General features: G+C 40.7%; 1 protein-coding gene and 1 long non-coding RNA gene across 5 annotated transcripts; one reads left to right on the top strand and one right to left on the bottom strand.

Annotated features, from left to right (window-relative positions):
- Positions 1–26,271: 26,271 nt before the first annotated feature.
- E030013I19Rik (RIKEN cDNA E030013I19 gene) lies at positions 26,272–37,341 on the bottom strand. Its single transcript, NR_040353.1, has 2 exons — positions 36,998–37,341; positions 26,272–28,700 (listed from the first exon to the last, which is right to left on the bottom strand). It is a non-coding gene; the product is annotated as an RIKEN cDNA E030013I19 gene (long non-coding RNA).
- Itga8 (integrin alpha 8) lies at positions 36,602–231,955 on the top strand. Of its 4 annotated transcripts, none has more exons than XM_006497475.4 (31): positions 36,602–37,010; positions 37,616–37,749; positions 73,254–73,354; positions 76,406–76,529; positions 81,357–81,418; positions 82,579–82,624; positions 85,009–85,134; positions 88,462–88,506; positions 91,034–91,077; positions 93,385–93,441; positions 96,124–96,176; positions 105,678–105,883; positions 108,346–108,537; positions 133,811–133,856; positions 138,405–138,512; positions 144,153–144,208; positions 145,021–145,175; positions 146,744–146,881; positions 147,349–147,416; positions 148,967–149,114; positions 155,836–155,928; positions 159,864–159,943; positions 164,354–164,434; positions 178,160–178,265; positions 183,057–183,215; positions 198,081–198,209; positions 206,035–206,148; positions 206,664–206,714; positions 218,539–218,640; positions 227,490–227,612; positions 229,386–231,955. In XM_006497475.4, exons 1-31 carry the CDS (start codon positions 36,805–36,807, stop codon positions 229,470–229,472), a joined length of 3,240 nt encoding a protein of 1,079 aa, XP_006497538.1. In that variant the 5' UTR covers positions 36,602–36,804; the 3' UTR covers positions 229,473–231,955. The 4 variants fall into 4 exon arrangements, 3 of the variants coding, with proteins under 3 accessions (XP_006497538.1, NP_001001309.1, XP_006497539.1); NR_138462.1 differs by lacking the exon at positions 206,664–206,714 and adding an exon at positions 145,305–145,317 and having other exon boundaries at positions 36,643–37,010; NM_001001309.3 differs by lacking the exon at positions 206,664–206,714 and having other exon boundaries at positions 36,643–37,010.
- The last annotated feature ends 20,758 nt before the right edge of the window (positions 231,956–252,713 follow it).

Raw genomic sequence — 252,713 nt, 5'->3', positions numbered from 1 at the left:
CCTCCAGGGTGTGGGGCACAGAAACCCATTGTTAATGCTGATAGAACTGCAAATGTTACAACCATTTTGGAAGAAAAAAATGACTGTTCCTTTTCAAGTTAATCGAGAATGACCGTGTGATCCAGCAATCACAGCTCTTAGCATTACTATGTGTCTTCAGAAAGCCCACAGAGGATGGCTTTAAGCAGGTTCACTCGTGATTATCAAAACCTAGAGACAAGCATGATGCCTTCAAGAGAAAAGTACATGAACCAATACATCCAGTTAGTGGAATAGTCTACTTTTTAAAAATCTATTAAGGGTGATATAGTCCCTGGGAGCTTTGGGGAGTCTGGTTAGTTAATATTGTTGTTGTTCTCATGGGATTGCAAACCCATTCAGCTCCTTCAGTCCTTACCCTAAACCACCAACCAAAGAGCACACCTGGAGGGACCCATGGCTCCACCTGGATATGTAGCAGAGTGTTGCCTTATCCGGCATCGCTGGGAGGGAAGCCCCTCGGTCCTGTGGAGGCTCGATGACCCAGGGTAGGGGAATGCTAGGGAGCTGAGGCAGGGTGGGTAGGCAGGTAAGGGAGGACCCTCACAGAGGCGGGGGGGGGGGGGCAGGAAGCGGATAGGGAGTTTGTGGAGGGGAAACTAATAATGGGAATGACATTTGAAATGTAAATAAAATAACCAATAAAAAATATCAATTAAGGGACTAGAGAAATGGCTCTACAGTCAAGAACTCTGGAATCATGAGAACCAGATCCCAGTACACATTTAACAAGCCAGGCATACCTGAAAAGGCCAGTAGCCTCAGCTCTCAGGGGGTAGGCACAGAAGTGTTGCTGAGATTTGCTGGCCTCCAGCTGAATAAGAGTGAATCCTCCCATCCAGGGAGAGATCCTGGCTCAAAGTAACAGACAGTTACAGAGCAGAATTCCCAATGCCTTTTTCTGGTCTCCATATATACATAGGCACATAATAACACACACACACACAAACACATACTTTCATACTCTACACACATAGACACACATATATACATGCAAACTGAAAAGAAAGAAATAAAATGAAGTAGCAATCAAGCCATGAAAAGATGTGCTGGGAAAAAAAAAAGGTGGGAGGAGAAGCTGCCGAGATGGCTCAGAGGTTAAGAGCACTGAATGCTCTTCCAGAGGTCCTGAGATCAAATCCTAGCAACCACATGGTGGCTCACAACCATCTGTAATGGGATCCAATGTACTACTCTTCTGGTGTGTGTCTGAAGACAGCTATAGTGTACTCATATAAATACAAATAAATAAATCTTTAAAAAAAATGTGGTGGAAACCTAAATGAATATCATCAAGAGAAAGAAGCCAGACAATGTAATTACAACTACATGACATCCTCGAAAAGACAAAAACTACGAAATAAATAACAAAGACAAAAACTACAGAGACAGAGCAAAGCTCAGTGGTTGTCAGGGTTGGGATATGGGAGCACTGGATGAGCTTACGGGAGGTCACCGAGACGTAGGGAAAACTGTTCTATATGAGAGCACCGTGATACACAGATACACATGTTCCTATGCAGGCATCACACACACTCCTCCGTCATAATGCATGTGTTGTCCTGTCCAGGCGTGTCTTGAGCTGGAGAGGCTGCTGTAATCTCACACTTCCCAGCAAACATCATTGTCTCAGAAACTAGGCCGAGGCCCCGTCTTCACTGTCTCACCCCCCATCTTATCAGCTCCTCACTATGGCTTTGGAAACCACCTAGTCCCTACTCAGTCCCTGGGGTTCATTTTTTTTTCCATTTTTTATTAGGTATTTAGCTCATTTACATTTCCAATGCTATACCAAAAGTCCCCCATACCCACCCACCCCCACTCCCCTACCCACCCACTCCCCCTTTTTGGCCCTGGCATTCCCCTGTACTGGGGCATATAAACTTTGCATGTCCAATGGGCCTCTCTTTCCAGTGATGGCCGACTAGGCCATCTTTTGATACATATGCAGCTAGAGTCAAGAGCTCTGGGGTACTGGTTAGTTCATAATGTTGTTCCACCTATAGGGTTGCAGATCCCTTTAGCTCCTTGGGTTCTTTCTCTAGCTCCTCCATTGGGAGCCCTGTAATCCATCCATTAGCTGACTGTGAGCATCCACTTCTGTGTTTGCTAGGCCCCGGCATAGTCTCACAAGAGACAGCTACATTTGGGTCCTTTCGATAAAATCTTGCTAGTGTATGCAATGGTGTCAGTGTTTGGATGCTGATTATGGGGTGGATCCCTGGATATGGCAGTCTCTACATGGTCCATCCTTTCATCTCAGCTCCAAACTTTGTCTCTGTAGCTCCTTCCATTCTTTTTTTTTAATGTAAAAGCATGAGGTAGTTTAATAACGGAGCTCCGGGCTGACAGGCATCTTCCGCAGGAGACAGAGGTGTCGACCACGAGGCTTGGAAGCTAGGTGTTTTTATAGAAAAGGAGTGGGGCTGGGGGAGGAATTGGTGCGGTTTCACATGATGGGTTCATTTAAACATCACCAGGGAGGAATTGGTGCGGTTTCACATGATTGGTCTATTTAAACATCAGCAGACTGTTAACATTTAACTTAGGTCAGAAAGGCAGGAGATAGGCAGCCGCCTGGCCAGTCCGGCATGTCATTCTCTTTATCTTTATGGCCAAGCAGCCTCAGGAATGTCTTAACAACGGGCCTGCCTGGGCGTGTCCTGGCCTGTTCTGCTATGTTCTCAGCCCTAGGTTTCAAAGCTCACAACAACTCTTTGGGCTATTTGACATAAATTACATGAATCACAGGTCTCAAGTTTTATTTTCTTTCATTCCCCTCTTCTTCTACTAAGTAATTCTAATCTTAGAATTTTAGAAGTCTATATCTCTATGTGGAAAATAGAAATCAACAGAATAAGAAGAGATAGTAAACAGAACTAGGCAGGGACCCTTCTAGTGAGGCTTGAGGGTCTGGGCATGATGTAGGTGTAAGTGGATCAGATCTCTGGCTGGAACTGGTGAGATGTCTTTTGTGGTACCCGGCTCATTCGCTGTAGCCAATTGTGACCAGCCTTCTTTCTGCACCACCTGCAAGCCTTTTAACTTGGCATACAGATTATTCTTACAACAACATTTAGGCTTAAACACATAATTTAAGACAGTGATGGGCATGGGAGCCCATAAAGGATCTTAAAAACAGTAAGGCTGAATCAAAAGGGAGTATTTCTAGTTCTAAATAGGGCAAGGGGAAGGAGCACCAAGTCTGCACCAGTCTCTTTGGTTAATTTTTTCAAGGTCTCTTTTAGAATTCTATTCATCTTTTTTACCTGTCCTGAGCTTTGGAGCCTGTATGCACAATGCAACTTCTAATCAATCCCCAATATCTTGGCCAGTCCCTGATTTACCTGGGCAACAAAGGCAGGTCCATTATTGGACCTGATTACCTTGGGTATCCCAAACCTCAGGAAGATTTCTTCTAGGATCTTCTTGGCTTTCACATTGGCCATCTCAGTCCTTCAACTGCAAGGCTACTGCCATCCGTGTACCAGCTTGAACTCTCAGGCCAAGGCTGATCTGATCCTTCATATCATTTCGAGTACCAGTTTCTTCTGCCAGAACGTCAGCGCAGTGATGAGTAGGTGAAGTCTTGGGCAGTAGAGTAGCGAGATTGAGGACAGCAGGTGGAGCAAAGGTCACTCGTTCAGTCAACAAAAAGCTCTGATAATGTGTCACAGGAGCATTGGTCGTCATCCATCAGTCGGGGGCTTTTAGATAATGCTTTCAAGAGTGTGGGGTGCCACTACAGTTATTTGCTCTTCCAGAGTGAGCATATTAGCATCCTTGACAAGCAGAGATATGGCAGCAATAGCTGTCAGGCAAGAAACCACCTGCTGGCAACAGGGTCTAACTTCTTGGATAGGTAAGCCACTGGCCTTTTTCAAAGTCTGAGTAAGGACTCCTCTGGCGACCCCTGATCTCTCTTCCACATAAAGAGTGAAAGGCTTGGTTATGTCAGACAAAGGCTGGCCATCAGTAGGGCTTTTTTCATTTCTCTAAAGGCTTTCTGGTGATCTAGGGTCCACACAAACACTTCCCCTTCCTTGGTTAGGGGGTACAACAGGCAGCTAAGGTCGCCAACCCAGGTATCTAGAGTCTATAGAAGCCAGCGGTACCCAAGAATTCTCTTACTTGCCTTGGTGTAATTGCAGTCTTTTTCTGGCTTCTTTTAGCCACTGTTTTCCACTTCGAAGGATGTATCTCAAATAAGTAACTTCAGTCTGACACAGCTGAGCCTTTTTAGCTGAGGCTCGGTCTTCTGTTGCCCAGTTTTCCTGTATTTTTCTTTCTCTCCTATCACTGCGGCCAAGATTCTAGTCAAATTTCTCTCTTGTCTACGATCCCTCCTGTTTTCTCTTTCTTCTGCCTCTCGCCTCCCCCCTCTCATAATATGCCTTCTCTGCCTCTTAGTGGTTCTACTCTAAATATTTCTCACTCGGGGTATCTCTCATCTAGGACCTCTCTAATCTCTTTCATCTCTATTTTCACTGTCATCTATCTCTCCTGAGTCTGCTGAAGCTTTGCTCTTCCTTACAGTCTAAGCTCACCTTTTTCTAGACCTCTATACCCATTGTCAGAGCCTGGTGATTAGACTCCTAGGTGCTCCTTACCTGGGACAGAAGTTTTAAGTGGGCAGATGTCTCCCTCGCTGTTTAGCAGCTTAGGGCAGGGCCACGCTCCAAGGGGTCTTTCGGGGTTTCTGGGTGTCACGCAAATCTCGGTGGGACCTCCAAATGAAAGAACCTAGTGGGGAACCCCCCCACTCAATTCCCAATTCAGTGAGCACCCAAGAATCACGAACAGAACAGAACGCCTTGATGTAAAAGCATGAGGTAGTTTAATGACGGAGCTCCGGGTCAACACGTATCTCCTGCAGGAGACAGAGGTGTCGACCCTGGGGTTCATTCTTAATACAGAGGTTAATGATTCTATTCAAACATACGGCGTATCTCACTTATAATCCTCACAAAGTTCTCCATCCATCTAATTCAGGGTAAAAGAATGCCCTTACTTGGTCAAAGTGACCCCACACTGTGTCACCCACTCCTTGGCCCCTCGTGTCAGTTTCAGTCATTGACTCTCACAGGAAGTGTAAAAACAAAAATAGACCGACTACCCGTACCAGTCAGGCAATCTTCTTCTTGGTGTCCATGCTGATTTACTGCTTAATGGCCACCTCTCTGTTCTAGAAAGTTAGGCCTTGTGAGACAGGGCATGTTATTGTGAGTTCTCAGTACCTGTTATCTGCCTTTGAAACATTTGAAATTTTCCAACAAATTACAAATACACTCAGAGAAAAAAAAATCTCCTAACTCTTCAGGTGAACCAGGAAAAGAAGCTGGAACTCGAGACATGGAGGCTGCTGCTATTTTTCCTAGTCCCCTTTTGACACAAACCTTGAAAACAAATGGCACCCACCACCATTTTACTTGAAAACAAATGGCACCCACCACCATTTTACTTGAAAACAAATGGCACCCACCACCATTTTACTGATTAAGAAAGTTCCTGCCCCTTCTGATTACTGTGCACTGTGTGACCAACCTGATGGGGATCTGTATTTTTGATTTATATTTGACTTTTAAAGTTCATTTGCTTAATGCAATCTTTATGAACCAAATTAAGTTGTTAGCATGCATGGAGTTGATTATAAAGCCCAGCAAAGGCTGAATAGAGCAAGGGCTCTGTCTTTCAGTGGGCTATTTCAAGTGCCTTTGCTTGTTCACTAAGACCCAGCATCTGAAAGATGAAACATAAACCTTGTTCTCTCAAGGACTTGTTGGCAAAACTGTAGCTGTGTCTATCAAAGCTCAATAAACTCTTCAGACAACTATCACCAGTTCACAGCCAAAGCAAGCTGCAAACAGGCTTTTAGTAAGCCATCAGATTGCTACCACGAAGATGTCATCAGCAAAACGAGAGCTGGAAATGTCTTCCAAAATGAGAGGAAAATTTTCCTCACAGTTTCATAAAAATATGAAACGGTTAGGCTACATTTACTAAGTAGATTAACCACCTAAAGGTTTTTTTGCAGTGTCACTAAACAAAATACACACACACACACACACACACACACACACACACACACACACACACAAATGTACCACTGCTATATTTTCGTCTTTACTAGACATATTTTCAAAAATCATCATGGAATATTCCACTAAGTAGTGCCAGCAGACTTTATGATGCCTTTCAAATGTCAGTGATCTCATTTCTACAATCTCACTGTCTTCCTTCAAACTTCAGCGTTTATCCAGACAACAGAAAGAACCCTCCAGGGGTAGAGTGGGGGTATGCTCAGAACCTTCAACATAAAAGAACAATGAACGTTTGGCTTCCATGTTGAGCTGTGTAGCAACAGACAGAAGGCTGAAGGCTAAAGCAGTCTGTTACTGCTATTAAAAACTTCATAAGGTTGAATCCCATTGTAGTTTCACACTTGTTTCTATGGGAGCAGGAAAACAATAACAGATGTCTCCCCCTCCACACTGAAGCTAACCAGTCAAGTGGAGGACATCACTTCTGCCTGCATCAGTATCTATAGGATCATGTGTTGTGTTTATATAAAGATAAAGAGAGAAGGAATAGTTTTTTGTGGAGGTGTGGTAAGGTATGGGGAAGGGGGTGTTTTGGTGGGCCCATTCAAGAGAGGGGAGAGGGGAGGGGAGGGGAGGGGAGGGGAGGGGAGGGGAGGGGAGGGGAGGGGAAGGAAAAGAGTACAGGCCAGCCATGAGCATATGGAGAGAGAGAAGGTAAGGGAATAGAGAGAATGGGGGAAGGGCAAGGGAACAGAGCAGGAGCAAGAAGGCAAGAGCAAGAGAGAGGAGGGGGCAAGCAGCCCCTTTTATAGTGAGTCAGGTATACTTGGATGTTGTCAGGTAGCTGTGAGACAAAGCTTAGACATACCTGCCTGTTGCCAGGTAATTGTGGGGTGGAGTTTAGACAAAATGCTAATATTATCTTTGCTCTTCCTTTACATAAGTCAGTACAAAAATTAATTAGCACTCCGTCTGTCCATCCTGTCCACATCCTAAACCCCAATAATTAGTGTTGTATACAGTTCCAGAAACAGAAAGCAATCGTGCAGAATGGGGTCTAGGAACGGGACCACACACAAGTTTACACATGTGTATCCACATCTGAAGTAGAAGGATGCTTTGTTTTTCCACTGTATCCATAGGAGAAGAATATACCAATAGATCCCTGTCTTATGCCCTGTACAAAAAGGCATCCCAAGTGGACTGGACACAGTAAGGGTACTGCTAAAAGTTCTAAGACACTTTTTGTATGACCTGGGGGGGGGAGAGTAAATTTCCAAACATTTCATAAATAGGGAAATGATAGGACTGTTGTATAATAACTTTCATAATTGCCATATAGAAAAAAATCACAAAAATATTTAATAGGAAATGACAAACTAGGAAAAAATATATAACAGTGTTGTCTTAGTTAGGGTTTCATTGCTGTGAAGAGATACCATGACCAAGGCAACTCTTATAAAGGACAACATTTCATTGGAGCTGGCTTACAGGTTCAGAGATTTAGTCCATTATCATCATTATCATCATGGCAGGAACATGGCAGCTCACAGGCAGACATGGTGCTGGAGGAACCAGAGAGTGCTACATCTTGCTCCAAAGCCAGCCAGAACGATATTGTTTTCCAGGCAGCTACAAGGAGGGTCCCAGTGCCCACCCCCACAGTGACACACTTCCTCCAACAAGGCCACACCTACTTCAACAAGACCACACCTGATATTGCTACTCCCTGGACCTAGCCTCACCCCAATATGACTGCATGTGTCTATAACTCCAGCATTGATAAACAGACAGCCAAACTACTAAACTAGCCAAAAGACTTGGATTTTAGGTTCAATGAGAGACCCTGACTCAAGGCAACCCAGTGAAGGGTGACTGAAGAAACAGCTATCTTGTTCTAGGCTCCTTCTGTGCATGCATGGGCACACACACAAAAGCCACACATACAAAAACAAAAAATTGGGGAGAAAGGAATGATCGAAAGTTTTCCTATGAGGTATGCATGAGTCCATCTATGCAAAACCAATACTCAGTTTGCTCAGAGCTATCCAATGTGCAACTAAAGCCCAACATCCCAGGAAATGCTCTGAGCTGGGCAAGCTGGAACGTCTGGTCAGTTTAATGCACACATCAATGTATGCATGGATTTGCAGGTTGTGTATCAATCCCTTCACAGTAATGAGTTCTGGAAAATGAAGGGTATAGATTCCTATTTTTTCTATACTCTTGGTCATATATTCTAGATATTTCGCAAATAGACATATTCCTTTTATGAGAACACATTTATTTATTCCACTTTGAATCCCTTAAATACATATAGGTCTAGGATATTATTCTATGTGGAAGATTCCCCAAAATACAGACTGGGTCAAATATTAGAAATTCATACAATACAAGGAAATCTCCTGGCTCTCAGACATGGTGGTAAAAGTTGCCAAATGTTTAAAACTGCCGCCTGGGCTCGTTTCTATGATTTGACTATCAGTCTGGAAGATTCAAGTGGTTTAATAAAAAGTACATTATATAATTATATTGTTGTGTGAAACTTTTAGTGCTTTTCAGAAAAACTGAAGGCTGTCTGTATATCTGGTTCACTTAGTAACTACATTTACCGTGTCATGGTATCAAGCTGTGACTTAGGCATTCAGATCTTGTCAGCTGGTTGTCAAGACTGTGTGCTGAAGCTGCCAACAAAATGTTAACTCAATAAATAAATGCAAATTTATTGAGCTAAGACTTCCCTTTTGCATCTGTTAAGGAAGCATCCAAGTTCCTTAACATCTATTCAATCATTTTAGCTTCAGCGGGGTGGAATTACTCCTTGATCATGTTTTTTTGTTTGTTTGTTTGTTTGTTTGTTTGTTTTTTTCCCTAATGAATTTTTTTAAAGTTTTAATTTTTGACAGTTTCATATTTGTATATAAGAAATTTTGGTCATGGTTACTCTCCATCAAATTTTAACTTTACTTACTATTTGAGTGGTCCTAACTTAAACATATACATAGAAGGAGTGTGTAGGTGTGAGAGACAGAGACAGAGAGAGAGAGAGAGAGAGAGAGAGAGAGAGAGAGAGAGAGAGAGAAAATGTGTGTCTAAAACCTTTGGTGAGAAAAAAAATGAATTATTTTATGGTTCTTTTAATACCCAAGTCTCATGGGGGCTGCCAGCTGCATGGATGACAGATGTGACAGAAGAGGACAAGTGCTGAAGGCAGGCTCGCTTGTGACTAGGAAAAGCTTTTCCATCCACACAAAAGTCCTTCGGTGCCAGCCCGACCTTCCTGCCTCTGTTCTCTGTGCTGGCAAGCTGTTAATGGCTTCACTAAGGTCTTTCCCGTTATTGTATTTTTGAATGCTTCCACATGCAACTGCATTGTATAGAGGAAAACATACTTTTTTCAAATACCCGACAACTGTGGCAGCTTCTCAAGTTCTGCTTCTTAGAGCTCTCTCTCTCTCCCTCCCTCTCTCTCTCTCTCTCTCTCTCTCTCTCTCTCTCTCATAAACACACACATAGAGTCACTCACTCACAGAGAGAGGAGAGACAAGGGAGAAAAACAGAGGGGAGTAAGAGTGGGAGAGGGGAGAGAGAGAGAGAGAGAGAGAGAGAGAGAGAGAGAGAGAGAGAGAGAGAGCGCGCGAGAGAGAGCACTCAGCTGGCCAGGACCCCATGAGAACTCAGATGTTCCCTGCTACCCAGAAATCTAGATGTTCCGATTTAAAGAGCTCACCTACACGAGAAAAACCAAACAGCCATGTAGCCACAGTTTCAAAGGCATCTGAATGTAGGATCCTGTTCCATTCTTTACACATTATCGCCCAGGCCCTAGGGAATGGCCTGCCTTTATCACTGTTAGGGTTTCATTAGGCAGCCCAAATCACACACCAGGGATTGCTTTACTACTATATAAACTCCTCCCTGCCTTTGCCAGAGACAAAGGGTTTCTTCAGCAGTTGAGGCTAATCAAAAGCAAATTGAGCTTTGGGTTTTGCTGCTTTCAAAAACAAAACAAAAGCCAGCAGCACCCAAGGGAATACCCTCCCCCTTTTCCTCTATTATTTTTCCTCTAGTGTGTCTCTCAGGTTGCCCTTCCCCCACCCCCCACTCTTTATTCCAATGTCCCCGTTCCTTCCCCCACATCTGCAAACCGAAAGAGAATGCCACAGTTAGGCACATGCTTCAAAGAATTCAAGATAGGCTTACTTTCCATCTATTCATCCAATTCTAGAATCGAGATGAAATGTTTATGGAATATCGCCATACAGAGAATACAGCCTCATAGCCCCAGTGGTGTAGCAGAAAGAGCATCATGTACAGTCTTGAAGCTACTCAGAGACAAAGCTGTTCTACCAAATGGTGGTGGTGGTAGTAGTGGGGTTGGGGGGTGTAGGGAGTGGGAGCTGGGAGTGGGGCAGTCTGAGAGGAAATCACCAGACAACCTGCACCACAGTTAGACTTAGAAACCCAGGGCTAGGTCACTCTTAAACCAGAGAACAGGGGTAGCCCACCTGCTGTTAAACGGACACTACCAACGCAGTTCATTAACTCAGAACTAGCTTCTATGCGCCTAGATCTCCCTGAGGGTCGAAAGTGGCGCGGATGGATATTCTTTGGGGGCTTCCAGTTACCTCATCTTTATTCCCTCCTTCCTTCCAGTCTGCTAAGTAAACCTAGGGATTTACTTTGCACCAAGTTTATTGGCTGTCAGCCCTCAGGGGCTCCTGCCATGAGCTCCTTCCTGTCTTCCTGCTCTGCCACCTCCTAAACTACTTTACTCTTCCGCTATTCACATCCCACACGCGATCACAGGCTCTAAAGTAAAATGTATTTATTATTTTCATCAAATCGGGGAATCCTGTTTATTTAAGATGGGGGTCTCATACATCCTAAGGTAGTTTGGAAAGCACTGTGTAACTGAGGATAATCCTCGATTTCTAATCCTCCTGCCTCTACCTCCCTAGTGATGGGATCATGGGGATGCATGCACCACTGAACCCTGTTGATATGCGGCTGGAGACTGAACCTGGGCTTCATGCGTGCTAGGCAAGTGCTTAACCAACTGCAAGTTGCAATCCCATTACCAAAGCAGGGTTCTGCGCACGAAAAGACCTTCATTTCCAGCTACAAGAGCAGCGGAAACCCCGCCCCTTCTGCCTGCTCTCCCACTAGCCACGCCTCCCTCGCGTCTGTCAATCACCTTGAAGTGAGTGGATGGTGGTACTGCCTGCTTGCATTCTGTGCCTCATGGAAGGTCATGGATGTGCAAGTGGAGAACTTCTTTCAACTCAAACTACAACAGGAAGTGATAGCTTCCACCAAACAACTGCGCACAATTAGCAAGCTGGCTAAGAGGTCCTCACTGCCCAACAGAAAATAAAACCTGCAAAGATCACTGAAACACAGCTAAAATGAATACTGATTTACAGCAGCTAGCTACACTGTACAAAACATTCGTAGAGAAAGAAAGTCTTTGCTAGAAATCTCCTGAAAAAGATTCATCTCTTAAAGAAAGGACTGGGGACAATTACATAAGCAAAGACTGTAGTGGATTCTGTGCTGAGCTATTCAGTCTTTAAAGGAGGGAAAGTCATTCAAACAGACGTACAGTCCAGATGAGGCAAAAAGCGACCCAGTGCCTGGAAAATGAAGATTCTAGACAAGGGTCCCATTCACTCTGGTTAAAAACATGAGAGATCACAGATATTCCGAGAAAACAAAGTGCATACATGACAATATTAACTTTCAGGTAAAAATGTCATAAATTAATTATTGATAAGACAATTAAGAAATAACTCAGAGCAAGTGTTAATAGCTTGGAGGAACCAAAGGGAGAAATCCCAGCAACAGTAATTATCATTCTGTAGATTCTTTTCATACATGACAAAAAAAGAAAAGCAAAAACAAAAAAGAAAAACAAGAAGCAAAAAAAAGCACCAAGTTTTGAATCAAATTTTCTAACAGAATTTTCCTGAATATTTGGAACCTAGCCCTTTACCTACATGATTGATGGGGACTTGCGTGTTGGCCCCGAGTTATGATGCTCTACAAATGTAGTTGGGAAGATATTCTGGGATGTTACTTGATCACTAGATACCCACAAATCATCACCAGCAGGAGAAATTTCCATCAGATCCCTGTAGAATGGCCAATTAGAAAGCCACACAATATTCGTGGCTGGGATTGGAGAAAGTGGGTGAGGGAAACAGACAGAAGATAGAGATTATGAAAGCAGGTCACCGGTCAAAAGAATCTCAAGAAGGGAAAGGCTTAATAGGGGTCAGGCATAACCCTGGAAGAGTCCCCCAGTCAAAGTAATTGCAGCAGCTTCTATTGGAAGGAATTTTTCTCTTGGATTCAGGGGCATTTGAACTCAGACACCGCCTCCTACCAGGTCAGGCTGTTTTCCCCCAGGAATGGAAGGTTGGCAATTCCTAGGCTTATTCTAGCCAGAACCTAATATTCCCTAGAACATTTTCTAACCACATACTTCCTAGTGGCTAATACTGATGCCATGGGGTTCTCAGAACCGTTTCCAAAACATACTCAGGGATGGAGAAGGAGGAGAAGGAGTCTTGAGTCTTAGAAGGAGCATTAGTAAGATATTGGGCTGTGAAGACTTAGAAGGCAGCATCTCTTGTACCCTTACAAAGTCTGAAGCTGTAACCTTCTGGCAGCTGGCATTAAGTGAACAGCACACTGGATCTGGAGGCAAGCCCAGACACAACTGTATTCTATCCCAGACCATATCCACACCCTACGAGGGTCCAGCACTAGTTACTGAATTCCTTATATGTATATGGTGACAACCTCCTTAATCCCAGCCAGCTGTTATGGTAACAGCGGTGCCAGGGATGGCAGAGGACCAGCAGGAACAGAACACTGATTAATACCAAAGGGAGCATTCTGGCCAGGAACTGGCGATGAGTCACCGCGACTGAATTCTGTTGAGTACATGGAGCACTTGCCCTGTCTTTTAGAAAGAGCTGTCACTCTGAAAGTTATCATCTGAGCATGAACGGATGCAGCCCACATGGCTAATAGTGTATTCAGTAGGCAGGGAATATATGGGATCAGACTAGGAAGGTCAAGAACAGCCTACTTGCTCTGACATCAGTCATCTGTGGAGTCAGAACTACAGACCACTGCCACCTCCTGGGTCCGTTGAGCTAGAATACTCAGGGGTGGAAGGTTGCCACACAAGAATTTTTAACATGCTGAAAGTGATCCAGAAGCATTGCCGATGGAGTGAACCTCTGTTTTAGAACACTGATATGCAAAAGGAAGGTTGAATTCTAATACTCTACAGTTAGCTCCAGCGTAGAAGGGTTGGGTGACAATTGGGGGTATTCTAGAGCTAGGGCATCTGGAGGTGGGGTCTGTTAGGATATCTGTGGAAGCAGAAGACAGGGAAGCAGTTCCTTACAAGGGAATTGATGGGAAATGAATAGACCTTCCCCACGATGCAAATATGTAAAGGCCTCAAATTATGTTTGATGGTCTGTTCTTTAGGAAGTGCACGGAAGGGCTGAGAAGATAGCTTGGTGGGTAAGAGAGCTTGTTCTGAAAACACAAAGACCTGAGTTTCAATCTACAACACCTATGTAAAAATCCAGGCATGTCTATAAATGACTACCATCCTAGAATTGGAGGATGGACAGCCAGTTTAGCCAAACCCATGAGCATCTCAGTCAGTGATAGAGCCAGTCTCAAGGCAACCAGCGAGGAAACATCGAAAAAGACACCAACCATCATGCTCTGGCCTCTGAGTTCTTATAAATGGGTGCGTATATCCACACCCTCACACTTATGCACCACACACACACACACACACACACACACACACACACACACAAACACACACAAGCCACACATCTATCAACACCCCCCCACACACATGCAAATGTGAAATAAATAAGGGGGGAAAGGGCAAATTTAGTTTGTGATCAAATATTTTCTAAAGAATTGGACTATCTCTTTGGGACCAGAATTCATAGTCAGAGTGAAATTTATACAGTTGCATATTGATTGCCATGCAAGTCTGACTCCCTGAATTCAATCCTCAGAACCCAAAAGTTGTCCTCTGCCCTCCGCAAGCAAGCCTGAGCCATGTGCATACCCACATGTTCACATACACCATGCATGCACATATAATAATACTATTAATAAAATGTCTAGTTGATCTGGTCAGATTGACCAGCAACATGCTCACTCCAGATCAATTGCTCCAAGCTCAATTTTCAATGATCAGTGTTGCTCTTTTGAAGGCTCTGGGGGCTTTACAAGGTGGGCATCCTAAAAGCCAAGAGACTAGGCAGAGGTTGGTCGAGCAAGACACCAAACATCCTCCTCTGGCCTCTGCACACATGTTCACAAGCATGCACATCTGTACATACATGTGCACTCATACACTCCACGCTCATACATAAAAGTCTCTTTTTAAAAAACTCCCTCTGGCTGGGCGGTGATGGCACACGCCTTTAATCCCAGCACTTGGGAGGCAGGCAGATTTCTGGGTTCAAGGCCAGCTTGGTCTACAGAGTGAGTTCCAGGACAGCCAGGGCTACACAGAGAAACCCTGTCTTGAAAAAGAACAAAAAACAAACAAACAAACACCTAAAAATAAATAAATAACTCTGATGGCATATTTACTTTGAAGTGGAAAGGCTTTTGCAATGGAAAGATTACTATTTGCTTTTCCCAAAATAAGATGAAAGAGCTTCTGGAAAAATCCTTAGTAAGAACATGAATCTTATCCACCTTTATGACTTTCACAGAAGTAGACATGGAGGAGAGACAGTCTGACTTGTGGGAGAATTTGGCAAAAGATCTCATTGTGACTTAATCTGGTGTAGCTTGAAAGAAATATGAAATTTCAAGATCTGTAAGTCATATAAAGTACTCAGAAATTGCTGGTTGTTTGTGAGCCTAGAGGCTGCCTGGGGCTGAGAAAAAAGAAAAACAAACCCGGGTATGCCCCATAGTTAAAACATTCCTGGGAACATCTTGACCAGGAAGATAAAGAGGAATGTGAGGACATAACAGGGCTATCTGAACTGAGTCAACAACTCACAGAACTCTGACACCCTGCACGTACATGTAATTTTTCTGCTGATGTTTGAATAAGCCAATAGTTTGTCGCTATTCTGACTTCCACACCCCTAGGCCCCTAACCTCATAAAAACCCCTAGCTTTCGAGCCTTGTGGCTGACATCCGTTATCTCCTGTGTGGGATGCATGTCGGTCCAGAGCTCTGTCATTAAACTGCCTCATGTGATTACAGCAAGATGGATTCTCGTGTTTCTTTGGGTGCTCTCTCACTCCTGAGACTAGAGTGGGGGTCCCCGAAAGGGGGTCTTACATAGATCAGGTTACAATTGCTGTAGAAAACTGATTCCACACAGCTAATAAAGCCCGTGTTGGTTGCATGTAACCATCATTGCTTCTACTATAGAGTAGGCTCCTTTAAGGGGCCTTACCACACCCTGGAGGCTCTGAAGTCAGGAATTCCAAATTTCTTTCACTGAGCAGACCATAATTTTACAACACTTGGGAGAGTTGAGCAATTAAAGCAGGAGAAACATTGAGACACCACTCGTGTTCCTGTTGAGCAGCTTACAAGGACTAGAGGGCGAAGAATTCATCTTGTCTTCTGCTGTGCTCAGTGCTAATCACATACCCACCTAAACTCAGTAAACACTTACTGATCAATTAAATAAAAGCCAATGCAACCTTCCCTCAAATATTCATACATCTTCATAGCAGCTGAAAAAAATAGGACTGGGTGGTGTTATACAAACAAGAATATTGGATTTGTATGTGTGTGATCCACTGGATACAACTGTGACTGATTGCAAAGACATAAAAAGAGACCTCCAAAGAGGGAGGTTATGGAGAAGAAAAAACAATTGTGATCTGTAGAAGCAAAGAATATTGGATTAATCTTTGGAGTGAGGTTATTTATAAAATGGTCACCATCTTTGTAAGTCTAACTGTCTATAAAGTGGGTCTGGAGAATGGTTTTCACCTAGCGGCCACACAAGGCAGGCAAATGTGGCAGAATTCTCATTCCACCCGACCCTTTGCCTCTTAGGTAAGTGAGAGAGGGTCTGGAAGGGGATGGGGCCACAGGCCTATATTTTTAACTATTTGAGGATAAACATTGTGTTGGCACATTACTTGGTATCAACAGAGCATCCTTATAAGCACCCATGTTCCCCATTTATTGTGGCTTGAATGTGATGTGTCCTTCATAGGCTCATATATTTGAGCACTTGATCTTTAGGAATTAGCACTGTTTAGAAAGGTTATGGAGCTTTTAAGGGTGTCTTAGTTAGGGTTTCGTTACTGTGCACAGACACCATGACCAAGAACTCTTTTTGTTAATTAGGTATTTTCTTTATTTACATTTCAAATGTTATCCCCTTTCCTGGTTTCCCCTCCGAAAACCCCCTGTCCTTTCCTTCCTCCCCCTGCTCACCAACCCACCCACTCCCAATTCCTGGCTCTGGCATTCCCCTATACTGGGGCATAGAGCCTTCACAGGACCAAGGGCCTCTCTTCCCATTGATGACTAACTAGGCCATCCTCTGCTACATTTGCAGCTGGAGCTATGAGTTCCACCATGTGTACTCTATGGTTGATGGTTTAGTCCTGGGAGCTCTTGGGGTACTGGTTAGTTCATAGTGTTGTTCCCAGAACTGCTCTCTCTTGGAAGGACCAGGACCAAGAGGGAGCTGTGGTATGTTTTCCTTCCAAGAACTCTTCTTATAAAGACAACATTTAATTGGGGGTAGCCTACAGGTTAAGAGGTTCAGTCCATTATCATCAAGGCAGGAGCATGGCAGCATGCAGGCAGGCATGGTACAGGAGGAGCTGAGAGTTTCGCATCTTCATCTGAAAGCTGTTGGCAGAATACTGGCTTCCAGGAAGCTAGGATAATGGTTTTAAAGTCCACACTCACAGTGGCACGCTTCCTCCAACAAGGCCACACCTACTCCAACAGGACCATACCTTCTACTTGTGCCATTCCCAAGCAGGATAGCATATGGGTAAGATGTAGCTGGTAGACTTTCACAGTATCATGGTGGATCAGCAAGGATTAGCCACTGGAGGAATCCGATTTTAATAAGGCTTACAAGATTAGGTTTTAGTTGTTGCGCCCAGAGATTGAGTTACCATTGTTTCTGAACTAAGTTTGTGTTGCATTGTCCTTCATGCTGTGGCTCATCTGGGTTCAAAGTATGGGTTTGCCTGAGGTGCTTCACAAAGGGGGATCTGAAGCACAGGGTTGACATGGTAGTGACCTGCCAGTGGGAACCTAGCGAGCTGGGTGAAGAGATTGTGGAGCTCTGAGTCAGAGTCTCCATGAGATAAAAACAGGTTGGCCATTGCCTGCCAGTGCACAGCCAGCCAGGCCATGGGGGTGGCGGTCGGGCACAGAGTTGGCAGCACAAGTGCAGGAATGTGCTGGGTTTCCCTTTTTAATATTTCCCACAACAGAGCAGAGTTTCACTGGAGGAAGGAACTGGACAGACAAGGGGCCTACAAGTTTATATCCCAGCCTGATTTCCTTTCCATTCTCTTCGTCCTGACTGTGATATAGAGGGACCAGGCAGCCTCCTGTCCCTGCTTCCAAGCTTTCCCAGTTGTATCTTCCCACCATGATGGACTGACTGACCCTGTGGAACTATGATGTGAGCCCAACCCGCTCCCCATCCCTTAAATTGCTTTTGTAGCACATTTCATCGCAACAACACAAAGTCACTCCAACACCATTCTCTCTTTCTGAGTAAAGATATGGGGATAGGAAGCCGGGCGTGATGGTGCACGCCTTTGATCCTAGCACTTGGGAGGCAGAGGCAGGCGGATTTCTGAGTTCGAGGCCAGCCTGGTCTACAAAGTGAGTTCCAGGACAGCCAGGGCTACACAGAGAAACCCTGTCTCGAAAAACCAAAAAAAAAAAAAAAAAAGATATGGGGATAGGGGAGAACTAAAGGAGTTTTCTATAATGAGAACACAGTAAGATGGCAAGGATTACAGTGGTGTATCAGAGAAATTAAGGGGGTACTCAAAAGAGTGCCGAGGATACTGACAAAGGGGCAAGCATATAAAGAACCTCTAGAACACCATTCTCAGCCCGAGTCATGGCCCTTTGGGGTCGAATGCCCCTTTCACAGGGGTCACCTAAGATCATCAGAAAACACAGACATTTGCCTTACAATTCATTAGCAGTAGCAAACTTACCTCTGTGAAGTAGCAGTGAGAACAAGTTCATGGTTAGGGTCACCACAACATGTTAAATATGCTAAGGTGTCTCAGCAATAGGAAGCCAAGAACCACTGCTCTAGACTATCAAGTGGGTGAAAGAAGTGCAAACACAGGGCATGAAGCTAGACCTAGCTTCCGGCACACCTGAAATCAGGAAGCCTAAGGCAGGATGATCTTGTGTGTCAGAGCAGCATGTATTTCATAGCAAGGACTTGTCTCATGAAGCAGGGAGACACAGAAGGAAGACAGCTAGACTAACAGGTGTATTTATCTTGCTTGCATGTAACAGATATATATGAATGAGAGCGAGGGCTGGGCATGAGATTCATGAGATTGGGTCAAAGAATATTATATTATACATTATATGTTGTATATTATATATTAATTATATATTGTATATTGCATACATATCACATATCATAATATATATGTATATGTGTGCATATATTATACATATACATATTTGTTTTTTAACAAAGCCATACTATTGAGGTCATAGACCCCAAGAGTCATAGACCATATACTAAAGCTTCAGGGCCAGGCATGAGAAACCTCCATTCAAGTTGCTACTAAAGGGCGTTGAAGAGAATCCTCAAACAATTTAGGCATTGCCATTTTTCTTGGCTGCCTCCCAGAATTTGAAGATAAGACCTGATTACTAAAGACACCAGAGACTTTAGATAGAAGACCTAAAGGAATCAGACTGGAGCTGACCTGGACATCTCCTCTCTGACTAGCTCTCATAGCAGAAAAAAGACACCATGCAATCAATGGTACTATCCAGTTGTAAAGCCTACAAACCACAGAAATGACTGACTGCACAAGGAGTCCCATGAATGCAATAGTGCTACTTATATCTTGGGAGTAACCACCCGCTGACTTTAGTCAGAAACACCATGAGCTATCCAGAGGGCTTTTAGAACTTGTACTAGCATAGAGGGCTGTCTCAACCAGAGAGAGCCTGGAGCAAAAGGCTAGCTGTCTCAACCACACACACACACACACACACACACACACACACACACACACACACACACACACGGGGAAGGAGAGAGAGAGAGAGAGAGAGAGAAAGAGAGGAAGAGAGAAACAGTCTGAAAAAGCTGTCTCAACCAGATTACAGAGCCAGGAGCTATAGCTGTCTAGGGAGCCACCTCCCTCAAAACATAGGCCGCCATCTTGGACCTACCATTTGACTTCGAGTCATTTGTTTTTGCTGCTCTTAAGCAACCCCCCCCCTTTTTTTTTTCAGAACCCTCTCCAAGCAGAGGCTGGTCCTTGGCAAGATCCAGATCTCATTTGTTCCTAAGAGAACACTGTATGGCTTGTGCCAACCCACATTTCAATGGTCACAGACAGCAGTTCCTGTTAGAAGAAACAGAAGTGGGCAAGAAAGTTCAGAACGCTTCTGTTTTAACCACTGCCAAGCCAACCTTGACCTTTCTCTCTCTCTCTCTCTCTCTCTCTCTCTCTCTCTCTCTCTCTCTCTCTCTTTTATTTATTTTTCTAATAGCAGAGCAGAAAGCTGGCCTGTGAACTATGTCCTCAGAGCCATCTTGGGTCCACAAAGTTACAGGAAAGCTGAAGACATAGTATTCTAGATTAGATTAGAAAGCTGCTCCTGGTCAGACCATATGTTTCTAACTTGGTCAAGCTTGAACTTAGCTTGTGACATCCCAACTACTTCTTGATTGTCGTTGGCCTTCTGACCTAAGGAGAACATTAGAAGGGACTTGGAAAGAATGTCCTGGCTATGCACACAGCCACACATTTTCAAGTCCTAAGCACATATCACCATCATCTTCCCTCTTCACTACTGGCCATCAGAAGTGAAGCTGTACATTTAAAACCACGGAGCAATAAATCAAATGAGTTTATCCCAGGGTCTTCCCTCTCTTATTACGATAATCTAATAGTCTCCCTCAGTCCTGCGCAAAGCACAAATCTCCATCCACTACAGCAAGCTGTCCACATTTGCCATGGCATGCTTCCAAAGCATGGTTATTTGGCAAAAACAGGAGTGTTTTTAGCAACAAAATCCAAGACAATTGTGAGCTACAGTCTGAAACCAGCATGACACAGGCCAATTAAGTACACATCTGTTATAGCTGCCTCCCAGCTACTCACGGAAGCAAAGCATCACCAAACTCTACACTCACTTCTTCTCCAGAAGTTAGAGGCCCAAATTTGTGTAATCTCTGGATATCTGCTTTAAACCTCTAGACTAAAAAAACAACAAAAACAAAAACAAACAAACAAACAAACAAACAAACAAACAAACAAAATCCTTCAGAGAATCTGGCTACTTATTTTAGGTTAGCCACAAGCTCCCATCATCCTTAGCTGCCTGAATGCTGGGACTAAGTGTGCAGGCCACAGACAGCAACTCAGTCTAAAATGCTTTTTAAACTTTCTTGTGAAATTTATTTTTAAAACTCTATTTAAACGCTTAGTGTTTATATGCCTAAAAATAACAAGTTATTTGAAATAGATATAAATGAAACTCCAACTAAAAGGGACTTAAACAAGGCATTAAGTATAACTCATACGTCAGAAACGTCCAGAGGGGAGTGAGGCAGACACTGGGTGTTCTCTATCCCATGAAAGCCCTGATGTGTTGCCATCTTTCTGTGGTTTGCTCATTTCTCCATTTCTCTGCTCTGATGGCTGCTGTCAGCAGTTGGCCCAGTAGACTTCCTCTTTCCCAACCAGGAAGACAGAAAGCTTCACTCTCCACCACGGTTGGCTGAGCCTGGACCAATCAGTGACTAATTGTCAGGCATTGCCTGGCTATGCCTGAGACTCAAACCTCATCTCATCCCTGCCGATTTTTGTCCATGGAAGAGCGGGTGGCAGAAACTGTTTTGTTTATACCAGTCAGAGCCTATACATGGACTGACTGGTGAGTCTTTCCCACTTGATAGTAATGGAGGAATGAGTGAGTGAGTGGCAGGAGATGAGCCACAAATAAGGAAAGACTGGTGAATACTGATAGGCAAACAACCAGTAAATATCAATTGCACCATCTCCCTTTATACAAATAGCTATCGCTCTTAGAATTGTAATGACCCTTTATAGATGTAAACCATCACATGGTTTCTAGAGGCCAACGGCAAAGATAGAAACGAGATAGTATTTCTCCAAAGGAGCAATTAGGTTGCTGTTAAAAATAACTAGAAGCTGATATTGTGAGAGCTGAGTTCTAGAATCTCAATCTCTCTCTCTCTCTCTTTCTCTCTCTCTCTTTGTCTCCCTCCCTCCCTCCCTCCCTCCCTCCCTCTCTCCCTCCCTCACTCTCCACCACTGAACATTTGCATGACCCTGGGTATCAGTACAGGAAGAAAACAAGAGTGTCTATGTCACAAGGATTGTGCTGAATCATACAAGGAAAGAGCTCATGCAAGGCAATAAGTAGCCATCATTGTTACCCAGCCACTGGGGTGTGAGCTCTCCATGATGGACAGAGGCATCACCTGCGCTTTCTGTTTCTGAGATCTCAGTGCCTCGCCTGTCTGCCTGTCCTTGTACACAGCTCGTGAACTTGTGAGGAGAGAGTGCATCTGCTTTCCTCTATCACTGACTCACTCCGGAACCAGCTTCAAGGGAAGGAAAGAGTTAAAAAGCCCGGGGCCAGCACAGCTGGAGCAAGGCCTTGGTCCAGAGCCCATGCTGAAGGTCTGGAGGAATGAGGTTTGGGCAATTACTCTGAGTGCTACTGGAACAGTGCAGCTGACAAGGACTAAGGAATGAAAGGTAGAAGTGTTGCTTAAAGACCACAGCAGGGCGCTTGGCTTCTTTCGTTTTGTTTTGTTTTTTGTTTTGTTTTGTTTTTGAGCCTGACCGGCAGAGGGCCAAGATGGGTCATCTGGTTTGGTCCCCTCATCTTAAAAAGAAAAATCTGGGAATTTCTCTGTGGGAAAAGAAAGCAGAGAACTCAAAGGACAAAAGACAATAGAGCATTTAATCCAAAACATCTACAAGCAAATGTTTTCATGGATTTTTTGGATTCTCTATGAAGGGAGAAACTGACTACTAAGGGAGAGGCAGGTACTGTTTCCTGTGGAAAGGCTTCAACTAGGGACTCTGTGTGTATGTGTATTAGTACAGAGCGTAGACCCTGCTGCTCTGGACAGAGGAGCAGACCCTCCCAAAGGTTTCTTTGACCTCTAGGCTTCTGCCAGTGTATGGCAGAATATTGGTTGTAAGAATGCATCCTGCTAGATGGTGGGGGAAGGGGCAAAGCAAACCAATCAAACAAAGCCCAAACTGTGTTTCAATATGAGGTTATCAAAATTCTTTTTGGATTATGCAGAAAATGATGTAAAAAGAAGTGGTAAGAAAGATGTTTTACAGTTTGTTGTAAACACAGCTTCAGATTTATAGAAAATTTCCAACACACACACACCCTCTGTATGTATCATTTCATTAAACCGAGGACAAAAATATTCTAAAAATTAAAGTTGTATTAGCTGTGGTGGCACACACCTACAATCTATCTTAACACTTGGGGAATTGAGGCAGGAAGACTGCAAGTCAGATCTTGTCTGAGAAAGAATGTTGAATGAATCAAAAAATAAAATCTGTACCAAATGTTTTAAGACTTTTGCTTACAATTATCCCATGAACAATAAGAGTATAAGGCTTATATGTAGCATTCGCATTGTTTTTAGTTAAGCATCATGGTTAATCTACAGAGCATCTGAGGCACACAGGAATAGGTCATATGCAAATGCAATGCTAATTTGCATGAGGAACTTGAGTATACTCAGATTTCAGTGGGGAATGGGATGTACCTGCAGTGGGATATTCTGCAACCAATCTGCCACAGATAAGGAGAAACAACTGTCTACATAATATATACAAACACTTTGCAGCTAGTATGACCTGCTAAGACCTTATATTACTATGCCAGGTGGTGGTAGTACATGTCTTTAATCCCACCATTCAGGAGCCAATGGCAGGTGGACCTCTAAGTTCAAGACCAACCTGGTCTATAGAGTGAGTTCCAGGACAGCCAGGGAAAAAGCCTGTCTCAAAAACCAAACAAACAATAACAAAAAAATCTTACCCTACTATGAAGTACTTGTTTATTATTGTTAATACTGGCTAATATGCTGTGATTCCCAAAACTGATATCTTACTAAGATGTCTTCAGTTCTTTTTCTGTTTGAGGATCCTGTCTTGGTACCTAGAAACAGACATGGCTTTGAGTCATTATGTCTCCTCTGCCTCTACTACGCCATGACAGCTTTCAGACTTCACCTCTTTCTGATGGTCCGGAGACTTCTGAAAAAATGTACTTTTCAGGATGTCTCTTAATTTGTATCTCTGGCGTTCTTTTCTATTAGACTGGGGTAATATGTTTGTGGAGGAAAACTGCAGAGGTATAAAGGATCCAGTTTCATTATATCACACCTGGGGACAACAGCCACATAACCCATCGCTGAGGACTTTAAGCTTCATTGTGTTTACCTGTCTATAAGCCTCACACAGGATCACTAACAGGTTCGGCTGTTAAGACTACTTATAGCTACGCTTGTCCTCTGACCTACACACAGTGCAGTGGAACCTGTACATCCCCCACCACAACCACAGAGAGAGAGAGAGAGAGAGAGAGAGAGAGAGAGAGAGAGAGAGAGAGAGACAGAGACAGAGACAGACAGAGAGAGACAGAGAGAGACCGAGAGAGGAGAGAGACAGAGACAGAGACACAGAGACAGCGACACAGAGAGAGACAGAGAGACAGAACAAATAAATAGAGTAAAAATAAGTTTTGTAAAGTCACTAGGATATCCTTTATTTGAAAGGTGACAAATCACACTCCACCTTCTCTGTGGGAATTGTTTGGTTCTATTGTGATTAGACTGTGGTGCAGCAGAAACAGCCACAGCCAAAAGCATGGTGGTGGGAAGCTGCTCCCCTCACAGCAGCTAGGAGGCAGAGTTCCAGAAGAGTCCAGAGACAAGAAGCATCCCTCGGAGACGTGCCCCAATGACCTACTTCCCCAGGAACTAGCTGATCGCGGACAGAGTCAGCATCATCCTTCGGAGATGCCCCAATAACCTACTTCCCCAGGAACTAGCTGATCGCTGACAGAATCAGCCATGAACTCCATGGATGAAACCATCATGGTTGTGATCCAGTTCCCTCCACAGCATTACCAGTTGTGAATCAAATCCTCATTTGTTTCCAAATAATTAAAAGCTGTTCTATATGTCAGTGTGACATATATATGTATATATATGTGTGTGTGGATGTGTGTGTGTGTGTGTGTGTGTGTGTGTGTACACACATATGTTTAAAATAGTTTGTCACATTTAGAAGAGTAATAAGGGAACTGAAAGGGGATTTCAGGGCAGAAGCCAATGAAAACTCAAAGGCACTAGAGTGGTCTTCAAAGGAAAACATAAATTATATAAGGACAGTCAACTCTAAGTTCAATACATAATGAAAGTATCTTCTAAAAGTAACAGTAAAGTAAGGTTGTTTTCAGACAAATGAAGTGCCAAGAGCATTCATTGTGAAGAAATGCCACCAACAGGTCCTGATGTGCGGACCTCAGACAGAGTGGGAATAACTGCAAAGATAAGAAGACACCTTGTAAAGCATGAGGATCAACAAAGGGGCAAGTAGTCAGGGATATTAAGTAAGTATTGTTTGCATAAGCAATAATAACAATGTTTATGGCTAACTCTTTTAGAAGTAAGCTATCGTGACAGCATAAAAATCAGAAGACTTTTATAAAATAAGGTTTATAGTATTCTAAGGCCTCTAAAATTTCCTTACGGGCAAGACAGTTGATTAACAGTAGAGGTTAATATGAAGATGGGCATATCTAAATTAATTGTAATAAAGTATGAAATTATAATGAATGAGTTGTAAATAATGAATGAACATTAAATAAAAATACTGTGTAAGTTTAAAGGAAGATAAGATATGAGAGCAAAAGGAATATAGAATGAGTAAGGAAAATATAAGAGAATCTTTAGACTCCAATCGATAACAGTAAATGCGAATTCATCAAAAGCTTTAATTAAAGGATTCAGACTAAAAGACATAAAACATCACAGTCCACCTGTGTGCTAGGTAGTGTAGTTACACCTAAGTATAAAGGACTGAAGAGTAATAGCAAACCAATACTATCCTATTTTCCAGGGATTCCCTTCCTAGGAACATGCCCAACCAAATGTTTGCAGAAGAGTGCGAAGAGACATGGACATAAGTGATCATAAAATGTTACTCATAAAAACTCAAATGTATCAATAAGGGAATGAATAAATAAACCATATCTACTTATTCAATGGAGTACCACTCACCAATGCAAAATATTGAATATATTTATACAAATAACAACAGAGATGAGCTTCAAACATGTTAGGCAAAATAAGCAGGAACAAACAAGAACAGTATATGAAGACATTGCTATGCACTTTAAAACAATATAATAATAAGCTATGCTTGTTAAAGGATTCATTTGTTTTGATTATATATCTATAGATAGCTATATCTATGTTAAAGGATTCATTTGTTTTGATTATGTATCTATAGATAGCTATATCTTTGTATATCTATATAGATATAGATATGTATATGCGTGCACCACCTGCATGCCTGATGCCTGCAGAGGTCAGCAAAGGCCACCAGATGTCCTGGAACTTGAGTTAGAGGTGGTTGTGGGCAACCATGTGATTATTGGAAACAGAATCTGGGTCCTCTGCAGGAGCAACTAGTGCTTTGAACTGCAGATCCATCTCTTCAGATGGCTAAGATATGCTTTTTAAATTTGGATTACAGTTTTGAGGGCAGTGATTGGAAGTGGCCAGAGGCGCTTTTGGGAGTTGATGGTATTTTCTTCACTTGGATGGTAGGGAGCGTTTTGCTTTGTGTCTATTACACATTTTAATAATTTTATGATTTTTTTGTTATATTTCAAGTTTTAGCTTTAATAATTTCTAAATCTTCAGGTCAGGCATGCTGGTAAGAGACTATAATCACAACACTTGCGAAAGTGGAGGCAGTGGGATCATTATTTGTAATAATGAGATTTTGTCTCAAAAGTCAGTGCTGGGGAATGTTGCTCAGTGGCAGAGCACTTGCCCTACATATGCAGGGCTCCGACTTTTATCCCTAGCACTGGGGGTAAATCCTGCCAGTCATAGCTCCCGGTCTTTCCTGTCAGCCAGTCACACAGTTCTGTTGGCCTCTGCTTTGCGTCTGTCATGTCTCCCTGTCCCTGATTCAGTCTTTATTCTAACTCTGATGTTTTATTTTTTCCACAGAGACTAATCTAAATATGTAGGAACGATTCCCCAGCTGTCCTTCATTCACTTGTTAAACATTTCTGAAACATCTTTTTGCCATGTCCTTGTCCTTGCTCCAGGAACAGACCTGACAGGGACGACAAGGGAATGAAGAAAAGACAAACATGTAGACACACAAAAAAGCTGGGATCTGATGGGGTTTGACCATTCTGATGGTGAATTCTCAGCACCCTAGGCTCTTAGTGTTTTATTATGTATGGTTGAACGGAGAGTTCAGATTATTGCCTATAGCTGAATAAGGAGACAGGATTACTGCGTACAAATAAACAAAGAGGAAAGGCTATCTAATCTTGGTAGAAGCAATCTCTATAGGGAAGCTGCCTTTAGGCCATAAATATTCAGGGGGAGGAAGCTTTCATGGACATTTTTTTTTGTTATACATTATCAATATCTGCACATGGACCAAAGGGAGGCTTTGCCATTCACCTGTGTGTCACCTTGTAGGGGGAGGGGACACTTTGCCATTTCCCATGGGTCTGAGGCTATGATCCTTGTCATGGCCTTGCCCATGTCAAACAACATATTTATCCAGGACGTCACTCACCCAGGGCTTCCTTCACCTCCCAGACCATTTATTCCATCAAAATCTGAACATAATTCAGTAAGGACTCTGCACCCTGACATTTAATGCCTTTATTGGAGAGTTTAACTAATGAGGCTCAACCAAGACAGCAGAACAAGGTTTTACTCAAGAATGGGACACTTTCCAGGTTAATTCCAACTAACAGTGAGCACTCAGAATTCTCAGTTACACATATGAGAATGGACACAAGCTAATGTTGTTACAATGAATGACATTGTTTTCCATGGCGTTCGGATATAAGTGTAGACATCTGTTTCATACTGTCTTCACTAGTCCACATGAATTACTGTTAATGTGGCCATTTTGCAAGTGAGAAAATTGGAATAAGAAAAAGCAATTACTTGGCTCCTATAGGTGGGGACACTGGATTGAAGATTCCCAAGTCTAGATCCAGAACTGTAGAGAATTTTTTTTGTACTGAGTGGAAGCATCATGTGTTAATAAAAGCCTGTGGCCAATGAACTGGGGCAGGATTAGAAGGTGGAACATCCAGCAGATAGAGATTGGGTTCTAGAAAAAGTTCAGGGATGAAAGACTCTCCCAGAATGCTGATGGAGACAGACACATGAACCTGAGGAGAGGTAACTAATCATGTGACATGACTTAGACTAGTTTAAATGGGATGATTGAGTTATGACCTAGAGGAAATAAGCCAAAACTATTGGCCTAGACATTTATTCAGTATAAAATATCTCAGAGTCACTATTTCAGGGAAGAGAGAGGCCAGGTGGAAAAGCTCAGGTTACCTAGAACCCACTCATTGTGCTACATTGCCTCTCCACCTGTGAGCATCACTGGTTTTTAAACAGGATTATACCATGACTAGACTGTCTGTAAGATTAAGGACTGAAGAGAGACATTAACTATACTCCAATTTTTCATTACATGGATTGCATGTGGGTTAAGGACTTCATACACATGTCAAAGTGCCCATGTTAGAGGGCAATGTATAAGATTCAGCTCTGTCTTTCCATCCACCACATGAATCCCAGGGTCCCACCAGTTGGTCAGTCAGTCCTTCAGGCTCAGTAGCCAGGACCCTTACTGAGCCTTCTTGCTGGCCTTGATATTTTACAAGTCTATAATTTCCCAAGAGTGTGATAAAAACAAGAGAGAGAACACACAGTGGTTGAACATTAAGCACATGGTTGATAAAAAGAGCTTTTCTTTAGAACTCCCAGGTATGCCACTGGTCCCCTGGTTTGGCTTGAGAGCAAGCAAAGGCAAATCAGCTTTCAGCGACTTTAAGGAGAGTCACTCCAACATCTACTCTGAACAAATTCTTCTTGTAAACCAGTTGAAAAGCAGGCTAACTTTAATCCATTTGACACATTTCTTTCTCCTTCCAGGAATACCACCTGGCATCTTGACTCCAGGGATTTTAACTTTTATCTGCTGGCTTTAAATTAACTTGTAGTATTCTTGTGTTCTGTTCATGTGCTCAGAAGCCTGTGGGGAAGGAAACACATAATTTTAAATAGGTTAGAATAATACAAACCATAGAGATCATTAGTCAAGTCGTCTCTTGCTAGGTAATCTAAGTAGAGGCAAGAAACTCACTTCCAGCTCACAAGCTGTTCTTTCAAATATTGCTAAAATTGGAAGCCATGCCTTCCCCACAGAAAGGACTATATCTCATCTCAAGCCATGAATGAACCACAATACACTCGTTCTTCCTTAAGTTGCTTTGCCGGACATTTTGCCACATGTTAGAAAAAGTAACTGGAGCAGCCCACATGGTTATAGTCTTCCCTAATGATAACTATCTCAGAAACACCCTCTTCCCTCCTGCCTGAACATTTTCAGATACCACCCATCAGTTTTTCTCCCAGCATCCATCCATTTAATTACATTATGCTCTGCTTTCTTCCTTCTCCATCTACATCTTAAATAGATCCCAAGTTCTATAAGAACTGTTGTCATCTCTCAATATCTGTGGTCCAGAGCCCCTGTGTATACAGAAATCCAGGGATGCTCAAACCTCTTATAAAATGGCAGAAGACTTATACATAACCTAAGCTCCTCCTACTGTGTACTGAAATCACGGCTAGATTATTTAATAATAACAGGATGTCAGTGCTAGTAAACAGCTGTTATAATTCACAGTGCGGAGTATTGTGACAAAAGAAGGAGAAATCTGTGACTGTTTACTGCAGACTTGATTTTCTTTGTCCGGACAGTTTCCTCCATAAGTAGTTAAAGCCATGAGAGTAAGACCTATAGACATAGTGGTATGGGTGTGTTTCTCTTCAGCTCGTTATATCTCCACACTGACACAGTGCCTGACATGGAATTGCTGCTCCTGTTTGTTGAAAAGATAAACAAAGACTAGTAAACAAACAAGCAATCAAGAAGACAAAGGATCTTGGGAAGGGCAGAGATGCCGAATGCTTGGTAGGAAAGCTTATTTAAATTTGCCATTATTGCAAAAATACTAATTAATTGTTTTATATGCACTTCCTTCCCAGAGTTTCTTCCTGCCTTCTATCCTTCTTCTTAATTTTTTAAACCCTAACAATGAACAAAACTGTGTAGGAGGGATCACCACAACTATTTTGAAACTTTTCAAATTATAAGCATCTTACATCTACTTTCAAGGGTTATCTAAAATGTGAGATTTCACAAGAGAGATGGCTCATGGAAAAACCCACATGCTTGAATGGGCTCACAGACACTAGAGGGCAGTCCTGGATACCCATGACATCAAAACCACAGCATCCTGGCCTGGGGGTTCCAGCACAGTCAGACCTGTTTCTCAGATACTTCAGGATTCAATCTACCTTGTAATTGGAAGGCTTCCTTGCCTATCTGTAGGAGGTTTTCAGTGTCCTACTGAGTCTTGTAACCTCCAGCAGGAGCAGAAACAAAGAGCATCCATCTGCTGTTCCAAGGGTGGGGCCGTATCTTGGTTGCATCTATGCCTGCTGCCATTGACTCTTCTGCACCTCATGCTCTGTAGGCAAGCCCTCCAGTCCTGACCTAAACTAAGCCTCATCTTAATTGTATATGTTGAGTCTGGTCACTGAAGAGTTTAGTTCCCCCACTCTACTCCCCAGGGCTCATAGTTAAGCCCAGCACAAAGGGAAATTGCAGGAATATATTCAAAGGTCTCTCTAAAAGTCTATCAATGTCCTTAATGTGCTAGGGTTTAAAATGAAAGGTTTGTTGTTCTTCCAAACCCTGCACACTAGGATTAGAAAGTAGATGCCCTAGTTGGGCCTGGTGGTGCAGGCCGTAATCATCACAGTGTGCATCTCTCTCTCTCTCTCTCTCTCTCTCTCTCTCTCTCTCTCTCTCTCTGTGTGTGTGTGTGTGTGTGTGTGTGAGAGAGAGAGAGAGAGAGAAATAAGAGAGAGCATGAGTGTGTGTGAGTGTGTTGTGTGTGTGTGTGTGTGAGAGAGAGAGAGAGAGAATAAGAGAATAAGAGAGAGAGCATGAGTGTGTGTGTGTGTGAGTGTGCCAGTGCGCGTGCACGCACACACACACACACACAATTTCCATTTAGTTCACTGAGCAGATAGTAAAAGGCATATATCACCCAGACAATGGAGTTTATTCAGAATTCTGGAGCAAAAGTGGTTTTCTTTGAAATCTGTCAGTCACCATTCAAGACCCTGGTCATAGGTTAGAATCCCCCAGGGGCTAGGATCTCAGGAGGACTTGCCCCAAATCTCAAAGCTCAGGGATTACATCTTTTCCTCAAGGATTGAGCCAGTGGGGGGAAAATTGCCTTGGGAGTCTTTGTTCCTGAAGCACAGCTGTTTGGAAAAGCATGTTCTGAAAGGAGCAAGTTGACTAGTGGAAATTTTCCTTCAGATGAACCAGCTCTTGCCTGTGCTTGGATCTCTGCCAACATGAGGCCATTGCTCCAGCACTTGTAACTTAGAGGTGGCTAATAAAATCATGAAGGAAAATCATAAAAGAGAATGGCAAACAAAGTCATCAAAAGGGGGGAGGGATGGGAGGAGAAAGGTTTTAATAAGATGAAGCTCACCCTCCAGAGACCAGAATAAAAAATCTGCAGACATAGGCTGATGTCAGCAAAGACAGGAGGATTTAACTTAAGTTTAACCAACCAGTTTCTACTGGTAATTTCCTTTACTATTGTGGGAAAACTGGGGGAAAAAAGTTGAGCAAAAAGTAAAGGTTGTAAGTGCTACAACTTCCCAGATTACAAGAAAAGATCAGGAAACTAAAATTCCCTCTATGAGGTTTACTTTTAAATTTATCAAGGGCCTGGAGAGGTAGCTCAGTAGGAAAGGCACTAGCTGACAAGCCTCATATCCTGAGTTCAATCCCTAGAACCCACTTGGGGAAAGGAGAGCATTGAGTCCCATAGGTTGCCCTCTGATTTACACACATACACCATAGAAAATACACACACACACACACACACACACACACACACACACACACACACACACACACACACTGGGTAAATAAATGTAACAGTTTAAAAGCTGGAGGGTCACTTAAGAGCATACTGTTTTCACACTGGCTTGTTTCATAAATGGTTTAGTGAACACACTAGTGTATGAACTCCAGACGTCTTGATGTTAAGACTTGTCTACATTCCATCATAGACTTAAACACAATCAGACATCCTAATTGATCCTTAAGTTACGTATATATTTATATATTTAGCTATAAAGTTGGCACTCACTGGATAAATGTTACAGCATCTCTATTTTTAAGCATTTTGTACATGGCTGCAAATCCAAGGTCATTTTCCCTTCTGGAACTCTTGTTTATTTTTGGAATGTATGAGCCAAATCTGTTCCATCTTTGACCTTTTGGTTCTTTCCTTTTTAGGGAAACAACTATGTATACCTATCTTGATTTTAAACATACACATATACTTGCATGCATGGTAAACAGTTCCCAGACTTGCTTTTCTGACAAATAACTCAGTGCCCAGCAAGCTTTAAAATGTCAAACTTCTCACTGAGCACAAGACCTGTCACTGTCCATGTGTGCCTTCGACAGTACCTAAGACCTTCCTGATTGGCGTGGTTCCCAAGAGCCAGAAGGTTAAAATGTTCAACACACCTATTCAGGTCCATAGCTTCCCTACTCAAAATCCCTCCCTTTCAGTTTGTGTAAGATTTACCACTGTGCCAGGCTGTGGACCTCTCAGAAATTTCAACGAGCCCTCACTACCTCTGCTCTCAGACAACAAGGTACCATCAGACTGTACCCCAGGCTTGCCTGGAGAAGTGCATGGCTGTTTCATGCCACCCCAAAAGCAGCTCTCAAAGCCTAGTTCAAAAGGCCAGACCCAAATAACTTATGCCTGGAAGAAGCTAATTTCTCATGCTTATCATAGCTTTAAGAACATGCTATTTTTCTTTTAGTTTTGAGATAATTAACTGAGATAATTATATCATCTCTCTTTCTCTTTCCTGCCTCCAAACCCTTCCCTCTATCCCTTCCCTGTTCTTTTTCAAATTCATGGTCTTTTCCCTGCAATTGTTGATGCACACATATGTGTACATATACATATACACATTTAGATTTATATATACATTTACGCACCCACATATTCATATGTATTCCTAAATTTAGCCTTTCCTGTTAATATCATGCTGCTTACATGTATGTCTTCAGGGCCGATTATTTGGTATCAGCTAACCAATTGCTGTGCTCTTTCCTGGGAAAGATTATTACTTCCACTCTCAGCACTGTTTGGCTGCCTGTAGCTTTCTGTGTAGGGTTGAAGCCTCAGGATCCTTCTCTCATCCACTTCGGAGCGTCTGCCGATGTCCTTGTTCAGCTCGTGTTAAGGCAGTCATGCTGGTGAGACTGTAAGGGCGTATCTTCTGCCATTACTCACACAGTCTCTTAGCTAGAGCCTCTGGCTTTTACAATCTTTCAGTCTCCTCTTCTGAAATGACCCTTGAACCTTAGGTGTAAAAGTTGTTTTGTAGATGTATCCATCAGGACTGGGCTTTTACGACTCTGAATTTTGATTGGTTGTGGTTTTCTGTGATGGTCTCCATCTGTTGCAGAGAGAAGTTTCCTTCATAAGGGGTGAGGACTACATTTATCTGTGGATATAAGCACAAATTTATAGAGTGTAGTTATGGATTATGCTGGTTTAGTAAAGAGGTGTTTTTCCTCTAAGATCTGTGACGTTCTTAGCCCTGCGTGATTGGCTCAGTTCCCAGTTCCAGGAATGAGTCCCCTCTTACTGAGTTGGTCTCAAGTCTGCTTAGAGAGCTGTTGGTTTCTGCCAAACTCTGTGAGCTACCACTGTGAGGCCATGTTAGTCGTCGTGGCTCAAAGGCATGATAGCTGGGCAGTGCTCCTTTGGAAGCATGCATGGTGTCTTCTGGTCCATGAAGGCTGCTTCTCAGGGAGGGGGCTTTCAGATCAGTTTCAGCTCAGGGTCCTGTGGGCCTGTGTCTGAAGGACACAGTGTCTTCAGCAATAGAAGCTCACCTTCAACCTCTAAAAGTCAACCAAGGGCAGTAGCAACAGTCTGTAATCAGGAGGGCTCTTAGACAACCCTGACCAACAATTTCTTTCATACCTGGTCTTGGGGTTTTTATCAGGTGGTCTTTGGCTCTTGAATGGAACATTGTCAGTTAAGATAAGATTTTTTTTAAAAAGTATTCCTTAGAAACTACGTAGGGTAAGGAATTCTTTGGGCATTTGATAGACCTGAGCTCAAATCACACTACTTGCTTACTTTGTGAGCATACAAGTGTTGTGCTTTCAGGAACCTTAATCTGGGTTCTCAGCTGTAAAGTGAGGAATGATAATATCAAGAATATAACTTATATAAGCAAGAACAAGTCTATTTTAAAAGAGAGGAACAAAACTTCACCTGTGTATGTGGCAAAAGAAATCGAGACTGGGGAGATGACTTGGTGGACACAGTGCCAGCCATGACCACATGGGGAGCTTGATTTCTTAGCACCCATGTAAAACCTGGATGTGGTGAGACAAGCCTGTGATCCCAGCACTGGGGAAGCAGAGATGTGAGTGTCCCTGGGGTTTGCTGGCCATGCAGTCCATATAGGTGAAGACACCAACAGCCACCTCTGGACTGCACACGCGCGCACACACACACACACACACACACACACACACAGTACATGTTTTCATTACATAGGTATGTGGAACAAGAAGAATAAATAGCTGAGGGATATTTTAGGGAAATAGACAAGTGGGTACATTACGGATGCCCTGGTGAGGAGTTGGTCAACATGAAACAATGTTTACCATGCTACCTCTGTGTAGAAATCTGTCAATGCAAAGTACACACCAAGGACCATGCTGTCACTTTATACCCTCTTAGACAGTCAACATAAATTAAGACTTTCCTGCAGTATGACAGCTTTCAAAATTACAGTACACTGGTGTCAGGACATTCCCATGTTGTAGTTAATCCCCAGCCTCGGTGACAGCTCTGAGGCGTCCCATGTGTGTATTGTGTGTGAATTACTCATTCAAGCTCATGTGGGGAGTTTGACTTTTATTCTTAGCAATATCTTAATCAAAGTGGCAAACTCTGTGTCCAGCACAAATTGACTTTAGGATAGAGAAGGAAAACCAGTCAACTGGTCTACCACCTACTTGTAAGCTCTTATGCCTCGTATTGGGCAATGTAATTAGGAAATGATGATGTGATGGCTTGACAGGGAGCCTTGTGACAGACTGCTTGTTTTGATTTTTAAATAGGGACAAGTAGAAACACAAAATTGAAATTACTCTACAGAGTGGGTTATGAAGGAAAATGGATGAGAAACCATTTTTTTTTTCCTAGTAGGCTGAGATTTTTGTCTAGTCTACTCAAATTGTATCAACCTTCTGATGGGTCCCCCAGTTGTAGGAAGTGGTACTAATTATTCTTAGATGAGTAAGTTGGCATCTTATTCATCCACTCACTTCACTTATTTTCTCCTAAGTAGGTAACTTAAGACTCAGCTTAGATCCTTTCTGCTGTGCATCCTCCCCCAATCTCAGCCTTTTCCTTAACTTTCATGGCCCTTTTCTCCTTTTGTCTTGTCAACCAGGTTGGGATTCCCTTGTCCATCCCTGCTTTCTTTTTATTCAGATGACTTGCCACTGGACATTTGAATCTCTGGTGCCTATCATATTTCTGCTTTGGCTACTTTTGCCTGGATCCCTGGTCTCAGGATCCATCCAGCCCTATTTCAGACCACTCCTTGGATACTCCTTTTCACTACGATCTTGTACATGGTCATCTAATGCTAGGAGATTAGTGCCTTCAGTGTTTCCCTCATCTGCTTCCGGGAGGTCCAAATCTAAGTCTCCTATTCAAATTCTTGTCTACATCTAAATTTGTTTCCAACTTTCCTGAAATTACCCAGAAACAGCTTGCCCCTTCTCTGTCTCTCTCTCTGTCTCTCTGTCTCTGTCTCTGTCTCTGTCTCTCTCTCACACACACACACACGTGTGTGTGTGTATATATATATATATATATATATATATATATATATATATATATATTTAACACAGCCTTCTCAGGCTAGTCTTGAACTTGTTAGGTTAGCCCAGGCTGTCCAACAAAAGATCCTCTTATTACAGCCCCTGCCCCCAAACAAAACAGTGTTGGGATTTCAGGTATGTGTCACCATGTCCCACACTTCTTTGCCTACACTTAAATTCTGTGTGACCTCAGAGTCATGTTGTTTTTTTTATCACCAATCTATGTCCTGAAAAGTTTGTATTTATAAAAAACCATTTATACACACAGTTCTAGTCTGCTCCCTTCACCTTCGGGCTCCTCGAAAGATCAACAACTAGTACTGGTGAGGAAGAGATCCTGTTGTCTCAAACTTTCACTCCCAAGCCCTGCTTTTGAAAACTGTTAACTGCAGCATTTCTGACTTTGCAGTCCTTCATCACAACCTCATAGGATAGAGGTTTATACCAAATCATACAATGTGCCAGAGATGCCCTTGAGAAAGACTGAGAAAACCTACAGGATTTTTGTATTAGTATGTCAGCGGAATAGGAGAGGAAGAGGGTTCTTACATTCCATTATCAAATCCCATTTACTGAGGAAGAAACTGATTTACCCTCAAAGGTAGAGGTGACAGCCATATAACCACTCTTTTCTGGAGTTGGTATACTCTTTTGTATGCTTGTATCCGAGCTGCGCAATATTGGGAAATCATTAAATTCTCGCCGCATATGGAACACCGCTTCTCCAAAACAATGACTTGAGGTGACATCCATAAAATTTAGATGGTCCTTAAACTAGAGACTCGAAATCTAGCGGGCTCAACAGGCACTTGCCCGGTCCTAGACCGCAAGCTCCGTCCTGCAGCCTGAGAACTAGCCGCTAGAGGGCGCGAAGAGCGCGCCGGCCCCAGCCAGGGGCTGGAGAGGGTCGAGCGCGGGATCCGCTGCTGCAAGCCCAGAGCAGCGGGGTCGGCGGGCCGCACAGGGCGAGAGGACTGTCACTGTGGACGCTCCTAGCTCACCGACCCGGGACACCGGCCTCTGGGGAGCGTCAGGCCTTCTCCTCTGGGCTCCACGGCTCCCGATCCCGGGTGAACAGCGTTCGGGAAGGAGGGCGATGTCTGCGGGAACCCACTGTGGTCCCCCGGGGAACCGGGCACCTCCGTTCGCGCGTCTCTGTTGCGTCTCGGCCGCGCTGGGGATGCTGTGGTCCCCTGCGTGTCTGGCGTTCAACTTGGATGTGGACAAGCTCACTGTGTACAGTGGCCCCGAGGGCAGCTACTTCGGCTACTCACTGGACTTCTACATACCTGATGCGCGCACGTAAGTTGCTGGGTTGGGTTGGTGGCTTGGTGGCGCGCGATTCCAGGTCCTGTCTCTGTCTCTCAGAGGTCTCCGCAGCCAGGAGGAAAGGATGTCTGATATTTCAGGCAACTGCCCACTCCGGGTCGGATTCTGCTCTTTGCCTGCTACCAACATCTTTCCTCCTGACTTATGCTAAATAGATGTGCCCATGAATCTGGGATTGGAGATGCTCCACTGGTATATAAGTTCGGATTCAAAGACAAGAGCATTATACAAAGGAGAGAGTGGGGCGGGACAGACTCAGGTCAGTTTTAAAATAAGGACCGCGCAGTCTGTTCCTACGGAATCTCATAGCGCCTTAGGTTGCAGACAGTTGGGATCTGCCTTCCCCATCACAGTCTCCACCTACCTCCACCTAGACAGGCAGAACCATTAGCAGCCTCTTCCAAAACCAGGTTTCTGGTGCTCATAGGCTTCCAAAGAGGAAATCAAGTTTGGCAGTCTTTCCACAATAAACCTGTTTGTGCCTGCCGCTGCTGCCGCAGTCCGGTGGGCATGCTTCTACAGACTGGGCACACGGGTAAATGTTCCCAGAGGAGTGACTTTCTCCAATCTCTTTGCAGAGCCAGTGTCTTAGTGGGGGCACCCAAAGCCAACACTAGCCAGCCGGATATCGTAGAAGGGGGAGCTGTCTACTACTGTCCCTGGCCCTCAGAGAGGTCTGCACAGTGCAAGCAGATACCGTTTGACACCACCAGTAAGTGATGCTAACCTGTAGTGTGGCCCCTGGTTGAAAAGAACCAGAGCCATTCCTCGCGGCAATTTAGTGTTCTTTCCCCCCCTCCTAATGTAAATCTGAGTGTTTGGATGCATCTGGTAACATCCGTTTCCCTACTGTTCAGAGGTGAACACTAGGGGAGGAGGTGCTTGGGACCAGTAGAAACCCACAGCTGTGAGGGGAGGGGAGCACAGGCTTAATACTTGGTTGGCAGAGGCAGGCTGGTGTCTGTGAGTTCGAGGCCGGCCAGAGTTACAAAATAACCTACACTATAGAGAATCGGGTTGGTCCTCAAATATAGAGGTGGAGACTGATAAAGGACTCGCTTGGAGTATTTGTAATTCTCTAGTTCCCAAGTCCGGAGGTGAGACTTGCCCTGTAGTAGATCCAGACTGCAACCTGGGGTGCTTGACATTCTAATTCTTTACAGAAAGAATTTTCTTTCAAAATACTGGACATTAGATGCAAAATACTACAGGCAGAGTGTGGATGGATTATATTCATTTCCAAAAATCCCCCAGACAGATGTTTCTTATTTAATTAAAGGGAAAATACCATTTCATCTGCTGTTTTTAACTTGGATCCTAAGAAAATAATTTAAAAGGGGTGTTTTGAAAACACCATCACTCGGTGTTTTAGCTTGTAGCACCCAAATGTTAGCATTCAAATAACATATATTATTAGAGAATACCCTCTTTTTTTTCAAAGATGCAAATATGTCAGGTCAAATGACGGCGTGATGGGCAATAAATTAAGATTCCTTGTACACGTCATACTTTAGGACATTGTTCTTACTTTCCCTGTGGTCCTGTGGTTATCTAACTTATGCATCTAGGATTTATGTAAATGTGCATTTTCACAGAATTTTGAAAAAATTGATTGGGTGGTATGTACCCATGACGTTAATCTGTGTCATTTCTGTTGAGAGGGACTATCAATATGGAAATCATTTTGAAGAAAAATTATGCAATCTTTACCTTGAATTATGACCCAATTAGAAAAACATTTCATAAAAAACATTTTGAATTTATATTTCCATGCCCATCCATTGTCATACTATCTTGTTTGTTATTTTATTAATGGTTCAGTTATTTGAAAACAGATTTATAAGGCTTTACTTTATTTACATTCACATTTAGCAACTGGAACTTTTAAATCGTTTGTGAATAAAACAGTGGCGTTTTGATCCTTACTGATCTCTACATCAGAATAAGTTCCTGGGACGGGGGTGGTGGTGGTGGTGGTGGTGGTGCAGGGGGGTGCTCAGTGGGGAAAGAGCTGGCTACAATCCACAGTTCCATGTCAAAGCTAGGCCACGGCGTGTGCTTGTGACCTCAGCACAGGGGGACTGGTAGACAAGAGCCTTTAAGGCACTTTCTAGTCACCTGATCTTAGCTAAAACAACAGTGATCTTTAGGTTCGATGAGTGGCCCCGCTTCAAACAATAAGGCAATAGTGATCAGGAAGAATATAGCCTCAAACTCTGGCTTCCACAGATGCTACTTGGGCAAGCACATCTGCACACATGTGTGCACACATCCATATACCACGCACACAAGCACACACCAAGACTGCATCTAAGGTTTGATCATATAAGCATGAAATCAATACCACTTTAATTATCCGAGCAAATAAGTCTTGTAAGCTTTATTTGTATTTATCTCTGTGTGCATCCGCTTATGTTTGGTACATATGTATGGTGTCCATGGAAGCAAGAAGCATGTGTTGGATCACATGATGTAGGGGCTGGGAACTGAACTCCCATCCTTTGGAAGAATAGCAAGGTATCGCAAGTACGTAGCCCTCCCTCCAGCCACTAATCTATCTTTTTCAAAGGTAATTTAAATCCAAACCTTGAAACAGAAAGATACAAGGTATTGTACTATTTTAATTTACATTCAAGAAAGGAAGCATTTAAATGATGAAATGGTTGGGTTTTTTTTTTTTCATCAAGTAGCACTGGCTAGTTATACAAATGAATTTAATAACTTTCTAGCACATTCTAGAGTACATGAAATCAGCATGTAGTTAGCATTTTCTTTTAACATTCTAAAAGAAGAATTGATATCTGTCCAGATATTCATCTCTCTGCCCAGATGAACGTCTTTTTAAGGGCTAACTTCAGCTGATGCCATGATTCAGAAGATAAAAGCCATAGAATCCAGGTATTAAACTGGCTTTAAAATTGGCTTCTCCAGCCACTTTCCATTTAAATTACAGTAGTTAATATTTTCCAACATTTGCTCTAAAGCAATTGTTTGAGGGCTCTGAGTTCACTTTTCTTTAGCAAACTATTGCCGAAAGATTGTGTTAGGATTTCCAGAATGGTCCACAGGAATACACTTAGCCCATACTGTAGTTGAACTCATATTTGCAACAGAAGAAAAAGGGACAAGCTAGGGCAATTTTGGCAATTACCTAAGTAGAAAAATACTATCAAGAAAAGTCCATTTTTACTTTTCTTTGTAGAAGAACATAGCAGCAGCATGTCTCAGCACTCAGGCATTGAACTTATGTTTTATAAATGTAAACAGGATTTCTGATTTGGTGTGTGTGTGTGTGTGTGTGTGTGTGTGTGTGTGTGTAAGGGGTAGTAATCAAATCCTGCACTTTGCACATATTAGGCAAATGCTGTGCTATTGAGCTACACCCCCAGTCTCTAGATGTCTAGTTTTCTCTTGATAGAGGTGCATCCAACTGTTCAACAGTTATAGCTTTAGTACTTTAGTACTTTAGTACTTTTTTAACTCTCTCTCTCTCTCTCTCTCTCTCTCTCTCTTTCTCTGTCACCCCCTCCCTCTCTCTTTGTGTGTAAATGTGCATGTGTGTCTGTCTGTCTGTCTGTCTGTCTGTCTCTCCCTCTCTTTCTTGGTGTGTGTGTGTACGCGCGCGCACACGCTTGTGGAGGTGTGTATGTCTGGAGACCAGAGGCTGATTCTGAGTAACTTCTTCACTCTCTCCCCACCTCCACATATTTGAGTTAGCATTTCTCACTGAACACTGAGCCCCAACTTTTGACTCCCCTCCCTAGCCAGGGAGCCTCGGGGAGCCTCCTTTCAGGCCTTCATACTTATACAGCAAGCACTTTCTTGACCAAGCCATCTCCTCAGCTCCAAGAACATTGTGATTATTCTTTCAAAAGCAGTGAGGTAGGAAAGGCTGCACAGAGTTTCAGAGAAATGAAGGCTTCGAGCTGGAAGTAATACTTCAGTGACCTACAATAGAGAGCCATCTCACTGAAAAAGAAGATAGAAATCTCTGGGAAAGAAAAAAAATCCCTGTGTCAGCCAAGAGGGGGTACTGTGAGTCCAGAAACATTTTTCCTTTAGAAAATATAGGGGAGACATGGGTGCAAGCCAGAAGCCTGGGGTGCAGGTGTATGCTGCTTAGTAGGGGCTGATGCTCACCCCGTCTGTCCAGTTATTCTGTCCACATGACCCAGGAGAGGAGAATAGACAGTAGCTGTAATTTATACAAAGCTGTGACGGCGAAGATGGGGCTGTAAGAGCTGGCCGAGCTGCTTTCTAGTTGAGCACTGACTTTGTGAACAGAGGGAAATGCTAGAACCCAGGCTGAATGGTGACAATGGGCATCACCAGCACTCGGACTCACAGTCAGCACTGTAGATGCATAAACATGACCGATGTTCATCATTCCCAATCACACGAAACAACTACGCAAAACACATCCTATGAGTCAAGAAACTGACCTCAAAGGTATGACCAAGACCGTACGATGCAGATATGGGCTGCTTTCTGAATTCCCCCAAGAAACTGGAGAAAGCTGGTCTTCTTGGAGTGCCAGTTCAGGGCTCAGGATCTCGAATGGGTCTGTGGAGCCCAAGAGCCACTCACTGCACACCTTCCGTCCCTTTCCCCTGTTCCACATCACCTGCCCACCACAGTTGGATCTGAAAATCCCAATGTCAAGAGCCTAAACTAAGAAGCAATTTTCACGAGGGGCTCGGAGAAACCAGACAGTTAGGAGAGGCTTGTTCTTGGTGGAAATTATGGGTTGTAATGTCTCTGGTTTCTGTAAGTTCCCACTGACTCTTTGTTCAGGGTCCCCAATGAGTTACCGCCTGAATTTTCCTGGAAAAAGGGAAGACAATGGCTTTTCTTGAGAAAATAGAGGCTGCGACAGAAGCAAGGTGGCGTTCATGAAACAGGGTATAAAGTGTCAGGGATACATGTGTACTATGTTGCCATATATTTTCTGGTATTCCCCTGTAACACTGCCCTCTATCCATGTCTTACACTCTGTCTGCTTTTCTCATTATATCTCAAGGCAAGATACTGAGAAAATTTGACTTGTTTTTTAAGGAAGTTGTTTCAACATGTCCCAGCCCTGGGATGTCTACCATTCAGTGTTTTGCTGGTGTAACCCACTTACTGTCCTTCATTGGATACTGAAGAACCCAAGTAACTTAGTCCCAGAACCTATCTCAATTTATTTAAGACTAACCACCCCCTTTTAAAAGTTACCTGCTTAACTTAATTCTTTTTGCTAACTGATCATCACTTATTTCTACTTTATTAATCAGCTTGGATTTCATTTCTCACTATATTGTGTGATAAATACAAAACTAGAGGAAGTTTCCAATAGCCCAGGACTTCAAACGCATGAATACCATCAAATTCTGGTCCTTTCAAGTCCAGAAGGAGGGGGTTTTAAAAGAAGCATATGGTGATGGGGGAGGTGCAAAGAGTAGATAATTTCCCTGCTCTGTACAAAACCAAGTAGTCCCAAAAAAGTCTCTCTCCCCCTCTGTTTTACCCCCGTACTTCAATGGGATGGAATCCCTTCTATTTGATGAATCGATTTCTTTCCCTTTTGTCTCTGCACTGTGCCCCTGTCGCACAAAGTTCAGAAGCTCACATCTGCCTCGTGCATGTGAAGTTCCAAGGATCATTTCTTCTTTTTCCCCAGAGATGTGTAGATGCCATCAGGATTGCCAGAATCCTCCTGGTCAAGGATGGGGGAATGAAATTGATGTTTTCCGCTATGGGTCATGAGATGGTAAATGGTGGAGTGCTGCAACCAAGCACCACCCAGAAAATATTTGACAGGTTTTATTCCCAAGTGACAGACTTGGAGAGGAAACCTAAAGGCAGGTGCTAGTAACGATGGTCACAACAGCAGTTAAGGACAGAGGAAGTTAAATGGGGTTCACTCATAGTCAGAGACCCATGTGAACTAGGCACAGGAAGAGGTGGGAGATGCTCCTGGGAGAAACCAACTGAGAAAGACTACTAGAATTTGCCTGAATGTAGTATTTTTGTGGGAAAGAGAGGGGAGAAAAACAGAAACTCTTAGGTAATCTGGTTAGGGCCTTTCAAAATCTCAGAATGGCAAGACTTGCTGGGATTGACTTGGAAAATGGAATTCCTCGTTTCGTGGGAGCTGTCTCCTTCGTGTTGCCTCAGCCCACAGCATGAACAGTTCTCAGCATCTGGCTGCCGTACACCAGGACTGGCTTGCTCTGTGATAGTGTGGGATGTGCCGGTTTCCTTATGCGAAAGGTGGGAAACTTGTTGGTGACAAAGCCTTGCTTTTCCAGCCTCCCCCTCCCTCCCTCCCTCCACCAATCCCTGGTGGTGATGGGTAGATCATGCTTTGTTCAGGAGCAGAGAAAGGAAGATATAGGTCAGAGCTACTCAAGCAAATGATGGAAGGAAGACCTTGGATGTGGCAGGACTCAGGGAGAGCAGAAGGCTGTACTTCAGGGAGCTCAATTGAAAGGAAGAAGACAGAGGGGAGACAACAATGACCTTCTCCTTTAAAAGGTCCACAATGGAGCCAAGAGTGCTGGTACATGTGTAATCCCTACTGCATGGAAGCCTGAGGTCAGATTATGGACAATTCAGGGCCTCCATGGGTTATAGAGTATGTCCAATTCCAGCCTGGACCACTGAGTGAGACCAGCTTCAAAATGAAAAAGACAAGCAGGTGGAGATAAAACATAGAGGCAGAATGCTTGCCCAATGTGAAGGAAGCGCTAGGATCAATCGCTAATCCCTAGCTCAGCAAATGGATGAGGATAAGGATAGAGAGGGTGGGGAATAATGGGACTAGGGATATGTATGATTGGCAAGGGATTTTTTTTTAAAACAGGGATGATGCCCTGAGTTTGATTTCCATCACCAAATGAATGAATGAATGAATGAATGAATGAAGTTGTACTACTCATAAACATATACAGATGAATACATATTTACGGAAATATATACACACATACGGAAAGCAATATGTATATAAATGCATATGCAGAAGTGGTACTAGCCATATGCTAATTTTGCCTGATCAAGAGTCATTCAGCTAACCCTCTACTTTTCCCATGAAAATTCCCTGATGGCTGGCCTCATAGAGACACCCACCCTGCATTCCTAATGGAATCTCCATTGGCTCAGACTTCCCACAACAAAAACAACTGGGCCCTGATAGGAGAAGGGAGGAAACATTGGACCCCACAGCGCTTAGCAACCAAGGGAGAGAGAGAGAGGAAGCAATTAGAAAGAGGAAGCCCTTGAAACTCCAACTAGAAATAGGAAACAGATCTGCTCCATGGCTAGTTGAGTCGTATGAACACTAGGCGCCTGTTGCTTAATCTGCAAAATTCTTTCAAGAAGCTGGAAGTCTGTGTGAGGGAACAGGCTTCCAGGTTCTTGGCAAGGATACTCCAGGCAACAGATGCAATGTTCTGTGAGAAATATTGGAAATAGTCTTGAAATTATTCTGAGAGAAGAAAACTGCACTTGGACATTTAAGCAGACTGGCTGAGGTGTGTACTTGCGACAGCCCTGGGTAGCAAGTCCTGCATCCGTGATGAGGACAAGGAACATGGCCGACACAACAAACATGTTGAGTACATTTAATGAAAACGGCTAATCTTTCAAAATTCAATTTCAGCGCATGCTTACCAAAACCATGTGTAGTTGCATACAAGGTGTATTTGCACAATGAGTCCTAAAATAGATTAGCAGTAATGTCAGTCGTAGGCCATGCTATAAGGAGATTTGAGATAGCCAAGCAAATTGTGATTCACTGATAAGTGGATTATAATCAAAACATTCTAGCTCTTACTCCAGTGCTGTACTGTTCTGAAATGCAGACTGGCAGAGCTTGGCTGAATGTCACCAGACAGTCTGGGGGCAGTGCAGTTCAACCTCAGCCAAGCGGAAAGCCCAGGACTGGAATCTCGGATGGCGAGTAGCAGCATCCCGGAGGGCTGTCAAGATGAGAAACATTTCTAGATCCACAAACATTGCTCGAGTGATCCTTTTGTCCTTTGGATTATTTTTGTAAAGATAAGGTATCCGTTGCAAAGCCTGGTCTCTCTTGAAATGCCCGTTGAGCATTCATTCCAAATGAGAAGAGCCAAGTTAAATGGGACAGCAGGGGCCGATTGGGGTGACCTGGTGCGACTTTCTGCCTCCTGGTTATTGTGGTGCATAGTTGACTACATGTAATTGCCCAAATCCATAGAAGTAGAAAAGAATAAACTTTCCTGTAAGTAGTGTAACAGAAATTTTTTGAAATTAAAGGAAAAAAGAGCCTGTTTGGGGAATACAAGAATGTTACATATTTTATATGATCCATTTTGTTCCTATAACCATTGCTCTGAGCACATAGGAATTAAGATCTTTAGTCTATGGCAATGTCTGATCTAATAAAATTGGATTCTGTGAGAACACATAGTTTGGATGATGAGTGCATGCCATTTCTCCTGTGTGAGACTGAAGATGTAGAACCATTTTTAATGGTTCTTTAATTTAAAGAACCATCGCTGAGTAAGGTTGAGTAAGAATACATCTGTTCGACAGGATGCCCTAACCTGCAATTGCAGGGCTTGTAGAACCTAAGCGTGGGACCCCTCGTCAGTAGTCACCAAGCTGAGTGCTCACTTCAATCACAATATCTTACACATCAAAATGTGTGCAATTGCACTGTAAGGGATTTACATTGCAGCGTCAGGCTGATTTTTCTTTTTTCCTATCTGTGGTATTTGGCATATGGACGCAGATGCTTATATGATACTGTAAAAGACTCTATCAATCTATAATGATTTCCAGGACACACTGAGACTAGAGAAGAGGGAACACAGCGTTGCTCCAGCATCCATTTGCTGAAGGACTCTAGAGAACCCGTGCTATATCCATTGTCTGACGCCCAGTGATCTGGGAAGGGAGGCTCCTAATTCAGCTGCATCCATCGCCAACTCCCAAAGCTCTGCCAGATGGCGCCTCTTGCCACATTGCCTAATTAACATCTTCCCACCGCAGCACAGTACTGCTTCCTTCTCTGTCACACATGCTCCTGTTCACTTTGGGCTGTTTTGTGGCCTCTTCTTTAACTGCCTAAAATAACTTGTTTTTCAGAAATGATTTTCTTTTTGTTGTTGGTGGTGGTGGTAGTTTTTTGTTTATTTGATTGGTTTTGTTGTTTTATTCTTTAATCTTTTTTTTACAGTCCAGTTGTTATCCCCCTCTCAGTTTGCCCTCTGACTGTTCCTCATCCCATACCCCTTCCTCATCTCCAAAAGGATGTCCCCACCCCACACCCCCAGCACACCAGACATTCCTCCCCACTTCCTGGGGCCTCAAGTCTTTCCAGGGTTCGGTGCATCTTTTCTCACTGAGGCCAGACCTGTCAGTCCTCTGCTGTATATGTGTCTGGGGTCTCATACCAGCTAGTATATGCTGCCTGGTTGGTGGCTCAGTATCTGAGAAATCTCAGGAGAGGGGATGAGGGTACAGAAGGAACATGATCAAATATAAGGGGGCAGAGAGGAAATAGGAGTGAAGCCCTGAGGGCCAGCAGAAAGAATGGAAACAGGCAATCTTTGGGAGGTAGGAGGCAGGTGGACACTCTAGAATGGACCAGAGACCTGGGAGGTGAATTACTCTCAGGACTCAAAGGGGGAGAGAAAACTTGTAGAATCCCACTTCCAGTAGAAAGACAGGGAAAGAAAGTAGGATGGAGTTGCCATCGCACAGTCAAAAATGCTGACCCAGAATTTGTTCTTGCCTGAAAGAACTGCAGGGACAAAAATGGAGAGGAGCCTGAGGAAAAGAAGGTTCAGTGACTGGTCCAAAGTGAGATCCAGCTCACAGGGAGGCCCCAAGGCCTGACACTATTTCTGAGGCTATAGTGTGCTTACAGAGAGGAGCCTAGCATGGCTGTCCTCCCAGAAATGATTTTCTAATCAGAAAATGACTTCCTTCATCTTCTTACACTTCCCAATAGGCTTTGTTTCTAGAGTTCCAAGATCACCACACATCTTTTTTATGGACGACAGTAACAACAACAACAACAACAACAACAACAACAACAACAACAACAATTTCAACAGCCTAAATATGTTAGTCAACCAAATCAATGCTGTAAATCCCATAAATATGATATAATCGTAAAATTGAAATCTAAAAGGACCGACATTAATATGAGAAGTTACTTTTATTTTAATGTTAATTTAATACCTTCAACACCGTGTATATGACTTTAGAAGAGTACTGGAAAGAGAGTACAGAAGATGTCTGCTGGGAAAGCATGGGTTCTGGGTTGAAGAGAGCTCTGAGTTGGTAAATCCTTGCCATGCTGGCTTGTGGATCCACGTTTGGGCCCTACAACCCATGTACTTGTTCAGTTCAGTGAAGTATAGTTGTGGTATTAGTGCTGGGGAAGCCAGAGGTCAACAGCAGGGGTTATTTCTCAGGTGCCCCTGCCCCGTTTTTTGATTCTCACTGGCCTGTAACTTACCCAGCCAGCTAGGATGGATGACTGGCCAGCAAGCCCCAAGGGCCCTCTTGTCTCTGTTTTGCCAGGGCTGAGATTATAAGCACATAGCATCTTGCCTGGCTTTTAAAAACATGGATCCTGGGGTTAGAACTCAGGATCTATGAGTCTAGTCCTTGTTCTCCCCAGCCCTTCTGTAATATCATTTGTCCTTGACATCACCTTTTATTTCCAACAGATATTATTTTACTTATTACAACGTAATCTAAAGGGAACAGTAGAGTTTCAAATGAAGCTTAGTGACATTACACAGGCAGACCTTCTAGGCCCTGGCACATGGTCACAAGGAGAACCTTGGTCTTAGCTCTATAGGGAGTACAAGGAAAATCAGGGACAAGCTGAGAGGTAGAGAAAGAAGTGTATGGGTATGTACATGAGCATATATTTCAGACTGAGTCCATCATCAGCTTTCTATTACTTCCACAGAAAAGTGGTACATACTCACGGGGCTTTAAACAACCCACACTGATTGCCATAGTGCTCTGAAAGTCCAAGTCTAAAATTGGTCTCCCTGAGCTAAAGTCAAGATCTTGGCAGAGCAATGTTCTTTCTGGAAGTGCTTGGGGAAAGCAGTTTTCTTGACTTTCTCAGGCTGTAGCCTGCCTCTGTGTTCTGGCTGGTGGCCCTGTCCATTTTTAAAACTTGCAGCATGGGCCACGTGCTTCTGCATGGCTCTCCTCTGGGCATCCCTTTCTGCTTTGCAGAGCTCACATTATTGCATCAGGCCATGTTAATACGCAGAAAACCTTGTCTGTCTTAAGGCCAGGTGATTAGCATCTGGATTGCATTTCAGAAACAGCTCTCCTTTATTATTATTTACTTATAACTCATTTATAAGTTTGTAGATATGCGAAGTTTATTATTTTTTGTCTAACCCAAGTGGTCAATGGGACTTCACTGAAGGAGTGATACTTTAGAAATGGCTTAAGTTATGTGTGGCTTATGAGGAAGAAGTGTTTTAGAGTTTTGTCTTGGTTAAATTCTGGAGGTGAATGACTGTAGGTAATAAGAAAGATATGAGCCTAGAGAGTAGGGAAAGATTAGAAAGTTAGACCAGAGAGGCTTTGGAGGCAAGATTGAGTTATGATCCCAAAGGCCATGACCTCTGTATTTATTTATATATGCACATGCACACTTATGGGAGTGAGTGTGTGGACACACACATGCACACGTATACAATTAAAAAAAAAGAAATAGGTCTAAAAAGAAATGTATAAATGTATTTCACAAAGGTTGGTAATTGGGTACAACCAGCTTTCGAACTATGGCCATTGGAGGTACTATGATGGACTCACAAAGGTGAAATGTTTCATGAGATCCATCAAAACATCATGAGAAATGTGGTTTCCCAGAGTCCTCTGCAACCTCTGCTTCATACCATTCCTACTTCCTCTACCACAGTGACTCCTGAACCAACTGGACTCATTGGGTCAAACAAACAGTATGTGGAGTTGGGAAGAAGATTTGGTGGGCAGTAGATCTGGGAGGAGTTGCACAGGGGTGGATTTGATAAAAGGACATTGTATACATGTCTGAACTTAAATCCTCAAGCTTAGAAGCAACACCTCCATTGAGGCACCACTGAATGCACAGTTACCCAAAGAGCTGAGATCTGGGGACATTTTAGGTTTCACAAATACAAGCATACAAAGGCCGTCTCATCATCCCCCGAAGAAATGTAGATGCTTTTAAGTACATGCACAATGCATACAGACTAAGTCAACACTGCGCTAATGCAATTTCATGGAGTCAAATGAGGAGAAATACATAAAGTGAACCAGAACCTGCTGAAGTCTTTCTAAAAGCCTGTGGCCATCTGGATACAGTACTCTCCCCTGGAAACACACTCAGAATAATGTCCTAGCAGGCCTCCATGGTTTTGTTCTGCCGGACATGATGCAGCCATCCTGTATGCAGCCAAACATTCTAGTGTCTTTCTTAGAACTTGACTTTCCTTCCTGCCTCTTCCCCTTCGTAGGGAACTGTGGTTTGGAGAGTTTAGGGGTTTTGACATTTGGCATTGTAATCTTTCAGGATTGTGATTTCAGAGATTTTTAGATTCTAGGCACTATAAACCTTACAGATTTTGATTTTTCAGAATCTAAACATTAAATATTATGACATGGAATTGTGCCTTTCAAGATTCTGACCAGCACTAAATTATATGGTACTTTAATAGCCAGGGTTGAGATTTGGGGTTTTATACTAATAGAAATGCACAACCAATAAGGGAGTTTTGAGTAGGAAGTAAGATTGTTTGAATTAATTTTTTTAAAGGATAAGCTGAGCTATTGGATAAAGAAGAATATGCTATCCAGAACAGAACTGAATACAAGCCAAAACAGAAGCCAAGGGGATAAGGCAAGGGCAGCTTAGCACTGCCCAAGGATAGAAATACAGCTTGACATGGAGCGATGCAGGGTGAGAGCTGGATGGAACCGGATTTCACATCCAGTTTAAAGGATCTAGTTCTGGATCAGATGATCAGTGTGAAAGAGGAGGAAGAGTTTGACCTTAGCTTCCAGAGTAAGCTGACTGAGAGTGAACACTGGGAAAGGAGCATGCCTTGGAGGAAACAGCAAGAGTTGAATCCAGATATGTGAAACTTGAGATGCTTATTAGACCTCCAAATAGATGTCAAATGGGCTGTTGGATAAATAGACCCAGGCCTTGTGCAAGATGCGTGGGATTTTGAATTTGGAAGCCAAGTATAGATGATATTTAAGACAATGGCTTACTTGCGGGGCATGTGTGGACCAAGCACACAGCAGCTAAGTGAGCAAATAGAAAAGAGGAGGGTTCCCAGGTTGAAACTGAGACCCAGAGCAACCTCTAGAGAAGGATGGGGCACAGAGGGGAGTGTGTAAGGTACAGAGAGTCTTGGTAGATGAAAGTCGGGATGTCTGCAAAATGTGATGAAAGATTTGTTCTTGTAACTGAAAGTTGTGCATTCGGTTTAAAAAAAAAGTAGTTTCAAGGGAATGTGTCAGAACAGACTGGGAGCAGATGATGAGAGAGAGCAAATGTGCAAAGCTATATGTGGAACCTGGAAATTTTAATAATCCAGTAGCTACCACAGAGTGGTTGCAATATGATGGAAATTAACCAGAGGGAATGAAAGGAAACAATGTTGACGGAAAGAGAGAGCAATGCACATAAGTGGGAATGGATGGGGTTCTAAAATAAACAGAAGGTCTAGTCTTGCAGGATCATGAAGGGAAGACTGCTCATTCTTAGTCCTGGGTGGAATGAGTTGTGAGTGGTTGATGCAGTATGGGATGCAGGAAGAAAGTGACCTTTCATCTCATTTTGTCTTCAGATTTTATCAGTGAATCAAAAAGCAAAGCCATCGGATGAGAATGAGGAGACAGAGAAGACTGGGAGAAAAGGGAAACAGTGATACCGCGAACACAGACCATACTGAGTACTGAAGTAACAGGGTGCCCAGGCAATAGATACACAACCATTTCTGTATGCACTTGTTGAGTGAATGTACCTTTGTCTCCACTCACCCCATAGCATGGCTGTACCTGGACAGGATAGAATTTAAGAAATATCTCCCAGAGGACAACTCCACCTTGGAGGTTAATCTTCCAAAGTATAAACTGCAGACAAAGAAGTCCTGCATTCTGTGATGCCTACTTGAACAACATCAGGAAGAGTTATTTTTTAAAATTTATATGATGTAGGGGAAAGTACCTTCTGCACAAATCTGGCAAGCTGAGGTGAACTCCTGGGATCCACAAAAATGTGGAAGGAGAGAATCACCTCCACTAAACTGTTCTCTGACCTCCATATGTACCGTAGCTTACACACACCCATGTGCAGAGGCACACATGAACAAAATCTATGTAAAAAATTTTAATTGAATCAATTGTTTCCTTAGATGAATGGTTGCTGTTATTTTTACTTCATCATCTTCAGACAAAGAAGATAAAATTCTAAGGAATATTCAACCAAGCAATAGGATGGTAGCTCAAATATATTCTCAAATGTTACCAAGAAAAGCTAGTTTACACAGCCCATATTCTGAAACCCAATTGGATACTGTATTTAAAGCAGTCCTCTGAGGTCATATTGAAGACATTGTAATGACCTTCCTGAGATTTCTTTTCGTTAGTTTATGAAAAGAAATGATTAGGTACTAAACAGAAACGTGCTGTGCCTTTGAGAAATAATACTGATACATAAGCCACATTGGAAGCTCCTAGGGTTTTAAATCTGGTCCTACCCCTAAGGCATGTGATCAAGAATTCCTTGAGAGGAAGATAATTCTAAGAGAAAGAGAAAATCTAGAAGAGGAGTTTGAGGGAGAATGAATATTAAAAAACTCAAGGAGCTAAACTAAAGTCACATTGGTTAGAAATGACAAGAATGATCCTGTCAAGATGGCAGACTCTTTATGGATAGCTCTTTTGGTGGAGAAACATGTCTGCCACTGGGGTAGAGAAGGGACTTGAAGATGGCAAGCTTGAGTCAGAGCAGCCATGTTAGCAACTGAAGCTGAAGAGCACAGTAGCTGCCATGAGGGATGATGCCTGAGAGGCAGAAAGACATTCGATGACTTGAGATTTGAGAGAGATTAAGAGAACCAACCAGCAGAAGGTGATGAAGGAATGGAGTTGTGGACCATGAGGTTAATGGTTTTTGAGGATGTAGTCCAGGCTCCTGACTTGGTTAATGAGGTTGCCTCGTATCACAGAAAACTAATGGATAAAACAGACATGACAGTCTGTCCATGCAACATTTAAGTCCTATGAAAAACCAGTGAATTGAAGTTTTATTCCAAGGTGTCCTAGTAGAAGAAAATGAAAAAGAATTTAGGGATGCAGAAAGACTTCATATTTGATTGAAAGATGAGCATTTTCTAAGTCAAGGAAAGCTTACATCAGAGGAAAGGATTTAGAAAGACATCTGAAGAGTGGTGTGTGTGTGTGTGTGTGTGTGTGTTTGTGTGTGTGTGTTTGTGTGTGCACATACATGTGCATAGGTAAGAGAGAAAACTATCCCAGCCAATGTGACTATAGCAAAGTGATTTGTAGAAGCTGAGGTTAAATTGATGGTTTTTATCAGTGCAGACCAAACCACAGTCAAGTCTGCCTCTCAGCCTATGTGCCAATGATCTACAGGTGGCGTGTGATTTCCCCTGGGGAGCTCATGGGTTTGTTTCTTTATTTCTAATTTCTCACTTCTCATGCTGTACCTTATAAAACAGCAGAATTCCCACCCTCCAAAATTGCTCACACTGTCTTAACAAAAGTCCATATGTATTTGCAGAACAAATTTTACATAAAACTTTAGTTAAGTTACATATGAAAAACATTTCAAATATTATTATATGATGTAGAAAATGCATTCATTTTTATTGCTAAACAAAACTCTAAATAGCGCTGGTTAGCTACTATGGTTATTCAAAACATGAAGCTGGGAATGTGTTCTCTATTCTTTGGGAGATAATTTCGATATGGAAATAATTATAGAAAAATCATGTTCTCATCCAGAGCAGGAAAATATATAATAGAAATTATTGTAATATAATCTTTATGATTGCTTTCCCAAACCCATACATATGAAAATTATTATTTAAACTCTAAAAGCACAAATTTGTCTCATTTAAGCATCTTAATATTTGGTTATGTATGGAGAAAAACACTGAAATTGTGGTTTTGACAAATGAACTGAAAAGTTTCACAATTTTCAGAATGGCATAATTAATTTTTTCTGTTCTTATATTGTGAATGGCTGAATGAGCTTACCATGAAGAGCAGAAAGAACATCCAGGAAACTGGAGTGTAATGCCCTTTCTGCTGCCATGTCATAGAACTCGACATTGTACTGGCTGGTTTTGTGTGTCAACTTGACACAGGTTGGTGTTATCATAGAGAAAGGGGCTTCATTTGGGGAAGTGTTTCCATGAGATCCAGCTGTAAGGCATTTTCTCAGGTGGTGATCAAGCAGGGAGGGTCCATTGTGGGTGGTACCATCCCTGGGCTGGTAGTCTTGGGTTCTATAAGAGAGCAAACTAAGCAAGCCAGGGGAAGCAAGCCAGTATGTAACATCCCTCCATGGCCTCTGCACCAGCTCCTGCTTTCTGACCTGCTTGAGTTGCAGTGCTGACCTCCCTTGGTGATGAACAGCAATGCGGAAGTGTAAGCTGAATAAATCCTTTCCTCCCTGACTTGCTTTTTGGTCATGATGTTTTGTCCAGGAATAGAAACCTTGACTAAGACAGACATTAAACTACCTTTTCAGCTTTTTTAAGTTAACATTTTATTGATTATTTGCAAATTTCACATCATGCACTTATCCCACTTGGCTCCCCATCCCTTCATATCCAACCTTGCAACCTCTCCCCAAAAAGGAAAAGAAATCTCATTGTGGAATCTGTAATGTGTGACAGTGTGTCCCACAGTGTACCCTTTTGTCCATACTTCTTTGCTTGCAAATCTTCATTAATCTGGTTCAAGGCCTCTGGCTCCTGCTACACCATCAATACTGGATCCTCAGTAGGACTTCCCTCAGATATCATGTTTTTGACTTGTGTCATGGAGGTCCTGCAGTTTGGGATATGTAGGAAAAGCCTCTTCACAAATTCTAGCAGTTCATAGATAGGGTAGATGTTGGGGTGGACCAACTTAAAGCCCCGGATCTGGACCTGGGTCGTAGCTGGGCTGGTCAGCCTGCCAGATCTCCCATACCCACATCATCAGGGTGAGGCTCTCCAGCCAGTGCCCTCAAGCTAGCTCACCCAATGAGGTACCCACTAGTGGGAAGGGTCAGCTCTCCTCTCAAGCCCTTGGGTGGCTCACCTAAGCCCACTCCAGCAGGGTTGGCTCTATTGTGTTGCCAAGGCAAGGTACAAGGCCCACTCTCCTGAGTGCTGCAGCTGTTGAGGGGCAGGGCCAACTTTCCAGCTCTCATGACCTCAAGGTCAGCTCTCCTGCCTGCTGTATGTAAGTGGTAAGGGGCAAGGAAGGAATACGAAGATACAGAGAAAGAAAGAGAGAGAGAAAGGGAGAGAGAGAGAAGAGAGAAGAGAGAAGAGAGAAGAGAGAAGAGAGAAGAGAGAAGAGAGAAGAGAGAAGAGAGAAGAGAGAAGAGAGAAGAGAGAAGAGAGAAGAGAGAAGAGAGAGAGGGGAAGGAAGGAAGGAAGAAAGAAGAGAGAGAGAGAAAGAGAGAGAGGAAGGAAGAAAGAAAAGAAGCACATGGCCCATCCTTGTCACAAAAGAACCAAGAAAGTATCTTTCTTGTCATTGATATAACTCTAAGATGACAAATTGTCTTTTAACCATGTATAAAGCATTTTCCCAGGTCTTCCATTTTCCCCAGAATATAGAATAACCCAACTGGCAAATAACAGTGAAAATACTTGAAGCCATTGTTAACAGCATCACTTAGCTCCCATTACCAAGATCCACAGAGAAGGAAGCTTCTTGCAAAACACTTCATTGTTTGAAATTTTTAAAATAACCTACAGATTTTCAACTTAAAAAGAGGATTTATGGCCTTTTATATTCATTTGGTGTTGGCATAGAACGCAGAGGCTTCTTCATACCAGGAAAGCACTCTAATGACAAAATCCATAACCAGCCCTTTTGTTGTTTGTTATTTTGGGACAGGGTCTCACTAATTGGCTTAGGTTAGCCCCAAACCTGTAATGCTCCTGCCTTTGTCACCCAAGTGCAAGGATTGCAGGCATGAGCCATCCTATCCTCCACTTACAAACAGGTTTTAAGAAAATTACTTAGAGAAGTTGGAAATAAGAAAGGATCATGGTGTGTGTGTGTATGTGTGTGTGTGTGTGTGTGTGTGTGTGTGTGTGTGTATGTAACTCAGTGGGGAATAGGAGAAAGCTACCAGACTAGAAAGGAAGCCTCACACATGGAGATCAGACAGAGCCTATGTCTTCTGATGTGAAGAGCAAGACATGGGGACCCAATCTGTTAGGCAAAGGTAAGCATTTCATTTGCACTACATGTGTGTTTGCATATTCATGTACGTATCTACTGACATAGAGTATACATATATGAGGTAAGCCACCAATTTGAGTTAGCAGATTATCCAGTCAGAACAAAACATCTCTTGAACATCTGAGGCAGAAATGAGTCAGTGAAATTTATTGAAACACCAGATCTCTCAACAGCCAAGAGTGGAGCCCCAGAGCTTTCTTTATCATCTTTCAATGGGGGGATTGAGAGTAATCCATTTGGAACTTAAATTTTCTCTGACATAAAACCAAACTCACACTCTTTTCTTAGGTTTGTTTCTTTTAGATAAGGGATTATCTAACAACGTCATTTTATCTTGACCTTTATGTATGAATCTTCTTTATTCTCACAAGCATAGCTTCAACTTAAAGGCAAAAGCACATTTGATAATGATCAAGATTTAAACATTTCAAGATTTCTTTCCCCCTTTTCTTGATCAAAACTGTCTGGACAGTTCCCACAACAGCTTGAAGAAAGTCCCTGAGGCGACAGGCTTGGAAGTGATGACCGAAAGCTAGAGCCAAACTTACTGCTTTTCCAGAATGAGGTCGAGAGTTTTATAAATAGTTTCCCAAAATTGTTCCATCTGCCAAAGTGTTTGGCCACACCTGTGTGGTCTCAGCCTTTCCCACCCCTCTGCTGTTGATTTAGCTTCACTCCATCAATCCTTCTCATTTCACTAAACAGATTAGAGAACTCTGCCCTTGCTCATGTGTGCACCACCTTCTATAGCACCACACCCCACTCCTGTTCTGAAACATGCATTCCCCCAAGTAAAAAGACCTAAAGCTGGTGGGCTTACCACCCACTGGGATCTATACCCAGGCTGCCCAGATATACAGTTTAAGGGGGATTATTCACAGCCCAGAAAGTAGAACAGGCTGTTTGCTGACAGAAATCTGTATTTCTCAGCTTGGCTCCCTGTCTTTTCAGGGTATCTTCAGGTTTGTCTACACTCCCAAATTACAGAAATAAATTAAAAGGAAATGCAAAGGGTGAACCTCTCTGTCTCTCATCCTATTTACCTCTCTCCCTTCTTCCTTCCTTGCTTCGCTTCTTTCCTCTCCAACATGCACATACTTACTTTTTCAACAACAATAAATTGAACTGAATAATTTATTCTGGGAAACTTCTGAATAAATGCATGGAAACTGAATTATTCAATCAATAAATACTTATGGACAACTTACAGTGTGCTGTCAATAATTCAAGAATTGAAGACTGCAGAGGAGAGACAGGATGTCTCTATGTGTGGAATTAATGTACTTTATCAAGGGGAAACCAATACATGGGAAAACTAGCATACTATCTCAGACAGTGGTTAGTGCTATTACAAAAAGGATGACAAGATAGTCACAGAGTCAGGTGATTTAGGAACCTGTTTCTTGGGGAGATGGGTATTTTAACTTTCACTTGAGCAATTAAGAGGGGAGCTCTCTCAGGGCTGAATAGCACAGTGGGTAGAAAATTTCAGAGAATGGGAAAAGCAATGGAAGTAAGGAAGCCTTAAAGACTAGGCATGTTCACAGGAGAGGGCATCACTGTGTCTTTCTCATAACAAAATCCACAGACTGAGGTTGTTTGAGACCACCTGGAGGCTATGCTGTCCCCTAGGACATGTAAGGACTGTTTTGTTTGTTTTTCTCCTTCTCCTCCTCTCTTGTTGTTGTTGTTGTTGTTGTTGTTGTTGTTGTTGTTGTTCTTCTTCTTCTTCTTCTTCTTCTTCTTCTTCTTCTTCTTCTTCTTCTCTTTTTCTTCTTCTTCTTCTTCCTCTTCTTCTCCTTCTTCTTTCTCCATAGATAAAATAACCATCATTGAGCAAATAGAGATTAATTGTTCAGTATGTGGTTGACATGGTTTGAATGTGTTCCACAGACTCAAGTGTCTAACACTCTAACCAATAGAGCACAGTAAAGAGAGCTTGTAGAAGTTTTAGGAGATGGGGATGGCAGGAAGAGGTTGGCTCCTGGGGGCAGGGGACTTTGAAAGTATAGCCAAGCCCTAGTTCTAGTCTCATGCAGTATGGTTCTTCACTGATGGGATGTGAATAGCCAAGTCACTTGACCTGGACTAGGCTCCTGCTGTTAACATGGCTTCTTCATCAGATACTGAATGGAAATCAGTGTCTCTTCCCTCCTGTGGCTTCTGTCAGTTATTTGGTCACAGTGGAAAGAAAAGGAAGTAACCCAATGTTGTTGAGACACATGGCTCTACGTGTCAGACTAAGCACAGCAACTCTACCACAGAGTGTAAGGATGAGTTCTGCATGTATAGTAAGCTCCATAAAGTTAAAAGACAAGAGAGAGAGAGAGAGAGAGAGAGAGAGAGAGAGAGAGAGAGAGAGAGAAGAGAGAGAGAGGGAGAGAGAGAGAGAGAGAGAGAGAGAGAGAGAGAGAGAGAGGGAGAGGGAGAGAGAGAGGAGAGAGATGTTTCCAACATATAAAATGATAGAAATCAATACTATATAACCAGTTATACAATCAGTAGAGTCAACATGTAAACAAGAAGATAAGCAAATGATATAAATGAGAAATTAATAGGGAGGGATGAATGGTCTACAAACATAAAAAGGTGATCAAAGATACTAATATTAAAGGAGCATAAAAACAAACAAATAACAACAAATCTGAGACACTGTTTCCCAGCCCAGTGGCTGGGAAACCCTTAATTGTCCTGAATAACGGACACTCCACCCCACCCTCTGATGAAACGGATTTTATAAGACTGCTCAGTGCCCACATATTTATTAATATCAAAATAAAAAGAAATAAAGACTTCTAGCCAAGTGAGATGGATACCCAAAACACACATGGCTATCTAATGGGATATAATACTACATAAGAATTAATAGGAATGAATTTGATTTATCTGTTGGCCAATCTATCCACCTGTCCACCAATGTAACTATCTACGTTTCTAGATACCTGTGTGTCTGTCTATACAGTTACCCCTTTATGGCTGTCTCTTACAGACTAGTTAAATGTGAAACACAAACACATTCAGCTACCTAAAGATCACAAAATGCTGTTTATCAATTTAAAAATATTCTGTCAAATGTTGGCAAACTACAACTAGATTTTGAACTATCTTTTCTTTCTATATTATTATTACACAGCCTGTAAGCTATGTATACTTTCAAAGTTTTAACTGGCTAACAATTTAAAGAATATTTTATTACACATAAAAATCATATGGAATTTCAGTTTCTGTGCCCATACATAAAATTCTTTGAGACTCAGCCACACCCAGTTTCCTCTGTCCTGTCTGTCATTTGATTTCACTATGAGTGTGTGCTTGGGCAGTTGTAACAGACTGTGGAAGATAGCAGTACCTGAAACATTTGTTGTCTGGCCCTTGACAGATACAGAGTCTGGATATATATTGTTCATGAAATTATTTACGTGCTTGTGCATGTATGTGTGAGTGCACACAGAGGCCAGAGCTCAATGTCAGCTGTCTTCTTTGTTCTTCACCTTACGTTTTTGAGACAGGGTCTCACTGAACCTGAAGCTCACTGATGTGGCTAAACTAGCTAGCCCAAGGATGTTCTTATTTCTCTCTCCTCAGTGCTGGGGTTACACGGGCTTGCAACCCCATCTGGCTTTGGTGTGGGTAATGGGGATCAAATTCAGTTCATTATGCCTGCAGGCTAGCCTTTTATTGACTGAGCTCTGTTCTTAGCTCTAGTATTATTTTACACACACACACACACACACACACACACACACACACACACAATTCGTGATGCTGACACATCTAGAGGAGGAAGTTTGGATGGGTAGAAAAGGAACTGTGATGTTTATGTATGTGAGAAATCTGAGACATTTTCAATTCTGTCCTGTGTGAACACGAGTGTGTGCTATATGGTCTCTGTACTTTTTCATACTAACTTTGTTGTTCTTTATAACTGAAAGATGCCCCCAGCTATGTATCTACATTTTATCTAAATTCTTCTACTGGTGGACAGTTAGTTAGGTTAGGACTATAACTTAGCTGCTGTGAATCATGCTGCAGGAATTTACAAGTGTCTTTGTGATGTGATGTGTCCCTTGGGTGAATACACAGGAGTGGTACAAACTTGGTCATACCAGTTTACTGACATGTTCTGTATAATAATGATGTATTCTCATTTCTTGGAGGAACCCCCATACTGTTTTCCATGGTGACTGAATTAGTTTATATGCCCATTAGCAGTGTATAAGAATTTCCATTTGCATAGGGCTTCCTATTGAATTTCTGTCTTCTGTGTACTGGTTTCAGAGTTCTTTATATATTAATTGCATTGTTGCTTCTTTTGAGAAAAGTTACATAAAATTTTACTTATTTATTAACCTTGTAAGTGGACTCCTGCCACTTGGGAAACTTTAAATTGCATACAGTGACTTGAAAGGTGTTTCCTAATTTTGGACTTTGTTTCACCTGTCTTTTGTAATCTTAGAGAGTTATTAAGATGGAGTGGTCTTTTTCATGTCTGTGCAGTGGACAACACTCTGGGTACCTGGGGTGACTCAGTACCTCCTTCTGCTCTGGAGGACATGAAGTCTGCCTGAAATACTCTGCCTTGTCATAAATGCCACAGTTAGGATTTGGGTTTGGACCTGGGTAGGAAAATAGAGTGCCCATTGCCTGTGGTAATTAGGCAAGAACTTATTACAGCATCTGAGAGCCTGTGAGCCCTGGGAAGAAAGCAGCTTCCACAGATCAAGGCGGCTAGGAGTGTGCAGATCAGAGACATGGCTGTCAGGAGGACATTTGGAGCTGCTAGGCTGGCCAAGCACCACATCTGCCACTGCTGAATCCCACGAATCTGCCTCCAGCTGCTACCAGGCTCCCCTGCTTCCCCCTGGCCAAATCTCCACTGAGCTGCTTGCTTATCCTGAATTATGCTCGTAAGAACGTCCTAGAAATGTCTCTCCACTTGGTACACTGATCTCCAGCTCCATCCATTTCCCCACAAAGGACATGACTTTACTTTCCAACTCAATAAAAATCTCATTGTGTAAAGGAGACACCTTTTGTCTCTCCACTTACCTGCTGGTAGGCATTCAGCCTTCCCTTGTCTTGGCTATTGTAGATAACACAGCTGTGGACAATGGTGTCCAGGTATCTCTGTGCAATTTTGACTTAGGATCTGTTGAGTAAATACCCAGGAGTGGTATCATATCGCTGGATGGTAGGGTGACTGATTTCCAAAGTGGTTGCATTTTTTTACACTTCCACCAAGAGTATAAGTGGGCTTCACTCCTCCTGAGTTCTTCCTGGCATTTGTCATTTGTTCCCCTCACAGCAGCCATTCTGGCTTGTGTGACATGAAATTTAGTACAGTTTTAATTTGCTTTTCCCTCCCAGTTAAAGATGTAGAGTTTTTGTTTGTTTGTTTGTTTGTTTGTTTTGTTTTTTAAATGCTCCTTGGCCACCTTGTCTTTTGAGAGCCATCTGTTTATTGGTCAAATTCATTTTTTCTTGTGAAACATAATTTGTCTTTATTTCATTTAACTGTATTGTTATTGTGTGTGTGCATGATGAATATGTACTGGCACATGAGTGGAAGGAAGAGGAAACTTTATGCAGTAAGTTCTCTCATTTTACCTCCATGTGGATTCCAGAACTTGAGTTAATGGGCTCAGCCCTTATGTGACCAGTCCCTTTCCCACTGAGACACCTGACCAGCCCCAAACAGAACTTTTAAAAATAAAATATAAACTATAAGATCAAATGAAAACCATCATATCAAAGTTGGTCAAGCCAAGCCAACAGAACAATACCCAACAGAACTCTTAAGAGAAGGCACAAGAAGAAGAGACCCACTTGTTTATAGATTTGAGAGTCCCATAAAAGTACTAAACTGAAGCTGTACTATGTATGTAGAGGACCTGGTGCTGACCTGTGTAGACCCTGAGGTTGCTGCTTCAGTCTTCATGAGTTTATAGGAGCTTTGTTAAGTTGTTTTAGAGGGCTTTGTTCTCCTGTTCTCCATCTCTTCTGTCTCCCCAACTCTTTCTGTTTCCTCTTCTGCAGGTTTTCCTGAGCTTTGCGGGGAGGGATTTGATGGAGAAATCTCCATTAGAGCTGTGTGCTCCAAGCCAAGATCTCTCTGTATGATGCTTGGCTATTAGGTCTCTGTAGTTGTTTCCATCTGCTGTAGGAGGAAACCTCTCTAATGATGGCTGAATAAAGCACTGATCTATGAGTATAGCAGGATGTCATTAGGAATCATTTAAATGTTACTTTTCTTAAAGACCAACAGCATCTGGTTTTACTGTTGGTCCTGGGCTATCTAGACTCTGTTCTTGGTCACCCAAGCAATGTCAGGCATGGGTTGCATCTGATGGAATGGGCCTTAAGTCAAATCTGACCGCTGTTGATTATTGCCACGGGGTTTATGCTGCCATTGCCATAGCTTATTTTGCAGGATGGACAGATTGTAGATCAAAGGCTTTGTGGTTGGGATTGTATTTATTTTTTCACTTTTGGTAGCCTGCAGAATACCTTTCCATGTCATAGACATTAGCACATGGGGGTGAAGGTTCTATGTAGGCACCAGCTCAACTTCTCCATGTTCAATGAGTTGTGTGGGTGTTGTCTTCTGCAATAGGGACTCAGTTTGTAGACCCAAACAGGATTTTAAAAAGGTGACTTGTGTACATTTGGAATCAATGCAAGAATAACACACTTGCATCCTATCAGATCAGGGGGAACTGAGACTGATGCAGTAGGAACCTTCTCTACTACACTACTTGGGTTGGAAATGGATTCAACCAAATTAATTCATTGGCATTTTTCAACTAAAAAAAAAAGATTGTTTCTCCCAAATAACCATAGTTTCTTCTCTTGGAAAGAGAAGATCATCCAGCTCAACCTGCAGTAGGAAAAACAAACAAACAAACAAAACCAGAAATGAAACAAAACAACAGAAACCCAAACCAACCAACACACAAAAAACAAAAACAAACAAGCAAGCAACTTAGTAGCCACCCAGACAAACTCAGGCCATTCTGGCTGACAAAGTGAGTTATTTTCTTCATACTTACAGACGCCCTTTTAGGATCCCTTTTAACTATGAGTGTTTGAGTTGCCAGTCTCCTTTTTCTGACTTTTTACTAGCTAGAAGTTTCAGAGCCACTCCAGTACTTTCTCCCATGCTTAATCAAAGCCACACCGACAACCTTGTGAGGTGTCACACACTTCACTCCCGAGCCCCACAAATCACTAATAATAGCCAAGTATGTGTGTGTGTGTGTGTGTGTGTGTGTGTGAGGTCCTTTCCAATTTTCAGACGTAGGTTGACTTTCTGAGTTTCTAACTAGATGCTTTTTTTTTTTTTTTAAGATTATGAACATTTGGTCAGATTGCTAGAAGATTCTGTTTAACATGATTTCTAATTTATAAATATCCTCCATGCCAACTCTTTGGTATGACTGTGGTGACTTTTGACCACCTGAAAAGCAGCAGATAAGCCTTAAATAGAAGGACTGAGGACTTAAAAGGGTTGGGTGAATCGGCTAAGATCCTCTGGCTTTGAGTTTTTGGTCACCATGCTGCCTAGACATAAAGGATGTGTTTATAAATTTCATTCCAGCCTTTAAGCTGCAAGATGATCTAATTCTTTGCTAGTTGTGTGCATTTGGGGTGAAAACTTCCAGAGCTTGTCTTTTAAAAAACATTCCAGAAACATGAAAGCTAAGATTTTTGAAAAGGAAATTCATGATTGTCTACTAACATGTCACCATGTAAATTTTAGATTCAGATCGAATATATTATTCTTTTTAAAATGTCTGTAGTCACAAGTAAACCCAGCTGAAGTCTTAATTAGGTGTTTATTTTGGCCTTACCTAATAAAACTTAAAACTTGATTTGGTAATGTATTTGTTTGAGAGACAAGGAAGAAAAATGAAATCTATATGAGAGGAAACATATGCACATAACATAGCTCAGGTCAAATCTCCTTAGGAATTCCTCAGCCTTTACTATAGAGTGCCTTGTTGGGGCAGGGTAGATGAAATCATGTGGCAAGTTTGTTGACTATGAGTAGAGAGAAAGAAAGATCCCTGCATTGGATTGGGACCTGAAGCTTGTGTTACACCTGGGCTAAGTTTCTCCCTATCTAACCTCCACCTGGTGGAGATCTGTACAAGGGAGGAAAGCTGAACTGGCAGGTTCTCTTCAGAGGCACTGCAGACACGTTTTTCAGTTCAAAGCCAACATCTGAGCATCCGTTCAAATACATGAGCCTATGAGGGACATTTCTCATTCAAAACAACAACAATCAACTATCATTGTTAACATTTTTCTTTCGAAATAACATTCAAAATCTATTCCCTTAGAATTTTCTGTATATAATAAATCATTAAAAACTATTGGCTACATACTGAATGATACATCTTCAGAATTCACTCATATTATTGCAAATGATAGGATGTTCGTCTTTTATCAGGTCAAGTAATCTATCATGTTTTTGAGCCACAGTTTTTAATTCATTCATCTGATGAATCCTACTAAGGATGACTCCATATCTCAGCTATTGTGAGCAATGCTGAATTGAGCAGATATTTTGACCCCATTTCCTTCTGTATAGACACTGGAGGAGTGCAGCTGGATCAGGGGGTAGTTCTATTTCCAATTTATGAAAGAACTTGCATATTGTTTTCCACAGCAGATGAACCATGTGTATTCATACCCAGCTGCTATAATGGTCCCTTTCTCACATTCCCACCAGAATTGGCTTTAGTCTTTTCAGTAGTAATGTCTCCCTCCTGGAGCTGAGTTCCTACCTCACTGTGGTTTGAGTTTTCATTTCCCTGATTATTAGTGTCTTGAACACATTTTTGTTTACCAGTTTGTCACCTTTATGTCTTTGTCTGAGAATTCCTTGTTCAAATTCTTTGTTCAGTTTGTAGTTGATGCTATTGCTGCTTTGCTGTCAGGTTGGTTGAGATATTACCTTATCAGATATGTGGTTTGCAAACACTTTCTTCCACACCATAGATTGTCTCTTTATTCCACATTGATACAACCCCATTGTCTATTTTTGCTTTGTTGCTTGTGTTTCAGGGGTCCTATCAAAAATAACTTTGCTGACACCAATGCCATAAAATTTTTTGTTAATATTCTTTTAGTAGTTTACAGTTATAATCCATTTAAGTGGATTTTATATGTGAGTTTATGTGAGATAAGGGCCCAATTTTGTTCTTCTGCATGTGGGCATCTAATTACTTCAACCATTCATTGAAACACTATCTATTCTCTGTTGTATGGTCTTAACATTTTTGTTGAAGATCAGCTAGATAAAATGTGTGAGTTTATCTCTGTGCTTTCTATCCTGACTCATTGTCTCATGTCCCCATTTTTAAAGCCAGTGTGATGGTATTTTGATTTTTATACTTATTCCAGTGTATTTTATTTTAAAGTCAAGTAGAACAATATTTCCAGGTTTGTTAATTTTGTTTACAGTTGCTTTGGTTATGTGGGGCTTTTGCAATTCAGTATAACCTTTTTCTTTCTATGAAGAACATCATTTGGATTTTTATAGAGATTGTATTAAGTCTATAATCATGGGCAATTTAACAAAAGGAATTCTTCCAACCTAGGAACACGGGCTATTTTCCCTCCTGACTTGTGTCTTTGTCTCTTTCTTCCTTTCTTTCTTTCTTTCTTTTCCAATTTTTATTAGGTATTTAATTCATTTACATTTCAAATGCTATCCCTAAAGTCCCCTATACCCTCCCACCAGTCCCTGTTCCCCTACGCACCCACTACCACTTCTTGGCCCTGGTGTCTCCCCTGTACTGGGGCATATCAAGTTTGCAAGACCAAGGGGCCTGTCATCCCAATGATGGCCAAGTAGGCCATCTTCTGCTACATATGCAGCTAGAGACACGAACTCTAGGGGTACTGGTTAGTTCATATTGTTGTTCCACCTATAGGGTTGCAGATCCCTATAGCTTCTTGGTTACTTTCTCTAGCTCCTCTATTATGGGACATGTGTTCCAACCAATAGCTGACTGTGAGCATCTACTTCTGTGTTTGCCAGGAACTGGCATAGCCTCACAATAGACAGCTATATCAGGGTCCTTTCAGCAAAATCTTGCTGGTGTATGCAATGGTGTAGGCGTTTAGAGGCTGATTATGGAATGGATCCTTGGGTATGGCAGTCTCTAGATGGTCCATCCTTTCATTTCAGCTCCAAACTTTGTCTCTGTAACTCCTTCCATGGGTGTTTTTTTCCCAATTTTAAGAAGGGGCAAAGTGTCCACACTTAGTTCTTTGTTCTTTTTGAGTATCATGTGTTTTGCAAATTGTATCCTGGGTATTCTAAGTTTCTGGACTAATATCAACTTATCAATCAGTACATATCATGTGAGTTCTTTTGTGGTTGGGTTACCTCACTCAGGATGATACCCTCCAGATCCATCCATTTGCCTAGGAATTTCATAAATTCATTATTTTTAATAGCTGAGTAATACTCCATTTTGTAAATGTACTACATTTTTGTATCCATTCCTCTGTTGAGGAACATCTGGGTTCTTTCCAGCTTCTGGCTATTATAAATAAGGCTGCTATGAACATAGTGGAGCATGCGTTCTTATTACCAGTTGGAACATCTGGATATATGCCCAGGAGATGTATTTGTGGGTCCACCATAGTACTATGTTCAATTTTCTGAGGAACTGCCAGACTGATTTCCAGAGTGGTTGTACAAGCTTGCAATCCTACCAACAATGGAGGAGTGTTCTTCTTTCTCCACATCCTCACCAGCATCTGCTGTCACATGAATTTTTGATCTTAACCATTTTGACTGGTGTGAGGTAGAATCTCAGTGTTGTTTTGATTTGCATTTCCCTGATGATTAAGGATGTTGAACATATTTTCAGGTACTTCTCAGCCATTCGATATTCGTTAGTTGAGCTTTGTTTAGCTCTGAGCCCCATTTTTCAATGGGGTTATTTGGTTTTCTGGAGTCCATCCTCTTGAGTTCTTGATATATATTGGATATTAGTCCCTTATCTGATTTAAGATTGGTAAAGATCCTTTCCCAATCTGTTTGTGGCCTTTTTGTATAATTGACAGTGTCTTTTGCCTTACAGAACCTTTGCAATTTTATGAGGTCCCATTTGTCAATTCTTGATCTTATAACACAAGCCATTGCTGTTCTATTCAGGAATTTTTCCCATATGCCCATATGTTCGAGGCTTTTCCTGACTTTTTAATCTATAAGTTTCAGTGTCTCTGGTTTTATGTGGAGTTCCTTGATCCACTTAGACTTGACCTTAGTACAAGAAGATAAGAATGGATCAATTTGCATTCTTTTATATTATAACTGCCAGTTGTGCCAGCACCATTTGTTGAAAATGCTGTCTTTTTTTCCCACTGGATAGTTTTAGCTCCCTTATCAAAGATCAAGTGACCATAGGTGTGTAGGTTCATTTCTGGTTCTTCAAATCTATTCCATTGGTCTACCAGTCTGGCGCTATACCAGTACCATGCAGTTTTTAATCACAATTTCTCTGTAGTACAGCTTTAGGTCAGGCATGGTAATTCCACCAGAGGTTCTTTTATCATTGAGAAGAGTTTTTGCTATCCTAGGTTTTTTGTTATTCCAGATGAATTTGCAAATTGCTCTTTGTAATTCATTGAAGAATTGATGGGAATTGCATTGAATCTGTAGATTGCTTTCTACAAGATAGCCATTTTCACTGTATTGATCCTGCCAATCCATGAGCATGGGAGATCTTTCCATTTTCTGAGATCTTTGATTTATTTCTTCTGAGACTTGAAGTTCTTATCATACAGATCTTTCACTTCCTTAGTTAGAGTTACATCAAGGTATTTTATATTATTTGTGACCATTGTGAAGGGTGTTGTTTCCTTAATTTCTTTCTCAGCTTGTTTATCCTTTGTGTAGAGGAAGGCCACCAATTTGTTTGAGTTAATTTTATATGCAGCTACTGCACTGAAGCTATTTATCAAGCATAGGAGTTCTCTGGTGGAATTTTTAGGGTCACTTATATATATTATCATATCATCTGCAAATAGTGATATTTTGACTTCTTCCTTTCCAATTTGTATCCCCTTGAACTCCCTTTGTTGTCTAATTGCTCTGGCTAGGACTTCAAGTACTTTATTGAATAGGTAGGGAGAAAGTGGGCAGCCTTGTCTAGTCCCTGATTTTAGTAAAATTGCTTCCAGGTTCTCACCATTTACTTTGATGTTGGCTACTGGTTTGCTGTAGATTGCTTTTAACATGTTTAGGTATGGGCCTTGAATTCCTGATCTTTCCAAGACTTTTATAATGAATGGGTGTTGAATTTTGTCAAATGCTTTCTCAGCATCTAATGAGATGATCAGGTGGTTTTTGTCTTTGAGTTTGTTTATATAGTAGATTATGTTGATGGATTTCTATATATTAAACCATCCTTGCATCCCTGGGATGAAGCCTACTTTGTCATGATGAATGATCATTTTGATGTGTTCTTGGATTTGGTTTGTGAGGGTTTTATTGAGTATTTTTGCATCGATATTCATAAGGGAAATTGGTCTGAAGTTCTCTTTCTTTGTTGTTTTTTTTTTGTGTGGTTTAGGTATCAGTGTAATTTTGGCTTTGTAGAATGAATAGGGCAGAGGACCTTCTGTTTCTATTTTGTGGAATAGTTTGAGAAGAACTGGAATTAGGTCTTCTTTGAAGGTCTGATAAAACTCTGCACTAAACCCATCTGGTACTGGGCTTTTTTTTTTTTTTTTTTTTTTTTTTGGTTGGGAGATTATCAATGACTACTTCTATTTCTTTAGGGGATATAGGACTGTTTAGGTCATTAATCTGATCCTGTTTTAACTTTGGTACCTGGTATCTGTCTAGAAATTTGTCCATTTCATCCAGGTTTTCCAGTTTTGTTGAGTATAGCCTTTTGTAGAAGGATCTGATGGTGTTTTGAATTTTCTTAGGATCTGTTGTTATGTCTCCCTTTTCATTTCTGATTTTGTTAATTAGGATGCTTTCCCTGTGCCCTCTAGTGAGTCTGACTAAGGGTTTATCTATCTTGTTGATTTTCTCAAAGAACCAGCTCCTGTTTGGTTGATTCTTTGAATAGTTCTTTTTGTTTCCACTTGGTTGCTTTCCCCCCTGAGTTTGATTATTTCCTGCCTTTTACTCCTTTTGGGTGAATTTGCTTCCTTTTGTTCTAGAGCTTTTAGGTGTGATGTCAACCTGATAGTGTGTGCTCTCTCTAGTTTCTTTTTGGAGGCACTCAGAGCTATGAGTTTTCCTCTTAGAAATGCTTTCATTGTGTCCCCTAAGTTTGGGTATGTTGTAGCTCATTTTCATTAAACTCTAAAAAGTCTTTAATTTCTTTCTTTATTTCTTCCTTGGCTAAGGTATCGTTGAGGAAAGTGTTTTTCAGTTTCCACGTGAATGTTGGCTTTGTACTATTTATGTTGTTATTGAAGATCAGCCTTAGTCCATGGTGTTCTGACAGGATGCATGGGACAATTTCAATATTTTTGTATTTGTTGAGGCCTGTTTTGTCACCAATTATATGGTCAATTTTGGAGAATGTATCATGAGGTACTGAGAAGAAGGTATATCCTTTTGTTTTAGGATAAAATGTTCTGTAGATATCTGTTAAATCAATTTGTTTCATAACTTCTGTTTCATTGTGTCTCTGTTAGGTTTTCTTTTTCCAGGATCTGTCCATTGATGAAAGTGGTGTGTTGAAGTCTCCCACTATTATTGTGTGAGGTACAATGTGTGCTTTGAGCTTTACTAAAGTATCCTTAATGATTGTGGCTGCCCTTGCATTTGGCGCATACATATTCAGAAGTGAGAGTTCATCTTGGAAGATTTTACATTTGATGAGTATGAAGTGCCCCTCCTTGTCTTCTTCTTCTTTTTTTTTTTTTATTAACTTCGGGTTGGAAGTCAATTTTATTCGATATTAGAATGGCTACTCCAGCCTTTTCTTCAGACCGTTTGATTGGAAAATTGTTTTCCAGCCTTTCACTCTGAGGTAGTGTCTCTCTTTTTCCCTGAGATGGGTTTCCTGTAAGCAGCAAAATGTTGGGTCCTGTTTGTGTAGCCAGTCTGTTAGTCTTTGTCTTTTTATTGGGGAATTGAGTGTATTGATATTAAGAGATATAAAGGAAAAGTAATTGTTGTTTCCTATTATTTTTGTTGTTAGAATTGGCATTCTGTTCTTGAGACTGTCTTCTTTTAGTTTTGTTGAAGGATTACTTTCTTGTTTTTTCTAGGGCATAGTTTCAATCCTTGTAGTGTTTTTTTTTTTTTTTCTGTTATTATCCTTTGCAGGGCTGGATTCGTGGAAAGATATTGTGTGAATTTGGTTTTGTCATGGAATACTTTGGTTTCTCCATCTATGGTAATTGAAAGTTTGGCTGGGAATAGTAGCCTGGGCTGGCTTTTGCATACCCTCAGTGTCTGTATAACATCTGTCCAGGCTCTTCTGGCTTTCATAGTCTCTGTTGAAAAGTTTGGTGTAATTCTAATAGGCCTGCCTCTATATGTTACTTGACCTTTTTTTCTTACTGCTTTTAATATTCTATCTTTATTTAGTGCATTTGTTGTTCTGATTATTATATGTCGGGAGGAATTTCTTTTCTGGTCCAGTCTATTTGGATTTCTGTAGGCTTCTTGTATGTTCATGGTCATCTCTTTCTTTAAGTTTGGGAAGTTTTCTTCTATAATGTTATTGAAGATATTTGCTGGCCCTTTAAGTTGAAAATCTTCATTCTCATCTACTCCTATTATCTGTAGGTTTGGTCCTGGATTTCCTAGATCTTTTGACTTAGGATCTTTTTGCATTTTGCATTTTCTTTGATTGTTGTGTCCATGTTCCCTATGGAATCTTCTGCAGCTGAGATTCTCTCTTCCATCTCCTTTTTAAAAAATATTTATTTATTTATTATATGTAAGTACACTGTAGCTGTCTTCAGACACTCCAGAAGAGGGCATCAGATTTTTGATATGGATGGTTGTGGGCCACCATGTGGTTGCTGGGATTTGAACTCGGGACCTTTGGAAGAGCAGTGGGTGCTCTTAACCACTGAGCCATCTCACCAGCCCCTCTCTTCCATCTCTTGTATTCTGTTGCTGATGCTTCCATCTATGGTTCCAGATTTCTTTCCTAGAGTTTCTATCTCCAGTGTTGCCTCACTTTGGGTTTTCTTTATTGTGTCTACTTCCCTTTCTAGGTCTTGTATGGTTTTGTACAATTCCATCACCTGTTTGGTAGTGTTTTCCTGTAACTCTCTAAGGGATTTTTGTGTTTCCTCTTTAAAGTCTTCTAGCTGTTTACTTGTGTTTTCTTGTATTTCCTTCTTAACGTCCTCCATCGTCATCATGAAAAGTGACTTTAGATCCATGTCTTGCTTTTCTGGTGTGATGGTCTTCCAGGACTTGCTACGGTGGGAGAGTTTGGTTCTGATGACGCCAAGTAAACTTTGTTTCTGTTGCTTCTGTTCTTATGCTTGCCTCCTGCTATCTGATTATATCAAGTGCTTGCTGCCCTCAATATATCTGATTGGAGCCTGTCCTTCCTATAATTCCAGTTGATTCAGGACTCCTCAGAATCCAGCTTTCTCTCTGATCCTTTGATTGTGGGCTTCTCTGAACCTGAGATTCTGGGTGTGTCAGAGTTTTTGGCAGTCAAGCTTCCTCTGAGACCCTGAAATGCTGGTGTGACCCAGCTCCTGTTATCCTGGGATCCTGCTGTCCTAAGATTCTGGGCGTGTTACAGTGCCTGGAAGTGGTGTCTACTTTGAGGACCTTGGAGCTGTCTGGTCTGTTTGAAACGAAGGTAAACCAGAACTGATCAAAAGGAACCTTAGCCTCTGGTTAAGAAGGGCTCTGGTGTCCTTGGTCCTGCTGTCACAACCCCATCACAAATGGATTGGAACAGATGTTGTGTTCCACTCACCAGTGATCCTAAGATCTCGTGAAGAGTCCTCTGGGGATCGTGGTGGTGTCCGCCAACTCTGTGCCCTAGGTGACCTGGTCCACTTTCTTTCACCAATATTTTGTGAGTTTGTTATATTAATGTGCTAAATAAATTTGCTACAAATCTATTACAAAAGTTTTGATACTATGTTTTACTGTGTTCTTTAATTCATCCACAGATAGTTCATTGTTAGTATATAATAATGATACTGATATTTTTGTGGATGTCAATAGAGTATCCCTATATAGCCTAAGCTAGTTTTGAAAGTTATATGGAGCATAAACTGCCTCAAATTCACAGTTCTACTGCTTCAGCTGGTTTGGGGATAGGATATGCCACCAAAGTTAGTTCTGACTTCCTTTATTTCTCCCTTCCTTCCTCCCTCCCTCCCTTCCTTCTTTTTTTCATGTGTGTGTGTGTGTGCATGTGTGTGAGTGTGTGTGTTGTGTGTGTTTGTGCATGTGTGTGCATGTGTGTGTTAGTGTGTGTGCATTTTTAGTAATGTGTGTGTTTCTGGTAATGTGTGTATATTTCTAGTAATATAACCCATGCCTTTACATATTTAGAACAAGCACTCTATTATTAAACTATATCCCTAGCTCTCTGGTTTTTGTTTGCTAATTTTATATCCCAAAAATTTATCACAATTTTCATTTCTAATGTTTTGGGGTTTGGGGTGTTTCGTTCTGGAGCATGTAGGATTTTTTTCACATATAAAAGCACATTATCTGCACAGGGAATTATTTTCTTCCTTTCTGATGCCAATGCCTGTTCTTTCTTTTTCTTGTCTTTTAACCCTACATATTTCTGGTTTTTTTTTTTGCTATAATATTATTTATTTTAAATAGAAAAGGGAACCTGCACCCACATAATCTGAGCAATATGGTAATCAAAATAAAACCTGAACAGATACAACATAAGTTGATATTTCAACAAGGATGAAAGAAATCTCATGAGGCCCTACTCTTAGAACAGCTAAAGATAATTAATGAATGCTGAGATACATATTTGTGTATATGGACATGAACCCTACACATTTCTAATTTTATGCTGCATATATATGTACAGAGGGGAGACTTTGGGGATGAACCAGAAGTTAAAAGCACTTCCTGCTTTTGCACCCACACGGGGAGGCTCACAACTGCCTATAACATCAGTTCCAGGGGCTTAGACACTCTTCTGCACTGTGTGGACATTGTTCACATAAATAGACAAACAGGCAGACACACACACTCACATAAATCAATGAAAGAAAAGGGTATCCTTTCTTGTTTCTGATGTTAGATGTAAGGTTTTAAATTTTGTCCAGGAAGTATGATATTCACTATAGGCTTGAGCTATATGGCCTCTGTATGTTCTTCCTGCCATCCATAACTTACTCAGAATTTTTAACATGAAGGAATGTAGAACACTGGCAATGCGTTGTCAACACCTATGGAGTGACAGCATGGGTTACACCTATGGAGTGACGGCATGGGTTACTTTTCTCTTGGGGTCCTTGTTTGGCTTTAAAATCAGGGTAATTCTGGCCCTTGGAAATATTTTTCTCCTCTTCAACTTTTTAGACAAGTTTAAGAAAGATTGGCACTCATTTTTCTGGTGTATATATTTATTGCTCTATATTTTAATACTCCATATTTATTATATTTATCAATATATTTACCCTATATATTTATTAATATGTATTTATTACTCTATATTTTAATTGGATGCCATACTTCATAAGCTATTCATAATTTATCATCCTTGTCAGACAACAGGAAAATCAGAGTTAATGGAACCAAAGAACCTATAGAATTTAAATCAAACCAGTGGTTTGGAGCCACAGTGAGAGCTCACAAAGGAAAAGTTGTGGTGAGTATGAACGGGTCATGGAACTGCTTGCCTTGTGTGTCACACATTTAATGCCTGTTTTACACAAATGCTTTTTGTATTTGTATACATTGATAGACTTATTGGCAGCTCAAAGAAGTGTGGTATGTAAAACTAGACACTCAGTGATGGAAATTAAAGACTATATTAAAAATGTGCTCAAAGCTTTAGGAAATGAAGCCTTTCCCCTCCTAAAATTTCAGATATTTTCAAACACTTTAAAAATTACTAGGAAAGATGGAAAATGAAAGGCTACCTCTTACAGGGGTAAATACTTTATTGCTTAAGACCAATTTAAAAGGCTATTTTAAATTGAGCCAGAGAAAAATAAATCAAGGGGAAACACTCTAGGGTTGTTTAAATGTTTATGTATTGTAGTATCCTTTTTAGAAGACTGGAAAAGTTTCTCTTAATAGTAAGAACTTTAAAAACTACCAGCTGACCACTATTTCTAAATTAATGATTTTTAAAGTAAGTATTCCCACTGTTTTGTTTTGTTATGTTATGTTTTGTTTTGTTTTGTTTTGTTCATTTTTGAGATAAGCTTTCTTTGTCTGGCCTCAGCTGTCCTGATACTAGCTCTGTAGACAAGGCTAGCTTTGAACTCACAAAGATCAGCCTACCTCTGCCTGTGCCTGTGCCTGTGCCTGTGCCTGTGCCTGTGCCTGTGCCTGTGCCTGTGCCTGTGCCTGTGCCTGTGCCTGTGCCTGTGCCTCTGCCTGTGCCTGTGCCTGTGCCTGTGCCTGTGCCTGTGCCTGTGCCTGTGCCTGTGCCTGTGCCTCTGCCTCTGCCTCTGCCTCTGCCTCTGCCTCTGCCTCTGCCTCTGCCTCTGCCTCTGCCTCTGCCTCTGCCTGTGCCTCTGCCTCTGCCTGTGCCTGTGCCTGTGCCTGTGCCTCTGCCTCTGCCTCTGCCTCTGCCTCTGCCTCTGCCTCTGCCTCTGCCTCTGCCTCTGCCTCTGCCTCTGCCTCTGCCTCTCTGCCTCTGCCTCTCTGCCTCTGCCTCTGCCTCTGCCTCTGCCTCTGCCTCTGCCTCTGCCTCTGCCTCTGCCTCTGCCTCTGCCTCTGCCTCTGCCTCTGCCTCTGCCTCTGCCTCTGCCTCTGCCTCTGCCTCTGCCTCTGCCTCTGCCTCTGCCTCTGCTGGGATTAAAGGCATGAACCACCACTGTCCAGCAAGCAATCCCACTTTTAAATTTGGATCACTCAGCTTGCAAATGCTCTAATTTGGCTTTCATTCCCTTATTGTTGTAAATAATTATATGTGCCTAATCTATTAGAGCTTGAGGTTTTTGGTTGGTTGGTTGGTTTGTTTTTGGTTTGTTTTTAGTTTGTAGAAGGACTCAGTGCAGAATTAGACATGAGTCATGAATAAGGATATAAATCTAATTCTTTTTCTAGGTCTAATTCTGCCCAGGTTCTTCATGGTAGATAAGTGTCTAAAAATACATTTAATAGTCAAAGTGTAAAACGCACTGTAAAGTTCCACAGTTTTAGGATGGCTACTGTACATCACTGAGATGTATTTATCACCGTGGGCCTGATAAATTTTCATGTGTAGTGTTTATTTTATTTCCAAGATTCTTATAATGGACTATATAAAACAGATTCATTAAAAGAGGAAGAAACCAGAGTGTGCTGTGAATGAAACATACTTTTCTTATTATTGTTGAAATTAACTTTTGCTGGTAAAACTCCTGATATTAAGGAAGCTAATCTGAAGGAAGTTCTCTCATTTCATCCTAATATATTCCTTGAAATGACATCACAAGGCATAATTTAACAAGTATGTTTTTTATTTCACCAGAGCCCTAAAATTAGAACATGTTGTCAGCCATTAAATAAGTATCCGTATGACAAATTACATAACATAACATTCAAGATGCAAGAGCCCATTCCTAATAACCTGATACACAATTCTGTTTTAAGTTCTCCAGAGGCAGTGCATTCCATTTTATTCAGCACACATTTGTTTATTAATGAGATTTCTCATGCAAAGCTCCATGTTTAGTGTGGCTAGCACTTAAATGAATCCTAAGCAAGACTTTAATGTGACCAAATGCTTGTGTGCTCTACATAGTTCTCGAAGTTACTGCTCTATATAGTTTACATGGAAATAATCATGGAATGTTTTACTTATAACCTTCAGGGTATTTTTTCCAATTTAAAATTGAGCGTGAATCTATGGAATGACTAGGGTAGTTCATCTCCACCATGAAGGTTATATGTGGCCACTGGAGTTTGTCAGAATGAGTTTCACTAAAGCAAGCAGAGTCAGAGAAATGGATTATTTCCCATTGGGTCATAATCCCTTAGAAATGTGTGTCTGTCATTAGCATCTACCCTTTAAATGCTTGCTGGTCCTCAATATTTTTGGACCTCCTTTTTTTTTAATGATCAAAAACGATTACATTCAAGATAGTAAAATGTATTGATAATGAGGGAGACTGACTGCATAATAGTTATTAATTAAAAGTTCATAAGATGCAACTTCAGTAATAAACTGAGGCAGTTACAAAACAGAGATTTATAAACCTGCATGAATCCATTGTTTTGAAAGCCATTTTGAAAAATTAACAACCAGAAAAAGGAAGAGATGAGTTATTTTAAGACATAGCATTAATTCATGCACTGCTTGAATGTTATTTGCTGTTATATTTCCCCTTTTTAAAAAGAATAAATAGAAGATATGAGTTCTTAGCTTTTAAAAAATAATTTTCTTTTGCCAGTTTACTTTTTATTTAATTAAAAACTGTACCATGAGATTAAATAATCTCTTCAGTATAGATTTTACAACTTTTTAAATGAATTAATATTAAAAATTAGCTTTGGAAGTTTGTCTCTACTGTGATATGAGCATGCTGAAGGTGGATTAGTTCATGTAACAATTTAATATAATCATCTATACTTGTCAACAATTCAGACAATATTGGTATTATTCAGGGTGGTATGGCCATACACTACTAGCCAACACTTCAAATGAAGCTATTGTCTGAGAAACCTAAATCAAAACTCTATTTCTTGCCTTTGGTCTCCATAGGCTTGTGCCCCTTTGTATCACTGGAGAACTCTGAAACCTAATCCAGCGAAGGACCCAGTTGGCACATGCTATGTAGCAATTCAGAATTTCAGTGCCTATGCTGAGCACTCACCTTGTCGAAACAGTAAGTATATGCCCCAGTACAGGAGAATGCCAGGCCAGGAAGCAGGAGTGGGTGGGTTGGGGAGCAGGGCAGGGGGAGGGTATAAGGGGCTTTGGGGATAGCATTTGAAATGGAAATGAAGAAAATATATAATAAAAAATGAAAAAAAAGAAGTAAAATTTGGCTTGAAAGCCTTCAAGCTTGAGAGCTGTGACAGAAGATAGCCAAGATTTAGAACTCTACTGATCTAGTATTTATTTATTTATTTATTTATTTATTTATTTATTTGTTACTTTTATAAGAAACTAAGACACTATGACCAAAGCAACTTACAGAAGAAAAGAGTTTATTAGCGCTTATAGTTTCAGAGGGTGAGTCCATGACCATCATGGTGGGGAGCATGGCAGCAGGCAGGAAGGCATGGTGCTGAAACAGTAGCTGAGCGCTTACAACAGATCCTTAAGGAAAAGGTAGAGAGAATGAGAACTCTAACTGAGAATGCTTTGGTTTTGAGACCTCAAAGCCTAGCCCCACGTCACACCTTTTCCAATAAGGACACATTCCTTCCCAAAGAGTTCCATCAGTTGGGAACCAAGCACTCAAATATATGAGTCTATGAAAGTCATTCTCATTCAAACCACATTTTTTTTAATTTAAAGGTTTTTATTTTGCATGTATATATGCACATACATGCCATAGCATATGTGCAGAAGTCAGACAATAAAGAGTTGGCTCTCTCCTACCACCATACGGGTCTTAGGGATAAAGCTTGGATCATTAGCTGTGGCAACAAGTACCCATATGTGAGCTAAGTTGCTGGCTCTTCTGTATATAAAAGTCAGCTTTTAGACAGTCTTTGGTAGAATTGATTGGGACTTCCAGTTTGGCTCTTGACAGTTTTTGTTGGAAATCCCTACTCTGTGCCCCACAAGATGCTGTCTGGCCACCCTACTTGATTATGGAAGCAGTAATATCAGTTAGGATGATTGGACTGAGCTCATTTCTGATACCAGCATTGCACAGCCTTCGGTCTCAATGACTGTTGCTTTGTTTGTTAGCTGTGAACCTGTTATCTGCATGTTGCACTTGTTGATGAAAATGTTGACTCCCCTTTATTCTCAAATATCATCTAGCCATTCTGGGTTTACCCAGAACAGCACCATTTCTATGTCTCTTATATGTCTTTGAACTAGCTGTATAGACCAAGCTGACTTTAAATTATTGATCTTTCTGTGTCAGTTCCAAATTGCTGACTGCAAGCATATTCCACCACACCAGTACAAAGTAGCCTTTAAAGCAAATGAGTGTAGTCATACTAGCACCAGTGTCAGATTTGGGAAGTTCAACTACTATTTAATTATCTGCTTGAAATTCTTTAATAAACCTATCTATCTATTGTTCTGAGTCTTTGGTAGATCACTGGGAGCTGTGGATAAGCAACAAAAGAATTTTCCATTCTTCTTCTTCTAACTAATGAGAATACATTGTAGAGAGATGTCACTACAAAGAAAACTAGAGTAACTTATTTTAGATAGTAACCTTTTTAGAAAGACCCAGCCTGAAGCTATTATAGATTGTCCTAAAAACTACAAATAAAATTTCCCTTTTCTGAATACTTTTTTTTTTTTTTTTTAGATTTTAGATCAGTTGAGGGAAGACAGCAAGCAATTATCAGAATAAAACAGCAAAGATAAAGAACGATCAGGGACATTAAAGGGTTAATAAAGAAGCCCCTGGGATATACAGCTCAAAAGCAAACCTGAACTTTTTAAACCCAAGAGTTTTTCATCAGGACTTTGGCAGGAAACAAGAAGTTTGATTTCCTAGGTGTGCGCTGTGCTAAAGAAAAAGTCTGAAGTTAAGGACTTTATTTTAAACAGTTTTAAAAATTAAGGATTTATTCTGAGAATGGGACTGAGTTATTCATCCAGCACATGTTTTCTGAACACATTGACACCAACTGAAGTAGAAACTTCAAGTTCTTTGGAAAGTCAGCTATGTCAAACGATGTTTTGCTGGGGCATTGACTCTGATAACTTAGACTCTTCTGGCTGTTGTGAAGTTCATTCATGAAACCTGTCACCACACTTTCTTATTCTGCCTTAATGCTTTATATTCTTGTGGCCTGAGTGCCTGGGCTCTGCTCACAGAATCTCAACCTATGAGGTGCTTGTTTCAGCATGAGCTTGAACCATTTTTTAAACACTATAAATTATGGTGCCCAAGACTTTTGAGCTCTGTGGGCACATTATCATGCCTGTTTCTTTACTCATTTTCCCGGATAGAAATACGTGGGGCCAGTGTGAAATGGAGTTTAGGTGGAGCAATGGAATAATTCTCTAAGAGCTGTTTGGCTGTAGAACATACTACACTTTTCATACAATCAATCACACATCCTCCTCTTCAAATCACCCAAAGAGCTGGCTTCCTGTCACAGCTGAGAAGCCCACAGTCCACTAACATAAAGCCTGCTTGCTCATGAGCATATGGTCAATACCACAGAGCAGGAATATCAGCAATATCTTTTTCAAAAGAGATCTGAAAGAAGTGTCTTGTGTTACTTCTGCAGCACAGCCCTGGAGGCACCGTGAACAATGTGGGCAGTAGCCTACTCATTCATCTGAACGGCACACCTTCTGTTCTTATGGCCATTCATAATTCAGGTTAGAGCAGTTCTCACAGCCCTTCAGTTTCACATTAGCAGTTAACCATTGGCAATGAATGAAAATGAATGACACACATCCCTAGATTCCTGAGTTTATAGTGGGGCATAACATTTAGAGACACTGTGAGGTTCCAGGAAGAAAACCCCCTCAGGGACCCATAAATTATATTTCAACGAGAAAGGAGAAGTGGGCTTGCAGAGCAAAGAAACTTACTCTTCTCTAATTGCCACTCAAAACAAACATTGGAAGTTGATTATTTTACCAATGACTTGTTTTCAGTTAGACGAATTTTTTTTTCCAGCATCCTGTCTTAAAGTAAAGAATGGTTAGGTTTCTTCCCTTCTGCATAATGTACAATATTACAAATAAAGAACCAATTTCAAAAGTGGATTTTTGGGAAGGTTTGTGTGCTCATAAATTATTTCTTAAATATAATCAAATGCAATCCACGTGGGTTCAAATTGACTACATTATATATTCACACATGTATCTGAATATGCATACATTTTACACCACTGGATTTCTAGAATGTTAGAACCCCACGAATTGAGATTATACAGATGAGACTGAAAACGATGAGCTTTTAGGGAACTTTATAAAACTCGTAATCATCAGTCTGAACACATAGTTGTAAACAAAGGAACAAATTTGGTGGAAAACATTGCATTGGGTTAGTAAAGTATCATAAACATAAAGGGGGTAAGATCGGGTGTAGTGATGTACACCTGTAATCCCAACTCTGGGAGGTAGAAGCAGGAGATTGGGAGTTCAAGGCCACTGTTTGCTACATGGTGGGCTCCATTCCAGCCTGGGCTGTAGAGGATCCTCTCTCAGCAAACAAACAAACAAACAAACAAACAAACACAAAACAAGCAAATAGAACAAAGGGATGCCTGCACAGACTTGATAAGGAGAAGCTAAACCTATGAACTGGCTGGAAGAAAGGATATGGACAGTGTTGTGGAAAGTTAGAAGGACCAGATCTATTTTAGAGATATTTTGAAACAGAGGCATGCCCAGCCTATCAGAATTTCCTGCAGCAATGTTTGCTCCTTTCCTGCCATTTCACTGTAGTATTGTTTGAATGATATCCTCAGTGAGAAAAATGTAATTGTTAATATGTTTTCATCTAACTACATAATAACTGAGACTCCCCCACTCAACTACATTTTGACCATAATTCAAGTGTGTTGGAAGTTGTGGGGCCTCTTTGGAAGTACAGGTAACAGTGAGTAAATTTGTGATCTTAGTGTCCTACAGATTTCAACAACCATATCCCTGGAGTCTCTATGCTCACTATAAATCCTACAGTTTATAAAAAGGTATGACAAGACCTCACTGGGCTCTTCAGTTAGTAGAGTAAACAGAATACAAAATAAACCATGACTTGAGGGTCTCTCTTCTGCTAACATTAGCTATTGCAATGTCCCTGTGAGATCACTAGAATCAGAAATATAATTTTCAAACTAACCTAATTTAAAATTATGTTCCTCTTAAAGAGCTGGAGATATAGCTCAGTTATGCCTAGCAGTTCTGAAACCCTGGGTTTGGTCCCAGCACTACAGCAACTGGCTGGAGTCGTAGACATTTGTAATTCCAGTACTCAGGAGGTAGAAGTAGGAGATTCAGAAGTGCAAGCTCATCTTCAGCTATAGAGTTGGAGGCCAGCCTGGGCTACATGAAAACTGAAAAGGAGATCTTTATCAGTATTCTCTGCAGAAAACATGCACAGGGTTATCTTTTCAAGTTGTCACTGTACAAATGCCAGAAACATCAGGAGTAGGCAAAGTAGACACTGCTGTCGTGTGGGCATTTTGGGACATAATCTGAAAATTGATTTTATCTTGGGGGTGAATATGAGTATACATCCCATCATACACCCATCCTTTGATGTGATCCCCAACTAAAGAATGGCTTATGTGGCCTGTACTCAATAGACCTAATAAATCCCCAAAACTCATCTCCCTGCAGCGTTAATATTCAAGATCTGAAAATACATGAATATCCGTATTTGAAAATATTGATTACATGTACTCAATATTGCCTGGAGTGCATTTTAAAAATAAAACATAAATTGTTCTCTTTAACTCAGTGGTATGTGGGGAAACAATGGACTAATCTGTACTGCTTAATAAACATTTCTCAGAAATGACATAACAGGTGTGTGTTTTCATCTTTCCAGGCAATGCTGATCCCGAAGGCCAAGGTTACTGCCAGGCAGGGTTTAGCCTAGACTTCTATAAGGTGAGTCTTACTGTCACTGCATCTTCATGTCTTGCTCCTGTTTTACCCTCTGTCTTTCATCACGATCCCCAAACCCCAGACAGTAATAATCAGAGAGGCTTTGGATCAGTCATGCCTGGCAACTTCTCCTTGAGATTTATTTTATTTTCCTGTTCACTATGTCTATTTAAATTTATGCACATGATAATAACATGGAGAAACATAGGATATTAAGAAACTTCCTTCCCACCCAGGATTAACCATTCTTGAATACAAAATGTGAAAGCTCATTTATAAAGATCACAAGAATCTATTAGCTATTTCTCACTTTATCACTCAGCTGTAATTGGCTGCTTTGATCTAATATGCATATTAAAATATGCATAGCCCCTGAGAAAACAAAGAGCATTTGATTCACTTATGAAGGAAAAAATTTCTGTGCCTTTGAAATTAGTGTGAGGAAATTTTATAAACATATGCTGTTTTACTATTGGTCCATTGCATTTCACTGTGATTGCTTGCTTTGATAGTTTACAGATTGAAGCTAGAGAATGGAGCTGCTTGCATTTGCTAATCTAGAATTTTTGCTTTCTTTTTTGAAAGGGGGTAGAATTACATTTTTTTAAAAAAGATTTTACATTGCCTTATTTACTCATTGGGGGAGCTCCAAAGACAACTCTGGGGACTCAGTTCTCTCCTAGCTTGTAACTTGCAAGAATCAAATTGACCTTGTCAGGCTGGAAGGCTAACACCTTTACCCACTGAGCCATTTTGCTGGCAATAGCTATATTTTTAAAGGCGACATTATTGTCACCTTGAAAATAATTGAAATGAATTTATTTTTTGTTGCCAAGATTTTCAAAAGGCCATGCCTGTTGAGCTGCCAATTTGATGCCTTGCTCAGGTTCAGCCTTCCCCCCTACCCTGAATTTATGTTCTCAAGGGATCAAGGTCAAAGTGCTTGAGTCAAATTCCAATTATTTAACATAATGCACTAAGTAACTAGAAGGAAAAAAACATGAAAGAAAACAACCTTCAGGCCCCAGATACAAGGACCTCTTCAAGGAAGCGTAGTTTTATGAGAAACCATTTGTTGGAGCAGTGCTTGTTAGCTGTGACTCAGCAGCCTTTAAAACAATTGGCTTCTTGTTCCCATGTTCCTTGATGCTTCTGTTTTGCAGAATGGAGACCTTATAGTGGGAGGACCTGGAAGTTTTTACTGGCAAGGTATGTTCTATTTCAGAGGAAGAGCACGCTTGTTGTCACTAACACAGGCAAGCAGACACACCATCAAATGTTGGCCTTTTCTAAGGGTGCTAACCCACAGCTCACACTTTCTTGACTGAAGAATTGTGATTTGCACTTTGCTGTGCAGACAGTGTTTCTAAAGCATTCTTCAGTTGACTACTCATTCCTCTACCAAGAACGTATTGAGGTCATACCAGCCTTTGTATTAGATGCTGGAGATGCTGTACTGAGAACACAGGCTTGTTGGGTCTGAGAATAGAGGCCTGTTGAGGCTGTGCTAACACTCACTGACTTAGTCCCTAGAGTCAGGGTCTTTCATTGAACTAGATCTAGCAGGTCACTTGAAATCCTGTCCCAGTCTCCATGCATGGGGTGTACATGCACACATGGATGTGTAGTACTCCGCCTAACACATACATGTAAATATTTTTAAAAAACCGAACCATTGGGAAAGATTCAGAAAGATGGGTATATGAATGATTTGTACATAAAATTACTATTAAATTTTATTGACATGTAATTAAAGACATTAAATGATATTTTATTCTCTTAAAATTATTTCACAAGCTTAAAAACTATGTCTAAGGTAGAGATACATGTAAACTGAACATTATTTTTATGTGTATAGATACTTTCTTCTAATCTTGTAATTAATTCCTTTATTTAAAGTAGGGAAATATCTTTTGAATTAATACCTATTTAATTAGTCATGTAACTAAACATATCATGTAATTAAAATATCAATTTAATTAATCATGTAATTAATTTCTTCCTTTATAGTAGAAAAATGTCTTAAGAGAATTAGCAGTTATTTAAGCACAAGGAAAAACTTACCTGAGATAGAGAGTTTAAAATCTTATAGAGGTTTAACATCTTCCTAGACCTAGTTAATGAGAAAGAGCAATAGTCAGGACATGGGAAAAAGGGCAGGGGAACACTGATCTGAAAGTCAGAGAAAACTGGCAAATTCTACAGATATTCTTCATAAATTCCTGTGAAACTCGCATTGTCTTGATATCAGAGCAGTCATTGGTCCCCATCACATAGAAATATTTACAACCCAGTTTGACTGGGTTTTATTCTTTTCTTAACTTCAACCCCAATGACTTAGAATTCCCAAAGAATTAAGTAGCTTTAAATTTGATATTAAGTACCATGCTTTCAAAAGCATGAGACAAAAAAAGTTGTCTCAAAAAGCATGAGATGTCCACACTCAATATTTGGATGTGTGGATTTTACATGTGATGACTTATTTTAGATATTTATGTGTCTCAATATAATCATACTTCAAGACTTCCAAGAGTGACTTAGGGAGAAATGAGCTAAGTTCTTATTAACATTGTAACATTGGTAGCTATGAATATCTCTCTCTCTCTCTCTCTCTCTCTCTCTCTCTCTCTCTCTCTCTCTCTCTCTCTCTCTGTATGTGGTGTGTGTATGTGTGTGTGTGTTTGTCTGTCTCTTTCTCTTTTTTTTTTCATCTTTTGGTGAAATTTTATATCTCATTGGACATAGATGCCTCTTACTATCATAATTTCATTGTTTCTCTATACAGTTTTTCAATAAATGTAAAGGGCTCAAAGATTTATTAGATCTTTCCTTCAACTGGGATGAGAACTTTATAATCTGTCAAGTAAGCAAGTTCCACACATATTTGCAAAACACCAAAACCACTTATTGGAATGCAAACGGAACTTTGGTTGTACAGCCACTCGTAAAACTATGTGACCTTTGAGAACACCAGCAACTTCTTTAAGCATGAAAAAACTGATATGCTACTGTTTGATGTTACATGTCCTTCTGACTAGAACATTATAGTTTTGTTGTGTTGTTGTTCTTTTTGTTTGTTTTGGACACAGGCTCTCACGTAGCCCTGCCTGAGCTCAAACCTACTGTGTAGCCCAGGATGATCTTGAACTTCTGATCCCTCTGCCTCCACCTCTAAAGTGCTGGAGTTCGAGGCATGGCTCTCCTTGTTCCCTGCTCAGTTTCATGTTGAGTTGGGCATGCTATGTAGGCAGTCTATGAAATGAAGTCCAGCCCCAATTTAGACTACAAATGTAAATGTAAATTTTCACTTGCAATTGCCTTTATTGCTTCCTGTTTTTATCACTTGAAGGCAGAGAGGGGATATCCATGAAATGTACAGGAAGATGGATAAAACACTGCCGTTCATCTCTGGCCTTCCACTACAAAGGAATGTTCTAGTCAGTTATAACTAACCTCTGCCTGTCAGTTTGGGGGGCAGGGAGAGACCAAGTCCTTGGTAGCATTCAAGAGTGTGTGGTGTGGTTCCAGGTTTGCTGAGCAAGAGCCTGACCCTTGCACTCACTCAGTGGATGTATTAATTTGTTCCATCGCAGGTCAGGTGATCACTGTCAGTATAGCAGACATCATTGCAAATTACTCATTCAAGGATATTCTACGAAAATTGGCCGCAGAAAAGCAGACAGACGTGGCTCCAGCTTCCTATGATGACAGCTACCTTGGTAAGAACCATTGCTCAGGAACTGGTAGTTTCTCAGAAGGCAAATAAATTAAATGTACATGTGATTTTTTGTTTTGTCCTGACTTATCTGGTATTATCTAACATCTTCTGGAAGCTTTCTTTCTTATAATTTTGAGTAGACCCTTACATTGTCTTTCTCAGCACAATTTGCTTTAATATGCATAACATACATGATTCTAGCTAATATTCTGTAGGCTCACTGACATTCTCCTATGGTGCATCACTGGTAGAAGACATTTATATCAGCAGGGCTGCTGCTCATGCTATGGGACGACATGATAGTAGACCTGTCTGGTTTCAACAATAAACAAGAATCATTCTATATGCAAGACTGTTCTCAAATTTTATTATATGCAAACCATACAATGTCATTTTAATATTAATGTTACCCATGGTTGGGTGTCCAAGTGATATGTTCATTGCTTTATGCATTGAAAAATTAAATTATGGTTATATTTTGTCAGTGTAGATGGAACTTTGTGTTTGAGTTCAATGACGTCTGTGGGCCACTATCCTGAAAGGAATTAAGAGTAGCTCATCATGCCACAAAATAGAAGCAGAAGGTACTCTACCCAATTCACTCTATGAAGCCACAATTACTCTGATACCTAAACCACACAAAAACCCAACAAAGAAAGAGAACTTCAGACCAATTTCCCTTATGAATGTCAATGCAAAAATACTCAATAAAATTCTTGAAAGCCAAATCGAAGAACACATCCATCACAATCAAGTAGGCTTCATTCCAGGGATGCAGGGATGGTTCAATATATAGAAATCCATCAACGTAATCCACTATATAAACAAACTCAAAGACAAAAACCACATGATCATCTCATTAGATGCTGAGAAAGCATTTGACAAAATCCAACACCCATTCATGATAAAAGACTTGGAAAGATCAGGAATTCAAAGCCCATAAGTAAGCATAATAAAAGCAATATACAGCAAACCAGTAGCCAAAATCAAACTAAATGGAGAGAAACTTGAAGAAATCCCACTAAAATCAGGGACTAGACAAGGCTGCCCACTTTCTCCCTACCTATTCAATATAGTACTTAAAGTCTTGGCTGGAGCAATTAGACAACAAAAGGAGATCAAAGGGGTGCAAATTGGAAAGGAAGAAGTCAAAATATCACTATTTGCAGATGATATGATAGTATATATAAGTGACCCAAAAAATTCCACCAGAGAACTCCTAAACCTGATAAACAACTTTAGTGAAGTAGCTGGATATAAAATTAACTCAAACAAATCAGTGGCCTTTCTCTACACAATGGATAAACAAGCAGAGAAAGAAATTAGGGGAACAACACCTTTCACAATACTCACAAATAATATAAAATACCTTGGTGTGACTCTAACTAAGGAAGTGAAAGATCTGTATAAGTACTTCAAGTCTTTGAAGAAAGAAATCAAAGAAGATCTCAGAAGATGGAAAGATCTCCCATGCTCATGGATTGGCAGGATTAATATAGTAAAAGATTAATATAGTATTTTGCCGAAAGCAATCTACAGCTTTAATGCAATCCCCATCAAAATTCCAACTCAATTCTTCACAGAGTTATAAAGGATAATTTGCAAATTCATCTGGAATAACAAAAAAACCTAGGATAGCAAAAACTATTCTCAACAATAATAGAACCTCTGGTGGAATCACCACCCATGACCTCAACTGTACTCCAGAGCAATTTGATAAAAACTGCATGGTACTGGTACAGCAATAGACAGGTAGATTGATGGAATAAACTTGAGGACCCAGAATTGAACCCACACACTTATGATCACTTGATCTTTGACAAAGGAGCTAAAACCATCCAGTGGAAAAAAGACAGCATTTTCAACACATGGTGCTGGCTCAACTGAAGGTTAGCATGTAGAGGAGAGCGAATTGATACATTCTTATCACCTTGTACAAAGCTCAAGTCTAAGTGGATCAAGGAACTCCACATAATTCCAGAGACACTGAAACTTATAGAGGAGAAAGTAGGGAAGAGCCTTGAAGATATGGTCACGGGGGAAATTTTCTGAACAGAACAAGAATGTGCTGTAAGATCAAGAATCGACAAATGGGAGCTCATAAAACTGCAAAGCTTCTGTAAGGCAAAGGATACTGTCAATGAGACAAAAAGGTAACCAACAGATTGGGAAAAAAATCTTTACCAATCCTAAATTCGATAGGGGGCTAATATCCAATATATACAAAGAAGTCAAGAAGTTAGACTCCAGAAAACCAAATAGCCATATGAAAAATGGGGTACAGAGGTAACCAAAGAATTCTCAACTGAGGAATACTAAATGGCTGAAAAGCACCTAAAAAAATATTCAACTTCCTTAATCATCAGGGAAATACAAATCAAAACAACCCTGAGATTCCACCTCATACCAGTCAGAATGGCTAAGATCAAAAATTCAGGTGACAGCAGATACTGGCAAGGATGTGGAGAAAGAAGAACACTCCTCCATTGCTGGTGGGATTGCAAGCTGGTACAACCACTCTGGAAATCAGTTGGCGGTTCCTCAGAAAATTAGACATAGTACTACCAGAAGATCCAGCAATACCTCTCCTGGGCATACACCCAGAAGATGCTCCACCTGGTATGGTAATAAGGACACATGCTCCACATGGTGGGACTTGTTTCTCTAACCGCATATGTAGCAGAGGATGGCCTAATTGGCCATCAGTGGGAGGAGAGACCCTGGGTCTTGCAAAGATTCTATGCCCCAGTATAGGGGAATGCCAGGGCCAGGAAGTGGGAATGTATGGGTTGGGGAGCAGGGGGAAGAGGAGGGGATAGGGGATTTTCAAAGAGGAAAATAGGAAGAGGGGATAGCATTTGAATTGCAAACAAAGAAAATGTATAATAAAAACAAATAATAAAGAATTTATGCTATATTAAAAAAAAGAGTAGGTCATCATGATGATCAGGAACAAACCAGGATTGCAAAGGCTGTCTTATAGAAATTATGTTTAATGACGATGAATTTGCCACTTTTAAAAAGAATCAGCTGCCACCTGCACCTACAGGGGCCATGTACTCACGCTCTGAAGGCTGATCTGAAAATCTGACCTTTTGGGTCCATGGGTCTATGGAATATCGGTGTGGCTGATCTTCTTTAGAGCCAGGAATTTGTCTGAAAGTGTTCATATTGATGTGATTATTTTTCCCCTTATAGATCCTTTAACTTTTAAAATAGTTAGTAGAGGTTTCTGAACAACACAGGATCATGATAGCACCTTACTTTCTTTAGAGACAATTCATTTCTTATCAAATGCAATTCATTCTTTTTTTTCTCTTTAATATAGGATATTCGGTCGCTGCTGGAGAATTCACTGGGGACTCTCAGCAAGGTCAGAGACATCCTTAAACTTAAATCATTTTAAAAGCTTGGGGAATGCTAAATGACACATAAGTCTTATTGTAAATATGATTGATTTTTGCTACACAAAGATTTATGTAGATGAAATGTATATACCTATTTGATAATTTTTGTGGAAAATATATACACACTGACACAGCATTTTATTTCAAAGAATTTCACAGGAATCAATTTCACAGCCTGATCTCCAAAGTGAGTTCCTGGGTTGCCAGGGCGACACAGAGAAACCCTACCTCAAAAAAAGAAACCCCCACAAACAAACAAACAAACAAACAAAAAAACAAAAAAAAACTAATAAAAAGAATCTATTCCCATCCCTATAAAATCTAATTAAGCAATTATAAATGAGGAAAGTTGCCAGGATTATAAATCAAAACTATACAGATGATTAAATGACTTAATAGGTCACACTTGCATAATAATAGGTCAGAGTGAAAAAAAATCCAGATTTTCCACTCTAATTTATAGCAGTGCATATCTTAGGTGCCCTCCTCCACCTGACATCATCCTAACATGTCAACACTGTTCCCATTTCTCCATTAGACAAGCCCAATCCCAAATAACAGAACAAACTACTCCTTCTTCTCATAGACAGCCTTCATTGTTTATCCTGTTTCCAAATCTCTAGTCCTGTGCCTGTCTCCCATCATACTTAACTTTTTAGGCTAGTTGTCAAATGGTATGTCCTCAACTCCTTACTTAACATCACATTTCTATAAATTCCTGTGTCATCTCATTTTCCAGCTCTTCTAAAGTCTCTGCCACCTATTCATTTGCTACAGACTTTTTTTGTGTACCTACTACGTGCCAGGATTTATTAAATACTGTGAATGCAGAAGTAAACAAATTCTCCTCAATCTCAGAGAATCACTATATTGGGTGTGACAAACACAGAGCACCTGCTGTCTTACTTGGGATTTTATTGCTGTGAAGAGATACCATGACCACAACAACTTTTTTTTTTAAATTAGGTATTTATTCTGGCTCAGAGGTTTAGTTCATTACTGCCACGGGTAGCATGACAGCGTTTAGGGACATTAATTATTAATAATTATTACTGTATTAATAATACAGTAATTTTCACTGAATTTCAGTAGTATCTAGAAAATGCATTCTGACTTTGTATGAGTTGAGGATTTATAAAATAAAGACACTGTCAAAGGCATCTCAAACAGTTCATTAGACCATTGAGAATCTATGGCCATCCATGCTCATTATCAATGGGACAAGTTGGAGAGCTGAATAAAAGAGAATTTGAGGGCCTAGAGAGATGATTCAATGAGAAAACGACTGCTACACAAGAGTAAAGACCTAAGTTCTGGTCCTTGGCACCTATATAAAAAGCTTGGTGCAGCAGCAAGGATCTAGGGGCAGAGATAGGACTCCTTGAGTCTCAGTAACCAAAGTCTAAGTTGAACAGTAAGCTCTAAGTTCAATAAGAGACCCTATTTTCAAAAACTAAAGTGGAAAATGATAGAAGACTGTATCAAATCTTTGGCCTCCACAAACATACTCACGGGCACACACAAACCTGCTACACACACACACACACACACACACACACACACACAAATAAATAATAACATGGCAAAAAAGAATGAGAAGAAAAATACGTTCATGAACTCTTCTTGATGTGGATTCTTAATATGGAGTCTTTGGCCTGTGCTGATTGGTCCACAGATGGCCCTCATGATAATTGAAGCTCTAAGGAGTACCTTTGTGGTGGTATAAAAGAGGTCCCCAGAGCAGATGTGAGCAAAGCCTCAGGGAAAGGTTTAACTTTAAATCACATGCATACCTGCAAAGACAAGAGGATGTTTTGAAGGGCAGAGGTGCATGCTATGTAGTATGCACCTTGCAACAGCTCAAAATGTGACATTTGCTTGTTTGTTTTCTATCATCTGTAAAGAAACATCAGGCAGAATGCAACTGCAAACCCTGATTTCGAGCTTGTAACACTCCCCGTCACCATTTACAAGGCACCATCTTTCTTTACCCTCTGCATCACGATTTTCAAGGCACCATCATCCTTAGCACTTGGATGCTAAATAGCTTTAAATATACTGGAAGCTGAGGAGTTGGCTCAGTAGTAATGTACCACTCATAGAAACATAAGGACCTGAGATCTATCCTAAGAACCCATCTAAAATAGATACCATGGTGGCTTGTGCTTGTAAAACTAGGCCTGGGAAGCAGAAGCAGGCAGAGCTTTGTGGCTCGGGCCACAAAGCCAGGAGAGCTGAGGTAATTATATAAGCACTAAATCCCAGGGAGAGGCCTACTCTCAAAAATCCAAGGTAGATGTCTCCTGTGAAAAATCATCCAAGGTTCTACTCTTTTTGATACCTGCATCTGTGTATACCCTATGCACATGAACACACACACACACCACACACACAAGCACCCCCATATATGTATGTGTGTGTGTGTGTGTGTGTATGTATGTATGTATGTATGTGTATATGTTGTTCCCCTCTAAATTATCTTCTTATCTCTAGAATTGGTGGCTGGGATTCCAAGAGGAGCACAGAACTTTGGATATGTGAGTATCAAGATGTATTCCAGACATATTCTATGTGTACTGAAGTGTTTTCCCCCATGTGACTTTAGATCATTTTAAATGTCCATTACTAACTATTTCCTGCTACAGTAGTGGGCTGTTTTCCTACTCAACCCAGAGGGGAACAAATGCAAGCACATTAATGGCATGGTTTCTGGGGGCTCCTGTGAAACCAAGAATGTACAAAGTCTTAATTATCAAAAATGTACACAAAATTCCTTCTACACGTGTATTTTCTCCTTCACAAAGGCACATGCCACTGGATTTAGAGGATACTTAAAAGATGAGCTTATCTCCAGGCCCCTAACTCATTTCTCTACAAAGGTGCTTTAAAACAAGTTGTCATTCCAAAATGTCAAAATATCCAAAATGGATAATATTTAATCCCATCATAACTGGTCAGTAAGAAGTTAGAAAAAAGACATTCACAAGGAGATGGCATAAAAGGGCTTATAGACTGAGGGCGAGAGCTTAGTCAGTCAGAGCTTTCTTTCTTTCTTTCTTTCTTTCTTTCTTTCTTTCTTTCTCTCTCTCTTTCTTTCTTTTTTTTCAGCTAAAATCTTTTCCATTTATTTATTTTTTTATTAGATATTTTCTTTATGTACATTTCAAATGCTATCCCGAAAGTTCCCTATACCCTCCCTCTGCCTGTTCCCCTACCCACCCACTCCTGCTTCTTGGCCCTGGCATTCCCCTGTATTGGGGCATATAAAGTTTGTAATACCAAAGGGGCCTCTCTTCCCAGTGATGGCTGACTAGGCCATCTTTTGATACATATGCAGCTAGAGGTACGAGTTCTGGGGGTACTGGTTAGTTCATATTGTTGTTCCACCTATAGGGTTGCAGACGCCTTCAGCTCCTGGGGTGCTTTCTCTAGCTTCTCCATTGGGGTCCCTGTGTTCCATCTTATAAATGACTGTGAGCATCCACTTCTGTACTTGCCAGGCACTGGCATAGCCTCATATGAGACAGCTATAACAGGGTCCCTTCAGCAAAATCTTTCTGGCATTGTGCAATAGTGTCTGGGTTTGGTGAAAGTTGAGAGCTTTCTGTGCAAACACAAGAACATATATCTGATTCTCAGACTTAGCATGGAAAAAGTCAGACATGGGATTCCCAGCATTAGGGAGGGAGAGACAGGCTGACCCCTGGAACTTGCTGCCTAGCCTGCTTAGCTCATCTGTCAAGCCTCCAGCCAAAGAGAGACCCTGTATTAAAATAGGTAGAGGATTCCTGAGGAATGACACTTGATGTTGACCTCTGGCTTCCGCATGCAGGAGGACACTTGTTTAGCTGCACCCACATGAGCATTTCCATGTAGTCACCCAAGTATTTATGATGTGCATGATGTTGATACTCTCCTACCACTCAAGAGGCTGATAAGTTCAGAGGAATCCAGAGTCTAAGTTAACCTAGGTGTCTTAGTCAGTTTCTATTCCTGCACAAACATCATGACCAAGAAGCAAGTTGGGGAGGAAAGGGTTTATTCAGCTTACACTTCCATACTGCTGTTCATCACCAAAGGAAGTCAGGACTGGAACTCAAGCAGGTCAGGAAGCAGGAGCTGATGCAGAGGTCATGGGGGGATGTTCTTTACTGGCTTGCTTGCTTCCCTTGGCTTTTTCAGCCTGCTCTCTTATATGACTCAAGACTACCAGCCCAGAGATGGTCCCACCCACACGGGGCCTTTCCCCCTTGATCACTAATTGAGAAAATGCCCCACACCTAGATCTCGTGGAGGCATTTCCCCAACTGAAGCTCCTTTCTCCGTGATAACGCCAGCCTGTGTCAAGTTGACACAAAACTAGCCAGTATACTAGGCTATACACAAAGTTCCAGGTCAGCTTAAGATGTACGAATCTCTGTCTGAAAGAGTAAATTAAAATAAAATAAAATCTAGACAATATATACAATGTTCAGGTTTGTATTTGGCTAACGAGAATTAAAGGAGACTTTTTTTTCTATGTGGATAGGACTTAAAAAGCTTATTTTCCAATGAGCCATTTATCTGCATCCTAATAGCATAAGCACACAGATGTGTTTATGAAAAAATCATGATCAGACAAAATAAGTGGCTAACATGCCAAGTGCCATCCATATCTTTGCATTTAATTATCTCCCCTTCTAGGGTCATCAGCATACTCTTTGTTTAAAAGTTCAGTTGCCTTTTGCTAAGACCACGCTTGGGGGCTATTATACTTCAGAAGAATTTTAAATGATTTAAATCGGCATCATTTAACATTTTCTGACTCTGTTGAATGATATACTGTCTCACTTCTGCGATTTCAGGTCTCCATCATTAACTCCACAGACATGACCTTCATTCAGAATTTTACTGGTGAGCAGGTAAAGACTTTTTGATTGTTGTGGTCTTCACACAGAGTCTCAGTCAAACTCTCCTCAAACTCACTGTGTAGCCTAGGTTGGCCTTGAACTCATGGTAGTCTTCCAGCCTCACCCTCCCCAGTACTAAGATTACAGATTCACACCATTATATCCAGCCTAAGGGCCAGACATTTAAATACAAAACATCCACTGTTCATACCAGGTATTCATTCATTTGTTCAGGAAGTAATGAACAATGACATACCTAATCAATTCCAGCCCACAAGCTGCTGTGTATGGAAGAAGCAGAATGACACAATTGGGTTTACTTCAGATGGTGATCAATGATTTGAAGAAAATAAAACAGAATTATATCATATGGGGGAGGTAGTGCAAAGACTGACAGACTCCCAGCAGAAGTGCCTAAACACAAAGCCCAGGGCAAAGAATATGCAGGCTTTCACACAGAAACTAGCTGGACAAATCGGAGGCTCCTGTGGACTGCCATGGCTATAAGCAAGCAAGAAATTAGTCTGAATTGAGAGTAACTGTGTGGCACCTCTGGTCGTGCTAGTCTAGAACTACCTGGTTTTAAAGGTTTTCTATTTGCCACACTCATGTAAAATTGAGTGCAAACCATGAAGCTGACCCTAGCAATCTGCATTAAGCTCCTTGCTTCCCATTTGTGGCAGTGAGGATGAAATACAGGCCCTTGCACACATTAGCTATATGCTCTACTCTGAGATAACCCCTTATTTGTTTTGATAGTCTCTCACTATGGTATTGTGACCTTGTGAAAATTTTCACTTTTTATTTCAAGCACTGGAGGTAACCCTGCCATCCAGGAAAACAATGTCCAGAGAATCAATTAGCAAGGGCTTTGAATGAACAGAAAGAGCCTTTCATATCTTGTGCAAAGTTTGAGTTTCATTGCTGTGAAATTTTCAACAAGGAATTTCATACCTTTCCTGGTTCTTTGTTGGGTGGCAGGGATAAATGAGGCTGGGGTGATAGCGAAGGTGGATAGTTGGTCAAGTTTGAATAGCTCTTCTGGAGGGATTTTTGTATCATAATGGAGTCTATCATGATCCGTATATTGCTCAAGAATTGCAGGAAAGAATAGCTTCTCTTAGCTACTTTGTGGGTTCTTCCTTTTCTCACCCTTTACCCCCACATATCACCCCCACCACTAGATAGGTGAGAAAGAAGAGAGAATCTGGATCTAATTTCTTTCTTCTTACTCTTTGATCATAACTAATAAAAATCCCTGCCACCAACCCCCCTAAATAACCAACAACCACTCAACCCACCTACAGAGCTCAAAGCATGTATATACCTCTGAAAAGCTCGAGAATTGCAAACATCACAAAATTGCAGAAACTATCTGCAGCTGGCAAAGCCACGTCTCTGCTATAGCACGAGGCAAATCATAGTCAGCTGCTATGAAGCAGTTCCATATCCTTACACCTGGGGTTAAAACGAAAGCACATTCTTAAAATATATCTGTTTTCTAAAGAAACCAAAATTCCAAAAGTGTCACGACAGGAAAGAGCTCAAGACAGACTGAAGTCTGTCTTCCAGGGAACACAGTTTCTAGTGGGCTGTATTTTGATTGAATTAGTGGATGGTTGGAGATTAAGTCAGTTAAAGTATCAGATTGCAGACTAAAGAAAGAGAGGTGGGGCTAGAGCCTTTGGGAAGGTGCCTGTGATGCAAACTTGAACACCTGATTTGCAGTACCTGTTGGCCTAGGGGCAGGCACAGTGGCAAATGCGTGTAACCCCAGAACTTGGGAGGCAGAGAAAAGGGAATGTTGCAAAGAAATACATCCGAATATATCCAGATTAGTAAACTCCAGAATCAGTAAGAGTCTCTGTCTCAAAAATTTCTTGTAAGGAAAACCTGAGGAAGATGTTGATCTGTGGCCTCACACACTTGTATACATATGTACACCTGTACATACCTGTGAACATGAGACAAATACATATACACACACAAAGAACAACATTGGTAAGGTGAAAAGATGACCCAGACTGAAACAAATTATAAAACTATTTTAAAACAACTCTGAGGGGAAACTGTGGGATATGATTGTATAGTATTTACACTCACTGAAAAGACTTGGAAGTCTTATTAAATATGATCTCACTGTAATTTGATGAGTTGTGGATTTCCCTAAAATTAAAATCATATTGTGATTTAATAACATAGAAACCAAACTAGATAGCGTAATTCCTACTTTACTTTTTTGTCACTGTGCTTATGAGTACCATCTGTTCTCAGAGGATGCTATCTGGAATCACAGAGCTCAGCAGTGTAGCATCTGAAAATGTCCTGGAAGTACTCCACATGTGGTGAATCTGAGTTGGTTCTGTGGGGTTCAAAATGGCTGAACTAAGTATGTTAAAGCACTAGATGTCATAGAAAGACTACAAGTAGAAGAGAGCATCCTGATAGTTTTGTCCACCAACTGAATGGACCTAATGTATCCAGAGGATGTACCAGCAGATGTCAGGATTATTATGGAGGGAATTATTCATTAGGTCAGAGGTTAAGCTAAATGGCTTGAACACTTGGAACAAGGTCTGGGGTCTATGAATTCAAATGCAAAATTGTGGCACAGTGAGAGTCATTTCTCATGAATAAGTAAGAGGTGACTATGAACTTGGCTTCTTGAACACAAAATCTATTATTGTATTGCAGATGGCATCTTATTTCGGATATACTGTTGTGGTATCAGATGTTAACAATGATGGGTAAGTTTATAAGAACTTCCTCCCTTGCTTCATGTCATGTCCATCCATAAAAGATGTTATATATTTCCTTCATCGACCACATCCTTTTGTACTTCCTGAGAAAGATAGAGGCTCTCTTGTTTTAACTTTTGGTTCAGGACAAGAGGATGCATGTAATAAAGAATTCTGTCATCTTATTTTATGTCTTGCTGGGAGTTTCCACATCTGCCACTTCTAAAAAGAGGACAATTTTAGTTTGGTTTTACTCTGATATTATACAAGAAATGGCCATTTGCCATTCAAACAGCAGCCAGCAAGGGGTTTGCTCATCTATTTCTCTTTGTGCCTAGAGGTTCTCCCTTCATGTTATACAATTATAAAATGTTTTACACATATATGAATTTTTCCTTCCTATATTGCTTTAGCCAACCTACCAGTAAAATTCCTAAAGAACATGAAAAATTAAATTATTTCCAGTCCTGGCAGTGAATTACAGTTGAGCTTGAGCTAAACTCCACTACTGAATTGTGGTTGTCTGGAAGGAATTGTATCTAAAGTAAATGATTATACAAACCCTTTGTTTTATCAAGGCACTTGAGAGATAGTTTGGCAAAGTATTAAGAAAATATTAGCCAAGTGTGGCTGTAACAAGTCTTTCTGAGACTAAACTGGGACACTATGAGTTCAAGTCTACAGTAGAGTATATAGGACAGAGCAGAGTGTATAACAAGGGAAGGAAGGTCCAAAGAAGAAGGAGGCAGAGGGGAGGAGCAAGAAGAGGAAGAGAGGTAGTATGAAGAGGAGGAGGAAGAGAAGAGAAAAGTCTTTAAGTTGAGATTTACTGGTCATTCATTTAACAAATGCCGTTGAAGAATCTCCTATGGAAGGCATTATTCTCAGGCACTCACAGCACTCACTAAGGTGAGTGAGGCAGATAGACCTCTGCTCCCACGGATTACATGGTTTTGTACAAAGCAAGTATCTGAAGTATCCTTACTATATTTTATCATCAGTCCTAATCATCTTAGATGGATCATCAATAGGTTGTGTCTCTCTCACACTTACAAAGCTGGAAGTATGTTTATTATCGTGGTGTGGCATACAAGTGGAAAATTTTGAGTACTTTCTGTACATCCCAGAAAATGTTTTTACTTTTTTCCTTTTGTTGAACATCCTAATTTTGTCCACTGTGCATTGATTGAATGCTGCACTACCATGAAATTTAAGTTAGAGCTGGGAGGTGGGAATTATAGCCCCAAATCAATAAGTCAAGTGAAGAGTATGTCAGATGGTGTTGAGTCCTATGGAGAAAGAAAGCTGGAAAGAAAGAAAACAAGTGAATAAACTATGGCAAATCTAGAGAATAAGGCATTATTCAGCATTAAAAAAAGATATGGGTAAACTCTGAGTGCCTTTTACTATATTATTAAGGAGGAAGAGGAGAAAGAAAGAGAGAGAGAGAGAGAGAGAGAGAGAGACGAGGGGAGGGAGGGAGGGAGGGAGGGAGGGAGGAAGGAAGGAAGGAAGGAAGGAAGGAAGGAAGAGGAGGAGGAGGAAGAGAAAGAGGGAGCAGGTAGGAGAGGGAGGAAGGGAGGAAGTGAATCTGTCTCTCTGGGAAATTCTGGAAAAGATAAGTGCTATATATTCCAATGGCTATTTGGGAAAATGGAAAAGTATGCAAATTGAAAAACTTCAGAGCTTGCCCAAGATCCTGGGAGGGAAGAATGAATGAATAGGGCTCAGAGGATTTATCAGTGAACATAACCATTGTGAGATACAATCTTTGCATATTTGCTAAATCTCATAAAGCAGCACGAGTGAGATCCAGGTAAAGGAGGCACTTGGATAATTATTTCTGCATATTAGTTTACTGTTTAATAAATATTCTTCTATGATAGGAGACATGATGGTCGAGAAAACTACCTGTGGGAGGGTAACACAGACCTCTGTGCGCTATGTCCAAATTTACTTTGAATCTAAAACTGATCTATAAAATAAATTCTGCTGACGAATTTATAGAGAAAGACAGAGAAGAAATATTGGGAGAGATGTTATTTTAAAATGAGAAAGGTCTGCATGAGAAAATAACAGCAAAATACGGCCATAGCCATAGGTAGAACGGGGTTTCCCACACAAACAGCGAGAGAACAAATTCCCAGAGGTGGGAGTTTCTGAAATATTCTAGAAACAGCGAAGGGATTTGAAAAGTGATTAGAACTTGGACTTCAAAATGTGTAGATCCCACGGCATTTAATAGACATGGCCATACAATATCGCAGGGAGGCTAAAAGGAATCTGCCCCCAGGCAGGCATTATCCTATGGACTACAGGAGATTCAAAAGGAGACCATTCTCTCTGGCGCACTGTCTGCCTGGTTATTTCCCAGAGAAGGCAAGACAATGGTTTGGAAGCTGAAGCACTTGCATACTGGATATAGTTTGAAAGACTTGCTGAGTGCTGATTTTATCCTGCAAGCTATTAATTTTAAATAAAATAATAGCATTCGTCTCCAATTGTCTTAGTTGCAAAGAGTAAGATAACATTAGAAGAGTCTCAACTTGATGGACTATAATTATTATGAAACCCTCTTAGAACTTCAGGAAAAAGCAAAGCTAAAGAAACCCATGAAGCCCAAACATGGCATGGCATGCAGATCCAGTAAACCCACTCTCTAGTGAAGTCAGTTCCACAGAAAGCAGTCGGATGTGCCTAACAATATTTCTTTCTTGGGCAGGCATCAGAGCACACATGCTTGAGTACTGAGTAGAGCTCCATTAGGCCTACCCTTTCTCCAAGAGCCTTCCTCAGGCCACTCCAGTGACTTTTCCCAGAGTTCACAACTTAGGACCCCCTTTCCTGGAAGCACCCTCATGTTCATGACATCAATATTTACAGTATACATTGTTGCCATGCAAAAGAGAAATTGCTTCTTTGGTTTTTTGCTGATCCAAACAACTTGTTAACAATAAACTCAGGAAATGTTCAGGTGGAAGATCTGTCCTTCGCTGTGATTTTCAAAATTGCTGTGTACACAGTTCTTTTTAACTATTTTTTGAAATCAATAATATTTTTCTATTAAAGAATGGATTCATGAACCCCATTCTTTCTTCCAGATAAAGGGCCCATAAATTTTCAGTGTGCTAATAACGTGCTGTTTTAAATTACATGGGTACAGTGAGATTCAAGGACCTATAATAAATGAAATGCATTCTGGAAGCAAATGGAATTGACCAAAGGCAGATCCATGGTAGAGCTGGATAACTCAAGCAAAATTAAGATCATGGTGGTAGTTTATATAGTTTATTCAGAGAGCTAAGAAAAATCACCTAGGTGATGGCTAATGTTCAGAAGGACCATGCCCATCTAAGACACACTCACACCCCCCCAACACACACACACACTATGTCTTCGTCTCTCTCTATGTGTCTTTGTGTGTGTCTTTCTCTGTGTCTCTTTCTTTTTCTGTCTCTCTCTATCCTCTCTCTGTGTCTCTTCCTCTCCCCCCCCCCCCGTCTCTCAGATGAACCAGACTTTTTTCATGCCAAAAGATTATTAAGTACCATGTGTGAGACTGCAAATGAAGATTGTTTGACAGGGTGCATGTTTATCTGGTGCGCAACACAATCCAGGTCCTTACCAGTATCTAAACACCAGGAAAGAAAACATGGTGATATTAAGCAAAATGACAAAATAAGGTGATAGTTGGTGTTGATTTTACCATTTATATACACATATGTGTGTGTATGTATGTATTTATTTATATATGTATGTATTTATTTTTTGAGGCAGATTTTTGCCATGTAACCCTAGCTTGCCTTGAAGTCATGATCTTCAGGTTCCTTGTTCAGGGGTTACAAACATTCATCAGGACATCTGAGTACTTCTATTTAGAATAAGTTATACTGGTATTATAAATGGATTCCAAACATTTAGATCACACAGTTGTCCACATATTAGTTGGTATGAGATATTTTCAAGTCTGCCATGGTTTTGAAGATGGTATATACAGACTGAAAATAAAACAGAATCCACTTCAGTTTTGGTTTCTTGATGCAGTTTATTCTATGAACTTGTTTATCTATATAAACTTTTTAGGGGTTTTTGAAACAGCAAATAGAAATAGTAATTTTTGTTATATTTCTAGACAAGAGGCTCTATTTCAATTTTTCATTATAGTCACTGAACCATGTAGTTATTATTTATTCTATTTCAGAAACTGACAGAATTTTAATTGAAACCTTGGCCATTTCCATATCCATTGTTCACAGCCCCACCTAGGACCAAAGGAAACACATTTCATCAGACTTCAGCCATCAATGAAATTAAGAGCACTCTGGAGAAAAGCTTTTTAAAGGAGTAGCTTTTAGCAACTAAAATTTAAGCTAGATTCAGTCCCAATTTTTTTATTCACATAGGAAAAGTTGTTATGAATAAATTAGGTAGAAAACCAAGAACAATAAAACATAATATGGTTGTAAGTTAGATTCAGTTCAGGAATGTAACTAGCTTAATTACTTTTGTTAGTTCCGATCATAAACCAGTTAGGTTGCCTAGATATCAACTCTGCAGCCCACTGTTCTGGATTCCTTTAGGAAGTAAATTAGCATACAAATTTTACTCCTGGAGAAAACAATATAGAGTTCCTATGTTAAATTAACTGATTAATATCATTCATCTACAGGAATTACGTTCTGGTTCTTCATGTTGATGTTCTCATTGGTGGGTTCTCTCACACTATCACAAATAGGAACTGTCCTGTTCCACATGTCTTGTGAAGGGTGAGGCATTGACCATTATATTAGCTCATGAGTGGATTTAGACACAGATTAGAGAGAAAAATAAAGCCCATAGGCTTCACAGAGATGCTTAGATCGCATTTAAACTCTGGCCTTCCAGATAAAATGAAGTTGATGTGTGTATCCTACTCCATGAAACACCTTTCCAGGAAAAGTTAAATCTCACCCACATCGTCACCAAAAGAAATTGGTTTAGTGAAAACACATCTTGAAGATGCTTTCTTTGTAATTGCTTTATAAATAAATCGATTAAAACCATTTGAATATACGTAAATACACACACACACACACACACACAATCTTCAGCCTATCATACACCATTACTGATCAAATAATCAACAAAAGTTATCTATGCTAATCAGTATTTTAAAATTTTAAACTTGAATTGGGCACACAGAAAAGGGATTTATCCAGTTATGCTGGCTTACTCTTATGATTATAACATTCTGGTGTCAAGGCCAGGCTGGCTATCTGGCAAGACCTGATTTTTAAAATCACACATAGTTTACTCCCAATAGTCCTTAATACCAAAGGCATTTGCCAGCTGGGGATGTATCTCAGGTGATGGAGGGAAAATGGTGGAATGCTTTTTTACATTTTCTGGACATGTATTTTGGAACATTTTAAGTTAGAGGTGAGCCTGTGGTTCCAGCACTTGGGAGACTAAGCCAGAAGACTGTTGAATTTCAGGTCAACTTGGGCTACATAGTTAGACTCTGCCTGAAAGAAAAAAGAATGAAAGAGATAAAGGCGAGAGGTGGGAAGATGGAAGGAAGTTGGGAGGGAGAGAGAAAAAGTTGCATTTAGAAGTCCTTCCTAGTTTTTGGAATCTAAAACAAAAGTAAAAGCCAACCGTAAACTGCATTCCTCAGCCCCTACTACCTTCCCACACGGCAAGCGGCTACAAGCACCTCCTGGAGGTTTTCAGATGCTGTGTCTACTACTGTGGTATCTCTAGGCTCCACCCATTCCCAAGTTACTTTCTACTTGTTTGTAGTCCTTGCAGAGTGAGAAAGAAGGAAACATGAACTTTGCTCTTTGTACACGAATTTTTTGTATTTACATCAGTATAATGTTAAAATATTGGGTATTCTCCTCACCAGCCAGCCCAAACCCTCTTTAACACGTCTACTGTTTTTTTAAATGCTACTTACTGTGCAGGGAGTGTCAGGGCAGGCAAGAGGGAGCAGGGAGAGATGTTTCCAATGGTGTTCAGTGAAGTATAGTCAATTACTGTTTTCACGTGTAAGAAATACAGTTCTTCACCATGTTATACCTGCTTACGGCAGTGATAGGTCTACATCACTATTATTCCAAAATTCCCATTTTTCTCATTTCATCTGGATTCAAGGATGGGTTACTTCTTCAAGGACCTTTCTTTGTCACTAGTTTTAATCTATCTCCTGTTTAGGTGTATAGGAAATGGATCAGGAAGTGCAACATTGCCATGCTCTTCCTTACGCCCCCCTCCCCCCCCCCACACACTCCTTCTCCTGTCCTTAACATCTTGCATTAGTGTGGCACAGTTGTAACATAGGTGAAACCTATTAACAGCAAGAGCCCACTCTATCCTATAAGGTTCTGTAGTTCTTGCCATGTGGTGTCTACATGTACCCATTGACAAAGTGTCACCCTCAGACTACATTACAGTGCCTTACAAATCCAAGGTATCTTCCTCCTTACCCCTTTCCCCTTCCCTATCCCTGAAATCACCATTCTTACTGGTTTCCATGGGTTTGCCTTTTCCTGCACATCACATAGTTGGAATTATGCAGCACTAGCCTTTTCAGATTGGCTTCTTTCCGTCAGTAATAAGTGCAATTTCCTCTGTAGTATCTTCCCATGCTTCTGTGCTAATTTCTGTTCATTGCTGAGGAATATTCCCTAGAGGATGCAACACAGTCTTTGAAGACATCTTGGTGGTCTCCAAGTTTAGGCAGTTATGCTGCAAATGTCTGCATTCAGCTTTTCATGTGGGCTTAAGTTCTAAGCTCACTCAGGTCACGAGAGGGTGTACACATGTGAGTTCATATGTGACGAGCATATGTGCAGTTTTGTAAGGACCTGCTAGGCTGCTTCAGCGTGGCCATGTTGATGTACATATTGCTTCATCCACACTAACATAATGACATTTGGAGTTTAGCTGTTATTAGTGATTTACAGTAAGACCTCATTATTTAAAATTTCAGTTCCTAATGATGTGCAATGTTGGATGTCTTCCAATATGCTTGCATCTTCTTTGAGAAGGCATCTAATTCAGATATTTTGTCTAATTTTAATAGGCTTTGGCTTAGTGTTCTTACTATATATTGTATAAATATAACATAATTATAAAATAACCTATAGTATTTGAAATATGATATATGATAACACTACAATATGACACGAGTATACATGACTACTTTTAAAATGTTGAATTCTAACAATTACTAAGAGATTTTATCTTTCCAACGAAATGTGCAACAATGCTCAGATCATGGAGCTCACTGGGCCTTTCAGTGCTCTCTGACTCTACTCTTAGGTACCTGCCTTGGCTCACAACACAGTGAGCTTACTTCTAGATTCCCCAGCACATTCTCACATGCGGTCACTGCCATCGCTGCACTCCTCCCAAGCACTGGCCCTCCTCTGTTTATAATCTCAGCACTAATCTGGATGCTGACTTTATTGTTTTAGGTTGCCTTGTTTGCAGTTACATGAGTGATAAGTTGAAAGAATATCATTTCCAAGTGTTGAATTGACCCAATATCTCACATTGCATTCTTTAGATTACAAACACCATTCTTACATGTAGCAGGTATACACAATATATCTTTCTTTTTAATTATCTCTTTATTATTTAAAACAATTGTAAATTCAAATACATCTTGATCATATCTCTCCCCTCTGTCAATTCTTCCAGATCCTCTGCCCTTCCCTACTGACCAAAATTAAAGTTCTTTCTTAGAGAAAACAAAACCCTCCAAAACAAAAACAAAATAAAATCACACCAAAAATAAAGAAAGAAGCCACCCAACTTTAACCATGTGCATGCATGAGCTATGTAGTTCACTATATGTTACTCAACTATCTAAGGCCTGTTTTGGAGTGCCTATACCCAGGGTCACTCTATTGGAGAAAACTGATTTTTCCTCTTCCAGCAAGTATAAACAACAATTGTGTTGTTAACCTTTACCCTAATAGCTAGCTTTCTATTTATTTGATTGTTCATTCAAAAAATAAAATATAATAAGATGCAAGAAAAGCTATCACATAGAAGTTGGACAAGACAAACCATTAGAAGAAAAAGAGCCCCAATGGAAGTTAAGCTTTGTATTTAGGGACAGGTCAGAACAATGGAATCAGTAATAGTGTGTAATTCATACCACTTAGAGCTTCTGGAAACATTTTGGCTCTACAGCTGAGCATGGTGGTACACTGTAACTCCAACATTTGGGAAGCTGAGATGAACAGATCATGAGTTCAAGACCAGCTTGGGCTACGTAGGAGATCCTCTCCAAAAATGAAAGAGAAAGAAGGAAAGGGAATGGGTTGGGTGAGGAAGAGAGAGGGAAGAGAGGGAAATGGAAGGGAGAAAAGGGGAGGGAACAGTAAAGAGAATGGAGGGAACAGAAAGAATAAACTATCTGGCTCTCAAAAATTTCCACACCATCTTTAGTTTTAAAAATAATATTATAAATATGTCATATATTTTCTATATTAATAATAACATATCAAAGCACTGATTTTATTACACAATTAATATACAGATTAATATTCTTGCTGTACTAGTAGTCCAGCATTAGTAGAAACATCATAGCAATGTATCATTAAGTTATGTGAATGAAAGCACTCAGGGCATTAGATAATTTGGCTAACCTCAGCATTAATGTGCATAGAGTGAGAGTCAAAGGTGAACTTGAGCCTCACACTACTGCCTCTGCCAAGAGACACTTATCTTCAGACATACTTGAGCACTGGTCATTAGTAGAGATCAAAATATATATTTTTGTTAGAAGGAGTTTTCTTAAAACTTTTGAAAATAAAAACCAAATACTTTAGAAGTCTCCTGACAAAACAGAAAATTCCTCATCCTGTCCATTCTGTGATGTCTACCTCTATGACAACGACACCTCCAATGCCTTTTGTTTTTTTTTTATCCTTAGTACGTTAGTAATAGCTCATCTCTAAATCTAAGTCTTGAAAATATGTTATTAGATTCTTGTTATGACGTACACAGAATGACTGAATACTTCATCAGGAATAAAAATTTGTTTTCCAGCCAGAATTAATTACTTCTCTGGCCTCTTTTATTTAACCAGTGGGCAGACAGGACAAAAATTATTTGAAATCTTATTATTACAAGAAGTCAGGGTCAGCTCAATAAATTACGCACATATTCTTGTGTCCTCAAAGAAACAAAACACGCACAGGTTTGATGTGTTTTCCACATGTGGCTCAAGTTTCTGGAAATGCATTAAAAAGCCAGAAAGGACAACTTGTCTGTGGCTTCTTAGACATTTCTCGCATAGTTAGAAAGTTCAATGTGATAATTTAACAACTTTTATTTTCTTCAGCATTCTGTTTTGTAGACAAAACAAAGCTATGAAAGAAATCAGATGATTGTAAAATGACCCTCAGGAAAGGAACCATAGCAACGGAAATGTCCTCATCTGGTTGATTACAGATACTCCTGAGACCCTTTTCTGTCAGGTTGTTGACTGTCCCCTCTTTCTGTTCCCCGCAGCATGGATGACATATTGGTCGGGGCACCTCTCTTTATGGAGCGAGAATTTGAAAGTAACCCTAGAGAAGTGGGACAGGTCTACTTGTACCTTCAAGCAAGCGCCCTCCTCTTCCAAGACCCACAGGTCCTCACCGGCACGGAGACATTTGGGAGATTTGGTAGCTCTGTGGCCCACTTGGGGGACCTGAACCAAGATGGATACAATGGTAATTTAGAGCAATGGGTGGGACTGGCTTGTACCTCAGGGCTATGTTACTATTGCAAGAAGGAAGCTATGGCCATTTAAAAGATTCTTAATGGTGGGGGCCAAGTTATTATGAATTCAATAAATTCTGAAAAATCTCAAGGCAGACTTAAGTTTGTATGTTTTCATTAATTAAGATATTGCATTGAGATTTTCTCGTGTGACTTCTCATTGGTGACTTGAGATCTGTAGATATTTTCATATGAATAGAGTGGAGATAAATACATGTATGTTAGTATGTTATCAAGCATGTAGTCTTGCATGTTTATACTGGCCCATTCTTAGTCAGTAAATGTCATTTTCAAGGTCCTTTCCATGCTTGCAATATTACAGTGTTAAATCCTTATTTAGACCATGCAGTTCTTTAAGTAAGGAATTTATAGATGCATCCTAGACACTGTCTCAGAGAATAAAATACTGCATGCTTACATCAAAATTTGCATACATTTTCAGGACACGTAAGTGAAGAACTAAAGCACAATATGTTTGTCATTCAAAGAGGAAGCTATAAGAGGAAATTTCTGGATTTAACTAACAGAAGAAGGAGTCCCATAAGATGGATATTCATATGCACTAATACCAAGTGTTTTGGACTCAAAATGTCTTTGAAAAAAAAGTCTCAGCAACTAGTCATTGTTAGAGTCCTATAAACCATTCATGCTTGGGTCAAGAATCCAGGTCAGCAGTAGACCATCTGCCCAGCATGAGGGAGGTTCTTAACTCAAGCCCTAGAATAGAAGAAAACCAAGTTCATGTTAGAGTCCATGCTCTGGGAGGATGAAAATGTCATGATCCCCATGAAGTAGCTTGACTTGTTGCTTTCTAAAACAATCATTCCAGGGAATCCATGTTGGAAGTTATGCAATCTACCTTTCTCATCCTGTTTTCTACTTGTTTTTCCCCTTGAGCCAGTTCTCATGTTTTTTAAAGCTAAGAGAAGAATCTCCTAGACTATGGGCATTAGTGTTCTGGAATACTAAACAAGCAAAATAATGCCAAGCTAGCTGAGCTTAAATTTGGGGACAGCTGAAAAGTCAAGGACTTAGAGGGAGTGCAGAAAATGTTCCTTGCTACCAAACATGTGACAGTGTTTCTATTTTCTACTGAGTTCATTGTCTTCAGAGTTGCTAGACTATTTATCTTGGGCAGGCCAGTAGAAGTGAATCTGTAATTCCCTCACTATAATATAATTCTCAAAGATAATTGAGTCCTGATTCATTCAGTGTTGCCCACATAGGAACATGCAATGAGACATTTCACTACCAAAAGAGACTCCCCTCTCATTTGGTATGTTGCTGTGTGGTGACTTTTTCAAACTACAAAAGTTTCTATTTAGTATTCAAGACAATCCTAATAATCCATATGCCAGAAGATAAAATGTTATATTTGAGCAATAGTTGGCTCTCTCTCTGGGTTTCCTAGCACTCTTAATTATAAAATATGCTTCTTCTAGTTGATTAGATCAGGGAACAATTAAATAAAGCAATCAATGGTAATTGAGCTTTTGATTTTATGATTTGAAAGAAGCAACTCCTACAACAGTACCTTTCTCATCCCACCAGCCTCCTAATATATGGTAGGGCCTAGCTATACCTCTCACGCTTGAGGTCCTGTGTAAGATAGTTCTCTGCCTTCTCTGGCTCTCAAATTGGCTATGCTCTTTCCACCTCTGGGTCTTTATAGGTTAACTACTTCTCCTGAAAGGGGAGAAGAGCTCTTCCTTTAAATTGTCGCGTATTTGATTCCTTTGTGTCCTCAGACTTTTAGCTTCAAGTGCCAGCTTGTCTGACTACCTAGTCTAAAATGATGGTCCATTGTGCCAGTATTTAAAAAAAACATTTACTACACCATTTCTTGCTTTCAATATTTCCTTAATTGTGTCTCTATTCAAAGTCCCGACAACCACAAACTTTCCAAACACCAGGGCCTTTGTCGCACTAGCTTTGCCAGTGAGTACTAGTACTAATATATTCTCAGCACATACTCATCGTGCCAATATAAGGCATAGCATTCTTCAGTGTTGCTGCAGTACTCCAGAAGTTTCTGGAAAATATATCAAGTTATTTGGACCCTGGGGCATTGCCTTTGGATTGCATTTAATTTTTTCTAAAACTCCTTTCTCTTTCTTTCTTTCTTTCTTTCTTTCTTTCTTTCTTTCTTTCTTTCTTTCTTTCTTTCTCTCTTTCTCTCTCTCTCTCTCTCTCTCTCCCTTCCTTCCTTCCTTCCTTCCTTCCTTCCTTTCTTTCTTTCTTTCTTTCTTTCTTTCTTTCTTCCTTCCTTCCTTCCTTTCCTTTCCTTTCCTTTCCTTTCCTTTCCTTCCTTCCTTCCTTCCTTCCTTCTTTCTTTCTTTCTTTCTTTCTTTCTTTCTTTCTTTCTTTCTTTCTCTCTTCCTTTCTTTTCAAATCTGATTTTGTGTCTCTATAGACATCGCCATCGGTGTGCCCTTTGCAGGCAAGGATCAACGAGGTAAAGTCCTCATTTACAATGGAAACCCAAGAGGTTTACACAGCAAGCCTTCCCAAGTTCTGCAAGGAATATGGGGGTCACAGACCATCCCTTCTGGATTTGGCTTTTCTCTAAGAGGAGATGCAGACATAGACAAGAATGATTACCCAGGTAAGGTTCTTTATCTTTTCCCACGTGAGCACTTGCTTCCTGGCAAGAATCCCTTCTCTGGAAAACACATTACGCAAAAGCATTTCTCTCATAAAAGATGAAGGTCAAGTTTAACATGGCACAGGCTCTTTTGGTAGGATTCCAGAGTGACTTTCACAAGCATTTAAGACAAAACAAACAGTTCCTTTATAGTCAAGACACAGTGTTAGAAAGGCAAAATGGCTTTCAAAGCTGCCTTGGACATAAAGCTTGTCAACTGTGCAACCCAAGTTTTCATTGAAAACCCAAAGTCATGTAGTCTCCACTGACATTCTGCTGGCTTCAGACACCTGTCTAAAGCAATTCAGTCTAACCTGTTATTTCCTTTTAAGGTCAGTTACTATTAATCAGAGCATAACCTCCATATTTTTGTTGTGAGTTTCATGTTTTCAGAGCATATTTTCCAACCATATCCCTGACCTTTCCAAAGACAGTGTGACTAGTTTAAAGTAGAAAAAGAAAAAAAAAATGGTTCATGATAAGAAACATGAGCTCTTCTTGATTGCCTTTTTGTAAGGGTGTGTGGTGACCTACACAGCACAAACATAAACTTTACATTTTGCAGATGCCACATTAAAATGTGGATTTATCCTAAAGGATTAGCTTGGTAATAAGAACATTTAGCAGAGAGCATTGGACTTCTTGGTACACTTGTGGTTCATTGGTCACTTTTATGCTAGTTTTTTTAAAGATGGTTTTAATAAATCATTAATACTTGATAGACAGATGTATTTATTTAAAACCTGTCCCTTGTCACCATTCTTTCTCTCTTTTTTTTAAATTTATTTATTTATTATACATAAGTACACTGTAGCTGTCTTCAGACACACCAGAAGAGGGCGTCGGATCTCATTATGGATGGTTGTGTGCCACCATGTGGTTGCTGGGATTTGAACTCAGGACCTTTGGAAGAGCAGTCAGTGCTCTTACCCACTGAGCCATCTCTCCAGCCCCCCCCATTCTTTCTCTTAATTGGGAATTTTCCATCTACAGATGGATCTCTGATTTGGGGAAATGGTTCAGGAGGTTGATGCACAAGAATATATCCTTAATTTCCATTGTCTGGCTTTCATTTTCTCCTCTTCAATTAGGCAAAACAAGATAACACAACATACTATAAATTTTCCAGAAACTTTCCACAGCAGGATTATGCTATGTGTTAATGCTGCCTGTGGCAATACCAAAAAGCCTTAGTTAAATCTGTTCTCTTAAGCTATACAATACTAATCAATAAAGGTCCATAGTTTGATGGGAGGAAGGGTCTACTATATAATATATTCTAGTTTTGATTAATTAAAAATTCTAGATTCTTGTTGTTACTATTCCAAGTATGTCAAGGTGATTAATGAAACCCAACTCATGTGTTGTGATTTCAGTTTATTTAGAGAGTTTTGACTATTCATTATGTCTGTCATAAACATCCTTTCCCCACTGTTAGAACAGGGAACTTGACGGGCAGAGTGGCTGTGCTTTCTACAGGGCAAAGGAGTAGAGGATGTGTCAATCAAATAGCTAGTGCAGCACTTCCTGTGAAGGGTGAACAAAGGCCAAATGAGGGTAACATGAGAAACAACTTTGCTATCGAATTGTGTTCCTTTCAAATGATCAAGGCACGGAAGGAGGAGTAGAATAAGCCAGGGTCTTCCCTGTGTCTCTTCACACATTCTCAAAGTGCAGCATGGTTGGTCTTCACGTCATACCTGGGATGAGATGTAGGGTAATAGGATTTAGATTCTCGTTTTGAAACTTACCAGGGATGCCAGGTACTTATTGAGCCTGCTCGTAAGAGCTGAAGGGATGACATCCCTTGGATACTTTGATCTGTCAACACTGGAAGATGCTACGGGATTTGGGTTTTGAACCCAATACTCTACTTTCCAAATCATTTCAGAGACTTGGTTGGCAAGAACGTTTTATCTAAGCTCCCTATTTCCTTTCTCCTGAAAGGATATCAAGCTAAACAGTGGCTTTTTTTTCCAGATCATTTTTGTGTTATTGCTACCAGTGTAAGGTATGAATGTACCACAAACTCCAGTCTCATCTGGAAGAACTGAGTGAGGAAGACACATTGAAAATATTTCAATTTTCAGGCACTGGTCTTCAATTATTGGAAATTACTTGTGTAGTCAAAATAATTTTTTACCAAGTTTCATTTCATTTAAAATATACTCTCACAGTATAAAGTTAAAGTGTATTTTAAACATTTTAAATATTTATAAGAGGCTAAAGGATTATCTCAAGTTGCCCTCTGACCTCTAACATGTGTGCTATCCCCACCCACACACATGCAGCCACAAACACACACACACACACACACACACACACACAATTAATTAATTAATTATAAAATGAAAGCTATCTCAAAACAACACAAAGGCAGGAGCTCACCAGGCCCTGTCAGCCTCCCTCCCTTCACTCTCCTCTCTCTGCTTCCCCCTCCATCCTGTCCTCATTTTTCCTCCCCTCCTTTCCATTCTGTTCTCTTCACTTTCTCCCCTCCCCCAGTCTTTCATCTCCCCTCCCCCACTGGCCTCTCTCCCTCCTCTCATTTTCTTAACTTCCTCTTCTCTCTTCCCCTTTCTTCCCCTCCCTCCCTCTGCATTTTCTCCTCCTCTCTCCTTTCCACTCTCCTCCCTCTTTTGCATTTCATGTCCTTTCCTCTCTCCCTTCTCTTACTCTTTCTTCCCTCCCATTTTCCTCCCTCTCCTCTCATCGCCTCTCCTCTCCTCCCCTCCTCTCCCACCCTTTTCTCTCCCCCCCCCCCCCCGTTTTCCTTGCTCCCCTCTCTTTGCAGAGCAGAGTTCTCTGTACACAGAGTGAACTGGTTCTGTTCCCAACTCAGGGATGACTGTTTCACTTGAATGCACTTGAGGTCTGCACATCATCTCAGTCTAAAGTCCTCTAGGAAGAACTTGGATAGACTCTGAAACAAAGGGTGACATTGTCCAACACAGACAAGAGTTGACCTGTAGACTGTGAAGGCATCCTCAGAAGCATCCAGTATGGCAAGCCTGTTAAGCCAATAAAACAAAAATGACTGCAGACAATAATGATGGCAATAAGAAACGAGAAACACAATCTAAAGGAAAATATTGCTCAAGATGAAATATTGTCTTTAAATGTCTCAGCCTTCCTTTTATGTTGGCTGTTTTAGTTTGGAGACTTAGAAGAAAGATAAGTAAGATGTTTCATTCTGTCAAATAGCAATGTTCTGCTCTGTTGTGTACAACACACGGAGTGGCCAGACAAGTTGCTGCCTTCTCAATCTTAAAATTACAGGCAAAGCTTACAGCAAAGGGCAGGGATAGCACAATAGTTGAAGTAAAGCTATTGCCATGTGGTGGCTGCTCCTCATGATCTATAAAGGACCTCTTAAGTTGACAGCATATGAAGGCTGAGTATCAGACAACCATGCAGTGGAGGCAGGGAGGGAAACTATGTTGACAAGTATGACAGCCTAAAATAGCTCGGAGGCATCTGAAGTCAGTGACAAACCACAGGGCCAGAGGCAGAGAGAAAAGCTGTAGGCACACTCAGAAGCCATTTTGCATATCCTCCACAGTGATGGGAAAAGGACACAAGCCATATGTTTCACACTAGCTTCAGTGTGGGAACTGGATAGATGGGGAGATGGATGCTCTAGTTCAGTGGACGATGAAAGAGATCTTGATCTTGGTTGTGATGGGATGGACATGAGGATGTAGAGAGATGATGAACATCTTTGTAGGTGAGTAACTGTTGTATGCACAGGGTAAGGAGAGGGTGGATTTATAAATGGCTTCCAGCTCACAGACTTTGGCATCTAGCTACGTGGTGGGGCCATTCCAAATTCATTCAAAACAGTAAACAGTGAGGAGTTCCAGACCTGTGGCAGAGGTGATGATTTGTAAACATTGTAAACTTAGCCTTCTAGTGACAATGTGGTATAGGGGTCGGGTGCAGTGTGTTTGGAGCATGGGGCTTATCCAGGTGCAGACACAGAGGACATGGTCACTGTGTGAGAGGCTGTGTGAGGTGCCAGTCTGAGAGACAATGCAGATACAGTCAGATTCCACAACCTGTGAATAACTATCTGGAGCCCCTGCTGAAGACAGTGAGAACCTTCTTAGCCTGCTGAGAATCTATTGCTTAGGTCCACTAAATACGATGTTTAAGAAATGACAGATAGCCTTCACGCTAGACTGACAGATAATCCATTTTATGTTTTGACAGTCTCTCTCTCTCTCTCTCTCTCTCTCTCTCTCTCTCTCTCTCTCTCTCTCCCTTGTCTCACCTTTGTGTTGTAATGATGGTAGTGATGGATATGGCGTGTGTGTGTGTGTGTGTGTGTGTGTGTGTGTGTGTTTATGTGGAGGCGTGGAGGCCGGAATAAGGTATCAGGAAATTTCTTTATCACTGTCTGCTTTATTGCCTTGAGATAGGATCTTTCAGTGAACCAGAAGCACCCTCTTTCCTTAGGCTGGGAGCTCTCAGGATCCATCTGACCCCACCCCACAATGCTGAGGTTACAGGTACATGCACAGACATGCCCAGTTTTTTCTTCTTTTACACTTGAACTTATAGCTTCATGCTGGCAAAGCAAGCACTTTTACCTACTGAGCCATCTCCCTAGGCCCCTCATCTTGACTTTCTTTAGAAAAAACAACAAATGCAAACGTTTGCAAATTCATAAAATATTTATATCTTGAAAATGCAGATTTTTAAAATAGAAGAGAATAAAACGCACTCACAAAAATTTTAAAATGTTGCTGAATAATACACTTGTGAACGTAAAAAGTCTATATTTTATGAGAGAAGTAGCATTAGTCTTTAGGCATTTTATAATCATTTGGTCTTAATTATGTGCTTTTCCAGAAAAAAAAAATGCCCAGGCTCTGTAGTTTCATAAACAGGCACCTCCAAGTCCCTGATTACTTCCAGAACATGAGCTGGTTCCAAAGTCAAAACTGATGGACTTGATCCACATCCAGGTTTCACCCCATCGAGGAAGAAGTGAGGGCAGATTCATCTAGCAGGGAACTCCTCCACTCGGGAAGGCCAAAGGCACGCTTGAGTGTTCACACACAGACATTCACACACAGACAGACATTCACACACAGACATTCACACACAGACAGACATACACACACAGACATTCACACACAGACATTCACACACAGACAGACATTCACACACAGACACCCTCTTCATGGTTCTGCTCTAAGGTCTGCTCTGAGGTCAGAAACAAGACCTCAAGCCTTTACTTTCTCAATCTAGTTACCTGCAAAATTTATGAAGAGAAATAATACAAAGACAGCTTTAAAATTCTAGGTTTAGACCAGACCAACTCTTAAAAGTTGTTACCAACTGGAAAACAAATAAAACTGGTTCTTACCAACAGTGGTGGCAACTGAAATCACTGACTGGGTTATAATAGGTTTAATTCTCTAATTATTAAAATGAACACTACCTCTCATTGCAATGCCAGTAGCTTAGCGCTATAACACTGTTAGCTTCAATTGCCCTTAGTGCCTGTTACACAGCCTTTCTGGGCAGCCTATTATTAGCCCCCCCCCCTCCCAGTGACATGTTTCATCAATTCATAAATAGCAGCAAGAACTCTAATTTTCTTAATACAACCTGTCGACAAAGAGAAATGGTAGGGCCGATGGTCCCAATAATTCATCAAGTTCAATATGTTATGTATTTGAGCAGGGATACTCGTCTCCCTATCTTTGGAAGGAGAGATGTCAGCACTGAGGAAACATGGGGTCAATTGTATTATTAACATTTTGCAATTATAAGCATGAGTGTGCACACATGAACGTGCCATGGGCATGTGTACATGTTTGTGCCAGTGCAAGAGACCATATATTCATGGAAGCCAGAGGAGGCCATTGAGTGACCTTCTTTATCACTCTGTCCTATTTCCTTGAGGCAGGGTCTTTCACTGAACCTGGAGCTAGACTGACAGCCAGCAGGAATTAGTGATCCTCCTGTCTCTCTTCCATTCCTACCTAGCACTGAGGTTACAAGGCCACACAGCCATTCCCATTTTGCAACTGAAACTACTGATCACTAAGAGTCCCAAGCATGCTAGACACCGCCACAATAAATATAGACTGTACTCATTTGAATATTATTCTTGAATTCTTCTTACAGAGCTACATATACATATATGTGAAGGTCTATTTTATATACTTATGTCTATTTAGAGCAGAAGTATGTACAGTAGGACTAGATGACATTCGATTATGTTTTGAAAAATGTCAAACAATTATTATCTTAGAAAAGGTGGCTGAGTCCATGTGAACAGGGATGGAAATCAGACCATATCTAGTTCAGGTTAGCACTGACAGCCTGACTGACACTCAAGGGGCCATTTGACTTCTGTGAGCTTCTACTTCCCAGGGGTGTTTGCATTGTTGTGTCTATTTGGATTTCTAAGTTGGAAAAAAAAATTCTTACACAATACTGTGGCTATCTTCAGATAGGAATTGAATCTGTCTGTTGTGGTGAAAGTCAAAACTGCTTTATCACAGTTATATTTGGTGACAGAAGATTCTGAGAAATGGCATTCTACTTGGCTGAAGACAGACTGCCCAGGTTGAAAATTTGACTTCTCTAATTTCTAGCTGTGCAAGAGTGAGAAAATGTCTCAACCTTAGTTTCCTCACCTGTAAAATTGGACAAGAATGTGTAGATGTAAAAATTAAATGATGTGGGATGGACAAGATGCTTCAGTGGCCAAGAGAACTCACTGAGCAAGTGTGAGGAACTGAGTTCAAATCTTCCTTATCAGAGCTGGGAGTGTCCCCTCATACATATGCAGCCTAGGGCTAGAGGCGGGTAAAGACAGAATGGGAGGGCTTGCTAGCTGCTAGCCTAGCTATAGGTACAGTGAGAGACTGGGTCTCAAGGGTGTTACAGGATGATAAAGATACCCACTGTCCTTGTCTGGTCTATGAGCATGCTTCTTTGCATGTGCATCCAATACATCAACAGGCAAAGCTGTATGTTACAAACAAAGACCGCATGAAATCAAACTGAGATCATATACACCACTTAAGGGATGACAATTGTCCACTTTACTTTTCAAAGTATGTATTTTCGAGGTCCACTTTTTCCTTTGCATGTTAAGGTCCGTTCTTTTCTTTCAATTGAATAAACAAACTTCCCTAGCTTAACCTATGGGGATATGTTTGCCTCCTTCATCCCAAACAGGAGTAGGAGTCAGGTGGTAGCTACTGTGAGCCCTCTAGTTAGTAAGACCCCAGCAGAAAGCCCCCCAATATCCTACCCCCTGTGATGATGCAATCCACTTCTCACCCCACCTCACTGCCACCCCTGGGTGGGAGATGAGGTATCAGGGGCTTCCCTCAGGGCTCTATGTGCTTTACTCGCTAGCAGAGATGGGCAATGCACACATTTCCCAGTCCCTTAGCCATTTGAATATGTAATTACAATCCAACTAGACCTCATCTTCTATGAGAACAATGGAAATTCAGAGAAAGAAACTTTTAAATTGTGTAAATGAAAGGCAGACTGATTGTAGGAATAAGACGCTCTGATGTAATACAGAGGGGTAGGAGAGAGTAAGAAAACATTAGTTTGAAAAATAACTCAGATATCAATACAGGATAGTGGAGAAAAGACCACATGAGGGGAAATTCACTTATAAAACTATAGACACTAGTTTATAAGAATAACGCGAGATTTTTCACTCTCATGTTTATGGTATCCAAACCACATGTCTTAGACATTGGGTGTGTAAAATGTGTTGTTACTGGCACATATAAATAGGAACCACAGACATTTTCATCTGAAAACCAAAATGGAGATGTGTTTAACTTTTTCCCTGGGTTCTCACTGGAAGCCAAAGGCTGACCAGAGGATCCTGTGTACATTAATTGAGTGAAAACATGCCAGAGAAGAAACAGCTGTGATAGTTGGGAATCCTAAAATCCAATGATCTTGTCTAATCCTGTTAACCAGGATTGCATAGCAACACAGCCTGCTAAACACATAGCCCAGGCATCGGAAGATGGAGGAGAGAAGGGCAGGCTCTGCTGAGGAACACAAATCTCACAAGCAGTAAAAACTGGAGAAAACATGGGCTGAGGGCCAAAACTATCATTGTCTTGTTCAGGCTCCTAATATACAGTGATTATATCATGAAGCCATTTCAGACAATTACACTCAATGAAATAAAATGACCCATCTGTTTTAGTGAGTGCTGAGGGAGAGAAGGAGGGAGGGAGGGAAGGGGGGCAATGCAAACAAGCTAGGCCAACCTCTACACAGGGGAGGATTGAGTCAAAGGAAATAGTGTATTTTCGCTAAACCTTAAGGACCTTGAAGCCGCTGGTTTGAAGTTTAAACGAACTGCATTCAAATCTTGTCACGAGAGTTCATGTTCACTTCTCACAGTGCTTCTAAAGCGTATAAGCAAAGCAAATATCACACTGTCACTGAGGCATGCTGCCCATGTAACACATTAGAAGTTACAATATTGCTCTTCTTTGTGAGCATAACCCATGAATTTAACTAGAATTGAATGAATTCAACTGGGCAAGATCTTGAGTTTGAGTCAAGCCAAAAGGAATAGAGAGGTAATGGGCTTCAGTTTCTAAGCCAGGTTACCCTGTGGGGCTTGGTAGCTGGGCATCTCTGAGCCATGCTTTCACTGTCTAGAAGTAAAACAAGTGAGTGAGTTGCGACTCTAAAGGTCTGACCCACAGCATCTGTGCTTATAACACAGAGCTAGACACTGCCTCTCGTGTGTGTCCATAATATTCTGTAATTACTGAGGATTTGTCTTAATAATAAAAACTGAATAGGTGAAATTATATATATATTATATATAATATATATGCTTATATATATTATATATATGCACAAAACCTTTGTCTTAGTTAGGTTGGGGATAACTTTAGATTCCCAGGGAATGAAGATGCTCACAGCTCATGGTCCTTTTTACTTAGAGTCCCCTGTGAGCAGCATCCTGTATAACTGTGGCTCAATGGCCATCAACTAATAAATAGATTTGTGAGCGATTTAATGGCACTTAACAATTTGTGTTCCCTTCATCCATTTGTCCCACTCCACATCCAACCAAGGATGCAGCACTGACTTTTGTCGGGTTCTCTTACTTCACACTCCCTTGCTCACACTCCCTTGGCTTCTCATTTACTGTCACAACCTGGACACACCAAAGAGCATTGACCAGGCATTTTGAAGAACATGGAACTTGGCTTTGTCTCGGTGTTTAACTAGAATTAGACTGAGGTCACGTATTTGACAAGAATAGCACCCAGTGGCCCTAGCCCCTCCCAGATGCATCCTGCCCGGGGAGTGTGATGTCTGCTGTCTTCTCAGGCCTACTTGACTTGCATCAGGGACTGTCTTCCATGTTTCCCAACTAGAAAGTTTGGTTTTTTGTTATAGTGAGTATTTATAAAAATACTGACCATGCAAATTTCTATCTCCTACATTTTTTTTCACTGATCTTAGTATCCATAGATGAGCCTTGACTACAGATTATTACTGACAAATTGTGATGTATCTAAATTCATTCTATATCTAAATGTATTGACTGTAGCTCTGATGTAGGAACTATACAACCATTTATTTGTGTATATATATAAACATGGAATCATAGATATTTATTTTTGGGTCATATTCCATTCCTATGTCTATTTATGCTGTCGAATATGTCCCACATTGAGTGACTGGGAAAGCCTTCTCATATGTTTCACTGACATTTTGATATTGCCGATCTTTCTATAAGTATTTCCATACCGTAAAACATCTCATGATACTCCAGGATTTTGTGGGGTTTTGGTTTCTTTGTTTGCTGGTTTTTGCTGTTGTAGTTGTTTGCTGTGTTTTCAGTCAACCTTTCTTTAAGAAGCTATGATTCTTTCCTCTCATTTTTCTTTAGGTGTGATATTTGGCAATCAAAATCTGGACACCAAGTGTTCACATGCTACCAGAATGCCAAAGATAAACCTTGGAATATGCTGAGGCTGTAATGTAAATAGGCTGCCTCACCCCTACCTTCTGTCTGCTGTGGTCCCTTTCACATACTCTGTCTACTCCAAACCATCAATATTAGTTCAAATCAGCAAATTTCATATCTTATCACATAGCTAAACTTGGAGTCAGAACTTCTTCACTTTATTCGTTAGTCATAGATACTCAGCCTATATAAACATTGTTCAGATAATTTCTCGAACAGCTACTAATTTTCTTTATTCTTAAAAATAATAGAATCATGTGACATTGAAGAGATTTGTTTTAAGGAGTGCAATTATTCAATTATTCAACAAATATGTACAAAGTGCCTTCTACATGCCTAGCACTGTTCTAGATGAAGAGGATACAGCACTGAATTAAACAATGATTCAGCTCTTTGGGCCTCAGTTCTAATCCTGAAGGGGACAATGGCCGCAATGGGATCTTGACAAGTGATAGGGCTCAGGACCCTCCATTCCTTTATTAGTAAAACTGACATAATACCTGATCTGGGGGTTAAGTTAGATAATATGCATAAATTAGCTAGCATCTTTACTAATATTAGTCATAAATGAAGTAGTGACACTATGTAAATATAATCTATGCCTTTAAGAAATAGTATAATCACAGAGGCAAAGCACCTAAAAGTTGGCTTTGCTACAAGGCAGAATAGGAGACAACTTTTAAGAAGGTTGAATATGGGGTAATTTCAGAGAGGGCATCTGGGGAGAAAGGTCAGGCATAAGAACTTGTTCTATAAGCCTAAGCACCTAAATTTGATTTTCTAGAACACTCACAAAAGGGCCTACATGGTGGCATTTGTCTCCAAGTTCAGCTGTGGGGATGTGGAGAAATGTTGATACCTGGGATTCCATGGCAACCAGCTTAGCCTAACTGACTAGTCCCAAAGCAATGAGAGACAAACTAAGGTAGACAACTGCTAAAGGATGACCTCTGGTGTTGCACACTCACCTGTGCACACATGTGTGCACACACACACACACCAGTACTACTAAGATGACCAAAGAATCTCTGTAGGAGAATTAAGTTAAACAAGGTCTCAAGAAGTAGGTGATCATAAACAGTTATATGAGAAGCAACCCAAAAGAATCCAGTGATGCATGTCAAGGGTTCTTACCATGACAACAATAAAGATGACCCCCTGGTGTAGACATATTGAAAGAGTGAGTGGAAGGAGAAGGCACAGATGACACCCCAGCCAAGAGTCATATGTTCTCATCATGTGACAAAAATAATTTCCTACTTTTGAGAAGCCTTCGTTATACTAAGGTTAGAGTGTGTGAACTAACTCTGACTGAGTGATACTTCAGTGAAGATGAAGAACTCACACATTTCTAGGTCTAAAAGGCACAGACTTTTTTTAAAAAAGGATCTTGGTACACATAATGAATGTTAACTGTTTCTTTTACCATAATAAAAACATTACCCAATTTGTTATTGTTAGCATATATAGAAAAAAATTAAAGACACACCATTTTGTGTTGTCAAATCATGCTAAGAAAGAAACTTGATAAAAACAAACTGAAGTACTCTCTTCTTTTACTTTTAGAGCAGTTTGGCCCAAATTGATAGGGAGGGAAAGAAAGCTGAGAGAGCTGGGAATATATGTTTAAAGGCCTTGAGTAATATGTTAAATAATTGATGCTGTGTTAAGAAGGTAATGAGAAATACAAAGTTCTTAATACTTGAATATAGCCTCAGCCTTTACAGTAAATAGAATAATATAATTACTAATGTATACTTAAAATATGCTCATTTACAGGTGTGTTTGCAAATGTTTGGCAACTATTTTCCAGGAGCAAAACAAACAAACAAACAAACAAGCCCATATTTGCAACATGTACCAATTTCCAAAAATTCCCTGTGAATTTTTCCTATCATGATTGATTTTGAACTTTGCTGACTCTCAGGTGACAAGAATTATACAATTTACCTAGATACAGCTGTAATGAACACAACATAACTTCCTTCTCTGGTCCAGCCACTTACAAATATTCTAACTTCTCATTTTTGTGACATCTTGTTAAGACTATCCAGGCTCCCATTCTTCAGGAGATGGTGTAGAAGTCACTGTGCATGTAGATATCTCAATAGATATCACAGTCATGTTCTTATTAAGATATACATATATCAAGCGAGCTTGGAGTAGTGACTCAGTCTAAAAGGTGTTTGCTTTGCAAGCAGGAGGACCCGAGTTTGATTCCCAGAATGCATGCAAAACAAAAAACAAACAGAAAACGGGCAAGTGGGACACAGCTGTAATTCCCGCACTGGGTAGGCAGAAACAGGATGACTCCTGGGGCTTCCTGGAGAGCTCCCAGTTCCAGTGAGAGGCCCATTCTCACCAACCAAGGAAGGAGGCTCCTGAGGAACAGGAGCTGTGGTTGCCTTTATCGACATCGCCTCTTGCTTGCCCCTAAACTACACTGAAACAGTTTGCCTTCCATCCAAAGCTATTATCACTAATCTTAGAACTAACCATCTCTTCCTCACACCTGAGTCTGATACTGAGGTAAAAATACCAAGTCTTTAGACTTGGTAAACAATTTCCTCCAAAGTCTATTTCAGAGCATATTTAAATAACATCCAACTTGGTAGAAGTAAAACTATGGCATTTCCCATGTCCAGTGAAAGAAATTAAATCGAATGGCTATTACATTTCTGTATAAGGTGCTATGTAGTCGTTTAAAGTTTACCTAATTTCTTTCTTCGAATAATAGTGCATAGTGGCTTTGTTTCTTAAAGCCATGGAATCATTAGGTAAAATGGGAAGCAATTTACACTTGATCTTGCTTTTAAGACATAAATTCCTGATGCTGTGCTGTGGCTTTCTTGAAGCAGGTTAGGGGTAAGAGTGGTGTGTGAAAGAACTAGAACAAGCCCAAGCATGACCATGCTTAGGATCGCATGTTATTTCTTTCCTCTTATTGTCTATTCTTTCTATAAGTAATCTAAAGTTATTAATATGCAAGTGAGTACTACCTTAATGTCTTTATTTTTATGCACCCCTTCTATTTCAAAGCCTTTGCACACCCTGGTCATTTTTCCATGTTTGCACTCTCCTCTTAGAAACTCAGGTCAAATGTCACTTCCTCAGGAAGCCATCCCCGACTCTTGCAATGCCCTGGAAACACACATCTCAGATGGAAACTTTACCAGCATGTTAGTATTTGATAAATGTCCTTCTTTAAACCAAGGGATGGATATTGTTTTGGTTAGTTTGTGCTCAAACCATTGGCAGATACAAAAGGCAGCAGGAAGATCCCAGGTGAATACGTGAGTCTTTGTCTGGATGGATTCTATGAACGCATAACCAAGGCACCAACTACCCCACAGGCACACGTCTGCCTGTGAAGTCTGGGTCCCGTCTCTCTGTAACTCACCACTGGTTTCTACCTCCATTGGAACTTAGTGAGCCATTTTACCTCTGTGTAGAATGAGCATGGACACATAAGTAGAGATGATGAAGATGGACTTTGGTACTTCTCTCTTCTGGGTTCCACTTAAAGCAGAAGTTGATTCTCAGCAGCTTTCTCCTTTCCTCCTAGCTTTAGCTCCGCCAGACATGTAGGTGTTTGTTAGTTGTTCAAGCTGCTGTAGCAGCCGTGTTAAGTTTTTAGCATCCATGATGAAATACAAAATAACTTAAAGTAAGATATAATTGTTTGGCTCTCTCTTTTGGTAGTTTTGGTTCATCATGGTGGGAGAGACGGAAGAGTAGCTCACATCACGCAAGATTAGGCAGGAAGCAGAGCAGGACTGTACAGGTAGGGCCATGGGAAGATGCAACCCCCAAGGACACTACTCAGGATCCTTGGGATTTAAAGCCACCGGGGATCTACTCCTCCAACCAGGCCCCACCCTCCACAGTGCCACTTCCTCTCAATCTTTGTTCCAATTTTGAATCCATCAGTGGATCAAATATTGATAAAATCAGAGTCTAGTCATCTCTGGGAATGACCTCACACACATACATGGAAGTACGCCTTACAGGAGGCCAGCCAGTTCTCATCCCATTCAAGGTCAAGACTGAGCCATCACACCAGTGACGTGATGAGTAGCACACCCAAAGCCAGGAGCCCACGTACTTCCTTCTTCACCATCATGGAGCAGATTTACTGTCATGGCATATGTTAACCTCGGTTTAGCTAACCATAAAAACCATTATCTATCCCAACCCTCACCATTCAAGATTGATCTGGAGGTGGTTTGAAAACTCTAATAAGATTCTCGTGACTAGCCATTTCTCAACTCTTTCAGTCAAGTGGACATAGCAAGATGGTGCTCAGTTTCAAGGCTGAGGTCTGAGCTCTTGGCTTCAGATTCGGTCCTGTGTTCTAAAATAATGACTCAGATAATCACTGTATAGAGCTTCCTACCAGAGAGTCCGCGCGCACGTGTGTGTGTTCCTATGAGAATGTGTGTATGTGTGTGTATTTATATGAGAATATATGTATGTTTGTGTGAGGATATGTATGCTTGTACGTAAGTGTATGTAAGTGTGTGAATGAGTGAGTGTGTATGTGAGTGTATGTATGTGTGTGCATGTGTGCAAGTGTTTGTATGAGAATGTGTGAGTGTATATATGTGTTTATATGAGAATTATGTGTGTGTATATGTGTGAGTGTATGTGTGTGAGTGTGTTTGTATGTGTGTGTGAGTATATATGTGAATGTGAGTGTGCGTGTATGAGTGTGAGTGTTTATGTGAGTGTTTATGTGAGTGTGTATATATGTGTGAATATATGTGTTTGTATGAGAATGTGTGTGCTTATATGTAAGTGTGTGAGTGTATATGTGTGTGTGTTTGTATGTGTGTGAGAGTGTGTATGTTTGTATGTAAGTGTGTGTGAATGTGTGTGTGGGTATGTTATGTGTGTGTGGGTATGTTATGTGTGTGTATGAGTATATGTTAGTGTTTATGTGAGTGTGTGTGTATGTGAGTGTGTGTGATCATGTGTGCATATATGTTTGTGAATGTGTTTGAATGAGAATGTGTGTGCTTATAAGTGTGTGAGTGTGTGTGAATGTGTATGTGCTTGTACATATATGTGGAGGCTAGAGTTTGACACTGGTGTCTTGTATCATAATTCTCATTCATTTTTAAGACCTAGCGGTGCAGCTGGGCTACTCAGTACACAGTATCACCTTGGGTTTTACGCTGGTGCTGGGGATCTGAACTTAGGTCCTCATCATGGTACGTGGAGCACTGTGCTGTGCTCACCCTCACTCTGAAATGACCCATTTGAAAAAGATAACCAGGAAAGTCTTCTTGGGCCCTTTCTAATTGCATTGTTAATGGAATTATTTTCCATGTGATATTTATATTTTAGTGATATTTTCCTATGATAATGATAGGGATCATTATCTGAATCTGTTAATTAGCCCTAAGAAATTTTTACAAGACAGTGAATGAACAGAAGGGCTGGGATCTGGCCAGGCCTTAGATGCAATTGGGAAGTAGGTGGACCTCATTTGGGGATGCTCAGAGCCTCTCTTCTCTGTATGTTCTTCTTTCTATTCATGAAAGCTGCAGAGTGCCCAAAGTTTGCCTTCCCTTAAACGTGTGCTGTAGAAGAGAGGATAATATCACTGTTATCAATTTAGGAGTGATTAGGAGAGCCAAGAACCATCTATAAATTTTATTGCTATGGGCCCTAGTCGTTGTGGTTTATTGTCTCTGTTTTGCTGGGTATAGAAGCAAGGCTGTATACATGCTGAACAAGCACTCGCCTATTAGTACCTTGTCAGCGCTTGACCTCGGTGTTTAAGAAGCCCCTTAGTGAGTTGGATCCTGGCCTGTGTTCTGTAAAGCATGGCTTGTGCTCCATGTTCAGCGAGATGCTGAGAAATGAGGTACCTGGAGCTACTGGGATAAATGCCCGTCTCCCCTACTCCTCTTCAATCTGTAATTCGTATCTTTACAACCGCCCTCCAAAATTCAGAAAACAAAACAATAACAAAAAGCATGTATTTCCTCCTACTCTTGTGAAGAAGTCCAAAACCAAGATGGTTGTGGAGTTGGCTCCTTCCTCAGCTCTCGCCTCGGTTTGTGCTGACCGTCAAGCGGTCTCATGGTCCAGGGTGCAAGTCCTATTTCCTCTTACAATACCAGGACTATGGGATTAGAACCCACCACATGAGAGCATTTTAAATTAACACCCTACGTATAGACATACCCTAAGGGGCTTCCTAAGGAAGAAATTTTACACCATGAGATCTATTTAGTATATATTTTTAATAAAAGGTTTAGATATGTACAAAATGTATTGCCATTATACCCTCCCCCATCTCTTTTTCCTACCTACCCCCTCCCACTCCTTCTGAGTCCCTTCTTCTCCACCCGAAGCACCCCTCTTACTCTCATGTCTTTTGAAAAAGTACACACTTCAGTGCACAATACTTAGAGAGCATATAAAACCCCATAATGTTTTAATCACAGGAATTTTCCCTCAGGCGGGATATGCGAGTATTGGGGGCTTGTGGCTTTTCTGGGGACTGTGAACTCATTTCGTATAAACTGACAAAGGACCCTAGTCCTGAAGAAGAAAACTTTTCTCCAGAATGTTTGACAGCTGCTGGACAGCACACACACACACACACACACACACACACACACACACACACACACACATTGCATCAGCATGGCCCCTGACAAAGATCAAGTGAGACTATTCGTAGTGACGCTGAAGGCAGAAGGAGGGGGAGGAGAGGTCCTTGCAACCACAGGATGCTAATAATGTGTAGAAAACTATTTTCATAAGGCACACTCATTGTTTGATAGTCTGCTCTTGGTTTTTTTTTTTTTTTTGTGGGATTTTTTTTTAAAAGGGAAAATAAACCCTCTGTAAATCACAAAGCTGAAACCTAATCCTTTGCTCAGTCTCATAACTGTGTTTCTTTGGAGTTCATTTGGAAGCATTTCAGACAGATTGTTAGCATTATTGCTTTCTGGGACAAAGTAGTGCTTTTTTTTTCTCGAACATTTCTTCCTCAACTCATAACTTTTCTCTCAGTAATATTTTGCATGTTGTGATAAAATAGCAAGAGAGACATCTATTTTTAGATTAACATAGTTGCCAAACTTTAGGAGACTCCTCTAAGGCCAGCTTCCCACAGGCATGAGCTGGTTTTCTGCTACCCCCCAAATGCCAATTTCTCTATTGCCAGACTCACATGCTGCTGTTTTTAACCCCAGAACTCTGTAACAGCTGTCAAGGCTTATATCTCTCTTAGTTTCCTCACTATGTAGAGGAAAAGATCATGATGGGTCTCCAGAAATGACTTTCTCTTAACTGCTTCTTTTGGTCTTTACATACTCTGGGAAGAGGCCTAGCACAAACGGACCCTGGGACAGTGATTGGCAGGGCCTCGAAGAAAGTCTAAGTTGTATGACTAACAGCAATCTCGAAACAGGGATCAAGAGTTAGTAGCTTGAGTCACAAAGGTGAGGCCAACATTCATATGTACAGGCTGAGAAAGCCATGCATACACACACACACACACACACACACACACACACACACACCTCTGCAGGAGAAAGGCTACAGTACAAGGTTCGGAGGCTTGGGTTAGATATGAGCACACATAAAATCTCATTCATCCAACCCCAACAAATTCTACTCTTCAGGTTACTTTCTTATTTCAGGACCTTCAAAAGCTTCATCAGCTATGAGTGAATGGAGGTTTGTTCAAGGGTATGAAAAAGTCAGCAGCAAAGTAAAACAGGATTTGGCAAGCCTAGGTCTTCACCTTCCAAACCCAGCAATGTGCCAGCTGACAGACAGCATGGGATTTAAAACAGGGCTTCCAAGGTTTAGAGGGAACCCAGGGAGAGGCCACATGCAAATCTAAATTGCCCTAATAATCAGTCATATACATATGTAACCACCTATGTACACCGATTTTTTACTGTGACTTTCCAAAATCTGGAAACATCTATGAAGTCTCTTAGTGAGACCAGACAATCCAGCTGTGGGCTGTGTGACGTTAACTGGGCCAGGTGGTGCTTACATATAATCCCAGCTCTTGGGAGTTGGAGGTGGGAGGATCTGAAACTCATGAACATCCTTGGCTACATACCAAGTTCAAGGCTAGCCTGGGCTATATGAGAACCCATCTGGAAAACAAGCAACAACAACAGCCTTTCAAGAAAAATATCCGTTTATGCTCTCATAAACCAGGCCCACGAACTAGTCCTGCCCCACGTCCCATCTCACATCCTGCTAAAGTGAAAGGCTAGGAATAACTTCTCATCCCTCCCCTTGTTTGCAATCCTTTGATGACTAGTGAAGTTAAATATCTTCCCATAATTTGTTGACCCATAAATTTTTATGTGAATTCTCCCCTTATAGTTTTTTATGAGTATGTTCATGCGTTTATCAACCTCTATGAGTTTTTTCTTTTTTTCTTTTTAACAGATCAGGCATAAACAATAGCCACTAGCAGTTCTTTTTTATTAGGTGTCAAACACTCTGGTAGCCATTGAGAAATGCTAACCTTTGATCAGGGTTTCCCTGCTCCTCCTGTTCTTTCAAACATGCTCTACTGCATTTGCTAAAATTATAACTGGAGAATTCCTGATGCTCTCTTTATTTTCTCTATTTTTAAGGTGTCACCTCTTGAGTTGTGTTAGTCTTTTCCGACAACTACTACCTTTGCATATATGTTTTCTTAGGGCATTTATTTATTTTTAAATTTCTTGTATGGGGGATGTGTGTGCCTATTCAGAAGCTGGCAAGGGACGCTGGGAACCCTCCATTACTTCTCTCTGCCTTATTGCCTTTGGACACTGTTTCTGCTAAGTTAAATGCTGGAGCTAAAGGCATAAGCAGTCATAACTGGCTTTTTATGTGGGTGCTGGGATTTGAACCCAGGTCCCCATGATCTTACTCACTGAACTCCCCCTCTCCAGGTTTTGTTGGATATTCTCATCACAACCCCCATTGTCCAGAACAACTCTAAATTAGTATGTGTGCCAGTGTGCTGGACACATGCTTGCACACATATGCTCACCTGTGTTGCAAATTAGCAGCCATAGATGGACAATGTGCTTTTTCCTGTATCACTATCCACCTTAGTTTTAAGGCAGATTCTCTTGCTGAACCTAGAACACAGGAATACAGCTAGCCCACCTGACCAGCCACCCTCAGAGAAGTCCTCTCCAGCCCTGACACTATAGACACATCCCACACCTGGATTTTACATTGGTGCTGAGAATCTGACCGTGGACTCTCATGCTTGCACAACAAACATTTTGCCTACTGAGCCATTCCCAGCCTAGAAACCCTTTTTTGAGTTCCAAATAAAAAGAAACCGTCTAAGGCCCTTTGTTGCAGCACTCTTCAGATTAGTGTGTTCCTCAGGATGATGAGACAAAGAGAAAAACTTCCAGAAGGGAGGTGACTTCCAGGTGAGAAAGACTGCCTGAGCTTATCAAGTAAAGGTGTAGGGGTGACAGAGGCTTCTCCAGGAAGTGACCCTGAAGGAAGTTAGGGTTTCATTGTTGTTGTTTTGTTTTGTTTTCCAATACCCTGCATTTTTTCTTATGATAGTTCCATAGTACAGCATGAAATACATCTGTAAATTTGTTTTTTTTCCCAGAATTTGATTTACTTTACATCCCGATCTTACCCTTCCCTCCCTCTTCTCCCAGTCCCACCCTGGCAAATCTCTTCCCCTGTTACCTCCTCCCCTTCTCAGAGAGGGGGAAGCCCCTCTTTGGTACCACTGCACTCTAAGACATCCAGGTGCAGCAGGACTGAGCAACCTAGATGAAGAGTTAGTGGAGCACTGTCACCTCTCTGTCACTCCTGAGTAGCCCTTGCCAGAAGTCCTCCCTCCTTGCTGCATGCTCCCTGCCTGACCAAACCTTGAGCAAACCCTCCAAAGGAAGTCAGCCTTTGGAACAAACTTTCATCTCTAAGATTTCCTTCCTTGGGATGTCAGACTCTGTAGCCCAAGCACTCCCTTGACAACTTGGGTGATTCCCTTCCTTCTTATTTAAAAATAAACCAAAAAAATATTTAAATTATTATAAAAATTATTTTAAAATTAAAAAAAGGGAGACAGATGGCTAATTTACGAGGTTGAGATCAGCCTGGTCTACAGAGTGCATACTAGGCTGGTCTCAGTTACAGGACAGCTGAGCCTGCACAGAGAAACCCTATCTCGAAAAATCACAAACAAACACGATGATTAGTGTGTATGATTCAGCTGAACATATACTAAAAATGACAGTTTGGGGGACTGTAGTAAAGGACATGAGCGTGGCTCATTCCCAATGACATCACCTTTTATTAGGGTCACTTTTTCTGGACAACTGACCCTGCATTTATGCTAATGTCTCCTTTCTGTTTCCTTAAGAGGACCCATCCTGCTTCCAAAGGAAAACAAATTCCATGTTTCAGGCCAGGGAGTGCTTGACAAAGGCCTGAAGCATTTGGAGAGCATTTTCTGATTGAGTGGAAAGAACTGATTTTAGTTGCCAGTTATTTCTTCCAGAAAAACAAAACAAAACAAAAACAGCTAATGTGTATATGTGGAGAAGGGCACCATTTTTTCATTTGTTTGTTTTTGGATTTGCCTTTGAGGAATTTCTTATAAAAGCATGAGCTCGGTGTAAGACCTGTTATCTATAAGGGAGTGGGGAGAAGATTTATATGGTTAGAGAGCCACAGAGAAGCAGCAAAATTACATTGTGTCTGGATTACCATTACAATGCCTACATAGAATGGCTGGCAAGATGGTTCAGAGGGGAAAGGTGGTTGCAGTTAAGCTTGGTGAAATGACTTAGACTCCTGAGAACAACATGGTACTCTCCAGTAACTCCCTTCTAACCAGAATTATTTAACAAGTATTGTTTCTGGATGTGCATACATATTTGTGCATGCATATATACAATACACACACATACATATATAAATACAAATATATATATATACATACATACAAGCATATATTTATGTTATATAGAGGACATGGAGATATATAAGTGGATATACACACAAACATCCATCCTATATCTATGCAACCCATTGTGAGCGGCAGAGAGAAAAAGAGAGAAGCTGTGTGATCCCCATCAAAACCAGTCCCATCTTTTAGAAAGACAGATTACTTAGAACTGAAACCACCAAGTCAATGCTCTTTTCTTAGAGAGATCTAGCCAACTTGAGATCTTTTCCAGCAGGCATAATACCGAGGTGGCATCTCAAAAGACAAGCATACTTTTGTGGTAGATAACTGGTGGCCTTTGAATAACTGGCCACATTCTTACAAAGAAAAAAAAATGTGGCCTATTTTGCCTGTTAATTTTATTTTTTCAGAATTGGAAAACTCCCTCTCTGCAACACATTAATTACAGAGTTGAAAGGGAAGGTCCTGGTCTTTGTCATCAGTAGGAGTTTGTCTCTGAGATTATTAGCTCCAGTGGCAATCTGATCGTGATGGAGTCTCTGCATCACTATCTAGACTCGGGAAGGTGTGTGTACGTGTGTATGCTTCTTCCAGTATCTCCAAATTACAGGCAAATAAATGGCAGAACTGCACTCTGGCCTCCACTCACCTGCTTGAATAAGCACAGCAGTTCATGCTGATCACCCTTAGAATATGCTCGCAGCCATATTTCCTCTTACTTAGCAGGAAGTTGTGGGCCTCAATTTTGTATCTGGCTCTGTGCCTGATACCACAGAAGCCAAGATTTCTTTCCTTTTCCATTTAGTTTAACACACACTATTGCACGAAGTCTTTGCCTATGCAAACGCAAAGATTTCTGCCCTGTGAGGGCTTATAATCTCACGTTTTTTTCACTTAAAAAATAACTTACAACCCTTCCCTTCTCTTTGGTGTGTGTGTGTGTGTGCATGTATGGTGCAAATGTATAGTATTCATGCTCATACATGACAATGTAAAGGTTAGAAAAGGACATGGGGTGACTTTCTCTGCTTGTCATAGGTTTTCTATTCCTGCACAAAACATCATGTCCAAGAAGCAAGTTGGGTTTATTCAGCTTACACTTCCACATTGCTGCTCATCACCAAAGGAAATCAGGACTGGAACTCACACAGGGTAGGAACCTGAGGGCAGGAGCTGATGCAGAAGTCATGGAGGAACGCTGCTTAGTAGATTGCTTTCCCTGGCTTGTTCAGATTGCTCTCTTATAGAACCCAAGACTACCAGCTCAGGGATGGCACCACTCACAATGGGCCCTCCAACCCTTGATCACTAACTGAGAAAACGCCTTACAGCTGGATCTCATGGAGGCATTTCCTCAAGGGAGGTTCCTTTCTCGGTGATAACTCTAGCTTGTGTCAAGTTGACACACAAAACCAGCCAATATACTACTGCTCTCTACCTTATAGCCTTCGTAGAAGTTCCCACACCAAGCTGAAAGCTCATAGTTTGTGCTAAGGTAGCAGACCACTGAGCTCTGTTCTCCAGTGTTGGGGTTAAAGATATGCACAGAAATGCGCGACTTTTTACCTGGATGCTGGGGATTCAACCTCAGGTTGCTATGTTTCAAATAAACTTTAAAATGTAATCTCTTTTTAGCTAAAGGTACAATATTGGATGCAAATGTTTTACTTTACTCAGTGCTTTGAGCATAGCCCACGATCCTCTTGAGTCTGTCTGTGTAACAGGGGTATCCATGTCCTGCCCTGTCAACAGATTCAAGTGAGGCTACCCGCATTACGTTCATCTCAGCTTTGAGGACTGTGAGTACACAGAAGAGTTCATATTCTAGTGATAGTAATCAATGCAAGAATATCCCCAAGGACACACGTGTAACAAAGAATACATGTGAAAAAAGCCAGAGAAACTAAAGTTCTGATATAAGTCATTGAACAGAGTTTTTAAACTGCAAGATTAAGGAATGTAGACATCTGGCTTCAAGGGTTTAAGACAGAGGCTGGCTAAACTGCAGTCCCCTTCTCTGTGGTTTCTTTAATTCCATAAACACAGCTCTCTTTAGATGGCTTGTGTTTGACTTACTCAAACAATAGCATGCACAGTGCCTCCTCTGAGTCAAGTCCTCAGTCTCTTATTCCAGACTCCATATTTATAAAACAGAAAGGTTTGCCTAAATTTTGATCTAAGAGATGTTTGAGCCCATTACATAAGAAAAAATATTTAATAAGAATTATTGTATCTTAGGTTGAGTGGTCCCCACACAAACATTAAACCAGGGATTAGAAAACATATTGTGCATTGGAGAAATTAGCCTGGGCAATATTGATAAAGAAGAGATGAAGGAAGACTCAGAAAGGAGGGATGTGATGAGGATCATCACAGATCTGGATGCTACCGTGGGCAGATATGGCTTTTTTTCTGGCTGGGGACATCCAACAGACAGGGAGGAGCACTCCTCCAGTGACCAACCTGGACACAGAAGTCATATTCCTATTGCTCAGTTCCAGCTCTCAGCCCTATGTGGTTAACGGGGGAGAAGGAACTGACAAGACACTGTGGTGCTGAGTCATTTTGCTGTAACTCAGCAAATGGCTGAGCTTCCCCTTCGTCCTTTTAAAAATGTTTATCCTTCTCTTTCAATAGACTTAACCAGTTATTGTTTAAAATGTGTTGGGGCCGGCCTGTGGCTCTCATGTCCGGGTTCAAACCTGGGAGGCATCATGGAGCTGAAAAAGAAGAGGGAATCTAGGCGGGTAGAGAAATAATGGAACCAAGACAAGCTAGTCAGCTCAAGGTTCAAATGTTTAATAATAAAATCTGCACTTATAAAGAGGGGAAGCCCATCCCCAGTCAAGCTAAGTTTCTTGTGAAGTTGTCAGAACAGCCTTTTAGCAGATTCACAGTTTGCAGTAAACTCGGGGAAAACCTTGAAGAGCCAAGGTGGCAGGCAGGGTCACATCAAAGGAGAGTGATGAGAAGCAGCACAGCAGGAGGCCCAGCCTCAGTGCCAACCGGTCTGAACCAGCCTGCCTAGGCTGAAGAAGGGTACAAAAATGTGTGCTTCATTCCAGACCCTTACTCCTCCCAAGTCTGCGCTCTTTACACTGTAGATTTAGACCGTGTCATTTCTAATGTCGTGGATTTCCACCAAGGGTTACCCACTGTAAATTAGAGATAAACAGGCTGCTTTACCTGGGGGCAAATCACTGAGACAGTTCCTGTCCCTCAGAGAGTCCAGGGTTTCCCTCATATCTGCCTCTGACCTGGTTACGTGACGTCAGTGAGTTTATAATCTAGTCACCTTAATGTTCAGTTTCTCTGTAAGTTGTACGGCTGATAACCTCTCAAATTTCCTCTCTGAAAGAAATCACTGGAAATAATTTTTTGGTAGAACATTGGATTTGTTTGTGTATTATCTACTATTACTATTGCTACTGAAGAACACCAGATTAATACTTCAGTTATTTAAAAGGCCATGGACTACTTTACTGAATGGGAACTTACTACGCATATTCTCTGGAAAGAGGGAGGGTGCTATCTGATTGATGCTCAGAATGTCACACTTGCAGACGATGATCCTTGCTTCCTGGGGTTGTCAGTGGCAGCAAGACAGAGATAAGACAGTGTATGTAATAGGCCAGACTTTCTGTCAGTCCTCAGCTTGTAAATTTTTTTCCTTTTGCCTTTTCTTGGATTATCTGTCTAGAGGTTGGGAAAACCGTGCCAGGGTGGATTCCCAAGCATGTCACCACACTGCCCTTCAGGGAGAAGGCATCTGAAAGCCACTCTTTCAAATGTCAGACTGCCATTACATTGAAGTGCCATAGCCTTCCCGAGTGTCCACAAGCAGTGTGAATTCTTCCTCTGTTTATATGGCTGTCACTCTGCAGTTGGCACTCCAGAACCTTCCATGTACTGCTTCAGATTGTTAGCTGTGTGCAGAGCAAGCTGAGCCACATCTATCAGAAATGCTTAGGACCAGAAGTGTTTAGGATTCTGCTTGCTTTCATTTCTGGTTGTGGACCACTTGCATACATAGTCAGAGATCTTAGAGATGGAGAACCGAGCATAAATTCAAAACCTATTTACATTTTATACATCCCTTATGTATGCAGCCTGAAGGTAATTGCATACAAAATTTTTAATAATTTTGTGCATGAAACAAGGTTGTCTGGTATGGAATTTTCCACTTGTAGTCTAATGTCCTTGCTTAAAAGTTTCAGATTGGGAGGGCTTTTCTGATCTGGGCTTTCAGGTTCTATAAAACTTATGCATGGATTTTGATTTGTCTTTTTTTTTTTTTTTTTCAGATTTGCTTGTAGGGGCATTTGGAAAAGGGAAAGTAGCTGTTTACAGGTACGTGGTTGCTGGGTTGTAAATGCTCTACCTTAGCTGCATTTCCCTTAGATTATAAGTTTAGTCCTAACGCCATTAAAGGCCCATTCTGCCTGTTTATTCTGGAGACAGGTCCTACGTCCCTTTAAAACTCTGTGTGTATTTCTCCTCTATTTTTAACATTTCTCTCATTTCTATATACTTTTATTCTCATACTTTATGAGCAAACCTCTAGCTCCTACCAATATAACTAACATTAAATAAAGTATTAAACTCACCGAATCGGAAAATGACTCATGTTTTAGGTGGCTCTAAAGTCAGACTCTCTATGTCAGGGAATCACTGATGTCCATACTTGTAGGACAGAATCATAACAGGCAGAACATGACTATTCACACTCACTCCTACACCCAAGTGTGGACAAAATGTTGGGGAATAGAGCATGCCAGGAATCAGTCATCCCCTCCTAAGCAAGACCTGCTACAGCACTAATGCAGCCACACCAATGCAACCACACCACTAGTGCAGCAATGCCAACACTATAGCACCAATGCAACCGCACCAATGCAGCCACACCCATGCAGCCACACCACTAATGCAGCAATGCCAACACTATAGCACTAATGCAGCCGCACCAATGCAACCACACCACTAATGCAGCAATGCCAACACTATAGCACTAATGCAGCCGCACCAATGCAGCCATACCCATGCAGCCGCACCACTAATGCAGCACCAATGCAGCAGACCTGGATTCAGAACCTGACCCTTCCACACACTAACTGTTGTATGATTTCAGGGAAAACTCCCATAGCCTTTGGAGCCTCTAGTTCTCACCTGTACATCAAACTATCAAATCAATACTTAGCTCATGAGATTACCTCTGTCTAAGGATTTAGCGAGAACCTAAATGCAAATTATACTAAGTAATAACTGATTAGATAGCTGGGTTTTTCTTTAAAAGTTTACTATGAACTCAAGAGACTAGGTTAGGATTTCAAGGTAAGGTCATGCAAGAATGCATGGATACAGACCTGTATGTGCAGGTGTCCTAGGTATGCAATGCTAATGTAGTTAATTTACTGAGAGATTCTAAGCTTTGCTCTCCACAAATCACTAAGCTTTTGCTCCTCGACCCCAGTATAAAAGCGCATCATGCACGGATTTGAGTCAGCTATTCTCGCATAGGCTATAGAGAAGCAGAGAGCAGAAACTCCTAGCAGCTCTCAAGTACGAGGCTCAGGCTTCTTATGGCCATCAACTGACAACCACCCAAAACCCTGACTCTATCTGCCAACCTCCAAATCCACCTCGGCTCTGGGCCAATCCCATATTTTCCATGACCTGATCCAGCCTATTGCTGGCACAAGGACCTAAGTGACTGCTGATCCTTGCAGAATTAGAAAACCTGTCCAAGGCGACTCTGCTCAGGTACACCCCAATGCCCACACCAGATGTTCCTTTCCATCCTCTACCTTTCTGTGCTCGAGAGGATTATTACTCCCACCTTCCCCCGCTCGCTCCCCTGTTTTCTCAAAGGTGATTACCACAGAAAACGTCTAGCATGCCTAACACCATTTTATCATCTTATGTTTACAGATAATACAAATTTGAAAATTAAAAAATATATAATACAGTACATCAAGAGTCTTGTAATAAATCCCAGTGGCCCCCTTGTTATCACAAAACTATGCGAAGTAGTCGCTTGAACAGCATTTTGCCCCTAGAAATACATGGCGCCCCTCCCCCTTCTGTCCATCAGAGGAAACCTACTCATCACACCGCTGATACATACTGAACTCTGGAAATCTGGCTCCCAGCTAGTGTCTCCTTTACTTAAGCTTCAGAAGCTGCTTTGTTCTCCTGCTCTCTGATTTACTCTCTTGTCTTATTGCCCTCTTGGGGAGCTCCAATGGCATTCACATCCATTCCCCTCCTCCCATGTAACTTTTAGAATCATCAAAGACCTCCACATAAAACCAGAGACACAGAAACTTATAGAGGAGAAAGTGGGAAGAGCCTTGAACACATGGGCACAGGGGGAAAATTCCTGAACACAATGCCAATGGCTTGTGCTGTAAGATCAAGAATTGACAAATGGGACCTCATAAAATTGCAAAGCTTCTGTAAGGCAAAGGGCACTGTCAATAAGACCAAAAGGCAACCAACAGATTGGGAAAAGATCTTTACCAATCCTAAATCTGATAGGGGGCTAATATCCAATATAAATAATGAACACAAGAAGTCAGACTCCAGAAAACTAAACAACCCTATTAAAAAATGGGGTACAGAGCTAAACAGAGTTCTCAATGAGGAATACTAAATGGCTGACAAACACCTGAAAAGATGTTCAACATCCTTAATCAATAGGGAAATGCAAATCAAAACAACCCTGAGATTCCACTTCACACCAGTCAGAATGGCTAATATCAAAAACTCAGGTGACAGCAGATGCTGGCGAGGATGTGGAGAAAGAGGAACACTCCTCCATTGCTGGTGGGACTGCATGCTGGTACAACCACTCTGGAAATCAGTTTGGTGGTTCTTCAGAAAATTGGACATAGTACTACCGGGAGATCCAGCAATACCTCTCCTGGGCACATACCCAGAAGATGCTTCAACATGTAAGAAGGACACATGCTCCACTATGTTCAGAGCAGCCTTATTTATTATAGCCAGAACCTGGAAAGAACCCAGATGTCCCTCAACAGAGGAATGGATACAGAAAATGTGGTACATTTAAACAATGGAGTACTACTCAGCGATTAAAAACAATGAATTCATGAAATTCTTAGATAAATGGATGGATCTGGAGGATATCATCCTAAGTGAGGTAACCCAATCACAAAAGAACACACATGATATGCACTCACTGATAAGTGGCTATTAGCCCAGAATCTCAGAATACCCAAGATACAATTTGCAAAACACATGGAACACAAGTAGAAGGAAGATCAAAGCATGGACATTTCGGTCCTTCTTAAAAGGGGGAACAAAATACCCATGGAAGGAGTTACAGAGACAAAGTGTGAAGCAAAGACAGAAGGAATGACCATCCTGAGACTGCCCTACCTGGGAATCCATCCCATAAACAACCACCAAAGCCAGACACTGTTGTGAATGCCAGCAAGAGCTTGGTAACAGGAGCCTGATATAGCTATCTCCTGAGAGGATTTGCCAATGCCTGACAAATACAGAAGTGGATGCTCACAGCCATCCATTGGACAGAGCACAAGGTCCCCAATGAAGGAGCTAGAGAAAGTATCCAAGGAGCTGAATGGGGTTTGTATCCCCCTAGGAGGAACAACAATATGAACTAACCAGTATACCACCAACCAAAGAAAACACATGGTGGGATTCATGGCTCTAGCTACATACACAGGAGAGGATGGCCTATTCGGTCATGCATGGGAGGGGAGGCCCTTGGTCCTGTGAAGGTTATACTCTCTAGTACAGAGGACTGCCACAGCCAGGAAGCAGGTGGGTAGGTGAATAGGAGGAGGAGGGATGAGATAGGGAGTTTTTGGAGGGGAAACTAGGAAAGGGGATAACATTTGAAATGTAAATAAAGAAAATATATAATAAAAAATTTTGTTAAAGATACAAAAAAAAAACAAAAAAGAAAATAAATATTCCTACAAAGTTAAAAAAAAGAAGAAAGAAACATGTCATCACAAAATGTCATGTTGTATTTTTAACCAATGAAAAATAAAATGACAGCATTCAAGAGAGAAAAACAAAGATTTTTGTCCTGCCCTTTACCTCTGGAGGTTCAAGTTCCACTGACCCAAGATATTGTCTGGCTGTAGTGTTTGCTTGAAAGTTCCCAAGTAACTACACTGTGCAGACAGGATAAAGAACCACTGCTCTGGGTGAAGGACAAAATGGTTCTATAAATCTATGTTCATGTGCTCAGCTAAATCTGCAAAGCTTAATTATAAAATTACTCATCATTTTGAAAAATTATCAGTGAGCCCACAATTTTCAAAATCCTCAAGTACTTATTGTGAGTCGATGTGTCTTGGGGTTGGAAAGTGGGCTCAGTGTTTAAGAGAGAGAACTTACTATTCCGGCAGAAGACCTGAGTTTGGGTTCCATCTCCCACATGGTAACTCTAGCTCCAGGACATCTGATGCTCTCTCTCTCTGGCTTCCCAAGTCACCGTCTGTATACACACACACACAATGCACATAAATAAAAGTAAAAGAAATCTTTGAAGAAAATATATGTCTCCTCAAACATGAACATAGGGCTCCAGAAACCCGTGGAGCTGTGGTACGAGCACAGCATAGTATCAGAGCACAGTGAGTCCTCTTGATAAGCAATCAAGCTGACAGATGTAATGTGCTTCACAGGCCTCCAGCATCCCTTGTTCAGACTTCTAACTCTTAGGTGGTTTAGAGATCAGTTGAGTGTGGTGCCCATTTATTCAAAACATGAGCAGGGTTCATTGTGCAAGGCTGGGCATGTTGCGTTGACAATGGCTTCTTGAGGAAGAGTTCCTTTCATCAGGAAAGGATCCGTCTGTGATTTGGGAGTTCAATTCATGCCTTGACTCTCTTCCTACAGAGCAAGGCCAGTTGTAACCGTGGATGCCCAGCTTCTGCTGCACCCGATGATTATCAACCTTGAAAATAAAACTTGCCAGATTCCAGAATTCCCTACTCCTGTGGCCTGGTAAGTTAGCCCATTCCTACACACATTCTAACATGGATTCAGATTGCCTAGAATCTTTTTTTTTCCAAAAAAAAAATACATATTTGGGTGCAGAAAGTCTGAGGTAGGGCCTGAGGTCATGCACACTGTGGATCTAGAAAAAGTCTTCAAGAGGATGTTGAGATTTCTGAATTATAGACCAAGATTGAGTGGCAAAGAGTCTGTGTTACCAGAGGAGCGCAGTTTGGTGCTAAGCTTTGACTTACACAGAGCCAGTGCTCTAACCTACAGGCTCTGAGATAAAAAGACCAAAACATTTGGGAAAAAAAACCTTAAACTTTTTCGTGGCACTCTGGATGTTATCTAAACCCAAAACACATTGAAATACTTTGACTCTTACTTTTGCATATACTGAATCTATTGAGTCTCTTTTTTAAAAAAATAAATGACCGAGTCAAGATTACTTATTTTCAGGTGCGGGAAATAGCAGTTTTGTAATTTGAGATGTACAACTAGATAGAAGTTCAGTGGTCTACAAAAGGAGATTTTTGTACCCTGAACTGTTCTTGTGGCCATGATATCCAGCTTTTGATCCAGCGTGTCACCTGAAATGACACAACTGAACTGCGTTATAACACATCCCATGAAAAAGAAAATACCAGCTTGTTTGTGAGTGTGGGGGTCCCCAGACATCAGAAGACAATGCACGGCAGGGCCAGGGCACTTCCTCTGGAAAAACAACAAAGATTTTGAGATTTTTTTTTTTTTTTTGGAGATTGATTCTTATTTGCCAGGGTGGGTGTTGTGGCAGTATCTTCAGTTCTTGAAAATATTAAAACAAAGAAAAGCTAGTGTTGACCCCGAGAAGCTATGTTCAGCCCGTCCTAGCGTGCCGCTAATAGCCCTTCAACAGGAGTTCCTATGGGAGTCCAAGTTGTGGGAGATGAAGGATCTTGAGGAAGTCTTTGGAAAACATCCTGCTGTGGCAAGCTCTTGGTGTGGAAAGGCCGGGCCTGTCCTTTAACTGCCTCTGAAAGTGGTTGGGAAATGCCCTGAGCACATTTTAAAATGGTTTTAAACCATAAAGTAGTATAATGAAACCCGATCTGAGAAAATACGGGAGAAAGCCAGCGTTTCCCCAACGCCTGGCAGGATTCAATGAACACTAAGTAGTCTGTGAGCTCTACTTGGCTGGAAACATCAGGACTCTAACGTTCTCCAAGGAGCCCCATGTTCACACCTTCAAAACCCTGGGTTTCCACACTACATTCTTTTAAGACTAATGGCAGCACTCCAGTATAGAATGTGTTTATTTTCAAATAAATGTCTTTTTCCCCTAAGAGTTTTAGTTTTATTGATTAAAGAGAGAGAGAGAACGAGAGAGAAATTGGAGTCTTTTTCAAAAGATATAGGACTATTCACTTCTGTTCAGGAAAAAAATTTTTTTTTTCTTTTTAGTCTTTGAAATTTTACCATATGTATATGGAATGAACCTTGATCCCGTACTCTATCCCTAACCCCTTCCCCTCAAGGACCCTCAGCACATCTCCCTCACAACTTCACCTACTTCTCTAGGAGTTATTTTTATTTATTTAGCCCACTCAGTCCAGTTAGAGCTGTTGGCATGTTCCTGAGCATGGGTGGGTCACTCAGTAGGGCACTGGGGACCCAGCAGTGTGAACACTGCTGAGGCACAGCTGCCCTTATACCCATCTGCAGCCAACTGCCAATAGCCCAGGCTCACGCCTTCCCTTCCCTTCAGTCAGCCATTTTCTTGTTCCCTGGAGTCACATTGCTAAGATAAAATGTAACTTGATCTGTGGACAAATTATACTGCTGTTATTTAGTTCTATCACACTACTCGTATTTAATTCAATTGTATCCTTTTCTGAAAGACACTTGATTTTCAAGTGCAAGCCTTTTCCTCATGTTTCAGAATAGTCAGATACAAAGTTAAGGGTTGAGGTTGTATCTCAGTGGTAGACTATCCTCAGAACCCAAAACCAACCAACCAGACAGAAGCTAGGAAGCAAAGAGCTGACTTGTGTAGAATGTTTGGAGGATGTCGAATGTTCTGTGGATAGTTTACCCGAAGAGTTTGAGAGGCATCTTTGCTGTGACACTGACCTGATTTCACATCAGCTTGTACTGTAGATGAACTCTTTGGCAAACTCCAGTCACAAATCATTCCTCACTTCCTTCCCTTTGGGTTTCTGTGTCATTCAGTCAGCTATCTGGCCTTGTTTTGTTGTTGTTGTTGTCGTCGTCATTGGGTTTTTGTTTTGTTTTGATTTAATATCTGCTGTTGATATTACTCAGGAAAAAGGAAATGAAATTCAGCATAATAAATATTAAGATAATTGGTTACTAATGAGAAAAACATTTTTTTTCTATTTTATGAACATAAAACAACTTAGCTATTTCTCCAATCTGAAAGAAAAGAGTTTTTCAGCTATGAGTGATACCATGGAAAAGTCAGATAATTTTCATCATTAAAGTAGAGTTGAATTGGTAATAATTGGACCAGTGAGATGGTTCAACTTGTAAAGGTGCTTGCCACACATGCCTTGGGACCTGTGTTCAGTCCTCAGACCGTAGTAAAGGTGGAAGAAAAACCAGATCTACAAAACTGTCCTCTGATCTCTACATGTTCTCCATAACATGTGTGCTCCCCAATACAAATGCCAAGTAATGCATACATGATAATAAATAAATAAATAAGAATTAGTGATTGTGCTTTGTGCTTTCATTGTTATATTGCATATGTATGTGGCATTTGTGTGCTATATGTATTGATATATGTGTGCACATGGGCATGTGGGTATGTGTACACAGGGATGTGGAGGCCACAAGTTGACACCAGCTATCTTGTTTAATCTGTCTCCATCTTAGTTTTGGGACAAGGTTTCTTAATGAACCTCAGTCTCATGGGTTAGGCTAACCATAAGCTCTAGAGCAGTGGTTCTCAACTTTCCTAACGCTGTGACCCTTTAATACAGTTCTTCATGTTATGACCCTGACCAGAAAATTATTTGCATTGCTACTTTGTAACTATAATTTTACTATTGCCATTAATCATAATGTAAATATCTAAGATGAGGGACACCTGATGTGACCCCTGAGAAAGGGTCATTCAACACCCAAAGTGTCTCCATTCACATGCTGAAACCCACTGCCCTAGAGTCTCCTCCCCTCTTCCCCACCTCCGACCCCAGCACTGCGATGGCTACTGTGGGGGTTTCATTTGGATGCTGGTGATATAAATATGGATGCTTCTGCTTCTGCAGGAGGTACTAGACCAACTGAGTATCTCCCCCCATCTGGCTTTGTATTTTAAAACCACATTTTACATTTATCTCATTTTTTTCTCATTGTATATAGCCACAAACAGACTTACACCACAAGCTCACATTCACCAGTTCATGGCGGGCAAATAGTGTGGAGATCATGTTGTGGACTTCCTGCCTTCTGTGTACAGCAGCCTATCTGCTGATAGCCTTATTTAGATAGACTCAACAAGAACACTCAGTTGGTTTCATGTAGTTTTCGTTAGGCTTCATGTTATTTTTTTTCAATAAAAAAATAATCAGATTAATAGACTTTGCTGAATTTAAACATAAATCATAGCTTAAAATTATATTTCATATTAAGTTGTATTTCACAGCTTTGCCTGACACAATTCACAATTATGTATGAACTTGATTCTTTGGAACCAAACTCATGATAAGTCTTTAGACATAGATAAGAAATATTTCTCTATGTTTAGAATGAATATGCTCATCTACTAATTAAAATTTTGAAAATTTAGTTTAGAACAGAATTATGGAAAAGCTGCCGCTTAGAAAAGACATTTCAGCTAAGCCTTCTTTGACCTCTGTTCAGGTTGGAATGCTACTCTTAGTAATTCAACAGGCTATCACAGTAAATATAGTAAATTTGAATGAAAGAAAGTTGAGGTCATCCAACTGTTAATGATATTAACAGATAGGGAGGACAAAGAAAGAAATATAGATGTACTCTGACATAATTCATAAACTGAGAATAGAGCCTTCAGCTGACAGCATTTACTAAATTCCTCCTTACCAGCCCTTTTCCATAGCTGTAACTTACTCCTTTGTGAAAGCTATATTGCTTCATCTTGTATAAAGCAATTAGTGTCTCTAAATCCATTTTAATTTTATATATTGATAAGTTCATCATAAATGTGACTTTACCTTGGAAAAGCTTCATCTATACTGAGGAATAGTGAGTCAGATATTGGTCAGTGGACCATGGTAACACACACAAAATGCTTATGGAAAAGCTGAACATGGGGGAAAAAAAAAACAAAAAACCTAATTTGAGAGGCCAGTACTGCCAGAAAATTTAAAGATGTGCTTACCTACGGACCTTCCTTGAATAATTCTAATCAAAGGAGACATTGGGTAAGCTTTGTGACTTCTCTGGGGAAGTGGTATAAACAGTTGTAACAGCACAAACATGTCAGGAAACTTTCGACTAAATGGTGTGTGGCGAATTACTTACCATGAAGGGAGACATTGACTGAAGTCACAGAGATGAATCCCAGATGTGACATATTTCTGTTACGTTTGACACAGGAAGCTGACATCCAGTTAAAGCCTGACTGGCTTTACTCTTTTGAATTCCATAGAAATTCTCAAATCATACTAGAATTTTTAGTAAAATCTTTTAGGACTGCCATTAAATCATACTTCTCTTGCATCTTTATTTTCTCGGTAATGTGCACAGGCCCTGTCTGCAGCCATGACTGTTTGTTAGCCTAGGAGGAGGTGAGAATATTTCATACACTCAGGCAGAGACAAGGGGATATTTCTCATTCAGTCTATGGCCACAGACAGGGAAAGTCTGGGTCAAGGGACAATCACAAACACCACAAACATTTCCTGGGTGGCAGATAGTGTACGCTGAAGGAGAAATTAGAAAGTGTCTTCCAGCCAGTTGTCACCGTCTTGGTATTCACATCACTGTGCACACCTAGCTGGAGTCAGCTGCTTTAACTTCCTCTCCCTCTCTTCTTTCCTCCCACCTCCATGACTATCTCACTCCTTGCAAGGTACCAAGTGCTAGGCTCCTCCCAGCAGAGGTGTTGATTGATGCTAAGACAAGCTTGCTGTTCCATGCTTCTGATTGAATGCACACGCCTCACCATGACTTCAAAGCCCTATGGTCATCAGCCAAACCATCTTTCTGGGAGCTCCGACTACACTGAAAATCTTCCAGTGCTCAAGTGGAGCCACGCCCCTGCTGTTCTCCAGGCTTTTCCATAGCGTCTCACCCTCTGCATTATACAGTTCTTTACTCCATGGCACAAGGAATACGTTCATATATTGTCATTGCATACAGACAGTGGTGGTACTGATTAATCGATTGATTAAATCTCTAGTAATATTTTCAAGTATTTGCAAAGATACCTGTTTCAGTTGTATTAGTAATTGCATTGAGCTGGCATGTGTGTGTATGTGTGTGTGTGTGTGTGTGTGTGTGTGTGTGTGCAAATTTATTCACATGTGTATCTATATGTAATTAAGAGTATAGGGGGAAGCCATGCGTTCATTTTATCTGGAAGGATGGAAGGGAACATTCTATCTCAAATTCAAAGTTTTACTAACCAATAAATTACTGACTATTGTCTTCCCACAGCTTTTCTGTAAGAGTCTGTGCATCTATAGCAGGCCAGAGCATTTCAAATACAATAGGTGAGAATATTTTCATTTTTATGCTATCCCATGACATATCTCTCTGCACAGACAATAGAAAACTGAAGAGCCCTTTATGAAAACTCGAGTTGTTATTGTATGTTTAAAAACTACCTAATTAATTCTGCTTTAATCATGGGCATCAGCTATCACAAAACATAATTGTTGGGAAAGTGGTATGCTGTATTTTTTGCATAAGTTACAAAACATAGGCTGTGAAGAGAGCTTGGTTGTGCATTCCTGCTGAGCAAGCACGAGAACCTGAATTAGGTCTTCAGTGCTCTATGACAGCTAAATGTGGCTGATGCTTCTATGATCCCAGTACTGGAGAGGTAGAGGCAGGCACTTTGCAGATATTCCTGACTGGCTACCATAGCCAAACTGGTAGGCTCCAGGCTCAATGAGAGACCCTGTCTCAAAAAATAAGTGTGTCGGGGGGATGATCATGTAAAACACTTAGTGTCAACCTCTGGCTTCCACATGCACACATACTCATAAACAACACACACACACACACACACACACACACACACACACACACACACACATACATCTGCATGAATAAACACATAAAAAAGTGGTCAAACATATGCCACATGTGCATGCAAAGCCACAAAATATTTAGATACTGGGCTTGATTTTTTTTTAATACATCAGCTTATGTGTGGTTCAACTATGACAAGAAAAGGTTTTCCTCAATCACCATCCTGAAGTGAGCCCCTTCCCCTGACAGCACTGCCTTTGCCCAATTTTTTTTTTCCCCAGCATGGTTTTGTGTACTCTCGTCTGTCTGTCTGTCTATCTTCCTTTAGCCCTGCTGGCCGAGGTGCAGTTAGATTTCCTGAAGCAAAAAGGAGCCATCAAACGGACGCTCTTTCTCCACAACCACCAGTCCCATTTCACCTTCCCCTTTGTGATGAAGCAGCAGAAATCCCTCCACTGCCAGGATTTTATGGTTTACCTTCGGGTAAGTTTTCTGGAAATCCCCTCTGGGACTTATCAAGTTCAAATCCCAATTCTAACCATTTCTATCTGGTTAACCATCATGCTTGCCATGGACATCCACATCTCTCTTTTCTCACTTTTCCGGGAGGAGACTCTGGCATAAGGTAGGATACTGTCTTGCTGACCCTGGCTTCAAAAAACCCAGTGATTTCTTCCTTTTAATCTTTACAGCTTCTTGTTTGTCTTGAACAAAATGTTGATAATAGCATCTTACTCAGGTGGTCTTTATTTTTAACTGCCTTCCCTCCCTCATATATAAAAGTTCAACATGGTTTATTTGATTTTTTTTTTTTATCCTATGTGAGTATGTCCTGTTAGATTTTATCAGGATACATTTAGAGCTGGCTTGGGAAAATATTTACACAACCAAGCTTTCATTAAAAAATAACATGTAATTGTGCTTATAAACAGGTGATATGGTTTTATAAATCCTCATGAAATTTAAAATTCAAATTATCTGGAACCCAATTATCCACTGTCCTGCTGCCAGCTGTTAGAGAGTGATCAATAGTCCCATTTATTCTCTTCCCATCAAGGCTTAGTTCACAGGGAGAATGCTAGTGAGGATTAAAGGTTTGCAACTACACTTTAGAATGAGAACCCAGGCACATGGTCCCCCTCCCCCAACTTATTAGGACCTTGGTTAGCACAACTGAAAGGCAGGATGCTGGCTGCAGGTTTAGTGCTTGGTACTAAGTGTTTAGTGCTTGGTGCTAAATGCTTTGTGCTTGGTGCTTAGTGCTAAGTGCTTAGTGCTTGGTGCTAAGTGCTTAGTGGTAAGTGCTTAGTGCTTAACACTTAGTGCTTAGTGCTTGCTTCTCTCTCCTCACTCTAGAAGGATTCCTGTTACTTTATCTGAGGCACCTTCAAATATGCTAAAGGTCTCTTGTTCATAGAAAGGCTTAAAGGAATAGCAAAGATCTTCCTCTGATCCCAAGAGAACCTTCTGGCAGCTTCATCGAAACAAAAAAACCATGTCATGATGTTCTCTGGCATGCTTGGTATATGAGTGTAATGTTTTACTCAGTGGCTTGACCAATTCCATGTCAAGTGTTATAGGTCCAGGGTACCTGAACATCTCCTCTAGACTAGTGGTTCTCAACCTTCCTAATGTTGTGGCCCTTTGATACAGTTTCTCACGTAACCATAGACCATAAAATCACTTTCATTTCTACTTCATAACAGTAATTTTGCTATGGGTATGAATCATAATGTAAATGTCTGATATACAGGATATCTGATATGCAACACTTATGAAATGGTCATTGACCCCCACCAAAGGTGTTGTGACCCACAGGTTGAGACCCACTGCTCTAGAGTATCTCAGAGCAGCCACGGCTCTAGGTGATTTCAACACTGGGTTTATGTATGCCTGCTACAGCAGACCACATACATTAGCACCCAATTCATCATGCTGTGTTGAACATTGTCCTTCACTACCACTGACAGGAGTCCAGGGTTGCCTGTTTGTCAGAGACTTACATCTTGCAGTCATTTCACGAGCCTGAGCTGGTGTTTGCCTTTTCTTAGGATGAAACTGAATTCCGAGATAAATTGTCTCCAATCAACATCAGCCTGAACTACAGTTTGGATGATTCTACCTTTAAAGACAGCCTGGAAGTGAAGCCAATTTTGAACCACTACAGGGACAATGTAGTTACTGAGCAGGTGAGTCTTTGAGGCAAGAGTCTGAAGGCTTTTCCTTGCCATTCTCTGGAGAGAGCTGTCCCTATAATCTGGAGATGAAAGTCAGACCCTTCTATTTCCACCTGCACACAGAGGTATATAGCATTAGGGGCATGATCCTAGCATGTTTCCTTATGAGACTTTTAGAAACCTTTCTCCCCTAATTAAGATTTAATTTATTCAAATGTAGTAGTACTGGAAGCAATGTAACCAGTGATCCTCTCAATAGTGTTGATGAGCATCATCTACAGACATCTCAGAACAATCTGGAAATAAAATAAGATCCATCATCCTGTCACTTTCCGTCACAGCATGTGGGGTTGTGTAGACTTCTGTGAAGCAGCAGGAAAGCTTAGGTTCAGCTGATGGAATCCTTTATGATCGGCATGAGGAAGGATGTGAGTTGAGCTTTCTCAGATTCTTTCTGATGCTTCCCTCACTTAACACAGGCTCACATCCTGGTGGACTGTGGAGAAGACAATCTATGCGTTCCTGACTTGAAGCTGTCAGCTAGACCGTAAGTTTAAATAAGTAAATGTGTGCACCACACCTGGTGGTCTCTGGGTGTTTACTTAAAGCTTCTTTGGAGAAAGTATATGCTTCCAAGAAATGGAGGCGGGAAAGTGACTCGGGGATTTCCTTAGCATGGCCACACTTGGGATTTGCCTCTGATCTGGTCAGTTCCCTATCACTGGGGTCAAGTGACACCGCCTGAGATCTTGCCTGGGCCAGTTCATCTTTCAGCAAGCATCAGAGTGTTCTTGTTGAAAGTAAACTCATATGTGGTGTGGCTCGGGTTCTATTTACTTACCTTAGTCAAGTGAGAAAGGGTTCAGTCCACACCTTAACCAAACTTGTTTTTGTAGCACCCCATGATTCAAAGGCCTCCTTAAAACTGTCAAAACAAAATTGATTTTCATTTACTGGGGGTGGGGGAGACTTAAAAGACACACTGGGGGTGGGGGTCAAGCAGAAGGTGTCAGAATGTCAAATGGGAATCAAAGGGCTCACAGTGGGGTGGGGGGGGGGACCACTGACTCTGGAGTTGGTGACTGCACTGCTTGCTGCGTGCAGAAAGAAATAGTAGTTGGAGCTGAGACATCATCAATGGGTGGAAAAGCAGGGCTGTTCTCCCCACACCCCCAGGAATGCTTGAACTACCAGCATTTGGAATCTGCTTGCTAATCTCTCAAGGGGACTTGCCCCAAAGTTCATAATTTAATAAGTGTCAAAAGCAATAGCTTTGAGGTGGGGTCAAAAGTGGAAGAGGCATTTCTGAACATTGGTTTCATTTGGAGTTCAAAGTGAACTAAGTTTCCTTAAAATACTTCAAAACCCTCCCTCAGCCACTTGAGATCCTGTTTCGCCTGCCTGGTTTGCCCTCTTGGCATCCTTGTTGCTGGGCATCCTCCCTCCATCACTGTCTAAAGGAGCTCACTGTCTCTCCCTGCAGCTCACTCTTCTGCTAATGTGTGCTCTCAGTGATATGAAGGAGCTGGGACGCTTCATTCTGGTTCCAAAGTCAAATGTTAAGTTTGCAGGAATTTGGTAGCCAGCCACTTTGTGTGTTGATGGCTTCAAATTGGTCAGGGTGGGGGGCGGGGGCACAATACTGGAGTCCACAAATAATATGTATCAATTTTATTTTTGAGAACAAAATGTTAAATAGTAGCTTGCACACCATGGAGCATTATCAACTCCCCCATTCAGAGGTTGTTCTCTTAAACCTCCCTACAGGCTTTGCAGGACCATCTCCCTTCTTTCTCAGCCCTAGCCTTCCATTTACCAGTTTCTCTCTCTCTCTCTCTCTCTCTCTCTCTCTCTCTCTCTCTCTCTCTCTCTGCTAAATCACTGTATTTCTTGGTCGGTTTGTTTGTTTGTTTTGAGACAGACTCCTGCTATGTAGCACAGTAGTCCAGGATGGTCCCAAACTTCCAATTCTCCCATCCCAGTCTCCTGAGTGATTAGATTTACAGGCACACAATATTTAAATATCTTAAATAGAATATTCATGAATCCAGTGCTGTAGGGTTTGCATAATCATCCTTTTTAAACTGTATTTTTTAGAGATAAGCATCAGATAATTATTGGCGATGAAAATCACCTAATGCTCATAATAAATGCAAGAAATGAGGGAGAAGGGGCCTACGAAGCCGAACTCTTTGTTATCATCCCCGAAGAAGCAGATTATGTTGGGATTGAGCGCAACAACAAGGTAAGGCTGGAACCCATGCAAATATAAAGTCCAGTGAGCAAGACTGAGTCTTTCCTCTGTCAGCTCATAACAGCAACAAGGCAGGGAGAAGGTGGCTGTGAAATAGTAAAGTCTCTCTCAGGCACAGTACAAAGATGGCCAAAGACCGGGAGCTGAAGAGAGACAGAGAAAAGGCCAGCCAAAGAGGCAGATGACTCATTTCTCAGGCTAACCCTCTCTCCTCATTGCCTTTTCAAACCCTGGTTTGAGTTCCTCTAAGTTCCAAGCAGATCGAAGGAGGTCTGGTTTTTATTATCGGTGATGGAAGAAGAGCCAACCAGTCCCGCTGAGCACTGATAACAGCCGGGACAGGAACTGCAAAGAAAACAAATTCATTTCTTTCTTTTTAGTCCGAATTTTTGGGACTGAGACCAGAGAAGGGCCTGTTTCTTCCTTGTGCACCAGTCTTCAATGTTGCTGTTTATTGACAAGGTACCAGGGCTATTTATGCTGAGCATAAATTTTCTGGATCATTATCAGAGCATGATTCTTCCCACTCTGTGTGTCCTGGGAACCTGTCATAGTCTTAATCGTTTCATCTGACAAAAAAACAAAAAACAAAAACATTCTAACTAGTCCAGTAATCCTAGCAGCCAGGAGGCTTGGGCTAATGGATCCATGATTTGAAGACCTGCCCATGCTACAAATCAAACTCAGTAAAAAGACTGAAACAAATAAGCAATCAAGCAAAAGCATCATTGTAAATGCTTGGTAAACTGACAGTCCCTCCATTTCAGAGTATTTGAGATGCTCAATTAAGGGCAGAAACTAAGGCTCACATTCTTTCACAGGCATAAAAATAACATAGGCACTCAATAAATGCTTGCCGATGGATTTATTCAGCTGAAATTTATTATGTGTCTACCACTTTCTCAAGACCACATGTTATAAGGGACTTTCACAGCCTAATGACTGAACTATGTCATGGAAAGTGATCTGTCTGGTGTGATGCTGTCAGCCTTGAGCCTTTAAAAACCTGTAACCAGAGCCTGATGTGGAGATGTATCCTACAGTCCTAGCGCTTGAGAGGGAGAGACAGAATAATCACAAGTTCAAGGCCAGGCTGTACATAGACGACCCTGGAGATAGATAGGTAGGTAGGTAGGTAGATAGATAGATAGATAGATAGATAGATAGATAGATAGATAGATAGAGAATTGGATAAGGAAGAGAGAGAAGAAAGTTAGGGGACAAAAATCCTCTATTTCCATTTCTAGTCTCATGGATTCTTGTATTTGTTGAATTATTTTCTCAATTAAAAATAAAAGAAAATTGAACCAAACAGCAATCAAGTGTCTTTGACACTTAAAATCATTACGCATTTCTCTTGAAGAAAGTAGTTTAAAAATATCTCCACTCATCAGGTTGTATCCCAAGCCTTTTCCTGCCAATGATACCTTAATAAATTGTTTTAAAATGATCAGGCAGAAGCAGTTAAACCCATTCTCATCGGCAGCAACAACAATTAGCGGGAAACCTTCCCTGCTGTTCCTCATTGCTCTGGCAGTTCCCCTCCCCTACTGCAAGCCTTAGCATCTGTTTGTATTCTGATATCTCCAAGGACTGATCTCAAATCCTCACTTCACACTTCACGGTACTCCACACTTGTTCCTTGGTTGATGTTATTTCAGTATATAAAAACTAGAGGGTAGTGAAACACATCCCACATATCTGTGGTAGGCTTTTCAACTGAAAGTGCCATCTCGTAATTAAACTTCTGCAAGCAAGAGGAACAAAAAAGAAGAAAGGCTAAAGAGATGGCTCAGATGCTACGAGCACTAACTGCTCTTATAGGAGACCCTGTCAGATCCTATTAGCCCTGTGACTCCATCTCCTAGTGATCTGACAACCTCTTCTGTCCTGCATGTCTATAAACACGCGAGAGCATAGACTCACCTCCAAACACACACACACACACACACACACACACACACACACAAGCACATACAACTAAAAATAAGCCTACTAAGAGAGAGAAGAAAAATGTCACCTACAAATCTTTATGTGCAAATGATACGTAAACAAATACAAACATATAGCTTAAATGTGTTATTTTCAAAAAAATATGTCTGGGCTCCCATATATTTTCATTTTCATCCAGGTTGTTGTTCACTGGGTTGCAAAAGAAAATACCAGAGAAGCTTATCACTCTATTGTAACACACATTGTAACAGGTATTAGCCATAACCTTGACTTAGTGCTAAGGTACCCCCAATTTTTTTAAACCCTTTGTCAGTGCCCCTTGGATAGAGACTTTACTGGATCTTTACATCTTCCAAGGGTAAACGATATTGTGTTTTAACTAGTTTGAAGTTTCTGACCTTCTAAATCTATACTCAGCATAAGAACTTTGATTGTATGAAAGGTTTGCCACATGAGGACGTACAGTAAGTATTACCTGATAGTGAGTTTTTGTGTTCTCTCTTGGGAAACTTTGACCTTCTAGAAAAATGAAATTAAAATGTCTATGCTATTGCAATTATATATACGATCAAATCTACCATTTGAACCAGTATATGATATGTGGTGTGTGTGTGTGTGTGTGTGTGTGTGTGTGTGTGTGTGATGCATGCATGTGTCCATATGTGTGCACATGCACTCACCCATATACAGATGCATAGTGTATATGTCAGGTGTATCATATGCTGGTGTATTCAGGGGCTAGAGGTTCATATCAGGATACCTTCTTCAGAATACACTTCCTCACTCCTTAATTGTGTTAGGAAGTTTCAGCCATGAAACCTGCATCTAGCTCTGTTAACTAGACTAACTAGCCTGTGAGCCTCTGGAGTCCACATGTCTTCACCACACCACACCCCCAACCCCCAGTGGGGAAACCTGCCGCCATTCCTCGCTTTGATGTGGATGTTGGGAATCCAAATTTAGCTCCTCATATCTGTGCAGGTAAGCACCTTAATGTACCAAGCCATCTCCCTGGCCCAGTTTAACTATCATTACTACACACACACACACACACACACACACACACACACACACACACTGCTATATAACCACCACTACCATCCAACTCCAGAACTCGTTTTCCCAAGATGAAGCTCTGTGTTCATGTGAAAACGAATTCTCTATTTCTTCTCCTCCCCATTAGATGCTTTCCTTCTATCCATCTGTGATTTGGCTATTCTAGATACTTTGCACGTCCCAATTCAAATCTCTCCCAATCGCCTTACCCTTGCCATTCTCCACCCCCTTCTCTCCCCTACACCCACATGGCTCTCGCCTTCATTTTCTGTCTCAGGGAGTGGTACCTACATCCACCTAGTGTCCACAGCTTCAAACCAACCTGAAATCTGCCTGGCCCTTATCCTTCGCTCCAAGTACTAAAATTGCTGCTGCCTTCCTCCAGGCTGACATGACTTAGACAAGAATATTACCCTACTCTTCTTCCATTTCCCCATCTCCCCCTCCAGACTCTTTGCTACGCAGGGACCATCTTTCTAACAAGCAAGTCTGACTATGTTAGCATCTGTCTTAAAGTTCTCCATTGCTTTCTGGATCAGATTCAGATCCTTCAGAGGGTTAACCCTTCATGTTCTTTCTTCTCCTTGTGTCATCAGCATCTATTTCACACACACACACACACACACACACACACACACACACACACACCTCAAATTCCAGGTGGTGTGAATTTCTGTTCTGTCCCCCTTCATGCTCTTCTCCCAGACACACTAACTCTAAAATTTCACCCTCTTCAGAGACCTGACTCCTTTCTACTAAAGAAGACAATCAGCACTTACTGTGCAGTTGTGATGCTCTGGGTTCTGCTCTGAGCTCTTGCATGCATTGAATTTACATGATCATGATAATGACCTTACAGGGAAAAAGCAAATTTGTTCTAGGTTTCATAGATAAGAAGACAGTAGCGTACTCCAACTACATGGTTGTTGTATTGCAGAACCAAGACTCAGGTCTCAGCTGTTTTGAATTTCTGACAAGCCCTGCTAGCATCAGCTCAGATGCTACCTTCTCCAGGATGCCCTCTCTGGTTGCATAAATATGCAATAAATATTCTTTAAATCCTACTTTCTAATTTAAAAAAAAAACCACCTAACTCTTCAGTAGTTATGTTTTCATTGCTTGCTACAAGTCACCTGTTAGAATTGTTACAATGATTGGAAATTCAGTAAGGACATGGGAGTCTTGTTTACCTATTAAGCAGCAGGCCCAAGATAAATATTTTTAGTGAATGAATAACGGAGTGAATAATATTCTAAAAGCTATAAATGGATTAGTACAAAAATGTCCCTGGAACCACTGAGAAAAATAATCTAGAAATGTCTAGAAAAACAATTGGCCTCTCTTTTCATCAGCGAGAGGAAATAAAGGCGAAACAAAGAAAAGAGGGTAGAGGTGATGTGGGAGGGGAAATGTTTCCATTGATATCAACTGCTTCTTGAAAGCTGAGAAAATGTACATGTGGGAGCTGGCAAGATGGCTCAGCAGTTAAGAACATGTATTACTCTTGCTGAGGACCTGGGCTTAGTGTCTATCAACGACATATTAGCTCAAAACTATCCATAATGCCAATGCCTTCTTCTTGCCTCCTTGGGTACCAGGCATGCAGAACATATACAAACATATAGGCCAAAAACTCACAACACATATAATAATTTTTATTTTAAAAATAAAAATTTTAAAAGTCCTTGTCAATTTTATGAACAGTAGAAACTAAAACCCTTAGCTATAATCGAGGGGAATATGGATACTTGCAAAAGCTTTTTATTTTTGTTTTGCCTTCATGATTAGTAATTTTGGGGTGAAACATCTCTGTATGGTCACTCTCAGTTATGAGCTATAAAGATTAATACCTGACACCTACCTTTGAGTAATGAGATACTACTAACTTTGGAAAGATGCTTTTTAGCTCCTTCACCATACCAAGCATGCCTTCTGCAGGGTATTTGTAAAGAGCTTTTGATAAATGGTGCCTCCAAGCTTTATGTGTGTGCACACATGTGTATGCATGCATGGGAATCCCTGGGTAATGATCAGAGCAGGCATCTCTGTGTAGTCTTCTCTTTAGGAGACAATGTGTGAGCTGCTTCTGATCTTCTCTGCTGCTTTGTGTAGACCCTGCTCCAGATATTGAGACGGGGCAGCTCTGCCCGCCTAAAGCTTACACACTCAGATGTATAGTTATAAAATTCTTCATGAAGAAATTGGAGGGTTCTGTTTTGTTTTGTTTTCCTTTGTTTGGAGGCGGGTTGGCTGGGGTCGGGGTGGGGGCTGTGTCCCTAAAGGAGAAGGGAACAGAGAAACATTTCTAAAGCCTTTACTTGAAAACCTGATATTGTTTCCTTTTATGTAAAAACCCCAGAAACACTAACAATGAACAAAGTATCATTGCCAAAGAAAGCTTCATCTATTTAGTTCCCAGAATTCCCCCTAAGTACTCCATTGTGAAAGCCATCCATGTTACTTTCATATCTTAGGGGCTGAAGGTGGCAGCCCACAGTTTGATGACATATAGGGAAATGGTGGAGTATGTAAGAAGTTGTCACCAAATACACCATCAGGTTTTGAGGGATGGAAAGAGAATTAGGTGGAAAGTGAATAATGGAGTTCCAGGCCATGGCTGTAACACAAAGACAAAGGTGGACCTGGGAGGGGCAGAAGTCTGCAAAGGGAAGGCTTAAGAGTTATCCAGCAACGAACAAGAACCTCTTCCAATTGGAGTTACAGGAAGGACACATAGAGAAAGAACCAGTTAAACATAAATCTAAAATATTAGTCAGAGAACATGTTGGGGTACAGTTCAGGTGGCACTATTAAATCAATATGTATATGTCACATAGATATGGAAATGCGTCAGTGAGATCTGAGAGGCTTTGATGGTTTCATTCTTTCTTTCTTTCTTTTTTTTTTTGTTTTTTGTTTATTTTTTTGGTTTTTCGAGACAGGGTTTCTCTGTATAGCCCTGGCTGTCCTGGAACTCACTCTGTAGACCAGGCTGGCCTCGAACTCAGAAATCCGCCTGCCTCTGCCTCCCAAGTGCTAGGATTAAAGGCGTGTGCCACCCCGCCCGGCTGCTTTGATGGTTTCATGCCTAAAACTCCAAACCCAAGGATCCAACACTCTCTTCTGGCCTTTAAACTCATTCAAACATGTGTGTGTTCACACACACACACACACACACACTCCAAAAAACAACAATTTTTTTTTTCAAAAAAGAAAATACCATAATAAAGCTATTCTTTAGTATGCTAACCTAAGAGTTTTTTTTTTTTAAATCACATTTGATATGTGAAAAATTGAACCCCTACAACTAGCCACAGAGACATAATAACAGCACACATCCCTGTTGCTTCTCTCCTGTGGTATTAATGTAAGGACTAAATCTGTTTGCTTATATGTTATTGCTTTTTTTTTTATCTTAATGCTCAGAGTCTAACATTAAGGTTAATGAAAATACAAAATGTTCACATAAATATCATTTGAGCCTCAAATTCCGCAACAAAACACGTCCTCAGACAACTCTTCCTGAAGTTTAACGTGTCCTGGTGTTTTCTATTGAGTCAATGGTAGCAGATCAACTGTGTGCAGCGGGACCCGCACAGGTGTTTGAAATCAAGGGGAGCGCTCAGGCCTCCCACACTGCAGGCCACAGGATGGAACTTACTCTGCCCCTGACCCCCACGGTGGTGTTCTTTTCTCCTTACAGGGACTGAGGCCCCTGAGTTGTGAGTACAAGATGGAAAACGTGACCAGGATGGTGGTGTGTGACCTTGGGAACCCGATGGTGACTGGAACAAATGTAAGAGAGTGCCAGCAGGCCTTACTGATCTTGGGCTAATTGGATTTTACAGAGGACTAATGGAAAACTCACCAATTAGCACTCAGCAAACAGCAGCCAGAGCAGATTGGGCAGGAAATTGCCAGCATGGAAGGATTTAGCATTTTAACCTCCATGGGGTGATAATGGCGAGTCAGATACACAAACTGATCTTGGCTTTCACACACTTTCTCTGTAGACTACACATTACATCTTATAGTTACAGTAGATTTTTAAACTATAGTGCTAAGTTTAAGAGCTTTAAAATAAGCTACTTAGGAGGGCTAAAGATGTAGCTCACTTGGTAGGATGCCTGTCTAGCACACACAAAGCTCCGGGGTTTGATCTCAAGTACTGAGTAAACCAACCAACCAGGAGTGGGGCCTGGAATGCCAGAACCCAAGAGCAGGCAGAAAGAGGAGAATTTATTTGGAATCATCCCCAAGGTACATACAGTGAGTTCAAGGCCAGCCTGTGCTGTATGACACTCGGTCCAAAGTGGGGGAGGGGTAATTTCAAAATATATTAGCAAAGAAACCTCTTTTTCAGTATTCCTTCCATACAAATATAACAGTATTTTCGTGTTTAAAATAATCATATTCTGGTTTGTGAGTGATCTTTACTAGGTCTAGGTTTGAAAAGGAGCCAGAGAGAGGCCTCAACAGTAAGAGGGCTCAGTGCTTTCTTCCTGAGGATTAGATTTCAGTTTTCAGCACCCATGGGGGGCAGCCCCCAACTAACCTATAATTCTAGCTCCAGAGGATCCGATCCCCTCTTTTGATCTCCATGGCCTCCCTTGTCATCTGCACACATGCGACATACACAGACACACACACAAACCAATCAACCAATCAATCACATTTTAAACAAAATACATTTGAAAAATAATACAAAGGCTCCTTGCAATGAAAGAAAACTGGGCCCATTAATGACCTCAGGATACCTGCAGGCAGAAAAGTTACTTTACCCACCTACAGTTTGAATAAAGAAGGGCAACAGCTCATAATCAATATAGAAGTAGCAATCTTGAGGTCAGAGAACAGATTCTGAAACCTGAAAAAGTCACACAATTAAATCACAATAAAGAGAATATGACCCTCTACTTAAAATTGGGTGTTTCTGTCATCAGTGAAATTGCCTGTTTGCAAAGAACTTTGTGAGAATTTACGACTAGGCCTGTGTGAGAATGTTTCCCCTGGCTGACTCTAAACAGTGATGCCCCTTGGCCATCCTTTAAAGGGAGCTCTGGGGTCAATGTAACTTATCCCGAGCATCTCTGAGGGGGTCCAGAGTCTTATATTTCAAAGATGCTGATAAGTCTTCTAGCAAATAAATCTTTTATCCCAGTGTTTCACAAACTTAACTGAATATTTGCAACATTTTCTTAAACATCTCTTCCCAACTTATACTTTAGGACAGTGTGTATATCAAATAATAGTTTTTCCTCTTTACATTATTGCATTGCCATGCTCTTGAGTACTTAAAAAAATGTGGCTAGCTGGGATACTATAGACTTACATATATATATATATATATATATATATATATATATATATATATATATATTAACTTAAAGAAACATTTTAATACAGGTCAAATTCCCGTAACAGATTCCCAGTAGTTCCCATAGATTGAATGTCTTCTATGTTCCAAGCCCAGACCCTTGAATAACTACTTTAATGTTACCTTACTGCATTTCACCTATTTTTCTAGACAAGAACACTCTGGTCTGAAAAAGTCAAACACATTGCCTGAAGTCACACAGATGATGAAAGGCAGAAACAGGATGCCAACCAGGCCTGACCACAAAGCCCGTGTTCTATCTGGTCTGCAATGTTGTGGGAAGAACTTGAGTGAAGCTAATGAGCTGCAGATGGGATATTTACAAAGGAGATATGAAAGATAGGCTGCGCATCCCCCATTAGCATCCCCTCAGTTAGAAACTAGCAACCTCTCTTGCCAGTTTTCAAGGAAATAAAGCCAACCACTTGATATGATATAGAGATATTTACCTAAAGACAAGAAAAAACCAGTTTGGCACGAGGGTATCAAGGCCTGCATCTACAGACACAGTCACTCATTCCTGTTCAGTATTGAGAGTATTACATCTAGACTGCAGATGGTCTAAAATCACCATAGCTATGACTAACAGTAGACTAAAAGCTGCCCACTTGGCCATTCTGAGAAAAGGGTGTAAATAGCAGAATAGTCTGAACTATGGAAGTGTTTACGTGAGAGGCCATCTATCTATTTCACCAGCAAATAAGCTCAAAAAGGCAGGGAAGTAAACTGTTTAGATTCGTTTATCTCCAGGTTCCCTAGTAGAAGAAACCTAATAGGTTTCTTATCTTGCCCTTTAATGCCCTCAAACACATCTAATTTTCTTGCTTTCTGTTTTGTTATTAAACATGCTGATTCACCTGCACCTTCATTTTGTACTTTGAAAACACTGTCTGGCCATGGAGTGGAGCAAATTACAGATGGAAATGGAGTCCTGGTATTTACAAAAGTACAAATAAATAAATCACCAGGAATACTTACCCCAGGCCTAATATTTTAAGAGTCAGAAAAAAGTGGCATTTATTTTAACTTAATTTTGTCAAGTCTTTAAGTCAGAAGTCTGACTTAAAATTTTAAAGGGAAAAGTGGTTTGCATGTAGCTGCCATGGTGACATAAAATAGTTAGTATATGCTAGTAAGGATCATAACTTGCAAATTTCTCTAAAAATCAATAGCAAAAGAGATGGGCCAAAATCTTTTTAGTTAATATATGCAATTTAAAAAAATACTTATTCTATTTTATTTATGTGTATGTGTATGAGAAAGTATATGCCCACATCTGCTAACAGGACCCTGATATAGCTGTCTCTTGTGAGGCTATGCCAGTGCCTGGCAAACACAGAAGTAGAGGCTCAGAGTCATCTATATGATGGAACACAGGACCCCCAATGTAGGAGCTAGAGAAAGTACCCAAGGAGCTGAAGGGGTCTTCAACCCTATAGGAGGAACAATATGAACTAACCAGTATCCCCAGAGCTCGTGTCTCTAGTTGCATATGTAGCAGAAGATGGCTTAATCGTCCATCATTGGGAGGAGAGGCCCTTGGTCTTGCAAAGATTATATGCCCCACTACAGGGGAATGCCAGGGCCAAGAAACGGGAGTGGGTGGGTTGGAGAGAGGATGGGGGGAGAGTATAGGGGAATTTCAGGATAGCATTTGAAATGTAAATGAAGAAAATATCTAATAAAAATTGTTTTAAAAGTATTTTCAGGATGCAAAATACTAAGAGCAATATTTACAATTTGGACAATAAAGGAAAACAAAGAAACTCACACAACCATTACCCCAACCTGACGGTAGCATATTCTTCTGGAATATTTCCTTACAGTTCACTCCCACTGCTTTCAAACACATAGTAATTTTGCTTGTGTAGATTTTCCAAACCATAGCTAACATGCATGACATGCAGAAGGCTGTACATTTATTTCTTCATAGAGCATCATTAGAAGTATCACCCACCTCATTGCACTGATGCCACAGCTGTGATCTCTACAACTACACCAGTGTCTATCAAACATAAGCATCACAGCTCTCTAAATCTTATATATTTGTATTATTGGAATTTTTGCATCAGGGAGGAAACAGAGGAGAGGTTATAAGGAGAGAGAGAGGAAGAGAAAGAGAGGGGAGAGAGGGTGGAGGGAGGAGAGAGAGGGAGAAAGAACATGTATTGAACTGAATCTTCTGGGCCCTGTGGTCTCAGTGCAGATGTCTTGCCTCCCAGACATCCAGAGCAGGAGATAAAGGCTATGGTGGTGACTGGAATAGGGGTTACTAAGGAGAAACTGTCACACTGTGTAAGGGGTCCTCCTGTGAATACCTTTGTGTCCTATGTGTGTTGTTTTTTTGTTTCTAGTTTTCTCTGGGCCTCCGATTTGCTGTTCCTCGCCTTGAGAAAACAAATATGAGCATTAACTTCGATCTCCAAATCAGAAGGTTAGACTTCTACATGCCAACTTTGTTGACATCACTTGTTCTCAAATGAAAATATGCATGGTGGCCAAGAACGTGCACATTAAAATTTCTCCTAAAATGAGAATCTAGACTTTCACAGACCCATTCTTCTTTATTATTATGAATTATTTCAGCTCTTTTGATATTGTGCTTTTTGAAAGTGATTAAATAATATAGGCCAGGGTGTAAAATAGTCAGCTTTGTGGTCTTGAGCAGCTTCCCAGTCCTGCTGACTTACTTCCACTCTGTTTCCTTCCATATACAGGGCTGTTGTGCTATACTGTAAAGGACTGTACTACACTATACTATATATAATGAAGTCCTGAACCCTCTCTTACCAGATGTATTGAGCAGCCAGTCAGTGGCTAATCTCTGGGGCAAAATCTAAAGAAAAAAGATAGATCTTGCAAGTGAAATCTATGATTTCCTAAATGTTCAAAAGGGGCTAAGTCTAAGAATGGTCTGAGTGGTTGTTCTGTGATAGGTCAAAGGTGATATAGCCCTGTTTGCGGACTGGGCCATTCTCTAACAACCTTGAGCCATGCAGACAGCTGTCTATGGCTGACCTATTCAAATATGTGGCCATGACTTTGCCCTTTCATTGTCTATTCTGTTTGTTATTTTGTAGCCAGAGATATTTCATGAAGAGAAAGGCCTACAAAGAAATAACACATTCAGGCTGGGATTTCCCAGATATGGGCTTCAGTACAATGAATTTAATGGTCCTGACTCACTGAAACAAATAGAAATGAAATAGATAAAATGTGATATAATTAGTATATAAAATATATATTGTAGTATAATTGTCTTGTATGTGAACCATTCCTCATTGAAAAATATAAATCACTACTAAGATGCTCTGTCAAATGGACCTTTTTACTTTTTCAGTCAAGCATTTTAAAAGCTTTTAAAACATTGATATAGATGTTATATGGTATGTTCCACAATCATTTATATCTTGACTAGTATATGGAACCCTTGTTGTAACCGTATGAATAGCTGTAAACTTGGTGTCTGTTACTTGGTTCTCAAGTAGTATGTAATATACCTTAGTGTCTTATAAGAGGAAGTGATATTAGAGTGTGATAGATTTTATGATAATGACCCTGAGTGGCAGATTACTTTCTTACACCAATTAAAGTTATGTCCACATAAGGCTTAGAGAAATCTTAGGATAAGAATGTAACCGATTAGATCTAAAATGTGTTAGCACTTTGTCTCCCTGTCCCCATTCAAAGCCTGATCCAGTTTTCTAGGGAAGGAAGTCTAGCTGGCTCAGATGTTCATTTCTTACCATAATTGGCCCCTTCTTGGATGTAAGTGATTTTCTGTGACTCCTAGAACTTTAAATTTTTTATCTATATTAATGATGGGGTCTGATTCTTTTTTAATAATTCTTCATTCTATTCAAAGATTATTAAAGCAATTCTTCACATCCACCAAAATAAATATTCCTCCAAAGATCCACACGGTCCCCAATTCTTCAACTTTTAAAATCCCATGAGTGTGTATTACTAAGCTTAAAGGGAGGAAATCTTAAAGTGAAGACATTGATATCACCTTAGCCAGAAGCCTGAAGCTTCCGTTTCTCCCCATCAATGTTGACGGTAGTGATTCTTCATAGGCATAAAGCCTATGTCACTCGGGGAAAGACACTTCTCTTATAAAAGGCACATAGCCCTCATCTAGGAGGACCATCCAGGACTAAGATACAAAGCAAACCCATTGCTTCCCTCTTGGTTTTTAGATAAGAGAACTGATGCAAACCGTTTCTTGCCAAAGGAACAAGAGGTCCTATATAATGTCCTGAGTGAGCCTCCCCAGAATCCACAATACAGATCATAGTTTAAGCAATGAATCATCAGTGAAGGATTGAATCTAGTAGAATCAGAAATGACCAAATGATCAACCTTCGCGTTCTTCTAAAAACAAGTCATAATCATATTCCATTTCTGCTCATGACAGTTGCAACTGTTTTCAAAATTATAAAAATGCAGGGAAAAACCCTCAGGGTTTAAATTTCCAAAATTATTTGAGAAATAAAAGAATTTGAGGGCAGCTCATACAAAAATACTATAACGTATTTGAAAGGTGTTTATTTGTTTGCTTTCCTGGCTAGTTCCAAAGATGTAAAAGCTCACTGAGGTGGCTTTGCATTCAAGTTAAATGTGTTCAAACAAAAAAATAAATTAAATCAAATGCTCCACAGCCTATACTCTACCACAACCCACGACAAATGCCTGTTTCTATAAACTAAAGTCAGGAGATAAGTTGGCTTTATATATTAATAGCACTTAAAATATTTCCTGTTGCCAAATAAAGGCATTAAATGGTCTCTCAAAGCCCTGGATCTATATGGGGGAATTCCTGCCCACCCTGAATGTCAGGACACAGTTTTACACACACACCACACACACACACACACACACACACACACACACACCTTTGGAAGCATTCTTGAAGTTGCTTTCTCAGCAAAGGTTAGATGACATGTTTGCATGTAGCTATGGTATTAATTAGTGAAGGAAGTTTCCTTCCAGGAAAGAAGTCCAGGAAGCAGCTGAGTTGTATATGAAGCCAGGTCCTTCCTTACCAGGAGACTTTATCAACACTGTGAGGACAGAAAGCGCTGGCATACTGGGAAGGAAGCAGTCTCATTAAGTGAGCAAGGACTGCTCGATGACAGCCATTGCTCTTGCTGAATTCCAAGGGAGATGGCTCCACAGATGAAGTACCTGTTGCCAAGCTTGATCTCCAGCTTAGTTCCCCAGAACCTCCATGGTTTTATGAGAGAGAACCGGCTACTACAGTGATTTTCTGATGGCCACCTGCATGCTATAGTACATGGACACTCAGATACACCCATACTAACGAAGAATAAATAGATGTAATTAAAAATCAAAACGGTCTCTTACAGCCTGATGTGAAACTCGGGTTCAAAAACAATTTTCAGGAGCTGAATTTTTTGAACACTTTCTTTTAAAAGGGAAAAATAAGCACACCCCCAGATGTAGCTAATACTGAAAATAGATGGTTACAACTGGGCTTTATGCTTTGGTGTGGAAGTTCCTGTAGACTCCTTACAAGCTTAGTAGGGGGAAGTCTCCTGCAGGGAACAAGCCTGCGATCTGCCAGTTTATACCTCTTACTAATGTTTTCAGACGTTAAGTTGCCTTATCAGTAAATACGAGGATCAGGACTTTTCAAAGGCACCCCTGGTTGAAAAGCAGGATTTTATCCAATGCATTCCCAAGCCCGGGCTGGGACAGCATCAGAAGACTGCTGCGACTCTATCTAACCATCTTCACAGTAAGGGCTCGTGCAGTGGATCCAAGCGGTGCTCATGAGGACCACAGGGCAGGCTTTCTGACCTTACAAAGCCGATTACAACCACCACCCACAGTGGTGTTCCATCGCAGAATGGCTTTGCTGAAAGCACAAACGGGGCATGAAGTGTGGGTGGTGGCTGTATCCAAGGCCCAGGCACTGCTTGAGCCTCTGGGGAGTTCTATTTAATTTTCCTTACAGCCCCAGCTGCTTAACATGTACACTTTTTACAAAGTTCAATTTCATAATTGATGAAATAATTATATTTGTGTGAGAGAAAAACAGCAAACTTAAATTTTTCTTCCACATTCAATAAGGAATTGTGAAACCCACATCCTCTGTCTTAAGACTCTTGATGCATTTCACAAGCACCCACATCCTCTGAACTGCCTGCTTATGCAATGCATAGCTAGGCTTCTAATACACTCCCTGTTCCTTGCCATGGACATCCTGAAAGTATGTGATGACTACAAACACTTATCTTATATATTACTATTAACTTACATATAATAAAACACATTTTAAATTAATATTAACTTAAGAAAGAAGCTACAAAGAGATAAAATTCTGATAAAACAATATATGGTTGTGCATTTTAGAGCCAAACCCAAAAGCTTTCTTGATTATACGCTGCCCTGGATCATGCATGCCAGGTCTCCATTTTATTAGCGTGGAAAATCTGGAGTTGACTGTGCTGTCATTTTCAATTTAAAGAGCACTGAGCGTGATATACCAAGAAGCAGAAGAATTTGTCTGAGATAGAAGTTGGAAACACAAACTCAATTCAATGCCCTTTGGTTTATTCTAACTAAAGTGTTAGCTTCTTTCCATCTCTGTAGTGCTTCCAAATGAAGCACCTTCCTGGGGAGAGTTGAATGGTTTGTATACATTCTAAGAGCTCTTCATCTCTGTGGACAAATGGTTATGATTCTGAAGACTAAATCCCATTGTTTTTTTCCAAATGATAAAATTGGAAATGTGGTTTGCTCTTGTGATATATATATATAGTATGGTTCTCACGATTGTGGGAATGTATAGTGAAATTGTGTCATGTCTCTGTTTTAGCTCCAATAAGGACAATCCTGACAGCAACTTCGAGCGTGTACAGATCAACATCACTGCCATTGCTCAGGTCGAAATCAGAGGGTAAGTGGTAAATCACTAAGTTTAGTGTTCAGTGGGATAAAGGTCAGATCATTAGGTACTTTGATTTCCCAGCTGCCTCACAGGGATGCACTTATGACCATGAATATAGACATTAGGCTATCAGTCAGATGTATCTTTCCATAGTTTATTGGGTGTCCATTTTATTTTGAAAGTCAAGTTTGAGATATAAATTACATGTTGTAAAGTTCACACTTTGGAGAGCCCAGTTTATAAATTTAGAATACCATGAGACCATTGACGGTCATGATTTATTTGGGCTCCATCCTCTGGCATCTTGATCTATTTTCTGTCATGTTACTTTGGCCTTTCCTGGAATGTCACAAAGGGAACTCATTCAGAATGAGAATTACTTCTTCTAGTTAGCATAAAGAATTTGAGAAAGAGCCATATTCTTGCGCGCGTGCACACACACACACACACACACACACATACACACATATATAATTTATTTATATATAATTTAGCCAACTACAAACTTAAGGATTCCAAAAAGAAACAGCGTCCTAGGTTTTTTTGGTTGGTTGGTTGATTGAGGTTGTTTTGTTTTGTTTCTTTGTCAAATTGACACAGCCTTGTCACCTGGGAAAAGGATCCCTTTACTGAAGAATTGCCACAGTAAGATAGTCTGTGGCTATGTCTGGAATGGTTGACTGATGACTGGTGTGGGAGGGCCCAGCCTCCCTAAAAAGTCCTAGATGTCAACACCATTCCTAGACAGGTGGACTGAGCAGAGCCTTGTGAGCTAGCCAGTAATACCATCCCTCCATGGTTTCTGCTTCAGTTTCTGCTGGAGTTCCTGCCCTGAGTTCTCTCAATGATAGACTATTACCTAAAACTGTATGCTGAAATAAACCCATTCCTTCACAAAGGTGTTTTTTCGGTTGAAATATTAATCACAGTGACAGAGAGCAAACTAGAACAAGCACCATCATTTCTAATCTCAGCTGCTTACAGATCTCATTGAAAGCGCTCACGCTCACAGAAGTTAGGTACTGCTGGGGGAAGATCAGATCAAGGTCCTCAAAGTAAGAAGGCAAGGAGGAAGAAACTGGACAAGTGCCAAACACTGGCTTCTCCTTGTCCTGGTCTGGAGAGTAGGACCTATTACTTCCCAGTATTGATTTGTAACAATGTGCAGAGCACTATTTTTAACACAAGTTTTATTGGTCTTTTGTAGAGGGGCATTAATTGATTGATTGCCTGCTTGCCCACCTAAATGATTTTTATCTCCAAGTTAACTAAAATGATATGACCAATGCTCCCATCTAAATTATACTGTTGGTCTTTCTGGTTTGGACAACCTCACAGTAAGCCTTTTTATTGGAATTTCTAGTGTGTCACAAAGGCTTAGACATATCTTGTCACTTTGGGCATCAATAAAATTGTATCTTCAAAAGTATCTCTCAGAAAATTAGGACAAAGGCAAGACCTCTTCTTGGGCAAAGTTGAATGTACTTATTTTGTTTTGTTTCTCTTATAGCAAAGACTAGGCTCACTAGCTCAAGATTGGATAGACATGGTACAAGGAGCATCATATAGTCTTTCACATTTAGTCTGATGTTGACTTTACAGTTTTTATAACTTTTTTCTCTCAAGTTCTGTCTGTTCCCCTTTAGATTTTGTTTGTCTTCTTTTTGCTTGAAAACTGCTAGAATGGATGAATATGTATTGAGTTCTGTCCAATGCTTTTTCTATGCTTATGAAGATGATTAAATAGTTATGTCTTCCTCTCCATGGGTCCATGGAAACTGTAAACCAATTCATTTTTCTTTCGAAAGTTTAAACTAAATTTGGTTTCTGGGGATACTTTATGACTGATCTTACTAGAATTGTGCTGGTGACTTTCATATTTATGCTCATGAGAAGTGTTCTTCTATAGTTTTCTTACAGTATCTCTTTTCTTTCTTAAGTGTTAGGTTATACTAGATTCATTAAATACATTAGAAGCATTCCTCCATCCAAATGTTCATAACTACCAAGCATCTCTCCAGCCTGCACATGCGCTTTCCATCCCAACCACGCATCTCTCCAGCCTCAGTACCTGCACATGCGTTTTTTATCCCAACAAGATTCATCCCGACTTCTACAACCCTGACCTTCAGAAAGTGCAGTGCGCCTGCTGAAATGTCTACCTGACTCTCATTCCCTATCTTCTCTTGTCTCCCTCCTGCTGAGAGCGTGTCCTCCAGCTTGAGTTTGTTGTTCTTAGCTCCCACTTGGATTCCTCTGCTCCACCAGGGCAGGAAGTCCTGATTTCAGGGGAGCCTGGGTAGCTCTCTTGCCCCTCTCTTGACTCAGAATTATGGCCAGCTTTCTTGTTGCTATGCCTCTTAGAGACAATGCTATCCTCTTCCATTACTGCCTTGTTCTGGAGAACGAAGAGGAAGGTGGCCACTCAACAAGCACAGCACCTGGCCATACTACCCTCCCTGTTTTTTCCTTTTTTTCTTTTCATTCTTGTCTGTTTTGTGCCTTTCTGACTGTTTTTCCATTGTAGGTTATGTTTGCCCCCTCTCCTAGTTCAATCTAGAAATTTACCTTTTGCTCACAGTCATCCATTAGACAGAGCACAGGGTCCCCAATGAAGGAGCCAGAGAAATACCCAGGGAGCTGAAGGGGACTGAAGCCCCATAGGAGGAACATCAATATGAACTAACCAGTACCCCGAGAGCTCCTTGGAACTATACCACCAATCAAAGAAAATACATGGTGAAACTTGTAGGTCTAGCTATATGTGTAGCAGAGGATGGCCTAGTTGGTCATCAATGGGAGGAAAGGCCCTTGGTCCTATGAAGGCTCCATGCTCCAGTATAGGGGAATGCCAGGACCAGGAATGGGAGTGGGTGGGTTGGGGAGTAGGGGCAGGGGGAGGGGGAGGGGGAGGGGATAGGAGGATTTTGGAGAGGAAACTAGGAAAGGTGACAACATTTGAAATGTAAATAAAGAAAATATCTAATAAAAAAAGAAATTCTATCTTTGATGATTTATTCCATATATTTTTCTTTACTAATGACTTTATTAAGGGTTTGGGCGATGGCTCAGTCACTAAAGTATTGCAGTGCAAGCTCAATGACCTAAGAACATTGGTAGCTCCTACTCTAGAAAGCAAGTATGGTGTCCATCACTGTAATCTTAGTACTGTGGAGGTAGGAGCAGGAGGATCACTGAGGCTTGTGGGCCAGTAAGTCTTTTCCAATAGGCAAGCTCCACTGTCACTCAGAGACATGTCTCAAAAACTAAACTAGAGAAGTCCACTGACATTACCACTGGGATCCACATACATGTGTACACACAGGAACGCATACACAGGTGTGCACCACGCATATGCACACACAAGAACATGCATACAAGCTTACACCACACATATGCACACACAGGAACACATACAAAAGTGTGCACCACACATATGCACACACAAGAACACATACACAAGCATACACTGCGGGCACACACACAGGAAGGAACACATACAGAAGCATACAATACACATATGCAGATACACAAGCACAGAACATGTCTGCACACACAGGAACACATACACAAGCATGCACTATACACATGCACACACAGGAACATATACACAAGCATGCACCACACATACACACACATACACATCCCCCTCCCTCTCTCTCTCTCTCTCTCTCTCTCAAGTGTTGCTATATTGGGTTTCTATCTTGCTTTGTGATTTTTCCTCTGATTCATCTGACTCAAGGGAAGTGACTCATTTGGAGCCCAGGGATGGGGAGTTAGGAGTTGTTATTTCATTTTTGTTGAGTTTTAATTTCATCCTCTTGCCTCTTTCTCAAAAAAAAAGAGCTACTGTTTTAAGAGCTCAGGGAAGAAAATATAGCATTAATTGTCTTCTATGTATTTTCAACAATGCCACTAGTATTCATGAGCCCCATCTCATGCCTCTGCTAATCTTACAGCTTTCTCATTGTTTGTTTATCTGAGTTGGGTTTGATGTGTTTGTATTGATTTTTCTCAGTGCTGGGGACTGAATGTAGGACCTCACACATGCTAAGTAACGCTCTGCCACACAGCTATCTCCTTAAAATTTTTTTCTACTTTTTCTTACGAGACAGAATTCACTAAGTTTCCCTGTTGGGCCTTGAACTCACTCTATAACCCATATCAAACTCACTCTGTAACCTTTGAACTTCCAATTCTGCTGCCTCACTCTCTTGATTAGTTACAGTCCTGTGAGTAGCTGGGATTACAGATCTGTGCTGCCAAATGCCCTGTAGTTTTAGTTTTGCTAACCAGAAATTATAGGAACCAAGCCGAGTATAGTAGTACATGCTTTGATTTCAGCACTCAGAAGGCAGAGGCAGATGGATCTCTGAGTTCATGGTCGGTCTGATCTGCCGAGTGTGTTCCAGGACAGCCAGGGCCATGCAGAGAAGCCTTGTCTCATAAAACCAATAATAATAAATAGTAATATAATAATAAATTACAACGGCATATGAGCTATCCTGTAATTCTAAATTAAAATTGTTCTGTAAATGAATATAAACTGGAGGAAAGTTTCTAGGATTCAATAATGTATAAGCGAGTCAAGGCAGTTGAAGGGCTGATGGTGACTGCCTTCATTCTCACACATTCACTTTATGGGAGTAATGTTTTCACATATATTTCTGCCGTCAGTTGCAGTGAATGGGGAAATTTCTATTCATTCTTGCTAGCAATCTAAACAATTAAAACTGGGTTCCTCCTGTGGATGCAATTATTTTAATTGCTACATTAATGTCCAATACTTGACTACAGTTTATTCTCTGACAGTTTAAAAGATCTTTCTGGCCATATCACATAGCAGAATTCTTTCCTCTGGTTACTCTTTTCAAACATTAGTTCCAGTGTTTAATTCTTCAAGGAACAAATAGTCACTGTGTTGAAGATCTTCTGTGTTCAGCCTTTAGGAAAATCTCATTTTCTTTTGGCCAATAGTGTTTATTCTTAGCTACTTTATTATGCACTATGTTAAGCCCGTTTTTATTTCTTGTTGTTTTTATAGTTTAAAATAATCTCAAGTAGAGTTTCTTGAGTGGTAACAGTGTTTATTGTGTTGTTTGATTCAGTACTACATGCATCAACATTGTCTTTGAGCCAATTGGTACACAATTCATTAGAATAAAGGATTGATTTAACACAGATCTACATTAGGTAAACATTGCCATCAGTGGAAATACCATATACTTTGAGCTCATGAAGAATTCCTGAAATATGCAGCCTTTTAAAAATAATCCAGTGGAATAGGCTTTGTTAAGAGACAAAACGGCTCACAAGATAGCTCACCAAGTAATGTACTTTCTGCCAAGTCTGAAAAGCCAAGTATTATACTCAGAACCAAACCCAAAAATGGGAGGAGAAAAGTGCTGACTCATAGTGGATGCCATGGCAAACACACACACACAGTCTTAGGGTTTTACTGCTGTGAAGAGACACCGTGACCACAACAACTCTTATAAAGGACAACATTTAACTGGGGCTAGTTTACAATTTCAGAGGTTCAGTCCAGTATCATCATGATGGGAAGCATGGCAGCATCCAGGCAGACACAGTGCTGGAGGAGCAGCTGTGAGTTCCACATCTGGATCCCCAGGCAGCAGGAAGAGAGACTGACACTAGGCCTGGCTTGGGCATCTGAAATCACAAAGCCCCCCCCCCTTAGCCCCCCCCCCCCAGTGACACTTCTTCCAACAAGGCCACCAATAAAGCCACACCTATTCCAATAAAGCCTCACCTCCTAATTCAAACCAACACACACACACACACACACATACACACACACACACACACACACACACACACACACACACACACACACCAAATAATAAAAGAAAGAAAAAGATTTAAAATGAGGAAAAAAAAAATCATGACTAACCAAGGCCTGTATAGGATACTGTCCATTGCTGGTAGGGTCAACATTACTTAAGACAATAAATGATGTTATTTGCTATTTGGGATTAGTAGAAATTAAAAACAAGGCCTCTTAGTTTTTTTTCAAATGGAGTTCATATCATATAACTAAATATTTAGTTTTGAGGTTCCTGACAGCAAACACACTTCAACTTATCAAAACTCTTTTACTTTATCTCAGACAAAAAATTTATTACCAGAAAATGAAAACTTAAGTTTACACAGAAACTTGTATATAAATGCTTATAGAAATTCATTTGTAATCACCTTAAACTGTAAACAACCCAAATTGTTTTTAATGGGTCAATGGTAAACAAACCATACCATAGATTATTCAACAATAAAGAGAAAGGGACACTTAATAGACGGAACAGTCTAGAAGGGAGAAAGATGGAGTTGCTACAGGCTACATTAATTAATGAACATTCTTAAAGTAGCCTTTTTTCCATTTTTTATTATGTATTTAGCTCATTTGCATTTCCAATGCTATAATAAAAGTCCCCCATACCCACCCACTCCCACTCCCCTACCCACCTACTCCCCCTTTTTGGCCCTGGCGTTCCCCTGTACTGGGGCATATAAAGTTGCAAGTCCAATGGGCCTCTCTTTGCAGTGATGGCCTACTACGCCATCTTTTGATACATATGCAGCTAGAGACAAGAGCTCCAGGGTACTGCTTAGTTCATATTATTGCTCCACCTATAGGGTTGCAGTTCCCTTTAGTTCCTTGGGTGCTTTCTCTAGTTCCTCCATTGGGGGCCCTGTGGTCCATTCAAAAGCTGACTGTGAGCATCCACTTCTATGTTTGCTAGGCCCTGGCATAGTCTCACAAGAGACAGCTATATCTGGGTTCTTTCAGCAAAATCTTGCTAGTGTATGCAATGGTGTCAGCATTTGGAAGCTGATCATGGGATGGATCTCTGGATATGGCAATCACTAGATGGTCCATCCTTTCGTCACACTTCCAAATTTTGTCTCTGTAACTCCTTCCATGGGTGTTTTGTTTCCTATTCTAAGAAGGGGCACAGTGTCCACACTTAGGTCTTCGTTCTCTTGAGTTTAATGTTTTTAGCAAATTATATCTTATATCTTGGGTATCCTAAGTTTCTGGGCTAATATCCACTTATCAGTGAGTACATATTGTGTGAGTTCCTTTGTGAATGTGTTACCTCACTCAGGATGATGCCCTCCAGGTCCAACCATTTGCCTAGGAATTTCTTAAATTCGTTCTTTTAATAGCTGAGTAGTACTCCATTGTGTAAATGCACCACATTTTCTGTATCCATTCCTCTGTTGAGGGGCATCTGGGTTCTTTCCAGCTTCTGGCTATTATAAATAAGGCTGCTATGAACATAGTGGAGCATGTGTCCTTCTTACCGGTTGGGGCATCTTCTGGATATATGCCCAGAAGAGGTATTGCTGGATCTTCCGGTAGTACTATGTCCAATTTTCTGAGGAAACTGCCAGACTGATTTCGAGAGTGGTTGTACAAGCTTGCAATCCCACCAACAATGGAGGAGTGTTCCTCTTTCTCCACATCCTCGCCAGCATCTGCTGTCACCTGAATTTTTCATCTTAGCCATTCTGACTGGTGTGAGGTGGAATCTCAGGGTTGTTTTGATTTGCATTTCCCTGATGATTAAGGATGTTGAACATTTTTTCAGGTGCTTCTCTGCCATTCGGTATTCCTCGGGTGAGAAATCTTTGTTCATTTCTGAGCCCCATTTTTTAATGGGGTTATTTGATTTTATGGAGTCTACCTTCTTGAGTTCTTTATATATATTGGATATTAGTCCCCTGTCCGATTTGGGGTAGGTAAAGATCCTTTCCCAATCTGTTGGTGGTCTTTTGTCTTATTGACTGTGTCTTTTGCCTTGTAGAAGCTTTGCAATTTTATGAGGTCCCATTTATTGATTCTCGATCTTAAAGCACAAGCCATTGCTGTTCTATTCAGGAATTTTTCCCCTGTACCCATATCTTCGAGGCTTTTCCCTACTTTCTCCTCTATAAGTTTCAGTGTCTCTGGTTTTATGTGGAGATCCTTAATCCACTTAGATTTGACCTTAGTACAAGGAAATAGTACTGGATCAATTCGAAATCTTCTACATGATAACAGCCAGTTGTGCCAGCACCATTTGTTGAAAATGCTGTCTTTTTTCCACTGGATGGTTTTAGCTCCCTTGTCAAAGATCAAGTGACCATAGGTGTGTGGGTTCATCTCTGGGTCTTCAATTCTGTTCCATTGGTCTACTTGTCTGTCGCTATACCAGTACCATGCAGTTTTTATCACAATTGCTCTGTAATACATCTTTAGGTCGGGCATGGTGATTCCACCAGAGGTTCTTTTATCCTTGAGAAGAGTTTTTGCTATCCTAGGTTTTTTGTTATTTCAGATGAATCTGCCAATTGCCCTTTCTAATTCGTTGAAGAATTGAGTTGGAATTTTGATGGGGATTGCATTGAATCTATAGATTGCTTTTGGCAAGATAGCCATTTTTACTATATTGATCCTGCCGATCCATGAGCATGGGAGATCTTTCCATCTTCTGAGATCTTCTTTAATTTCTTTCTTCAGAGACTTGAAGTTCTTGTCATACAGATCTTTCACTTCCTTAGTTAGAGTCATGCCTAGGTATTTTATATTATTTGTGGCTATTGAGAAGGGTGTTGTTTCCCTAATTTCTTTCTCAGCCTGTTTTGTCCTTTGTGTAGAGAAAGGCCATTGACTTGTTTGAGTTAATTTTATATCCAGCTACTTCACTGAAGCTGTTTATCAGGCTTAGGAGTTCTCTGGTGGAATTTTTAGGGTCACGTATATATACTATCATATCATCTGCAAAAAGTGATAATTTGACTTCTTCCTTTCCAATTTGTATCCCCTTGATCTCCTTTTGTTGTCTAATTGCTCTGGCTAGGACTTCAAGTACAATGTTGAATAGGTAGGGAGAGAGTGGACAGCCTTGTCTAGTCCCTGACTTTAGTGGGATTGCTTCCAGCTTCTCACCATTTACTTTGATGCTGGCTACTGGTTTGCTGTAGATTGCTTTTATCATGTTTAGGTATGGGCCTTGAATTCCTGATCTTTCCAAGACTTTTATCATGAATGGGTGTTGGATTTTGCCAAATGCTTTCTCAGCATCTAACAAGATGATCATGTGGTTTTTGTCTTTGAGTTAGTTTATATACTGGATTACGTTGATGGATTTCTGTATATTGAACCTTCCCTGCATCCCTGGGTTGAAACCTACTTGGTAAGGATGGATGATTGTTTTGATGTGTTCTTGGATTCGGTTAGCAAGAACTTTATTGAGGATTTTTGCATCAATATTCATAAGGGATATTGGTTTGAAGTTTTCTATCTTTGTGGGGTCTTTTTGTGGTTTAGGTATCAGAGTAATTGTGGCTTCATAAAATGAGTTGGGTAGAGTACCTTCTGTTTCTATTTTGTGGAAAAGTTTGTGAAGAACTGGGATTAGGTCTTCTTTGAAGGTCTGATAGAACTCTGCACTAAACCCATCTGGTCCTGGGCTTTTTTTGATTGGGAGACTATTAATGACTGCTTCTATTTCTTTGGGGGATATCGGGCTGTTTAGATCATTAACCTGATCTTGATTCAACTTTGGTACCTGTTATCTGTCTAGAAACTTCTCCATTTCATCCAGGTTCTCCAGTTTTGTTGAGTATAGCCTTTTGTAGAAGGATCTGATGGTGTTTTGGATTTCTTCGGGATCTGTTGTTATGTCTCCCTTTTCATTTCTGATTTTGTTAATTAGAATGCTTTCCCTGTGCCCTCTAGTGAGTCTGGCTAAGGGTTTATCTATCTTGTTGATTTTCTCAAAGAACCAGCTCCTTGATTGGTTAATTCTTTGAATAGTTCTTCTTGTTTCCACTTGGTTGATTTCACCCCTGAGTTTGATTATTTCCTGCCTTCTACTCCTCTTGGGTGAATTTGCTTCCTTTTCTTCTAGACCTTTTAGGTGTGTTGTTAAGCTGCTAATGTGTGCTCTCTCTAGTTTCTTTTTGGAGGCACTCAGAGCTATGAGTTTTCCTCTTAGGAATGCTTTCTTGTGTCCATAAGTTTGGGTATGTTGTGGCTTCATTTTCATTAAACTTCAAAAAGTCCTTAATTTCTTTCTTTATTCCTTCCTTGACCAAGGTATCACTGAGAAGAGTGTTGTTCAGTTTCCACGTGAATGTTGGCTTTCTATTATTTATTTTGTTATTGAAGATCAGCCTTAGTTCATGGTGATCTGATAGGATGCATGGGACAATTTCATTATTTTTGTATTTGTTGAGGCATGTTTTGTGACCTATTATGTGGTCAATTTTGGAGAAGGTACCATGAGGTGCTGAGAAGAAGGCATATCCTTTTGTTTTAGGATAAAATGTTCTGTAGATATCTGTCAGATCCATTTGTTTCATCACTTCTGTTAGTTTCACTGTGTCCCTGTTTAGTTTCTGTTTCCATGATCTGTCCATTGGTGAAAGTGGTGTGTTGAAGTCTCCCACTATTATTGTGTGAGGTGCAATGTGTGCTTTGAGATTTACTAAAGTTTCTATAATGAATGTGGCTCCTTGTATTTGGAGCATAGATATTCAGAATTGATAGTTCCTCTTGGAGGATTTTACCTTTTGAGAATGAAGTGCCCCTCCTTGTCTTTTTTGATGACTTTGGGTTGGAAGTCAATCTTATCAGATATTAGAATGGCTACTCTAGCTTGTTTCTTCATACCATTTGCTTGGAAAATTGTTTTTCAGCCTTTCATTCTGAAGTAGTGTCTATCTTTTTCTCTGAGATGAGTTTCCTGTAAGCATCAAAATGTTGGGTCTTGTTTGTGTAGCCAGTTTGTTAGTCTATGTCTTTTTATTGGGGAGTTGAGACCATTGATATTAAGAGATATTAAGGAAAAGTAATTGTTGCTTCCTGTTATTTTTGTTGTTAAAGTTGGCATTCTGTTCTTGTGGCTGTCTTCTTTTTGGTTTGTTGAGGGATTATCTTCTTGTTTTTTCTAGGGCGTTGTTCCCGTTCTTGTATTGGTTTTTTTCTGTTATTATCCTTTGAAGGGCTGGATTCGTGGAGAGATAATGTGTGAATTTGGTTTTGTCGTGGAATACTTTGGTTTCCCCATCTATGGTAATTGAGAGTTTGGCTGGGTATAGTAGCCTGGGCTGGCCTTTGTGTTCTCTTAGTGTCTGTATAACATCTGTCCAGGCTCTTCTGGCTTTCATAGTCTCTGGTGAAAAATCTGGTGTAATTCTGATAGGCTTGCCTTTATATGTTACTTGACCTTTTTCCCTTACTGCTTTTAGTATTCTATCTTTATTTAGTGCATTTGTTGTTCTGATTATTATGTGTCGGGAGGAATTTCTTTTCTGGTCCAGTCTATTTGGAGTTCTGTAGGCTTCTTGTATGTTCATGGGCATCTCTTTCTTTAGATTTGGAAAGTTTTCTTCAATAATTTTTTTGACGATGTTTGCTGGTTCTTTGAGTTGAAAATCTTCATTCTCATCCACTCCTATTATCTGTAGGTTTGGTCTTCTCATTGTGTCCTGGATTTCCTGAATATTTTGAGTTAGGATCTTTTTGCATTTTCCATTTTCTTTGATTGTTGTGCCAATGTTCTCTATGGAATCCTCTGCACTTGAGATTCTCTCTTCCATCTCTTGTATTCTGTTGCTGATGCTCGAATCTATGGTTCCAGATTTCTTTCCTAGGGTTTCTATCTCCAGTGTTGCCTCACTTTGAGTTTTCTTTATTGTGTCTACTTCCCTTTTTAGGTCTAGTATGGTTTTGTTCATTTCCATCACCTGTTTGTATGTTTTTTCCTCTTTTTCTGTAAGGACTTCTACCTGTTTGATTGTGTTTTCCTGTTTTTCTTTAAGGACTTGTAACTCTTTAGCAGTGTTCTCCTGTATTTCTTTAAGTGAGTAATTAAAGTCCTTCTTGATGTCCTCTACCATCATCATGAGATATGCTTTTAAATCTGGGTCTAGGTTTTTGGGTGTGTTGGGGTGCCCTGGACTGGGCGAAGTGGGAGTGCTGGGTTCTGATGATGGTGAGTGGTCTTGGTTCCTGCTAGTAAGATTCCTACGTTTACCTTTCGCCATCTGGTAATCTCTGGAGTTAGTTGTTATAGTTGACTCTGTTTAGAGATTGTTCTTCTGGTGATTCTGTTACCGTCTATCAGCAGACCTGGGAGACAGATTCTCTCCTCTGAGTTTCAGTGCTCAGAGCACTCTCTGCTGGCAAGCTCTCTTACAGGGAAGGTGCGCAGATATCTTGTGTTTGGACCTCCTCCTGGCCGAAGAAGAAGGCCCAAAACAGGACCTTTCTCAGAAGCTGTGTTGCTTTGGCAGGTCCCAGAAGCTGTCAGCTTCTGTGGTGCAGACTCTCACCTGTGCAGACTAAATTCCTAAGTTCGGTGGAGTCCCGGAACCAAGATGGTGCTCTCTGCTCCTGAGGCTGAGGCCTTCGGAGCCAGGCGGACATCTGTCCTCTGGTCCGGATGGTGGCTGTCTGTCTGCGGCCCGCAAAGGGTGCTACCTCAGCAGCTCTGTGCCTCCGCTTGTCCCAGAAGCTGTCCCCAGTTGTCTAAAGTAGCATTTTAAACCCACATAAGGATACATTCTGTGGAAATTAATTCTAACAAAATATTGAGGGATTCTTTTACAATAATAAATTTCTAGAATGCCGTAAAGAAAACTTTCACATTCTAGTATGGGGGCTGGGGAATGGCTTGGAGTAAGTGCTGTGCAAGAATGAGGACCTGCACTGGGGTCCTCACAGTGCATGGAAAAAGCTTTTTGTGTAAGCCACTGTAGCCCCAGCACAGAATGCCAGAGACTGGGGTTCCTGAGGCTCCCTGCATGTCCAGCCCAGCATAACCAAAGCAGGGAATGCAAAGGTCAGCAAGCTGTCCTGCAAGGAATACAAGGTGCCGAAGTGACTGAAGAACACATCTCAGCATCAAGCTCAGGCCTCCACTTCCTCCACGAGAGAGGAGTACATATGAAAACACGTGTGCACATGCATGTGCCACACATACATGCACACATGAGGCCACAAATTAATGTATGTCTATGTGTTCACTGCAAAATGTATGTCTATGTGTTTACTGCAAATGTCAAGTTAATTTCATACTTAGATGATGGCAACACTTTAGCTCCACCTCTCTTGCCCCTTGAACTTTCTATAAAACAATTCTATGCCTCCGTCATACTTGACCCTTTCCGGGTTTGATTCTGGCTCTGCTCCCTGCAGTGAATCTAGAAAGAAGGAACATACACAGAGTAGCTGCTGTTCTTTGCAGGCAGCTTTAACCAGAAACTACTTTTTCCAAACTGGAGATTGAATAGAACTCACGGGATCCTAGATGTATTTATACACCAACACACAACACAGAGGTACATACACATATTTACAAAAAGAATAAGTAGCAGGCTTTATGAATGCACATAGGTGTATGTGCATTCAACTGTTTATGCCCATTCAAGAATGCTCTCTACTCTGCCCCCTAGTGTCCAAGATGTGCAAGACTGTAAAACAGTGGCTGTAGAATAGACCAGTAACTAAAACTGCAGAGCTTCTGCGTCTCCACTCTTCACTCCATCATTTCACCCAGCCTTACTGACAGTGTCGTACCATGTGTTATATATATCTTTAGATAACTTCAACTTGCTTCCTTTGAAATCAGTGTAATATATGAAACCAGTTGCATATATTAATAGCAACAGACATCCTTAGTGGGCCCTCATCAGTAATTAACCTAATATTTCATATTACAGAGTGTCCCACCCTCCGCAGATTGTTCTGCCCATCCACAACTGGGAACCAGAAAAGAAGCCACACAAAGAGGAGGAAGTCGGTCCTTTGGTTGAGCATATTTATGAGGTATCCACTTCTTTTTAAATTGTTATATGATTAATTTATGTGTTTGAGAGTTTTTCCTGAACATAGTTCTGTGCACCTTATGTGTACCTAGTGCCTGTCAAAGCTAGAGAGGGAAATCTGATTCTCTGGAACTGGAGTTACAGATGGTTGTAAACTGCCTCATGGGCTCTGGGAACTGAACTCAGAGCCTCTGGAAGAGTGACCAATGCTCTTAACTGATGATCCATCTTTTCAGCTCAAGGTACTATACCTTATATTAATTTTTGAGGTTTTATTCATATACCTTTTACTAATAAGAAATTCATAGAACCTTAGGTCCAACCTTTGTAATTTGTGCTATTATGGTACCATTTTTCAATGGCTGCCAATGGTTATTTATAACCATAATCATGGACACTCAGTCCTCAGGGGTAAGAGTGACAGTCTTCTCTTATTAAGTGATATTTTAAAAATAGTTTGTCTGTTTTCCACATAATATTTGGGCAACCTATACATTAAAATAAAAACTAGCTCCTTTGGTTGTATTTCTTTTCTTTTCGGCTCACATTTTTAGATACTTATGTATTTATAAACTAAAATAGTATATATAAGGTACTATTCGAATACTTTATGAATGAATTATTTATTACTGTACCAAAATATAGAAATAATTTATGAGGAAGAACATGACAGCATAATTATACTTTTTACTTGTGTAAGTGAAATAGGAAATGAATAATTTATCCCAAGATCTGAAATGCTCTGTGGATTGGTAAACTCTCTTCAGAGGCAAACAGCAAACCACAGAAAGAGCTGGAGGTTCTCTTCCCACACAAAGTGTTAAACTGGAAATAGTGGAATGATTTATTGACATTACCTAAAATACTTAAGCTTTTAATGAAAAAAATGAACAAATAGTCAAGGCTCAATTTAGTGTTTATTTAGGTTTTTCTTTAAAGTCAATGCCACCAGCCCTGTAGCAATTCATTTTCAGAAAACCCAGCATAAAATAAAATATATAGTATAGATAGATATAGATTTATAGATAGATAGGTAGATAGATAGATAGATAGATAGATAGATAGATAGATAGATATAAAGTTCTAAGAGACTGTTTGATTGAGATCCTTTTCCATTCATTGTCTATTACCTCATGGTATGGACCTCATGGTATTACTCTTTCTCTTTCTTTCTCTCTCTCTCTCTCTCTCTCTCTCTCTCTCTCTCTCTCTCTCTCTCTCTCTCTCTTTCTTTCTCTTCTTACTGAAAATAGATTTTATATATATGTATATATATGTATATATATATATATATAATTTTGATTATGATTCCCCCAACTCCTCCCAGTTCCTCTCCACTTCCCCACTCACCAGTATCCACACCCTTTATTTCTCTCTCTCATTAAGATACCAGCAGGCATTTAAAAATATTAAATTAGGTTAAGAAACCAAACAAGTAAACAGAAGCAAAAGAGCCAAGGACAAAGCTCAAGAAAACACAGATAGCCTCAGAGACATGGATACATTTGCACATGCAGAAAACCCATAAAAACACAAACCCAGAAACCATAGTATATACACAAAGGGCCTTTAAGGGAAACAAACAGAAGCCCTGACAAAGTATTGTAAGACAAACCTTAAAGTTCCACTGTGTTACCCACCTACTGCTGGGCATGGGATCTGACCTTAAGAGTGGTTGCTATACCCAATGAGACTCTGTTGGAGAAAACTGTGCTTTTATTTGCAAGTGGTTCTCTATTGGAGATAGCTTCTGGGTTAGAGGTGGGGGCTTGTGTCCGCTTCCTCTCTCAGCACTGGGATCCCACCTGGCAAGGCTGAATGCTGCCACAGTCTCTGTGAGCCCATGTGTGTGCCGACCCTGCTGTGTCTGGAAGCTCTTGTTTCCTTGGTGCCCTCCATTCCCCTGGCTCTTTTAACTCTGCCTCCTCCTTTTTAGAGTTCCCTGAGCGTTGGGGGAGAGGGAATTGATGGAGAGAAACATTTCGTTTAGGACTGAGTGTTCCAAGGTGTCTCACTCTGCATATTATCTGCCTGTGGTCTCTGTATTTGTTCCCATTTAGTGCAGGAAAAGTTTCTCTGAACATGTCTGAGCAAGGCACTGAGCTATGGAAATAGCAGAATGCCATTCAAAGTCATTCTATTTCTTTTTGGGGGTTTTGTTTGTTTGTTTTGTTTTTTTATAATGGAAAAATATTTTTATTAGATGTTACTTTTTAAATTGCTAAGAACTTTAGTCAAAATATAAAACTCTCCTTGCTTCTTTTTTTTATTGGATATTTTCTTTATTTACATTCCAAATGTTATCCCCTTTCCTGGTTTCCCCTCTGAAAATCTCCTATCCCCTCCCCTCTCCCCCCTGCTCACCAACCACCCACTCCTGCTACCTGGCCCTGGCATTCCCCCACACTGAGGCATAGAGCCTTCATAGGACATAGTGCCTCTCCTCCCATTGATGACTGACTAGGCCATCCTCTGCTGCATATGCAGCTGGAGCCATGAGTCCTACCATGTCCTTTTATTTCTGAATGTGGCTTTCATCTTATGTAATTACACTTTTTTGGCTGTAATAAAATACACTAACATCAGTGACTCAAGAGATGCTTTATGTTAGCTTATAGTTCCACAGGAATATAGTTCATCATAGCAGGAAAGACATTGCAGCAGGCAGGGAGGAGAGCATGGAAGGAACAGAAGGCTAGCTGGTCACATTGCATCTGTACTCAGGGATCAGACAGAAATGCATGTACGCATACGTGGTCAGCCCACCTTCTTCATTTTTGACAGTCCAGGGTGACCAGTACCACCTACAATTAAAAAGGAGCCTTCCGTATTACTACAAGACTAAGATAATCCCCCACCAGACCAGAGACCCATGTCTCAGGTGAATCTAGCTTCTGTCAAGTTTACACTTAACCCTAGCCAACACAAAGGGCCATGAAGAGCAATACATTCTCAAACTTGAGCTATTCATCTATAGGGAAGAAGTGATAACTCCTGACTAGTGTTGGCTCAAAGATTCCCTTCCACTCTCTGTTCAGAAGCCCTGGCCTGAGCTTAAGCTGTTGTAACAACAAAAGGACATCACAATCCCAGGAAAACTCAGGGCAAGAACCTCACAGGGAAAACAGTAAGCTGTCAAATCATTAACTGAACCGTGTGAGCCAAATTCTTCTTAACAATGGTAAAACTTCAGAGCTTAGAGAAAAAGTTCAGATTCAATCATTTATGTGCATTCTAGGATTAGCATACACATTATAAAAATTTAAAGTAGTCACCAGGATGTCAAAAAACAAAACAAAACAAAAAACTAAAACACCAAATATCTCTTACATACTAATTGCTAATCTCAAGTCTTAAGATACGCTGTCAGTGGACGCTGTACTCTTAATGATGTGAATTAAATAGGCCATCGAGTAGCAAAAACAGAAAATTTGTTGCTTTATGATGATTTCAGAACTGAGAAGGGACAAAGATCTCTACTACTCTTAAAAAGAATCTGTAAACTCACCCACTACCTTCCACTGTGCTCAGTGTTTGGGGGATGTGGTCTGTGTCCTCTGAGTGGAACTCACATGTTTAAAATGTTCATCTTCATGAGGTATGGGCTTCCTTTCCCTGGGATTTGTTAATGTAACTAGTCAGCTTGCTCCAGGAATCCCAGCTTTGAAACATGCACTTGCAGAGAACTTTAGGGCACACAGACTGTCTTTGGCACTTGATGGATGGCCATTTTCCCAGAGGGTGAAAGAGAGTGCCTTGCAGATGGTTGCAATTGACAAGCCAGTAGTCAGGCGGGAGGCAAATTCCAATGTAAAGAAAGGATCGCTACATTTTGGAAGCATATAATTAAAATAGCATTTCTAGTGCTACCATTGAATTTATTTCAGTCCGAGGTAAGCATAGCTATGCTTGTACATAGTAAGTACAGACTGATCTTCTCCAATCTACAAACAACAACATGTACTCCAGAGTCGAGTTGTTTTGAGCATTCGCATGATGCTTACTGCAAGCAGAAAATACCAACCTGACCTCATGGGTCAGACTGTAGGCAAAACGCCAGCAAGTTAAAAAAAAAAAAAAACATAAGAAGCTGCACAGGTGGCTTAAAGCCCTTGCCATGTAGGGTGGCAACCTGCATGTCATCCAGTGTTTAGAGAGCAGAGATGAGAGATCCCTGGAGAAAGCTGACTAGCTACGTGAGTCCCATATCAGGGAGCTCTGGGTTCAAGGAAGATATTATCTCAATGTATAAGGTGCAGAGAAGTCGAGGAAGACAGTTGATGTCAACATCTGGCCTCTATAGGCACATATCTGAACAGACATCTGCACATGTACATGCACACACATACGATAGATAGATAGATAGATAGATAGATAGATACATACATACATACATACATACATACATACATACGTAGACAGATATTTAAAAGGTTGCCTTCAAGCTATGCATAATAAAGTGTGAAGGAAACATCAGATTTGTGATTATAGGAGATTCTCATACCTAAGGTTTTGCATTCTGTACGTGCAGTATTCTGAAGTTTAAAGGACTTCTGGTCCCAAGCATCCCAATATGAATTGCTCCACTGGCATAGTCTTTGAATAACCCATGCTGAGAGCTTCCCAGCCTGAGTCTGCCCTGAATGTGTACATACCATGATTTCAGAGCGCCCCAGGCCTGGCTAGATTCTGTGTTCTATTCCCTACTACCATAGTTAAAGCTGATAAGATGTGCTTTTTAAAACAGACACATGATAGACATGTCATTCCCTAATGTGCCACATTCTTGCAGCTGCACAATATTGGACCCAGCACCATCAGTGACAGCATTCTTGACGTGGGCTGGCCGTTCTCTGCACGGGATGAGTTTCTCCTCTATATTTTTCATCTTCAAACTCTGGGACCTCTACAATGTCAAACAAATCCTGAGATCAACCCACAGGATATAAAGGTAGGACTACAGTCTAAACAGTGGCTTGACCTAAATTGCTTAGGTCATCCCTGAGCAGACCATTTCTCTTTTTAAAGGGTCTAAGCAAGTGTAGTCTTGGCCTGAGCAAGTGTTTTCTATCCATAGCAACCTGGCAGTTATTGAGCCGCGATAGGCAACTTCTTTTATTTTAGTTAGGTATTTATTTCATTTACATTTCCAATGCTATCCCAAAAATCCCCCACACCCTCCCCCACCCACTACCCCACCCACCCACTCCTACTTCTTGGCCCTGGCGTTCCCCAAGTTCTATAGGTTATTTGATCAATAGCCCCAACAAAGCCAAAATCATAACTAGGTATGCCACATTTGGGAGAGTTAGTATAAAATGCTATTTTTAAAAGTCTTTTTTGGTATATTGCCCAAAGACATGAGGATCTTTGCCAAAATGAGTTCTCACAGCTGTTGTCAATAGCACGTGGTAAAATGGGATTTGCCAAAGGCTCTCTCAATGCCCTGAGAACTCCCAGACTGGAATGCGTGGTAGTGAAAGCTTGAAGAGACGCTCAAAGCAGTGCAGTACAGACTTTAAGTGCTTCTGGGGTCTAGTAACAAGTGTGGTCACGGAGTGACCTATGGAGCCAATGGCACAGCAGGGTCAGAGCGAGGCCATGGGCCTACTATAACACAGAGCCAGAGCGGGACCTGAGAAGCCTATTAGAAGCAGGGTCAGAAAAGGGGTTTGTGGAGAGGTATTAGAAGGCAGGGTCATAGAAGAGCCTCGGGAACTAGGGAAAGTGTAAGAGGCCCTGACATAGGGTCTGTAACCATGCAGGGTCAGGGCGGAACCTGGGGCTTCATTGGAAGATGCCTGGGAGTCAATTGAGAGCAGGTCTGAGCTTCTCCCTTCTGTCCAAGCAGCTTGTCTGCTGGTCACTTGTTCATCACCAAGTGTCCCAAAGCCAGATCCCATCCAGGGTAAGGACCAAACTGAGCTTAGGCTCCTAAGAAAGGAAGTAACATCACCCCTTGAAAATGTCACATTTGCATGAAAACAGAAATGGAACTTTGTGGATCAGTTATGTCCTCAGAAGACAACTTTGCTGGAGAACATTCTCCTAGTAGCTACAAGGGCCCAGTCAGTGTCTCTGGTGTAAGGACAGATGTCCTGAACCCCAAACTGAGCCATCTAGGACCCAGGCATAGGCCCAGGGTCACTGCCATCATGAATGGCTTCCTTTTTCAACCCCAAATGCTCTGTATGTAGAGGCAAGAGGACTCTCCTAACAGGAGGCTCAGCAGTAAAGGACACAAGAGGTAGTAAGCGTCTCTCTTTATGCAGAAGTAATAAATAAAGCCATTGTGTGTCATGAAATGATTTCAAATACTTCCTGAAATAGTTCTTCTCATTTCTTCCTTCCTTACCCTTAATCGAGATGATTTTTGACTTCAGGGACAACAGCTTATTGAAGAATAATGTCTTTGAATGTTAGCATATACTGTAAGTAACCAGATCTTCACAGCAGCACCCTTAACGTATCTCTCTCACACACAGAGTCTTGAATCACATGCTCTAGTAAAAGACCCCTAACTCTCTTAGAGTGTAATGTTTGCCTTATGTCTGACATTGTTTATATATGTTTGTATATATTATGTAACTTGTTTAATGTGCACTATGCTGGCTGTACAGGGCTTTCCCCCTCTGTGGCAATTTAACAATCATTTTCAGTGACAGGGACAGTGCTAACAGATAACTTGCATTAAACATTGACAGATCCCTGCAAACTGAGTGGTAGTGTGCACTAAGCACCTGGCTTCCTTGTTTCTTCCTTATTCTTTGGGAGTGTTCATAGTCTTACATAAAAAAAAAAAAAATCTGCCCAAGGCTAGGAAATTCTTTTAATGCAACTTGACTATGCTTTTTTCTTTATAAAAGAAAAAACAACTTTCAATCTGTGAAAACTGAATATAAGATTTAATGACAATATGAAGTAATAGCTCCCTAAAATAGCTTAATTAGAATAATGTATGAATTCTTTAAATATGGGAAAGCTGAATGTCTTTACTTCCAGGTTCTTAACATATTTCATTGAAATTTACTGTACTCTATATGTATGAGTGTTTTGTCTGCATAGATGTGCATATACCACAAGTATGCTGGATGCCAGAAAATGATATTAGGCCATGGGAACTGGAGTTGGAGATGGTTATGAGCCACTGGATGGTTACTGAGAATAGAACCCAACTTATCTGGAAGAGCAGCCATGCTCTAACCCCTGAGCCATTTTCCAGCCTCCTTAATACACTTTAACAACATTTACTAGGTTGCCCAGGGAAATTTCAAAAACCTCTTATTAATAAATAGCTATTAAGGGCGGGAGAGATGGCCCACCGGTTAAAAGCACTGGCTGCTTTTCCAGAGGTCCAGAGTTCAATTCCCAGCACCCACATGGTGGCTCACAACCATCTGTAAAGGAATCTGATGCCCTGATGCCCTTGTCTGGCCTGCAGTTGTACATGCAGCAGAGCACTCAAACTTTAAAAAAGATTGCAAGAGGTTCAAAAGATTTAAAAAATAGATATTAAAATGTTAATCTTTATTTTTATGTCAGTGGCATTTATAATTGAGATTGCTTGAATATTATTTTTTCTTAAGATATTAAATTGATTAGTGACATAGCTAGTAAGTTACTCAGCAAGTTTATTCCTTCCTAGACAATACAAAGATAAACAACTTGTTCTGTTTTGAGTATGAGTAAAAAAAACTAGTGTAAAGTGAATTGTAAAATGTTTTCAAACACATAGGTTTGAATTTTTCTAAATGGTAATATCAAGGCTAATTGATAACTTATATATTGTTTAAGGTGTGCATGTATGTGTGTGTGTATGCTTCTGTGTGTCTATGCTTGTGTGTGTGAGTCTAAGTGTGTGTGCTTGTGTGTATAGTGTGTGTGTATGCAAATGTGTATGGTATGTGTATATAGGGTGTATTTGTACGCTGTGTGCATGTCTGTGTGTGTCTCTGTGTATAAAGGTGTATGGTATATGTATATAGGGTGTGTGTGTACACTGTGTGTGTACGCTGTGTGTGTCTATATGTGCCTTTGTGTGTGTGTGTGTGAATACGTGTATATGCTTGTGTATATGTGCTTATGAATGTGTCCACATGAATGAGTGTGTCTGTATGTGTGTATATGCTTGTATGTGTTCTTGGGTGCATGTATGCTCTGGAGTGTGTGTGTGTGTGTGTGTGTACAGGCTTGTTGTTGCCTGAGGTTGGAGATTTTCATGAACCTTAGAGCAGACCAATCCAGTTAGCCTGGATAGCCAGTGAATTCCAGGAAATCCTCTTTTTCTGCCTCTCCAGGGCCACTGGTATGGCAGACATGGGCCTGGTGTTTGATGTATGTGGGCACTGGGGATTAGAACTCAGATCCTCAGAGATGGAAGGAAAGATAAATGTTTTAGAGTCGAGAATAAAGTCCCCACATGCAGTCGAAGTTTACTTAGCAGGCAGGGTGAGGCACAGAGCCTTACTCTCTGCACTCTGGTTGGAATGTGTGAAATGGGTCACCAGTGTAAGTGTTGAGGGGTGGTAGGACCTTTACGAGGTGCTTGAGGCTGGGGCTTCTGCACTCTGGATGGGTTAATGCCATTCTCACAAGGGCAAATTCTCAGGGCAGTCGGTAACTGTGGGTGCAGGGGGTTAAGCCACTGAGATGGCCTCCCCAGCTTTGCTTTGCTTTTGTTTCCTCCCTTTCCATGTGCCCCTTTCCTAACCAGGAGCCAAGAAAGCAGGTGAGTAGCACCCCTCTGCTCCTGGGCACATACCATGTCGGACTCCTCAGCCTCTAGACCCTTGAGCTTTCCGGTGTATGCTACCCATTGTCAAGGACTCTGTCCTAACAACTGTAAAAGGTCAGGCTACCTATGTGCAAATTTTCCTTTTCTTCTTTTAGTAACATTACAGTTTTAAAAAATATATTTTATTGTTCTTTGACAATGTCGTACATGTATACAATGTACTCTGATCATGTCTACTTCTAACTTCCCTGGTCCCAATTTCACCTGGAAATATCAAAACACATCTCCCTCCTGCATCACACTCTTCTCTCTGTCTATCTGTCTGTCTGTCTCTCTCTCCCCATCTCTACTTTTATTTTTTAGTTTATATGCTTTTTGCTGTTTTAAGAGAATATATATTTACATTTATCTTACAGTATATTTTGATCCCATTCTTTTTCCTCTCCTAACTTCTCCTAGACCCTCCTAACTTCCCTGCTCACCCAACTTCATGTTATTTCTCTCCCTCAAAATATAAAATCAAAACAAACAAAAAAGACCAAAAAAGTCAAAATAAAACAAACAGCATAGACACACACAAACATGGAGTCTATTTTATGTTGGCCAACTACTCCTGAGTATGGAGCCTGCTCTGGAATGTGGATAATATATCACATGTTCATTAGAGAAAAATCAGTTTTCTCTAACAGACTCATTCTCTTAGCAGGTATTAGTTGCAAGACAGTTTCTTAGTAAGGGATGGGATTTTGTGTCCATTTCCCTCCAATGTACTGAGATTATTTCTTTCTGGCTTAAACCTGTGCATGTCTTGTACATGCTATCAGTCTCTGTGAGTTTATATGTTGTGTCTAGAAGATTCCATTTCCTTGGAGCCATCTACCACCTCTCTCTTCCTTTTATAATCTTCTGCCAGCTCTTCTACAGCCTCGAGGGAAGAGATTGGATAAAGATAGCCCATTTGGTATGGAGTGCTCCAAAATGTCTCCCTCTGCACATCCTCCAGCTGTGTGGTCTCTGTGTTATTACCATCGAAGGCCAGAAGAAACTTCTCCTCTGTCACATGAGCTTTACACACCCTTTAAAAAAGGAACCCTGCTGAGTCTAATTGGGGCTGCCCTTTTTGCGCATGTGCACAGGGTCATATACCAGGGTATGCGCCATCTACCAGTGGCCACGCTTCCAAAGAAAAGATGATACCCTACCCAAAAGTCATCAACTGCCAATTTTTCATCATCTTGGGATGGAGCCTTGTGACCACCTCCTCTGTCCACGGTGGAGTTTTAAGTGGCTTGAGCCTGTGTCATTTTTGTGTGGGCTACCTTGAGTCCATGAGAGCAACTGCCTTGTCCTATCAAGAGGATAACATTTCACAACACCCCTCCTTGTCCCGCAACTCTAACCCCCTCTTCTGCAATGGTCTCTGAGCTTTAGGACCTGGAGGTGCTGGAAGTGGTTCAGTTAATGATATAGTTTAGGGCTACATAGGTTCTCCCACTTAGGGCTGAGCACTCAATAGTCATTCTCTCCTTGTCAACACTTTGACCAGCTCTGAGTCTCTGCATTAACTATGGCCTGCTCTGCTGTGCCTTAGTGGGTGCGTCTTGAAACATCTGGCCATTAGCTGTCCATCTTCTGCCACCATTCCTGGGATTTCCTCTTAGACATCAATGGCTGTGCCTAGATATTCTAGTCAACTTGTTCTCTCTCCTGTGAATTCTTGGCTGTGCTCATTTATGACTGAAAAGATGTCTCAGCAGAACCCTGTAACCAGCTCTTCTTCTCCCTTTTATGATTTTCTTTTGTTCTTTTGTTCTGCTCTGGTTTTTAAAATTAATTGTTTTATTTATTTACATTCCAGACAGTGGCCCTTGCTTCTGGTCCCTCCTCCCACAGGTTCCCATCCCATCCCCCTCTCCCCCTTCCATGGGGCCTCAAGTCTCTACAGGATTAGGAACATCCACTCCTACTGAGGTCAGACAAAGTAGCCCTCAGCTACATATGTGCCCCAGAGCCATGGACCAGACCATGTATGTGCTTCAGTGGTTCAGTCTCTGGGAGCACCCAAGGGTCTGGAGTAGTTGTAAATATTGGTCTTCCTATCAGATTACAATCTCCTTCAGCTCCTTCAATCCTTGCCCTAATTTCTCCATAGGGGTCCCTGACTTCAGTCCAATGGTTAGCTGTAAGTATCTTCATCTGTCTCAGTCAGCTGCTGGGAGAGCCTCTCAGAGGACAACTGGTAGAGCCCCAGGAGGACAAAAGGCTCCTGTTTATAAGCATATCACAGCATCAGTAATAGCATCAGGCTTTGTTGACGCCCTCCCCCCGCCCCTGCCACCCCCCATGAGATGGATCCCAAGTTGGGCCAGTCACTGGACAGCCTTTCTTTTAGCCTCTTCTCCATTTTTGTCCCTGCAATCCTTTTAGAAAGGAACAATTCTGAGTTGGTTAACCCATCCCTCCACTTGGGACCCTTGTTTATCTACTAGAGATGGTCTCTTCACATTCCCTCTCCCCACTGTTAGGCATTTCAGCTAAAGTCATCCCCATTGAGTCCTGGGAGTCTCTCACATCCCAAGTCTCTGGGACTTTCTAGAGGGTCCCCCATGGGGATTGAGGCATCCTCACTTGGGTCTTCCTTCTTGTTAAACTTCTTACCGTCTGTGGGTTGTATCCTAGGTATTCTGTACCTTTTGGCTAATATCTACTTATCAGCAAATAGATACCATGCAAGTCCTTTTGGGTCTGAGTTACCTCACTCAGGAGGATATTTTCTAGTTCCATTCATTTGCCTGCAAAGCTCACAACGTCCTCATTTTTAATAGTTCAGTTCTGTTTGATACACGTTCTCACTATGCAGGCCAAGTTGGCCTCTAACTCTCCATTCCCCAACCTCAGGCTCCTGGCTTCATGGATTATGGGGTACACCACTGTGCCCATTTCTATCACACACTAATGGAAAAGAAAGCATTCCGATTTCCTGAGAAGCGTTTTCTAGGCCACCCACTACAGGAAACCAGAGACACCAGAGAGAGAGAGAGAGAGAGAGAGAGAGAGAGATCCTTTGAAATGATCGAGGGACTCTCCTGGACCTTAGCAAATGTTGACTTTCCAGATTCCCTCTATAAAAACCTGTCCCTACCTAAATATTCAACATCACTGAGCAAACAAATAATTTTTCTACTTTTTATAATCACTTATATGGCCATTGTCCTGGATATTATTATTTTTTATTATAAATACACAGCTTTATAGCATTAAAACCACATTGAAGCTTAAATAGGGTTTTTCCCACTAGGGGTGTGTGTGTGTGTGTGTGTGTGTGTGTGTGTGTGTGTGTGTGTGTGTGTTTACTGGCTTGAGTACTGAGTTACCATTTAAATCATGATTTTTAAAGAGAAATGCTTCCTTAATGCCAAATATCTCCCCAAACCCTCTGAAATTTGACCTGTGTGCAAACAAAGTAGAGTTCCAAGTTCAACATAAGCCTCAATGTCTTCTCACATGCACATCAGGGTCCAGTGAGTCTGACCTCAGCAGGGCTCAGTTCTCACAATAGAAGCTGGCTATTCTATCGAGTTATTCCAATGTCTCCCAAGTTTTAAGGAGGGATGCTGAGTGCCTTTTAAAGCACTAGCATAATAATTCTAACCCGTGGTCACTTTAGGCAACAATCAACAAACAATCTCACCCACTTCACCTTACTTGTTTCCCAAATATAGAACATCAGCGTCCAAGGTAAAGCAGGGGTGACCACACAGAGACACTGCTAGACAATAGTGCCGTTTTTAATTTTAATTTAGATACCTACATTAATCACAAGCTAGGTTATTCAGCTTGGTCTGTCAATGCTCAGGGTCTGAGGAGAAGTATAAATGTAAAGAGAAGAAACAGTTACACAGCCCCTATTTTTCTCAGTCAAGGAAAGCCAATGCCCTGCCTAGGTCAACACAGAGCAATAGACGTGGGATCAACATTGGCAGCCCAATCGGAAGGTTGGGGTTCTGCTATACAGTGGTTCTTTCTACCTCCTGAGGTTGGTTACCAGCTTTCTATAACCTCATGAGAAGAAGCAGACACCCATGAAGGTTCTGCCTACACGAATCATGGTCTAGGTCAGAAAGAAAAGATTTTAATGTGGCAGTTTTCTCCATGCCACCAACTAAAACACTGAAGCATTCAACTGTCTGCGGCATTAAGGCTGATCCATTAAATCAAATTTGTTCCAGCTCCTTCTTGGAATAAGATTTTTAGAGTTGAGAAAAGTGCTTCTCAACTATACTAAAGATGGTAAAAAAATTTTTTTCAAACTACCAATTTTGTTATTTTGGTGGACTTTATTCTGGGGGTTGGATAGCCTTCCAAACATACTACGATCTCTAGATAAGATGAGGTTGAAAAGGAAACCCGAACAAGGAACCACAAGTTTCATGAAGAATAAAGCATTTTAAGTTTTTTTTTGATGGGCAAGATTTTATAATAAACAGTCAAAGTATGAGCTAACCAGAGTCAGGAATACGGCTGAAGAACAAGACCCTGTACTTGGGGAGACAGGCAAAGATGCAGAGAGCAGCCTGCATTAGAACTCAAGATTACCTCCCAGGAGTAATTGCATTAAAAGGAGAACCCTTGGGTATAAACGGGCTTGCAGAGACTAGACCAGGAAGCCTGCATCCTAAGCACTCCCCTTGGAGGTATGGAAGGAGGTCGCCTCTGAGTCTCCCCTTGCTTCAGCAAGACTGATCCCACAGGAAGTCCAAATTGCAACCAGATCATACAGATCATACAAACAGTGATGGCAGGCACCCAGAACCCATGCATCTGCCAAGGATTATAGCCCTGCAAATAGTTTTCTAGACTCAAGTGGCCTGCAGACAGTGGTTTGGCAAATTTGCATAGTTTGTCTTATCCTTAAGAGTTTCTTTTCTGTTAACTGCCTCTGTATACTGGTTCCCATCAACTCAAAATGGGAGACATTTGTTAGCTCAAAACAACAACAACAACAACAAAAAACCTCAGTCTCTCTGCCACCATCCTCCTCCTAACCATGAAATGAAGACATAGAGACATAGAGGGAAAAAAAAAACAACAACAACAACAAAAAAAAAAAAAACAGCTTTTAGCCTGACCTTTGTCATTACCTAATAATTTCTTTTCTTGCCTTTTGGAACCATTTTAAAAGGCTTGGATATTTGCAGCTATGGTTTATTTCAAGGCAGAAGCACTTTCGGATGGCTGTGACTTACCCCAGTCATGGTCAGGTGTGAGCTATAAGCCCTGCCTCCTCCTTTGAAGGCAGTCAGGGCTTCAGTTTGAGTGATGACCTGGGCCTGGTTTTCTCATGCAGTTAAGATGCTGAAGTTTCCTTCCGTGCTTCCTACTGAACTCATGTCTTCCCTCCTAGTGTAATGCTAGCAGCCTTCAGGAATTGCTCCCTCCAGCTCATAACAGTGCCTGAGGATCCAATTCTTAACCATCAAACAGAGCTGATTCTTTAGACAATGCTTTCACCTTTGCTCGATGAGAATGTCTTCAGCATTGCTTATGCATGTGAGCCTGTGACTGCATATCCATGTGGATGCATGATGCATGTGTGTGTTTATGTGTACTTGTGCATGTGTGTCTATGCATGTGCATTGACATAGAGTTTCGTTATATAGCCCAGGCTTATTTCAACCTTAAACTCCTCCTTCTTCATTCTGAAAAATGCTGGTATATTATAGGCATAGACCACCAATCCTGGCTGTAGACACACATTTCAAAAAAAGCTTGATTACCAACATATTAATGGCAGAAAGGACAAGCACCTGAGTACAGGGCCATGTGAGATGGATCTGGGTGCACTTGCTGGTCAGCTGAGAGGAAGACATAGTCAGAACCCTGGAGCTTCCTGGCCAGCTGGCCTAGGCTACTGGCAAAGTTCCAGGCCAATGAGTGACCTCTCTCAACCAAAACATGGTAGGCACCTGAAGAATGACACCTGAGGTTGTCCATTGTCTGCCACCCATGTGCACACACAGGTACATGTGAGCACCCACATGCATGATGCACATATAACATATATGTGAACACATATGTGTGTACATTCCATAGAAATTATACAATGGAAAAAAATACATGCAAAGACTCAGGAAACATCAACTCCATCAATGGAGTATGATGATTCTTCTAGGTAGCCTGTGAATAACTCTTTCAGGAAGAAAAAGATGGGATGTCCCTCTGCCCACAAATTCTTAACATGTACAACTTAATTGCAGGGTACACTGGCCCTCTAGGCTGTTTTGCAGATTTAATTATAATCCATGAGTATAGTCTGTTCGTTTGTGCATGCTAGGAATACCTGAAGTCCAAAGACACATTACAAACAAGAGAACAATGGGGTATAGTGCTTAAGTCTGGGTTCGCAGGGCAATCAATCTCACTTCATGCCAACCTCCTTCTTCAAATTCCATTTTTCCAACTGCACTGCACATTCTAACCACATATTGTTCCTTAAGCCTAAACCAGATTGAGGAGTTTGGGGTATATTGTGAGAATACAAAGGTCTTGTTGGGGTCAAAGTCTGAGGAGCAGCTGGAGAAAGGGGATATTTACTAATAATTCTTTCCTTGTTGCAGAAAGCTGTTTGCATTTTCTCAGGCAGTCACTGTGGGGTTTACTCGGAGATTCTCACGGCATTGAACCAATTTACTCTCTCGACTGTGGATCTGCCTCAGCCTGATGCTCAGAGACCAGCCTCCCTTACCACTAACCATCTCAGGCCAAGGAGAAGCATGGTCTGCGAGGCCATGGCCAGCTCAGAAAGAGACCCTAATATCCATCTAGAAAATGAATTGTAGTTGTTGCTTGCACTTCTTAGACATCTCCCCTCTTAGGTTTTATTTTGTGAAATAATTTCTGGAATGCTATTTCAGAAAACTGGCTTTGTAAGCTACTTGAAGACATTCTGTCTACGCTGTTCAACAGTGGCATATTTTTCTATCTGCAAAACAGGGTTATGAAATGAAGGGAACAGGTTCCACCAACCCCTGTCTTGCAGGATCCTTGTTTTATAGCTCACAGGAAGACCTGTGCTTCATCCAGAGACCATGAATCAGTATTGCCAAATTATAATGTACTCGAGTACATACGATTTTTTTTTGTTTATTCCCACATAAGTCACATCAGATGAAACCACACAAAGAGTTCTTGGTTTGGGGCCATTGTTTTATTAATACTGATAACAATCATAGGTGAAATTTTGGGAATTAATCACAACTAGAGACTAGGAAAATGGCACAGTCAGTATAATGGCTACATGAAAATACAAGGCTGTGAGCTTAATCCCAAGAACCTATGAAAGAAAACAGCCAGATATGATAACATTATTGACATCTCTGGCACTAAAGAGGTAAAGACAGGCAGATCTCTGGAGCTTGCTGGCCGGCCTGCCTAGCCTGCTGGAAAAGTTCTGGGCCAGTGAGAAACTAGGCCTAAAAACAAACAAACAAACAAACAACCAGAAAACTCCATAGTGGATGCTATCTGAGAAACAATAGCCAAAAATGTACTGTGGCATCTCTGTGTGTGTGTGTGTGTGTGTGTGTGTGTGTGTGCTCACTTGCACACACATATGGACATGCCTGCTCATGTGAATGCATACGTGCACACAGATAATTATGACCCAGGTTTTCCAATACTTCCACTGTACTTTAGCTAGCTTCTAGAGGTTGGGGTAAGAGATTGCAAGTTTAAAGTTTGCCTGAGCTACATAATGAGCCCCTGTCTCAAAGAAAGAAAAAGGAAAGAAAGAGAAGTTACACCTAATATATCTGAGAGCCATGACAGCAGACACATACAGCAAGTGCAATAGGAAACAAGTGAGGAATTAGGGATTTGCATGATTCTCAATTGTCTGTTGAGCTCAATTGTTTTTTTAAAAAAAATCTTGGGCTGTAAATACTTTTTTATCAGATCCTCTGTTTCTGTGCATCTATGAACAACCTCCTGGTTCAGAGCCAGTTCTGTCGTTGTCTTGGGAGACTCCTGTATCCCGAGAGCTGACACTTCTGGGTTCTCACCTCACTCTGTCCATTCAGCCCACCATCTCAGGGCTTTGCAAAGCCATTGGTCTTAAAAGATAGCTTACCTTGCCACACTCAACATCCTGTTTTTTAATCCATTCTCCTACCCTTGTCATGGTCCCACCTCCTCTCTCCAGGGAACCTTTTCTGTCTGTCTTTGCATGCTTTCTTTCAAGCCATTAGCCAAGCCCAGCCCACCTTTGAGGCTACCATTGGCGAAACTCTCTTTCCAGCCATGCTGAGAATGCAAGATGACTTACCCAGACAAAAGTTGCCTTGATCTCTCTTCTGCAATCTCCAAATCCCTGCCTTGAAAACCCTTGCCAGCTTCTTCACTCTTTCACTGGTGGTGCCAGCTTAGTTCACTGGCTGAAGTATTCACGGGGCCATTCTTGTCACAGGGAAGCTCTGTCCTTGTCAATCTTCATGTTCGTGTCTCCAATTCATTGCACTCTTTGTCCTTCCTTTCATTTTCCTTCACATTATTATTGATAATGTGCTGAAGACAAGTATGTCTTCAAAAGTTCAATTCCCACATCAAAATCCAGACCATAATCATCTGGACCTTCTGATATCCTCTCTCATCTTCAACTTCTCTCTGCAATACTTTTACAGAAAAAAAAATGTCCTCTGGCAGGTCCAGGACTAAATTTTTCTACGTGAAACATCCCCGTTTCCTTTTTTTGTGTCTTTGACCTCATCTCCTCTACCATCTGTTCCTTGGATCTTACAAACTGGGACATTTCCTCCATTATCAAAATAAAAACTAAGCCAAATAATTTTATCTTTTTCAAGAGTGGATTTCTTGCCCTTCCTTTTAAGGTTTATTACAACTACACCCATTGAAAATCAGTTTCTGTTTCCTTATTTGCTTGGTTGCTTCTTCTTCTTCTTCTTCTTCTTCTTCTTCTTCTTCTTCTTCTTCTTCTTCTTCTTCTTCTTCTTCTTCTTCTTCTTCTTCTTCCTCTTCTTCTTTCTCTTCTTCTTCCTCTTCTTCTTTCTCTTCTTCTTCTCTTTTTTATGGGACCTCACAATGCAGCCCTGGTTACCTGAAATTATCTTTGTAGACTCGGCCATGGATGGAAAGAAAGTTCTTTAACATGACCAAGGGACTTCATCTGATACCTTTCTAAACAATTGTTCACTTATCCAAATCCTCATGAGTGATTATAATTCAATTTTCACCTGTAGAATCTCCCACTCAGGAAAGGACATGCAAAACTTCTTAGCTGAAATATCCAGTCAATGAGTCCCTCACCAGGTTTTCCTCCTATTCAGGATCTCTGTGACCTAGAGTGTTTGTTTATTTGTTTGTTTGTTTGTTTGTTTGTTTTTGCAAATTTTCTTTGCTGCTGGCCTTTCCCATATGACTTTTCCTGGTTAGATATGCTGTCTCCAGAGTTTCCTAGGAGCATGACTCTGAGCTTCTCACTTTATCTTTTCTAATGGAGACTGCTAGTGGCAATTGGGCTAGTCCTGATGGTGACTTATAGGCCACAGAAGTCATGTGTGACATGAGATGGATGTCATGGTACCCAGGGCTTCATGGTAGTGCAGTTCAGGAGTGGAAACCAGCTATGACCCTGTAGAGCAGAAATCAAAGTGATCTTGGTGAGATGAATCTGGAGAAGCCAACAGATACAAAATCCAGCATGTCATGACCCTTGTCATCCTGAAGAGTTTGAATTCCATTGCTCTGTCTGGTAAAGTCTTCTAGACCAATGACTTTCAACCTGTGGGTCGCATACTCTATGGGATTACATATCAGATATCCTTTATATCAGATATTTACATTACAATTCATAACAGTAGCAAAATTATAGTTATGAAGTAGCAATGAAATAATCTTATGGTTGAAGGTCACCACAGCATGAGGAACTGTATTGAAGGATTATAGCATTTGGAAAGCTGATAGCCACTGCTCTAGACCCTTAGATACACTGAGCATCATTGCTCTAGACCATGAGATACACTGAGCATCACTGTTTTATCTTTTGTGGTACATCATGCATCTGTAATGCCAGAATTTCTTTTTTCATTCCAGACATGACTGTATTAGTGTTATTCCCATCACATACAGACAAGCCAAGAAAACAAAGGCGTAATATTCAGAGTGGAAGAGGGGGCAGGTTTCTATATTCAGTTGGTCATAGGTGTTTCCAATCTTTTGCCATTGTGACATAACACTGTGATCTACCAAGTTTACACTTGAGAACTGCACAACCAAATTATAAAAGAAAAATAATCTTATAATGTTTTAAGTACATTTACTAATTCATCTCAGACGTCATTTATAGTTTTTCATGCAGCTTATGTCTGGTGAGCTGTAGGTTGGCCACACCTACAAGCAAATAACATCACTAGGGTATTGTTTTTAGGCAGAAGCTATGCTCAGCAGGGACATCGAGATAAAAGTCACCAGTTCTAGAATACAAACTAACGGTGGAAAGCACATTGTCCCGAAGCAGTGTATGCATTGGTGTGTGCATCAGAAAACCTTTGCCCTTAGGACACAACTCTCCTCACAGGAACACTACACATGAGAATGGGAGCAGGGTCAAAATCATGAAGACAATAGCCTGAAGACCACATCAAGCTATCCCCCACCCTCTCCAGACACCTCAGGGTTTATCTTTCCTCATAGAAGCCACCTTGCTTTAGCCAGGTCTTCTTCATCATGAGGGGAAAGCAATGAGAGTAACTCATGTCTACAAAGTCAGAGTCTTGGTTTCTACCCTTAATGGAGAAATTATTTTTCCTGAAAATCTCACTCTTGCAAGATAAAATTTCCACGAATGTGTTCTCCTGTGCTTCATGGATTCCTGTAACTGTAACTGAAAAGTGGACAGGCTTGTGTTTTGTCAGCCTGAGTCATTTTGACATTTGTGCTAATGGCAAAGCCCAACCTTTGTGAGCTCTCAGGTGAATCCAGTTCAATCACTCAGGGTTTGATGAGGAATTGAGGTGAAGAGAAAGATAAACACTGTTATGTGTGATGACTCCTGCTTTCTCTCTACAGCCTGCTGCCTCCCCAGAGGATACCCCTGAGCTCAGTGCCTTCTTAAGAAATGCTACAATTCCCCATCTTGTCAGAAAGAGGGATGTGCCAGTGGTCCAGCTCCACAGACAGAGCCCTGCAAGAATACTGGTAAGCTGTCACCGCATACACAGGACTGAAGGGAAACTTTGGATTAGATAGAATTTCAGGATACAAGGGGTTTTAGCTTCAAGCTTACTTTCAGCCTCCTTCAGTGCTCAGATCCACCTGACAGCTTGGAGCAGTATGGATTGTGGCAAGTCAAAGTGACTATTTTGTAAAAGATTTAAGAAGTATTCGTAATAAAACCTTTATATTCCTGTAAGCCTACCATGAAGGCCACTTCAGAGAAGTAGAGATGAAAAAAAGAGTATGGCTGGGAATCCATTCAAGAACATGAAAGAACAATACAGGAGGATGGGCAGAAATAATAATACTCATATGTGACATCACAATGAACTCCATTATTTTGTAGATTAATATAAAAAATCAATTTTAATTTATATAGGTTCAGTTGTTAGCCTACCCAGACATACTGATCTGTCTGTGCAGCTCGAATGAGTACTGAGAGCTCCACCCACCTAGTGTGTCTTTATGTTACACCTATCCCTGAATCTCATGGGGCGTGGCTTGTTCAAAAGAGGCAAGAACTGTGTACTCAAGGAAACAAAGTCAGCTCACAGTCCTCTGCACCTCCATGTTTGTTGAGTAACTACTTATGAGAACCAAGCTATAGAATCAGCCTACACTTGTCACCACGTGGATGGATAAAGGAAAGGTGGTAGTGTAGGCAATGCAGTACTGCATCACCCTGAAGAATGAAATCAAGTCATCTGAAGAAAAATCAGTGGAACTAAAGCACATCATAGTGAACAAAATTACTTCTACAGAAAGCAAGAAAATATATAGAATATAAAAAATAAAAAATCAAAGCTCACCAGAAATCCCATCAAGAATAGCAAGCCAGCAAACACCCAGGGACTTGGGTGATACACACTTTTAATTTCAACACTTGGGAGATAGATGCAGAGAGAGATCAGGAGTTCTAGGTTATCTTTGGCTACATAGCAAGTACAAAGCCAGCCTAGGCTACATGAGGACCTGAAATTCAAGTAGTAAAGGAACTGCTGAAAAGGTGATGGATTAAGGTGTGGGGTAGTAAAGGAGGAGGGAGCTGGTAGGCAGATGAGACCAAAGGCATGCATGAGAAGTAAGAGTGAGAGCCATTAACATGTGCGATGAATATTCATCAACCTTAAAAAAAAAACAAACAAAAAAAAAAAAAACGAGGTAGCAAAAAAAAAAAAAAAGCCCAGCATCGTTTTTTATTAGAAAATCTGTTGCTTTGTATTTGTATGTATTAATCAACATACAACAAAATCTCCTTCTAGAAAAAGAAATAGTGAATTCAGGTTTTCTGGGCTGAAACATGAGGGTCTTCGGACAGATGGGCTCTGGGGAAAGTAGCCTGATCTTAGTCAGGACTTTGCAGCACTGTCAGCATGAGTCAGCATTTTTTTATGCAAGGCCCTTACTGCACTCCAGTGCCAGTTCTGATCTTATCCCCACACAAGAATGTTTATCCTCCTTCCTGACCATGTAGCAAAGGCTCAAATCAATGTTCAACTCATAGGCAGTTCACAGACTAGATCTCTAAGGACAAGTCAACCACAGGTACATTCTCAAATTCTGTAGACGTCAGAGACCACCAGAAATCTCATCCTCTTTTCCAGCATCCCCAGAGTAGGGACTGTGCCTTGGCTAACGCAGAGGCTTCATTTCCCACACTGCACTGAAGAAGCCCAACCCAATGTTCATTATCCTGCGCTGATTCCAATTGAAGCTACAACCTAAGGCTAAGCGTTTCCTATCCAAAGTCACGAACAGAAAGGAGAGGAGGAGAGAAAGAGACAGACAGACAGAGACAGAGATAGAGACAGAGAGAGACACAGAGAGATCTTCATCAGGAAGCTTCAGAACCAAGGAAAATATGGGGAAGGATGGGAAAGATAGAACCTGAGCCAAAGAGAGCTCTACAGCAGTTTCCACAGGGGCAGCAGTCACTACCCTGACCCAGCAAGAAACCAAGAAAACCCTAAACTGATGTTGTTGTCCTTCACCCAGAAATACAGAATGACTACAAGATTGCCCTGGGCACAGCAGTGTGCTGACTCCCAGGGCTATTTCCCCACCTGTCCACCTGTCTAAAACACAAAGGATATGTGTGCTTTCCACTGCACTGCCTCCCCTGGGTGCAGCTCAGCACCTGACTCATATGCTCAGTGACCATGTGAACAGCAGGTATGAATTCACTGAAGCACTAGTGGTAGCTTTTAGAGTCATATCTCAAATGCCCTGAGGATATCATTCCCTCCTGCTCCTCCTCTCAGTCCCTACTGCACAAATTAAAAGATAATTTGAACACTGACAAAATTCATTAGCCACCACATTCACTGAATTGAAAATATGATGTCTATCCTGGCAATACTTCAGTGAAGGCCATTGTTCCAGCCAGTCATAAAACTGATGTCACTCAAGGTAGCTAAAGAGAGCGGATCTATGGTCAAGGATCTGGGTCTCTGAGTTTAGCATTTTCATAATGACCAAGCACAATACATAGCAACTTAGTGGAGGATATGTTTCTGCTCACAGTTTTACTGATATGATTCATCACATGGTCTCTTGGCTTCATGTGCTTGGGTAGCACATCATGGTAGCAAGGCTGTGGAGAAGAGATGTTCATGCCCTGGCCAGGACTCAGAGAATAGAGAGCACCAGTTCTCAGCTTGCTCTCTCCTTGCCCCTTTGATTGACCTTCAAATCACTCCTTGGAAATGGTATCCCAAGCATACCCACCGGCGTGCCCCATCAAATTTCCTAGGGAATTGCAAATTTAGTCAAACTGACAGTAATGAATAGCCACCACAGATCTCAGTTTACATGACTGAAAATTTAAAGGTAATAATTTGCAATTAGTAAAGGAGAGAATGGTGGAATCAATGACTGTTCATGATTGTTTGCTCCCTGTTGCAGGATATTTGATCACACCATGAATGCCAAGATTGTATTATTTACTGAAAAAAAAAAATCATTTCTAGTTGTGGTGTGGCTCAGGCCTCACACTTTTAATCCCTCTGGCTGCAGTACAGATACACTTTTAGTATATAGCTTCAACCCCAAAGAACAAAGGTAAAATTAGTTTGTAGAAGGAAGCACCATGTTTGAAAGTGATGTCAAATTAAATGACAGACAAAGTGACCAACAGCTGGGGGGTGGGAAGGTGGGGAAAGGGCAGTTTTACCTGGAGAGTTTTACAGAGACAGGTTGAATAGAAAACAAGCTAGACATGAGTGGAAACAAATGAGGCAAAGACTAGGAAGGAGCCAGAAGTTTAGAACAGATTGCCAAAGTTAGTATGAGGCCAAGCAGAGCAATTCAGGAGAGGCCAAGAGAGAGAAGCCAGATTGAGTCAGTCAGCTTAGAGAGGAGTTTGAGCCAGAACCTCTGAGTTGAACCAGCAGCCAGATATCAGAAAGAACAAGAAAGGGTGAGATTATTCAGCAGTAAGTCTCTGAGACATTCTAGGCCTAGATAAGATTGTGCTGAGGCTAGAAACTTCCAGGACTAGAGGACTAGGTCTAGGTTAGCAGACCAGAGGTAGCAAGCCTCGGAGACAACACTTACATCAGGAGACTAAGGGAGTACTACTCAGCTATTAAAAAGAATGAATTTATGAAATTCCTAGCCAAATGGATGGACCTGGAGGGCATCATCCTGAGTGAGGTAACACATTCACAAAGGAACTCACACAATATGTACTCACTGATAAGTGGATATTAGCCCCAAACCTAGGATTCCCAAGATATAAGATACAATTTGCTAAACACATGAAACTCAAGAAGAATGAAGACTGAAGTGTGGACACTATGCCCCTCCTTAGAATTGGGAACAAAACACCCATGGAAGGAGTTACAGAGACAAAGTTTGGAGCTGAGATGAAAGGATGGACCATGTAGAGACTGCCATATCCAGGGATCCACCCCATAATCAGCCTCCAAACGCTGACACCATTGCATACCCTAGCAAGATTTTATTGAAAGGACCCAGATGTAGCTATCTCTTCTGAGACTATGCCGGGGCCTAGCAAACACAGAAGTGGATGCTCACAGTCAGCTAATGGATGGATCACAGGGCTCCCAATGGAGGAGCTAGAGAAAGAACCCAAGGAGCTAAAGGGATCTGCAACCCTATAGGTGGAACAACATTATGAACTAACCAGTACCCCGGAGCTCTTGTCTCTAGCTGCATATGTATCAAAAGATGGCCTAATCGGCCATCACTGGAAAGAGAGGCCCATTGGACACGTAAACTTTGTATGCTCCAGTACAGGGGAACGCCAGGGCCAAAAAGGGGGAGTGGGTGTGTAGGGGAGTGGGGGTGGGTGGGTATGGGGGACTTTTGGTATAGCATTGGAAATGTAAATGAGCTAAATACCTAATAAAAAATGGAAAAAAAAAAGATACATTTACAGCTCCTAACCAAAGCGGTGGAGAATTCACTGAATGTAAAGACCATCCTATCCCCTCAAACAAATTAGATAAACTGTGGGGGGGGGGGAGAGAGGGAGAGAGAGAGAGGGAAAGAGGAGGAGAGAGAGAGGGAGAGAGGGGGAGGGAGAGAGGGGAAGAGAGAGAGAGAGAGAGCACAGAGAAGAGTTCAACTAAAGAGGCTAGACTAGGGTACAACAGGGGCACCAGCTAGGGTCTGGAAAACCAACTGTGCTGTTAGGTTATTTGCTTTATGAAAAGAGTACATGTTCTTTGGGGTCTGGGGTGTTAAGTCCCAGGTGAACATCCCTGTCTGCAGACTCTGTTTCTTCCTGAGGTCTGAACCCTGACCAGCTCCTCTGGGGGCCTCAGTCTTGGTGGTCAGCAGAGACAGATAACACACATGAGTTCTGAAGAAGACAAACAAACAAGACTGCAAGTGGGGAACTGAGAAAAGTCCTGAATTGACTTCTTCTCTATTCCTATAGCTCTGTATTGACCCTGAGTTAATTTTTAAGGCACAGAAAAAAAATATTTAAAAGCCTGATAATTCTAACTACTTAATTCAGTCTAACAAAATAGGATTATGGCATCCCCAATCACAGCACTAATATTCCAGAATATGATACTTGCCATGTGGCTACCCTAATAGTAATTACAAGCATCCACAGAGGGTGGTAGGATAGCATGGACACCGTGCCCAGCTGCGATTCAATGGGACAAAGACTTCAGGAGGTAGAGTTTCAATTTGAGATGGTAAGTTCTGTGGGCGGATGGTAGCCATGACTGCACATCTGGCCTAGACTCCTAAAATGACGAGAGAGACTTTTGTAATTATGACTTAAAGCTGGGAAGATGGCTCACCCTGAAAAGTGGTTTCTTGGCAAGCGTGAGGCCCTGAGTTTGATCCTCAGAACCCAAGTAAAATAATCAAGTATGGTGGTGTAGATTGATCTCAGGACTGAGAAGACAGATGAGTTAGATGCCCCAGGCTCACGGCCCAGCCTAGCATTTTGATAAGTTTCAGATCAGTGAGAGACATTGTCTCAACCTAGAAGATGGGCAGTGACTGAGGAATGACACCTGAGGTAACCTCTGGCCTGCACATGCATATGTACACACGTGCATGTGTGCTTGTACATACACGCAGAGAGAGAGAGAGGGAGAGAGGGAGAGAGAGAGAGGGAGGGAGAGAGAGTATTATATGATATACACCCATTTCTTCTTAAGGAAAAAGCACCTGAGATATAGGAGAATAGCTTACAATACTCAATGGCTTTAAAATGTTAGGTAGATAATTCATACATTGTCTTTTTTAGGCTAAATTAATAAAACTGTATGCTGTCACTACTGAAAGCTCACATCTATAGAATCCTATTATGTACAGTAGAAATGAGAAGAGCCCATTAGAAACCCAATATCAGACTTCTGTGGAAGTAAACATTGGTAAAAACAAAATTCAAATCCCTCTCTATATAAATATCTGCTTTATGTATGAATCTTGAGTAGAGGAACGGTAGAGATATATAAATGGAATTCTCTTAGAAGTTGTATGCATTTGTGTTGCAGGTCCAATTTCTTCCCTTCTGCTATTTCTTATTAAATATTTTACCATAAATTTCAACTTCTAAATATCATAAGAACATTTTACTTGCAAATGATTGCCACACAGTCATTAGTACCTGGATCTGATTTCAAACTCATGTTACATTCTTCTTTCCTCTTATTGGTTCAAAAACTACAAACTATGCAACACCCACCCAGGTCCTTGAATCAAGACAACTCTGGGGAGAAGGTGATTATGCAAAGTTTATTCTAAAATCAAAAGCTAAAGAAGACCTCCTACAGTTTTTGTTTGGTTAAAACAAAGCACTTAATCCCATTCCTGATTAGGAATTTGTAAGTGCAAAATGCCAACATCCTGTATTGGGATCATAATTTCCAGTTTGCATTTTTTTAGAAAAACTCTATATCTCCAACATGGAAACTTAATCTCCCAACTACAGTCACCTTTGCCTCCATCGCCTTCGGGCTCCTGCTGGTTCTATTATGATCGCCTCCCTCTCCTCCTCTCCAAACTTTTCTCTGTTTTCCTTAGTTACTCAACTTGCAACAACCATGGATTTCTTTTCTGCATTTAATGCTATTGAACACCTCTGGAAACTATCACATCCCCCCCCCCTTGTCCTTTCCCCGCTGTTTTCCTACCTTTGGTTAACCCACCTAAGGGCTTTTTGAACCTCTTCGCACTCTGTACCTGGAAATTCCATCTCCAACCTCCTGCTCTCCTCTCTAATAGACTCCACTCTTCCAGGGGTCCTTCTTTGATTCTTCCATCTTATCTCCAGTGCAACCAGAGAGGCATCGTTCTGCACATTACCCATGAAAAACCGACTATGCATACCCATGTATTCCCACACTCGGTATAGTAGTCATCTTTGCCAGTGCCCTGATCAAAACACCTTACAAAGCAATTTAAAGGAGGAAAGGTTTATTTGTGTGCAATTTCTCAGGGGTTTCAGTGTGTCATGGTGGGGAAGACAGAATACGGGAAGAAACTCTTTCTGGATTGTCTAGGGAGTGCATAGAAGTAAGTCCATTTACATAATCAGTCATAAAGTAGACAATGCAGGTTGAAACTAGAGGCATAACCTTGAAAATACTCCACTAGTGATCTCTTCCCAACCAAGACCTACAAGCTAAAGGTTCTCCAGCCTCCCCAGAGAGTGTCACCTGCTAGAAAGAAAGTGTCCAAACATGTGAGCCCGTGGAAACCAGGATCCAATGAGAAGAGAAATTTGATAGTTACAAAGTCCTCATCATGAAAACTTTTCGCATTATGTGTCTTTTATTTTAAAGGGGATCCCTTGTAAGATGGGTAAATGGCTGGTCTAACAGCAGATTAAGAATCAGCTCTATGATCAGGAAATGGATTGGACGAAAGAGAGAATGTTGGGGAACAATTACTTGTAAATGAGACAGCAACTGAGTCTTTGGGGAGACATGGACTCAAGGGCTTCCTCTGCAAGGTCTTCTAGGTTTTTCTAGTGCCTCTGCCATCTCTAAGAAATGTCTTGCCAAGCTCTGAGAGAGCGCTCACTGGCTGCTACAGAAAGATGGAAACCTTAGAGAGGATCATGTCTTTAACTGTTTTTCTATGATCCACTTTTACCATTCTATTACCAGGAAATTCAATGTCTCACCATTGCTAACCGTTCTTTGTCTCGTTTATCTCAATGAATTTGTTCTTTCCCTAGATTTCATGGAGCAAATTAGAGTTGCAGGCAAGGCCATATCTTCCGAGGAAAGAAAGTAATGTCGGCTTTGACTCTTTACTGCCGTTCAAGGCACTAACGCTCTGCCTCTGCCTCTGCCTTTGCGTTTTGCAGAACTGTACCAACATTGACTGCTTGCAAATCTCTTGTGCAGTGGGTCGCCTGGGAGGAGGCGAAAGTGCAGTCCTAAAGGTCAGATCGAGATTGTGGGCCCACACGTTCCTCAAGGTAACAATGCCACTGACACACTGATAGATACCTTACACACCACTCACCCAGAACCTCCCCAAAAGAGGAGCACCGTGTGTAGGAATTTTTCATTTGCACATGCGTGTGTGCAGATGTGTTATTGATGTTATTGTGCATGTGTGTACACATACTGTCGGGAGACCACAGGTCAATGTAGGGTGTCTTCTTCCATCATCCTCCACTGTACTTTGTGAGATAATCTGTCACTGAACCTATAGCTCACTAACCTGGCTAAGCTGGCAGGCCACCTTTCCCCACAGCCCTTCACCACTGCCACCGGTGTTGGCATGGCAGGCACGCACCACTCTACATGGCTTTTTCCGTGTGTGCTGGGAATCCAGGCTCAGGTTCTCGTGCTTGTTCAACAAGCAGGTTACTGACGGAGCCATTTCCCTAGCCCTACTTTTTCATTTTTTTTAATTTTGGAATTTTTTTCAAGTTTGAAATTTAAAGGTTTTAATTTTTAAAATTTAAGAATTCAAATATTTTCAAAGGAAATTTCTGTAGAAGAGACGAGCCAAGAGCAGTTGGTGAAGACACTCAAGGTAAGTGCAAACACAGATGTGTATACACACACACACACACACACACACCACATCAAAACTCAATGGACTTCCTTGCTACATAGGCAAAGCAGCAAGCAATTTTCAAACTCAGAAGATCTAAACTCTGCTGAGATGTTGGCCTGGCTAGAGCCTGTGTTGTACTGCTGCCCTCTAAGAGAAAATTTCTAGAACGATCTTCGGATTTCACTTCCTGGTCACCTCTTCCAGCAGAGGAAAAAACGTTTAACTTTCTTGAATCTGTGATAGTAAGAGAAAAGATTAGGTGCACTGCTGGATGGTCAGGCAGGGGACAGAGTAGGGCCAGTGTGGAGAGTGGGGATACAATCCCACATCCTGAAAGCTGAAAAAACAGAACCAAATAGAAATAGCAAGATTATTCTAAAAGTTCCTCTTCGACAGCAGCCATACAGGGCAGGTCTAACCAGGCAATATGAACCTTTTCAATTTGAAGATTGCTCGCTGCTTTGCCTGGCTGTGCAGCGAGAAAGTCCATTGAGCGTTGAGGCAGGGGGAGAGTTCTGTGTGCACGTGTGTCTGTGTGAACACAATCAAGTTGAAGTGGAGTCTTCCCCAATTGAGCTCCTCCTTAATTTGTTGAGGCAGGATCTGTTGCTGAACCCAGAGCTCTTGAATCCCAGCTAAGCTTAGCTTCTCAGCAGCTCTGGGGATGCCCTGTCTCTGCCTCTCAGGTCCTGGGATTACAGATAACCACCACACCTGGCTGGCTTTTATATGTGGAGTGAATGTAGGCTTTCATGCTTGCACAGCAAGTGCTGTGTGTCTCCTTACAGCAGGAAAATGAAATTCAATTAAATGATACTGCTGTGTTATGATCTTACTGTTTGGGAAAGTTGTAAATCAGTCTAATCTTGCTCATACTTTACCTCCTAAACTAGGCAGATATTTATCTGCCTCGTGTGACAAAGAAAATCCTTTTGTCTAGCTATTAATATAGAATTTAGGGTCTCTGGATTTTCACCTATTCCATTACTTAAAAATACTTGGATAATCCCATTAGTCTCTAATTTTTATTATAAAACAAACAAGAAGTACATTTCTTCCATTTTCTTTTTTTTTTCATTTATTAAAACATATTTATTTATTTATTTTTATTTATTTTTTTTTTTGTCAGTACATCATCATCATTGTTATCATCAACAACAAGAACAACAACATCACCATCGATAACAATAACAACAACAACAACAACATGACTATTTTTGAAGCAGAGTATCACTATGTAGTCCTTGTTAGCCTAGAACCATGAATTCTTAGAGTTCCATCTGTCTGCCTTCAAAGTACTGGGAAAGGGTTTTTTTTTTTTTTTCCATTTTTTATTAGGTATTTAACTCATTTACATTTCCAGTGCTATACCAAAAGTCCCCCATATCCACCCACCCCCACTCCCCTGCCCACCCACTCCCCCTTTTTGGCCCTGGTATTCCCCTGTACTGGGGCATATAAAGTTTGCAAGTCCAATGGGCCTCTCTTTCCAGTGATGGCCGACTAGGCCATCTTTTGATATATATGCAGCTAGAGTCAAGAGCTCCGGGGTACTGGTTAGCTCATAATGTTGTTCCACCTATAGGGTTGCAGATCCCTTTAGCTCCTTGGCTACTTTCTCTAGCTCCTCCATTGGGAGCCCTATGATCCATCCATTAGCTGACTGTGAGCATCCACTTCTGTGTTTGCTGGGCCCCGGCATAGTCTCACAAGAGACAGCTACATCTGCGTCCTTTCAATAAAATCTTGCTAGTGTATGCAATGGTGTCAGCGTTTGGATGCTGATTATGGGGTGGATCCCTGGCTATGGCAGTCTCTACATGGTCCATCCTTTCATCTCAGCTCCAAACTCCGTCTCTGTAACTCCTTCCATGGGTGTTTTGTTCCCAAATCTAAGGAGGGGCATAGTGTCCACACTTCAGTCTTCATTCTCCTTGAGTTTCATGTGTTTAGCAAATTATATCTTATATCTTGGGTATCCTAGGTTTGGGGCTAATATCCACTTATCAGTGAATACATATTGTGTGAGTTTCTTTGTGAATGTGTTACCTCACTCAGGATGATGCCCTCCAGGTCCATCCATTTGGCTAGGAATTTCATAAATTCATTCTTTTTAATAGCTGAGTAGTACTCCATTGTGTAGATGTACCACATTTTCTGTATCCATTCCTCTGTTGAGGGGCATCTAGGTTCTTTCCAGCTTCTGGCTATTATAAATAAGGCTGCTATGAACATAGTGGAGCATGTGTCCTTCTTACCAGTTGGGGCATCTTCTGGATATATGCCCAGGAGAGGTATTGCTGGATCCTCCGGTAGTACTATGTCCAGTTTTCTGAGGAACCGCCAGACTGATTTCCAGAGTGGTTGTACAAGCCTGCACTCCCACCAACAATGGAGGAGTGTTCCTCTTTCTCCACATCCTCGCCAGCATCTGCTGTCACCTGAATTTTTGATCTTAGCCATTCTGACTGGTGTGAGGTGGAATCTCAGGGTTGTTTTGATTTGCATTTCCCTGATGATTAAGGATGTTGAACATTTTTTCAAGTGCTTCTCTGCCATTCGGTATTCCTCAGGTGAGAATTCTTTGTTCAGTTCTGAGCCCCATTTTTTAATGGGGTTATTTGATTTTCTGAAGTCCACCTTCTTGAGTTCTTTATATATGTTGGATATTAGTCCCCTATCTGATTTAGGATAGGTAAAGATCCTTTCCCAATCTGTTGGTGGTCTTTTTGTCTTATTGACGGTGTCTTTTGCCTTGCAGAAACTTTGGAGTTTCATTAGGTCCCATTTGTCGATTCTCGATCTTACAGCACAAGCCATTGCTGTTCTGTTCAGGAATTTTTCCCCTGTGCCCATATCTTCAAGGCTTTTCCCCACTTTCTCCTCTATAAGTTTCAGTGTCTCTGGTTTTATGTGAAGTTCCTTGATCCACTTAGATTTGACCTTAGTACAAGGAGATAAGTATGGATCGATGCATCTTATTTAACCCTCAAATCTTTCTCAGGTCACTACCATTATAAACAGCAGATTACACATGAACCAACTGTAGTTCAGAGAGACTAAATCATTCAGGTGCTTCAGCCTTACAAGTTTAAGCCAGTGTTCTTCAACAATGCCCAGCACTACAGAGGCTGAGGCAGGAAGATGCTGTTTTGAGGCCAACATTGAGAAGAATAGTCTGATCCAAACCACAAAGAGCCTGCATCAAAAAATAAAAATTAAATCCTATCTGAAAAAAAATCAAAGCCTAAAGGTATATAGCTCAGTGATAGGGCACTGATGTAGTGTAAGCAAGGATGTGGGTTCACACACACACACCCTACCACACCACATACACATATATCAATATGCACACATATGCGCGCACACACACACACACTAACATAGACACACACACACACCCTACCACACACCCCCCACACCACACACACACATACACCATACTACGTACCACATATTACATACCACACTATACATACACACATACATATACACACATACCATCACCAGAACTACATATCATACACACCACACATACACACAAACATACACACCACACATCTACACACATACCATAACCAGTACCACATACCACACATACACACCATACCCCCTACAACACTGCACCTACCATATACCGCCCCCCCCACACACACACCAGAAAACATCAGAAGTTCTAAGGACATAGGTCCTTCTAGGAGCACTGAAGGAGAATTTACCCTCTACCTCCTCCTTATTCTTGGCCTCCGTTGGTTTGTGAGCATCATTCCAACCTTAACTGCTGCTATACCACCTCACCCAGGCCTTGTGTCTTCCTTCTCTGTCTTTTGAGAATGATACAGTAGTGTATAAGGGTCTGTCTGTGTATACAAGCATGCGTGTTTGCATGTGTGTACACATGCATATGCAGGCTAGAGGTCGAGGTCAGGTGTCTCCCGTTATGCCTCTTCTCCTTACCTTTTGAGATAGGGTCTTCTGCTGAACACAGTACTCATGATGGGCTAGCCTGCAGACCATGAACCCAGAACTCACTGATGGACTAGCCTAGACATCACAAACTCTACCCCCACCCACCCCACAGGCTAGAATATAGATAAACATAACCACAGCTACATTTTTAACATAGATGATTTTTAACATAGATCTGAACTCAGGTCCTCAAGCTAACAAGGCAGGTATTGTGCCACCCGAACCACCTCAGCCCTCTTTTCTCTCTCTTTAAGGACACTATCCTTCGATTTATAGGCCACCCAAAACAATATAATGTCATCTCAAACTTGACCGAGAGTCCACAGGAATCTTGATTCTAAGTAAAGTCATGTCCTGAGAGTCCATGTGGCCATGGACTTGCAGGGAGGATGCTCAGCTCGCTACAATCTGCAGTGTTACTTCCCTCCTAGCAACCTCTGCTAGCCCATCTTGCTACTGTGTAATGACCTAGCTAATATGCTTCTTAAAACACCTTTTCTAACCTTAGTGTTTGGGAGAATTAATTAATGAGGGTTTAAGAATTTTATTCTGATTTTTCTTTTTTCTGCTCATTTGATCCTGTTCCATCAACTCTCAGATATATAATTACTAATCTTGGGCAAAAGTTGTAATTAGAGGCAAGCCAATGGAGAATTCTTTTTTCACTCTCAGTAAACATCGGCCAAAGTATCTATGAGAACATGTGGGAAGCATTTTATGAATTTCATAGACAGATTCATGTCTGAAAACTACCTATGAGCCAAATGCTCTGTAAGAATCCAAGTCCACATATTAAAAACAATTCTACGATTGATGTTCCTCATTTAAACTAGTATTGGTATTCAGTCTTCAGGGTTATGGGGTCAGGAGGCCCAATTCCATGCTGAACTGGCTGTGTTCAAATGAGCTTTCATGGGTCTGAATTCCCTCCTGCATGAGATGAAAGGATTGGACTAAAGTTTCCTTTCTTTCCTGAAAATTCAGTGATATATGGGCAACTCATATGGAGCCTCTCCTAATAAGTTATTTATGATGTTTATTCTACTTAGCTGAAGTCAGCAATAAGTCTGTGCTTTATTAATGGCCTCCCTTTCTATTGTGTTGATACTTTGGTTGACTCAGAACAGACTATGTCAGAATGGCTCTCTCTAAACATTAAGGAACAAGCAGCTTTTCCAGAGAGGCCTGCCTGTCCACAAGAGCCAGGGTCCTGTTGAATGATGACCATGCAACTAGGCATGAGGATAAATGCTCATGTGTGAATTTCTTAATCCTTAAAGCAAACCTGTGGGATACATACGGTTATTATCAACTATGGTTTACAGGGGGGCAACCAGAGACACAGAGGTTAAGTAGCCTTCCCAGGGTCACATAGCTGGTAAGAGGAGGAGTCTGGAAGCGTTAGCCTGGCGTGTATCGCTAGGTTAGAGTGCTGAACCAAGATCGCCTCATGATACTCACCCACTAGAGATTTCAGGTCATGAACAAATGGCACAGAGTGCAAACCTGAAACCCCAGTAGTCTAGGTGATTCTGTAGTAACCACAATATAGGGAATTTTCCCCTTAAGACTTATAGAGCCTTTCTACTATGTTACTGAATTAGATATTGCCTATTATTTCAGAATTCAGGAAGGAAGACACTGGCTAGCTTGAGACAAGAGCTCACAGCCTAGACTGGCCTCGAACTCACAATCCTCCTGCCTCTGCTTCCTGAAACTGGGATTATAGGCACATGCCACCCCCATACCTATGATAAATAAAAGATAATTCTTGGGTTGTACTGATTAGCAGAACAGTAATAGTAATAAACTTTGGACTCAGACCCACTTATCCTTATGTTCCTTTTCATTTCCTCTGCTAAAAGAGACTACGAGTGTGCCATACCTCCTTTGAGGCAGGTAACTCTGGTCAAAGACAGTCACATGTTTTCTATTGCCTTAGGGACATTAGACAATTTTCTTTCTACTTTATAGTTGAAATACACAAGCAGGCATATACATCAAAGGACTTTGCAAAACAGTTTACACATGTACAACCTATCTCAGAGAATGCCACACACAGATCTCTGCAGAATTAACTCAGCCTATTCATCCCCTTGCCTTGGGAGAAAGTTTTCAAAAATAAAATTTTACATTAAAGTGTCAGATGGTTTCTTGAAAAGTCTTTCAAAATTTTAGAACTTTAGATAAGAGAGAAACATGAAAAAAATCTCAAAAAGGCAGTTTCAATAAAAATTTTATTTTCCCTGCATAATTTAGAAAATGTGATTATTAGTCTTTATGATAAATTGCCACTCTAGACTTTTATCATTTAATTACTTTTCTGACATGCATATGTGAATACTAATTTCCTTAAAGGCTGAACTACAAAAAAATAAAATGGGCCATTTTTAAAAATACTTTCAAATGGCACAAGTTTGAAAATAATTGGCCTTTTCAAATCAGACTGCCCTTTTAATAGATAACACTGGTGTTCCTGAGGTCAAAACCTCCCCAAGTGACTACACAACGTTTCAAGTGAAGAACCCAGAAGATGACCCTGCCACTTGCATCTTGCATAGCGCAGGACTGCCAGAGTTACACTGCCTGTTTGCTATTACTTCTTATCTGAGAGTTGGATGAGAAGTGCCTTAGGGAATTCCCAAGCCCATGTGGTCCGAATGAAAAGTGTAGATTCCTCCTGTCACTCTGATCATTGCATCCTTCCAAAATGAGAGAGAAGTGCTGTTGGATGAAACAGGACCTGTCATCACAGCACTGTAACTGTGGAGGGGTGAGAATTTTAAAGTACCTGCTTCGGCCTGGTGTATAGAATTCTATCCCAGTGTGAGGGCCATAAAGATGAGATCATAGCTTCTTTCTCCTATAGAGAAGACATAGCTGCAGAGATGGCCCAGTGATCAGGAGTGCTGGCTGCCCTTGCAGAGGATCTGAAGTCAGTTCCCAGTACTCACATGGTGGCTCACAATGGTCTATGACTCTAGTCCAAGGAATCCAATGACCTCCTCTAGACTCTTCTGTGTGTGTGTGTGTGTGTGTGTGTGTGTGTGTGTGTGTGTGCAGACACTGATATATACATAAAAGAAAAGAAAATCTTAAAGAAAAAGAAGACACAGTGTGTCTGAAGGAAACCACTAGTGACTGAGAGGCTGTTTAAACAACAGTTAGAGAAGTCAGACTAGAATGTATACCAACACCCTGAATCCCTTCTAGAAGAAGGAGGTCACTGTAAAGCTCAAAATTTAGAACAAGTCACTTCATACATACCCGCACATGCACACATACCTGTAGCCACAACGGCTGTACTTCCTACAGTTTCTGCTTATTAGCCTCATGGAAGCCTGATGCCAAAGAGGAGTGCACTATCTTATAGAAACATATAGTTAGAGGTATACATGTAGAAATACATTTATATAATTATATTTAGGTATATACATATGCTTCTGTGTGTGCATGTTTATATATTCATTTTTAAAAGTAGTTTCATCATATAATCTATGAAGAGATAATGCTTTCTGCTTCCCCTACACAGGCTAGAAATCTGAATTTGACAGACAGTCAGAATTTGCCACATAACGCTTTTTTTCTCTCCCTGTGGTAGACATGCAAACTGGTCAGAAAAGGATTCTACTTAGCTTAGTACTAAATGGCACCTTATTCTGTGAGCCTCGCTCAGAATGAAACCTTCTTTACTGTTGAAAGTTTCACCAAGAGTTGCTCAGAAATCCCAGGAGCTTGGATTCTGGAAACTAGTGAATATTTAAATGTAAAATGAGTGTGTGCTTAAAAATAACAACTGAGCTGAACATGGAAGCATAAATCTTGACTTTCAACACTTGGACAATAGAAGCAGAAAGATGGTAACTTCAAAACCAGCTGGAGCTACATTGAGAGTCCTTTCTCAAATAAAATCATTATCATCAGTCTTGAGAAGGAATTAAGCCATTCAAAGACAAGTCAGAGAATGCTCTTGATATTGGCAAATGCTTAAGTATTTATCAAGCTCAGAAGCCTCCTCTCCCATGTATTGCCAACACTGTTAGTACCATAAGAAAACCATAATAAGGAAGTGCCCACTAACTGGTTAGGAAGACAGCTCAGTCCATAGAGTGTCTACTGCAGTAGTGCAAGGACCTAATTTTGATCCCCCCAAAACCCAAGTCAAAAGCAGGGCAGGGCAGTATGCTCTGATAATTCTATCACTGGGATTCAGGTATATCCTCCTGTCACACTGGGCAGCCATCATATCCTATGGATGAGCCCCAGGTCCTAGGAGACCTGTTCAAAAAACAAGGTAGACAGACTCTAAGAGAAAAAAAAAACACCAAGATGAACATTGTCACACATGCACGCACACAGGTGCATACAGTGAGTCCAAAGATACTGCATAGTTTGTAGAATACATTATCTTTCTGTGGAGTAGAGGTTCCATTTTGTACCATTAGTTTGGGGAAAAAAGAGTAGTCACGTATCACTGTTACCTTGAAAAGACAGGTTTACAAGAGGCATTGTTGCTATGCAAACAGCATACAGCAGACTCACTCAGGCAGCCATGGTGCCATTAGGTGATATAACCTGGAGAGCTCCTATTGTGTTTGTGGTCTGTTGTCCAGACATTGTTTCATGGATCACAACGGTAAAATAGGAAAAAAAATATGAGCCACAACATAAAACTTAGAAAACCAAATATAAAGGTTATGATATAATATAATACCACACTTCAAGTACAGTTTCACTGCAGATAGATTCAGAACTTATGACAAGGATCTCAGGAATTCTCAAGAATCCAGAAAACCCCTGTGGATTGTGAACCAACAGAAATGACAGTGAAGGTAGGAAATAGATGAAAACTCAGATAGCTTCTTGGTTAGTGGCCGGATGCTGTGTCCACCTTTCCCCATCAGTGCTGGGGTCCCATCTAGCTTGAACCTTGGGCACAGGTCTTGTGCCCAAGTCTCTGAGAGTCCATGAATGTATCAGTCCTGTTGTGTCAGGAGACACCATCCCACCCCATCTTTAGTGCATTGAGAAACTCTTTTTTTTTTTTTTTTTTTGAGAAACTCTTGTTGCTAAATGCAGACTCAGTAAGAGAGAAAAAGAAAGAAAGAAAGAGAGAGAGAGAGAGAGAGAGAGAGAGAGAGAGAGAGAGAGAGAAAGAAAGAAAGAAAGAAAGAAAGAAAGAAAGAAAGAAAGAAAGAAAGAAAGAAAGAAAGGAAGGAAGAAAGAAAGCTTTCAGCTAGAATCAATGCAGAGATGCAGTTCTTGCTAAATTCATTTACTGAGGATGTGGCTTCCAGTATAGAAATTCAATTTTCTACCCATTATTTTTTATTAAACAAGAACATTAATAACACTTTGGGTCTTTTGAGGCTTTCTTTGGTTATGTTTATTTTTAGATTTATTTTTATTATTTTATATGTATGAGTGTTCTTTCAAGTATGTCTGTATACCACATCTGCTAGTACCCAAGGAGATGGTGAGCCTCCATGTGGGTACTGGGAATTGAACCAGGGTCCCTTGTAACAGTGCTCTTAACCACTGAGCCTAATCTACACTCACTCTGTAATCCAGGATTATTTCTGATTCACAGCAATCTTCCTGCCTCATCCTCTCATGTCCTGAGATTCTAAATAGGAGCCAATATACCCAACTAAAACTAGTCCTTGTGTGTGTGTGTGTGTGTGTGTGTGTCTGTGTGTCTGTGTGTCTGTGTGTGTGTGTGACTAATGTGGGTGGGCTCAGCTTACTGTTGGTGGTGCCTCCCTGACCAAGCTGAACAAGAGATGAGGTGTAAGCCAGTCAGCAGTGATCTTCTAAGGCTTTTGCTTTGGTTCTGACTTCCAGGTTCCTGCCTTGAGTTTCTGCCCTGACTTCACTCCTTGATGGAGTGTGACCTTGAAGTTATAAGACGAAAAACATCCTTTCTTTCCTGAGTTGCTTTAGGTTTGATGTGTTATCATGGCAATAGAAACCCTGACTGAAACAAAGGTTTAGAGACAAGGATACCCATGCATGGGGGGGTGACAATTCTTCTCCATAGAATCTTATTAATAGCCTGTGTGGTGACTCATGTCTGAGGCTGAAATAGTGGGATTATCATCAATTTGAGGCTAATCTAAGCTACAGCAAGAGCTCGTGGTAAGCTTTGGCTACAGAAGGAGATTCAGTCTCAAGCCAAAACAAAGTCATAGAATCTCATTACTGGAGCACTTCTTTTGTGAGTAAATGAGATTGAAATCACCAAGTACTAGCAAGTATTTCCACATTTCTAGACAGTACCAACACATACATAAAAATCCAGCTTTCAGTTAGAATGGAAATGACAGTTAAGGATAGGTCATTGAAGAATGCCATCCTGAACATATTTCTTTTCAGATAGAGTTATTTACCCCTGGACAATTAGAAAGAAAAGGCAAAGATAAATTTACTTTAAATACACAAAAGGGACATTTATGGCCTGTGCTTATCATGTACAAAAAGTAGGGTTCATTAGGGGCAGAAAAATTCAGCCATAGGGGAAGCTTAACTCATAAAAAAATGTTTGAACAAAATTTTTACTATCCAAATGTTAGACTGGTTCTAAAAGGCACAACACTGGATTATCGGCGGGGATGTGCTGGTAACTGGGTGACGTACTGGAACACTGATATCAGGGAGGAATCAAAGGGCTCTGTAGTTCCACAGTATAAATGTTCCTACCATGGTTAGTTTTAGTGTGTCAGCACCATGTTAGGAAATATGGACTCTGGGAAGAGATGCCCAAGTGCAGATATAAGTAATGGAGTATTGGTAATAGGAAAATGTAAAGATGAAATAGATATAAGTAATATTAGGAGCATTGGTAATAATAAAATATATATATAGAATTCAGTCTTGACTGTTATATTTTATAAATACAAATTATTTTGTATAATTTCATTTTAATAGCATTTTATTTATTTTGAATTTTTTGTACAGCTGTACAGTTATCTTGATCATATCTACCTGCTACTTTCCATCCAATTCCCCAGAAATCTTCCCCACACAGGTGCCTTCCACTTCATGGCTTATGTCATTTATTTGTGTATTGGTTGGTTGGTTGGTTGGTTGGTTGGTTGGTTGGTTGGTTGGTTAATTATGCTGTAATTTAACAGTTGACCTCAAGGGTTCTGAAATCTTGGTCACTGGCTCTCGGGAGCATTCCAATTCCTACAACTGGTATATCTAGTAGAGAGAAGGCAGAGACTGCTAAACACCTTCAAGTGCACAGGAAGCCCTCCAGGCACCTACAGCTTCAGTAGCTCTGAGGCCAAGCAGCCCTGCACTGGGTCATTGTCTGTGTGAATAAAATGTGAAACATTCCTTTGTAAGCTGTCACCAGGGTCTTCTCTAAAACACTTTTCTCTTTCAAATAACATGCATCTGTAATCTCTGAGGGTCCTTCTTCCTTTCACCAGCAATAACTCCAGAGAATCCTTGAGCTTATTTCTTTTGGAGCCTAAATTTCCTGGAGCAGGGGTCCTCTTAAACTTAGGCACAATATTTTACTAACAAAACATATCCTACATGGGCATGGTGGCACATGCCTTAAATTTCTCTCTCTGTGTGTGTGTGTTTAATATATACTACATAAAAATATGTATTGTATTTATTATATATGGATAGATGGACAAATAGATGATGAATGGATGGACATACAAAGGGAAGAGTAGACGGATGGATAACATAACAGAAAAACAGAATAAAAGAATGAAATGTTGCACTGGACATAGAAAATGCTGAAAATAACTGAGTACATAGACATAGAAAATTTAAAAAGGACATACATTTAAGTAAATAATTTTACTTTCAGAGAAAGAATGATCATTATGCTCTTGCATCCCTGGTGTCCTTTGAAGTCAAGAAGATGCCGTATAAAGAACAGCCAGCAAAGCTGCCAGCGGGGAGCACAGCGGTGAGCGAGCGCCTCTGTAAAAGTCATAGATACAGTAATAGAATCAACAATGTTTCTAAAGCACTGCCCAGCTTGGGCTTAGTTTAACATTTACATGGATGGCTTAGAGAACGTTTCTCCTCTTTATCCCACCATTTCCTCTTTTGTTCTAGAAATTCCCCAGTGGCTTTTGATTTAGTTATTAATTTTCATCTAAGTGTCTACATTAAAAGTTACAGGTGTTGGACTCACACTACATGGCACTTTTAAAGTCCGTTGTTCTGTTCCAAAGAAACGTATTCCAATAGAAACAGTAGCCATAACAGAGCCACACTGATTCTTTAATTTTGGTAGCAGCATGGTGAGTCTGGTAGGGAATGAGGAAACTTCCCTAGACCGGCTGCAAACTTAGAATCCTCTGTCCTTTACATGTCAAGAACAAGTCTGAGCTAAAGGGTGGAGGAAATACGAGCTTTTGAAAATCAAGACTGTTAAATATCACTGAACTTCATAGCTTCTGCAGAACAACTTTTGACATCTTCAGGAGTGTGTTAAACCCAGACAGAGAGAAGGGCATAGCTGAGAGAAACTGGATAGGCTAGCTAACAGAACTCTGCCTTTCTGGTTACTTACAAAGATCTAAAACTGAAAAACTCACTTCTCTTCAAGACAATATTAAAGCCGGGCATGGTGGCACACACCTTTAATCCCAGCACTTGGGGAAACAGGCAGACAACTCTACATTTGGTCTACATAGGGAATTCCAGGACCACAAGACATACAGAGTAAGACCCTTTCTCAAGAAAGCAAAGAGCAACAACAACAAAGCAAAAAACAATATTAAAGTTCTAAGCCCCATCTCTTAGTTATCAGTGGATATTTTCAACCCCCAATTTGAAGTCTGGGTCTCTAGACCTTTGTTATTCCAAACATGGTTTGTAAACAGCCAGGATCCTGGCCATCTCCTGGGAGCTAACTAGAAATACAGCTTCACACTTCACTCCACAGCTATTACATTATTGGGGCATCCACAGTCAGGTTTGTGAAGTGCTCCTTTAGAATGTATGAAGTTGATGTCTTTGCTTGCCAATTCCTGCCCAGATTTTCCATTTCACTGTAATCGGTCATCTTTCTGACCTAATTGGCCTTTGGTAATTGAAATTGTGGGTTGAAGAAGTAGTTGAGTCAGTAAATTGATTCACTTGCAAGCATGAGTCCAGTATCTGAAAGCCATGATTTGTTTGTTTGTTTGTTTGTTTGTTTGCTGTTTTTCATGAAGGGAACTGGAGATATTGCCCAGAGGTTGAGAGAGCTGGCTGCTTTCCCAAAGGACCTGAGTTTGATTCTCAGCACCCACATGATTACAGATACACATTTGTCTATCTGTAACCACCAATCCAGGGAATCTGATGCCCTCTTCTGGTTTCTGTGGGCACCAGGCATGCATACAATGCACAGTCATACATGCAGGCAAAACATCCGTACACATGAAGTATAAAATAAAATAAAATAAAATAAAATAAAATAAAATAAAATAAAATGAGGCTCAGGGCTTGATGGTGCTCACCTCTGCTCCCAGCACTAGCTAGGGAGCTAGGAACAAGCTCACAGGCCTCGGACTCCCTCTCTAGCTGCCTTGCCTACTTTACCAGTTCTAAGCCAGTGAATAAACCTATCTCAAAACAAAACTAAAATAAAAAAAAACATGGACTATGTCCAAAGAATAGCACCTGAAGTTGCTCTTTGTCTCCACACACATGCACAGGCATATGCAGATGTACACAGATAGATACACACATGTATCTATGCACATAGACACACCAAAAAATTAAATAAATTATTTATTGATTATTCAGTCAGTCTCAACTTAGTGTATGCTTAGAATCATTACTCATGTAACCTTAATTATATGTAAAAATGCACATATTCTGAGACTTCACTTCATGTGACTGGATTAAATAGATGTAGGGTGGAGCCCTGGACTCTGTTTTAAAAAATATACAAGAGGAGATTCCTCAGGGGGGAGCCAAGTTTGAGAAATTTAACATGACAGATCACCAAGAAGAAAAACTAAGGTTTGGGAGCCCTTCCTCAATCTAATTAGAAACTGTATCTATCATACTGAACTGTTAAGATAATTAATAAAATTATATAACCAAAGTTTTAGGAGTTTATCAGGGATAATTAAGTCTCAAGACTCAATAAACATCAGTAAACATCCCCAAATGGTTTATCTCCTCTGGCTAAGTCTAGGAAGCCCACACTGGAAATGACAATAAAGATGTGAGCAATGTATTTTAAAACCAGCATGGCCACATCTTTCTTCATTTAGATCGCCTCTCTTTCACTCACGAGTTGTCTGCTATAGCCTGGATTTATGTTTAAGCCAGAAAACAGAGGCTTAGGATATTAATACAGAGTGTTCATCCAAAGAGGTTCAAAGACTTGCAGCTCTTGGGGAGATAAATCCAGACCCCTTTGTTTTCTTGGAGCACGTGTTTCATAACAGAAACACATGTTCCAGTGGATTCCATCAACAGCATCGCATCTTTCAGGGATGGCCACAGGTGACAGCCTGCTGTTCTCAACTCATGTCAAAAGATCCATGAAATGATCAAATAAAAGCATGCTTCCTCCTGTTACCATCTTGAAAATGAAAATGAAAAAAAAAAAAAAAGACCCGTTATCTGATGACCATGATTTACTGCATCATTTAGATTGAGGTTATTGGAAAAAAACATTTAGGAAAGGAAATGCCTTCAAGTCTCCGCATATCTGATTTACAGGAGAAGATCACACTGGTACAAAGCTAGCTGCTCAGTGTAGGAAACCTGTCTTTCTGTGGCTTGGAGAGAACTCTGGCTGGAGGGAGCAGACTTCTTATTGAGAGAGTTCTCAAAGATCTCGTTCTTTCTCTCAAAAAGAGCCCAGCCAAAGAGAAATGTTAAGGTTAGAGTCACTTGAAGGAATCACTTGATAGTCAGCCACGGTCCATCTGGACACTGGGAAGACTTTGAAGGGGGACTAGCTGATATATGGTTGTTTTCCTAGACCCTTGCATGGGGTGAGTGGTTTGTTTGTTAGCATAGCATCTGAACTAGTACCATACTTCTCAGAGGTGATGAGGGGCCATATGATTTAGAGACATACAAGTAGATCTTAAGTCATCACAAAACAGGGGGGAAAAATCCATTACTTGAATGCTTCTTCTCTTTCTCTCTTTCTCTCTCTCTCTTTCTTTCTTCTTTCCTTCCTTCCTTCCTTCCTTCCTTCCTTCCTTCCTTCCTTCCTTCTCTTTCTTCCTTCCTTCCTTCCTTCCTTCCTTCCTTCCTTCCTTCCTTCCTTTCTTTCTTTCTTTCTTTCTTTCTTTCTTCCTTTCTTTCTTCCTGACCAGTAAGATCTAGCCATTTGCATACCATTCAACAAACAAGCAATTCCACCACTTACAAACGCAAACATGATTATAATTGTAAAATATTCATGAACATTCTTATGTAAAATGTTATCTATAAGTTGCAAATGCATTTTAAAAAAAACAGAATGCTTGAATGAAATGGCTTTTTGGAGTGTCGACTTCTGATGGAGTGACACGCCACAGACGGTTGGTTAAATGTGGCTCAGGTGAGCCCCTTTGCATTTCTGCTTTCTTCTAAATGGCACTGCAAGTAAAACGTCTTAGTACATTTATTAAAACATTCTCCTGACCCCTTTGCAGTATGTTTATCTAAGGCTTTGTGATATGTAAACATATATGTCAATGTTAACTACAGTTGCAAACACAAGGGAGCTGTTTCCTCCTACTTTGGTGTTTTTTAATCAAAATAGGAAAAAATTTATCATAAATGCCAATGATAGAGTGGACACATATTGGAGTCTATTTATAGGCTTTCCACTTTAATAAAGAACAGCAAAATTTACGACATGATGAAGGTAAGATTAAATGTTCCCTGCTTAGGATCACTTTGAGAAAACCCAACTGCTTATAATTTATAGATTCCACTTCCTAAAGCCACAGATAATGACAATAAGGGAGTTACTAAGTTTTTATACTATTTCTTTAAATAGCTTCAAGTCCCTGATAAGCAAATATGCATGAAAGCGATAGTTGGTTTGTTGGCAAGCAATTGGCTCCCTAACAACATTTTGCGTTCTCCAGCTACTCCACATTAACCTTGCTTAGGAAGTTGCAGTACCCAGTCACAGCCTATGTTCTCAAAATAGAACTTTAAGGCTTCCTTTTTTTTTTTTTTTTTTTTTCACTCAGGCACCTAGTGAGATCAGAGGGCAATGCAGGAGTTGGTTCTCTCCTGCCATCTTGTGAAATCAACCCAGGTCACTAGGCCTGGGCACAAGGGTTTCAGTTCACTGTAGGCCCTAATGTAAACTCTGACCTTGAAGTATGCTCTGGACTCACTACAAGAAGACAAAGTTCACAATGAGGAGTCTGGATATGTCAGCCAATATCCAGTGTGTCACATGGACATAATGCCAGGCATGCATGTAGAACCCAAGTTCCTAAAATGTGGGACTAGAGAACACTCGCAGCTTCATTTCATTTTGATTCTATATAATGTAAACAATAAGACCTGACACTGTAAAATATTCTTTCCTCTAAGCACAACTTGTTAGTTTTGTAGGGTGCATTTAACTTTAGCAATTGAAAACTTTGTAGGTGTTATGTGTTGCCAGTGTGGACTTTGGAGATATAAAAATTAAAAAAAAAAAGGAATGTAAGAGATATTTAGTTTTTAAAATATTAACTACATGTTTAAATGGCAATAAGTTTACATTAACAGATAATAGTTGATATTTTGGGTTTAATAGCACGATTAACAATTAAAGTTAATGTCTCCTATGATCATTTTTTAACATGGCTGCTACAAAATTTGCCTTTGCAGATGGCTTGCATATCAGTTGGGCAGCACTGAGCAAGACCGTGGCTATAGCTGATGATTCCTACAGACATTCAGAGAACATGGTGTGTTTCATATTATTTGACGTGAACACAAAGTTCTTAGAGTAAATCCAAAGTTGGTCATAAGAACCCTCACATGTTACGGTTCTTTTTTTTTTTTTCTTTTGTTATAACCCTTTGGATGCTGCAAACTAAGCTCCTTGTGGTCTTGTCAAGATGAGTATTACAACGTTTTAGTATTTGTCAGCATTTTATTTCCACTCAAAATCTCCAAAATTAGCCTGTAATTCTCCACCACCATTTATTTAAATAAACTTAGGTCTAAGCAAAATGACCAGTTAAATCATTTCCTTTTAAGGCAGGTGCAGTTCAAGTCTCTGAATTATCTATTCAGAGCAGCAAGTCTTCGGAAAAGCAGTGTTTGCTGGTGGCCCACCATTATGGCAGATGCACAAATCTGAATGTCCCCAGACTCCCTAATTGCTTATAGAAAAAAACCTCTCCTTCTAAGGCTTACAGCCTCGTTCAGTAGTTCACAGTGTCTAGCTCTTTGCTGTCTCTATCAGCTCTACACTGCAAACCAGGCAGTAATCTGAGTCCCTGTTGCCTTTTCCGGTGTTGCAACTTTCTAATTGTGCAACATAAATCCAAGACCATCTTGGGAAGACATCAGGATGAAGAAAGTTCTATAGTCACACCCATCATAGACCGTGTCCTATGTGGATCCAAAAGGCAGAGGGAAACATTCGGAGTCTTTTACGACCTTCTATTCCTCCCCCTTAGTGAACTGCATGGGATGACATACAAGAAGTACACACAACACGGCTATCCCCAACACTTCAGGTGACTCAGAGGGACAGAAGGGCGTGGTAGCTTTAAAATAAACCCAATATTGCTGGAAGCAGGCTGGCCACGGTTTTGATAATGAGAGTTTCAGAATTTTATAACTAAAGGAGGATTTCAGAGATCTTGGATCATCATACAGTGAGCATCCTTCCACAGGCTGCCCTAAGGCACAGCCACCAGAATCTCTGGAGACAAATATAAATCAACAGCCATGAAGGAGTTGGTCCCTGCTTCAGAGGCACCTGTCAAATATAAGTGTTCGTTTTTGTTTTTGTTTTGTTTTAGTTAGTTGGTTGGTTTTTTTTGGGGGGGGGGGTTGTTTGTTTTGGCTTTTCGAGACAGGGTTTCTCTGTATAGCCCTGGCTGTCTTGGAACTCACTTTGTAGACCAGGCTGGCCTCGAACTCAGAAATCCGCCTGCCTCTGCCTCCCAAGTGCTGGGATTAAAGGCGTGCGCCACCACCACCCGGCAAGTCTAAGTGTTGATCACATGCTTTAATTGTGCTTTTTCATTACTGTTGTGAGAAGAAAAGTCCATCAAGTATCTTTCTTTTGTGTTTGTAAGGGACTTTCATGCCTATTTCAACAGATAGTCTGGCTTTTGAGACAGTCCTGCAAAGTTTGCAATGACCAGGTAGGGAGGACACCTGGTGATGGACCTATAACCCATGAGTATGTTTGCTAAATAGGGGCATGGGTTAAAATGGGGGTAGAAATAAGATGCTTAGGACTAGCTGAGCAGAACATTGGCACAGTGTCCAAATCTAGTTAAGAAGTTAGGACAGACAGACAGACAGATGATAAATAGATTCATAGATACACAGATAGTTACATAGATAGATAGATAGATAGATAGATAGATAGATAGATAGACAGATATAAGCATATATAGATAGATAGGTAGATTTGTAGATAGATACATAGAGAGATGGATGATAGATATTGATAGAGCCCAATATTAGCTTCTAGTGAGAAAAATTTCCAGTCATTTTCTGCCAGACCAGTTCACAGTTACTAGTTGTGATTCCATCTCCTCCTGGAGGGGAAACTATAAGATTGTAGTCTAGTGTTCCTGTGTGGCTTCAAGGAACATATTTAAAATAAAGAGCATATAGACCCGTTTAAAGGAGGCAATGCCAGACATACTGCTGACAATACCGTTAAAGCCAGACATAGCAAATGTAGTAGATAATATTCAGATCTAAGAATATTTTTTATTTTTATTTTGTCTGAGCAAAGGTTCCAGCAGCATGACTAAGTCCCCCTACTTTATGTAGGGTCTGTAGCCTCCTTGCATAGACTCCCAGCTCTTCTGCAAGAGAACTGAAGAAGGTTCTGCATCTATAGACCTTACTGGGGAAGCATCATTTTTTCCAGGATTCTTTTCAATAGTGGGGAATGGCTTGTGCTCCTATTATCTCCAAGTGCTAACTCCAGCTCTATCCACAAAAATTGGACTTAAGCTGGAAGGTAATCCAAACACATGTGTGTAACCCTACCTCACTCTGCACAGTACAACATTAACTTAAGCAGCAATCAGTGTCTCCTGTTAAGGATACTTCTTAGGGAATAGAACATCACTGCAATGAGAATGCATTTGTTATAGTAAACTGAGTGTCCTTGGAGAAGTTAAGGAAAATGAAATCGTGTGTGTGTGTGTGTGTGTGTGTGTGTGTGTGTGTATGTGTATCCATGCATGTAAACACAAGAGAAATATACCAATACCAAGTCCTTGTCTTCCTGTGTATTTGACACAGGTCTCTTTTTTGTTGTTCATTTGCTCATTCATTAGACTAGTTGTCCCAAGAGTTTTAGGGATTCCCATTTCCGCCTCCCATCACTGGTAACAACACAGGAATTACATATGTTCAGACTACATGCCCAGTTCTGACATGGATTCTGATGGGAGTTCTAATTCAGGCCTTTTTGCTTGCACAGCAAGTAATTTACCCACTGCTGAATCTTCTCAGACACAATGCAAAAAAAAAAATAAGGATGATGAAATAAGATATTTTGAAATAATAATCATTAGCCTAGCAATTATTAGCTAGAGTAACTAATGTTATTCTAAGTTAATCAGATAGTTGCTGGGCAGATAACTTTATAGAACTGGAATGTGTATGTGTTGAAGAGACCATTTTGATTTTGGCAGGTTCTTTTTCGGATTTAATTTGCATTTTTTGTACAGGTGTGTGTGTGTGAATATTTGTGTGCAGGTGCTGGGAATCAATTTGGTCCTGTACAAGAACAAGTGCTCTCACCCACTGAACCGAATGATCTATCCAGCCCCTCCTGGCAGAATCTTTGTTACTGATTACTACCAAGCAATCATTCATGAGAACCATTCTTTATTTGTTTATTCCTGTTTGTTAGGGCTGACACACATGGCTTCACTCTCATCCTAACAATTTTTACATCAAGTAATTTCACTACAATGCAAGATAGGGGCTGGCAAGGTGGCTTAGTGGGTAAGGTGGCGTGTGCTTCCAATCCTGGCAACCTGAGTTCTCCTCGTGGAATTCACACAGTGCAAGGAAAGAACCGACTCTGGCAAGTTGTTCTTTGACCTTTACAACTTCAAGTTCTCAGCTGTAATCTCTTACTCCATCACAAGGTCTACAGATTAAGGGGTACAGTATTGACATTAACTAACGCCATTAACTCTTACATGTCTAATAGTTCATGGCTGCTCACAAATTTACCTTTCAGTGAGATTAGCTGAGCTTCATGAAGAGACATATAGATACTCTTGACACTCACAGGAGTATCTTGATCTGTTGTTTGTATAGCAGGCCAATTCAACTCAAAGTTCTTCCTTCCATCCTATTGGTTTCACGTTTACCTCAATTTTAGTCTAGGGTTCTGTGACTAAAGTTCACTCACCCAACAAGTGTCTGTTATTAGACTTTCACTCAACCTGCTATACGTTGGGTGTGTGGTTGCTTTAGAGAGGTCAAGTTCAATTGCTATGACCTTCTCCCCTGGAATCCCATCACATCAGCTTTCATGAGAATCATCTCAGAATGATTTGCAATGGTAAATAGGAAGGTCCTGCTACATCTTGCCAGATGATTTCAAGTTAGTACTCATTTGCTTCATTTTCTTTTTAGGTTAAGACGTCGGTTATTTGGGCCACTCCGAATGTCTCCTTCTCAATTCCATTGTGGGTCATAATACTAGCGATCCTTCTTGGTTTGCTGGTTCTGGCTATCTTAACTTTAGCTTTATGGAAGGTAAGACAATTCCCTTTACTTTTCCTTTGGGGTTTCAGAGACCATTTAGAGGATGAAAAGATAATTGTAGGAAATTATTAAATATAATATAATGATAAAATCATAAGTTGCTGATCTTTGATAAATCCTCAAGGATAGGAGAGTATTGTGTCTAATTTGCTTTGGACTTTAATGTTTGTGAAGCTAATAGTGTAAAAACATGGGGAGTAAACTTTTCCACATTGAAGGGTTTTTGGTTTTGTTTGTTTGTTTGTTTGTTTGGTTGGTTGGTTGATTGGTTGGTTGGATCAGGGGGTTGATTTCTGAGTGCTAAGAATTGAACCTGGGGTTATGAACAGGCTAGGCAAGCCTTTATGTCCTGAACAATATTCACAGAGCCCTTATCTTGAAATCTCCTTTTCAATGTGCTTAGAGTAATGGTACTGCTATCAAGACTTCTTTTTCTTTTCCATTAACCAGGAATTGTGTGTTTTATTGGAATGTTCCCATCATCAGCCCTTTGAATTTTGCTTTAAAAGCAATACACCCACGCAACTAATATATGTCAATTGTAATTTTTTCATGTCAAATATTAGGCAAAATAGACCATGCATAATGTGTGTGGACTTTGTCTTTAATCTTGCCAACTAGTCTGTCTTTAATAGGAAATCTTAACAAATTGTTAGATGTGTCCTATTGAGACTTGTTTGAAAAGTCCATAAGAGCAGCAGATTTATAGCCCAGTGACTTGTCTGCCTGCCAAGTCAGACTGAGCCTTCCACTCAAAATGAAAACAGTGTCACAATGACATGACTAGAAGAATAATTATCCCTGTCACTGCTTGGTCTACCACTATTGTGTAGATCTCCAAGAACATGGCATTTATAAATGTTGAAATAGAAGCTGTATGCTTTACAAGACTGTAAACTTAGAAAACTTTGTTTGAATTTAAAAAAATAGCTTTTCTAATCATTATCAGCTGCCTGTTCTGTCCTGAGCCCATATTGCCTCTGGCTTACATATAGAGATAACGTTAGCATTAGACTACTATTTATGGTAACTAGATAGAATTCTTAATGACAGAATACCCAGGTAATCTTGTAAAGAACTCATGTCGTGTTTCCCACATGAAAAATAGTAAATAATAATTCCAGATTCTAGGAAAATATGCATCCTCTAGTGTTAAACATTAATTTGAAGTGCAATAGAAAGACGATTCTGGAATCATCTTTTTTAGAGTACTGGTAAACCTATAGAAAGTCACAAGCTAGTCCCTTCCTGCCTGGGGCTATCACTGATATAAATGACAAGCTGGACTTTCCTCTGAAAACTGTGTGTCCCACCAAGTACAGAAGGAAGAGAACAATGTCAGTTCTTCCTAAACTGTGTCCTAAGGACACTGTAGAACACCGCAGGAAACACTTGTCATCTCAGCATGTGCCATCAGGAAGGCATGCAGAACAGCAGAGATGGATCCTTAGAACACTAGCTATACTACAGGAAAACATCCAAGGTCTGTGAGCGTTTATATAAAATGGAGACATTCTAGCACCCCGGCTTGTGTGGCTGGAGAAAAGACACAGCTGTTCTGCCTTCTGCCAACCTTGTCTGAACAATGAACTCTCTCTGCAGGTAACATTGATTTTTTTCCCTCTTATTATGGAGAACTAGACAGATAACATTCACATATCCCAAGGCTTCTTTAAAAAATGTACAAGATGCAAACTCCTTAAATAAGGTATTTTACAGATTCCCCACATGACTTGATATTTAGCTTGTTTTTCTCTTTTCTAGTGTGGATTCTTTGATAGAGCAAGACCTCCTCAGGATGAAATGACAGACAGGGAACAACTGACCAGTGACAAGACCCCAGAGGCGTGACTTGGAAACATGAAGACCTAAAATTCAAGCACTGGTCCTATTCAAAGAAAGAAAGGGAGGAAGGACACAAGGGCTCAATGATCATAGCCTTCCATACCTGCCAATGACCCAGGGAATGAAGAGTCCCTAATGATCACCTCATCTAAGTCATGCATTGGTGTGGAGTGCAGAGAACCCCACGTGAAAAGAAATGCAGCCACTAACACTACAGAAACAATCCACAGCCATGAAGATTTCCTTTGTTCTTACCGTTTCACATCTGGCTGACATTCTGGAACAGCTGTAGGAGCTTAGGCAGCTGTCTAGGTCAGCCCAATATGACTTACAAAAACAATTCCTACAGAGATGAGATGAACTGAGATTGAACACTACTGTAATCCGATGGAATCTCAGACACCTCCCTATGGAATAGAACCCTTTCTAAGGATGCGAAGGCTCAGGGAGAAAAGTGATATGATGTTGGGACTATGAAAGTGCTTATGGAACTACAGAGATGATTTCATCATGGGAAGACCAAAAATATATTTATTTATGTTTCCTTTCTCTAGGTAGAGAATTGGGCCATTTAGAGGATGTGGAAATTAAGATTTGGTTAGCTAGATTTCATCACTACTCAGTTTACTTCCTCTTAAGATAACTACTCTGTGCAGATAGCATATTTAATTGGGCTTCTTCAGGTGTTAGATGGTGTTACACATGGTTTGGCATTAGGGCTCTGTTGTGCTTAATTTTCTGCTGCCTCGAGTGACTTTTCTTCATGTTCTCTGGAAACTCATGTCTGCATAATTCAACTTTACAAAATCTTATATTTATAGTTTCTTTTATATGTGTAAAAAACTATTTCCAGTGACTTCTGTAAAGCATTCATTTCAAGGTACTCACTATGCTGATGATGTTGAAAAGTACTTGCACAATTTTGTAGAGTCCATATAAAAAGCAATTTAACTATATGGGTGAATATTATCTTAATAGCTATAGTAAGCACCAATATTTACCTTGAAATTTACACACTCATTTTCATTGTAATACCTCACATTTATATAAAAGAGAAAACTGTGTTGAACATAAATAAGATGAAGATATATAAAGTTATACAAGTGTGAGCCAAACAGAAACTCACTCTTAAGGACATAGCAGTGCTTATTACAGCTTTATTGTCCACTCTTTATGGTTAACTTTTCCTAGCAAGTAATCTTGGAGAATATTTTATATTTAAGCTATTTTACCATCATCTTTACCTAAACATTGCTTAGAGCTCTTGTAAATAATCCATAATAATTTGTAATGTTGTCATTTTGAAGTAATATTGACCAGCCAAATTAATAAGATTGTCTGCACAATTTTATATCCTTTTTATAATAATGAAAAATTGCTATGGAGAAATGCTGAACAAAATGTTATGTGCAATATTTTATAGACCTATGTATCTGAGGCATGTTTACACTGGCATTAGTTTCTTTTTTTTAATTAATATCCTGATCACTAAGTCTGATATAACAAGCTGACCAAAATCCTAACGTTTACAAAACAGAAAACTCTGTCTCAGTTTCAACAATGACACTTTATTTGAAAGATGACCCAAACTCACAGACAGTAAATTTTATGTGGTGCCTTAACCTGGAAAGGAGCCATTTGGCTTCAGTTGCTACAGTTCCTTGGAAAGCAAATGAAATGCACAGAGTCAAACAGCATTGCTGTTCATCTTGCCCTGCTTATTAGTTAAATCTGTCCTGGTAGCTGGCTTATGTCTATAAGGGCTAGTGTCTAGGAGTACGACACTTGCCTCAAAGAGTCACACACCAGCCTCTGGGGTTGTCTTTACTGTTAGTCTTTTTGGTGGGACAACTCACTCTACATTTTAATTTTTATGATTCCTGATGTGGATCCATTACAAACTTCTCAGAAGTTTGGAGTGCATCTCTGATCTTGAAAGAACTCAGAGAACTCTTAGGGTGAAATGGGAACTGTGGGAGACAACCCATATGGGGAAAACTAAAGATGTCAGGGGGGCGACAAGACCAACACAGAAGAAGGTATGGGAATATCAGAGGCAAAACATGGTTTCCCATGGTCTCAACTGTAGAAGTGCAGGAGGGCTATCATACACATGCACACAGAAGCTGAGGTCAGGTGACCCCTCTGGGGACATGTTCATAGGCATCCCATCCTCACAGAGAACTGAGTATTCAACAATGCTCATGGCATTGCTGATGCTTCTGTCATACATTGGTATTCTCGAGGAGTCTATCTGTATTTCTCTTTAATGAGTTCTTTCCTAGTTCTCACAGCTGTTTTTATAAGACAGAGGGAAATGAGCAGATTTTCTAATCTTGGAGATTTTTATACAGTAAAGCATTCTAGTTGTCACTGAAATCTAAATCTTAGAATTCTTGTCTTATTTAAATACATGTATAGAGACAGTGTAGATTTTCATGTACCTATTTACATTGTCACCAATAAAATTAAAAATTAAAGACAGAAAATCGTGTTTAGCTCATTTAATGTACAATGTGAAGATTTGCCCTTCACAGCAGGCTAACAGTATAAGAATTCCATCTTTATACCTTGATTCCTTTATTATAAGAACATTTGACACTGGAAGAAAGTTCCTTTGTGAAGTGAAACTTCTCTATACTTGGCCTGTGCTGATGGTTGTTCAACGCTGAATAACTGTGCCCTTTACATGGGTACATTATAGTTAGGGGTGATGTTTGAAAAGGGTTTCAAATGTTTGCGTGGTTCCTAATAGTTCTACACTCATGCAACCGATTGGTTTGATGTGTTTTAATTTGTACCTCTGTACCTCTCTTCCCTTGCATCTTCAGCTAACTTCAAGGTTTTTCTCTTCACCTGCCCTCCATTTGACTCACCTCCCACTTGTGCACATGACTAACTCTCAACCTGATTGTCTCTCAATGAAAAGAGTCACCACAGCTTTTCAATTGTGTGTTTCCTACACTTAGTCATGATGCCTTGTATATAGTAGATGCTCAAAAAACTGAGGAATAAATGCATATTTATTTGCATATTAATTATTCATAATGAACATGTACTTTTGTGAACCACTTTAAATACTAAATATTAGAGGACACACAATGTATGCCCACACTTCTATTCATAATACAGTGTTATTAGAAGTTGACTATTCCAATCTAAACATCTGAAATTCAGGCTCCAAATCTTGAATGTCAGCATGATTCCATAAGCCAAAAATTCCATATATGGGTTATCATCCCCAGTTAAAACACAGGCACTGGGACTGGAGGGATGGCTCCACGGTCAAGAGTGTTGTGCTGGCTAGTCTCTGTTAGCACGAGCTAGACTGATTGGAAAGGAGGAGACCTCAATTGAGAAAATGCCTCCATAAGATCCAGCTGAAAGACAGTTCCTAATTAGTGGTTGGTGGAGAGAGCCCAGATCATACTGGGCTGGTGGTCCTGGGTTCTATATGAAATCAGGCTGAGCAAGCCAGGAGAAGCAAGCCAGTAAGCAGCACCTCCCCATGGCCTTGGTATCAGCTCCTACCTCTAGGATCCTGCCTTACTTGAGTTTCTGACCTTACTTCTTAGATGCTGAACAGGGATATGGAAGTGTAAGCTGATTAAGCCCTTTCCTCTTCAACTTAATTTTATGTCACAGTGTTTGATTCCAGCAATAGAAACCATAACTAAAACAAGAAGCTATTGCTTTTGCATAGAACTGAAGTCCAGTTCCCAGCATCCACATCAGAGAGCCCAGAACCACCTGTAATTCCTGTTTCAAGGTAAAATCCCTCTTCTGATCTCCTGGCGTACCAATACACACATGAACAGACACCCTGACACACACACATAGAATACATATAACTAAAATAAATATGCAAATAAATAGACACATGAACAAGATTTTGTAACAAGGATCTCCAGGTTATATTTACAAGGTATATGTGAAACTGAAATTCATTTTGTGTCTAGACGTGGATCTAATCCCCAATTAGCTCATTATGGAATGAACATGAACTGGCCACAATAGGCTCATGCACTTGAACACTTGGGGTCCAGCTGGAGACGTTGTCTGGAGAGAAAACCTTCTGTAGAGCCTTACTGGAGAAAACGGTCACTGACATAGAAGGAAGGATAGGCATCATGTTTTATAACCAGGTCCCTGTTCCTATCTACTCTATGTTTCTTTGTTCTTTGCAATATGGGGATTCTCAGCCACACACTCAGATGCTGTAGAGACCAACATGAATTACCTACCCATCCTAATGGACAGCACCCTCACTAACCCTCAAAATAAATGTTTCCTCCTTCATGTAGCTTCTTGTCCTGTGCTTGGTCACCACATGTAGAAAGCAACTAAAACTCTCATCATGCATCTTTGATGACTTAGTCATCCTATAGCATGTACCCAGAGTTCTACTCGGTCAGAGAGCGTAACTCATGACATCTCCCTCTTGTTGGAAACATTTGTCCACACAGTTTCAGATATTCAGAATAGCGTTAAATTCAACACATTTGTCAGAGTTTATATCTTCTTTTTTTGTTAAGACTGGAGATTGCTTGCTCAAAGGAAATAAAGGTTTTTCTAGCTCCCCATAAACATGCTACACTTACAAAATCTAAATGAATTGACAACCTAAACATACCACTTACGTCACAATTCGGCAACCAATATTTAAACAGTTCAATGATAAAAATCAAAGCTAATTTGATTTTAATTTGTAGTTAATTTTTAAATTAAATAGATTTAATGGATACATTTAGTTTTGAGTTCTAATACGTAATCATACATTCAATACACACCAACTTTTTTGCTAATGCCCCATAAGATATTTAAATTCTCACTACTTTTCTCAATGGTGAATTTCATGAATACCAATGAGAAGAATCTACATCTGTTTACATTCCCTGTAACCTGGAGCAAGCCATAGGATGAACCCTCTGCTTTAGATTATATGTCACTCACATTTTCAAACCTAACCCTACCTAATGGAATATGACCACTCAGAGGAATCCATGGCAAGGATTCAATAGTCTTGGTGTTGGAGGTAAGACAGAATCTACACCCCAACAGAAACCCATATTTGTGGGGCTGGACTTGTCTGGTGCATAGAGATAGCAGCTATCCCCTGGGCTAGAATCATTGGAGAAAACCTGTACATCCTACCAGTGAGGAAGAAGAAGCTTTTGCTTGTAGAAATTGCTTTATGGTTACATGCTGGAGATGGGGACTAGTCTACTAACGAATCAAATCCTTTGATATCTAGAATACCTCCAGCCATTCTGTTTGTGGGTAACCCAACTGCACCAACACTCTCTAAACACTGGTCTGATTTCTGGGTTGCTATATTGGGTAAAATGAATTAAGGAGCAATCTTGGCATAGTTTTCTGATAAAGTAAAAGGTTTTTTTTGTGGATGTCCCACTTATTCTGTAAAATTTTTACCATTCCCCACAGAACACCTCCATAGAGCCAAGACTTGAAAACCTTTACCTTATAGCTACAAATGCAAATATTGTGCCTTCAGGGTATCAAGTGGTTTTTTTCCCCCCTCAAATACAAAAGACTTTCCTTTTTTCACAGAGCTCTATTATAAAATGTTGATTTTGTACACATGAGAATTTTAAAGCATCAAAACACCAGACTTTAGATTCATTTGGAATCTGAAACCAGTGATACTTCATTCAGTGATGAGTTTAGCATGATCTGTGTGCAGAAGGTAGGACTCACTTGCTGTTTTAGACTCTTCCCATCCCACCTACAATATACCATCTGTCTGACTTGCTCCCTTCCAATTCTTTCTGAGCAAGTTCTCTGTTATTTATGAGTTTTGGTCAAAAACCATATGGAAATGTAGCCTTATACCAGGACCTGAGGCCAGTAAAATGTCTCAGATTCTACATGAAATGACATTGGTGTTCATGACGTCTGTGCTGCTGCTTATTTTGACAGTTTACTGTGCTTCAGAAACACACATGTCATCAGCATATTGTGTTACTATCTAACTACCAGCTGGGCTTTTTATAAGAGGTAGTCATAGTGGACGCCCCTGGAGTTGATCTCTTAGCTTTCAAAATCCATTCACTTTGTGGACTGTAGGGTTCATACCGACCAAAATTTTTATTCCTCTAATGAACTCTTTTTTATTTTTGAAAACATGATATCTGGTCTATTTTTTATTGTTATTATTATTTTTATTAGACATTTTCTTTATTTACATTTCAAATGCTATTCTGAAAGTTCCCTATACCTCCCTCCACCCTCCTCCCCTTCTCACACACTCCCACTTCTTGGCCCTGGCATTCACCTGTACTGGGGCATATAAAGTTTGAAAGAACAAGGGGCCTCTCTTCCCAGTGATGGCAGATTAGGCCGTCTTCTGCTACACATGCAGCTAGAGACATGAGCTCTAGGGATACTGGTTAGTTCATATTGCTGTTCCACCTATAGGGTTGCAGATCCCTTTAGCTCCTTGGGTACTTTCTCTAGCTCCTCCATTGGGGGCCCTGTGTTCCATCCAATAGATGACTGTGAGCATCCACTTCTGTATTTGCCAGACACTGGAATAGTGGAATGGAGAGCTATATCAGGGTCCTTTCAGCAAAATCTTGCTGGCATATGATATAGTGTCTGTGTTTGGTGGCTGATTATGGGATGGATCCCTGGGTGGGGTAGTCTCTGGATAGTCACCTTTCATCTTAGCTCCAAACTTTGTCTCTGTAACTCTTTTCATGGGTATTTTGTTCTCTAATCTAAGGAATAATGAACTATCCACACATTGGAATTCCTTCTTCTTGATTTTCTTGTGTTTTGCAATTCATATCTTGAGTATTCTAAGTTTCTAGGCTAATATCCACTTATCAGTGAGTGCTTATCTAGTGACTTCTTTTGTGAATGCATTACCTCAATATAGTACTTGAATTCCTAGCCAGAGAAATTCGACAACAAAAGGAGATCAAGGGGATACAAATTGGAAAAGAGGAAGTAAAAATATCTAAGACTGATTTCCAGAGTGGTTGTACAAGCTTACAATCCCACCAACAATGGAGGAGTGTTTCTCTTTCCCCACATCCTCGCCAACATCTGCTGTCACCAGAATTTTTTGTCTTAGTCATTCTCGCTGATGTGAGGTGGAATCTCAGGGTTGTTTTGATTTGCATTTCCCTGATGATTAAGGATGCTGAACATTTTTTCAGGTGCTTCTCAGCCATTCGGTATTCCTCAGGTGAGAATACTTTATTTAGCTCTGAGCCCCATTTTTTAATGGGGTTATTTGATTTTCTGGAGTCCACCTTCTTGAGTTCTTTATATATATATTGGATTTAGTCCCCTATCTGATTTAGGATAGGTAAAGATCCTTTCCCAATCTGTTGGTGGCCTTTTTCTCTTATCGACAGTGCCTTTTGCCTTACAGAAGCTTTGCAATTTTATGAGGTCCCATTTGTCAATTTTTGATCTTACAGCACAAGCCATTCCTGTTCTGTTTAGGAATTTTCCCCCTATGCCCATATCTTCGAGGCTTTTCCCTTCTTTCTCCTCTATAAATTTCAGTGTCTCTGGTTTTATGTGGAGGTCTTTGATCCACATAGACTTGAGCTTTGTACAAGGAGATAAGAATGGATTCGCATTCTTCTACATGATAACCGCCAGTTGTGCCAGCAGCATTTGTTGAAAATGCTTTTTTTCCACTGGATGGTTTTAGCTCCCTTGTCAAAGATCAAGTGACCATAGGTGTGTGGGTTCATCTCTGGGTCTTCAATTCTATTCCATTGGTCTACCTGTCTGTCGTTGTACCAGTACCATGAAGTTTTTATTACAACTGCTTTGTAGTACAGCTTAAGGTCAGGCATGGTGATTCCACCAGAGTTTCTTTTATTGTTGAGAATAGTTTTTGCTATCCTAGGTTTGTTATTATTCCAGATAAATTTGCAAATTGCCCTTTCTAACACAGTGAAGAATTGAGTTGAAATTTTGATGGGGATTGCATTGGATCTGTACATTGCTTTCAGCAGGATAGGCATTTTTGACTATATTAATCCTGCCAATCCATGAGCATGGGAGATCTTTACAACTTCTAAGATCTTCTTCAATTTCTTTCTTCAGAGACTTGAAGTTCTTATCATACAGATCTTTCACTTCCTTAGAGTCACACAAAGGTATTTTATATTATTTGTGACTATTGTGAAGGGTGTTGTTTCCCTAATTTCTTTCTCAGCCTGTTTATTCTTTGTGCAGAGAGAGGCCATTGAATTTGTTTCCGTTAATTTGATATCCAGCTACTGCACTGAAGCTGTTTATCAGGTTTAGGAGTTCTCTGGTGGAATTTTTGGGGTCACTTATATATATATACTATCATATCATCTGTAAATAGTGATATTTTTACTTCCTCCTTTCCAATTTGTATCCCCTTGATCTCCTTTTGTTGTCGAATTGCTCTGGCTAGGAATTCAAGTACTATATTGAATAGGTAGGGAGAAAGTGAGCACCCTTATCTAGTCCCTGATTTTAGTGGGATTGCTTTGAGTTTCTCTCCATTTAGTTTGATGTTGGCTACTGGCTTGCTGTAGATTGATTTTATTGTGTTTAGGTATGGGCCTTGAATTCCTGATCTTTCCAAGACTTTTATCATGAAGAGGTGTTAGATTTTGTCAAATGCTTTTTCAGCATCTAACGAGATGATCATATGGTTTTTGTCTTTAAGTTTGCTTATATAGTGGATTACATTGATGGATTTCCATATATTGAACCATCCCTGCATCCCTGGGATGAAGCCTAATTGGTTATGATGGATGATCGTTTTGATGTGCTCTTGGATTCAGTTTGTAAGCATTTTATTGAGTATTTTTGCATCGATATTCATAAGAGAAGTTGGTCTGAAGTTCTCTTTCTTTGTTTGATCTTTGTGTGGTTTAGGTATCAGAGTAATTGTGGCTTCATAGAATGAATTGGGTAGAGTACCTTCTGTTTCTATATGGTGGAATATTTTGAGGAGAACTGCAATTAGTTCTTCTTTGAAGGTCTGATAGAACTCTGCAATAAACCCATCTGGTCCTGGGAATTTTTTGGTTGGGAGACTATTGATGACTGCTTCTATTTCGTTAGGGGAAATGGGACTGTTTAGATCATTAATCTGATCCTGATTTAAATTTGGCACCTGGTATCTATCTAGGAAGATGTCCATTTCATCCAGGTTTTCCAGTTTTGTTGAGTATAGCCTTTTGTAGTAGGATCTGTTGATGTTTTGGATTTCCTCAGGTTCTGTTTTTATGCCTCCTTTTTCATTTTTGATTTTGTTAATTAGGATACTGTCCCTATGTCCTCTAGTTAGTCTGGCTAAGGGTTTATCTATCTTGTTGATTTTCTCAAAGAACCAGCTCCTAGTTTGGTTGATTCTTTGAATAATTCTTTTGTTTCCACTTGGTTGATTTCAGGCCTGAGTTTGATTATTTCCTGCTGTCTACTCCTCTTGGGTGAATTTGCTTCCTTTTGTTCTAGAGCGTTTAGGTGTGTTGTCAAGCTGCTAGTGTATGCTCTCTCTAGTCTCTTTATGAAGGCACTCAGGGCTATGAGTTTTCCTCTTAGGACTGCCTTCATTGTGTCCCATAAGTTTGGGTACCATGAGGCTTCATTTTCATTAAACTCTAAAAAGTCTTTAATTTCTTTCTTTATTTCATCCTTGACCAAGGAATCATTGAGTAAAGTGTTGTTCAGTTTCCACGTGAAGTGAATGTTGGCTGTCTATTATTTATGCTGTTATTGAAGATCAGCCTTAGTCCGTGGTTATTAGATAGGATGCATGGGATAATTTCAATACTTTTGTATCTGTGGAAGCCTATAATTTGTGAACAATTATATGGTCAGTTTTGGAGGAAGTACCATATGGTGCTGAGAAGAAGGTATGTCCTTTTGTTTTGGGATAAAAATGTTCTGTAGATTTATTAAATCCATTTGTTTCATTACTTCTGTTAGTGCCTGTCTTAGTTAGTTTTACTGCTGTGAACAGACACCATGACCAAGGGCAAGTCTTATAGAAAACAACATTTAATTGGGGCTAGCTTACAGTTTCAGAGGTTCAGTCCATTTACCATCAAGGTGGGAGCATGGCAGCATCCAGGCAGGCATGGTGCAGGCAGAGCTGAGAGTTCTACTTCTTCATCCAAAGGCTGCTAGTGGAAGACTGACTTCCAGGCAACTGGGGTGAGGGTCTTAAACCCACACCTACAGTGACACACCTATTCCAACCAGGTCACACCTATTCCATCAAGGCTACACCTCCAGATGGTACCATTCCCTGGTCCAAGAATATACAAACCATCACAGTGCCCATGTGTCTCTGTTTAGTTTCTGTTTCTAGGATCTGTCCGTTGGTGAGAGTGGGGTGTTGAAGTCTCTCACTATTATTGTGTGAGGTGCAATGTGTGCTTAGAGCTTTACTAAAGTTTCTTTAGTGAATGTGGCTGCCCTTGTATTTGGAGCATAGATATTCAGAATTGAGAGTTCATCTTGGTAGATTTTAACTTTGATGAGTATGAAGTGCCCCTCCTTGTCTTTTTTGATAATTTTGGGTTGGAACTCAATTTTATTCGATATTAGAATGGCTACTCCAGCTTGTTTCTTCGGACCATTTGCTTGGAAAATTGTTTTCCAGCCTTTTACTCTGTCTTTGTCCCTTAGGTGGGTTTCCTGTATGCAGCAATATGTTGGGTCCAGTTTATGTAACCAGTCTGTTAGTCTATGTCTTTTTATTGGGGCATTGAGTCCACTGATATTAAGAGGTATTAAGGAAAACTTATTGTTGCTTCCTGTTATTTTTGATGTTAGAGTTGGAATTCTGTTCATGTGGCTATATTCTTTTAGGTTTCTTGAAAGATTACTTTCTTGCTTTTTCTAGAGCATAGTTTCCCTCCTTGTGTTGGAGTTTCCCTTTATTATCTTTTGAAGTGCTGGATTCCTGGAAAGATATGGTGTAAATTTGGTTTTCTCATGGAATACTTTGGTTTCTCTATCTATGGTAATTGAGAGTTTTGCTGGGTATAGTAACCTGGGCTGGCATTTGTGTTCCTTTAGAGTTTGTATGACATCTGTCCAGGATCCTTGTCTCCCTTTGTGATTTCTTTATTGCTTCTATTTCCATTTTTAGATCCTGGATGGTTTTGTTCAGTTCCTTCAGCTGGTTGGTTGTCTTTTCCTGTAATTCTTTAAGGGATTTTGTGTTTCTTCTTTAAGGGCTTCTACCTATTTACCTGTGTTCTGTTTTAATTCTTTAAGGGATTTTTGTGTTTCCTCTTTAAGGGCTTGTACCTGTTTAACTGTGTTCTCCTGTATTTCTTTAAGGAAATTATTAATGTCCTTCTTAAAATTCTGTATCAGCATCAGGCGATATGATTTTAAATCTGAATCTTGCTTTTCTGGTGTGTTGGGGTATCGAGGCCTTGCTGTGGTGGGAGTACTGGGTTCTGGTGATGCCAAGTTTCATGGTTTCTGTTGGTAAGATTCTTCCTTTGCTTTTCAACATCTGGTAATTTATGGTGTTAGATGTTCTTGCTGTCTCTGGCTGGAGCTTGTCTCTCCTGTGGGTCTAAAAGCCTGGGTGAGCACTCTTGGGAGACCAGCTCTCTCCTGGCAAGACCAGTGCACAGAGGGCTGAGGATCAGCCCCACCTCCTGGGTTCAGATGTAGGCCTGTAGGACCCTGTCCCAGCTGGTCTGCTGTTTTTGCAGCCTGTGTGCTCCTGTGAGTGGACCCGCCTTAGAGAGTCACTGGAGAAAAAAATTCTTAGTCTCCATTTTAATTACCATGGAAATAATTTTTTTCTCATGGACAATATGGATATTTGTAAATATATTGATTGTTAGAGTTTTGATGTTGAATGTTTTCTGTGTTAAAGGTGTAGACCCCAAAACACCACTGAGAGGTGGTAAAGCCATTATGAGATGAGTCCAAGGAGGGGGAGGACTTTGGGTCATGGAACATGCCCTGGAAGGAGTTGTGGAACCATGCTCACTTCCTTTCTTTCTGCTGATGCCTGGCTTGGGTTGGAAGTGGTCCTGTCCCACCATGTTCCCTCACTTTTGCCATCCAACAGAGGCAATCATCAAGAGATCCTTACAACAATGGGGCCACTCAGCCATGGACTTAAACTCCCCCAAACAATGGGCTAAAAACAACTTTCCTTGCCAAGTTTATTCATCTCAAACACCATGATACAATGTGGAAAGCTTTCACTTACAGTGGGATAAGTAAGTAATCTCCTCACTAGAGAATTCTGCTCCCTGCATTAGCAAGAAGTCACTGTTGAGCTGGAGGCTTAGTGCCTTTACCCTCTAACTGTTCAGGGATCCTAAGGAGGTATTTATTGTTCAAACCCAGAGTGATGCAAAGCTGAGAAAATAGACACCAAAATATCTACCAAAATAGATGATAGACACAAGATTATAAATCAAAAAATAACTAGAATTTTCTGGGCACACATGATATATTACACTGAGCCACATAGCTGGTGTAGAAAAGGATTCTAGCCAGACAACAACAACAACAATAACAACAACAACAAAGGCAGGACAAGCAGTGCCACAGATTGGGGTGGGGGGAAACACCTGTTAGTGGATATCATTCTGGCCTGACAAACTGGGGGATACATAGAGTCTTGCAATCTTGCAATCTCTTACTTCCCCTCCATCTCCCACCTACTCTCCCTCCTCCCACTGTCCATTCCATTGGTTGTATGAAGTAGGCAGCCACAGCTCGAGCTGGACAGTAAATAACATCTCCTTCTGGCTAGCAGGTTCCCAGCACACACTCAAGTGCAGGAGTTGTGTGAGAACAAGATCCCCAGCATCAGCTGCTACTGACACCTCTCTGAGGGGAGGCAACAAAAAGATGAGATGCTTATATACATTATACAAGAAAGAGTTAAGGGATACAATGTCTGGGGGAAAATACTGACCATGACCATCTAAAGGAAGAAGAAGGCAAAGTACAAAGGAAATGAGATCAGAATCATAACAGGAACACTGATCACAATACAAGGAAGAAAGTGTCCCACACTCTACCTATACCAAACTCTCTCCTAAGTGCTTTCCCTGCATTTCAACTCAGTCCATACCACAACCATCTAAGGCAGATACTATCTGAGAAAAAATTATGTTCACTCTTTTTAAAAGGCAAGGGAGAATATTCAAGACTATTGCACTGGGTGTAGGAAACACTGTGGTAGATTTAGCTATAGAGAAGAGACATACTGAGCTCGACTTCAAACACCCCAAGGGAAGAAAGGAATTTGTCACCAGAGAGTGGGCTAAGCAGGAGTGATGGGGGAAGTAATTCACAGTAAATATAGGGATAAGGAAGATAGTGAGATATGAGGAGAACAATCAGATATGGAAAACAGGGAGGAATTGTCATGTAATAGTTTTCTTGTTAAACTGGACTCTTTATGGTCAGAAACTGAAGTACAAGCTCAGCTGTTATGAATTACAGATCTCAGAGAGTCTGGCCCCAGTCTGTCAGGCAGAGCCTCTTTGTCCATTTTACATTGATCCTTATTTGCAGAACAGCAGTTTGCCAGTTTATACTGCAATACATGACAGAAAGGGCATTTAACTCTGCCTGTGCCCAGTTCCAGAGTCTGGCATTGGACAATGTTATTGGCAACAAATACTGAGCACTGCTACTGCATTCTGTGTTGAAAGAAAAGAAGGATCAAAACAAGGAACCTAGAAAGTTCTCAAGAATCTTTCAAGTTCTCCCACTGTGATGGCTAGCTTTTATGGCAACTTGACACAAGTTAGAGTCATTTTGGAAGCAGGAACCTCAATTGGGAAAATTTCCCCACCCGATTGGCCTGTGGAGAAGCCCATGGTACATTCTTTTGATTGAGAATTGATGTAAGAGCTCCAGGTCACTGTGGGTGGGGCTGCCCTTAGGCTGCTGGTCCTGGGTTCCATAAGAAAGCTGGATATGTAAGTTCTGAGGAGCAATAAAGACAGCAGCATCCTCCACAGCCTGTCTCCAGGTTTCTATCTTGGGTGAGTTCCTGCCCCTACTTCCATCAAGTGCAATGATGAAAGTGTGAGCCCAAGACTGTGACCTGAGAGTAGTAACTGAAATAAAGTCTTTCCTTCTGAAGTTGTTTATGGTCATGATATTTTATCACAGCAATAGAATCTCTACATAAAACCCTACTAAGAGAGCAGCATAATGGCCACAGTGAATGAGGTCCACTAAGTATAAATTATAAAGCTAAATCCTTCTACTTAGATGCACACACATCATTAAACATCTTCAATACCTTTGATACCTAAAAGGCGTGGCAGATGGTGCTTTGATTTTCAAAATATCTGGTAAGAGAAATTCTCATGTTCTCAATCATTGATTAAAGTTAGAACTGACCACCAACACCACAGGGATTTGGGGATTTAAGAACCATATCAATATTCCTGTTGGCAAAACTCTACTTATTAAAAGCCTAAATGATATGATAAATTAAATTCATTGATTCAAACATATCTAAACTTTTTTATTTCATCTTGGAAAATGATGCCTTCACATAAGCCTGCTGTCATGTCCTCAAAGTGTTGCTGTCTCATGAACGATACTATTGCCTGAGAGATTATTATAATATTACATTTTTATCTTTTGCACATTAAAAATAGAGAAGGACTCACCCTGACAAATAGAATTCCAATTTAACCCTCAACCTAGGAGGTTCTTCTGATTGTACTAATATCAATCCTTGTTCAAAAGCAGTTCAGGCAATATGATGTTTGGATGTCATACACTAGAATATTATATGAATAATTGAAAGAATCAACTTCTAATTCACCATGTGTAATTGAGAAATAGAGAAGCAGACACACTAGAGAAAAAACTCAGTGGAACTGCACAAAGTGAATTAAACATACCACAAAGCTTCCTAATAGGATCTTCCTTGCCATTAGGCAATGAGAAATGGAATGTTCTGGAAACAAACAAATCCTAAAGTATAGTTTGGTGAGTATGGCACTTTTCCTCACAGCAACTGAGACTTTCAGTAAGGAATTTCACAAAGTTAAGTTTTCTATTGGGAAAAGGCAATTAAAAAGGGAAATATACCTAAAGGACTTCGTTTTATAGGCACTCCTCCATGGACAATGGGAAACCTATACTGATGTGACATTTATAGCTACTCTTCTGCATAGCAGTGCCTGTCAGTAGGCCTGTGTGGGCAAATTTGATGTGTTTTCACTACATTGTCTTTATGAATCCATGCTTATCTTTAGGAGTTGGAGGGGTATATTTAGAAGTAGGAATGGCCGTGCTAACCTCAGACCATTAATGGCACTGCTTGCTTGTTCTCTGCAATGGTGACTTGTACCGTTCCTCCCATCAAAAGGCCAACTGTCTTTCTTCGACTGTTGTTTTTATGTGTGACATGCTCTGGAAGTGGCATATGAGCAATGGGGAGGCAACATATTGAAAATGCCCAAGCATAAGATAGCTAGATCTTCTTTCCCTCTGACATACCTCTGAACATGGCAGGGTAAATTTCCTCATACCAAAAATGGGAAACCCCAGGAACAGGCTACCTCTCACCAAAACCAGAATAAAGCAGATCACCCCTGTCAACCCATAGACTCCAAAACATTTATATACAAACATGCGCGTGTGTGTGTGTGTGTGTGTGTGTGTATACATATACATATCATCTTGATCAAGAATTCGAGCCCATTCTTAACCACTATTATATATCATCTCTCTGCAGGATAAATATCCAATGCAGATAAAAAGAAGCGTGGCATACTTAAAATCTTAGTTTCTCTATGGGTCACAATCCCTTTGGGGGTCACATACCAGATGTCCTACATATCAGATATTTACATCACAATTCATAACACTAAAAATTATAGTTCTGAAGTAGCAAAAAAATAATTTTGTGGTTGGGGATCACAACAACATGAGGAACTGTATTAGAAAGCATTAGGAAGGTTAAAAGCCACTGATTTAGAGTGGCAGGCATCTCACTGAGAATGTTATGAAAGCTGCTCAATGGCAGAAAGAGTTTGTGATAACCTAGAAGCATGAAAGAGATTTCTACTCAGCCCCACCTACTCATTTATTCACATAGTTTTAAGATAATCACACAAAACACTCACTAAGCTCGGGGGGGGGGCTCCTTTAGAGAAAATGAAAATAAAAATCCCCCCTTTTATACATGTCATGATTTAAATACAATAAAGCTTCCACACATATCTGTGTATATACCATACATATGTATGTGCATTTAAATATGTTTACTGAACATTTCTTCATGTGAGTTACTGTACAGGATGTAAGGAGTCTCACACTTAATAATATATGTGCTGTTTGGCTTCTGTTTCAAAAGTCAGCCGATTATTAACACTGGAATGAAGCCCTTGCATACCATGATCTTATTCTGTCATGTAACTAGGCTGTCTATTTGTCTGTCTCCCTTTCATTCTTAATATGAGCAGCCAGTGAGTCATTACAAGAAAATTGTCCTTTTAAGGTTAGAACTAAAGAGATACTTTAAATGACACTAATCATAAGGTTTAAAAGTCTATACCTTTGACCTATCGCTGTTAAGAAATCTACTTTCTTATTCCCCTGGGCTTTAGCATAGATCCACGGAAGCTGGAGACAGAGCACACTCAGGCAAGTGTTTACCACTGAAGTTGCAAATCTGTGTCTCTCACTTTTAAGTACACATGAGAAAACAGTCTACCATCGGAGTTTCACTCCAGACAAAAATGGGGAGGGAGACGGAGCGAGGGTTTACATCTGGAGACAGTTAAGCTTGTGGCTGTTTCTCTCCTGCAGCCATCTTGCTTGGGCTTACAAATGCCTGTGTTTCTTAATGTTTTAAGTTTATTAGGAAAGGAAAAAAAATAAGTGTATTTTCGTAGAGAAAATCTAGTGGTTTATTTATGTTGTTAACCTGCTTTTGCCCTGGATATATTGACCAGGAAGAAGCTATTAAGTACAATTGAGAGGGCTTGGGGAAACTTTAAATTTTGTTTAGCGATTAATTATTTGGCACAATTAGAGTTCTCAATAAGAGTCACACACAGAGTGTCCTGAGTGTGTATGTATCTCTGTGTATACATGTGCATGCATGCACATGTTCATGTGTATATGCACACACATATTCCTGTATGTGAATGCAGACACATATGTGAATGACATATTCATGAAAGCCAGGGGACTATTTAGGTGTAGTTCCTTATCTTTCACCTTATTTGACAAAAGATTTGTTGTTGACCACTACATATACCAGGCTAACTGGCACAAGTTTCAGGAAAGTCTCCTGTAGCCACCTCCTGTCTCACTGTAAGAACACTGGAATTACTGTCATTTACCACACACAAGTTTACAAGAGTTCTTGGGATTCAGAATCAGGTCTTCACACTTGTGCAGCAAGCTCTTTACCCACAGAGCATCTCCCATGCTCCCTAGAGTACCTCTTTTAGATGGCTTGGAAACCTTGATGTCTTCATATATCCGTTCCTGCTCTGCTTCTGCATTGGAGTCACTGTGGACTGAAGACTAAATGGGCTTAAGAATCCTGCTAATGATGCCCACACACCTGCTAGAGTTATCAGAGAGTAACCCACCCTTGCTCTAACCTCTCTTGTCTGCCAACCTGCATCATTAGGTTAAGGGAAGAGTGATTCTGGCATAGAAGATCATTATGACATGGAAAAGAATGGCTCACTTATGTTAAAATGTGAGCTACTTTGTATCTCACTGCCCTAAGTTGCTTAAAGAAGAAAAAAATTACCAAAATGTTCAAAACCCTTCATTAAAGTTGATGAGAAGGAATACTTTTGAAAAGTTCTTTTGCTTACAAAATAAGTTAGGTTCCAAGAAGCAGTTCACAAGTGAGTTCCTGAGTCAACTCACAGGCAGCCTTCCCTGAGGCATTTCCTCAGGGCATGAGCAAGCCCTTTGAATTCTGAAAGCTGGGCAGAAAGTCCTCCCACTCGGTGAGAAGTACACTTCTCCCATGAAGTCCTTGCAGAGCTGGCTCCTCAATACTGAGATCTACAGATGGGTGTGCAGCTTCCGTATATAAAGGAGCACAATGTGTGCATATAACTTGTACCCAGGCTACACTATAAGTCATCTCTAGAATACTTGTAATACTCAAAATAATCACAGGTGATGCAAATAGTTATTATATTACATAGGGAATGATGGAAAGGTTGTTAGAACAACACATTCTTTTCAAATACTTTTGACCCACGTTTTATGGAATATATCTACATCTGACCCACAGATAGAGTTAAATGTACTCCCTTCAAGGGTCCCCTCTGTAGTGTTCTACATTTATTTGTGATATGTAAAAAAGCAAACCAGTATCCCTGTTTATAATTCCTTAGCTACTGAGCCCAAAGACACTGAATGAGGTAAAGTGTCTGATAAAGACTTCAAAGATTTACTAGTAAAGACAAGCAAAACCTGAAAGAGACTAAACCACGTAGACTAATTCAACCCTGGATCTATAGAGGAAAGTCAGTGCCAACCAAGAAAAAGCCGGCAGAACGGATGAGAAAATCAGAACTCTGAAGAGCATACTCAGAAGCATGGGGGACAAAACTCCAGCAGAGTCTTTCAGATTTCTCTTTTTTAGAAAAATAGAAAGGTTGGAAATGAGTCAAAGAGAACTCACAGTGGAAAATATCAGCAATAAACCATCAAGCTAGAGGACGAAGTCAGTAAAATACTAAAATCAAACAATGTTAAGGGAAAAATAAGCAAATACAACCACAGAACACAAGAATTCTGAGATCCAATCAAGAGGCCATGCCTAAAATTCCATGGGCAGGAAGAAGAGCTGAGGTAAACACAAAGGAATAGACAGTCTGTTCAATAAAATTACAACAAGCACTTTTCAAAATCTCCAGAAATGGGCATCCAAACATAAAGACATTTACAGTTCCAAACAGGGATGAGAGCAGAACATATCCATGACATACTATACTTCAGAGGACAAATTAGTACATTATTTTTTTAAAAAAAGGAAAAAACAAAAAAAATTTTTTTGAAGGTATAAGGGGGAAATGCCAACTCAGAAAGCTACACATGTCTAATCTCTCATTCATAACCTTAAATCCAAAACAAATAAAAGTGAGAGTAAGGATGATGTCCTGGGCAGCACAGTAGAGCTGACCCAGGTGGCATGGGTGTGGGTGTGGGTGAGTTGTCCGAGGGTATGAAAGCAGGAGGTCTGGCCCCACCCTTGTCAGCTGTGGCACTGGGTGAGCTAGCCAAGGGCAGTGCTGGAGAGCTCGCCCTAATGGTGTGGGTGCAGGAAAGCCAGCTGGATAGCCAACTCAGCTAGTGCCCAGGCTCAGATCCAGGGCTTTGAGTTGGTCCACCCCAACATCTACCCCATCAATGAACCACTGGAACTCCTGAAGCATCAAGTCCTGCAGATGCAATGCTGCAGGATCTCCATGATACAGACCAGCAACGGGATGTCTGATGGGAGTTCCAGTGAGGACCCAGTACTGATGGTGGAGCAGGAGCCAGAGGCTTCGAACCAGATGAATTACTCACTAAAATGAACATTTGCAAGCAAAGAAGTATGGACAAAAAGATATTCTGCGACACATTACAGCTTCTATGACATGCTATTTTGTCTTGTTTTGTTTATGTACTTATTTTTTATTTTCCTTTGTGGGAAGAGGTTGCAAAGGGGACACAAAGAAATGGAGAGAGAAGTTGGAATTGGGGTGCATGATGTGACATTCACAAAACATGAAGAAAATGTTTAAAAAATAAAAGAATAATAATGACACGTTTCAGCCCTAATAAGTAACTGCCAGCAAGATCATTACATTCAGCAATGCTAACTTTAGAAATAACAAAGAAAAGAGTGATGGTTCTAGAGAAGAGCAAATTAAGAGAATTCATAACCGCGAAGCAAACATCTCAGAAGACGCTTAAAGGAATTTCTACATAGAAGAGGACGACCATCTCAAGGATGAGAACAAAGAATAAACTTCATGAAGGAAATAGGTGATCAAGAAAGAGCTAGGAAGTAATCTATCATGGCCAACAGTCAACCAGTAAACCTCTAATACTAATAAGAGAGCTATGATAAATAATAATCCAACCAGAAAAAGCACCAATAAAATTTACAGAAATTAGTAATTATCTTCCAATGGTGACCTTAAATGTAAGTGGACTCTGTTCACTAATAAGGAATCCCAGCCTTTTGTCTCCAAGAAACATGCCTCAGTACTGAAGACACTCACAGTCTGAAGAGCCAAAGGATGTAAGACAAACCGTTAAGCAAATTGAAGCCCCAAACGAGCTGGCCTAGCTATTCTGAAATCTGATAATGTTCATTTCAAACCAAAATAGGGGGAAAGAATATATAACGTCACTACCTAGCAATAAATGGCACAATTCACCACGAATATATAATAAATATATATGCACTAAATAATTGGGGCTCTCTGTCTCATGAAACAGCAATGGGCATGGATGGTTAGATAGATCTTTATGCAATGATAAAGAATGACTTCATCAGGACATCCAAATGAAAAATTAACAAAGAAACTCCAGAACAAAACCATAGCATAGATCAAATGGACTTAACAGTATCAGGTTATTCCACCCAAGATACCAAGTATGCATTTTCTTAGCTGAGTATGGGGCCTTTTGTAAGACAGATAACATTCTAAGGCACAAGTGAAGTCTTGCCAAATGGTAAAGAGTCAACATAATAACTATTTCTTATACCTTATCAGTTCTCAGTATAATAAATTGAATAACAAGAAAATTGCAATAACTGTACAACTACACAAACGCTGAATGATGCAGTCTTGAATGACAGATGAATCCCTGAAGGAATAAGGGAGGAGATTTTTTTTTTTTTTTTAGTTCCTAGAGTCAGATGAAAATTAAAACAACTTACCAGAAACTCAAGACTATCACAGCATTGCCAGAGGGTGGTGGCACATACCTTTAATCTCAACACTCAAGAAACAGAGGTGGGTGGGTCTCTGTGAGTTTGAGGTCAGCTTGGCTTATAGATTGAGCTCCAGAAAAACCAGGGCTGCACAGAGAAACCCTGTGATGGATAGATAGATGGATAGGTAGATAGATAGATAGATAGATAGATAGATAGATAGATAGATAGATAGATAGATAACTGGTTGATTGATTGATAGATAATTGATTGCTAGATAGATATAGAGATATAGATAAAAAAGCAACAACAACAAAAAGAATATAGCTACAGTATTTCTAAAATGAAAGTTTAAGGCTACAAATGCTTACATTAAAAAAAGACCTCAAACAAATAATACACTTCCTGGAGTTAGGATAACAAGAACTGCCTATACCTGAAACTTACAGACGGAAAGGACCAATAAAAATTAGGGAATAAATTAATGAAACAGAAACTATAAGCATAATACATAGGGAAAATCAAAGAGTTAATTCTTTGAAATCCTAAACAAAACTGACAAATCCATAGCTAAACTAAAGAAAAGAGAAAGGAAACCCAAAGTAATAAGATTAGCGAGGTTCCTCCATATCCCAATGAAATATAGAGTATCATTAGGGAATACTTTGAAATATATACCAGAAAGGCTGGAAAACTATAAGAAATAGATAAATTCTTAGACATATCCAGCCTGCCAAGATTAAATCGAGTATAAACAACTTAAGCATTTCCATAACAATCCATAGCATTGAAGAAGTAATAAAGTTTCCCAGCAAAGACAAGACTGGGATTTAAAGGACTCACTGCCAAAGTCTACTAAGCTTTTAAAGTAGAGTCAGCTCTTCTTTAACATCAGTGTTCCACAAACAGCTCTAAGAAGATAGTAGGCAGATGAAAAATACCAAACTCATCCCTTGAAGCCAGAATCACTTTGATACCAAAACTACATAGGAACACAACCCCGCAAAAATAAACTGGGCCAGGTTCCTTGGTGGGCATAAAATTGTCAATAAAATTCTAACAAACTTGATACAAAAGCACACTGGGCTGAGCACACAGCAAGAACAAGTCGGTTTCCTTCCAGGCATGCAAGCTTGTCCTGTGTGCAAATCAATAGCTATAAGACACTACATGAACAGACTTAAAGATAGTCATGTCCCATGTGAATACATCTCATAGGGGTTTTGAGTATGCTCACTATTCCTTCATGGTAATAGCCCTGAAAAAAATTAATAGAAGGAATATATTCCAACATAATAAAGGCTTCATATGACAATTATGTAACTAGTGTTATATTAAATGGAGAAAAACTGAGAACATTTCCTCTAAAATCTGGAATGAGACAAGGGTACCCACTCTCTCTACTCTTTTTTACCAGTCCCTTCCCTTTCTCCATTGGTCCTTCCCTTTCTCCTTAGAAAAGGGGGATCCCCTCTTTGGGAACCACTCTGTCCTGTGATATCTAGTCCCAGCAGGACTAGGCATATCCTCTCCCACTGAGGCCAGACCAGGTTGAGAGAAGGGGATCCAATGGCAGGGAACAGAGAGAGAGACAGCCCCTGCTCCACTTGTTAGGGGACCACATGAAGTCTAAGCTGCACATTTCCTACAAATGTGTAGGGGGCCTAGATCCAGCCCATGCATTCTCCATAGTTGGTGGTCTAGCTTGTTCAACCTAATTTTAGCTATAGCAACAAGACAAGAAAAATAAATGCAAATAGAAAAGGAAGAAATAAAAATAATCCATTTGCCTGTCACATAATGCTATATTATATATTTATTAGAGCCTAAAACTCCTCAAGAAAAATTTCAAAATGATAAGTACTTTGAGCAAGATATCAGGGCACAAAATCAAAATATAAAAATCAGTTGCTCAGGGGTTGGGGATTTAGCTCAGTGGTAGAGCGCTTGCCTAGCAAGCAGAAGGCCCTGGGTTCGGTCCTCAGCTCTGGAAAAAAAAAAAAAATCAGTTGGTCTTCTACACACCAATAGCAAACTCACCAAAGAAACAACAAGTTTTTTAAAAATCTCAATTTAAAATAATCCCATTCACAATAGCTTCAAAAATAATAATCTAGAAATAGCCTGAATTATGAAAGTGAAATATCCTAACAATAAAAACTTTAAGATGCCAAACAAGACACTAGAAAATGGAAAGTCACTCATGCTTAATTATTAATTGGCACATTTAATATTGTTAAAATGGCCATATTTCCAAAAGCAACGTACAAATTCAACACAATTTCTATCAAAATTTCAATGACTTTTTCATAGAACTAAATAAAATAATTCTAAATTCT

The sequence above is a fragment of the Mus musculus genome, chromosome 2 (assembly GCF_000001635.26).
Source record: "Mus musculus strain C57BL/6J chromosome 2, GRCm38.p6 C57BL/6J".
NCBI lineage: Eukaryota > Metazoa > Chordata > Mammalia > Rodentia > Muridae > Mus > Mus musculus.
Note: the sequence above shows the minus strand (reverse complement) of the source record. Positions and strands in the feature narration are given on the sequence as shown.

What these genes read in the sequence shown, in the direction of transcription:
- Itga8 (XM_006497475.4), top strand. Translation starts at nt 36,805, where the DNA reads ATGTCTGCGGGAACCCACTGTGGTCCCCCGGGGAACCGGGCACCTCCG. An exon ending in TTCCCTACTCCTGTGGCCTG is followed by an intron (nt 138,513 to 144,152) that starts GTAAGTTAGCCC and finishes GTCTTCCCACAG; the next exon opens with CTTTTCTGTAAGAGTCTGTG. An exon ending in CGATGGTGACTGGAACAAAT is followed by an intron (nt 155,929 to 159,863) that starts GTAAGAGAGTGC and finishes TTTTGTTTCTAG; the next exon opens with TTTTCTCTGGGCCTCCGATT.